General features: G+C 42.5%; 2 protein-coding genes and 1 pseudogene across 3 annotated transcripts; 2 read left to right on the top strand and 1 right to left on the bottom strand.

Moving 5' to 3' along the window:
- Positions 1 to 55,039: 55,039 nt before the first annotated feature.
- KCNK10 (potassium two pore domain channel subfamily K member 10) lies at positions 55,040 to 191,705 on the bottom strand. The gene is made up of 7 exons (XM_065871568.1): positions 191,654 to 191,705; positions 127,897 to 128,231; positions 103,771 to 103,888; positions 91,132 to 91,292; positions 61,840 to 62,026; positions 57,509 to 57,651; positions 55,040 to 55,660 (listed from the first exon to the last, which is right to left on the bottom strand). Exons 1-7 carry the CDS (start codon positions 191,703 to 191,705, stop codon positions 55,040 to 55,042), a joined length of 1,617 nt encoding a protein of 538 aa, XP_065727640.1.
- A 39,601-nt stretch (positions 191,706 to 231,306) lies between these two features.
- LOC136119330 (cytochrome c oxidase assembly protein COX20, mitochondrial pseudogene) lies at positions 231,307 to 231,670 on the top strand (annotated as a pseudogene).
- A 2,783-nt stretch (positions 231,671 to 234,453) lies between these two features.
- On the top strand, positions 234,454 to 270,049 carry SPATA7 (spermatogenesis associated 7). 2 transcript variants are annotated; one of them, XM_065872189.1, is made up of 12 exons: positions 234,454 to 234,472; positions 238,829 to 238,903; positions 240,820 to 240,915; positions 244,348 to 244,395; positions 250,652 to 250,785; positions 258,973 to 259,448; positions 260,581 to 260,647; positions 262,312 to 262,427; positions 263,955 to 264,008; positions 265,370 to 265,447; positions 269,164 to 269,221; positions 269,483 to 270,049. In XM_065872189.1, exons 1-12 carry the CDS (start codon positions 234,454 to 234,456, stop codon positions 270,047 to 270,049), a joined length of 1,788 nt encoding a protein of 595 aa, XP_065728261.1. The 2 variants fall into 2 exon arrangements, with proteins under 2 accessions (XP_065728261.1, XP_065728262.1); XM_065872190.1 differs by lacking the exon at positions 240,820 to 240,915.
- Positions 270,050 to 288,358: the final 18,309 nt, after the last annotated feature.

Below are 288,358 nucleotides of genomic sequence, written 5' to 3'. Positions count from 1 at the left end.
ATACATCTACATGTGGAACAACTCCTACAGAACACCTACTGAACGCTGGCAGAAGACCTCAGACCTCCCAAAAGGCAAGAAACCCCCCATGTACCTGGGTAGGGCAAAAGAAAAAAGACCTGCACCAGTGGGAAGGAGTTGTGAAGGAGGAAAGGTTTCCACACACTGGAAGCCCCTTCGCGGGCGGAGACTGCGGGTGGCGAAGGGGGAAAGCTTCGGAGCTTCGGAGGAGAGCACAGCAACAAGGGTGCGGAGGGCAAAGCGGGGAGATTCCCGCACAGGATCAGGGCCGACCAGCACTCACCAGCTCGAGAGGCTTGTCTGCTCACCCACCGGGGCAGGCGGGGCAGGGAGTTGAGGCTCGGGCTTCGGTCGGAGCGCCGGGAGAGAACTGGGATTGGTGGCATGAACACAGCCTGCAGGGGGATTAGTGCGCCATGGCTGGCCCGGAGGGAGTCCGTAGAAAAGTCTGGACCTAACGAAGAGGCAAGAGAATTTTTCTTCCCTCTTTGTTTCCTGGTGCACGAGGAGAGGGGATTAAGAATGCTGCTTGAAGGAGCTCCAGAGACGGGCGCAAGCCGCGTCTAAAAGCGCAGACCCCAGAGACAGGCATGAGATGCTAAGGCTGTTGCTGCCGCCACCAAGAAGCCTGTGTGTGAGCACAGGTCACTATTCCCACCTCCCCTCCCAGAGCCTGTGCAGCCCGCCACTGCCAGGGTCCCGGGATCCAGGGACAACTTCCCCGGGAGAACGCACGGCGCGCCTCAGGCTGGTGCAATGTCACGCGGGCCTCTGACGCCGCAGGCTCACCCCTTACTCCGTGCCCACCCCCCCGGCCTGAGTGCGCCAGAGCCCCCGAAGCAGTGGCTCCTTTAACCCCGTCCTGTCTGAGCGAAAACTAGACGCCCTCCGGGGACCTACACGCAGAGGCGGGGCCAAATCCAAAGCTGAACCCCAGGAGCTGTGAGGACGAAGAAGGAAAGGGAAATCTCTCCCAGCAGCCTCAGGGGCAGCAGATTAAAGCTCCACAATCAACTTGATGTACCTGCATCTGTGGAATACATGAATAGACAACGAATCATCCCAAATTGAGGAGGTGGACTTTGAGAGCAACATTTATGATTTCTTCCCCTTTTCCTCTTTTTGTGAGTATGTATGTGTATGTTTCTGTGTGAGATTTTCTCTGTATAGCTTTGCTTCCACCATTTGTCCTAGGGTTCTATCCGTCTGCTTTTTTGTTTTGTTTTTTTTCTTAATAATTTTTTTTATTTTAATAACTTTATTATATTTTATCTTTATTTTACTTTATCTTCTTTTTTTTTTTTTTTTTTTGCAGTACGCGGGCCTCTCACTGCTGTGGCCTCTCCCGTTGCGGAGCACAGGCTCCAGACGTGCAGGCTCAGTGGCCATGGCTCACGGGCCCAGCCGCTCCGTGACATGTGGGATCTTCCCAGACCGGGGCACGAACCCGTGTCCCCTGCATCGGCAGGCAGACTCTCAACCACTGTGCCACCAGGGAAGCCCTCTTCTTTCTTTCTTTCTTCCTTTCCTCCTTCCTTCCTTCCTCCCTCCCTCCCTCACTCCCTCCCTCCCTTCCTCCTTTCTTTCTTTCTACTTCTACTAATTCTTTCCTTTTACTTTTTCTCCCTTTTATTCTGAGCCGTGTGGATGAAAGGCTCTTGGTGCTGCAGCCAGGAGTCAGGGCTGTGCCCCTGAGGTGGGAGAGCCAACTTCAGGACACTGGTCCACAAGAGACCTCCCAGCTCCACATAAGATCAAATGGCGAAAATCTCCCAGAGATCTCCATCTCAACACCAGCACGCAGTTTCACTCAACGACCAGCAAGCTACAGTGGACATCCTATGCCAAACAACTAGTAAGACAGGAACACAACCCCACACATTAGCAGAGAGGCTGCCTAAAATCATAATAAGTCCACAGACACCCCAAAACACACCACCAGACGTGGACCTGCCCACCAGAAAGACAAGATCCAGCCTCATCCATCAGAACACAGGCACTAGTCCCCTCCACCAGGAAGCCTACACAACCCACTGAACCAACCTTAGCCACTGGGGACAGACACCAAAAACAACGGGAACTACAAACCTGCAGCCTGCAAAAAGGAGACCCCAAACACAGTAAGATAAGCAAAATGAGAAGACAGAAAAACACACCACAGATGAAGGAGCAAGATAAAAACCCACCAGACCTAACAAATGAAGAGGAAATAGGCAGTCTGCCTGAAAAAGAATTCAGAATAATGATAGTAAAGATGATCCAAAATCTTGGAAACAGAATAGACAAAATGCAAGAAACATTTAACAAGGTCCTAGAAGAACTAAAGATGAAACAAATAATGATGAACAACACAATAAATGAAATTAAAAATACTCTAGATGGGCTCCATAGCAGAATAACTGAGGCAGAAGAACAGATAAGTGACCTGGAAGATAAAATAGTGGAAATAACTACTGCAGAGCAGAATAAAGAAAAAAGAATGAAAAGAACTGAAGACAGTCTCAGAGACCTCTGGGACAACATTAAACACACCGACATTCGAATTATAGGGGTTCCAGAAGAAGAAGAGAAAAAGAAAGGGACTGAGAAAATATTTGAAGAGATTATAGTTGAAAATTTCCCTAATATGGGAAAGGAAATAGTCAACCAAGTCCAGAAGCACAGAGAGTCCCATACAGGATAAATCCAAGGAGAAATACACCAAGACACATATTAATCAAACTGTCAAAAATTAAATACAAAGAAAACATATTAAAAGCAGCAAGGGAAAAACAACAAATAACACACAGGGAATCCCCATAAGGTTAACAGCTGATCTTTCAGCAGAAACTCTGCAAGCCAGAAGGGACTGGCAGGACATATTTAAAGTGATGAAGGAGAAAAACCTGCAACCAAGATTACTCTACCCAGCAAGGACCTCATTCAGATTTGATGGAGAAATTAAAACCTTTACAGACAAGCAAAAGCTGAGAGAGTTCAGCACCACAAACCAGCTTTACAACAAATGCTAAAGGAACTTCTCTAGGCCAGAAACACAAGAGAAGGAAAAGACCAACAACAACGAACCCAAAACAATTAAGAAAATGGGAATAGGAACATACATATTGATAATTACCTTAAATGTAAATGGACTAAATGCTCCCTCCAAAAGACACAGATTGGCTGAATGGATACAAAAACAAGACCCATATATTTGCTGTCTACAAGAGACCCACTTCAGACCTAGAGACACATACAGACTGAAAGTAAGGGGATGGAAAAAGATATTTCATGCAAATGGAAACCAAAAGAAAGCTGGAGTAGCAATTCTCATATCAGACAAAATAGACTTTAAAATCAAGACTATTAGAAGGGACAAAGAAGGACACTACATAATGATCAAGGCATCGATCCAAGAAGAAGATATAACAATTGTAAATATTTATGCACCCAACATAGGAGTACCTCAGTACATAAGGCAAATACTAACAGCCATAAAAGGGGAAATCGACAGTAACATATTCATAGTAGGGGACTTTAACACCCCACTGTCACCAATGGACAGATCATCCAAAATGAAAATAAATAAGGAAACACAAGCTTTAAAAGATACATTAAACAAGATGGACTTAATTGATATTTATAGGACATTCCATCCCAAAACAACAGAATACACATTTTTCTCAAGTGCTCATGGAACATTCTCCAGGATAGATCATATCTTGGGTCACAAGTCAAGCCTTGGTAAATTTAAGAAAATTGAAATCATATCAAGTATCTTTTCCGACAACAAGTCTATGAGACTAGATATCAATTACAGAAAAGATCTGTAAAAAATACAAGCACATGGAGGCTAAACAATACACTACTTAATAACGAAGTAATCACTGAAGAATTCAAAGAGGAAATCAAAAAATACCTGGAAACAAATGACAATGGAGACATGACGACCCAAAATCTATGGGATGCAGCAAAAGCAGTTCTAAGAGGGAAGTTTACAGCAATACAATCCTACCTTAAGAGACAGGAAACATCTCGAATAAACAACCTAACCTTGCATCTAAAGCAATTAGAGAAAGAAGAACAAAAATCCCCAAAGTTAGCAGAAGGAAAGAAATCATAAAAATCAGATCAGAAATAAATGAAAAAGAAATGAAGGAAACGATAGCAAAAATCAATAAAACTAAAAGCTGGTTCTTTGAGAAGATAAACAAAATTGATAAACCATTAGCCAGACTCGTTAGGAATAAAAGGGAGAAGATTCAAATCAATAGAATTAGAAATGAAAAAGGAGAAGTAACAACTGACACTGCAGAAGGATCATGAGAGATTACTACAAGCAACTCTATGCCAATAAAATGGACAACCTGGAAGAAATGGACAAATTCTTAGAAATGCACAACCTGCCAAGACTGAATCAGGAAGAAATAGAAAATATGAACAGACCAATCACAAGCACTGAAATTGAAACTGTGATTAAAAATCTTCCAACACTCAAAAGCCCAGGACCAGATGGCTTCACAGGCGAATTCTATCAAACATTTAGGGAAGAGCTAATGCCTACCCTTCTCAAACTATTCCAAAATATAGGAGAGGGAGGAACACTCCCAAACTCATTCTACGAGGCCACCATCACCTTGATACCAAAACCAGACAAGGATGTCACAAAGAAAGAAAACTACAGGCCAATATCACTGATGAACATAAATGCAAAATTCCTCAACAAAATACCAGCAAACATTATCCAACAGCACATTAAAAGGATCATACACCATGACGAAGTGGGGTTTATTCCAGGAATGCAAGGATTCTTCAATATACGCAAAACAATCAAAGTGATAAACCATATTAACAAATTGAAGGAGAAAAACCATATGATCATCTCAATAGATGCAGAGAAAGCTTTCGACAAAATTCAACACCCATTTATGATCAAAACCCTGCAGAAAGTAGGCATTGAGGGAACTTTCCTCAACAAAATAAAGGCCATATATGACAAACCCACAGCCAACATCATCCTCAATGGTGAAAAACTGAAAGCATTTCCACTAAGATCAGGAACAAGACAAGGTTACCCACTCTCACCACTCTTATTCAACATAGTTTTGGAAGTTTTAGCCACAGCAATCAAAGAAGAAAAGGAAATAAAATGAATCCAAATCGGAAAAGAAGAAGTAAAGCTGTCACTGTTTGCAGATGACATGATACTATGCATAGAGAATCCTAAAGATGCTACCAGAAAACTACTAGAGCTCATCAATGAATTTGGTAAAGTAGCAGGATACAAAATTAATGCACAGAAATCTCTGGCATTCCTATACACTAATGATGAAAAAATCTGAAAGTGAAATCAAGAAAACACTCCCATTTACCATTGCAACAAAAAGAATAAAATATCTAGGAATAAACCTACCTAAGGAGAAAAAAGACCTGTATGCAGAAAATTATAAGACACTGATGAAAGAAATTAAAGATGATACAAATAGATGGAGAGATATACCATGTTCCTGGATTGGAAGAATCAACATTGTGAAAATGACTCTACTACCCAAAGCAATCTACAGATTCAATGCAATCCCTATCAAACTACCACTGGCATTTTTCACAGAACTAGAATAAAAAATTTCACAATTTGTATGGAAACACAAAAGACCCCAAATAGCCAAAGCAATCTTGAGAACGAAAAACGGAGCTGGAGGAATCAGGCTCCCTGACTTCAGACTATACTACAAAGCTACAGTAATCGAGACAGTATGGAACTGGCACAAAAACAGAAAGATAGATCAATGGAACAGGATAGAAAGCCCAGAGATAAACCCACGCACATATGGTCACCTTATCTTTGATAAAGGAGGCAGGAATGTACAGTGGAGAAAGGATAGCCTCTTCAATAAGTGGTGCTGGGAAAACAGGACAGGTACATGTAAAAGTATGAGATTAGATTACTCCCTAGCACCATACACAAAAATAAGCTCAAAATGAATTAAAGACCTAAATGTAAGGCCAGAAACTATCAAACCCTTAGAGGAAAACATAGGCAGAACACTCTATGACATAAATCACAGCAAGATCCTTTCTGACCCACCTCCCAGAGAGATGGAAATAAAAACAAAAATAAACAAATGGGACCTAATGAAACTTCAAAGCTTTTGCACAGCAAAGGAGACCATAAACAAGACCAAAAGACAACCCTCAGAATGGGAGAAAATATTTGCAATGAAGCAACTGACAAAGGATTAATCTCCAAAATTTATAAGCAGCTCATGCAGCTCAATAACAAAAAAACAAACAACCCAATCCAAAAATGGGCAGAAGACCTAAATAGACATTTCTCCAAAGAAGATATACAGACTGCCAACAAACACATGAAAAAATGCTCAACTTCATTAATCATTAGAGAAATGCAAATCAAAACTACAATGAGATATCACCTCACACCAGTCAGAATGGCCATCATCAAAAAATCTAGAAACAATAAGTGCTGGAGAGGGTGTGGAGAAAAGGGAATCCTCTTGCACCTTTGGTGGGAATGTAAATTGAGACAATCACTGTGGAGAACAGTATGGAGGTTCCTTAAAAAACTACAAATAGAACTACCATATGACCCAGCAATCCCACTACTGGGCATATACCCTGAGAAAACCATAATTCAAAAAGAGTCATGTACCAAAATGTTCATTGCAGCTCTATTTGCAATAGCCTGGAAATGGAAACAGCCTAAGTGTCCATCAACAGATGAATGGATAAAGAAGATGTGGCACATATATACAATGGAATATTACTCAGCCATAAAAAGAAACGAAATTGAGCTGTTTGCAACGAGGTGGATAGACCTAGAGTCTGTCATACAGAGTGAAGTAAGTCAGAAAGAGAAAGACAAATACTGTCTGCTAATACATATATATGGAATTTAAGAAAAGAAAATGTCATGAAGAACCTAGGGGTAAGACAGGAATAAAGACACAGACCTACTAGAGAATGGACTTGAGGATATGGAGAGGGGGAAGGGTAAGCTGTGACAAAGTGAGAGAGAGGCATGGACATATATACACTACCAAACGTAAGGTGGATAGCTAGTGGGAAGCAGCTGCATAGCACAGGGAGATCAGCTCGGTGCTTTGTGACCGCCTGGAGGGGTGGGATAGGGAGGGTGGGAGGGAGGGAGACGCAAGAGGGAAGAGATATGGGAACATATGTATATGTATAACTGATTCACTTTGTTATAAAGCAGAAACTAACACACCATTGTAAAGCAATTATACTCCAATAAAGATGTTAAAAAAAAAAAACTCTCTGAATCCGGTCTCACTACCACTTTTTTTGCTTTATGTACATATGAATTGCAGACAGGTAAATATGAAACAATTCTTACCCCACAGACCACACAAAAAGAGGTCATGGGCCAGATTTGACCCATGGACCATAAATTGTTGACCCGTTACTTAAAAGTAGAAAAAGAAAGAAAACCAGGGAGCAAATTTTCCATAGCAACGATTAAGTTGCGTGTGCTGATACACAAGTACTAGTTTTGCATCGTCGTCCAAAGAGAAAGGAAAGAATAACAGTTGTGATTTGCAGTTTATCTGAGAAGAAATGGTTGATAGGAACGTCATGTTCTGAGGCCAACTGTGAAGGTCAGAGGTTGCAGAAGGAAAACAAGACAAGGTAGATAAATAGGGTAATGATTGTCAGGACTTTTTAGGTTTGATTGTCAGGACTTTTTAATACCTCTATCACAACTAGGCTCATTTCTCTTTTTAGCTTGACTGAAGAATGGCTACCATCAGGGTAACTATCACAGGAAAGTCACCACTGAAAATGGTTTGGTTTAAAATTCTTTCTCCTTCTCTGACATGACAATACATCAGAAAGTATTGTTATGAATTGAGTCTTTCAGTATGAAAATGTGCATATCTCTGAAGAACATGCTATTATTGCTCTTTTTATTTTTCTTTTGGTTTTAGGCAATGTATTGGCTTCCTGATACGATAATATCAGTCTCCTGATATTAGTCTCCTCCTCTCTTCCCCTTCCCCCATCAACACGTGCACATCCTCCATCCTCATGTCCTCTTGCTCAACATGTTACATAAGTGCTTCTAAAATTATGAATCTATATGCTATTTATGAATAAGACATGTGGCAAACTGTAACATGTTGTCTTTTTTTTTATTTTCTGAAACCCATCTGCTTTTTCCTGGAGGTAATTATTATCTTCCTTCCACCCCTTAGTTTCTGTGTTCTTATCTATAATTCAACTTCCCAATTATTTCCTAAGGCCATCTCTTTCTTGTAACAAGTTGCCAAATGAATCCCAGAATGGCCAACATACATCGACACTAATTCTTTGTAACCAGTTCTCCTTGGGCTGCTGGCTCCCACATCTCATAGTTTAAGTTTCTGTTACATCAGCACCCACTTTCTCTGAGTGTGAGGAAGCAACACTAGTTGCTACAATAGAAAAAACCCCAATCTCAATGGTTCAACATAATATTTTTTCTCACTCATGTCACAGTCCAGGGCAGATCAGGTGGCTCTCCATCTCATAGAAAGCCATCTGGAACTCAAGGCCTCAAAGTGACCATGGAAAGGAAGGAGACCAGAAGATCATTCTGGATATTTTTATATCCAGACCTGATAGAGGAGTTACATCACTTCTTCCCACATTCCGTTGTCCAGGATTCGTTCACATGGCTTCAATATAACTGCAAGGGATCCTGGGATATGTGGTCTTCCTGTGTGCTGGGAAGAAGAAATGGTCTGGGGAATACAGAGCACTGACTGACACACCATGTCTTCTGATTACTTGGTACTTTTTTTTTTTTTTTAAATGGAGCACATCCTCCAGTAACTTCCTGAGAAGCATTACAGAGAGGTAAAATTTTGGGCACTTCCCATGTCTGAAAATTTCTTTATTCTAGCCACACGTGCATTAATACCATGTTTGGGTATAAAATTCTTGATTGGAAATTTTGGTTTCCTCCAGAATTTTGTAGCCATTGCTCTAGTATCTTCCAGCTTCCTATGTTTGTGTGTCTTTGAGAATCAGATGTCACTGAATCCCTCCTCTTCACTGACAGAAAACAAATGACACTATAACTGGACTATTTAAGGCATGATTATGTTTGTGTGCTTCCTGCCAAAAGAGTGGTTAATTGTACTGACCGGTTGTTACAGAATTGTGTAAGCCAGTCTCAAAAGTACATAACCAAAAGAGCTGAAACTCTGCCTCTGCACAGACTTCTTATGATTCCTGGTGGTAAGGACCATCGGATAGAAAAATTTCTGAGCTCTCAAAAATTACTGATCACAAAATATTTCCATCTGGACATGTCCCTTATGTATCACTACTCTGATGGAAGCGACATTGAGGCATACTGTATACTTCAACCATGGGTCAGTGAGGGCAGAGAAGAAGCCATCACTGTGAGAATGGGAGGAACTGGTTTCATCAAGAGGCCCCTAACAAGAGAAGAGAAGCCACAGCCAGCAGCCAAGACACAACCCCTAGAGGGACATGATGAATCCAGCAGATTTCAACCAGCATTAAATACTGAAAGCTGTCAGACATGTTGGGAAGAAGTTCCCAGAGAGCATGACAATTGAAATTCAGAAAGCCAGCAGAGCAGTGAATCTAGGTAGTCTATTGTTTGAAGTAGACTACTCCAGTGAGCATTTGAGGGTAAACCAATCAGGGTCTATCCTTCTGGAAGAGTAAAAATATCTAATAAATTTGTCATCTGGTCAAGCAACTATGGGGTCGGGGCAAGATTCTGACCCCAGCAAGGAGCTCATCTTGAATCCAGGTCGACGTCAGTCTTCAATGACCTTTGCCCTGGTTTCTTGGCCATTTGAGAATCTCTGTTCAAAAGACCACATCAAGGCCATGTGTTTTGACTTCCCCCTCATTGTCAGTTGCTTAAAACAAAAATAACAGTCCAGACTCCCTGCCTTTAAAAGTAAAGGAGGAACTGCCCTGGTGGTGCAGTGGTTAAGAATCCGCCTGCTGATGCACGGGACACGGGCTAGAGCCCTGGTCCAGAAAGATCCCACATGCCGCGGAGCAACTAAGACCCTGTGCCACAACTGCTTAGCCTGCGCTCTAGGGCCCGCGTGCCGCAACTACTGAGCTCGCGTGCCTAGAGCTCGTGCTCCACAACAAGAGAAGCCACCGCAGTGAGAAGTGCACGCACCACAATGAAGAATAGCCCCACTATTCCTTCTCTACCGCAACTAGAGAAAGCCTGCGCGCAGCAGCGAAGACCCATCCCAGCCATAAATAAATAAATAAATAAAATTGTTATTAAAAAAAGTAAAGGAGATTTATTAATTTGGGACAAACAGGAGACAATTGCTATAGAAATTTTTGGTAACAACTGAAGTCAAAACTAGGTATAAGCTGGCCAACCTAGCCTCTTAGAACCGTGTCTGAGTTGTCTCCAGGATGAGAGAAAAGCAGAACTGAATCCTCAGTAAGAAATTCAAGCTACAAAAAATAAAAAGATTTTACAATTTTTATCCTATAGTTCCTACAAAACCAGGGACTTCCATCCAAGACACCCACTGAGCCTCATCCACTGTCTTTACTGGGTACACATTGCTGTGGTTCCTCCAACTGCTAACTTTTTCTACTCTTGGGAGCCTGGAGCACGTCTCCCATGCTTTTCTCATACCATCAGGAAAAAAGTTCAACTCAGTCTAAAAGCAATTTAAAATATTGTGTTCGTAATGAGAAATCTGTCTTCTCCTGCCTCTGCCTCTGCCTCTGCCTCTGCAAAGAGGAAGTATGACTCAGACAATACTTTGGCATCAACGGAAGAAAGGACTATAGAAGAACAGCTCCAATCAGTCCTTGAGGACCTTAGGAATGCCTTACTATTCTTCGGAAAGTATCCTCTTGAGCCTTTAACATGGTGCTGCCAGCACACAGCAAAGAAAATGGTCTTCAGGTTGAGATATGGTCAAGGAGAGCAATATATGGAAAAGAAAGCAACCCAGCCAGGACCATTAGCATAAATGATTATTAATCTGCCATTCACAAAGGAAGCTTCCGTATTGTTGAGCCTTCCGTATTTCTTGTTTGTGTGTGCTTAATTGTGAGGCTCCTAAAGTGAGCTCTGAGAAGAAAGAAAATGCCCTTGGAGAAGGTGAGACAACACCTTGCCTGCTTTTGATTCTTAGTATGAATATAGATAATAAAAGAGAGTTTCTGGATTCTTCTTGGGGGTTTTCAGTGGAAGGTGTCAGAAAAGTTCCCAAAGGCATCACTGGCATTTGGCTGTCCACAGGAGCTCAATTTGATCCTTTTGACCCTTCAAAGTGAGTCCTTCCTATGGAGAAAACAGCTTCGGCAAACATTGGACTTTTCATCCTAATTGGGGCAGGGGGAAGCCATGTGAGTCCACGGAGAAGGGCTGAAAACTACCTTGGAAAAAATCCAGGCAGAGCCCAAAGAGTCTTCTCCTGGCTCTAGAGAGGATAGGATGGTCTGGGGTGGGTCTTCCCTGTTACACTCTTGCCTTGGAAAGCACTGTGCTCTGTTCCCCTTGGGCGAAATCTTGCCAGCCCTTAAATACCCAGAGTGGAGATATACATTTTGTGCCTGAAACTACCACTATCTTGGTAGGTGTATGAAATAAAGCCAGTGTAGCTAACAGCAAGCTAATGTAGCAAGCTGCATTAGTACACCTGGAATGCAGATTTTTTATCAGGTTTATATAGGGTTTAACTGGGTATGATATAAGTGGGAGATTCTTTTTTCTCCCGCCAATGCCTGGGTCAGATTCTATCACTTTCAAGTCAATTTCAGCTGTTAAAAAACAGCCTCATATTCAGGAATTCAAAGATCCAGTCCAGAATCAAAAGTTTCTGAATCAAAACTGTAAACTTGTGTTCAATTAAAGCTTCTTTCTCCACCCAGCTCAGGCTCGATCTCACGTTCTGGGAGTGAGCATCTTTGCAGGGGTCGTTGGCCTTCTCTCTCAGCAATACCTCCTACCCCAGCTCAATCTACCCAGTGTCTGCTGTTTGGTTCTCCAGGTACCAAAGGGATAAGAAGGAAGAGATCAAAGGAATTTTTACTTAATTGGTGCTGTTTCAGTGCCTGATGTGCCTCTGTCATATAAGTACTGGCTTTATTTTGTGGGCAGCAGTTAAGGGTGTGTTGAAGACCATTTAGGGCTCCTCCTTGTGGCAAGCAATTCTTCCCCTGGCTGAGCCTCTATGACCCCAGCTCCATCAGTTCCTGCCCTGGCAGCGTATCTCTGGGGTCTGCTTACTCGAGAAAACAGGCTTCTTAGACAGGATCTTTTCAAGACAACTTGTGCCCAGATCTGTTTACGTATCTGCCTGATGCCTTGGGGATACATTCTTGCCCCTCAAAGCAGTGAAGTGCAGCTTGCTTAGCCACTGAACTTGCTCCTGTGAGCTGCCCCAGCCAACCTCCCACCTTTAGACTTCTCCAGGGGACACCTGTCAATCTTTCGAGAGAACTCTGTGCTCAAACAGGCAAGCTAATGAGTTTCTGAACCCCAACTGGTATTCAGCCAGGGAATGTGACATGGTCACCCCTTCTAACAGAAAACACCAAAGTCTGAGAAGTTCTGGTGATTTTGTTAGGTCTTCTTCATTTGGCTAATAAATGAGAGCAAAAAGTAGCAACACCCTCTCCTCTCCTCTTTTCCTTTCCCTGAGGAGAAGACCCATAGCTGGCTTTACTCCTCCAAATACCCTTCAAAATAATTCACCAAATAAATGGCAATCCTCCAATAAGATGGACCTGGTTGTTGGGTGCAGGTGTTCAAAGAACAACTCTGGTTCCTCTTTGGTAAATTCTGAATGAATGTGGAGCTATTTATTTATTTAGCCCATTGCCCTCAACGTTAAGGCTTTAGCTGAGACTCCAGTGCAGAGAGAAAAGTCTCTTTTCATAGGCCATTTCATGGATTCTGCCTCTTTGTGAATGAGGTCTACCTCTACCAGGATAAAAAAAATATCACAAGATGAGGTGACACAGTGAGGTGTCCACTTCAAACAGTCATCTCCCCATCTCTACTGGGCTTCTCTTTGGCTATGCCAAGGAGTCCTCAGCACTGACCCTCCACTCAAAGTCACAGGTCTAGCCCCAATACTATGAACTTTGATCCCTGTTCAGGAGGTTAGGTATCCTTCTCCGAAAGGCACACTAACCAATTTTCAAGGGGGCTTCGGACACCTGGGTGTGTCTTCAGCCTTTACTTCCATAAGGCACTGAAGCATCGTATTGTGAAACCTGGCTACTTACACGTGAAAAATTGAAATCATTTAACCAGCAGCATATGTTGGCTCACTGAACACAAAGTGTTTCTTCTAACCCCAAAGGACATCATCAGAAGTAGTCAACCTAAGTCACACCCAAGGATAAGTGATAATGTGGAACTTTATGACTAGTATCCACTTTCAGTTACCCCTTTTTTGATTTATTGAGAGGAAAATGTTCATCTTATCGAGGCTCAGTTTATGCCTGGCTCATCTACCACTTGTGTTACTATGACATCGCAGAATAAAATCTAACTTAATATCCCTCCCCAAAAGACAAGTAGACAGTTAATTTTGCTCAGGGAAAAAGCGATATAGTACATCCTAAAGTCAAATGCAAATTGTTTCCAGAAATTCTGTTAACATTAAACTGCCTGCAAGTAACATAGTGAACTGAAAGGAAAAACCAAAGCGTGCACAGGTTTGAATCTTTTTACACATCAAAGCTGTGGAAAGTTAGAGTGACAGGGATATACCATGACCACAGTATAAGGCAGGTTCCGCCTTTCCTCCTTCAGAGTTCCCAGCACTGAGAAAACAAGTGCACGAATGAATTGCCAACTGGGGTCCACTCTGAACACTCAGAAGAGTAATGGGGGCCATGAAAGGATGTGCTGAGCAGGAGGGAAGGGGCTGGGCCTCAGCCAGGGCACACCCCTAGGACATGTTCCATCCAATCTGGGCCAGCTCCCCAGTATTGGTGCTAGAAAGGAGGGGGGGAGAGCAGCTGAGAGGGCTGGGCACTCAGGCTATGTCTGCCCTCACCCAGTGCCTCAGGGGCAGCCAGCTTCACCGGCCATCAGACTAGGGACAAATAGAGGCAAGCCATTCACAGGCCAGTTCTGTCCCTCGTGCTCTCTCAGGTACCCTCCTGGCCTCACCTCTCTTTCCAGCCCACTCCTGTTCCCTGGGTTTCACAGGTAAATGTTGTCTTCCACCCTTGGACTTTTTAAGAAAGGCTTTGAAAGGCTCAGATTTACCGATGCCTGCTTTGGGTGGTCCAGTCAATTCCCCCCTCACCATCCTATCCTCCCCCCAGTGACTGCTGTCACAACTAGGACTATTCCCATCTGAGAGTGTCACCTCTGACCCATTCACATCCTTTAAACTGTGATTCCCTTCCCAGCTCCATTCTAAGCTAGGTGGACCTGATGTTCAAAATATTTAACAACCAGTATATGGTACAGGCACCAACAAATCAGAGCGGATTCCGACAGTAAACAATCAGCACAGAAGGGCTGGTAGGCACCTCCTGAATAAGGATCCCAAAGTGAGGATGAAGAAACTTAGGCCTGTGTTTAAGGCCCATGGCTTTTCTTCCATTGTTAGCCTTTGTGTTCTTCAAGAACCTCAAGACTGTCTACAATTAGAGCTAGCTTGACTGATTGCATCATTCACAGAGGGGAAAGCCTGGCTATGAGGGAACAAAAGGTGTCATGCCTATACTGGGAGGTTTTTTGGAGGGCTTGGGGGGTCGTTGAGATTTTTACTTAGGTAATATCCCCCTATAAATAAACATCTCACATGGAAATTTCAACAAGTGTATTTTTCTGAAATAACTTCCCTTCCAAAGGACAAGCACTTTCCCTGTTGTCATCAAACACTGAACTACAAGGAAATTCCCAGGAAACCCGTCACTCTGAAGTAGGGCTTCTTCTACCTTCAGGGGACAGGAAGAAATAAAACTAGCTCTCACAAACTCTCCTCCGTTACTGCCCCAACGAGATTGCGCCAGCTGTCTTTTTCCTCTCCAAATAAAGTAGGCTGATTGGCATCTGAGGGAGAAACACATCACATAAAGATGCGCAAATGTACATTCTATTTCAGTAGGCAAAGTAAGAATTCATGATTAAGACACCAGCCATTTCCTGGAAATAAAAGCGCACCCAGAGGCGTTTGGGAGCCTAAAGTATCATGAACACCAGCTAGCAATTCATTGCCAGGGAACGCTCTTCTTCTACTCAGTCTCTACAGTGTCTCTGTTACTGGCTAAATATACCCCAAATATAATTTAAATATAGATGTGCTATCTATTTCTCACATTCCCTGGGGCTGCCAGTGAAAGACAAGGATCATCCCAACAGCCCTTGGCATCACAAGGTATTCACTGAGGAGAAGCCCCGGCTATATTAGCTCATCAGCATCCCACAGCTGCTGAACTCGTCTGGATTTACCATAGTTAAAAATCACTAATTTCTCCTCCCTCCAAAAAAAAAAAAATTCATGAATTTCTTGAATTATTTTTTACCATTGAATTGGTATAGCAAAATGCATTTAAATCAGGACATTGAAATTAGTTGCAAAACTGCAGTTAGAAACCTCTGTTTTGGACTGAAATATATATGTATATGTATATATATATATATATATATATATATATATATATATATATTTATATTTAGTCAAAGTAGTCAAATAACCCAAAATGCCAATGACTGCCAAAGGAGAGAAATTTGTTACTAGGGCTATATATCAGAGACTGAGGGCCTTTCTCATTTAATTTAGCATTTTGTGGACTTCTCTGGGGTATAAGAAGAGGAAAGCTGTTGCATCAAAGAATAAGTGAATGAACAATCACATGACAAGAGTATTGGGCACAGTTTCAAATTTTTTTAGAAAACACCTAAGTACATAAGCTGAGGTTAGCAGGGAAATGGCCACTCAGGGCAATAAACAAGAAAGAAGCCAACTGCCGCTGGGGTCTCAGAATATGAAGAGAAATGCCAATTCATACTAGTTTTCTTTGACCCAATAATGGGCCAAATTTTATGCAGATTTCAAGAACCTGATACAGCTCTTAACTAGCTGTCTGTGCTTCTACACATAGGAAACATATCCACGGTTTTGTAAGAAAATGCTCTGGCCCTAAGTTTTAAATCTCACCCAAAAGGCAGTTACTGCTCTTAAAGCTTTCTGTTACTCCTAAGTTAGTCATGTAGGCCAGGTACACAGGACTGTGCTCTGAACATTCACATGTTCCTCTGGCAGAGATTTAACTTTGGCTTTGAAATATGCCATTGATGAAGCTATAACCAAGAGCACAATTTGGATCAGAGACAGATTTGACCAAGCTGGGGTCCAGGACCAAGTGCCTTGTAGGGGCAGGAATATACAGGTGGATCAAAGAGCAGTCAGGATCAAAAACTAGGATTCAAAGGCTTGGTCCTCTTAAGTCAAGACTCCAGATGAGGTCCCAGGCCAGATTGCAAGATGCACAAGGTACAGGTAGAAATGTATTCCCTGAATGGGGTGGGCTGGAGGGAATCAAGATAGAGGGGCAGACAGTTGTGGATCCAAAGACAGCCTATTAGCTTCCATAACCTCCTAGGAGGTTGAAATTAGCATAAATACCCTTGCTAGGAGGCGTCCTGCACAGAGGCGTGCAATGAGGGTCAGGGAAATCCTGGTGTCAGAAGGACCGAGGGTTTGCCACTGGTCCAAGTTTGATTGGCCAACCCCTGACAAGTCAACTCTGTCATCTATCTCCACAACAGTAAGCATCCATTTGCATGTGACAGTTTTCATGCAACCCAGCTCTCAGCCAGGAAGCCGCCCAGCTCTGCAGAGCATTAGTGTACCGAATCTCTCAGCGCATCCACATCGCTACCCCCAGCTCTCCATTTCCCTGCCACAGCCAGGCCTATCCAAGGCTGGCACCTCACCCCAGTCTAGACCCAAACCAAGCCAGGCACGAGGAAGGAAATGGTGGAGTCGCTTCAGTTCTCCCCACCACCCCCCGGCCCTTCCCTTCCTACCCCACTGCCCATCTGGCAGGGCTTAGCTTTAGGTCTCCTGCCTGTAGACTGAGAGGGGAGTGGTGCCCACCCATGAGGGCTGGGTAGCTAGGTTACAGCTCTGTACCTGGACCCTTCCTGGCTCTCATCCTGACCTCTGAGCCCTAGGACTGATGCCCGAGCTTGCATACATCCCTGAGAGCAGTTCACTATCTCCATTCTGGTCGTAGGGCAATCAGGGCTCCTGCATCCTGGTGTTCCCAAACCCAGATAATCTCCATGTGCCCAAGGTCAGAGGACTGGGTTTCTGCCTTGTACCCCGTGTTCCAAGTCCTGTTCTTGATTCTCCAACGTGGTGCTCGAGGTCTGCTGTTCTGATTTTCCAATTCCCCAACAGATTAAAGCCCCAGCCCTATTCACAACCAAGTCAGGACTCTCTACCCAGCCCTATTCACAACCAAGTCAGGACTCTCTACCCAGCCTCCACTCCATTCTCCAGCCCTCCTTGGGCAGGATCCAGATCTAGAGCAGAAACCCCCTTCTTTGGATGCCTTTCCTGACTCCCCCCAGCAAGGTGAAGGGCCTGAACCTTAGGTTTCAGAGCGCCCCTGTAGCTTATCTCTAGCATAGTGCTTTTGCATTCCGTTGTAATTCCACTTCAACTTGACTGCCTTGTCTGGTAGCTGTAACCTTGAAGGCAGAGATGAAGTTTTGACCATTTCTATATAACCTTAGGGCAAATACGGTGCCTAGCACAGAGAAAAAACAAACTACATGCCGACTGGAAGAATTTTGGATGGATGAATGAGAAAATGAGCTTTCTTATCAGTAATAGCCAGCCCACCTGGACTTCTCTGCATCCCCCGCATTTTCATGACCTGGTCCAGCTTCGTGATGAGAGCTCGCTGGACCTGCCAGAAAGCTGAGCAGCTCTGCCCACCTAGCTGAACCTCAACGGTGGGGATCTGTTGCTGGACTCAGTGGCCCAGAGTCTACCCCAACCTATGGTGATGTCGGTAGTAGGGTGTCTAGAGCCACCCAGCCCTCCTGACCACTCCTTACTTTGACCAGATCTCACAGAAAGCCAGCTGTCTGGCCACACTAAAATTCTGTTCTGCAACTCACCACGCTTTTAAGTGATGGTTTAAACTGTTACCATTTTTACAATGGCATTGACACCTGTCTCCTTTAATATTCCAACAACAACTGACTCGTTTCAGAGACCACAAAGTTCACAGCCTATGGAAGAAGAGAGGAAGAGCAAGGAGAGGCATTTTATAATTTATCCAAATAACAGGTGCCAAAACCTTTCAAAATTCACTGAACATCAACACATAGAGAACCTGCATTTAACCATGACAGTGGGCAGGCTTTGGAGTCTCGTGTGTAGTTTACCCCAGCACCTCATGAGTGTAAACAGATAAATAATCAGGGGACTTAGCTCAGGAGAGCCCATTCCATTGGGGGGAGATTTGGAAGGGCACCAGGACCAGGGTTTGGAACACACACATACACACCATTCTGGGCTTTTCAGAACAGTCCTGATTTCAAATATTCAGTCCAGTTGAACAAACAATATTTCAACACTTCCTCATCCAAACTGCATGTCCTGGATACTAAGTGTGTAGCCCTTTCACTAGATAGATCAGAAAGGAGCTTCTCAAGCTTTTCTGAGACTCCTCAGAGCATCTGTAGACAACACCCACACTCTGGCAGGAGTGGGGAGGGTATGAAAGCAGAAGATTCTAGAAAGCACCCACACCTGCAGAAGGCAGGCAGAGGGTTATATCATGGGACAAGTCTTATCCAATGAGGCAGGAAACTGGGGGAGACTCTGGGTGTTGAAAACCTGTAGTCATGGACAACTCCTATGGGGCTTGGGGCTGCCTTCTAGAGGCACTAAGAGCCTCGTTTTGATCAGTTGGGATCAAGTCATTGCAAGTGTGACATACTAGACTCTCCAATAGAATGTATCCACAGAGTTTCCGAACTGGGTCCCCCGGGCACCCCAGGAGTCTAAGAGCACTTTAGAAGGGTGAGACTCCCTTGGCTCTTCCTTTATGGAGTGCTTATCAAAGTCCTTGATCTTGGCATTAACTGTGTTATCACAGTCCATCTTTCTTAGTTATGAATTTGATACTTTTATCATCTGAGTGCAACCCTTTATTTTTGGAGGTGCTCCAGTCAGCTTTGCCATCTTCCTTAATTTGTGCAGCTGCTCGGGGGTAAGTAAGAGGTGATCCACCTTCTGTCCATTTTGTCAGGGGCTCACCCTGCTGGTAAGTTTGCACCTAGAAATTCTCCAATCTGCATTCACCACACAGCTTGCACATCTCCAACCCTAACATCCAATAGGTATCAGTTTCTGAGTAGCTATTAAAGGCATCTATCCATCCCTATCCATGCATTGTCTTCCAGCTACAGCACAGTGGACAGATGGACATATTCTGGGGAAAAAATAGAATCTTGCTACGTGTCCTACAGACAAAAAATGCAGTCTTCCCATGAATGGGAAGATCACACAGCTCACTGCATTCCTCCACCCAGAACATCTCTTTTGACGTAAGCTCAGTCACATCCCAATAATCCCATCTTCACTTTGGCGCCTGGCCAATACCTTACAGGATTCCTATACACCCTCTGGTGTGCAAAAAGGAAAATAGACAAAGGCAGTGGCTTTCAAATCAGGATCTGGAGGGCTGTCGTCAAGGGATCCATAAACACACTGAAATGGTGTGCAATGTTTTTCTTTTTTCCTTCTGCAAATATGACTTTCATCAACTCTCACAGGAATCCATGACCCAAGTGATGTTAAACTCCATTGCTGTAAGGTATATTCCAGTCAAGTAGGAGTCACCCTCTGGTTCAAAATGGAAAATATGCCATTTTCCTGTGCCAAGACTGGAAAACCACCGGCAAGAGCCTTTTGAGATAACCAAAGCCATAATCCCATAGCCTTCCAGTTCTGTCAACCTCTTTCCCCAGGCATGTACCCCATCTCTCCCTGAATACGGCCATGCCTGACTCACCTAGTCCCCATTCACTGCCCACAGGTTGTGGTGACCCAGCTTGAGGTCCCAGAGTTCATCACTGGGGAAGCATCTGTCTTCATGGACATCATGGCCAACTTTGGAACCTACTTCCACCAGGAAGAGCACAGATCAGAAGAGAAGTTTCTGGGTGTCTTCCTTCCCCGTCTCCAGCACACCTTTCCATCAGGGGATCCAGGAACTGTCTGTCATGATCTACCAGTAGAAGGGCAGCCAAAGGTTTCATATGGGGGTTCTGCCTTGTCCCTGAACATTTAAATGCAACTAAGCACACATACGCATCCCTCTGTAGACTCTGTAGAGTCAAGTAGAAGGTCATTACAAGCCAGAGTACCCCACTAGTGGTTCTCCCAGGACGTTTCTCCTGCTTCGTCCTGTCAGGAACTACCCGACTACATATTTCCCACTGCTTCCTGTGGCTCCTGATTTCAGCAGGGACCCAGTTCAATCACCTTCTTTGGCTCAACAACTTATTCGGTTCTTGCCTTACATGTTGCGTCCGTTCTGGCCCTTGCTGAGAAAGAATACGCTAGCCCTTTGGCCATACGGAGCATCCCCTTTACAGTCCGGCTACGCTCCCTCACTTCCCACTTTTCACCTCCTCAGATCTGCCTATGAAGGTTCCTGGAAGAGTTCTCATATTTATTAGTTTTTCAGATGTTTGTAGGAAAGAAGGGCATTTCAACCATGGCTCCAGACAGTAAATGTGCCCACATTTTGTTATTTGAAATTTCTAAAAGCAAAGAAACTGAGTACTGTGTTGAAGCATTATTTTTTCCTCTTCCCTGATAGAAGGTGGAGCCCTGGCCCTCAGGGGCAGATGTTCAGATGCTTCCTTGCCATCTCGAGTGAAGCCATAATGAGAGAAGGCCTTCCTCCTCCCTGCATTCTCCAGACTGCCCAGCCGGCCGGACCTCATCCGAAAAGTTACTTCTTTCCCAGATGGCCTTGGTGGCTCAGGATGGCTGGAAGGATGCTTACTGTGAGATCTTTTCTGGCCCTGCAGCTTTACCCCATGGGACTTCTGGAGAACAAAGAGGATGCTGCAGCCCCCGGGGCACTGTCCCTGGTCCTGAACTGCATATTCCCTGGAGGCACCTCACAGTCTTCCTTTCCTTCTTGGGAACCATTCAAAACCAGACCCATCTGGATGTGAGTTCCCCGCTAAACTAGAGAATATTGTTGGCATTTGGACAGAAAAGTGATCTTTTTGGCTGGGTGCCCTTTGGCCCTCTGTTGTAGGGTCCACCCACCCCATGGAGTGATGAGTTTGGGCCCCAGTTGCCCCGTTTCCCCAGGGAGGCAGATATCTGAGAAGAGGAGGGCAGCATGGTCTCGGGAGGTTCCTTCCAGCACCTCGAGCTCTGCTTCTCTCTGGACAGCACCCTGCCACTTTCCTCCCCGCTCCCCTTCAGTCAAAATCCAAGGGCAGCGGCAGATAAGTTTGGGAAGGAAAAGGGAGATATGCTGGGTAACGAGGGGAGAGAATAGGAACATACACATCCTGACTCTTTACTCCACCGCAGTAAACACTGGCACACTGGGGGTTTATAGAAGGAAGGTGGCAAAGATCTATGTAAATAGAGCCTGCAGAGCTGATTATGTCTTGGCCTGTAGACCATGAGGCTGACATTGCTCACCTTTCACTCAGCAGCAGAGTCGTACACAATCCCCTCTGTCGTTCTGTCAGGAAGGCAGAAAGGGAGCGAGGGGCAAGCATCTAGAATCCCAGGACATGAGGCTGGGATCTGGCTGTGCGAATCCGAGTCACTGAACCTCAGCGGCTCAGTTTCAACTTGTGCAAAATGAGGACAGCCACAACCCCAGCAGCCTCTGGACCTTTCACAGCCCCAGTGGGCACCCAAGTGTGTTGAAGCATGAATCCTGAAAACTTCATCTGAATCCCAACTTAGACACTTGAACCAATGCCTTAGTGTTCCAGCATTTTATGGGTGGGAAATCTGGGGCACCAAAAAACCAAGAGCCCTCTCAAAGATGACAGAGCCCTTCTTCACCCAGAGACCATTAGAAATCCCAGCAGCCTTTTGCCAGTCCCTGATATGCGATGATTTCCTTTACTCTTTCTAAACCTGAATATCTGTGTTTGTCCCCGTAAAAATCAGCAAACAACTACTAAACTCCTCCTGAGTAAGAACGTTGTGGGACCGTGTGTGCGGTGTGAATGAAATAGGGGTTCTGATAGGAATTGGAGGTTTTGAAAGGGTCCGAGAAGAATAAAGAGGCGGTATGCTGATACCCTTAAAACAAACAGTCTAATCTGTGAGGAGTCAGCAACTCAATTCGTGCATTTGTTTCTCAGGAAAGGAAAATGTATAGAGTTCAATGAACTGATATTAAACAAATAGCGTGCGTGATATTTGCTGAAAGAGTGGAGGGAAATCTCTAACTTAGCCCTAGATTTTATTTTTTTATCCATTTGTACTGCAGATGGAATTGGGTCAACCAAAATTCTGTCCCCTCTCAGAGGCTCTGTTAATTACGCATCATGAAAGGACAATCATGGCCACTCTTGATTTGGGCCCTTCCTGGTCATTTCCAGCAGCGGTTATCATTGGCTCTACGAACTGGACATCTTAGTAAACTGAACTCTGTTTGGGTGGCGGGTTAAGCAGCCTGTTCTCCCAGGGAGGGTGGACAGGAGTGGAGGACCTGGCTTTGAGTCATGAATAGTGAAAAAAACAAGGCTATTCCAGAGGGAGGCCAGCCAGAGATACAGAGGCGGACAAGGCCACAAAGAAGCAAAGCAAATCCAAAACTCAGAAGCAGCCCCTCATTCTTTCCTTTATTCTCTTAAGAGGAGATTGTCACTGAGGCCCTGTCCGCACAGGGCACACACTCTATGTGAGAAGACATTTGGGCCCCAAATGACGCCGTACAACGAGTGACAGAGGAAGCAGAGAGGCAGCAGGGTCAGGGTTGTGCAGGCCAAGAACGAGGGGAGCCTCCTGTAAACAGAGTAGTAATTATGAAGGGGAGGCCACTGTGTTTCCAAGTCCCTTTTCCTATTTGTCAAGGACTTGCCCAAGGTCATGTTGGACCGAAGTCCTGAATCACCACTTCCACAAAGTTACCCAAGTTTTCCCTGCAATAAGTAGCACACCACCACCAAGTCACTTGGCTCTCCCAGGACACAGGTAGGAAGCAAATCCAGTAGAAAACCCAACATAAGCAACTCACAGGCTCCTCCCTTATTGGCAGAGCTGGGAGCAGACTGCGCTCACTCCTCCAGCCCCCATGTCCTTTGAGTCTGTCACAACCACTCTCAACATTGGAGGAAGGAAAAGATTTCTATTTAAAACAATCAGGGGTTGCAACTCCTGCCTTCTAAGGAAGTGGCATGATCCACCTCCTCGTAGATAGTTTTTCTGTTGAGCTGTCAGGTTGATGGGCCTCTTGGGATATGAGGAGTGAGGCCACTGAGCTAGTCTACATGTGCAGAGTAAGCCAAGGAGAGCTAAATCGCTTTGCTTAATAAAGCAACCAGAGCTATGGAGCCAACTGCAGACGCCACCAGGGAGGGGGCTGGGATCTGGGGAGAAAAGGGGCCTGCGGAAAAGCCCCCAAAGCCTGGGATACCTAGTGAATTTTTTTCCTATTCTAGGCAGTGCTAAAATCTCTTCCACTAACCTCAAACCTTCGGATGTACAAAGAGAAGTAGCTATATTTCATTCATCCTATATTTCATTCATCCATTCATTTTTGCCCTACAAGGGCAAAAGAAAAGTTATAAGAGGCCAGGCAGAGTGAAAGAGGGAATTCAGTAGGATCGGGAAAATGGAGACAGGAAAGAACCAAAGAAATCCAAGGCTCATGGAAAATCCTTGGATGTATTTGGGAGAACACTAGATCTCTCAGAGTCTCTCAGGACTCCACCCTGGCAATTTGGTTACTAAAGGAGAGAGCCCTATTCTGGGGAGACAGGAAGACAGGGGGCCCGCATTGCAGACGGAGGGGAGTTGACTCATAGCTTTCTCGCTGCCCGTCTTACCCCAGATCTTCTCAGCCATCCTCCTGTGCCCTCGTCGGCCTCACTGGAGTCAGTTACCCTCAAGCTCCGTCAGAAGCCTGCTCTATTTATTCCATTTTTCTAACTCAGGTGGTCTCTCTCGCCATCACTAGCACTTGCCCTTGTATCTTATTTTGTCCAGACATTCTTACTTCTATGGAGCACCCACATCAAGATTCTGTGCTTGACTCTCGGGTTCATGTGGGGAATATTCCCTCTTCTTCCCTTCCTTCCCTCGTTCCACTCTCCTAATAACTCATCAGAACCAGAGCAGAGAAACAGCCCCCCCTCCTCATGCCCTTCTACAGCTGTCCTGTTCAATGCGATTCAGTTATAAAGACTTTCATCGTCACGGACATCTTATCTTCCCCCAGATTTATCAAGTGGTGAAAACACAGAAGATCAGTCACAAAATGTCTAATGCTGACTTTCTTTTAGAGTTTGTGAGGGGGCGTTCCCAAAACAGTCATCCATCTCTGTCATTCTAAAGCTCTGTCCCCTGAATATTGGACAGTCGGGCTGCCAATGGCTGCAGACTGGCGGATGTCAAGAGTCACCAATTCAAGGCAACTTTTATTACTTTGTAGCGGCAAGTATATACTACTTTTATTTCCAAAGTCTTGTTACATATTTTTTTACCAGCCTACCACAGCTATGTCCGGAATTAGTTCCCTAAGGCTGTCATTTCTAAATATTCTGATCCATCTAGGCAGGACAGACCCCACAGGAGTAGGGCAGAAAACATGACAACAAATGTCAGGAAAAACTGGAAAGCCCCATAAATCTCTACCGAAAATCTGGTTCTGCAAAATGCCCTTTCGTTTCCCTCAGCCCCACAACCTGGCATGCTATTTTCACCTCCTAGTCAGGACACAGAAGCCACATAAGAGTGTGCAAAACTACCCCTCCTTTCTGGTTCCAGGTAGACTGGGACTCTGCCACTCAGTAGCCGTGTTTACCTCAGGCAAGTCCGTCTATTATCTCAGAGGGTCAGTTTCTGCATCTGTAAAATGGAAATAGTTATTCTACCTGGCAAAGTTCTTAGAAGAATTACATTATATCATGTATGTCAAGTACCGAGCTGAGTGTCAAGTGAAGAGTGGATCCTTAGTGAAGGTGACTGTCCTTCCCTCCACCTCCCTCCCTCTTCTCAGCTGTCCAGGCTGCACCCACCCCTTTCTCCTTTGACATAAGGATCATTTCCTAATCTGGAGGAGACAGTGGTTGGGAATCAGCTTTGCCTTCTTCTCTTCCATCTCCAAAATGTCATATTCAACTCCGTCCATGGATATGAAGGTAAGGAGATGTCCTTAAACCTTCAAATGCCTGACAGTGGACAAATGAGCTTATCTTCAAATAAGACAGAAGCTTATCTTCTACTAGCCACACTTTCTGGAGTGCCTGGGTTTCCAGTGAGCTTCTAATGTCATCAGAGCTCCTGTGCTTCAAGCCACCATGATGCTTTGTCCATGTCAGCTGAGCTGGATCGTTACCTCCTCCTGGAAGGAGACCAGGTTAACCAAAACAAGTCCTTTCTTTAATTCTTTGACAGCATACCTTCAGGTTGGCAGAGTACAACAAGTCTAGACCTCTGTGAAGCCCTTGAGAAGTCATTAAGATTGGGAGAGTGAAGTTGTTCATGGAATCAAACAATCACATAATGAGGAATCCTGGACTAGGTTTTTCTTAGGCAAACATGTCACAAGTTAACATCAACCCAGCTGAAAGGAAATGCTCCATGCAGGGAACTTATATGGGTCAATTCGAAAAGTGTTTATTGAGCACCTCTTTTTCCTGGATCCTGGTGAGGAGAGGAGGGACATAAACATGAATCAAACAAGATCCCTATCCTCATGGAGTTCCTAGGCTCTTCGGGGAAACAAACACATAAGCAAATAATGATAGCAACAGAACTGAATATATCAAGTAGCAGAAAACAAAGTTCAGAAAGGTTTCCCAGAAGAAGAAACGTCCACCCATAAAAAAGGAAAGGAGTTTTCTAGTGGACAGAAACTTGGGCAGGTCATTTTAGGCAAAAGGAAAGCAAGTGCAAGTTCCCAGCAGGTGAAAGAGCAGGACCCATTTGAAAAATGGAAGGACACTGGTGGAGCTGAAGCCTGGGAGCTTCAAGAGAAGCAGCAGGAGCACAGGGGTCTGGGGCCACTGGGCAGGACCAGAGACTTGCTCCCGTAAGTGGCTGGAAACTGAAAACGAAAGAAGGGGTTAGCACCACTGCTTACCGCTTTAGCAGCAGTGTGAGAAGGGAGCTGAGGGACAACTGAGTACCACTGTCCCATCTGTAAGGTTCACACTTCAGAAAAGGAAAGCTGGTGAACAAATAAATGCCCAGAGATTCTCTGCTCTGTGACACGGATACTGTGATCTTCAGAAAGCACGGGTGGGGGCGGGGGAGGGGTCTATTTTGGTGACCATTCTTAACCTGGAAGACTTGCTAGAGAGGATGGGAGGGTGGGTGTATGATATACCCTCCGTCTAAAGCTTTGACTGGAGAGTGTTCCAAATAACGTGGTGAAACTAACATCTGAATAATTCAGGTGATGCCCGTACTGTCAAGGTAACATGTTACCCATCTACCTGTACTTCGGTTCAGTATGAGTCCAAAGAAATCCACTGAGAAGACTCTTGACTCAGCGTGTGCAGGCAGTGGGCAGAGAGGCCTGACCTGGCCTCTGGCGTGTGTGACCCCAAGGAGTCACTGAACATAGCTAAGATCAGGAAAGTGGACCAGAGAAATAGGAAGCTCTCTTTTATTTCCAAAGTCTATTATCTATCTGCATTTGTGTGGGGAAAAGTGGAGCTAGAGAGTGATTACAAATTCACAGAAATAGTTCTTATTGGAAAGTGCTTTCTGCTAAGAAATGGCATTGCCGGGGGATGCTAGAAAGAGAGAGAAATCCAAGTCTTCTGCTGGAGGGGCAGGCTGCCTGGGGGGCCTGGGTATAGGAGGTAGGAAGCACCCCAAATGCAGATGTCAATCTCTTTGCCCCCCCCCCGAGTTCACTTAAAAGTGGAATATTGATGCAGACAAGAGGCGGAGGATGTGAGGTTGTTAACACCTGGAAGACAGGAAAGAATTTCCCTCTCCCTAAACCAAAAGGGTCCCTGGGTTTCTAGGATGGGCCTCTGGTTTCTCTCTTCCTCTACTATCTATAGTGAATTTTCTGTCCTCTCACCATTAATTCCTCCCCACCCCCTTTTCAGAATTAAGGAGGCCCTAGCAATCCATCCACATTTGACTCATCCATCCATCTTGTCAGGGCTATTCCCCCACCCCACTACAGCCAGCACTACCCCAAGACTCAGCTCAGCAAGGTTGCCAAGGGGGCTTGGCCCTATGTTCCTGCTGCTATAATGGAGCCTTTGCTGGCAAGGGTCTCCCACTGAGTTTCTCCTATGCCCACCTTCCCCAAAGAAGGCAGAAACTCCTTATGGAAATGTGTGATCTTATGTAATTTTGTGTCTGGCAGGACTTATAGGTATATCTATACCACTGGCAGTGTACTGGAAACAGAGACCCTCATATCCTATTGTTCCAGATGCTTCAGTCCATGGCATTGGGCAGCTTCTATGCACAAGGACTTAGCCCCAGGTGCTATCAGGGACAACAGGAAATAAACATCAGGGCCCTCTTTATTAGGGTCTCACAGTTTAGCTCTACAGATGTTCCCCAGGTTATGAGATACTCATGGGCAAATTTCCCCTTACACAAATGGTTCCTAAAGGCACTGGTTACCATCTAAGAGATGGTAAAATTATGCCTTTCTCAAGTAGACGCAAAGTAGTCTTGAGCACAGATGCAAACCAAGGAGCTAGCGGAAGGAGGGAGGCGTGGGAAAGGGGGGACTTTTGCTTTCAGCCCTATATTTCTGAATCGTCTGGACTCTTCCTTCATCAGCTCACATTACGTCTAGCTTTGGCAAATAATTCACTTTCTGTCAACCTAACGTGCATCCTGTTATTGCATCTTCATTGTTATTGGAGATTATAGTTCAGGGGAAGGTAAAAGTCATTTTGAGGACATAGCAAAGAAAACACAGAGATCCTAATTCATTCTGTGGCTAGTCATGGCTGATTCAAAAGGTTGAAAACCTATTCCCATCTTGATGACGTCAAAGTGATTTGTGGGACATTAGGGTGGCTTCTATGAAATGAAGGCAAAAGAAATATATCTTCTTTGTCAACTTATGGGAAACCTGACTTGTACATGGAAAAGGGTTATTGCTTTAAGCAGGGATGTGTCCGTACACACTGGCATATAACCAAGTATGTGCACATAAACACATAATCAGGTGACTAAAGTATATGAGAAATCCCAACTGAGAGACGCCCATCTGTGTCAGAAAGCGCCAGGAGCTAGGAAGTCTGGCGGACTGCAAGGCCGAATGGAGGAACTGAGTAAGAGTGGGTGGGATTTACAAGGGAAGGAAAAAACCAGGAGGCTGCTATCGGAGGAGGAAGCCTGCTAAGCATTTCTGCAGAGCCAGAGGAGCTAGTCTCTGGATGTGAATGGACCCATTTGCATGCAAGATTAATGTAGGCAAGCACCATGAAATACGCACCATGGAATAAAAGTAGACAGGTTAGGGTGGGGACACGACGTGCAGGGCCAAGGACTTTGAAGTTTCTCCAATGAGAAGCTAGCAGTCACTCATCGGGGGCAGATTCATGAGAGCAACTGTGTTCCTGGAAGGTTCTCTGCCATATCCTAACATTCATACAGTCCCAAACTTTCAGCATCACCTGTAGACCCTTTTCCAAACTGAATGCAGAGGGAGGGAGACGCAAGAGGGAAGAGATATGGGGTTATATATATATGTATAGCTGATTCATTTTGCTTTAAAGCAGAAACACTCCATTGTAAAGCAATTATTATATATATAATATATATGTTATTATACTCCAGTAAAGATGTTAAAAAACCAAACAAACAAAGTGAGTGCAGACAACAAGAGAGGGCTGCTCATTTTTACAAACTGAGAGAAGGAAGAACTCATTTTTTCTCCTTGGCTAGGTTCTCTCGCTACTCCATAGTAACTTACATATTTAGGCTTTGTGTATATGCATTCATCAGGTACTTCTAGGGGCAGATGGAGAGCCGGGGGTTGAGACATCTCAGAATCTTGTAACAAGAAAACATCCGGAGCCTCAAATCATTTTCAAAACTGAGAGACTGAGTCAAGTGTGTGCAGTCATAACAAGACACAAAAACAAGAAACCAAATTGCCGTTCAGTCATATAATTTCCCACTGGAAATGGAATTTATTTAGTGAACTTCAATGCTCCTGGAACTAAGGGGTTTTTTTGTTCTTGTTCCCTATTTCATTAGACCCATAACTCTAGTTATGCCTATTTCTTAGAGGAGCTTAACTACATAGGGTGCAGCCATTAAAAAATCATATAGAATAGAGTATTAATGTGAGAAAATGTAATGCATTGCTAAATGTAAAAGGACAGTGTGATAACACTTTTGTAAAAGCAATATAAATATTGTATGCATTTATATATATTTATATATAAATCTAAGAGGGAGAAAAACTAAACCAAAATATTAAGTTATGTTTCCATGGAGGTGACTTGCAGATGATTTTTATTGCTTTTCTTCCCTCTGGTATCACTCAAGTTTTATATTTCGCATGTATTTTTAAACTAGGAAGGAACTGTGTTATTTTTTTTAATTGCATAGGAATTTGGGATGAGATGAGACCCAAGGATTATAGTTTTGATTAGAGGAGACTCCTGAGTCCTTTGCCTTTCTCTTTCTAAGCAATTTGACGACAGGAAGGGTCAAAAGAAGTCTGCGGTTGATTTAAATCTGTTACCATTCCTCCACTACTTGCCAATGTAGGCATTTTTTAGGGTGTCTCTCTGAGAGAGAAAGAATCCAGGCATTTTCACAAGTGATTAAACTCATCTGGCTAGAGTGGGAGGGAGAATGACAGATACCCATGTAAAAAGACAAATGATAAATACTTCAAAGCATTTAATCCAGAGTTTTTGTGTGTCCACACAGGCCCCCAAACACTTAGTCTCCTACAAGGACCATCTGAGTTTATGGCTGCCAACGTGATGCACATTTCATCTAGATGATGAATCACCTGTTTCCTCACCTTCCAAATCATGAACAGTTGCACTTAATGCATCTCACCACACTGTTCTGCAATGCAGAAGAGAACGGCTTCTTCGTGAAAGGCAGCTCTATTTCCATGCTAGACATCACTTATGCAAGCACTCAACAGGAGACCACAGACAATGTCCTGCCTGCAGCCCAAATGCCACAAAACACACTAATATTATTTCTCTTAAGGGTTTCCTTACACTATTGTCCAAAACGAATCTGCTACTATGTAACAGGATTTATCAAAACAGGTTTCTGCTTCTTCCTTACTACTCATCCTGAAAACCTATTGGTAATTACCATCGCTGGGCTTCATTTTGCCTCTTAAGTCTTAGAACGGAAACTAGAGCTATCATACGTGTTCTCTATCTACAGTGTGGTTTTGTTTTCTTGGAATGCAGTGCCGTCTAAGCTCACAAGAGATTGGCAGCAGCATGACAGACTGGGAGGCCAAACAGAGGGGACAAATTTCCATAATGGCAAGTACGTTCAATATCCCAGACTCCTAATGGTCTCCATTTCTCTCCCTCTCTGAATTAAAAAAATGAAAACAAGCAAAAACCAAGCAGCCTCTGAGATAGCCTAACCCTCAATCAGATAAGGTGAAGGTTAAAACAGTATTTGAGCCAATTGGCTTCTCTCTTTTTTTTTTTTTCCTTGCGCGGGCCTCTCACTGTTGGGGCCTCTCCCGTTGCGGAGCACAGGCTTCGGACGCGCAGGCCCAGAGGCCATGGCTCACGGGCCCAGCTGCTCTGCGGCATGTGGGATCTTCCCGGACCGGGGTACGAACCCGTGTCCTCTGCGTCGGCAGGCAGACTCTCAACCACTGCGCCACCAAAGAAGCCCCAACTGGCTTCTCTTAATATGCCATCTCAACCAGTGCTTTTCAAACTTTAATGTGTGTATGAAATCACCTGGAGATCTTGGTAAAATGCAGATCCTTAGGTCTGGGCTGGGGCCTAGGATCTGGGATTTCTAACAAGCTCTCAGATGATGCTCATGATATGACTGGTCCACAATCCATACTTTGGGCAGCAAGGACCTTGACCTTTCCAACCTTGGCACTTCTGGATCCCTTTGGTTGAGATAACTCATTAAAATCAACTTTGCGTGACAGTGACCCAATATAATCAAAATTTAATCTGGAGTAAAGGGCTCACCCCTGACCAGGGAATATTATGAAGGAAGTCTAGTATCTTTGTGCCCTGAACATTTGGCAAAATGCGGGAGGAAAAGGGAGGACGGCATGAGAGAGACAGGAAGTGACATAGAGTGGAGGACATATCCATGGTGCCTCCAGAAGCTAAAAGGGTTTTAAAAAGTGGCACAGTACATTCTTTATCAGACCAAAAAAAAAAAAGGCACCAAACCAACTCCAGAAACAGAAACAGAACCAGAACAAATCTGGTTCTGCTGATTTTCTTAACTATTTCCTCTTGGAATCCAAAATGGAAGGATTTTCAGGAAGAGAAGAAAAGGGGATCACATTGCCTGTGCCTCTGTCGGTGACTTATGCCTGCTGAAGGCATTAGGAAACCAATAATGAGGCTCTTTCTGCATTCAACACTAGAAATGCAACTGGACAACCAAATGAACTACAGGGCAGATTAACTGAATCGGTTATGGTAATGAGACTCCTTCATTCCTAATTTCCAATATTTTGTGACTTATGGGATGTACATGGATTAAGTATGCCTGGGAAGGATACATTTACTTCCTTCCTAGTGAAGAATTTGCACCTGATTTTTCTCTGAGTCTATCAAAGTTGCCCATTCTGCAGTGATTTCCATTTACATAAAATGGATAAGAGTGTACAGGTGTGCTCAGATACCCCCCCATACCATAGTGCATCAAAGGTAGAAGGGATTGTATACCCTGACTCTCAGATTCACAGACATTTCTGAGGCCCACAATGACTTGTCCAAGTCCAACTTCCAGTTGAAGGAATATTCTACCAGATCAGGAAAGGGGAGTCATTTATGGAAGAATCACAGAAGCCCCATACAGTCTGGATGTATGGATCCCACATGGCCCAAATTCAGAGCTCATAATTCCTTTGCATTTCCAACTCACAAGCTCTATGCAAAGAGCAAAAGGCCAAAGAGGGAAATTTTCACAAAAATATATACTGCCCCTCCTGTGACTGCTTATAGAAAATAGTAGATTCCTGAAAGAGGTGCAGAAACAGAATCCAGCTCTGAGTCACAGTCCTGGGGACCGGTTGGGAGACCAAAGCCAGGACCGAACAACAGGTCCCCATGGCAGGTAAGGGGTGGACCCCTGGCCCCTGCGTGAAAGACTGTGCTTCCACTTGAAGGAAATTATTTTCCTTGTCCCAGATTACCATCACCAAAAACAAAAACTTGGACTTGACAAGCTGGGCAAGAAGCTAAGATTTAAGGTAGAGGGGTGTATTGTCAGATATGTAAGGTCTATAACTGCCTGTAATTGTCAGGGTGACCTTTTTAAAAAGCTACTCAATGTCATAAAAGGAAGAGAAGAAAGACAAAGGGGCTCATACTCAGAATCCCTAAACGCTAGGGAAAGAAAAAGTGTTTGAGATACCCTTACCTCCACCATCAAAAGGTTTCTTGGGGAAGTGGCCTGATATCAGCTCTTCAGCCTCATTGATCCTGTGCTCCCCTCCTTCCCCCCCAGCCAATCCCCCCTTCATGGCTTCTCTTCCTGTTCTGGGAGAACTCACAGTGAGACTCATAGTGAATCCTTTCCCGACCCCTTCGGGCATCCTCAATGTCCTAGCCCCTTCTCTTCCAGCCCCATCTGCCCTATTGCCAGCCTTGGATCGGTCCAAACATTCTCCCCCGACTGTGCTTCTACCTCTGTGCTGCTGAGTACTGCTTGACAAAGTCACTTCACAGGGTCTGCAGCCTCTCCTGGGATCTCAGCGTCTCATAACAACCCTCTCCCATATCCCACCACAGCTATTCCAAAGCTTCACCACTCTTAGCAAGTCCCCACTGCATCCCCAACTTACTGCCCTCAGCAGATCCGCTTGCCTCCTACTTCCCGGAGGAAAATAAACCCTCAAAAGAGTCAGGCAAGCTCCTTTCTGCCTATGAATGTATCCAAATCTGCATCCATCCCTCCTCACTCCATCGCCTTCAGAGAACATTATCTATTCTTATGTCCAAGGCAGTTCCACCACCAATGCCCTGCATGCATCCCCTCTCTCCCCTCTTCCTGGCCCAAGGCCCTCCCTGGTGCTTCCCCAATCCCCCTTGTATTCTCAACCTCTGTCATCAGGTTCCTTATGTACAGCTTTAAAGGTGCCCCGGTGCATGCCATACTTGTGGAAGAAGCAAAGGTCTCCACTGATCTTTCCTCTTCTCTTGCAACTGTTCTATCTTCCTTGTCAAGCTCGTCAAATAAATCTGCTATGCTGGCCCCCTTCACTACCTCCTTTAGCTCACTGCAACTGCGCTTCCCACCGCTGCACCATTGAAAATGTTCTGGCAAAACTTGCAGGCACCTCCTAAATAACAAAACGAGGCTCGGTGGACTCCTTACAGACCTTATCGTATGTGAACGCCCTACTACACCTTTCTCCCTTGCCCCGCCCTAGCCCAGGCTCTGGCTCCCTGGGATCCTCCTTTTCTGTTTCTCTCCCCCCACTCCTGCTTTACTAACTTCTGTTGGTTTCGCTTCTACCTTTGGCATGTGCCATCATTCTAGGCTTTTCCCTCCACATGCTTAGTAGAGGGCTCTTCCCCACTCTCATGGCCTTGTCTCCTGGATGGACGAGTGGACCCAGAATAAACAAGTCCTTTTCTAACCATCTCCTGGTCTGAGTTTTCTAAAGAACCCACAGGTACCTCATTTCCTGACTGATTCTTCCTTTCCCACAATTTCCAAGTACAAAGAGAGACCCACTAAATCCGGGTGCCTTCATAGAGGAAAGGGTCTCACAAAGCGAGAAAGGTTAGAGATGCAAGAGAGAGGAGGAAGGTCTCCACAAAATCAGGAAAGAAGGGGATTATTGAGGGCACAAGTAGAGGGCTTAGCTTTGGAAATAACAGTTGTTCCTCTGAGGAAGAGAACTTAGTATTTATTGAGTGCCAACCATAGATGCCAGCAAGGACTAAGCATTTGGCTCCGTTTCCTACTCATAATAACCTTATGAGATAGGGAATATCATTCGTGTTTTATAGAAGAGGAAATACATGCCAAACGAGGTTCATTAATTTGCCCAAGGTCACAGAGCTAGTTAAGTGCCAAAGTTAAGACTCAAACTGAAACCAGGTCTCTGTAAAGTCATTGTTCCTAAGGCATGAGAGAGATAAAACAAGGATCTGGGAGAGAAAGAAACATGAGAAGTCTGACAACCTTCTGAATATGAATAGAAATAGAAAGAAAAAAAGGATGTCACAAAATTGAATAAACTCAAAAGCCTGGGAGAATACTTCCCTATGTCTTCCCATTGCCCAACCTCCTTTTCTCCTAAAAGTCCAATAGTCATCAAGCTCAATAGTATTTCCCTTCCAACTGATGTTTTTTTTAAATGTGTTAAATCTCATTTGTGGTCTTTTCTTCTTATATTGAATTTTGAGTGGAAAAGAGAGGGAACAGAGATGCTTTGTGGCTTCATCTGCTGACTTTTTTTAAAAATTTATTATTATTATTTTAACATCTTTATTGGAGTATAATTGCTTTACAATGGTGTGTTAGTTTCTGCTTTATAACAAAGTGAATCAGTTATACATATACATATGTCCCCATATCCCCTCCCTCTTACATCTCCCTCCCTACCACCCTCCCTATACCACCCCTCTAGGTGGTCACAAAGCACCAAGGTGATCTCCCTGTGCTATGCGACTGCTTCCCACTAGCTATCTATTTTACGTTTGGTAGTGTATATATGTCCATGCCACTCTCTCACTTTGTCCCAGCTTACCCTTCCCTCTCCCTGTATCCTCAAGTCCATTCTTTAGTAGGTCTGCATCTTTATTCCCGTCTTGCCCCTAGGTTCTTCTGACCATTTCTTTTTTCATTTTTTTAAAGATTCCATATATATGTGTTAGCATACGGTATTTGTTTTCCTCTTTCTGACTTACTTCACTCTGTATGACAGACTCTAGGTCCATGCACCTCACTACAAATAACTCAGTTTTGTTTCTTTTTATGGCTGAGTGATATTCCATTGTATATATGTGTCACATCTGCCTTATCCATTCATCTGTCGATGGACACTTAGGTTGCTTCCATGTCCTGGCTATTGTGAATAGTGCCGCAGTGAACATTGTGGTACGTGACTCTTTTTGAATTATGGTTTTCTCAGGGTATATGCCCAGTAGTGGGATTGCTGGGTCACATGGTAGTTCTATGTTTAGCTTTTTAAAGAACCTCCATACTGTTCTCCATAGTGGCTGTATCAATTTACATTCCCACCAACAGTGCAAGAGGGTTCCCTTTTCTCCACACCCTCTCCAGCATTTATTGTGTGTCGATTTTGTGATGATGGCCGTTCTGACCGGGGTGAGGTGACACCTCATTGTAGTTTTGATTTGCATTTCTCTAATGATTAGTGACGTGAGTAACCTTTCAGGTGTCTGTTGACAATCTGTATATGTTCTTTGGAGAAATGTCTATTTAGGTCCTCTGCCCATTTCTGGATTGGGCTGTTTGCTTTTTTTTTATATTGAGCTGCGTGAGTTTATCTGCTGACTTTTGCCTTTCCTCCTCCATCACCTACGGGGATGAAGAAATTTTGTACACTCCAATTTGCTTTAGGTCTTGGCACCCTGGGCATTCAACATTCACAATAGATAACTCCCGGGAGCCCGAATATATTTTCCTGAGGCTTAATCTTTGTCACTGCCTTTCACCCTCATCACTGACTTTTTTTAAATAAAAAATTTTAACCATTTGTATAATTTGATTGGGCTCTTGTGGGAGGGTGGAAGGGGAAGATGGAGTAAGAAATCTGCATTATTTCCTTGGCTTTTTCTCTAAACTTACTACGATTTCCTATCAGCCAAGAGAGTGATCCCTCCCTCTTTTGCTTAGCTTTGGAAATATTGTGAAGATCAGCAAGAACTACGTTGGATGGTTGGTGGGTGTATGTGATGTGCATGTGAGCACATTTATGTATTGAGGGTGGGCTGAGGGCATTGCCTCTGAGGTCATGACTATTGAAAACCACTTCTCTTGCAAGGTTACCTACCCACCACCCCCGGGGAGTTAAAAACCAAGAAGTCAGGCACTCTCTCTAAAGATTAGAGTGAGAAAGGGAAAATGATCTTGACCAATGGTATCAAAATCCCAACATTAGTCCAACTATTTGAGTTTGACTTCTAAATTTAGCTTCAGTTAGGTGTTCGATAAACACCTTTGCAGTGCAAGAGTCATCCAAAAATTATTTAACGAAAGGACACTATGTTGATGTCCAAATGTTTTTCTGTTTGTCTAATGAATGCATCCAATTAGACTCAAAACTTTGGTGATATACAGTGCAAGAACAATGGTCCTTGTACCCCTCCAGGCTTTGTTCAGCCACAAGTTGCCTAGAAAAATCCATCCACATTTGTGCCAACTCCTCAGAGGAGCTTTCCCCTTGAGCTTGTATTAGAGAGAAGTCTACCTGTTCTCGTGGAAAATTTTTGGCCGCAAGTCATCATGAAAATCATACTGAAGAATGGACCAAACCCCATAAAAACCACATGTAGAAGGAGAAAAAATGATGAGAGTTGAATAAATTGGATCTTAACCCTGAGATTCAAGGTGTTGTCAGACACACACAGAGAGAAGACTGTGCTGTGTCTCTGAAGGGCTGCAAGTGTGGAGAGGAGCAGACCACAGGGCAGTTTAACTGAATGGAACCTTGGCGAAGGCCAGATGCCACAGCAACCCTCCAGTATTGGGGGGGAGGGCCTTTGGTGGGATGGGGGTTGGGGGAGGTGGGAGGAGCTTCAGACTTTGACTGCTCTCATATTCCAAGTGAACATGTGACTCTTCTTCCATAGTCACTATTCATTTTCTTGTTCCTCTCCCACTTGATTATAAGCCACTTAACTTATCTCAGAGCCCCAGCCCAAGCCTGGCACATAGTAGGAAGCCAATGAATATGGAAGAATGGAAGGAAGGGAGGAAGGGGGGAGGAAGGAGAGAAGGCAAGACAACTGGAAAGCCTACCTACAGACACAAGTGAGACAAGAACTTAAAATAAGACCAGTCTCAAGTAGACAGCTGAAAGACCCAGACAATCCTCTGGAATTTCTGAAAACTTCAGCAGGCTCAGCTCAATGGAGAAGAGGTCCAAATTTTCTCTAGTGGCCAAGACAAGAAAGCCTGAGGATAGGGACAGAGACAGTGTCCCCTATTCTTTGTTCCCCTGAGGGCCAGGGCCAGAAGTGACCACAGAGCCTGGCAAACAGGCAGACAGGTGTTCCTAAAAACCATGTTGAATGAACATGAAGCTCAGTTCTAAAGCCCTTTCCGGCTCTGACATTGTGGGACTCTGCCTTTCAGGATCTCTTATTTCAGGCAAATCCCTCTGACACACCTGGCAAAACAGAGAAGGGTGAAACTGCATTTTGAAGGATAGAAAGAGGTAGAAGCAAAAGCTTGACCTTGGGAAGTCATCTCCCTGTTCCAGCCTGGGGGACTCCCTGGATTGCTGACCAAACTAATGTTTTCTCCAAGAAAGACCATTCTGCCCATTGATGGCAGCAGATACTGTGCTGGGAGAAGAGCCACAGTCCAGAAACCGTGGTCCTGATGACCCATTTGATTGATGGGTGCACTGCAGAACTCCGTTCCACATTTTCCCCACACTGGAGCCCTCCATATCCTAAGAGGAGAGGTAGCTCCTGACTTCAGGCAAATTCCCACTCTTCATTCCATTCCCTTCTGTTCTTACTAATGAAGGAGCTTAGCCTGGTTGGCCTTTCCTAAGGATGAATGATTTAGGGAAACTGCTCTGCGCCTTAACACACAGGCCACGGTGGGAAGAATTACTAATGTGAGTTTTGGCCTGCACTTATGAATGGCAGTCAATCCGTATAGAAGGAAAGAAGGAAGGAGGGGTTGGAGAGAGAGAGCAAGGGAGAAAGGAGGGAGGAAAGATGGGAAGAATGAAGGGAGGGAGGGAGGGAGGGAGGAAGGAAGGAAGGAGGGAAGGAAGGAAGGGCAAAGTACAGATACAGATGAAACAAACACTGAAATTTAGAGCAGCCCCCGTCTCAAGTCCAGAGCTAAAAAACCGAGAACTTTTCGTTGAATTCATTTCTGAGAATGAAGACACTGCATCAAATTTCTCAATAACTAGTTTCAGGTCTCAGTGCTGTCATTTTCTAGCTGGGTGAAGAAGTCCCTTTAACCAGATTGTCTGTTGTGTGAACTCTTGCTTTTCCTAACCTCAAAGGACCGGAAGTCCTTTATAAATCCTCAGTACCGTTCGCTCATGTGGTTCTGGGTTTGTGTTCCTAGACGTTTTAACTGGACCGTTTTCTTAGGCTGGGCTCTTCCTCACAAACCTTCAATGCTCCCCCCACACCCCCATTTGGTCCTTCCATTCTAACAGCAGTCATCCATCCTTGAACCCGCCCTAACCTGCCCATTTCTGTGCTTTTGCTCATGGCTCTGCTCTGCCTGGAACACTCACCTACCCCCACCCCCAGGCCAACCACCACTCACTCAGGCCTCTTCCTGGAACCTGCCACGACCCCGCTGCCAGGTGTCAGGTGGGACCCCTTCTTCTGGGAGTGACTCTTTCACCGCAGTGGCCACATTCTGTGACATTTATCGGCTTTGTGGGTTTCACCCGCACTAGACAGTGAGGTCCTTTGGGCAGAAACACCATCTCACTTCTATCACTGGATCTCTGCCTTAGAGCCCCAGGCCCAGCACACAGTAGGCATTTGATCAACGTTTGTTGGGTGAAGGGATGAATGAATGAACGATCGTCTTCTCCCTGCGCTTGAAACCCAGATGTCCTCGAGAAGACCGAAAAGTAAGTTTGAAACCAGTCTATTTGTCACTCCCTCCCTCCGTCTTCTCAGTAGGTGCACATTTTGTGCCTTTTTCTCCTCGTACCCTCTCTCATTTCTTCCTTATTCCCCTTTGTCACTTTAATGGCATGCCAGCTCCCAGATGCCAAGCAGTTTACAAGGCTGGAAGTCTGGCAGTAGTGACACAAGCAGGAAGCATCAATTCCCAGCGATGGCCTGGGTCAGCCGGGGGCATCAGGAGGAAGTCTGGCAGTAGTGACACAAGCAGAAAGCATCAATTCCCAGCGATGGCCTGGGTCAGCCGGGGGCATCAGGAGACGGAGACCTTCCTGAAATCTATTCCTAGGGACTCAAAGCGTGTGCTGGAAGACAGTGTTTTCTCTTTTGAGTGAACCAAGGAAAGCCTTGGCATGTTAAGTATGGGCGCCACATCAGGAATGCTGTATTCCAGTCTGGACCCCTCCCCACTCATGCTGGAAGTGGGCAAATAGCCGCTGAGGGGGGGGCGTCCTCTGTCAGGATTACTACAGAGGGGACACGGGCTCTGCGGGACAGTTGGAATACGTGAACTCAACATTCCCTGTATTGGCAGGTGTCAATATCTGAGGGCAGTTTGGGGAGACTACAGTGCGTTTTTGACTGGGGCTGTGATTCCGACCTACTGTCCCATCCCCCTTCCCCTTCCTACTCCAGGAGGGAGACTGCAGGGTGGGGAGGGGAGGGCTCCTTGGCCTGACCCCATCGGAGGGAAGGCGGGGTCTTCTCCTCCCCTGGGTTCTTTCAAGGTCCAGCCTATGAAAAGGAAAGTGAATATTAGGGTTACAGAGAAAGGCAGTTACCAAAATGCCACAGTAACTGCTCCCTGCTTACTCGGGACAGTGCCGGCAGCAGCAGGCTCGATGGCGACAACAGCGACGCTTTCGGTGCCTTTGGCACAAGTGCCCCGGGGCCTTCACGTGATGTACGAGCTTAAGTGTCAGCCCCAGGACCTTCTGCCGTCTTCCACAGCTTACCTGCCAGTTTGAATATTGGCACAAGCCCAGATCCCTAGGCCAAAGAGGAAAAGGATGAGTACTGCGTGAGAGAGTCACTCTCAGGGACTCTGGGGATGATTTAAGAGACACTTGAGGGGCTGGAGCCCCACAGGGCAGCTGTGGGGGAAGGAGGGGGCCCGAGGAATGCTGCTGTGTGGCTGTTCCTGCTAGTCTAGCCCCCAGCGAAATGGGTGGTTTCCCAGAGTTTGGTTGCATTTGGAACCACTGGACTGAGATGACTCCTGGGGGCAAGTTTGGGAGTAAAGAGAAGTGATGACTCCGACTCCAGACCCAGGAAGGCACCCTGGATGGTGGCGTGGAGCAGAAGCCTGCCTGGGGGACCGGGAGAGTGGAGGGGAACCTGCTGCCTGACAGCAGTGAAGGGAGGGAGGACGACCACGGGGGCAAGAGAAGGCAAAACCTCCTTTTCTTGTAACTATCCAGTGACCGGCAAGGGAAGCTTTTGCTGGCCCACGTGGGCCCAGAATACGGCACTCCTGAGTACTCTGCCAGGCCTGGGGGGTCCCAGGGGGTGGGAGGCAGGCTGTGTGCAAGCTGGGGCAATGGGATGCAACGCCGCTGCGTGTTACAGCCCTGCCTAAACAGGGCACGGGCCCTGCTGGAGCCGCATCCCACATGGCGCCCATTTCTGCACTAGCGCCACCACCCACCCTCCCAGACTAACCCCGCTCACGGGACGGACCTTTTCATAAAAAACAACACAAAACTGGAACCGTCCGCAGAGCGGAGACTGAACTCCAAAGCACGCAAACACGATGAACACCCCCAGCTACCTAACCTTCCCCACACCAGCTTTCCTGGCCTCCGAAGGCCAAAGGGAAGAGGGCTTTTCCACTGTGAAATGACCTCTAAATGCCAGGAGGTATTTTTGAATAGGATCATCTAGGACTTGAAATCCGAATCCAGAGGAAACGGAGGAAGTGGATAGATAGATACAACGGTATCGACCACAGCCAAACCCTCCCGAACTGCAAGAGGAACTTCTTGCTGAAGCTAGCCAGCCGGCTGGAGACTAATCACACAGCGCCAGCAGAACACCCAAGGGAGGAGAACCAGGCAGGAGGGGGCGGGGGAGGGGCAGCTGCTCACTTGCATTTTCTCTCTCTAGAGCCAATCGTCCAGGATGGGAGGGTAGCTGTGGCCTTTGGGTGATGTCCCAAATGTCCCTGTGATGATTTACCCACCAGATGGAACTGCGCTCAGCGGCTTCTGAAAGGATGGAACAAGAGACGGAGACAGAAAAAGAGGAAGGTGAAGACACTACCTGGTATCTTCCATTCTGTACTTGTACCTCTGCTGGATGGCCTAACACGTTTTCTGACAAGTAGGGAATTTTCTGACTTTCCCTGGTGGTGTCACAGCCAGCCCCCCACCTGAGTTCTCACTCTTCTCCCTCCCCAGAGATGGAGGGGGCCGGAAGGGGCGGGGAGGGCACTTCCGTGTATCACTCTTGGAGCCTTACTAATTCAGTGCTTTAGCTGAAACACAGGGAAATGGTGGGGGCGGGGTCTGAGGAGGAGGTCTCAGCGGCAGATGGCGCCCCTGTGATTTGCTGCTCATCTTCCAGACCAGGGGGAGGACCGGTCCCCTAACTCCCAGGGTTTGGTAGCGTCACCTTAGGAAACTCATCCAAGTGACCATGGGAAGAGATGAGGTGCCCTGGCCCATCCGGTGCCTTTGATGACAAAGAGGTAGCATCTCCCGGGGGCGGTTGCCTCTACTAGGCTGTGGCTTTCAAGTTTGGATTAGAAGCTTCCCTGCAGGGAGGAGCCCAGGAGAAAGTGGGACCTGGAGCTACGCACATCTTGACTTTACATCCCCGGCCTGTCACCCACCAGTGTGGCTGTGACATTGGGCAAGTCCCCCCGCCGCGGCAAACAGGAGCTACGTTTCTGTTATTATAGACAAGGGAGACTGTCAAGCTTGAACTTCTCGAAGGGTCTGACAAGCCAGCAACTATTGAAAGGCTCTTCAGTTTCTCTTAGAGCTAAAACATAAAGAAAAAGGAAAAGAGAATTTGAAAAGGGGAAACACACTCCAGAAGAAAAAGACTCGCCAAGACCCAAACACTGGGTCGGATATTTTTTCCACGGAATCAGTTCTATTCTGGATACAGTAGCCCTGGGGTATTCTAACCCAGAAAATTCTAATCTCTTGATTTTTTTTTTCTTTTAATCTTTTGTAAGAGGCCACCTCGTGCTTTGTTCTAATCGCCTTTGGGACATCTTCTGGGTCTCTTGTCCGAAAAGGCCCGGAAGCCTGGGCTTAAAGACACAGAAATGGGGGCGATCCCCACGGCCATGAGCACAGAAAACTGCTTTCATTTAATGAGGACTTACATTGTACACTTCCCTGCTCCGTCTGTCTGCGAGTTCTCTACACTAAACCAGCCCACAGGGAGATAAAAGGGCACGAGACCTGCTTAGTAAAGTCCCCTGATGCTTCCATACGTGTGTTTACATATACTGTAGCCATCAACAAAATCATTTGCCTCCCTTCAACAGATGGAGTTGTTTGTATAAAGGCACAAACCCAGACACACTGCTTGGGCTTGGTGTACAAGTCAGTGCCGAAAGACCCCTGAGGACTCATGCTGTCCTGAGATGCAACCAAGCACTCTCGGTGTCTGGCCTCCAATCTCCAAAGATCCCCTGGTCGCAGTCAAGTGCGCTTGGCACGTGTTTTCAGACACGGGTGTATGAGTTGTTCTGTCTTGAGCACATGGTTGAGGGCCCTCGGAGCAGCCAGTCCCATAAAATCTCTTCACCTGTCCTGGAGCACAGCACAGGGGCAGGTGCGGAAATCCTGGGAGAAAACCATCTCCCAGGGCCCAGCCCTCCGCCCACCCCATCTGAAAGGGCCCTCCCTCGTCCCTTCAGTTTGCTACCCTTTGGGTCCTTTTTATGGCCTCGGGCCACCTCTTCTTCCTCTAGACCTTTTCTGAGATCATTTTTCCAAAACGTCTCACCGGCTCAGTGTCTGGCCCCCCTCCAGCCTGAGGCTACCTTCAGATCCTCGAACTGCCTCTGTACCTCGGACAGGGTGGGGAACCCCTCTCCCCCAGGAAGGTTGGTTCTCACCCCTCACCCTGTACCTAGACACCCTGGAATGTCTCCCTTTGTCCCACCCCGTGCAGAACCCACACCCCCGCTGGGAAGCAGAGCTCTGGTCCCACAGCCCAGGTACACTTTGCAAGCACCCCCCTCCAGGTCTTGCCACTCTCCTTTTTCCTTTTTTCACTCTTCTCTCCCCAGGCCGCAGGAGTGTTTTTTCCAGAATGAAAAAAATTATTTTGTCTCTTTGCTTCTGGGACACATTTTTGCCTGGGTCTCCATACCTTTCCCTCTTTACCAGTTTTCATTATTCTGTTAGTTATCCCCTAAGGATTCAGACTTGTGAGAAAATAGAAAAGGCAGAGAAATGCTAGGCTCTTTCTGCTTTCCATCCAGTCACATCCTTCTCTTGCCTGAATTGGGGCAGGAGGTGCAGGGGGTGGCGTATGCAGAGGGCAGACCGAAGAAAGGAAAGAGGAAAATTTAAGGAGAGAGAAAAATGTTTATACGCCAGAATAATCATCCAGCCTCATTCATAACCTGCAATCAACTTTGGGGGATAAAGTTCTTCCCTCTAGGAGCTCCTTAAGGCCTGGGAAGGAGAGGGGGAGAGGGGAGGGGGAGGTGGCGAAGGTCCCACTCCTCCCCTCGACACACACACATGCCTATTTTCTGGAATAAGTCCTCCCTCAAGTTAGCTGGAAATTGGTCCTGGGTCCCAGATCCCACCGTGCTGAGCTGGTAAAGAGAGACAGCCCAGGGGCGGGTATAGAATATGCTGGGTGGATGGGTAGAATACGTGCACCTGAGTATGTCTGGAGTTCAGTTCTGTGACCTGGTTTGGCCATAGGGTTGTCTGGATCCCTCTCTCCCCACAGGGGCCCCCATTTCGGTCCCCGTCGCCCCTCCTTTTTCCCTGAGGGGGGAGACAAACTCTGCTCAGCACCACCCTCCTAGCCACCAAGGCCGGAAGGGGACAGAAAACAGGAGCTCAGCTGAGGGCGTTCTTTGCCTCTAGTTACAGGAAACAGCCTTCCCCATCCTATTCTCAAAAAAGGGATTATCCAGTCTGAGGCACTGCCCAGATACAAAGTGTTTCTAGCATCGGAATCTTCCACAACTCTTCCGTTCCTGCCTTAGAAACGAGATGATACAGGTTCAAAACAAGAAGATTCGTTTAGGACAGGAAAAAATGTTTAGGTGTGCAAGAAATAGTGAAGCCCTTTATTTTCTGTAAATCGTTATCATTTCAATTTCAAGATCCATCCTACCAGGCATATAGGAAATTTCTACTTGGGTTGATGGTTTGGGCTGGGATCCTGGGACCCTGCACCTGCCCAGAGCGCCCCCGGCCCTTCCCGCAGTGCTGCCCCCCGGGTCTCCTCTGCTGAAGCCCATCGTGCCATGTCCCATGCCCTCTGTGTGGGACCCCAGACTTCTCTCTGCTCTGTCCCCATCGTAAGGAAATGTCTTCCGACGTGGGGAAGCCTCTTTCCCAGCCCTGCGTTCCCAGTCACTGTGCTTCCTGTTAAATGAAATCCTGCTCTGTGCCCGGCTTTTGAAACAAAGAAGCAAGGAATCCTGTTGCCATTGTATTCCTCCCTTGAGGAAATGAAGCCAGAACCTGGGAGCTGCTTGATGTGAGACAAGAGGGAGGGAGAGGAGAGAGAGAAGCTGCTATACTGTGTCTTCCTCAGTCACACTTGCTTTCAGAAGGAGTTACAATTCCCGTTGCGATCAGTGAAGGGTAGAGCTTATCTTCTGTTCATCTTTTAAGTTTGGTTTAGAGTTTGTGATTTATTTCAGAAAATGTCTTACAGCCAAGTAATCCCAAGTGAAGATTCATTTGTGATATCCTCAGGACAAATGGATCAATCTCAAATATTATTATGCAGAATTCTGATTGGGAGTCATTCACATTCCCCTGTTCCCTAACCAGTCCTACTATGTATGCCTTCTTTAAGATGCCACCTCTTACAGGAAGCCTGCTTTGATTGTCACGGTGCATACCAATGCTCACGCTCTCTGAATTCCTAGCACTCTTGTGATAATTTCTTGTATTTTTGAATAGAATCACATACAGTCCTATTACGGTTCTTCCTCCAACCAGATTGCAGGATTTTACCGCTCCAGTGCACATTGCACAGCACTACCTAACTACAACATGAGATCCTTGAGGGCAGGGATCAAGGCTTTGCCATGCCCTGTCACTCTCCCAGGCCCTCACACAGAGTGGGGCTCCATAAGTATTTGTTAAATGAATGGATGAATGGATGGATGGACTGGATGGATTGGATGGATGAATGGATGGCTTGTACAGTCTTAACCAATTACCATCACCATTAGCTATTTCTTCTTTTTTTTTCCCCCTCTCAGCAATAATTCAGTGGAGAAATTGTTTCAAATTCACATTCACTCATGGAAAGAAAGGAATGTCCCGTTACATTTCTTCTTTCTATGGAATCAGACACCTACAGAATGTTGTTTAAGGCACAGATTACTGTTCTACATAAAAAGTTGAAACTTAGAACCATAGATGATGCCAGCATTATGTGTATTTCTATTTCATACATTTGCAGCTTATGCCGTTGATTCCAGAATGTTGGAGTTCTCCAAGGTTCTTCATTTCAAAACAAATTTCTGTCTTACTGAGGCCTTGCACTTGTTCTTTGCCTCAGGTGTCTGTAAATGATTCAATTTTGGGTCATTCATATAGGCAGTCTGTAGATAACAGATACTGGAAAACATTTTAAAGTTATCATATTCCAAGTGAGGAAAAAAAAATCTGTATTTATCCTGAATGATTCCAAGTGATGAATCCTTAAATGATGTTTAAAATTCATTTACTAAACGTTAACTCTTTCAAATGGGTTATGCAAGACATTTCAAAAAATTTTTTTTTAGTTTTAGATTCTTGTAATGTATTTTTAAATGTATTTCCTAGAACAAGTCATACATACAGGCAATACATAAAGGCAAATGAGTGCTGGCTTGTGTGCCATCTCAAATTCACACAGCCGTGTATGCACTGCCATTTTAAGACTGAATAGTTTTGTGTTCAGGGTGTGTGCGCACCACTCGTATTCCTGAGGTTGATGTAAATTCATAGAAGTGACGAGGTAAAAGTTGCCATTGGGGGTCAGTATTCTGTCTCTAGATGTCTTCCCAGATACTTTCCATTTACCTGGACCACTACCCTCTGACCTGGGCTCCCCTCACACACTGCATCCTCCCAACCTCCCCTCCAGTTCACCCCAGATTTGGGCTCCGCTCCTCTGCTCCTATCCTGCTCAGAGGCCCTTACGCAACACCATGGTTTTGGATTTGCTGTTTATCCAACAAATATCTTTTGATCTCCTACCGCGTTCCTGGCACTGGGACGGGCCCGTGAAAACAAAGAGGGAGCGAGGTCTCCCTCTAGGAGCCCTCGGTGTGGGGAAGATAGACAATGACACAAATGGGGTGACGGTTGATACCAGGGGATCACTGGAAGGCCATGTAGTCCAGTCCTGGAGGCGCAAGGAGTTTTCCAGAAAACTGATCCCCACAGCACAGTGGCCAAGAAATAGAGCAACCATGAGACCTCTCTGGGATTCTCAGGGCTAACTGCAGAGGAATTTGAGGGGCTGGAGCCCCACCAGGCAGCAGGGCAGGGCCAGAGGAATACTGTTTTATGGCTATTGCTATGATCCATTCCTATGAGGCCAAGCAGGAAGCCCTTTCCAATAAAAATATCATATCTAGGTACTTTGGGGTTTTCTAAGAAATGCAAGTCCATTTACTATCATTTTGGAAAATTCTTAATCTTCAGCAAAGGTATCTAGTTATCCTGCCCCTGTTCTCACAGTGACTAATGCTACTCAATTCTAAATGCTGTACCCTCATGAGACAGTGTGGGTGAATGATGCCTTAGTATTATTCTGAAAATAGTTCTGGCCTCACGGATACCATGAGAGAATCTCAGGGATGTAAGAAGGTCACTGGACAATACTTTGAGAACTGCTAACCTTGAGTAAGGTCTTAAAATGGATTCTGAGAATGCACGTGGATTAACAGGGAAGGTATTCTACAACTGATGAAAATACCTGCCTTGGGCATAGGTGTTGGGAGTGGTGGCACATTTGTCATATATTTGACATCCCCACAAAACATAATTTCATATTTCCTAAGGTCATAGACATTCAAACTGTATCTCTAGTAATAAGATTGGTTTTTAAATAAATGTTCCATCATCTGTACATCTATATGAGAGCTATCCATCAAAGCAGTCACCTTTAGAGTCTAGTTATTTTAATATCACTGTGATTAAAATTTTGGAGTTCTTTGTAAACTCCAAATACAAATCAAATTCATTACTTTGTAGGCAAACTTGATTTGTTGTTGTTGTTGTTGTTGTTTTTTGTTTTGTTTTGGGGGTTTTTTTTGCGGTACGCGGGCCTCTCACTGTCGTGGCCTCTCCCGTTGCGGAGCACAGGCTCCGGACGCGCAGGCTCAGCGGCCATGGCTCACAGGCCCAGCCGCTCCGCGGCACGCGGGATCCTCCCAGACCGGGGCACGAACCCGTGTCCCCTGCATCGGCAGGCGGACTCTCAACCACTGCGCCACCAGGGGAGCCCGGCAAACTTGATTTTGACGAAGATGATACTCAAGAATTGGATAAATCACTTATTCCACCAGTCTTGGCTCCCAATGATTTCCAATTCACGAAAAAATTAAATCTGCCTTGAAGGATGCAAATGCGCTATCATGAAGGGTACTAAAATTATTCCACCAATAATTCGAGTGTCTATATCGTATCAGGTAGTGCTCAGTGCTGGGAATGAAAATGAGAGGCTGAGTTCCTGTCCTGAGGAACTTATCATCTGCACCAGACAGACAAGGAAACCAGCTGTTAAATCCAGTATAGCAGATGCTCGAGTTGAGGGGAGCCCACTGTGTTGAAGGCAGCTAACTCACTCTGAGGGGAAGGGGACGAGTGAGGGAAGATTCCCCACAGGTACCGCTTCAGCTCAGTACTGAAAGACTTGAAGAAGTCAGGTGGTGGTGGGACGGGGAAGGTGGCACATAAATGAGGAGGACTTCCAAAAGGGACAGCATGTGCGAAGACCTGGCAACAGAAGAAGAAAGCACGGACCGTTGGGGAGCTTGCAAGTAATCCAAAATTGTGGTGGCAGAGACTGGTGTGCAAAGAGGCAGAAATACGCACAGGGCCTGGGATAGACCAGAGCTTTGGGGTTTTATCCTGAGGGCCAAGGAGAGCCACAGACCAATTTGTATTTTGGAAAGATCATTTTGAATTCCTACTACGCACCATGCACCAGGCCCCAGGCCCATGAAAATGAAGCCCATGAAAACAATAAAAATGTGAAACAGATCCGTCCCCGCCCACCCACGACCAGTTGTCGCACTGGGTTAGCCTGGGTGCAGTTCTTGGCTTTGGCTACTGTGGCAGCCACTTGGCCTTGCTTAGTCCTGCAGCTGGGAACTCACCTTTGACCTCGTGGCACGCCTCTCTCACAAACAGGATGAGAGACATTGCAGACAAGTCAGAAAGAGCCACATCACCTTTACTGGAAAAGTGCTCAAAGCATATGTCCCTCACAGCTGCGTGATCTGGTGAAAGAAACTCAGGTTTGGAGCTGACTCATTTGGGTTCGAAGTGTCTTATTCTCTCTGAGCCTCCAAGTCTGCATCTACAAAATGAAGAAACCCAACTTGTTTCGTTTGGAAGACCCAATGGCATGTTTGTAAACTGCCTAGCAGAGTACCTGGTAGGTAATAGGTGCTCAGAAATGGTGGGCATTTTATCTCTACCCATCATGAGAAGCCCATGCTTGGTGGACACATAGCAAGGGCAAAATCAGATACAGCTTGAAGTGTTGGCACCCAAGGAGTTGTCCATTTTATACTGGCAGACTTGTCACAATGTCCAAATTCAGTGTTTCACCTAGAAAATGTGACATGCTGTCCGACCCCCAGCAATATGCAATCAGGACCAGATAAAAAGAGGGAGGTGAAAGTAAATGCGCAGTAACCATACTGGGTTAAGATTCCTCTTCTTGGGTTGCTGTGGGCTCCCCTGCCCGCAAGACAGCGAGTTTCCATCAGCTCTGCACCGATGAATGCCAGCCAGGCATGCCCCAGACGACCTGCGGTCCTGAGTATAGCTCCCAACCCAGCCACTCTGAACCACGTTTGGCCCACAAAAGAAAGGAAAACAGGAGAGACATCGGACTGGATCTTCCAGAAGGTCTTTGTTGCAGTTTTCTCCATCAATGAAAAAAAAATTACATCATCAAATAAAGACAATAGCAGCACAGCTTATTGAAATGTTACAAGCAAAGTTGCTTTTGTACTTTTCCTAAGAACATTATGAAATTCCCTCCTCCCCCCACCCTGCATTATTTTCTGTAAAATGCCTTTTTTTTTTTTTTTTAAAGCACCATGAAATCCTACAGAGAGAAAATTAGGTAAAACACCTCCACACGTGGGTTCATCGTTGTCACGGGGTCCCCTGCCTATGACTCTGGGATGGGTAAGAGACCAGAGGCTGGCATGTGGGTGTGTTTGCATATCGCTTCTACGCACCCCTGCACGTTCTCACCTCAAGCCCTGATGGCAGAGTGGAGGCTTCCCGGTTGTCCTGGACAGCGCGAGACCGCTGTAGAGATGGAGTGGGAATGCTGTCAAGGAGTTTTTTGGTTTTTTCGTAATGCACAGGGAACTATTTGAGATTTTTCACTTAAGAACTGAGAACAGAAAGATTCCAGATCTCTTAGGCACCTGTGAAAACGATCACGTTCGGTAAAATCAGAGACACCTCTTATCTCTCCTCATTGCCACTGCACCGATGTCACATGACTTGAGGACCGCCCTGGGAGGACTGAGGTTTCCATGGCCTGTGGGTGGGGTGGTGAAGTAAGTACAAAGCAGCTGGTTCCTCATGCAAGGACAGAGGCTGGGACTTTATTTACAGCCCTGGAATCAGCATGCTATCCCAGTGTTTCCATACGCAGAATTCACAGCACCCACAAAGCCAAATTAAAGTCACCTGTGTTTCACAGAGTTGCCATCTGTATCTTCCAAGGCCATTACTAGCTCTTAGACTCTACCACCAAGAGTTCCCTCTGCTCACGAGGCCACTGTCTGCACACAGTTGCATCATAACTGTGAGAAAGTATATCACCCTCCCCCCTTAAGACATCAGCGGGATGCAGGAAGCAGAGACATGAAATGCAGTACTGGCTTTTCTTATCTTTTTTTTTTTTAGAGAGCCTCTGCATGTTCGTTTGTTTTCCTATGCCTTTCCTATGGTTCAGAAACCACAGTACACATTGGAATGGTCGACATTCTTACCCAATACAGTGAGTGAAAATCTGCCCTACCCAAATTCTGGTCATATTCTCACTAACCCCCAAACTAAGCATACAAATATATGAGCAGCATCGACAATCGCCTCAGCCAAGAAGCATCATCTCAGAGGGAGGCAAGGGTGGTTTGCTAACATCTAGTACAACTAGGACTTTCAACATGGAACAGTCCTCACAGAACGCAAAGCAGCAATTTCCTTGTGTGTGTGTGTGTGTGTGTGTGTGTGTGTGTGTGTAGGCGTCTGAGTAAGAAATGTCTGTCTATAGTATATGAATTCATAAAGTAATCAAAGGTAAACTTTACTACAATTGACTGCAAATAAAAACAGCTTAAAATTCTTCAGTCTTAACACCATGCAAAAAATGCCCACATGGCATGAGTCCCCTAGGTGACAGTGTGCTTGTAAGGTGACAGAGTGAGTCTACACAGGGCACGGACCTAATGTGGATACCAGGCTCCCAAATACATCTGGTCTCCATCAATCACCAAGAAAACAAATCCCAGAGGGCAAGAGACTAAGCTCTCATCTTCGCCTAAAATGAGTGGGGCCCGTTAGTCAGTGTTTACAAACCCAGGTAGTAATGTTCTTAATAAATGTAATTAACTCATGGACCAGGGAGTGTTTGGTCAGAGAACTGCAGAACTAAAAGGGACCTTAACGCTTAGCTGTGTTCCACTCCCTTGATGTGCTGACGAGGTAACAGAGATATAGGCAAGGGGCCTGAGGGGCCCAAGATCACAGTCTGGGACTGGGGAGCACAGACAAACAGTCCCAGTCACCTTAGCTGTAGGTCGGGGACACCCGTACCTACACACACGTAAGGCCCTTCCCCAAAAGTGATAAAGTCCTAGAGTCACTATTGGATTAGGACTGAGTGTTGAGCTGAAGTCTCTCCAAATTGTCCCTTGGTTCTCACCACATCCATGTGGAGGAGAAATTCAATACCCAATTACCAGGAGAAACAACGGACACTGCGCACTGAAGTTACTGCCCCTGTTCTCTATCCACGTGCAAAATCAAAACGTCTTCTCCAGGTTGACGGTGGGGTGGGGAATGCAGGTTGGAAGGACGGGGCTGTGCCGACGCGTATGTAGAATTTGTAGCAGCTTTGCCTTATCCACGCAAATTCTACGTGTTACTTGGTCCTATCTTAAAAAGGTAACTGTCAAGCAACTCCAAAACAACTGGCCTCCCCCCAAATCTTAGCTTGTACACATGAAGTGAAGTCTCAGCTTCTCCTCTGGAGAGTACGTTATAGCTTGTCAAACACTCTGTCCACAGAGCTAATGGGTCAATCTCCACAAAGGGTGGGCTCTTCTTCGACTTTATTCAGCAGGGCCTCGGCCCCATCTGTACTTGCGGAACTCCCAGGCAAGGGCTATTTTCGATCCCTCCATATTACTGTGATCTGACTCATCTGGGCGAGCATTCACACACACCAACGCCTGTTCTGTTTGGTGAAGTGTGCCGCTTAGAGCCTTGAATTGTTTTGTTCCAGCTGTAGGCCGAGTTCCTGCAGGATAAGCAAGTAAAGTGCAAAAGCGTGCTTTCAAAGGGCATTTTTAACAATACAGAAAGGATGCCACCTAGAGCATTCCCAAAGCTAAAAGCAAAATAATGTCCAATCAGCGTCTGCAAGGGCAACTCGTTAGGCCATGTTTACACAAAGACCTCATACCGTCTTGGCAGTAAAGATCTTCTCCCCACCCCTGTATGCTGTGTCCTTGAAACTAGAAAGACACACATTCACACACACACACACACACACAAACACACTCACACTCACAAGGGTGCATGACACGGACGCTGTAGCAAAGTCAAAAGCAGACTTTGGTCAGATAGACTTTGAATACCAGCTCCACCACCTTCTTGCTGTGTGATCTTAAGTAAGTTACTCACTTAGCTTCCCTGAGCCTCTGTGTCTTCAACTGTGTAATGGGTTTCCAAACACTTCCCGGAGAGTATTGCTGGGAGGTTTCAGTGAGCCCACGCCCATAAAGTACCTCATCTAGAGCCTGGCCCATGGAAGCCACTGGATACAAGACAGGGAAGCCGCTTGGCCAGATCTGCCTATAGAGTCTAGAATTTTAACCCACTATTATAAAGAAGGTACCAAGTAACAGAGGGTGGAAACCCAAATGAATGAGATCCTTGGACAGTTTAATCAGGAAGCTTTTAACTTGACAGAATAAGAAAAGCCCCAGTTATCTACCAATTTCTTAAAACACATTTTATGTCAGGCTGGAATGATTCCCATAAGAACCAACACCCACACCCGCATATACATTGTTTTCCAAGTGTCTATTTATTACTATGTGGACACAGGATGTCACCAGTGAGCCACAGCCCCGTGGAGGCATTAACCGAAACCGACCTCGGACAGGAGGGGTCTCATCAAACTTGATTCTTATTTGGCTCCTTTCCAAAAGCAATGCCAAAACTTTAAGTAGAGCCTAAAATTGGGGGGTGGGGGGCGGGGGCCAGAGGGCTACATGTGCTCTAGACATGGGAGAGCTGTGTATTTGGGGGAAATGGGCAGGAAGAGGTCTGCCATGGTTCCAGTAGTCAAGGATGTGGTGGGTATAATTTTCCCTGAAAGCCCAGAAAGCATTAGATGGTTTCTGGAAGTCTCTGCTAGTCCTGTGATCTTGTGATAAATCTCTCTGTATTAGTTATGTGACATCTGCAAACAGTGGCACCGAGCCTGGGAGGTCCATAACCAGCAACTTCCCAGTGTTGCCAGGTCCAAATGCTTAAGTGTGTGGCACAAATAACTAAGTTTGAACCCGCGTAACGGCCAGCCAACTCTGAAAAAGGCTGAGGCGCACACAGGATGGTTGGCCTAGTACGTGTTTTTCCCTTTCTGATAAAAATTCACTTAGAATCTTCCTCTCCAAACCTATGACTAGCCACTCCCCCCTTTCCTTCACTGGATGTTCTAACCTCATGGAACAATCATAATTATCACCACTTGCTGGTTACTCTTTGCCTAGAAACAATCAATCCCAGTGGTGCTCCAATTTTAGTGACTAGCTGGTGTGAGGAGAGAAAGGAGCAAAGGAAAATAAGTGATGCTTTCGGAATAAAGGAACACCCACACAGGAAAGTGAAATCTTTCAAATACTTCTTTTAAGTATTATTTTTTCAAAATGGCAATAATGGCACTTAAGCTGCAAGCAATGAAAACAATTCAATCTCCTTGTACAAGGGTTGGTTGAGGGATTAATTTTCCTTTTGTTTGCAGATAGCAAGATTGGGCCTCGGGTCACTATGTCTACCCTAAGACACCCAAAGGGACAAGAAGCCCTGAGATGGAATGATGCCATGGTCCTCCTTGGTGTGTCTCAGACATGCAGGATGTCTATAAAAATTTAGGATCAGCTAGACAGAACAGCAAGCCACCGGCATCGTGCAAGGCAATAGTTTTGGTATTTTTCCCCCTCTTATCAAAACAAATTGTAACAGAAGCTCCACTGGAAAAGTGAACATGAACATTTCAAAAGCCAGTTTATTTTCACCGTTGCACCCACTGAGGAAAATGCATGATTTTTGCCTGTAACCATGCAGCGGCTGAGGCTGAGTTTTCACCAACGCTTGCAAGTTCTTTGGGACTACCTGCCCCTGTGAGAAAGACAAAATTCAGTGGGCTTCTGCCATTGGTTAAGGTAATATCCACAGTGTGATATGTTTGTGATTTTTTTTTCTTTTGTAATGAGGAAAGCAATTGCACCTTTTAATATGTGCGCTCTGATCTGCTTCCAACAAATTGCAGGTGCTCTCGGGTCCCAAGGACATTCATTTGGAGCTTAAAAAGGCTAGGTATGCACTGAACCGTTTGTATCAAAACTGGAGCTCAGAGCAACATTCTAAAATGTCCACTCTAACCCAAGTTACAAGTACCACTTCACACCCCAATCCAGTCCCCTTCTGTGTGCGCACATATCGCTAACGGTAGGTTCAGGAAATGACTCCATTTAAAAGACACACCTGTTCCTTTCAGACGGCTGGTCTAAGGAATAGCTGCCCTTTTCTACCCGCCAGCGCGGGGCGGCGCTTCACTGGGGCACAGCATCGCCTGGACGTGCCCTTGACCTCTGCGGCCGTGACCTCCTATGCCTGCGAAGGCTCCCTGGGTGTCCTGCGGTCGAGATGGAAAGTGAAGTCCTTGTTCTTTGATTCCTTTGGGCAGAGCAAGCTTTCTCAGTCGTTTATGGCACAGTGAAATATATTCTTCGATGCTATGTAATTTCGGACTAACGAGAAGTCTTGTTTAAGGCACGTGTCTCAGGGTGAATTAAAAAACAAACAAACAAAACCCACAACGCTGGGTCAAGTCCAATGTCCTTACCGTTTAGTTTCTGCCTTCAAGTAACGCGTTGTTCTCGCGCTCCTGGTCTTTGGTGTCCGTGGGGGCCACGCCATTCTCCATCTCGGCCTGCGGCTGGATGCAGTCAGTCAACACGGCCGTGCTCGAGTGGTCCGGGTTACACACCTTTTCCGCCTCCTCCTCTCTCTTCTCCTCATCCAGGGAGTAATTCCGGAAGGTCCTGTAGATCTTCTGAACATCCTCGGGCAAGGTCTTTCTGATGTCCTTGTTCTTCCTCTTGGTGAGCCTGGAGGCGGACCCGAACTTGTTGATTATGTTGTCCTCAGAGGCTCCCTGCCCGTGTTTGTTGAGCTGCTCGGACCCCTGCAGGCGCAGGTTGTTGGGCCGGTTGTTGATGCTGTCCTGGGACGAGGCCTTGAAGCGGCCCGCGTCCAGGGCGGCGAAGACGGAGCGCTTCTCCGGGGAGAGCATGTCGAGCGAGTGTGCCCTCTGGTCCAGGCCCAGGCGCCGGCGCTCCATGCTGCGGAGGGTGGCCGCCCGCTGCAGCTTGTCGTGGATCTCCACGCTCAGCCGCCGCCGCGTCTCCCGGAACTCCGCCGTCACGTTGGCCTTCCACTCGGCCGCGTGCGCCTTGATTTCACCCACCTGGCGGAGAGACGGGAAAACAGCCACGCGCTGAGGCATCCTCCTCCGCCTCGGCGTTCAGCCCCAGGCGCGCAGCCCTCGGGTGTCCCCGCGGGAAGGAGGCTGCGGCGGGCCCCCCCCCCACCCCGCATCGCCCAGCGGGAGGGCCGGGATGCTACCTCTGCCCTCGCCCTTCCTGCCGCCTAGACACCCACCTCTGAATGGCTCGGGTCTAACGTGGCTCGGGAAGGCACACCTGCTGGGGAACCCGATGGAAGCTTGAGATCTGGAGACCGTGACTGAAGGAGGAGAGGCGTTTGGCATTCTGGGGCAGAGATCAATGTTTGGAGTCGGACAGGCCCGAGTTCCCGTTGCTTCCGCCCCCTTTTTAATCGTCTGGCCTCGTTCCTCCAGCATAACTCCGGGGCGGTCGTGCCTAGCTCACGGGGTTTTCCCTGTTACGTGAGGCAGGCATGCATCTAGCACGTTCAGCAGACACAAAGCAGGTGTTCAGCAGGTCCTTTGCCCTTCCCTGTCCCTCCAAGATCCATCTCTATCTGGGAAAGGTGACCCACCTGTCCAGTTAGCCTGGGAATGTCGCGCTTTTAAAAGGGAAAGTCCTCAGTCCTGGGCACGCTGGTCAAGGTGATCACCCTATATCTGGGCCGTGCTATGGCCTTGTGCTAACTCTGGTTTCAGAAGACCCTCCAGGGCACATGGTAACCAAACTTCCAGGGTCAAGGTGCAGGAAGGGGGCGTGTTCTGCCAAAGCCCACAGAACACACTTCCTTACAGTGAAGTTTTGCATGAGGATCAATCCCAAATCTCTGGGCTCCTTTTCAGCAGGGCTATTAGTTAAAGTCTCATGCTTTCCTGTACAGATGAGTAACTTGGACTTTTGGATTGAGGAACGTCAGTATTTATGTTGTGGCTTTCTCTTTCGTTATAGCTGATTTTCAGCAGGCCAGTTAGCTATCTGGGGAATCGGACCGGAGAGTGCATTGACATGGCTTATGCAAGCCAGGAAAATTAAAGCATTGCCCCCAGGAGTGATCTGGGAGACGTCTCCATTCAACAACGCTCTCCTGGGGCCTTCCACATCAAATGACCACATTCTGGGAAGGGAACAGTCACCCTTAAAGAGGCTGCCCCTCTTTGTGTTTCTTTGGGTTTTATCTCCTTTCCTTTCTTTAGCACATTCCTTCTCTTTACTTTGCCCTCCCTCTCTTATTTCTTTTCCTCTCTTTCCAGATGAACTACATGGACATTTTTTAAAAAAAAACAAAATCTACCTTTCCTCCTTATGCCTTCCTTTTCTTGCCTCTGTGTAGGTTTCCATGCACATTTATTTGAGGAAGGAAAGACTGTGTGCCCCTGGCTACAGAGATATACTTGTTTCTACAGATCTGATAACCAAGAGGGGGCATAAGTGAAAGGGACCCCTTGAGTTCACTTCCCCACGGCCAGCCACAGTTCAGTAACTTCAGTCTCATATGGAATTGAGAAAAATTCACATATTTGCTGATTGGGGACAACTGCACACCTCCCTCAAATGTAATCTACCTCTGCTATGTTTGTTTGTTTTTCTTTTCATTTCTTTTTTTAAAAATAAGTTGTTGTTTACTAGTCTTTCTAGGAGCTGTGGGCTGGTGGGTCATCAGATTTTCGCACCTGCCAAAAAAGGATCCAGAAATAACTGCTATTCCATTTAGCCTGGCGTTTAAAACAATTCAAGGATTCAAAACGAGGAAGCCTAGAAGCCCTCCATTTAGTAGGACACAGTCTAGCCCACAGAATAGAGATAGGTAATTCTTAACACGAGCCTATCTGATCTCAGGAACATTCATAGAATCTGGAAAGGGGTCCTACCTCTTCTTTTGTCTTTTTGGACAGAACCCGTAGCCAATCTCCGATCATACTGAGGACAGCTGCAAAGTAGGCAAGGCCAACAAGGATCCAAAACCACACTAGGGGCTTATACCACTCCCGGTAATGGATGCCAGCATTTCCCCCTGAAAACAACCAAATGTTACTTTAACCAGGATCTAGTATATAGTCTTCGCAGAGCAAACATATCCCAGTCTGTGTAGCAGAAATGTCATCCATCACCATCTAACAGCTACTAGGCTTGCTGTAATACACAATGTGACATCGGTGGGATGGCAAGGAAAAGACGTGTCTCTTCCCTAAAGTAGCCTGACCTGCGGCTTAACTTCCTCTGAATCTTGACCACTAACCATAATACCCGTAACAAAAAATATTCAGCGGCCAACTTGATCCACCTAGTCTAAACCTGAGCTTGACGATGAATCACTTGAATTAGAGGACAACAGAGCGGGCCCGGTTGTCAAGTTTTTCTTAAATTGCCTTAAATTTAATAAAAATAAAATATCATTAAATAATCCCGAATGGTTGGGAACTCCTGGAGCCACGTCCTTCTTAAGCACACATGCATGAACCAAGAGATGAGTAGATGTATGGAAGTAATATTAGACTGAACGGTATTCCTGAGACTCGGACCCAAGCAATAGTGCTAACCAAGGGATGGTGTTCACATAATGCTAATCCGTAGGGTCAGTTAGACTGAGCAATTAGAATCACTGTGCTAGAACGAAAAGGGACCTTCAAGGCCAGCTAGTTCAATCCCTTTACAAATAGGGATTACAGTAAAAATCCATCAGACCAAATTGACTAGTTGCCTGACTGCACTGACTGCTGTCCCATTGAAAGGAGCAGTCATTATTCCAAGTAATTAGCCTATTTATTCTAGGCCTCCTACAGGCACTGCCTAAGGTAGCCATGCAAAAGAGATTCCAAGCCCAGCAACCTCTCCTAAAGAAGTAAGGAAGCTCCATGAAATAACTAACAGCCTTGCTCTCACTCCGTGAGATGTCGTTGCCCACTGAAGCAGGCAGGTGGCCATTTCTAAGACAACCAACTTGAACCATGGATTGGTAATTATGGTACCACATGGTGAGTGATCACTGGACTTTCCCACTGGGGCATGTTTGTAACCTCATCTAGCATCCTTGAATCCATACTGAGCTCTTATGGTATCAAGAATACCTCCCAAAGGCAGCTGGGCAGGCACTGTGGCTTGTGGCTCTTTTCGGGGTGACCAAACCCACTTTGCAACGCCGCCCGCGAGGTTTCCATAGCTACAGCCACTTCTTAAAATTAGAATTCCAAATTTTGCTAAAGGGCTCTGTGGTTAAACCCCCCTCGGTTTGGTGTAGCTGCCTTGTTTTGCCCTTTCAGGCAACTCTCCCCACTCAGCTTTCTCTAGGATACAGTTGGAGTTTCTGCAACATTAAGTGGGTTTCGAGGTTCATTTCATCTCTGCGCTAGGCTAGAGAACTCTGCAGCTTTCTCCTTGGAGCTATCTAAAAATAAATATTTACCTTCACAAGTCACCATCACCCAAAAAAGACTGTCACTAGGGTGCGCTAGCGAACAAGGCTGCCTGTTCCTTTATCAGCTGCTAGCCTGGAATGCAGAACTCAGTATGTGCTCCCAGTCAGGGTCCAAAATGCTTGTACTGTTGTTAGACTGTCCTAAAGTGAGTCAGCTACAAAATAAACCAGCACTTGATCCTGCATGGTGACTGATGTTCTGACCGGTATTTCTGAATTGATGCCCTGTCAAATCACAGCAACCATCAACTCTTGTTAATGTATCTTTTAAAATGACGGGCATCCTTCCCTTTTGCTCTTAAAAGTATTGCCAAAAGGCTGTGACATACTTCCAGTGTTCTAAGGCATGCATTCTTCAGATTGGTCTATGTTAGCCCTAGAAACTGCAGTTTAGAAGGGCCTGGTCCAACTGCAGTCAGCACCGTGAATTATAGAAGACCCGAGTCTGCGGAGACTTCAGGACAAAGGAAATATGGCTCTGTAATCTGCGGTGAGTAAGGGAGTTAAAACAGTGCTATACAGGGGACCCTGCTCAATATTCTGTAATAACCTAAGTGGGAAAAGAATTTGAAAAAGAATAGATACATGTATACGTATAACTGAATCACTTTGCTGTACACCTGAAACTAACACAACATTGTTAATCAACTCTGCTCCAATATAAAATAAAAAGTAAAAGAAAAAAAAAAGAAAGGTACTCTGTGGGACACATATTTACATGTACAACCACCATTATCAAAAACCCATGGGGAAAACGTATCCATTTTCTCTCACTCAGTTACAACAAAAACAGACTTTAAAACATTCTAACAATTCTATGTGTTTTTCTGTAGATTTGCCCATTTGCTCCATTAAAGTCTTCCATTGTTAAAGATCACTAAAAAAAAAAACAAAAAAAAAAAAACAGTGCTAGTGGCAGTCACAACCTTACCAGGTAAGTAAACATCAGCTCAAGTGCTGGTGTGTGCTACTGTAGTCACAGCCCATGGTGGCTCATAAGGATAAATAATAAATGTAAATCACAAGTAATTTTTTAAATCTCATACTCCCAAGGCTGTGCTATTTGTGCCCCAGATTAACAGGTTGACAGATGGAACTGCGCGCTTGGTTAGAAAGCAGGGTTTACCATAAGTGCCCTCCAGAAGATGGTCCTCCAGACAGGCCAGTGTTAGCACAGGGGGCTCTGCAGCACAACAGAGTGCAAATGATGCTGGTGAAGGGCTTCCCTGGTGGCGCAGTGCTTGGGAGTCCGCCTGCCGATGCAGGGGACGCGGGTTCGTGCCCCGGTCCGGGAGGATCCCACATGTCGCGGAGCGGCTGGGCCCGTGAGCCATGGCCGCCGAGCCTGCGCATCCGGAGCCTGTGCTCCGCAACGGGAGAGGCCACAACAGTGAGAGGCCCGCGTACCGCAAAAAAAAAAAAAAAAGATGCTGGTGAAATAGCTCTAAGCTGCAGCTGCCGTTACATGTGTTCACCTGGGACTGGAACCTCAGCTGAGTTTTCCCACAGTGCAGCTATGGGTGATGCTAAGGAATTAACCAGACAGCTGTTCCTCTTACTTTCCTCATTTCTCTGTGTGGTGTCTTTCCAGAGCTTCAGGCCTCTCATCAAATGGCATCAAGTGACCTCTTGCCCGAGCTGAGGATCTGCACAATGGTTGAGCACTGTGCAGAAGGAAAGATTGGTGGGGTCCCAGGCCTCGGGCTCTTTGTAAACAATTTTTAATCCCTTTGACTTTGCAGTTCTTAGTCCTTAGCCAATAAAAAGGGAGAAAAAACTAAAACTGCTATTTCTACAAAGTGGACTGCAGTCTTCCTCTTCCCAGTTGGAATAGCTACAAAATCACTCCAGAATTAACCTGGAGACACCCATGCACCTGCTGACCAGCCTTCACAGCCTCTCCAGAATTTTCTGTTTTCCAGATTCCGGGAGAGGAGATCCCTGTCCTCTATAAATGTATAACTTATGATAGAGTTGCTTGGTCAGAGTGTTCACTTCTTGAAGTAGAAAATGACCGACTCTCTGACCACCTAGAACTATTCCATTAGGAAAGAGAAGGATGGCCTCCTTCTATTCCTGCCTTCCTACCACGCTCGGAAAGCGGTCCACGTAAGATGTCAGATCTCATCTCAATTTTCAAGCTCCCAGTCCCTAGATGCATTTGATGGTGGTTTTCTTTTGCTTCCTTAAGCACAGTTCATAGGCATTTATTTTTACAATGAAGGCTATTTCTCCTATATACATTCATGCAGAAGCCATTATAATATTATATTCCCTCGGGGCAGTTTTCAGCTCCTGGTAGGTCACCGGAGTCTTAAGTCTTGCATCCGGACATGCCCAGGACAACTTCTGCAGGGACAGCGGCTCTCACCTCAGCATCAAACAGCTTAATCTGCAGATCACTGCAGACTATACTCTACGCTAATTTCTCCAGAGTTTCATATTTGCCACTTGCTAATATAGCCTTTATCAATTGATTCAAGCAGCCTTAATACAATTCAGAAGTCCAAAATCCAATGAGAAATTCATTTCATTCATAATTCATATGGTGATAAGGACACTCTGCAACCTGGGGAGGGAGAGGCTGGCTTCCTTTCAAGGCAGCAGCCCGCTGCTGTTTACATCGCATAGGACCACGGGCTTGAAACAAGCCTGTGCACATCAGCAGTGATGCTGAGCCTTTTTCATTTTCTTCTCCCACATCTTTTCTCATGGTTTGGAAAAGCACTGCCGGCAGAATATTTTCCCCACCAGGGCCCTGGTAACTGGGATGCCCAGGGTGCTTACCTGCCACAAAATCACCAAAGCCAACCGTGGTGAGAGTGACCACCACAAAGTAAATGGACTCCAGGGCCGTCCACCCCTCAATGTATTTGAAAATGACAGCGGGGATTGTCACAAACACAACACAGCCGGCCAAGATGAACAGGATGGTCGAGATGACCCGGATCTTGGTCTGACTCACTTGCTTTTTCTAAAGAACAGCAAAAGAGAAAGGAGAGGCAAGTCAGCTCCATCACCCTGGATTCGGAAGACAGAGGTAGAGAAAAAAACATCAGTGGCTTTGAACCTCTCTTTGGTCATGGGCAGCTTTGTGAGAATCTGACGAAAGCTGTGGACCCTCTCCTAGAGAAATGCACATTCAGAAGTTTTCAGGGGGTCTAGGGGTCCTTGGGCAAGAAATCCCACTTAGCTTGGGGTTTAGCCAAAGAATCATGCCCATGGAGTCCAGAGATAGACAGGAGGCACACTGGTGTTCCACTGAATGGCACTCAAGACAACACTGGCATGGCAACTAAACTAAATAATTTACAGACTGTCATCAGGGGACCCTAGCACCATTACTCAACCAGAGTGCCTGGACCTTTGTACATTGCTTAGATTGAGTTTCTGCAAAAGTACACATTTACGTCATGGAAATCCTCACCATGTGATCTATTTTCTAGTTATTGCCTTCCGGTAACTTAGCAGAGAACCTCCAGAGTACAGAGAGAACTTTGCATTCATACACCTCATTTTACAGATGCAAAAAGAAGTCAACAAGGGTAAGGAACTTGCATAAAATGTTGCTAATTAGGGGCAGAGCCAAGATGCGAATTCTGGCATGATCTCAGTCCGGCGCGCAGCGATGGAAACCGACTTTCAAATTACTCAAGGATTCACCAGTTCAAAGTTGCCAGAGTGCTCCTCCAAGGACAGAACCAGACTAACCTCTGTGAAGAATAGGCCTTCCTGTTTCCCCTCTCGGAAGGAAGACTGAGAATAAAAACTTGTCACTGAGGGCTTCCCTGGTGGCGCAGTGGTTGAGAGTCCGCCTGCCGATGCAGGGGACACGGGTTCATGCCCCGGTCCGGGAAGATCCCACATGCCGCGGAGTGGCTGGGCCCGTGAGCCATGGCCACTGAGCCTGTGCGTCTGGAGCCTGGGCTCCGCAACGGGAGAGGCCACGACAGTGAGAGGCCCGCGTACCGCAAAAAAAAAAAAAAAAAAAAAAAAACTTGTCACTGAGCGACCTTGTCAGTGTCCAGGAATTCCTAAACTTTCATCACAGCAGGGTCACGTCAGCCAGGTTTCCCAGGACAGAAATGGTCAAGAGAGATTCTTCTACGATCAACCACTCAGCTTGACCAGGAAACGCTAGCCAAGGCAATGACTAGGTCTCCAAGATAGGAAGGTTGATGATGATTCTGTTTCCCTTCCTCTCATTCGCCTCTTCCTCCTTGACTTACGGAGACAAACATCAGTACCACCTCTTCCCTGGAAAACGCCAAGGGACAAAAGAGCTGGAAAAGGAGTGGAGAGGCTGCTCTTCTCTGTAATCATGCCTCAAAACTATCTGTCCCACCTGCCTGGGGTCTTGAGTCCCAGGTATGTTCAATACGGCAGAATGGAATGGGCAGGTAAATGATAGGAAGAGTGGAGAATATTTATTTGCACAAATCTCAATCAGCATTATTTACACTCCAGTTCCTGGATCAGTATATTCCCCTAAATATTCGTAGGAAAAGCTAAAGACATACAATCCTTTATAAAAAGGAGTCAAGTTCTCTAACTCCTAAAAGAGTACTCAGTATATAAAGTGGGAACAGGAAAAAATAAATTGATCCAAGCTTTTATATAGTTCCCTCCCCATCTCCTCAGAAAAGCCATCAGAAAAAAAAAAGATAATTTATTGATATTTTTGAAACTGCATATGAAAATACCATTTTTCCACAAATGAAAGTACTGTGACAAGATAAATTACCTGAGAACCACAAGGAATGTTTTACCCATTTCATGAATTTCCAAATAGGATATTATAGAACTTTGAGGGGGCAGTTAAGGCCCCTCTGAGAATCCAGAAAATTAGTTATTATTAGCCTAGTTTTGTTTGTAAACATGTACAAAACTCCAAAGCCCAAAAGGAGATTTTTACCACAGATCATTCAGTTAACCTAATTGCCGGCAATGGGAACATCATTTTCCCCCTCGGTAAATCGTCTCCTCAAATGCATAATGAAATTCAAGTGAATTAAATGTTTGTGAGACACTAGTTAAGTCAGAAATTAGGATGTGAATGCAACTGCAATCCAAATGAGGTTGAGATTGGCAAAAGAGAGCAGCACGTACGGAGGAAGCTGGAGACATTCCCAGGCTCCAGGAGGTGGGCAGAAGGGAAGATGGCACCGGACAGCATTTGTCTTGTAGAGGAGAGGAAGGTGTGTAACAAAGGCTAGATGGTGGAGTCTTAATTGCATTATCTGTTGGAGACTTTACCTGCAACGTAAACATTTCACCACTGCTCACTGCCCAAGCCAACCAACATGTCCCTGGGCTGCTTCCTCCAGACATCCTAGGGTGATGCTCAGAGAATCCTTGGAGAACTTAGTCATCGGAGTATTTTAGGGACTTACGAAATCAAGTGTCTTGCATGCACGTGTGTGTGTAGGTGTATGAAATTGCGTATACCCATACTTCACTATATAAGGAAGAGATACGGGTGTAAGATTTTGGCAATATCTGTTATTCTGAATACTCATGTTTTTGCTGCCCTCTAGACAAGTTAAAAAAAAGAACAGTTGCCTTAATTGAACATTTTAAACTGTAGCTTTCAAGCTGGAACCACAAACACGTCATCCAGTGATCTCTGGGCTTCTTATCCTCATTAGCTCTGCACCCGTTCACTACTACGGTAAAATGGTGTTTAAGAACTTGGCGTCTAGGGGCAGCCTGCTTGAGACACATCCCATCCCCACTGCTAAATGACTGAGTGACCTTGGGCAAGTTTCTCCATTTTTCTGGCATCAGTTTCTTCCTCTAAAAATGGAGGTAAGAAAATCCACCTCATAGGATTGTCTGGAACATTAAATGAGTGTGTAAAAGCTCAGCACAGCGCCTGCTAAATGCTTGGTGATTGTCAGCAATCATTTTTGATGTAAAAGTTCAAGGCTTTCCTTAAATGTGGACATTCCCAGATTTAATGTTGCCCTTTGCTGTTGAGGAAATGTTCCCTCACATCTGGCTTAAGATAATCTTTGTTTAACTTCAGGTGGTCACTGCTGGTTTTCCCTTCCTGGATACATTATCTCCTATAATTACCTCCTTTTCAATAAGAAAAAAGTCCTCATTCTCCCTTGGTTCTTTTGTGCTGACTCTGGACTGAGCTCTCAGACAGTCTCAGCTCACAATTTTGGAAGCTTTTTTATTTGCCTTTTAATTAATTTCCCCCAAGATTTTCATCATCCTTCTGAAACTGACAAGGATTGCTGTTAATGGTTGCCGGTGTCAGGAACCAGCTGCAGAGGGTCCCTGAAAGGCACAGCCTTTGGGCTCCTTGAACTGCCCCCCTAACTCCCCCACCACTTAGGGAGTCAAGCTGTGTTTCCCTGGTGGGGTTGCTAGGCAAAATCCCATTGCTTATTTACCAGTAGGCAGAGCAGCTAGCAAAAAGCTTTGTGAGAGCCCAGATCTCACTGAGCTAATGTGTTTTTAGGCTAACAAAATTGTTATCTGGGAAGAGATGGTTTGATACAATATTTGGGCAGAAGTGATAGAATAGTTGTATATATCTGTCCAAATCTTGTTTTCACACTTTTTGGATTAGAATAGATGATGTGGGTTTTCCTTCTCCTTATGCAGATGGTATCATGCAATACTATTTCCCACGTCCGACTGGCACTAACTGTAGGAATTTTTGAGGAACTCAAACCACACCTCCTGTACAGTTCTTTTAGTTGTCAAAATTATTTAGTTGTCAAAATTTCCAAAGAGCAAAATACATTTCATAAATAGGAGGCAGGGGAGCCGGCTCTAAGAGCTCTCCTTTGAGAGAGGATGCATGTGCTGATAATTCGGGTAGTGTTTACTTGTTTCAGACCTCAGAGGGCTAAGCCACACATCCAATTCTCATCAAGGATAGTGGTCTTCCCCTGTTTGTTTACTTCCACAATCTTATTTTAGAGAACAAGTATATTTCTATTCATTTGTGGGCTATTTCTTTTTTGATTTTTTACCCCTCTCTAATATCTATTCTTCTTTTCACTTTTATGAGATTTCTTAGAATTCTGAGGTTAGCAATCCAGATTGTTGTGTATGGCTGAGAAACTGTTTATTTGCTGTGATTTTTAGCCAGGACATTGGGGATTTTATTCAATAATAAAGACACCGTCATAAAAACCCTAGGACAGGAGCTAGGCATGCAGAGCTCTAGTTTATGGTTCAGTTTTGTTTTGTTGAAATGCAAACACATCACCATGGTAATACAATTGAACTGAGAATGATTTCTCAAAATGGAAAGATAATAGGAGCTGCCTCACAAAAGAGTTGACTTTATTTTCTGATACTATTATGTTTTTCACAAAGATTTCTTTTTTAAAAGTCCAATTCTAATGAGTGGTTTCAACATCACAACGAATAGCCATGTAGTACCAGCAATTCTATGAACTGTGAGGAGAGCCGTTAAACACCATTTGCCTATAATCTCCACGGCAGAGAAACTATAAACACACATTAGTAAGAATCATGCAGTAAAATCTCCGTGGGGCCTACTGAAAATGTCCCACTCAAAAGCAGGATAGTATCTATACCAAAAAAAAAAAAGATACAAATTACACGAAAGGATAGTATCTATACAAAAAAAAAAAGATACAAATTACACGAAAGGATAGTATCTATACCAAAAAAAAAAAGATACAAATTACACGAAAGGATAGTATCTATACCAAAAAAAAAAAGATACAAATTACACGAAAGGATAGTATCTATACAAAAAAAAAAAGATACAAATTACACGAAAGGATAGTATCTATACAAAAAAAAAAAAGATACAAATTACACGAAAGGATAGTATCTATACAAAAAAAAAAAAAAAGAAAGAAAAATTATATCTAACATCTGACTCTGAGCCACGTTTCAGCATCCAACAGATTTTTGGCGAGTTCAGTGCTTTGCTGGCATGGCCATGCAAAGTTTTTGAAAAAGCCTTTGGTGTATACAATTAAGTTGTTTTTATCACTGATGTGCCAACATAGGTGCATCTGGGATGAAGAAAAATTAAAATCCAGAAATAATCATAATTCTCAGCTGTTCCACTCCGGGAACAGTTTAATTAAAATCTTTGAAAGTTTTCTGTTCAAAAATTCTGTGGCTTTTAACATTTGAAGATAATTCTCTATTGGAACACAAGATTTTTTTGCACTTAAAATTCAACCAGGTAATTCATTCAGCACATAATTATTAAGAACCTTTTACATGTCAGGGGTTGTTCTAGTTGCAAGGGACACAGGAGTTAAAAAGAGAGAGAGAAAGTTCCTTCCTCATGCACACAAAGTCTAGTTGGCTGGGGCGGGGTGGGAACATCTGAATCTTTGGCCAAAAAACAGTCTTTGTGGCGCTGTCCATGGTGCCCAGCCCTGGTCTAACCATTGAAGGCAGTTATTACCTAATGACATCCCAGTGATCAAAAATATCACCTGGTAGAGAAGAAAGGAATATTCTTGTAGCTATTGTAAGTGGAATACAAAAGTGTGCCACCTGTAACAGAAGATGTTTGGATCTTTGTTAGCTAAGCACTCAGAAACTATGTCCCAGAAATCAGAACAACACATAAGTGATCACGCCAATGGAGGAAACACCCAGCTGTAACCATGACTGAGGAATGATCCTTCTCTTTAATTGAGGTATGAAAGGCAGGCCCGTGGTAAGGAGAGGAGGCTGGGGACACCTCCTGATGAGCCACATCAACAGAATAACTCCTGGCAATCCTGACAGATGCCACACCCAGCTGCTCACCTATCCAAATTCTAAATGTATTTTACCCAGATTTCAGCAGCAACATGAACAATGTTCCCACCGAAAAATGCCCTCTCCACCACCATACACACAAGCATATAATGATAATACTACAGTAACTAGGCTACAGACAGCTGAAAGGTAGACTCACTCTTCTCCCTCCCTTTGCTAACGAGGGTTCAAGGTCATAGTTCATTGGCCAAACAGTCCACAGTAGTCAAGACACAAGAGCCCCCGAATAGAAAAAGTGTTCCTTCCCATCCCTGCTGCTTTTTCCCTTGTTCATGGGCTCCACACGCTGTAACACACAGGCCTCTCTCCAGCCTCTGACTCTGATGCAAGAACTGTGAACTCAGCCTCTTCCTCTCTTCTTCCTTTTGGGAACAAGCTGCCCTCAAGAAGTACCCCCTTGTGATCTCCTGTCTAATTCTCAGGTTGTACTAGGAAACCCGTTTTTCCACAAATATAAGCCAAATTCTCCAGTGTTGAGGGGACATAGTAACATTAGGTTGGGATCTGTCATCTCCTTTGTCTTATTTCTCAATTGGTACATACCTTGGGTGGGAAAGAGGGGATGCTGTTTATTTGGTTCTTTCAAAGACCCCAATCATCTCAACTCTGTTACCATGTTTGTTTTAAAAATTTTGGTGATAGCTCAGTAATTACTCCACTATGAAGGGGGGAAGGAAGTCAGACCACATACTGTGGTGTAAGTTCTTTTCAAAGGCAGGTAAATTCTCTTCTTTAGATTGTGGCCCCTCACCAGGAAGGAACACATGTAACAAAAGGGGCAAAGAAAGAGTGAGATTACAGTGGGCCTCCTGATAAGAAGATAAGGAATTGGGAAAGACAAGTCCTGGCTGAGCTGTCTAGGAGAGACAAGAACCTTGCCCAGGGTCTGGCGGCGGGGGGCTTTGGTGGGGGCGGAGTTGGGGAGCAATGATCATAATGCATCCGCCTAACACACGAGGTAAGTAAAATGCTCACTTGCCCCACTGTGGCTTATCAAGGAGCTCTTCACTCTTTCTCGTCCTTCCTGGCATCTCTTAGCCATGTCACTGTTGACTGGAACCAGCATCTAAGAGCACCCGGGAAGTATGGGAGAGAAGAAAGCCTTCAAATGCCCTCACCTTGGGTATGAGTAGCCCAGAGAGAAGGCATCTGTGAGCTTCTGGTGGGCTTCCTGGAATGACTGTCTACATGTCCAAGAATCAAGATAAGTGACAAACAAGCATGTATTTTCTGTGGTCTTATTTATCTTGCCTGTTGGAAGATTTGAAGAAAGCCCCCAAGATCAGCCAGATTTAGGTCAGCAGCTAAAAAAGCACCTGGATATTATTGAGTCAATCTCTGTAAAAATTCCTGAGTTTTATCGGGGAAGTGGAGAGCAAACCCTTTCCCAATGGTTACACCCTTTCTTTCCTTCTTTCTTTCTTTTTAGACAGATATTTTTAATGAAAGCCCAGAGGGATGCTCATCCACATAAAACTATAAAGAATAATGAAATAAGCATTAAGAACTCATATAGGGAAAAGATGTGTGAACTACAAGAGAAAAAAAGGCAGTGAGAAGCAAGAAAAATTAAGAAAGCCTTTGAGGGGCTTCCCTGGTGGCGCAGTGGTTAAGACTCCACCTGCCAATGCAGGGGACACGGGTTCAAGCCCTGGTCCGGGAAGATCCCACATGCCGCGGAGCAACTAAGCCCATGCACCATAACTACTGAGCCTGTGCTCTAGAGCCTGCGTGCCAAAACTACTGAAGCCCGCGCGCCTAGAGCCCGTGCTCCGCAACAAGAGAAGCCACTGCGATGAGATGCCCGCGTACCACAACGAAGAGTAGCCCCCCCACACCCGATCACCGCAACTAGGGAAAGCCCGCGCACTGCAATGAAGACCCAACACAGCCAAAAATAAATAAATTTATTTAAAAAAAATTTTTTTTGGAGGTATTAGAAGGCTTTCAGCTGGGCTTGCACCTCTCTGTTTGAGAAACAAAGAAAACAGAAGAGAAAGAGATATGCTTGAACTTTTGAGTTAGACTGGAAACAGAGAAGTTTAAATAAGAATGGAACACAGCTTCACAGAAAGTCACCCATGGTAGTAAAGGGGGTTACTGCAAATGATTCAAGGCAGGAGACTGGTGCTGGAGAGAAACAACCCTGCAAGGAGGCCAAGGAGGTGAAGGAACTCAGACTTAATGTACTTTTCTGGTTGGTTCCTGCTCCTGGCAGAATTTTCATTGATAGCCTCATGGCAGAGTCGTCCAAAGTGGGTATCTCAACATCCTGATAGACTTGTCCTCTTTGTATCTTACTCAAGTTTTATACAAATCCCTCAAGGACATTCCAAGTTCCAAGTGTGTATGCATTGTGAGCAAATAAATCCATAATTCATCTATGTTTATTCATCTATCATCCTTCCACGATTATTAAAGAGAAGCATTGTTCTTTAATTTGATTAGAACGGATTTCATTAGAATGTGGATTTGATTAGACATGACCAGACAGAAGCCTATTGGTATTACTAAATGAACACACACAATAAATGTCCCAGTTGTTAGTTAATTGGCATATTTTTTTTCCTTTTAAGAGAATTAAGTTATATACAAACCCTTTAATGGAGCTTAATGTAATGACTAAAGTATACCTTCATCTTTCATGAAATGACTGGGCTGTTTAGCTATGCAAATGATAGCAGGCGTGGACATCACATGCTCTATAAGATAAAATAGTAAACAGTGGTCCACTCTTAGGTAAGAGTTGAGTCTCTGCAGGTAATAATTTCTTTAGAAAAGTATTCTCTTTAAACTAGAAGTATTCTCATCTCGTTTTAGATGACTTCAATCCTGGAAAGTGTTTAGCAGAGATGCATGCTTTATTTGAACCGTTCTCCACAGAAGACCAAAAGCGGAGACCCCAAAGACAATTTTGTAAAAAGACATCCAGGCTTCCTGAGGTTCTCCTCATGTTGAAAAAAGACTAGAAAATGGACTTGGACCCACCCTGGTAACACACAGCCTGCAGTGTGCTGTTCACGACCTGTTGAAGGCCAACTAACCACCCTATTATCATGTTGTGATAGAATTAGATCACAGGTCATGACCGCTTTAGAGGACACCAGTCATTCCTTTTTGTCCACCCATCATCTGAACCCCCTTCTTTTGTTTGGTGAAAGACAGAGACCTCCTCCCAGCACAGAAGCTGAAGAATGCCAGCTACTCACTTTCCCAGCCTCCCTACTACAAGGACACAAGCATGCAACCCAGGCTCCCCCCAACCAGAGAGACGTAAGTCAGACTTTGAACAAGGCACTACTGGGCAGATGTGGCAGAGTGGATCATGAAGTGTTCGTCTGAAGGTTTTCTGTGTTTTCCTCTCTCTCTTTTCTCTCTCTGGCATCCCAAAGGCCATTCCTAAATGAGGGGTGATGATTCTCAGAGGCATCTTACAGAACCACTTCTTCATCTCCCAGAGACTAGATAAGACTTGGCTAGGGATGGAGACAGAGAGGGGGCAGAATGGCCACTCAGCCTGGAAAGGGAGGAGGGAGGAAGGGACTGAGTCTTCCTAGGGTCTTCCAAGCACAACCCCCAGTGTGCAGGACCAGAGGCAGAGAGGAAGGGATTCGTTGTAGAGCTCTCTCCTAGGGTGGGTGCCCCCAGCTTCACCACCTGTGCACAGCCCACCTCTCATGAGTCCTGGATCCTCCTAAGTCTCTTCAACAAAGACTGAGGGACTTGGACACTGAGTGGGGTAGAGATGCGGAGGGGAGAAACTTGCCCCTGATCAAGGTGGAATTGAGTAGGACCAGACGGGGGCTTCCAAGGTGCTGGGGTGGGGGAGTGGGAGGGGGCAGGCAGCAGTGAGCACACCAGTGGTGTTACAGAAAGAAGCATGGACCATGCGGACTCCGTTCCGGGACTGGTAGCCCCAATGGTGGTCAGTAGCAGCATCCAGGGCCCAGAATCAGTGGGGTCAGCAGGGCTGGCTGCTGTCTGTGCCAGGCAGACATAGCAGTGACTTCTTTCAGGTCTAGCTCTATGGGTCGTTGTTCTTGGCTGGGTACCTTCCAAGTATAGGTCTCCATCCACCTCAGGGATGTGATAGTTATACAACAGCATTTAAATTTTTTTTCTTTTTTGCTTAACTTAGCCATAGTTGGTTTCTCTTGATTCAGCTAAACTGCCACTCCTGGAGGTGAGGGTAAAACTGGCTTCAGCCACTTGGAGGTGGGTCAGGGACATAGCCCCACAGAGTCCCCTGCCACCGCCAGACATCTGGACTCCAAGATAACCAGATGTGATTTAACTGCTTTGGGTAATATCTCTCTGACATCCCTAAATCTTCAGAAAAGTCTTCTTAAAAATTGCAGCTAGTTTCGGCTGTGGTATAGAAGAGGCTATATCCATTCCTGGGATGAAGGGTTATAGGGAGAGTGGTGCCAGCCTCCTTCCAGGCCAGCAGGGCAGGAGCAAGTACCAACCAAGGCAGAGGGGTCTGCCACCTGCAGGAGGGGGCCAGGAGCATTGCCAAGAGGGGTCCGTGGTTAGAGGCAAGACTGGTAATCTGGAGGAGTTGATGGGGGAGGACACAGGCTGTGGTCAGGACAGATGTGGGCACACACGAGTGATACCCCCCGCAAGTACTAGAAGAAAAGACAGCTGGGAGGGGCCTGCTGGGGTGCCAGTGGAGTAACAGGCATTAAGGCTACATATAGATGCAAAGAGAAAAGACTCAGAAGTACAATTATCAGCGTCTTAACGGTGGATCTCTTTGGGCAACGGATTTTCATGTGATTTTTTTCCTCCTTTGTACCCTTCTGTGTTTCCAAAGTCTCTACAACGACCATCTAGTCCTTTTGTAACCTTTACAGTGAAAGAAAAGGAGGAGAGGTGGAGAGAACGAGAGGGAGAGCGAGAGGAGGAGAAAAGGGAAAGACAGAAAGTGTCGACCGTGCTCTCCAACACTGCAGTATTTCCCCAGAGAAATAACACGAAGCCCTGGAAAACTGTGCAGTTTGTCTTTCTTTCTTTTGGGAAGGGGTTGACAACCATGCCTTTGAGGGAAAACTAGAGAGAGAAGGAAAAGTAGCTACTCCCTGTGGTAAAGTAAGAGAGATGGGCCTTGTCTGAGGCTTCAGAATCCCAGGGACGGTTGCCAGAGGTGACAGTGGAAGCTGTGAGGACGTGGCCTTGTTCCAATTCAGTAATTGCATCCTGCCTGCTGCCCACGCCACCTCCCCTCCCTCCAGAATGCGGCAACCCCCTTCCTGAGCAAAGCTGTGGAGGAATCCCACTGTTAGCAAGCATGTGCCATCCCATCTCATCTATAACTCCAGTTATTTTTGCAGCTTGCTCTCTAAAGGGACTGGATCCTTTACTGGTGCCCAAACACTGCACCAATCCATGCTTCTCTGTCTTTTTCAAGGTGGTTCCATCTGCTAGGATGTTCTTCCCTTTCTTACGCTTGGAAAACTCCTGTTCATTCCTCAAAACACAATTCTGACATTACCTCCTGCAGGAAGCCTCTGCCTTGTCAGTTACTGTGTCCTCTTCCCTGCCGTCTTTATTCCTTGCAATTCACCCCGAACTGCCGTCTTCCTGCATGTGTGTCTCCCTACCTTTGCATCCCAGGTGCCCTGCACTGTGTGTTTTTCTACACTTGCTCCCTCTTTCTTGGCACCTGGGGAAAATATGAGAGCAACTGTTTAAGGTAAACTGTTCTATGAAGGAACTAAAACTATTCATCCAGCAAGAGATAAAGTGTCAGGAGTTCCTAATGTAAGTTGCTCATAAGAGTATATATGATAGGCACAGGCAATGGACATACACAGGCATGCACACAGGATGTTTCTGTTGAATTGAATTGAATATTGACAGCACAGGAACTGCCTCAAAGCGAGAGTCTTGACATTTGAACATGGCCATTTACACGAGAATAGAAATTATACAGGTATAGTCCTGAAAGTTACACAGGAGCTTCCTGGAAGTTTTTTTTATAACCCCGTTTGGTTTATAACACCTGAGGAGGTGACTGGTAAATCTGTGAGGGTGTTTGTGCTCTCCTGGCACACAGTAGGTGAGGACAAGAATGTTTAGACATCCTATAATACAAGAGTTAGTGTCACAAAGCAGAGGATTAGCCCAAATTTACTGTGAGTTTTGAACAACCCACTGAGACAAATTTATGTGTATGTATAATTACCTGAGCTGAGAATGTGACTCCCTTTTAGGTACACACACACACACACACACACACACACACACAATTTTTTGCACAGTTTCAATATAGGCTGAATTTTATAAGACTGTAACTCCAACATAAATTGCAAGAAGGCTGAATTTTGATGAGATGGAACCTTGCCAAGAGCTGTTCTCCATCTTGGAAAACCCCATCACTGGCAGGAAAGTCCCTTGTGGCAGCTTAGTCATTGACACAACACACCTGGACCAGCCTCTGCATCCTACATGTAGATGCGAGGGTCTCACTACTTCAGTACTTCTCCTGGGGATTCATGACCAAGCACCTATTACAAAAACATGATTATTTTATTATAAGTTACCTTCCTTTTATTCCTCCTTCATCTTGTAGCTAGAAAATGGTGTGTAGGTAAGTTGTACTACCTATGAAATTCGTTTCCATGTAGTAAAGGGGCAGTAATAGTCGCTCTAAAAGGGGCTGTTGGGTATTACAGGGATGAGAACCACTGAGGAAGTTAACTGTACATTGTATCTGAGGTTGATTTGAGAAGTCTGTAAGATCACACTTACAGGTGTCTCTCGATGAGATAAAAGTCCATGTGCAAAAAGCATTATCAGGGGACAGCTCCCCTACTGGACTGCCCTTTCATCAAAATAATTGCATCTCAAAGGTTAAAGCCATTTGGTTTTTTTCCCATTGACGTTTATTTGCATGAGATACTACTTTGGATTTCAAGGGCATTTTCTATATCAAAATGTATGATTGTAGTCATGCTCACTCACTCCTTCCCCGGGTGTGGGTGCTGGGCCCTGTGCTGGAAACTGTGCTGAACGGGCAGACAAACCTGTCCTCATAGGGCTGATGGGGGTGACAAGAATCAAACATGAAACTCAGATTCAAGGAGATGAACATTACCTAGGCATGTGAGGTGCTATGGGAGTGCAAGGTGCTGACCTTATTTAGGACTCAGAAAACCCTCCCTGAAGAGCTGACGCTTATGCTGAGAGCAAGAGGAAGATGGGACAGTGTTTGAAGCACCATAAATATCACATGCAAAAATCTGGAGATGAAAGAGGGTGGCACTTCGGTGCAAACACACAGACCCTTGGAATTTCCCCTGTGAAAGCAGAGATTTCTCCCCAAACACGATCATCAAGGATCTTACTCTAAGAAAGAATGTTAACTGTGAAAAGCTTTAAAATATTTTTTTAATAATTTTGTTGAAGCATAGTTGACCTACAACACTTATATCAGTTTCAGGTGCACAGCATAGAGATTCGATATTTCTATATGTTACGAAATGATCACCACAGTAAGTCTAGTTACCACCTGTCACCGTACAAAGTTATTCCAATATTATTGACTCTGTTCCCCATGCCGTACATTTCATCTCCATGACTCATTTATTTTGTAACCAAAATTTTGTACCTCTGAATCTCCCACACCTATTTCACTCATTTTTTAAAAATTCGACCAATATGAATTTTTCACAAAGTCTGGTTGGTGAATTCATTCTGTTGTTGTTGTTGTTTCCCTAATAATGGGAGAGAATCTGAACTCAAGACATTTCTAAAAATATTATTAAAACTAAAGGCATGTGATCATTTTTTTTAAAAATTAGAAAAGAGACAGAAAGCAACATGCCCATTTTTCAGGCAGGAAGGAGTCTCATCCACCCTCCAACTACCCTTAGTAGAGGCTCCCGAAAGCAGATGTCACATGTTTATCTGGCCATCTGGGCAGGTCTTCTTCCCCCTCTTCCCTGGAGAAAAAGTTGACAAGCCTCCAAAGGGGAGGTAGAAGAGAAAGACACCTACCAGAAATACAGAATCAAAGGGCTAAGGACAACTGAGACTTTTTTCAAGAGCAGCAGAGACAAGCAAACGGCGACGTCAGGAAAAGGATGAAAGCCAAAAAGAAAGTGGTAATAACACTGCCAGAGCACCATATGGCACTTAGATGGTACGCATTTCATTTGAAATGTTGATATTTGCTTTCTTGTTAGTTTTGGTGCCAACTCTGTTACTGTCCTTGATAAAGTTCATTTTGAAAAAAATCACACGGAAGCTTCTGTGTCCTATCCTCAAAATCATACATAAATTCCTTTGCTTTTTTTTTTTTTTAACTGCATGCTCTAGAACCCTGTTTCTAAGTGTTCAAACTAAAGTGCAAAGCATTGATCAGATCAGAAGGGAATGTCCTGGCGACTGATGCGAGATGCCCATCACATTCATTTGTGCCTATTCAGCAGTGAGACGGAAGCTGGGGGAGGGGGGGAGTGTGGATGGGGAGACAGCCAAATATTAATAATAATAATCTGACATGAGCCCTTCAACCATTTCCCAGGCTCAGGGAGAAATATTGTTGATGTTTTCTACAGTAAAATTCATTTCTGCCAAGGAATGGAAAAAAACTAACCCAAGGGACATTGTTCAGTCTAAGTGGAGCCATGGTGGCAAGAACGCAGTATCTAAACACCAGCACGGCAAAACCCGTCTTCCAGGTGGGGCTCCCTCGTTGATATTTCAGGAGCCACTTATCTTTGGGGAAGAAAGCCTTGGAAGTCTTTGATGCTTTATGAAAAATATGCACAGGTCTGTGTGTTTAAGACCTAGCAAGAGCACATGCAAGCTGAGAGGCAAGCAGCATGTAGCGAAAGTAAATTCTTTTTCGTTCTTCGATTTTCCTTTCACCAGCATCTACCTATGTGGTGGAATATCACGGACATGTCTGCATAAGCAGTTGCAGTCAGTGAAATGCAGTCAAGGATGAAATGCACAACCTCCCCGCTTGCTCAGATGGAACAGCAGAGCTTCTGCATTCTTCCTTTGCTGAATCATGGTCAGTGCATCTTTTCCTCCCAAGGCAATGACTGACGATTGGAGCTCTAGCCCAGGCCCACGCCCTCCTGCCCATTGGATTCCCTCTGTCTGTTACTGCCCTATTGCCTCCATTTCTCCAGCCCCATCCACCTCCACATCCATTCCAGCAAGGGTAGTACTGAAACCTGCATCAGTAAGCATCTCTTCTTCAGTCGGGTTTGTTGGAGGGGGATGCATAGCCTACACTCCCCGGGTGTGTGAAAAGGAATCTGGTTCATTTCTCTTTCCTCTCCAACAAATTCATCATCAATACTTATTTACTGAATGCCTCTAAAGCACTTAGCACTGAGCAGGTACCAGAGGGGTACAGAAAAAGAAAGGCAGAGTATCCCTTAGCTTCAGAGCCCTTATGTGTTACTTAAAGAGAACAATCCATTAGCTACACAAAACAGGTCCATCATTGAAAAAGCGTGTGACGTCAAATACACAAGCTAGAATTCACAAGGCCCTCCCCTGGGCTCCCTAAGCTAACAATGTGCTTATCATAACAATGAATAACATTTATTGAGTGCTAACTGGATGCCAGGCATTGCTCTCATGCATCAACTAAGTGCCCAAAGAGGTAGCTGCTATTTTTATCCCCATTTTTCTAGTAAGGAAACTGAGGCACAGCCCGGGGTCACGTGGCTGGTGATCAGGGCTTACGCACCGAGGCCATGTGACTTCTGAGGCCGCCTGCCCCAGCCCTGGTCTCACTATGGACACTGGTCTTCATACATGTCTGTTTTCTCCTTGAAAGAAGGGACTGTCTTTGTTTATGGCCACGCCCCCACCCTGTTGAGAACACAAAAGGCGTTATTTGATAACTACTCATGAAGTCAACCTGGGGAGAGGTATAAAGGAGCAACCCGAATGGGGAGCTGGGGAGTGAATCATTATGAGGTGAAGAAAGGATTTTAGAGCAGCAGCAAGGCCAGGTGGAAACCAGGCATCAACGGCATGTGAGGCCCAGGTTGGCCTGGTGGTGAGCCACCCTCCCTCCTAGCAGCACTGGTGCATGGCCAGAGCTAAGGAAGCAGAGTAGGAATAAGCACAGGGACAGAGCTGGAGGTGAGAGCGGAGGAGGGGAGAGGGCTTAAGAGGGAGGCAGGGCCCAAAGCACAGCCTCTCTACTTTGCCCCCCGTGGAACAGAATGACAGCCTTGGAGCAGCCCAGATTTCAGAGGACAATCAGGTAGCAGGTTACCAAATGTTGTCTTTGTGGCCTATAAAAGTTGAAGAAAAAAAAGAAAAGAAAAGAACAAGTGCCGGTGAAGATGTGGAGAAATTGGAACCCTTGGGCATTGCTGGTGAGAATGTAAAATAGTGCAGTTTCTCAAAAAATAAAACACAGAATTCCCGTATGATCCAGCAATCCCATTTCTGGGTATATACCCAAAGGAATTAATGCAGGGACTTGAACAGATACTTGTACATCCACGTTCATGCAGCATTACGCACAATTGCCAAAAGGTGAAGCAACCCAAGTGTCCATCGAGAGACAGAGGAATAGATAAACAAAATGTGGTCTATATATATACGGTGGAACACATCAGCCTTGAAAAGGAAGGAGACGCTGACACATGCCACAACATGCATGAATCCTTAAAGCCATTACGTTAAGTGAAAGAGACCACTCAGGAAAGGAGAAGTACTGCATGAGTCCATTTATATGAGCATATTGAGCAGCCGAATTCATAGGGACAGAAAGTAGGATAGAGGTTGCCATGGGCTGGGAGGTTGGAGGGAATGAGGGGTTACTGTTTAATGGGCAGAGGGCTTCGGTTCGGGGAGGTGAAAACGGTCTGGAGGTGGATGGTGGTGATGGCGGTACAGCAGCGTGAACGTGCTTAATGCCACTGAGCTGTGCGCTTAAACATGGTTAACGTGGTAAATGTTATGTCGTGTGTATCAAACCACAATAGAACAAAATAGACCTAAAGAAAAAGCTGAAGCAGGCTCTAAAGTATCCAGCAAATTCCAGGGGACACCTTAAATGAAGAGACCCTCACTGAAACAGTGAGTATGGCCAGGACCAAAATGTTCATTCCCTGGAAACAGGGCTGATTAGAAAAGCCAGGGTTGCTCTGTACTTTTGTACTCAACTTATTCTGAGTATGGGAATCCCTTTTGAACGTTAAAAAAAATCCTCAATCCCCACACAATAATAGGACGTTTGGTACCCATTGATTGTGCAAACCCATAAAGAAAAAATAAGCTACTATGAATCCAGGAATCATATTATTAAATGAACTTAAGTGAATTATTGATGACTACCCCTCTACATACATTTGGGAAAAGGTAGTAAGTATATAAAGGAGACGTTATTTATTCTATCTACCAGTAATGCTTGATGCACAAAATGATGCTCTAATCCTTTAAAATCGCAGCTCAGGTCCCTGGGGACCCACCACCCACAGGGTGAGAACCACAGCTCTATCCTAACAAGAGACTGAAACTCAGCCGTGAACTTCCAAGATACAGTGCAAAACCATTAAGTCAAAAATGCTATGAGGCACTAATGCAGCTCTCCTCAAAAAATAAAAAACAAAGCATTTTCGCTCCCAAAATACAAAGTGTAATTCCTCTAACAGGAATGCACGTTTCCTAGGCTCGATCAGTTTGGGCAGCCCTTCCTTACTCAAAGCCATCGGTCTGCAGTGTGACCATACCATGCCTACCATGCTGTCACCCCCAAGGGAGCGGCCTCTTTGGGGTGAGAGTTCAGAACACCAGCACACCTCTCAGTAATGATGTATTCTAAACACTTCCCCTTTCCTGAAACAAAAAGTTCTAAAGCAACTTGGAATTTATCAATGACCACTGACATACCAGTCATACACCACATACCCTGCTCCAGGATGGGCAGACTCAACGGTTCAACAATGGCATCTCTCAATTTTTAGGAACCTAATTTGTCGGAAGATACACTAGAGTGTTTTTTACTCGCTCGGCTCACAGAAGTAGCAGGAGGCTAAGTGTAAAAGAAAAAAGTTTTTTTAATATTGATAAATGTAATATAAAAAAGGTAGAGAGTTCTGTAAAAGGGTAAAGGATTATTATTCTACTGTATGAGTGTCCTCCAAAGGACCCAAACTATCCTGTAAAAACTGGTGATGAAAGGTGAACATGGGAAATCATCCACCTATTAAGCTGGTTTTATGATACTAATAAAAATGTGAGTACTAATAAAATCCTTGGATTAAATTCATAACTCAGAAGTACCTGGAAGTTTTAGAAACAGCTTACCATACATACTAAGGCGTCACTGGACTTTCAGTAGTTCCAAAAGGCAAAGATATAAAATGTTTTCATCAAAAAATCCCCTGGGATTCTAGGAAGTGACCAACTCTTCCATGGGCAAGACCTGGCAGGTAAGGAATACCCATATAAACGTTCCAGAGACCTTCCTCGTTTGGACGGTAGTTTAGGAAGAGCTTCTTCCACCACTTTCCCTGAGGTTAGGACTGAGTGAAATCCCCAGTGGGAATTAAAATCTTGATGTTGATGCACTCAAACTCCAGGTTCTCAAAACTGTTGAGGCAATCTGATGAATGCAGAAAAAGAAGAATGCTTTTGGAAGACAAGACCAGCCGCCTCGGCTCACCAAGAAGCTTGGCTTAGAGCTGTGTGTTCCTCTTACTGTCAACACCGAGTGGGCTGTACACAGTGGAGAAATGAACAGAAGAGTGGAGAACACAGTCTTCCTGGCAACCCGCCTCGCAGAGGTGGGCCCAAACCAGTCAGCCATCGAGACAGTACAAGCCCACTTTCACATTATAAGCCCACCCTCACGTTAATCACACAGCAGACACGAGCAAGCGGGCATTTATTGAAGTCCTAGGTTAATCTCCAGGAGAAGAGAACACCAAGAAAAGATGTTTGCCAATGAGGAGCCTGATGAAGGAGCTAGAGCAGGTGCAGAGAGAAGAATCCGAGGCAATGGTCCAATTCAAAGTATCCATAGATGAGATAAAGCTGGAAAACTAAAACGCTTTGAGAGCAGATAAAGACAGGGCCAATATTAGCTTTTTTCTCAACTGGCCATCTTTGTCTGTCCGCAGGTCTTACTAAACCTTTCATGAAAGACTCTACTGAACCATCAGATGCTATCCCTACCTTACAAGAGAAAGAAGGAAGGAAGGAGAGTGGAAAAACTAAGTCTGTGCATGCACATTGGGATGGGCAATCTCGTTTGGAATCTCTGCTGTCACTTATGGGCTGGGTAACCTTGGATATTTCATAGAACCAGTCCAAGCTTTCCAATCTCATAAAACTAAGAAGGCAAGAATGGTCCTTTGAGAGGGTTATCGTACAGCTCACTCTAGGGAAGGCCCACAACCCAGTGTCTGGCATATAGTAAATCCTCAAACAGATGAGCAACTTATCTCCAGACTTCCATACTGAGTCCCAGAATACTCAGTCTGCCTCAACCAAATCCCACTAGACAAATCCAAGTCTCCCTACAAAGATCCCTATATACAGAAGTTTATAAGTGAATGCCATCCTAAAGTAACAATCAGATTCCCAGAAGTTACCCGTGATCAAAGTTGGCCAGAAAGAAAAAAAAGAGTCTCTGTTCAAGCTACCTTAAAACTATTTAAATACTATCCAAGCAGTATTTTTTTGTTTTTTTTTTTTTTTTTTTTGCAATACGCGGTCTTCTCACTGCTGTGGCCTCTCCCGTTGCGGAGCACAGGCTCCGGACGCGCAGGCTCAGCGGCCACGGCTCACGGGCCCAGCCGCTCCACGGCACGTGGGATCTTCCCGGACTGGGGCACGAACCCGTGTCCCCTGCATCGGCAGGCGGACTCTCAACAACTGCGCCACCAGGGAAGCCCCAGGCAGTATTTTAAGTAGTTATATTTTAGGCAGATTTGATAGCCTTGCTGTTTATAGGAAAAGTGAAGATGCATTTTAAAGGCCATTAAAACCTCCCATGGTGGACTTCCCTGGTGGCGCAGTGGTTAAGAATCTGCCTGCCAATGCAGGGGACACGGGTTCAAGCCCTGGTCCGGGAAGATCTCACATGCCGCGGAGCAACTAAGCCTGTGCGCCACAACTACTGAGCCATGCTCCAGAGCCCACGAGCCACAACTACTGAAACCCGCGCACCACAACTACTGGAGCCCGCACGCCTACAGCCCGTGCTCTGCAACAAGAGAAGCCACCGCATTGAGAAGCCCAGGCACCATGACAAAGAGTAGCCCCCGCTCACTGCCAACTAGAGAAAGCCCGCAAGCAGCAACGAAGACCCAAGGCAGCCAAAAATAAATAAATAAAATAAATTTATAAAAAAACAAACAAACAAAAACCTCCCATGGTGATCCCAGATGGCAACAGGAAACACGAAAGGGACACTGGCCAGTTATCAAAGATACACAAGAACGAGGAAGAATCATATATTAGATTAGTCCCCAGTGGGCCAGCTAGAGAGAGTGCTGAGATGGTATGCCTGCTGAAGAGTAGCAGAACCAACTATCTTTGTGTATATCATCAGAATCAAGTCCCCAGGCATGTTCCCTTATTGGTGAGAAATGATCTTATTCTTATACTTATGGAGTATAAAATTTCTAAAGCCCTCTTCAAGGACCCATCTGTGAGAAGAGAATTCCAAGTGGGAATGGCACTGGCACTGAAGAACTGGACAGGACCATGGATGGAGACCCCAGACCTTGTGTGGAAGATTCAGCCAGGGGACCAGGGCCCGCCCCTTGGGACCTGTTGGGTAATTGATCCCTTAAATCCCAGCAGAGTCATGGTTCTTACCTGGATGATTTTGCCCTCAAGGGGATATTTAGTCATGCCTGGAGATGTTTTTGGCTGATATACCAGAAGCACTGATGACACTGGCATCTAGTGAATAGAGGCCAGGGAAGCTGCTAAACTTCCTACAATGCACAGGACAGGTCCCATGACAATTATCCAGCCCAAAATGTCCATAGAGCTAAGGCTGAGCAAGCCTGCATCAGAGGAAGGGAGAAATGAAGGACCATCATGGACAAACTGTGTCACGGCTGTGATTAAGAGATGCTGTGTAGTCTGTTTTGTGGATGTCACTTATATAGTTTGTCCCAAGTGCACATCTGGGACAATATTATTATTATTTTTTTTTTTTTTTTTTTTTTTTTTTGCAGTACGCGGGCCTCTCACTGTTGTGGCCTCTCCTGTTGCGGAGCACAGGCTCCGGACGCGCAGGCTCAGCGGCCATGGCTCACGGGCCCAGCCGCTCCGCGGCATGTGGGATCTTCCCGGACCGGGGCACGAACCCGTGTCCCCTGCATCGGCAGGCGGACTCTCAACCACTGCGCCACCAGGGAAGCCCCTGGGACAATATTCTTAAATTAATTCAGCTATTCTGAACCTGGTTGAGAAAGTTTTAAAAATATTTACCTTCTGTGCATTTAAAAACAACTACCTCGCACCCCCTTCTAGCCCCTTAGGGGAAGTAAGAAAGCAGTTGTTCACATTAAAAACCAGGGTCTTCTCTCTGATCAAAATAGACTCAAAATATTCATGTAACATTAGTCCCACTGGGTTATTTCTCAGGCATGTTTAACATGGTATGCACTAGTGGGGGCATGTCATAGAGGCAGAAAGACACACGTACACACACATAAACACATGCAGACCCTTGGGCGCTCTCAGCCCACCATCTGGCCCTCCCAGGCCCCCCGGTATTTAGGCAAGATGTTGGTGTGCATAACTAGTACCCCAACGAACTTTTCCACTAATACTAGGAATTGGAAATTGTAGTTGAACCCACAGAGCCGAGAATAATACCCAGTTTCCAAAACAAGGGCTTTTATCGTCTTGACATAATAATTTTGTTATCCCCATTGAGGACTAGTTCAAAGACACGCTGTGAGAAACAAGTCTCCTGTCAAGGGTGTTCTTCAAAATCTTTCTTTGACTCAGGCCAGGCACATGGCAGAGGACTCCAGGAGCCCTAGGCTTTCTCCACCAGCTCCTTCCTGCAATCCAAAGTGATCAATTAGCCCACTAATGGAACATCATTACCAGACTGAGATTGTCATCACCCCGTTGTAAGTATTTGGTGGGTTCTAAAGTCCCCAGGTTATCACAGCACCGATAAGCCTACGGTAACATGTTATTATTTGTCAGCTACACCCAGGCTCCTTTCGTTCCAAAGGCAAATACACATTTCTGCTGTATCCTTGGGAGGGAAGCCAAAGAAGAAAAAAAGTGTCCCTTGGTTTTAGAGATAATATCAGAAAGCCTGCTGATCAGCCAGATAAAAAAAGGCAGCTACTTCCTACCAGAGGCCAAAGTCCAGCTCAGAGCAAGAAAATGGGATCCAGTCCAAAATCTGACCAGGTTTCCTACAGTATCCTATCAAGTGACAGTCGGCCCAGCCCAGCAAAAGAGCCAGCCCACAGCAGGGGAAGAAGAGACTGCCCTCTTCCAAAATCTGCTTTGGGGGCTTCCCTGGTGGCACAGTGGTTAAGAATCCACCTGCCAACGCAGGGATATGGGTTCAAGCCCTGGTCCGGGAAGATCCCACATGCCATGGAGCAACTAAGCGTGTGCGTCCCAACTACAGAGCCTGCATTCTAGAGCCTGCGAGCCACAACTACTGAACCCGTGTTTCACAACTACTGAAGCCCGTGTGCCTAGAGCCCATGCTCTGCAACAAGAGAAGCCACTGCAGTGAGAAGCCTGCGCACCACAACGAAGAGTAGCCCCCGCTCGCCGCAGCTAGAGAAAGCCCGCGCATAGCAACAAGGGCCCAACAGAGCCAAAAATAAATAAATAAAATAAATTAATTTTTTTAAAAAATCTGCTTTGGAACCCAAGTAATCCCTGCTCAATCCCAAGTAATTATCCTTCCTTGCTAACTGCCCAGATTTCCTGCTGGAAACCTACGAAGAATTATTTTTACTTTATGTTATATAAATAATTATAAATTATCCCAAGTCCAGGCTCACTCACTCAACTCACTGTGTGGTTTTAGGCAAGTCACAACAGGCTCCATTTCTGTTGGATGCTATATGAGTTTCACTAGAGATGTGTTCCCCGAAGAGTGATCCATGGGCCACCTGTATCTAAATTCTAGGGATGCTTGTCACCCTAGAGCGGAGCCAACAGGTAGTCCCAGGGAATCTGCACATGACATTACTAGTACTCACCTATTTTCCCATCCCCGCCCCCCTTCCTGGAAATCAAACAATGCATTCCAGGCCCTCTTTGCAGTTGGATAGAGCAGTGTGACTTGTTCAGGCCAGTGGGTTGTGACTGGAGGCCAAAGCTCTGAAGAGCCATGCCATGCCTGACTCTCTTCCCCTAAAAAACCCTAAAGTCTGGAGAATTGCCCAGGCAGCAGCAGACCTGGGGGAGGGGGGTGAATAAGCTGGTGGTTTGTTAGGTATCGTATAAGTTAGCCTCTCGTCAGTCAAGGATCCCAAAGGCCACCGAATTTATCGATACGTAAGGGGGAGACAAGGCGGCATCGCTGTGAGTGGTCCGTGTGGCTAGCAGTTGACTGACACCTGTGGCAGATGCTGTCATTTGCTTACCCCAACTTCTCCTCTGCTCCCAGAATTCTAACTTTGTTCATCACAGCGGGAGATGAAAAATGACTCCTCTGTGCCTTGGGGTTCTGAAACTTTAGCAGGCATCAGAATCACCTGGAAAACTTGGCAGACACAGATTGCTGGGCCCCAACTTCTCTAAGAATTTCCATGTCTAACAAGTTCCCAGAGGATGCTACTACTGCTGCTGGTCCAGGGACCACACGCTGAGAACCAATGGTCTAAGTCAATCCACCCCATTCTCCTTTGTCAGTGACTCACCTTCCTAAGCTCCCTTGCAGGTAGGAATGGTCATGCGACCCACTTCCGGCCAATGAGACAGAAGAGGAAGTCTGCAGGGAAAATTTGGGGCAAGACTTTTCTCCCATAAAAGGAGCCCTTTTTGTCTTACCTTAAATGTGGTTGAGTAATCAGAGAAAGTCAAATACTATATGATATCACTTATATGTGGAATCTAAAAACTATAACAAACTAGTGAATAAAACAAAAAAGAAGCAGACTCACAGATATAGAGAACAAATTAGTGGTTACCAGTGGGAAGAGGGAGGGGGGAGGGGTGGGGGATTAAGAGGTACAAACTATCATGTATAAAATGTATAAGCTACAAGGATACAATTGTACAATACAGGGAATATAGCCAATATTTTATTTTAACTATAAATGGAGTATAACCTTTAAAAGTTGTGGATCACTGTGTTGATCACTATATTGTAACCTACAGTATTGTATATCAACTATACCTCAATACAAATAAATCATTCTTTTAAATGTGGTTGAGTGAAAACATGCTCTTTGGTCCTGAGGCAGCCATCTTGCAAACAAGGTGGTCACAAGCCTGAGGACGCAAAGCTAACGTGCCAAGAACAGCAGAGCAGAAAGAGAACAAACCTGGGTGTACGCGTGTGATGTTGTGATTGAGAACAAGAAATATGTATTTGGTCTTGGTCTTCTTTCCTGGCACAAGGCTCCTAAAACCCTTGGATTTTCCTGTGATGAGAGCCATAAAGGTTCTTTTGTTATGTTAATGAGGTAGCTTTGGGATCACCTAAAGATGGGGGTTGGTTACCAGGGAAACCAACGAGGAATAGAGGGCTGGAACTTTCAGTCCCACCCCACCCCACCTCCAACCCCCAATTTCCCAGGAGAGGAGAGGGGCTGGAAGTTGACTTGATCACCAATGGCCAACGATTGAATCAATCACGCCTATGTGATGAAACCTCCATAAAAACTCAAAAAGGAGGAGATTCAGAGAGCTTCCCGGTTGGTGAACCATGACACTCCACGTGTCACCATGCCAGGCCCCAAATGCCCTGGGGACAGAAGCTCCATGGTTTTTGGACCTCTCCCTGTGTATCTCTTCATCTCACTTTTGATTCATATCTTTAAATATCCTTTGTGATAAACCAGTAATCTAGTGAATAAGCTGGTTTCCTGAGTTCTGTAAACCACGCTAACAAATTAATTGAACCCAAGGAAGGAAGATGCTGTGGGAACCACTGATTTTTAGCCATTCATCAGAAGCATGGGTAACAAGCTGAACTTGCAATTGGCACCTAAAGCGGAGCACAGGCTTGTAGGACTGAGCCCTTAACCTGCGGGATCTGATGCTAATTCCAGACAGATAGTGTCAGAATTGAGTTGAACTGTAGAACACCCAGCTGGTGCCAGAGAATTACTTGGTGGTGTGCGGAAAAATCCACACATTGGAATCGGCACCAGAATCCTTAACTTGTCACTGGGAAACTGATGCACCAAACCTGAAACAATCTTCCTTTAGCCTTCTTGCTATGCGAGATAAGTCAGTGTCACATTCTTCATCCACTGTCAATCGACGTTGGGGGCAATGTTCATTTTCATGTTCCACGTAGAAGGACTCCAGCTAGAGTAACACTCCATATCTCTACCCCCACCCCGCTGCTCAGCCAGACAGTGGCTCACCCAGTGGACTCGGCAGAAGGGACTGAGCTCCCTCGGCTCGGCCTCTTTCATCTCCTGTTTGAAACCATCTGTTACAGAGAGCTGCACTGTTTTGCTCTCTATGATGTAGTAAGGTCAGTGGAGCAGACCCTGCCCTCACTGAGGAGGCCTGTGCTACCAACAACCAAGATGGAGTGGGAGGCAGATTTTCTAAAATGACCAGAGAAGATGCCCCACCCTAATCCCCAGAACCTGTGAGATGATGAGCGATTACTCCCGTGACTCTGTTATGCTACAGGGCACAGTTCACGTAAAGATAGGGAGATTGTCCACGTGGGTCTGATCTAATCACACGAGCCCTTAAAACATAGTGCTTTCTCCAGCTGACGGGAGAGCGCAGACGGGAAGTCATAGAGATAGAAGAAGGGTTCCATGCCGGTTTTGAAGATGGAGGCCAAGGAATGCAGGCAACCTCAAAGGTAAGAATGGCCCCCACCTGACACCCAGCAAGGAAACAGGACTCTCAGTCCTACAACCACAGGGAACTATTCTTTGCCAAGACCTGAATGAGTGTGGAAGCAGATTCTTCCCCAGATCCAGAGCCCAGCCAAGCCTGCCCAGACGTCTCACCTACACAACTATGACATAATAAACGAGTGTTGCTTTAAGCATCTACATTTGTACTAATTTGTTACACAGAAATAGAAAACATACTGCAGGGAAATTCTTCTAATTCAGGGTGAAAATGGTTAGTAAGTCCTTTTGGCATCAAAGCTAAAGCTACATTCTCTGATGAGCTTATCAGCAATAAAGCTGACCTTTTAATCTCCATCTGACTCCTGTGTCTATTTCTCAATTAGTTCTGGACTCCAGAGGGGAAAAAAGAGTTTTCATTTATTCACCCCATAAAAACCCCAACAGTCGGGTATTCAGGAATGCTTTTGGCATTTCTATATAATACAATAAGTCTCCACATGAGGCTTTAAAATGAGGCTCAGACCTGGAATGGTATAGAAGAAACCAAATCATATCACCTCAGAATATAGGCACCTAGATTTTATATTCTATCTTTACTCCACTAAAAATCCTCTCCTTCCTAGAGCTGAGAGAAAACACACCCGATGAATGGAAAGGCTTAATCAGTGAGCAGGTAAATAAATAAATAAACCTTCCTCGTGGGAACTAAAACTTCACAACCCCAAGCTTTATTGGTTTGTACAATTTTCAGTTCTCAAATAATCACCTAAGGGTAACGGGCCTTTTAGATGTAGTTTAAATGAAAAGCAAAAAGCTTTGAGATTTTCCACCAAAACTGCATGCAGCAAGCAAACTGCTGCAGAATCTGTTGTTTGTAGTTTCCGGAAGTGCACCCATGTTCCTCCTGGAACTCAGACACCCCTTCCACAGCCCCCTCCAAAAGTTGTGCAAACGCGTACATCGTGTGCGGCCAACTCGGTAATATACTGCCGCTCCTTCCTAAAAGACTCCCAGTCTTTGATGGCACTGCAAGGACCTGAGTGGGCCACCAGCATAAAAATGAAACATGAGGGGCTTCCCTGGTGGTCCAGTGGTAAAGAATCCGCCTTGCAATTCAGGGGACACCCGTTCGATCCCTGGTCGGGGAACTAGGATCCCACATGCCACGGGGCAACTAAGCCCATGCGCCACAACTAGAGAGCCCTCGTGCCGCAAACTACAGAGCGCACGTGCTCTTGGAACCCACAGCACAACTAGAGAGAAGCCCGCACGCCACAAGGAAGAGCCCACACACTGCAACAGAAGATCCCACGTCCCTCAACGAAGATCCCACGTGCCTCAACTAAGACCTGATGCAGCCAAAAATAAATTAAATAAATAAATAATAAATCTTAAAAAAAAAAAAATGAAACGAGATTTTGAAGGCTCTGTCCCAGAGTCCTGTGAATGATCCATTTGAGAGGCATCTTTAAGGGGAAGAACAGTTCTCTGTACTTGCAGTCCAAAATTCATATGGGAACTAAGTCCCCAGTTTCGGTAGCAGATGTCATTAAATGATTGCAACCTCTTCTCTCATTTAGAATACAGTAACCAAATTTTATTTTTGCTAAAGGGGGATTTCAAAAGCCTGTAGTCCGATCCTTTCTTTCTACAAATAAACTCAGATCTAGAGAAGCTATATAAAAATAGAAATTCCAGATCAGTCATTTCTCCATTTGACTCCTGTTCTTCTGAGTGTTTAATCCGCCAGATTCATTTTTCTCTGAATCAGAAGCCAAGAGGCCACAGCTAAAAGGGTACCTCTGAGAAGTTCAAAACTGCTCTTGGAGACAAGGTTGCCACATCTGGTTTAGGGAGATGAGCATCTGAGAAGCACAGAAGCTGAGCACTGATGGTTTCCATGGTGACCACAGGGCCCAGGTGTATGTTCTAATGAGGCCAGCCAGCATTTTGGGGCAAAGACTGTAGAACATTCCAGGAAAACCCCCATGTCACCAAGCGACTCATGAAATTTGAATGGGTGGCTAGCCTGCCAACAAGTGCTTCTTTCAGGAGACAGACACACAGCAGCACTGAACTCTGTGTCTGGCCCTGTAAGCTCTTTTCCATACATTATCTCATTTCATCATCACCCAGACCTTAAATTCAAATTCCATCCCATTTTGCTGATGAGTAAACTGAGGCAGCTCACCCAAGATCACTGAGCTTACAGAAGGTGGCTCTAAGCCAGCTCTAGTGCCTTATTCCTCCACTCAACTCTACCAGAATTTCTGAAACTGGTAGCTCTCGAGGGAAGAGCTACCTTGCATTCTTCTAAAGAGAAGCTTATGTCATGATTTCTTGTCTCAGAGGGGAAAACAAGCGCAGCCTTAGAACTTACCACTGATCTATCTTTGCCCATCATTGCCAGATTCTGAAAAAGATCTCAAATTATCATTTTCAAATATGAAGTCATCATAAGAAATAATTCCCTGAAGAAGGTTCGAAAGACTTGAGAATTACGTCAAAACTGAGAAAGAGAGCAGAAATGACCTAACACCTAAGTAAAACTAATGTTCTGTTAAACTATGTGAACAGGTGTGAGCTAAAGGGCTTTGGAAACCCCAGTCCAATCGCCTCTATTCCACATGCCTGTCACTGATGCCAGGAATGCCATCTGTAGAAAATAAATTCCTTGAGTTGAGATTTTTGTCCCTTGTTTAAAGGTGAGTATTCTCAAGAGGAAAAACCTAATTAAGGCAATAGCAATCATCAACACCTTAGTATGAATTAGTATGTTAGTGTACTACTGCTGATGGAGCGCTCAGCAGTGGGAGGAGGGGGTGGGGCCATGAAGAGACAGATACATAGCACAAAGCAATGTCTAGGAAATGCAGGCTTCTGGAAGAGGTCTTAGAAGCCAGGATCAGCCTGAAGATGCTGTGCCTGGAAATAAAGTGAAGGAGCTCCAATAACAAAATGGATGGATTTATAATTCTCTACTTTATTGCCAACACACTAAGGAACCCATCTTCCACCTTTCATAAGAAATTGCGTATGCCTCACCTCTTCAGAAAATCTGTATTGGCAAATCTATACTTAACCCTCTTGTGTTGTGATTCCAGGAAGACCAACAAGAGACAAGAGTTTAGGCACAGTACCTGTGACTACCATGGGCCAAAAATAAAAAGATGACCATAACATTGAACTATTCCATTAAAAGTGATAATGAAACAAGAACACCCTGGTAATTCCTTCTGGATCCTGTCAGGCTAAAGCCAACTGGATCACAGAGGTTAGGGTTTAAATAGATGGCAGTACTCACTCGAAAGACCTTCTCCACTCTTGCAATGCTCTTCCCAAAAATGGTTCCAAGTTGGTCTCCAATTCCAGCCAATAAGAAACCAAAAAGTGGAATTCCAAAGATGGCATATAAAATGCAAAAGATTTTGCCTCCTTCAGTGCTTGGAGCAATATTCCCATACCCTGGTGAGAAATATTAAAAAGAGAGAGGGAGAATGGTGAGGCGCCAGAGAAATTACAGCACTGAATGAAAGAATCCGGACTTCTTAAAGGGTTTCTCCATTCCCCCCCACCCCTCCACTTCATGCGTTTTAGGAGCAGAACTTCATTTCCAAGGCCCTATAAAATTCAGAACATCGTTCCATTGCTTCTCTTCCTTCTCTCCCTGTAAATACTTTCAAAAGGATCCAGGTTTCCAGGATCTTATTGTGTTTCATTAGATGACATTTTAGGAAATCTATGATCACCCAGAATTGCATTTCTGATGGGAAATGGTACAACCCATTTCAGAAACATCAAATATCTAGGATGTGTCTGGTTTAGGGATGCTGAACACCTGAGAAGGGTTCAGCATTGCCTTTCTTAGATTTAAAAACAGCTTCTCCCTTACAGCCTCATCCCAAGGCCACATCCCCTCCACCTGACAGACTGTGGTTGTCTCCAGCATTTGCCTTCTTAGGGTGATGGGTGCTCCACATTAAGGAGGATGTGTGGTCTAGTACAAATTCAGAAAGGACCCATGGATCGTACAGCCCTACCCTGGGAAACAGTAAAGAGTGGAGAAGGGAAGACTTTGTGCTCTTACACTGACAGTGATGGTTAGCTCTGCCCGGATCTCTTTTTCTCTTTCCTGGGAACTCCGTATCAACTGAGCCCTGCCTCTCCTCCCACCGACTTCCTTTTTTTTTTTTTTTTTTAACAACTTTATTGGAGTATAATTGCTTTACAATGGTGTGTTAGTTTCTGCTTTATAACAAAGTGAATCAGTTATACATATACATATATCCACATATCTCCTCCCTCTTGCGTCTCCCTCCCTCCCACCCTCCCTATCCCACCCCTCTAGGCGGTCACAAACCACCGAGCTGATCTCCCTGTGCTATGCGGCTGCTTCCCACTAGCTATCTATTTTACGTTTGGTACTGTATATATGTCCATGCCACTCTCTCACTTTGTCCCAGCTTACCCTTCCCCCTCCTTATATCCTCAAGTCCATTCTCTAGTAGGTCTGCGTCTTTACTCCCGTCTTGCCCCTAGGTTCTTCATGACCATTTTTTTTTTTTTTTTTAGATTCCATATATGTGCGTTAGCATATGGTATTTGTTTTTCTCTTTCGGACTTACTTCACTCTGTATGACAGACTCTAGGTCCATCAACCTCACTACAAATAACTCAATTTCATTTCTTTTTATGGCTGAGTAATATTCCATTGTATATATGTTCCACACCTTCTTTATCCATTCATCTGTCTATGGACACTTAGGTCGCTTCCATGTCCTGGCTATTGTAAATAGAGCTGCAATGAACATTGTGGTACATGACTCTTTTTGAATTATGGTTCTCTCAGGGTATATGCCCAGGAGTGGGATTGCTGGGTCGTATGGTAGTTCCATTTTTAGTTTTTTAAGGAACCTCCATACTGTTCTCCATAGTGGCTGTATCAATTTACATTCCCACCAACAGTGCAAGAGGGTTCCCTTTTCTCCACACCCTCTCCAGCATTTATTGTTTGTAGATTTTTTGATGATGGCCATCCTGACCAGTGTGAGATGATATCCCACCCACTTCTTGCACCAAGGATTATCAGGTGCTAAATAAATGTTTGTTGGTGGAATGGATGTTTAAATACAAAAGAATCCTTTTATAGCCAGGTCTATTCATATGTTATGTCAAATAGTGCTTTGAAAACACCAACACCTGCATTCTCAAGAGTTCTGCAATTACGTAAGTAACTCACATCTAGTGAGTATTCGGCTTACTCTGTATGACGGGACTGAAGAAAGTGGTGCTGGAAGAAAAAGGCTTATAGCATTAGCACAAATTATACAGAGATGAGACTCTAAATTACTTGTTACTCACTTTCATGCCAATGAATCCTGCAACATTCTGCTAACTAATGTCTAGATAGTCACCTAACTATTCTCCCATATAGGGCAACTCCTGTGGAGCCTATTTCTAAATCCATGCAAGAAGTGAGTTATTGGGCTCATGGCTTACTGGCATTTGGGGGATGCAACAGAGTAAAGATAATGTTTATGGCTGGTCCATCATTCATCCTTTTCTAGGCCTGGAGAACTCACTGTTGCTTTCTGCCTTTAGGTGATGAGTCACCTGGTTATTTTCCCTTTCAATTTTCCAGTCACAATCATTCAAACCTCTTATCACAAATCATCTAAATTATAGCTTCTATTTCTTAAATGACTGTTCAGGCAAGCCTTCCTAATCTTGCATTTCTTTTACTCACCAAGATTTTTGATTTAATTGTGCAAAAAAAAAAACAAAAAAAAACCAAAGGCTCTCAGAATTTTTCCCAGGTGTTTTCAGGAACTTGGACAAAATCATTTTGTAAGCATTTCCCTCTAGAATAATCCAATTTACATTAAGATAGCCCTATTAAAAAAGGAATAAATGTGCCTATACAGCTCCACTTTATGCAGAGTTATGGTGACTCTTGGAAATATTCTGGTAATTTGTGGAAACATTTATCACTCTTGCTTGCCTGTTTCATAATTGCCTGATTACTGTCAAGGAATATAGGTTTTCCTTTAGTCTGAATATCTCAGAAAGAAGTACATTGCAGACACAGGCAGACAAACTGAGGCTCTGCACCTGCTTAATAGGCCTCTTATTAGCCCTAACGGGCTGCACCCCTTCCTCCAGCTTTTAGAGAGGATCTGTCCCACCACTTGGGTAAGGACTGTGCTCAGGGGACATTCCAGTGTCATCTTAGGAGCATGAGAGAAAAGTGGGAAGATGGGGCTCAAATTTGATACCACCTCCTTCTACCTGGTTGGCCTTAAGCTCGCTTCACCTCCCCCATCCTAGTATTAGAGGGGTTCAAGGACAATGTGGGGAAAATCAGTGAACTGTAAAGTGCTATACCAATGCAAAGTGTTAGTAGTAGTATTACAATCAGCTCCTTATTTGTTCAGTGTTTCGCAGACTAGACACTAAAATAAAATTAGAGCAAAGTTCTTGGGCACTAGTGAAGTAATATCCAAATTGTAACAGGGAAGAGCCAATCTGACTACATGTTGGATCTGTTTCTTTTACTTTAACCTTTGCTTCCTGTTGCTTTTGTTCACTAAAAGGATAGTGTCTGTACACAATGGCCTGCCTCAGGGAACCCTGCCCCTCTGCCTGAATGTTAAACCCAAGTGCCTTTGTTCAGGGAAACATCCAGACCCTGTCCACCTGTGGATGGCTGCCAGAAAGAAGAAATTAAAACATCCCCACCCTGAGGCTGGCCATTTCAGGGAACATTTGCAAGTCTTATAGCCTTTTTACTTTACTTCCTCATCCCCTCCCCCTCTCTGTTCTATAAAAGAAACTGGCATCCAAACCCCGAAAAGATGGTTTATCGGAGACACTAGTCTGCCACCTTCTTGGTCTGCCTTTCTGAACAAAGTCAAAGTCGCTATTCCTTGCCTCAACACCTCATCTCTGATTTATTGGCCTGTCCTGTGGCAAGCAGAGGGAGCTTGGACTTGGTAACAAAATCAGTCTTTAAGTATATTTCAGGCCATCACCTCACATCGGACATAAAATAATTGCTGTTCTTGAGTAATGCTGTATTGTGTGTGTGTGTGTGTGCGTGTGTGTGTGTGTGTGTGTGTATCTGTGTCCCCTGCCTCTGATGAACTCTATGGAAAGATGGTTCTCCAGGTTGACCGTCAACCCTGTTACTCTGAGAAATTTCCAGAAGCTACATTTTAGAGCTTTGCTCTAAACAGGAGGCAACAAGAGGGCCACATTCCTGGATTTTTGCCTCTATTTGTACTGGGCCTGCTAGACTTCCCTGCCCATCCTTCCAGAAGGCTTGATAGAACTTTGAAGTAAGGTATAACAGTGGCTCTAGAACTCGAGACTGCGGGGATTCCTGTTCTGATTCTTCCACTTACTAACTCTCAGATCTTGGGCAATTTACCTTTCTGCCTCGCTTTCCGTGACTGAATGATGGAGCTATTAATAGCACCTACCTTATAGCTTAAAGAGTTACATGTGAAGCCTGAGTAACCTGTGGAGATTAAATACATGTGAAGCGTGATGCAAAAAATAAGCCCTCAGTAAGGATCCACAATTATCATCCTGACCCAGGTTTTCTGTGGGAAGGAATCGTTTCTAAGCTATGTGTCTCCAGGAAAACTAAGCCCCAGGAGAAAACAGGGTTGGTTCCTCTTTTCCCTCCGGAAACTCCACTGTTCTCCTATAGCACCAGGACAAAGGACAAAATGCCCGTGCCCCAGGCTGGGCTGACTCAATGGCTTGGGTGGGCCCACAGCTGGATTTGGGGTGTGGGTATCGATGGGGCAGCAAAGGCTGGGAAGTGAGAGGCAGATGGTCAGGAAGAACTAGCCCAGGACATTAGAACTGGATTTCATAAAGCAGAAGTAGTTCCAGGAGCTCCTCCACCAACTGGCTTCTGGTGACTTTTGGCAGGAGATGACCAGCCCAGAGAGAACATTCTGTTGTGAACGAGAAGGACCAAGGTAGTGCTTAGCTCTGGTCACCCCTAGCTAGAAAACAGCCCAAGCCCTTTCCAAAGACAAAGCTGGTGTTTCAAGAGGACTCAGGCCTGAGTGGTGCACATGAAACTCTTCCATTTGCTGTTTACATGCCGAAGTCAAATCTTGGGCAAACCATGTGCTATCCAGCTCTGGTATTTGGTTTAGAGTACATGTTCTCAAAGCCTACTGCCTGTGCATTTATGGGCGTGTGGCCTGTGCAGTCACACGGAGCCCCACACTCAGAAGGGCCCCATGCTTGGTTTAATGCTCTGCCCTTGCCGTTTTGTCCTTCTTAATCTTTTTCTTTTAGCAAAAGACTGAATTTTCATTTTGCACTGGGCCTTGTGCCTTATGTAGCTGGTCCTGGTGAATAAAGCTAGGCTCCATGGCTTACCGACCTTGAGATACTGAACAAGCTACTTGACATCCCTGGGTCTCAGTCTTCTTATTAGTAAAATAAGGCAAATAAGAGTACCTACCTCATGCAGTTAACGTGAAACTAAGTGAGATAACGTATGTGGAGCACAGTTCCTGGCACCTAGTAAGCACCCAGTAAGTATTAGCCGCAGTGACAGCTATTCCCAAAGCCATGGGCTAAACGTCCAGCCCAAGTGCTAGTCAAGTAGAAATAGCTGCCTCGGTACCTTGGCCAGTACAGCTCTTAACTGAGGCCACAGGCAAGGAACACAGTTACTGACTGCCATCTGGGACCTGAGGAGGGGCTCTCTAGGATCTGGGTAGAGCCAAGTGACTTAATCCAAAAATGCCTCAAATGGAGAATTCCCTGGCAGTCTAGCAGTTAAGACTCTGCACTTCCACTGCACGGGGCATGGGTTCCATCCCTGATCGGGGAATAAGTCTGATCACATGCCACGCAGTGCGGCCAAGACAAAAAAAAAATGCCTCCAAGATGAAATCTAATTGCATTCCATAGCTGTTGGTGAGAACTCAATCATTTTCTGCCCTTCCACAAGTGATGGTTTGTGGGAAAGAATCTGCACACAGGAGTATCATTCCTCCAGCTTAGAAAAACTAGTTGCTGGAGACCCACCAGCAGAGTCAATGATTGAGGCAGGTGGGACTTTCTCACATCAGAATTAGTTACTGAGAAAGGGAACAGGGTGCACAGTGACCTCAACAAAGACAGCAGTCTAGTCTTCTGGCATGGCTCCTGGTTTGGAGAAGAGCCTGAGTGTTCTCCCTTTTGCCATACACTTGGAGATCTTCCTGTATAGCTGAGCACAAGAAAACCTTATTTAAAAAAGAAAAGAAGCTTTGATATTTTCATATAAAAGGGACCTCTGATACTGAGTAATATCACTGCTTTTCAGGAAAAGACCTAAGACCTCTCTAACACATTCTAAATAATGAGCACATTTTTCTGTGTCTGAATAGTACATAGTACATAGTACTCAAGAGAGTCTTTCTGGAGAGCAATTTGGCAAGGCTTTAAAAGGTCCAGGCCCTTTGACACAGCAAGCCCTGGGGGATCTTTCCAAGGAAACAGCCAGAGATGAAGATCACCATTCATGAAGAAAGATTTTCATCGTGATGTTACACTATCACATAAGTAAAAACTGCTTACGACTCCAACAACATGTGATGACAGCATTGATAGTAGAGCCAATGGAACCCATCAAAGCTTATGTTTCTCAAAGAACCTTAGTAATATGGGAAAATGTTTACCGAATTATGTCACACATTATGTGAAACCAAGCAAGCATGCTAATGTATGCATATTTCACGAATAATGAAAACGTTCCTCAGCTCCAGCTGCTCTACTGCCTGTGTCCTAAATGATGGAAAATTTCTCAGCAAGAAACAGAAGAATTAGCAGGCTCTTAGTTTTCTTATCAGCCTTGCTACCACTTGTGATGAATGAATTTTCCACTAAATAACTGGGGAAAAAACCTTATTTCCTCACTGCATTATTCTTACTAACATTGTACTTATGTTTTCTTTAGAATTCTCTAATGGTATGACTCTCTAAAGACCCTCCGCCCTGGAGTCAAAACTTAGCCAGCTAAATGATGTTCAACTCACAACACATTATTTTTCAATTAAGACTAAGTGAGAGAGAAAACAGCATTTTCTCCATTGAATAGTAAAGGACCCAATCTCTAACACTAACACTGAGCCATGATACTGAAGTGGACTTGTGGTTTGGGTTGGGTTTTATTTCTGTTTGTTTTTGATTTACGCTTGTTTTGTAGTAGTTTCCTGTTCAGCCTCCACCTTCTTTCGTATTTTGGGAAAGGTCTCTGTCCTTTGCCCAGATATGACACAGCGTCCTGCCTCTCACTATAGAGGCAACAGCATCCCAGGTTGCCAGGACACCAGCATATGAACTTAGGGACTTACCCAATAGGAAGCTCTAGGACTTTAAATCAAGAGCAAGTAGCCCAAAGAAGGTGGGAGATGGCAGCTGCAGTGGCCAGCAGGGTCAGGCACTGGCTATGAGGTCAGAGGATACTTACTCGCCCTCTGTGATCTCTGAGCCATAAGTGCGCATTGGTTAGAATTTTTCAGTCTTAGGCAAGATAAAACCCAGCGCACACTCGCTTAAGAAAGAAGAGAAATGTACAGACCCCAGTAAATAGCAGGATATTTAACATTTATTTCTTAATTCTTCGTGGGTAGCTTCATTCCAGGCTCGAAGGATGCCAGCTGCACCCTGCTTATCGCTCCTCTTTTGTTAACCCGCTTCTTTACTGTTAGCTGAATTCTAGGCAGAAAAACCCTCAAGGGAAAAAATGAATGGTAGGGCCCCAGGCTTATCCTTTTCCCAATTTACATCCAGTAAGAAAGAGAAGTCACTTCCTCCAAAGCTCAAGCAAAAGCCCAGGAATTGACTTGCTTATTGGCCTAATCCAGATCTCATGTCTGTCTCTGAACTCAGGGCTGTGGCCACGCACATGCAAGGCACTGGATTTCTTATTTTTATGGTTCTAATCTAATTTTAATTCACATTTTTTAATTTAAGTAAGTATAGTTGATTTACAATGTTGTGCTAATTTCTGCTATACAGCAAAGTGATTCAGTTATATATATATATATATAAATATATATATACACACACATTCTTTTTGTTATATTCTTTTCCATTATTGTTTATCATAGGATATTGAATACAGTTCCCTATGCTATACAGAAGGACCTTGTTGCTTATCCATTCTATATGTAATAGCTTGTATCTACTAACCCCAAATATCCAGTCCATCCCTGCCCCACCCCCTTCCCCCTTGGCAACCACAAGTCTGTTCTCTATGTCTGTGAGTCTGTTTCTGTTTTGTAGAAAGGTTCATATGTGTCATGTATTAGATTCCACATGTAAGTGACATCATATGGCATTTGTCCTTCTCTTTCAGACTTACTTCACTTAGTATGACAATCTCTAGATCCATCCACGTTGCTGCATTATTTCATACTTTTTTATTACTGAGTTGTATTCTGTTGTATATACGTACCACGTCTTCCTCATCCATTCATCTGGCAATGGACAGTTAGGTTGCTTCCATGTCTTGGTTATTGTAAACAAAAGGCACTGGATTTCTGAGTCTAGACAAGATGATTCTTCCCCTGTGGCCTGGGGGCCAAGTGTGGGGAAGGGGACCATTAGGGAAATGGTTATCAGGACAAGAGTGAGTAAGTGAATGGGTGCCAAGCAGCAGAAACTGAGTCATTTGCACAAACTCGAAGATTCCAGTGTAAGCACATTAAAAGGGGCAGAAGATGTTACACGTCAAATGTTCCTCTTTAGGCGGTTGGAACCACCATTCCTCAGTTACATAATGTCATGTGGGTCAATGAACACAGCTGTTCAATAAACCAAGCCCCTGGGATCTTAGTGAGTTAACACAATAAATGGGTGCACATCCCAATGTAGCTATAGTGTTTTTCAGTGCATCATATAGGCCACTGATTTAGCCATTTTATAAAAATAAGAATATTAGAATTTTCTTTTTTGTTTAATATACACTAAGGTCTCATGTGTCCAATCCTGGGCACTGGAGGTGCACTTTCCAAAATGTACTTCTTGAAGTGGCCTAGACTTTCTCAATTTCAATGATTTTACTATAAATCCCCCTGAAACACATGACACATTTCCCCATCTTAATAACCAGACCACTGAACACAATCTAACCTGACACTGGTCTTCTCTGATCTACTACAGTGATGCCCTCGGGGGATGTTGAGGTGTATAGCACTGTTTGCCATTACACCAAATGGTGCCATATCATCCTGCCCCCTTTGTTGGATGCTGTGGGATTGAGGACGAATATGACCTAATCTGGTCTGGAGTGTCTGAAAGGTTTCTAGGCCCTAGACTCACTAGCGTAACGCACACCTCTACTACTTGTAATAGTTGATCTTAATGTGTTTGCAGATTTGCAAGCGTGAACCTAGTACATCACATGATTAAGAGGCTTTCTAAAAAGGAATGACAATTCTCTCTGACTCTAGTTTTCTTAATGCACATAACTTTCTTGATTGCACCAATGTAAAAATAACACAGGCCCTAAAGAGGAGGTCTACAACCATAAACAAAATCCTGTGCCTCTAAACAACGCTTAGCTTCTGAAACTTGTGCCAATGGGAAGTCAATCGTCAAAGATGCATCCCCCCAAAAAGGCATACTCTCCAACACCAAAAAGTAAGGGAGAGGGAAAAACCTCCCAGAAGGCAAAGCTGGGCCTCAGAGAGCTATGAGATTTGAGAGATTTGAGCTATGAGAGAGATTTCCTCCCAAAGAGTATAAACAAATGTTAATGAAGGAATCCTCCCACTTCGAGGGTAGAAGAGCATCCCACTGTGTGTCCAACATTGCTATGAACCGGTGACTGTTGTGTGTCTCCCATTCTTCTGAATGAGAGTTTTTATTGTAGTGTGACTTCACTACTTCACTAGTAAATGAGGGCAGATAACTCTCAAACTCTTTTTCAGCAGAGCTGGGAGAGGGATGCAATCTACAGATTCCACAATATACGTAAGGATTACCAAAAGAAGATGAGATTGCAAAGAAGCAACATGGGAAAATAATACAGAGAAGAAGTACAAATCTCAGAAAGTCCCTGCAAAAATCCAGTTATGAAAGTGAGTGTCTCACCTTGAACTTCAAAAGAGATATCCCTATATGTACCAAGTATGGAATGTAGGGTGAAGAGGGAGAGCAGCAGAAGCCCCCCTAAACTTGATCTGATCCAGGAAAACAGAAGAGGCAGAGCTATACAGAGAATAACACAGATGGGTCATATTTGCAGGAAGCACTCTGTCTCTTTGACAACAGGAAAGAGGAGAGTCTTGGCATGTGCTACCAGAAAGGTTACCTGCTTCTTCCTGCTCTGCTCTCCCCAGCCCATGGAAATGTTCAGCAGAGAGCTGGTCCAGGAATATCCAGTTCATTTGGCATCAAGTATGTGAAAAAGACACTGGCCCAGGGACTTCCCTGGTGGCGCAGTGGTTAAGAATCTGCCTGTCAATGCAGGGGACATGGGTTTGAGCTCTGGTCCGGGAAGATCCCACATGCCACGGAGCAACTAAGCCTGTGCGCCACAACTACTGAGCCTGTGCTCTAGAGCCCACGAACCACAACTATTGAGCCTGCACGCCACAACTACTGAAGCCTGTGCACCTACAGCCTGTGCTCTGCAACAAGAGAAGCCACCGCAATGAGAAGCCCATGCACTGCAACAAAGAGCAGCCCCTGTTCGCCATAACTAGAGAAAGATCACACACAGCAACGAAGACCCAACGCAGCCAAAAAAATAATAAAAAATTAAAAAGAAAGAAACTGGCCCAGCATAAATATAAAGCTTCCGTTTTTTAAAAATGTGAAAGAGCAGCAAAACTTACCAGTGAATGTGAGACACTCAGCAGAAAAATGTTGCCCCAACCAGATGAAAAGTGTAAACAACTATGAAGTAATCACCTCTAAGAATCATCACAGAGAAACCACAAAGGTGCAAGAAATCAGGGAGGAAATGGTGAGATAACAAGTGCAGATGAAATGTGAGCCGAGCTAATAGAATGCAGGGAAAAAGTAGGAAAGAAAAAAGTCCCCTAATGATCATAAAAATGAAAACAAAATTGGAAGGAGCACATGGCAGAGTAGGCACTGTGAAAAAATAACAAAAAAAAGAAGATAATACTAACAAGTTGAAAACCAAATTTTAAAGATAAAAAGGAGTAGAGGGAAAACACTAGACATAGAAGACAAGCAAAGAAGTGATGATAGATGTATAACTGGAATCCCCAAAGAACAGAACCAAAATCATACAGCAGAGAAAATGTTTAAAAATAGCAATCAAGAAAACTTTCCTGAAATAAAAGGGACAAAACCTGGTAGCGTTATCAGATGAAAGATAAAGAAATAATCTTTTGAGTAGCTGAGCAGAAAGAGCAAGTCACTTATAAAAGGGAAAAATCGTCTGGCATCAGGTTTCTCCACAGCAACATAAGCATTGGGAGAAAGTGGAGATCCAACAAGATCCTTAAAAAAGAACATGTGAGTCAAGGGTTTCATTTCCAGCCAAACTGCCCTTCAAGTATAAGACCATTTTGAACAACACAAGAACCCAGGGAATATTGCTCCCTGGAGCCATTCTGAAGGCAACTACCTGAAGAAGAGTTTCAGCCAAGCAAGTGATGGTGACAAAAACTATAGCAAAACCATGATGAAAACCAGGGCTAGAGATGAACACCGACAATACTTAACTGTAGAACTATGACTGAAACAAACGGGAGTGCCCAGGTAGCAGAACAGAATAGCAGAATGTGAAATATACACCCTGATGTTACAGAATGATACAATAAGTAATAATTGATAGTGGAAGAAGAAAAGAAGTTGAGATGCTGAGTAAGTTCCCTGACTGCATTATATATAATAATTGAGAGCCAAGAGTTATTAAAGTGGGCAAATCTTCTAATAGAAGCCTAAGCATATTTAATAATGTAAAAGTAAACATTAAAAGGATGGTGTCAACTAAAATTGTGTGGTGGAGAAAGAGAAGAGATGTCATCACCCATAATAAGGAACTAACAGATACTACTTAAAGAATAGAACACTAAGGTTTTTATATGCAATTATAATTATAAAGCTAACCCCTATGACAAATCGTTTAATCCCTATGGCAAAAATACAAAACTCCTCAAGTATAAGAAAAAAGACACAAAAATTGACAAAAGACAAAAATTGGTGCAGGAAGGAAGTAATCATAGCTCGCCTTATGACCAGTTGGAAGAGGAGCATTTACCTAGCAAAATAATGCAACTATTCACATTCACTTTTGATCTAATTAAACTATACTGGGAAGGAAAGAGGACGGGAAGAGAGCCCTTCTACAGTGGGGTGGGGAGGAAGAAGAGAACTGATTCCTCATCTTCCACAATGGGAAGTCAAGAAATCACCTCTAAAATAAAATTCGGGAAGTGTAATACCAATGTGACATTTAAAGACATGGAGATGAATATCAAAATAATCATGCAAAAGAAATGAAAGGGGTTGCCCCAGGGGAGGTGAAAAAGGAGGAGAGGGGCAGAGACTGCTGTTTTACATAACAAACTTTGTGGAACACAGTTTGGCTGTTTAATGTATAACTTCAATAAAAAGTACACTTTTTAAAAAAGAATTTGAGCTCAACTGAGCAATCAGAGTTCAACTGATGGTTCAGAGGTTCATTTTTTACCCTAACCTTTCCACGAGGTCCTTTCAAACGAAAGTTTCCCTAGTCTTTCATTTTGAAAAATGAAATTCTTCATTCTGCTCTGCCTTTTATTGAAAGTCACCACACAAGTACTGCCTTAATCTGACAGTGTTTCCTCAGCCTCCTTTGAACCTCCAGCTGCCATGTATTCTATGAGGACAAAATGTTGATTTTAGTGCCATTACTCAGGAGGGCCTGCAGAGGAAAAGATACTTGCAAATACATTGATACCTATGGTGGTGATGACAGTTCCAGCAAAGAAAAAGGCACTTCCGAGGTCCCAGTGACTGCTGTTGTTAGAAGAGTTTCCTATGGGGCTTACTCCTGCGTTGTCAGCGTCGAGCGCATGCTGCAAGGAAAGTGAGAAAGCGTGAGGTTCGGTGAAAAAGCTTACCAAGGGGCTTCCCTTGTGGCGCAGTGGTTAAGGATCGTCTGCCAATAAATCCAGGAATATCTCACGTGCCGCGGAGCAACTAAGCCCATGCACCACAACTACTGAGCCCGCGTGCTGCAACTACTGAAGCCCACGTGCCTAGAGCCCATGCTCCGCAACAAGAGGAGCCACCGCAATGAGAAGCCCGCACACCGCAACGCAGAGTAGCCCCCGCTCGCCACAACTAGGGAAAGCCCACGTGCAGCAAAAGACCCAAGGCAGCCAAAAAGAATAAACACATAAATACGTTTTTAAAAAAAGATTGCTTTAAAAAATAATAAGAAATGAGTGAACAAACTAAAGTAATAAATGTAGGCACATGATCTTCCCAAAGGTGTGAGAAGAAAGCAATTTAAAATAAGTTTATAAAAAAAAAAAAAAGCTTACTAAGATTTCCTTGCTCCAGAACCTGCAATGATCTATAAAGAACTGGTTATGTGGATGAGGGTACCGTCATACAATGAAATACTATTGTTACAGAGAAAAGCACAGGCCCAAATGGCACCACTTGTGCTAAAGTCCATGGTATCAAACCTGCACTTGATACCTGACTTTATTGCAGTTACGACCTTCCCCAGAAATGTAATCTTTTTTTACTATTTATTCTTTTCTTTTAGTGAAGTATAGTTGATTTACAATATTGTGTCAATTTCAGGTATACAGCAAAGTGATTTAGTTATTGTTTTTCAGATTATATTCCATTATAGGTTATAACAAGATACTGAATATAGTTCCCTGTGCTGAATCCTTGTGCTTCTCTATTTTATGTATAGTAGTTTGTATCTGTTAATCCCATACTCCTAATTTGTACCTCCCTCCCTCTCTCTCCCCTTTGGTAACCGTAAGTTTGTGTTCTGTGTCTGTGAGTCTATTTCTGTCTTGTATATAGACTCATTCGTACTATCTTTAGATTCCACATATAAATGATATCATGTAGTATTTGTCTTTCTCTGTCTGAGTTACCTCGCTAAATATAATATTTTCTAGGTCTATCCAGAAATGTAATCTTAATCAACCAGTCTGGAATTGTCTGGTCAGCACCAATGAGGCAGCCTGTCTCATGGACCTGCTCCGTCCCCCAGAGGAAAAGAGGTAATGTGCATGCTAAAACCCCTGCTAGTCTTTCCCCCCTCTCCCCCCAAAGAAGATGTCCTGACCTAAAAAATAATCCTTTCTTTTCTTTTGATAATAGCTCCTTTGCCCCACTCTCTTCCTATAAAAACCTTCCATTTTGTACAACCCCTGGGAGGACCCCTCTAGCTGCTAGACGGGATGGTGCCTGATTCATAAATCATTGAATAAAGCCCATTAGATCTTCAAATCTACTCGGTTGAATTTTGGTTTTTGTTTTAATTTTTTTGGCCTCGCCGTGTGGCATGCAGGATCTTAGTTCCCTGACCAGGGATGGAACCCATGCCCCCTGCAGTGGAAACGCCAAGTCTTAACCACTGGATCACCAGGGAAGTCCCTGAATTTTGTTTTTTAACACTATACATCCACTTGTTAAAATCAGAAAATTAGTTTTAAATTGGGGGGAAAAATCCATATATAGTATGTTGCCATTTATGTAAAATTTGCAGACATAGGATTTACCCAGTCCTGGCAGAAGTTATGCAAAACGCATACATCTTGTTGTGCATATACATAGAAAGATGTCTAAAAGGACTGGCACCCAAAGTGGTCACTCCCGGGAGGCAGGGTTTCAGTTCCTTTTCACTCTCTTTTTTTCTGTTTTGTTGGAATGTTTTACACTGAGCTTGTTTCAGGAGTTAAGAGCTTGGGCTCCTGGGTCAGACTGTCATGGTTCTGCTCGCTAATCACCTCAGACACTTGGGCGAGTTATTATTTTTTTTTTTAATGTATCTTTTTTTTTTACATCTTTATTGGAGTATAATTGCTTTACAATGGTGTGTTAGTTTCTGCTTTATAACAAAGTGAATCAGTTATACATATGTTCCTATATCTCTTCCCTCCTGCGTCTCCCTCCCTCCCACCCTCCCTATCCCACCCCTCTAGGTGGTCACTAAGCACCGAGCTGATCTCCCTGTGCTGTGCAGCTGCTTCCCACTAGCTATCTATTTTATGTTTGGTAGTGTATATATGGACTTCAGGATATGAGGAGGGGGAAGGGTAAACTGTGACAAAGCGAGAGAGTGGGCAAGTTATTTTAACTTCTCTAAGCCCAAATTTCCTCATTTGCAAACTGGGGATAACAATGCCTTCCCCCACAGAGTCGTTGTGAGGATGAAATGAGATGATTCATGTAATACACTGAGCCCAATGCCCAGCACTGTGTCAGGGTTTCAAAAATAGTTGACAATTTTGTGACTGTCATTTCACTGTCTCCCAACACACACACACACACACACACACACACGGCTCCTTTTAAAAATAAATAACAATGACTCCTCACTGGCTACCGGATTTGGAATTCCATACACCTTAAAATTCCCAGTGACTTGGCCACATTGATGCTCCAACCTCATCTCACACTGTACTATAAAAGCCTCCAGCCCTGGGCAGGAAACTCTATGAGACATCCCCTCATACTTCTGGAACTTTGCTTTGCCCTCCCACAAAAGTACCCACCCTTCAGGGTCTAATCTGGGCCCCATTTCTTCCAGGAGGTTCAGTTTGTACCTTGTAGCCTCCACAAAATGCCTCCGTCCCAGGACTTACGCTTCTGCACCCATACATTTAACGGGCTTTTGATCACACACTCCCTTGCTGGAAATCCTTCCCTACTCTCAGCATGCACAGAATAAGGTGGAAAATTCCTCAGCAGCCCTTCCTGAGCTCACCCTGCCAAACTCCTTCAGGCCAGGGGAGAGGGGAGCAAGAGATTTCAATCAGGTGAGCTGTGGTGAGGAAGGTAGGGGCTTCAGACGGAGGTGACAGAAATATGAGCTACTTCTAGAGTCTCCATTCCCTGGACAAAACTGTAATAACCCCATGTGAATATTGCCAGACACAATTAAATATTGCAATGGGATTATATTCATCCTAAATAATGCCCATAAAGCTCTGTTGAAACAAGCAGACAGGGGCTTCCCTGGTGGCGCAGTGATTGAGGGTCCGCCTGCCGCTGCAGGGGACACGGGTTCGTGCCCCGGTCCTGAAGGATCCCACATGCCGCGGAGCGGCTAGGCCCGTGAGCCATGGCCGCTAAGCCTGCGCGTCTGGAGCCTGTGCTCCGCAATGGGAGAGGCCACAACAGTGAAAGGCCCGCGTACCGCAAAAACAACAACAAAAAAAAAAAAAAACAACAAGCAGACAGTGGTTGCCATAAATTAGATTACAAATGAAAAAGTCAATCATTGTTAGTAACATTTTGCCTTCATTGATCTGAGATATTTCAAACTCTTTAGACCAGGTATCAACCCTTTTCCAGAAAAGGTCGGACAGTAATTGTGGGCCACATATGGTTTCTGTTGCAAACCCCCTAGACAACTTACTGGACAAAGGAAAAAAATCTCTTTTGTTTAAGTCTTTAGTTTATTCTTTCCTGCCTCTAAGAACATGAAATATTATACTGGCCACTGTTTCTAACATAAACGCTGGCACCCCAGAATTTCAAATCCAGCTGCATGGGATGTGTCTTTGCCTGTGGTTTAAATCGGCCTAATCTACAAGGATCGCTTATTCATCGGGGGCTATGCAATTCTCTGCTTTAGAGAAAATACAGATGCCAAGTCCTTTCTGCTGGTAAAATACCCATTGTCACTATACTTTGAGCGCCTTCAGACCAAGCCACAGGCCTTAACTAGTGTTTATAGCCTCATAGTCTATTCAGCTCTGATGGGACCACCTGGAAATAATACCTCAGGGACAGCTCCAGGCCCCAGTCGCTTAGGTAGCCACAGATCACACCATCAATACCTAATATTTACAACTTCTATGAAGCTGCAGAAAGAGTTTGGGTTCAATCAGGTCTCACTGCGCAGAGAATTACACATAAATACCCTACGCAGACCAAGTGCTGCGTATAAACACACAGATCTGCAGCAAAGACGGGCAGGGATAATTATGTGCTTCATCAAAAAATCCAAAGTAAGATTCCTTTTCAAGTCTCTTTTCTTTGAATTATGCAATTTATAAATACTTAATGTTTACATATGTAACCCTGAAGGAAAGTGTCTATCGGCTGAAAGGAAAGGAAATTAACATTTGTTGAGTGTCTACGTTGAGGCAGGTGTTTTAGGAGTGTTCTTCCATTTTATCCCTTCCACAACTTGTGTGTTATTCAATTTTTTCCTTTCTACAACTTGCAAGAACTTTACGAAATATTATCGCTCTTTCGAGATAAGGAAACAGGCTCAGGAAAGTTAAGGAACTTGCCCAAGGTCACACAGCCAGGAAGTGGAGAAGCCAGAATTCAAGTCTTGACTGGCCCAAAGCCACGGTTTTGCCCTTTCCTCTGCATATGGTACCCAGAACACACTCATCCTCCCCCACCCTGTGCTCACCTCCAGACAGAGATGAGGGAGAAGCCTTGTCATTGTCCAAGAATTTAGACAGAAGGGACCTCACAAGCGATCATTTCTAACTAGACTACTTCCCTGAACATGTTCATGGGGGCACCAAACTTTATTTGGCTGCTGGAGCTGGTGAGAGCTTAATGTCTCAGCATTAAATTTTAAATTAAAAATAAATAAATAAAAATGGAGAAAGGTTGATTTTATAGCCTGAAAGGGAGGGAACAGAGAAAAGAGAGAGAAAGCCCCGAAAAAGGAAGAGAGGAAAGCAAAAGAGACAAGGTGTCAGCTGAGCTCAGTTAGCAATGCCCAAGACTTCTGAAAAGCAGGTCCATCTAGTACCCAGTTTTAACTTGCTTCATATGTGTGGTATAAATTCCTCTCTCGCTCCCCCAAATCTTCAGTAAAGTGGGCTATACAAGCAAATGCCCTGGGGAAGTGGTTTTAAATATAAGGATTGTTACGGGCACTGTGGGCCAGAATGTGATTTAAAACCAGAAGTAAGAAGGAGAAAAATAAGGTCTCTCACAAGTCACCAACCTCTTGGTAAGATTTTAGAGGATCCCCAACCCCAGGAATGAGGTTTGATTCTATCTAGATCATATACATCAGAAAGACTCCAGCAAACAAGCAGAATTAAAATGAATTAACAAACTCAGGTTACATACCTACAGGGGAAACCCAGTATAAATGGACTGTTATCACTTGAACCAACAGCATCATTTTTAACTCAATAGTTCTGATTGAATTCATACTTCTAACATTATTAATTTTCTAAAGTATTTTCTAATAATCTTAACTGTTTGAACTCAAGTAAAGCCTTTTAAAATTAAATGCATTTGTTTTTTTTGTTTTTCTTTTTTAAATGCATTTGTTTTTAAGTTTGTTTGTTTTTCTTTCTCTCCTTTCAGGCTGCAAAAGTGAAGATAAGCCAGCCCATTAGAAGTGTCCAAACACGTAGATAATGAAATGACGAAACTGAGCCATGTACAGTCTGGCTTAAAGGATCAGTTACAGGGTAGAGGTTCAACGAACATCAGCATCATTTTAAGCCACAATCTCAGACTTAATGAGCATCACGTGTTCAGTTACAAGATCAACCACTACCAAGTTCAGAGAGGTCTTCTGAGGATCAAAAAGAAAAAAATTAAACTACATGTGATGTGAGAGTTTCAAGCTTCAGGAAAAACATACTATAGATAAGAGGGTCCCATTTGAAAATTTAATTCCACACCTTTTTGAATTTCCTTTTTAGCCTGTCAGTTAGAACTTCCAGTTGCTACCCAGTAAACGATTCATAAATGAATGTTTCAATCAATAAGAAACGAGTGGGGCTTCCCTGGTGGTGCAGTGGTTAAGAATCCACCTGCCAATGCAGGGGACATGGGTTCGAGCCCTGGTCCGGAAAGATCCCACATGCCACGGAGCAACTTAGCCCGTGAGCCACAACTACTGAGCCTGCGCTCTAGAGCCCGTGAGCCACAACTACTGAGCCTGAGTTCTGCAACTTCTGAAGCCCGTGCACCTAGAGCCCATGCTCCGCAACAAGCGAAGCCACCGCAGGGAGAAGCCCGCACACCGCAACGAAGAGTAGCCCCCGCTCACTGCAGCTAGAGAAAAGCCCACACGCAGCAATGAAGACCCAACACAGCCAAAATAAATAAATAAATACATTAAAAAAAAAAAGATTGCTTAAAAAAAAAAATAAGAAATGAGTGAACAAACGAAAGTAATAAATGTAGGCACATGGTCTTCCCAGAGGTGTGAGAGGAAAGCAATTTATTTCTTTGTAATACAGACAAACATAAGAAAGTAGTCCAACACAAAGAAATATAACGATTGTCCTATTTTTTAAAAAATAAAGAAGGAGGAGGAAGAGTTGGTGACAGTGGTAAGGTCTAAAAGAATCTGTTTCTAACTTACTTACAAAACAGAAACAGAATCACAGATCTCGAAATCAAACTTATGGTTACCAAAGGGGAAACGTAGGGGAAAGAGATAAATGAGGAGATGGGGATTAACGTATACACACTGCTATATATAAAATATAAAATAGAAAACTAACAAGGACCTACTGTATAGCACAGAGAACTATATTTGACATTCTGTAATAACCGATATGGGAAAAGAATCTGAAAAAAATGGATATATATATATATATATATATGTATACATATATGATTCACTTCGCTGTACCCCTGAAACTAACATAACATTGTAAATCAACTATACTCCAATAAAAATAAATTTAAACATCTGTTTCTTACAGAGAGTAGAATGGAGATTGCCAGGGGCTAGAGGGTGGGGAGGGCAGATATTGGTCAAAGGGTACAAACTTCCAGTTATAAGATGAATACGTTCTGGGGATCTAACATATAGCATGGTGATTTCAGTTACTAATACTGTATCATATACCTGAAGTTACTGAGAGAATAAATCTTAGATGTTCTCACCACAGAAAAAGAAATGGTAATTATACGACATGATGGAGATGTTAGCTAATGCTATGCTGGTCATCATTTTGTAATAAATAAGTATATCAAATCAATACGTTGTACACCTTAAACTTCCCCAATGTTATATGTCAATGATATCTCAATAAAACTGGAAAATAAATAAATAAAAGAATCTCTTTTCTTCCTGCTTCCTCTATCCTCCTTCCTTCCCTGCATTAGGACCACCAGAAGGGTTCAACAGGGAAACTGCAGCCTCTCCCAAAATGAGAAGGGGATAGAGAGCCCTCGGAGATCCCCCCACCGAATTCCCCTGGTGCCGTCATCCCACGCGGCAATGCTGGGTCGCATAAATCACTGTTCCGGGCAACACAAGACACCATCATGAGTGTTAGCGCTACTCTGGGATGAATGACGGCCCACAGGGGACCACTAACTGTCTGTGGCTTTTCTCCTATGATCTGTGTACTTGGTGAGACAATCTGTTTCTCTGTTTCCTCATAGGGCACCAAAAAGGAAGACAAACAAAGGTGGAGAGGTGGTCACTCAGCTTGTCTGAGACTGAAGAATGCAGCCAATTGGCATCATATACATGGACGCTAATAACCATGGCGATGGTTTGATTTACTGTCCAAACCAGGACACTTGCAGAGGGAAAAGGGCCTTGTTCACGATTATGCTTGAACTGCAGGACAGGCATAAGACAGGACGTATGATCCTTTTGCTAACAGCTCACACTACGGGAACAAAGGGAAATGACCTCATCTGAGGGCACAAAGGTAGCTCTAGGTCTACAACGTTCTTAAATCTCGAGAGGGCACAGTCAGCAAAAGGATTTATGAAGGAGATATTTAGCCAGGGGTCGAGGCAAGAGGAGGGGGTCGTGGTGGAAAGTGGCTTCATAAATGCACTCAAAGCGGGCATACTTTCAGCCATTAATGGACAGAAGGAAAGCCACAACCGCTAGGAGACAGAGAAGGGCAACTGGCAGACCACATTCATTACAACTCACAAATGCCCCTAATGACTCAAAACCCTGACAACAGGGTAGCAGCATCCTTCCACCGCCTCACACATTTGTTGCGGAAGGGCCTCAGGTGAGAAGTGGAAGTATGATATTAATTTGTTCACCGCAGTGGCTTTTTATTTCTCCTGCTTCAGAAGCATTTCACATATAAATATTTCACAGCAGCAGAAGTGACCGTGCTGGGGCTGGGGGCAGGGGGCGGGGCTCCTTCACGTCCAAGTGCAAAGCCACATCATATACATACTTCAGACAACAGTGGGAGGGCATCAGAGAGGAAACCTGGAGCCACCCCCAGCAAGGCACTTCTTGATTCCAAGAAGTCTTCACTTCAGTACAGAAAGAGAGAGAGTATAAGCACCTCATACTTTCCTCTTGCAACAGAGAAAGTTCATGGATAAAGTGCAGATGTCTAGCCTGTGCAAGGTGCTCAGCTTCTCTGAACCTCAGTTTTCTCATCTATAAAGTGAGGTACCCTTCCTTGCAGGGTTGCTGTCAGATTTTTTTTTAATGTATACATGACTTCAGGCAGCATGCCTTGTCATTTCACATGTGATGACGTTAAAAATAACAGGAATCCTGAGTACTTACCAGTGCATAGATTAACTCAGTTAACCCTCGTGGTGACCTGTGAGATGGGCATCCCCATGGGACACATGAGACGGATTAGTGCTTACCTTGCCACATCTAGTGCCCGGCAAAGCTAGCAAGTAGATACTCTTTGCATTGTTAACAGGAAGATCATCGTCCTAAATGCTAGAAAGGCAGCTTCTCTCTGTGTTCTTCTTTCTCCCCATCTCAGACCCTCTTAGCCCAGCTCCTTGACTCTGGAGAGCAGCCTGGCTCCCCGCTAGGCTGGGACACCCCTAGTGTCTATAAGAGGTCAAGGGAGAGGGGGGTTGATGGGCACAGGTCCTCACCTCCCACCCAGGCAGATGGCCAGTGTGGCAGTCAGGCCTGTGCTGGCCCGAGCGGACCGGCCAGTCTAACAGACTCACTACCACAGAGTCTCCCACAAATAAACGCTCACAAAATCCAGGCCAGGCCATAAAAGGGCAAAGAGAGAGGCACCTTCAGTGCCATGGGGGATATGGTGATGGTTTATTTTCCTGCTGCCCTAAGTATCTAATTGTGTGCAAACATTAGCCTTTCCTCTGTCCCGGGGATTCAGGCAGCAGGCTTTCATCGGTGCTTTACGACCTGGTTATAAACGTAAAGTGAAGGTCACCTGCAGATTGGACAGCGTGAGTGGAGAATTTGTTTGAAGAATAAGATAGAGAAACCCAAGATGAGCTAGATGGCACATCCAGAGCCTATGGTCTGAGGAAGCTAGCTTTCCTTGCTACCACTAGTTAATTCTTTGGGGAGAAAATGTTCTAAAACTCAGTTCCTTAGCACCTGGGTATACACTAATGACTAATGTAGCCAAACATTGTCATATGGGACCAAGCCATATCGGCAGGAGACCTTCTACCTTCCAAACTGTGCCTTACAATGTAGAATTCGTTTTTTCTGTCTCTTTGACTACATGGAAGGATGAAATAAGAGACATTTTAACGCATCAAGTCCACTAAGCAAGCAGAGATATATGTACGTGCTCTGATAAAATCAATAAACTTTCAGACTAACTAACTGTCGTCCTTTCACCTCAGGTTGGACTCAGCCTCTACAGGTTGAAAATCAAATCTGCCAAGTGATGATGAAAAATCACCTTGGTCCTGAGGAGAATGCTTGATGTATGCACTGCTCTCTCTGCACTTGAGATTATTCCTATCAAAGATGAGTTTACCCAATTTCTGGGGAAAAAAATTTATTTTTACTGGGCTACAAAAGCAGCTCCAGGAATTCTGATTCACTGCCGTGTGAGCTAAACCCAAGATGACTATTCCTTCCATCGTCACTGCATTGGAGAGAGCTTGAAATTCAACAGGTGATGCTTCTGCTATCTTGTTTTCATTGTAGCTTTTCACTCGGACTCTTTCTTACTTTTGAGTGCTGGATATTAATCCCAAATTAATATTTCATTTCCTGTGCCCCTTAGAAAATGTATCAGCACCTTCTACCAGCACCTCAGCTCTCTCTCCAGTTGGCAAACCTTTTTTCTAACGCTCATCTGTTATGTCACTTTCTTCCACCTGAAAAAGGGCAACATAGGGAAATAGGAATTTGTACGTCTGATCCTCATTTTTCAAAGAACAAAAGGTTAAACCCTCCCTTCCTCAGTAAGGCTAACCCTCATCCACAAGCTTTCCGTCTCTTCTGCCCATTTCTACCAAGAATGAAGGGAAAATACATGTTCTCAATAGATACGGATAAGCGACTCTCAACTGCAGACCTGAATGATACATCGTGTACTGTGGTTTTAAATAGAATCTGTTGGCCCAGTTCAACACCTTATGTGAAGATGCAAAGCCATGTCCCTCCAGAGCACAACCAACAGATAATTATTATTCTCTGTAGTCTTCTCACAGGAGAATGAAGGTCCTTCTGGGGGTCCCACAGTTTGAGTCAGAGACTCCTGCTCCGTGAATAAGGGCCTGAGTGTTTCCTTGTCTTCTGGCACCAGTCGCACTGGACTTTAAGTACCCAAGCCACGTCGGTCTCCCCCAGCAGGAGTAGAGCATCTTGGTGAAAAAGCATGGGTTCTGGAGCCAGGCTGCCTGTGCCCAGATCCCAGTTCTACCTGTCACCTAAGCTTATCTAACTTCTGTTCCCCAGCTGCTTACCCTTACCTCGAAGGATCATTGTAAAGACTAAATAACAATAAACATGAAGCATTTAGAGCAGTGCCTAGCCACAGTAAATACCGTGTAAGTGAGCTAGTGAGACAATGGATTCTGGAGGACAGGAAGTAGACATCTTGCATCATTTTTTATTTTATTTTTCTAATCATCAGTCTAACACAGCACCTGCTTCATGACAGGCATTCAGCAAATATTAGTTATTAAAATGAATACAACTGATTATGAGTAATGAAAATAATTGTACGAGCCGCACACCACCAAAACCTTATTAAATGAACGAGTCACAGATATAGAAAACAAACGTATGGTTACCAAGGGGGAAAAAGTGGGGGAAGGGATAAATTGGGAGATTGGGATTGACATATACACACTACTATATATAAAATAAGTAACTAATAAGGACCTACTGTACAGCACAGGGAACTACTCAATACTCTGTAATGGGCTGTCTGGGAAAAGAATCTAAAAAAGAGTGGCTATATGTACATGTACAACTGATTCGCTTTGCTGTACACCTGAAACTAACACAACACTGTGAATCAACTCTACTCCAATAAAAATTTTAAAAACAAAAAAATAAATCTTGTTAAATGAGATTTTTGCTTCACCTTCAATGAGGAGCAAACACATGCACATTTGTAGATAAATGCGGACACCGACACCGTGGCATTCATTTCCGGATTTTCTTTCATTTTTATGAGAGTTTTTTTAAGAACACTGACTTCTCATTTGCAGATTCATTTTTCTAGTGTCATGCCAATTGCCATTAGCTCTTTAATTTCTGGCTTAAAAGCTTTAGATCTTCTTCCCTAAACAGTGATGGACTCAACAACCCCAGGGATAAAAGCAATAGTAATGATGAAGTGTAAGCCTGTAGAGACAGGCCAGGGGCTGCAAGCCCGATCTTGCACACATTGAACAATCTTCTTCATGACTGCTTCGCTGAAGAAAGGGCAGTGCCTCTGTTTCAGGGCAACAGCCAGGGGAGTTGCTTCAACTTGCCCGAGCTGCATCTTTGGGCACAAAGATGCCGATCTTGCGCTCACCAGAGGTCACCTGCTGCCTCGGCCGCGGTCCAAACTTCCTGCACAAAAGGCTGCTTGGAGGAAGGGAGGGTTCAGGGCAGGGAAGGAGAAGGCTCATCTGGCTTTGCACGCACTCACAGCAAGGATTTCCACTGGCTGCTGAACGGATGTCTCAGGCGCCATCCTTTCCTTAAAATCATTACGTTCCTAAATATGTAAAACTTTGGGGCTATGGACACCAAGGGAATCGCTCATGCATAAAGAACACAGAAGAAGTACTCTTGACAACCAGACCGAGAGGAAAGGTCTTCTAGAGCACAGAAACAAAATCACTTTCTGCTTTGCTTCTGTGAAGGTTCTAAATGAAAGGGGAGTTCCCTGGCGGTCCAGTGTTTACGACTCGGTGCTTTCACTGCCGTGGCCCAGGCAGCGGTCAGGGAACTAAAATCCTGCAAGCCTCAGGCACAGCCAAAATAAAATAAAATAAATAAACGAAGGGCTCTTGGTCTCCAAAACAGATATACAAGCACCATTCATTCATTTCTCAAACTGTAAGCAACTTCTACGGGCCAGCCACTGTGCCAGGCATCAGGGATATAAGGATAAAAGACACAGACTCAACCTCAAAAAGCTCACCATCCTGGGAAAGAGACAGGTGAGAAAATGATGACTAGCTAATAGAGTCTAATGAGCGTAGAGGCAAATGTGAGTGTTTGATGCTACCAGGAGGGCCCACGAAGGCTTCTTCCAGGCCTTGAGTTTTGGCACCTCTGAGGATAAATCAGTTCAGAAATCCAGAGCATAACACTTAGCAAAGTGCCATAGTTGGCACTCCATGAATGTTTAGCTGATGAATGGATGAACGTATGACTAAAACCCAGCTCATAACTACCACTGCTATACTCTGGGTTTCTATGAGGGACCAAAATGGCAATGGACTGACTGATTGGATCACGTCACCCTGCTGCTTGAAACAGCCAGAGCTTCCCAGAGTTCTTAGGATAAAATCCAGCATCAGGCCCTGCAGGGTGTTGCCCCTGCCTGTCTCCAACCTAAATGCCTACCAATCTCCCCTTGTTAATGGACCTCCAGCCACCTACACTCCCCTTCTCTCAAGTTCCCAGACATCCCGGCTTCCTTCCACCCACAGGGGCCTGACAGCGCCCTCCGCCCAGAACCCCTGTCCTACTAATCAGGTCTGTTCACGTGCCTCACAGCTCTAGTTCCCCCATCCCTTTGCAGCATTCATCTGGTTTTATTTACACTTATTTCTGTGATTACATGCATAAGGTTTGCCTCTCCCACTACCAATCAGCAGGGTGACTATATAATTTATCTTTCAAACCACGTTTGAGAGGAAAAGGGCCACTGTTCACAAATATTTCAGATCCACAAAAGCTGGGATGTTTGCCCATCCTAGCTATAACGCTCCAAGAGGTCGGGGACCATGTCTGCCTTTTATTCACCATCATGGCCCCAGTACTTAGCGTTGAGTAAATCAATAAATTTGTCAAATTAATAAACGAATGAGGGAGTGAGTAAGCAGGTGAGTGAGTGAGTGATTTGGGGTTTGGCAGAAGAGAATGGTAAATGTCACAGCCTTGGGAAATGTTCATGGGTTATGCAAATTAACCAACATCTCTTGCTTTTGGGGAGAAAGCTGGACAGCTCAAGATCTCTGGCCTTCCCTTTATCTGCAGAATAGCAGCTTCGGTCACCATGACAACATCAAAGGTCCATGCCCAGGACCACAGCATTGTACCCAGTCCTCTCCTGCAGCCGCCCATATCTCAAATTAACTCCTCCGCCAGCAGTGAAGTGAGTCACTATACCAGAGGCCCACAGTTCAGCACCTGGCCCTGGCACAGATGCTCTCCATATGCTGGGAGTTAAAAATCCAGGGGAGAAGGAGAACGGGAATCTGTGTCAGAAAGCAAGCACTGACTCTCAGGAAGGAACTTTCCCATCCTATGGTTTAAGTGGATTTTCCCTTAGGAGGAATTTGTCCTGATACAATTACACACTCTTCAGCCCCATTGTGTCGAGCCAGGGATAGAGCCTGATGAAGAGACCATGGGCTCTGGAGTTGGAAAATCCAGATTCCAGGCCCACTTTTGCCACTAGCTAGTTGCGAGGACTTAACCAGGACACCTAGCCTTGGTAAACGGGGACAGTAACAGTGGCTACCACTTGGAATAATGGGGAGTGAAAATGAGGTTCAGGAACACATGTAAACTGCCTGGCCCCAAGCCTGCACACAGTCAGGACTTAATCAGTGGTGTCAAACAGTATCCATCAAATACATCTTGAGCCCCAGTACTGAGCAAAGGATCCAAGACTCTAACCATTTATTAGCAAAGGATAAAAATCCCCAAGCGATCATGCAGTGAAAATCAGTGGCAAAGATCCTACCCATCAACATAAAAAGTCACAGCCTGACAAATGACCACTACAGACCCTCATCCACGCAGGCTGAAGCATTCTTCCCTCCCCTGTCAGTCAGTGAAGCCTCAGGATTTTGTCCCTTGACGGTTACAGAGGTTGAATGTTTTATTGCTTTCTCCAAGATGAGTCATGTGGGAAGTTTCTAAAACAACTGCACTGGGGGCAGGGAAGGAAGCAATTGTGGCCTGTGAGAGCATGGAGGGTAAAGGAGTTCTTGGGATGGAGTGACTGCCTAACTGAGTTGATGGAAACTGCGACTTCATAAACCTATTCAGGGGCTTCCCTGGTGGCGCAGTGGTTGAGAGTTCACCTGCCGATGCAGGGGACACGGGTTCGTGCCCCGGTCCGGGAGGATCCCACATGCCGTGGAGCGGCTGGGTCCGTGAGCCATGGCCACTGAGCCTGCGCGTCCGGAGCCTGTGCTCCGCAACGGGAGAGGCCACGACAGTGAGAGGCCCGTATACCGCAAAAAATAAAACAAACAAAAAAAAACAAAACAAAAAACCTATTCAATGTATTGGTTTGGCCAAAAAAGTTTGTTGGGATTTTTCCATAAGATGTTTGGAGACGAAAGCTGGACAGGGGGAAATAGTGTTTCCTAAATGCCAACTCTATGGCAGACACTGCTGAGCACTTGACGTGGGTTAACTCACTCCCTCCTCCCATTATTCCGAATGAAGAGGGACTGCACCATCCCCATCATAGGAAAAGCAGCCTTAGGTTTAATAGTGCTAAAGACCAAGTCTATCTGACACCAATGTCCATGCTCTTTCCCCTCCTTGACACTCCCTTCTTTGAAAACACAACAGTCCATAGTTAGAGTGCTATGGTACCGTGTCAGCCCACATTTCCCTAAAAATTTCTCTTTCTCCCTCCAATCTTTTCCTTGGGGTAAAACCTTGAAGAAAAGGCTCAGACGCAGTGTAGGGGGTACTGACCGTTGACACAAGTGAGCAGTCTAGCACAGTGCTTAGACGTATAGGCTCTGGAGTCTGGCATCCCAAGGCTCAAATCCCAGTTTAACCACCTATCAGCTGTGTGGCCTTGGGCAAATTACTTAATTTGTTAGAATTTATTTGTTCATAAAAAGAAACTGAATGATGACAATAGCTCCTACCTGTAGGTTTGTTGCAGGGGTTAGATGAATTAAAGGATTGAAGCACTTAGAACATGCCTAGAGGAACGTAAACAACCAATAAGTGGTAGCCATTTTTTATTATTACAACAGCTCTGCAGGAAATTTCCCTATTACTGTCATCTGCAGACTCTCTCACAGAGTCTCAAGGGTAAGATTCCAGAGATGAATGGGTCTTCTGTGTCCTCTGTGGACTGAACTGCTGAAGCCCAGTTCAGGTTAATCAGCCTGCCCCAGGGTACCACACTAGAAGATGGACGTGCCTCACTGAGGGATAAATAGCAAACAGGCCCGGAGGATGCAGGCCCTTTCACTCAGTCACACTCTGGAGTCACTGGTCATCCCATTGTCTGGGTGACCCACTCCTTGGGGCTGCCTGAGCCTTCTGGGTCCCTGAGGTTCTCCAATATGTGTTTCAAACCACACAGAGGAACAGTCAGGGTGAACAGAGATCATGGAGCCAGCCCCGGTGTCTACGTAATAGATCTGAGGCCAAGTGTCCCCATCAAAGCTGGGATGATTATCTAGGTTGGCAGGGTAAGCCCTCTAAATGACACAGAAAACTGCTAGGTTACTTCCCTGGGCTCAAGCCACAACAACACAGCAAATGGTGTTAGCAGCCCAACTCAGCACTCAGGGGAGTCATTTCTGCGAAGGGGACTTTACACTTTAACAGTCGAAGCAAATCAAATTTAGGATTTGAAGCCCCAAAGTGCATTTCAGGAGTTTTCTTCTCTTTTCCCTTAGCAGAACCCCAGGATGCGCATAATTTAGAGGCTTTCTACTCCCCACAGCATATCCTGCTGAAATAACAACGGAAGTCATGCTGGGGCCCTTAATGAGACAGGGCCAGAGCTCCGTGACCCCAGCTAGGTAGGGTCTATGAGCCCCGTGCCAGCCTGAAGAAGCTACAGAAGACAGACATTTGCCCTTCTTCTTCCCAATAAAGAGTTCTCGGGGTCTATGTCTCTCAGGGAGGATTTGAGGCAGGAGATAGATGGGCCCCAGGCTGAGCAGCTGGAGTTTGTCCCCTGTGGACAGATACTCCAAGATAAAGATAATATTTATCAGGAGAACAATAGGAGAGGCTGAGCCCTGCCCAGAAAAAAGATAGAGACCACGTATTTCTCATTGTCGAGGTCGAGGAGACCTTCCCTACTGCACATGCGCAGAAAGGCTCCTTGGAGGTCAAAACGGGAGTGATGTCAACCTACCCATAGGCCTCTTCGCTAGAATCCATCTTGGCTAAGAGATGCATGCACACACTTGGGAGGACCCTGAGATATACCAAATACGGACTCAGAACCAGGCAAAGCAAGATGACTGGCCAAAGGAAACCTGGAAGAAATGCCCCATATAGGTGATTCAAACTACCATGAGGGCACGACTCTCTCTGAGTCCGCCCATGTGTCTATCCACACGTACTCTTTTTCCTCCTAATAAACACTTTACTTGTTTCACTAAAAAAAATAATAATAATAATTTAGGGGTTCTCTATATTTCTTTTTCCTGCCTTCCCTAACAAATAAATAGTAGCGATCACAATAGCTCAAAGTAGCTGAGCTTTTTTGTTTAATCTTCAGACCTCCCTAACAAGTGGACACTATTATCATAATCGTCATTTTACAGAAGGGAAGCTGAGGCCTGGGGTGACTCCCTTTCTCACCCAGGTCACACAGCCCACGGGCAGAAAAAAGATTTAACACAAGAAGATTAACTCTAGAGTGTGGGTGCCACTCGCCGGGCTCCCCCGACCCACATGGCCTCTGCTTGAACAGGAAGGAAGGCGGAGCACAGGGCAGGCACTCCAGACATCTTTGCTGAACGGGACAGAGTCATCTTCAAGTTTGCTTTGTCAGACTCTCTTAAATGTGGCCCCTTCACTGTGTCTCAGCATGACCCACCGATGAGGTCCCAATATGCTTCCGAACTGGTCTTGCTTCTTCCAATTTCTCCTTCCTCCAACCCTACATCCTCAGCGCTCAAAGAGTTCCCTTTCCAAAGAAAGTTTCCATGGTGTCACTACCTTCTTAAATCTTTCAGTGACTCCCCCACTTCCCGCAGCACAAAGCCCAAACCGCTCGGCAAGGCTCTCTGGGCACCTCAAATCCAGCCCCTGCCCCCGTCCCAAGCTCATCTCCCACCACCTGCCCACACCTCTCAGCTCAAGGCACACGGACCACCTGCACCTCCCTCAACGGGCACCACATGCCGGTGGGATACCCTTCACAGTGGGTCCTGAATGATGAACTCCTTCTGTATTGCACGTTTCTGTTCCCATGCGTGGTGTTTAAGAGAACAGGACAGTGGTCAGACTGCCCAGGAGTGAATCTGAGATCCTCCACTCACTAATCAGGTATCCTTGAGCGTGTAACTTCACCTCCTGCTGCCTCAGTTTCCTCCTCTGCGAGTGGCACAAAAGACTATCCTCATAGAATCGTTGCAGGGACTAAAGGAGACAAATGGCCACGAAATCTTCCCTGACCTCTGTTTGCCTCACTGGGGTGCCACTCCAGTGATCATCGAAAAGACAAGAGATCACAGACGCTGGGGAAAGCGTGGAGAAAAGGGAGCCCTCGCGCACTATTGATGGGGTTGGAAACTGGTGCAGGCACTACGGAAAACAGTATGACGTTTCCTCAAAAAATTAAAAGCAGAACTACCAAATGATCCAGCAATTCCACTTCTGGGAACACATCCAAAGGAAATAAAAACAGTAACTCGAAAAGGTATCTGCACCCCCATGTTCATAGCAGCATTTACAGTAGACGAGACATGGAAACAACCTGAGTGGCCACAGATTAATGGATAAAGAAGTTGTGAGTTTTACATATATATGATGTAATATTACTCAGCCATTAAAAAATGAAGGAATCCTGCCATTTGCAAAAACATGGATGGACCCTGAGGATATGCTCAGTGAAATAAGTCAGATGGAGAAAGACAAATGCTGTATGATTTCACTTACATGTGAAATGTTTTTTAAAAAATTCATAGGAAAAAAGATCAGAGATGGGGGGTGGGGAAAGGCCAGTTGGAGGAAGATGGTGGAAAGGTACAAACTTCCAATTATAAGTAAGTCCTCGGGAGGTAATGTACAACTTTATGAGTATAATTAACACTGCTGTATACTATGTGAAAGTTGTTAAGAGAATAATCTAAGAGTTCTCACCACAAGGAAAAACAAATTTTTCCCTTTATTGGATCTACATGAGGTGATGGATGCTAACTCAACTTTCTGCAGTAATCATTTCACAATAAATGTTCAAACCATTATGTTGTACACCTTAAATCTATACAGTGATATATGTCAATTATATCTCAATAAAACGGGGGAAAAAATAGCTCCATTCCAATGAATTCTAGTTATTGGTTTATATGCCTCTTCCTCTAGGGTTTCTCAGTCTACTGCCATGTGAAACTGGATAATTCTTTGTTATGAGTGGATATGCTGGGCATTGTTGAATGTTGAGCAGCGTCCCTGGACTCTACCCACTAGACATCTGTAGCATCTGTCACCAACTGTGACAATTGAAAATGTCTCCAGACATTGTCAGGTGCCCCCTGGAAGCAACCCCCGCTCCCCACTAAGAACCACTGCTTGAAATTCTGAGCTCCTTGAATAATACTATAAACAGCAGCGGCAATATCTACCTTTTTTTTGAGTGCGCACCACGTGCCAAGAGCAGTTCAAAGCCCTTCTCATGAATTATAGAACTTAATCCTCTCAATATCCTAAGGGTGAGGGATTTTAGGCACATTTTATTGATAATGAAATGGAATCACAGAGAAGTTCACAACTTGCTCAAGGTGTATTTTATCTTCATCTTTTCTATCCCCAACACTTAGCATATTACCTGATGTAACAGAAGCTCCGTAGCAACTTAAAGAATGCATAGATGAATTAATTAATGAAACGGTCTCCTCCATAGCAGCATCTGGGTCAGGGATGGTGACCCATCTGTCACATCCGGAGTCCTATGATACCTCATAAAAGTGGTTTAAGTCTTTGGAAAATCCCTCCCCAGCTATGGCCCTTTTAAGCTATCCAGGCATTTCACAGGGGTTAATCTGTTCCAGGTATTCTGTTTTTATTATTAATAACATGAATTACACCTTCCAGATTAGCTTTATGAGGGGTTCACTCAATCCAGCCAAGAGTCCTGACACTACCAGATAAATACCATTGACCAGCCACATACAACAATAAAAATGTCGGTGAGATACAATAATATTATTTTTCCATCTTAGAACACACCACACTGAAAACCCTCCCAAACACTGTGTTTCTTATGAGCACTACATACGGTGCTGCTGAGAGCTGTAGAGTGGAGAGGATACGCCCTGGTCCAAAAGTGTGGACACTTTCATCCTATGAAGGAATCAGTGAAGGGTAAACCATAATAAAATTTTTTAACATCTTTATTGGAGTATAATTGCTTTACAATGGTGTGTTAGTTGCTGCTGTATAACAAAGTGAATCAGCTATACATATACATATATCCCCATATCCCCTCCCTCCTGCGTCTCCCTCCCACCCTCCCTATCCCACCCCTCTAGGTGGTCACAAAGCACCGAGCTGATCTCCCTGTGCTATGCGGCTGCTTCCCACTAGCTATCTATTTTACATTTGGTAGTGTGTATATGTCCATGCCACTCTCTCACTTTGTCCCAGCTTACCCTTCCCCCTCCCCGTGTCCTCAAGTCCATTCTCTACGTCTGTGTCTTTATTCCTGTCCTGCCCCTAGGTTCTTCAGAACCTTTTTTTTTTTTTAGATTCCATATATATGTGTTAGCATACGGTATTTGTTTTTCTCTTTCTGACTTACTTCACTCTGTATGACAGACTCTAGGTCCATCAACCTCACTACAAATAACTCAATTTTGTTTCTTTTTATGGCTGAGTAATATTCCATTGTATATATGTGCCACATCTTCTTTATCCATTCATCTGTCTATGGACACTTAGGTCGCTTCCATGTCCTGGCTATTGTAAATAGAGCCGCAATGAACATTGTGGTACATGACTCTTTTTGAATTATGGTTTTCTCAGGATATATGTTCAGTAGTGGGATTGCTGGGTCGTATGGTAATTCTCTTTTTAGTTTTTTAAGGAACCTCCATACCGTTCTCCATAGTGGCTGTATCAATTTACATTCCCATCAACAGTGCAAGGGGGTTCCCTTTTCTCCACACCGTCTCCAGTATTTATTGTTTGTAGATTTTTTGAGGATGGCCTTTCTGACAGGTGTGAGGTGATAACTCACTGTAGTTTTGATTTGCATTTCTCTAATGATCAGTCATGTGGAGCATCCTTTCATGTGTTTGTTGGCAATCTGTGTATCTTCTTTGGAGAAATGTCTATTTAGGTCTTCTGCCCATTTTTGGATTGGTTTGGGTTTTTTTTGATATTGAGCTGCATGAACGGCTTGTATATTTTGGAGATTAATCCTTTATCAGTTGCTTCATTTGCAAATATTTTCTCTCATTCTGAGGGTTGTCTTTTCACCTTGTTTATAAACCATAATAATTTGATTCTTGACTGACACAGGTTCAGCATGTTTAACTGCTTAGCCTACAAAAAACTGTAAGTAAACGCCAGTATAAATCCTTATACCAGAGTAGATGGAGATCTTAAAGTATCCCATGTCCAGGATTGATAGTCAATGGGTATAAAGGGAAAAAAGAGGACATGCTTTCTGTTGAAGAGCAAAGAACTCCAATGCCTTTTGACTCTGCTAAAATTCTGGACAGTGTTGAACATAAAGCAAATGTTTAAGAGAGAGTTAAGCTTATGCTAAAGTAAACACTACTTCAAGGGCTGTAGACTCATTGGGCGAGGCAGGGTAGAGCCAGGCAGACCTCACTTTGAATCCCAGCTCTGTCATGCTGGTGGTTGGAAAGTTATTCAACCTCTTTGAGCAACAGTTCTTTACCTGTAAAATGGGTATAATTATACCAACTTAGAAGGTTGTTGGAGAGATTAAATGAGATGATGGGTAGAAGAGGCCTAGCTCATAACGGGTGCCTACTAAAGGGTATATGTTTTAATTGTTATAAAAATGATCTCAAGGGCATGCACGCACACACACACACACCCTCATTTCACAGCGAAATCTTCGAGGTCAAAGGATGGGTCTTAACAGCAACACCAGAACTAGAATCTCTACCCTCCTCCATTCTGTCCTTCATTCTGGCCACTGAATTCTTTCATAAAGGAGAAGGCCAAAGAATGAACAATAGAGAAATATGGAATTAATAAATAAATGCATGAATAAGCTCAGATGTCTCATGGCATCACCAGTGTTATAGATTTAGCTTGATAGCTCATCCCAAAAGCATTTCTCTATTGGGTAGTAATTAGAGGTAAAGCCATGCAGAGGCTACACATGGATGCAAAGATAATAAGATATGATCCCTTTCCTCAAGATCTCATTGTCTAAGGAAAGAAAATTCAGGCACAAGTCCAGTTCAATTCAGACCACCTTTTAGGTTATTACATGTATTGCAACTAAATAAAAAGGATCTCACCACATATCACCACAACATGTATAATAAGTTCCTTACTGAAAATTACTCCCGAATTATTTCCTCCATTCTCTATGCCTTTATGAGCCTTCAACCTGGCACAGATTAGTGACAGATTGGTAGCATTTTACCATGAAAGGAGAAAAAAAAAAACAGACAAGGCCATCTAAGAAAGAGTGATATGAAACACTGCCCCTTGACCTTTAGAATTGTAAGGTTTTATTTTATTTATTTATTTATTTTTTGGCACTACGCGGGCCTCTCACTCTTGTGGCCTCTTCCGTTGCGGAGCACAGGCTCAGTGGCCATGGCTCATGGGCCCAGCCGCTCCGCGGCATGTGGGATTTTCCCGGACTGGGGCACGAACCCGTGTCCCCTGCATTGGCAGGCGGACCCTCAACCACTGTGCCACCAGGGAAGCCCAGATTTTATTTTTTAATAAAAACTGTAGGATATAGGTATGAAACCATATGTATTCCAGGAAAAAAAATGTATATTTCTATTAATCTAAGAGTCAAGTCAGATTATAGAAACTAATTTAAAAGACTACAACTACTATGAAGGGGCCAGATCATAAGCAGCCTCAGAATTCCCCTACCCTATCAGTGTAGCTGGAAATAGATAAATAAATAAGCCAGCCCAGACTTGTGAATCCTACAGAACCCTAATTTGTAGTAGCCATTAGAATTTTTTTTTTAGCCATTAGAATCTAATGCTGGTGGGACTTCCCTGGTAGTGCAGTGGTTAAGAATCTGCCTGCCAATGCAGGGAACACAGGTTCAATCCTTGGTCCAGGAAGATCCCACATGCCACAGGGCAACTAAGCCCGGGTGCCACAACTACTGGAGCACACATGCCACAACTACTGAAGCCCGTGCGCCTAGAGCCCGTGCTCCGCCACGAGATAAGCCACTGCAATGAGAAGCCTGCACACCACAACAAAGAGTAGCCCCCCCTCGCTGCAACTAGAGAAAGCCCGTGCATAGCAATAGAGACCCAACGCAGCCAAAAATATAATTAATTAATTTTTAAAAGAAAAGAATTTAATGCTGGTAATCCCAGAGCCAGAAGGAATTGTGAAAGCTGTCTTTTCCATCCCTCTGTCTTCCAAACTTTAGAACCCACAGAAAGATGGGACTCTCCCTTGCCTCCATAAATATCACCGTCCCCCACCACTACTCCTCATGGCTCAGGAAGGCATGTAGATTAGAGGCCGCCATCCTGCCTCACCTCCAAGGTGAAGCCCATCTGCTGGGCTCTAAACCACTTCCCTTCCCTCTTCCCAGGACTCGGTCCTCTCCACCTTTCGCTCACTTCTCAAGCCTCCTGTTTCGCTTCCTCCTGTCATGCCACCTTAGATGACTCCCTGTCTCCCACATCCCTTCCCAGCCTCACATCACCCCTGCCAAGATCGCCCCACCCCTTCCTCTGCCTTGTTTCTGTAGGCGGGGGCCCGAAGTTCTCTGCCTCCATTTTTTATGCACATTTTTTCCTTAATATCCAAGGCATGGAAGGGCTTTAGTACAGTGCCTGACACACAGTAAGTGTTCAAAAATAGCAACCTTGATTATCCCTGTTACTGTTATCCTTATTATTTCATCCTCACAAATCCACCAAAGCCTCTTTCAAGTCACTAACACCCTATCCATCCCACAGCTGGTGCCCTTTTCTCTGCTCCATTCTCATCCACCTTCGACAGGTTCATACATCCCTGCTCCTTTAAAATTCTCTCTTTCTTTGGTTTCTGGGCCACCCTCTTACCCCAGCATCTCACACAGATTTAAAAGTTAATCAGCATATATAAGTGGCCTTGAACCTGAAAATCCAAAGCCCTTTGCCGGCTGCTGCCTCTGGCCACCACATGCAAAAAAGCAGGTGATACAAAACACAGCCTGCTCCTACGTTGTACATGTGACCCCTCTTCCCCCACATTGTCACGGGTCTCCACTCAAGTGTCACCTCCCAGAGAGGACCTCCCTGACCATCAGTAGCATCTCAACCAACGGCAAAGCTCAGTGAGCCAGAAAGACAAAACCAATGTCACACTCTCCCCCCGACCCAAGGTGATTCTACTGTTGACTCACTCCTTGCTCACCTGAATCAATGTCTCCAGCTCCTGTGGGCTCACACAGACATGATCCCGCAGGAATTCTGCCTTCTCCATGGCAATAGTGTTCTTTTGGCTGCTCTCAAAGGGCTGTTCCAATGCCCGGAAGACGAGACCGCCCGTGACGAGGTAGACCACCACGACCACGAAGATGGCAACCACTGTTTTACACTTCATGATGGTCTGCAGGGCCCCCTGGGAGGCACCTTCCATTCTGGCTACCACCGTGGCTCGGGAGGAGATGGAGAGGCGTGGGGCCGCGTAATGCCCGTTAGTGGTGCCCTTGGGCTGGCACACCGGGGGCGCTGCTGCAGGAACGGCCACTGAGAAACGGGGTGGGTGAGAGGGGAAAAGAGAATTTGTTTATAAACACAAAGCCCAAAACTTGTCGGAAACAAAGCACAGATGTCTTTCTCAAGCCAGCTTTCAAATGTGAGGATTAAAAATTGGTTCACCAAGCCTGCAGTGAGGGAATTCAATCAGTTGCTAGGTGTCTGTTGAATTCTAAAACAGTAAGCACCAGGTGTTCTAGTTTTCACACAAAAAAAATAATATTAATTGAGTGTGAAATGTTTATATTTCTCTACAAGGGTCCAAATTTGAAAGCCATGTCTCTGTTATTTCTCATTCATTTTCTCCCTTAGTTTCCTTGTTAAGTGATGTGTAAGACGCACAACAAACCATGATATTTTAAAAAGAGACATATTATGCAATTTGGAGAAGAAAAGGTAGGAGAAGGATACCCAGCAGAATTGTCCAAGTGCTGAGGGCTAGGTAATACCAAGAGTATAGAAGAGATGAGCATCTAGCAAGTTTAAAAGTTCTTTTATCCAGGTCTATGGTCACAAAACAAAAGAAGGGTGAGTTTGCTATAATGAAGAGTCAAAAACCAAACACAGTGACACTCAGATCAAGATAGACAGGCAGGAGGACATGGAATTCACCTCCCCCCACGAACACATCAAAAATACATCTACAGGTTGAGACCTGTGTCCTTGGGAGGGGACTCAGAGGAGAAGGGAGATTTCATGGGTGGAGACACTCCCTGGGACGTGAGTGGTTCAAGCCACATATTGGGTGCCCCAACCCTGGGGTCCTACAAAAAGAAGACGACCCCCCGGAGGGCTGGTGGGACTAACAGGAGGGTTGTGGGAAGCCTGGACTCCACTCAGGAGGGGCGTGCTTGTGCTGGCTTGCTCCTGAAGCAGGGGCGAGAGGGCAAATTGAAATCAAGCAGGTGGCTGGCTGGTTTCCCATGACTTCCCCAGTGTATACACCAGCCTGATCCAAGTGAACATTCCAGCCTTGCTTCCTTCCCATCACAGCTCCACACTGGAATAAGCTGCCATGACCAAGGAGAGACCTTAGTCGTGAGACACTGAGGTAGCTCAAACCTGAAGCAACATCTGAGAAGGGCAGAGGCAGCCGTTGCTTCACTTATACAAGTGGCACATCAGAGGCAGTCCAGATCTCTGATGGTGGCTGGACCACCACGGACTGTACCCCAGCCCTCACTGAGTGCCTGCGCTAGCTCCTCTTGCTCCAGTACTGTTCTACTCTGGAGTGAGGGTGCCAGTGCTGGGAGGGGGAGAGCACATACTTGAAGGGAACTGAGCCGGTCTGGAAGCCCAACTCTCACGGCTTCTGCTCTAGCAACTTGGAACCTGACCCTGCTCCCCCACTGGGTGATGATGGACACTTAGCACAGAAGCCTCAGCTCACACCTGCTCCAGCCCTAGTCTCTCCATCTCCATCCCCACCTCCTACCAAGATAATAGCTGTCAGCACAACCTGAGGAAAGATGTGGCTTGTGTTCACATCAAATCCAGCTCTCCCACCAAAGCCACTGGCAGACTCAGACTGTAAAGGAATGTTCCAACATAAGGAGCAATGGGTAACTTTTACCTGATTTCATAGAGACAGAGGAAGATAAGAAAAATGAGAAGACAGAGGAATTTTCTCAATTAAAAGAGCAAGAGAAAACCCCTGAAAAAATAATTAATGAAATCAAAATAAACAAGTTACCAAATGAAGAATTCAAAGCATTAGTAATAAGAATACTAACTGAATTAGGTAAAAGAATAGATGAGAATTTTAACAAGGAACTAAAAAATGTAAAATAAAGAACCAGTCAGAACCAAAGAATACAATAACTGAAATGAAAAACACACTAGAAGGAATTAACAGCAGATGAGGTGACACAGAAGAACATAGAAGGGATCTGGAAGATAGAATAACAGAAATCACCCAATCAGAACAGCAAAAAGAAAAATAAATTTCAAAATTAGAACAGTTTAAGAGATCTCTAGGATAACATCAAGTGTACCAACACTCACATCATAGGGGGCCCAGAAGGAGAGAGAAGGGGGTTGAAGATATATTTTATGAAATTATGACTGAAATCTTCCCAAATCTGAAGAAGGAAACAGATATCCAACTCCAGGAAGAACAGAGAGTCTCAAACAAGATGAACCCAAACAGACCCACACCAAAAGGTAGAGAGAATTCTAAAGGCAGCAAGAGAAAAACAAAGAGTCATATACAAGGTATCCCCCAGAAGGCTATCAGCTGATTTTTCTGCAGAAACTTTGCAAAAGCCAGAAGGGGTATCATGATATATTTAAAGTGCTGAAAGGGAAAAACTGCAACCTAGAACACTCTATCCAGCAAGATTATCAATTAGAATTGAAGGAGAGATAAAGAACTTCCCAGATAAGCAAAAACTAAAAGAGTTCATCAATACTAAACCAGCCCTAAAAGAAATGTTAAAGGGTCTTCTCTAAGTGGAAAAGAAAAGGCTACAAGAAGAAGTATCTATAGGAAAGGAAAAATCCCACTAGTAAAGGAAAATATACAGTAAAGGCTGAGGATAAACTGCTTAAATAAGCTAGTACAAAGATTAAAAGACAAAAAAATTGTAAAATCAAGTATAACTACAATAATCAGTAAAGGGATGAAGATGAAAAATATTACATCAAAAATAAAATATGTGGGAGAAATAAAAAATATAGATCTTTTAGATTGTGTTTGAACTTGAAGAACTACCTGTTTAAAACAAATAGATGGGCTTCCCTGGTGGCGCAGTGGTTGAGAGCCCGCCTGCCGATGCAGGGGACACGGGTTCATGCCCCGGTCCGGGAAGATCCCACATGCAGCGGAGCGGCTGGGCCTGTGAGCCATGGCTGCTGAGCCTGCATGTCTGGAGCCTGTGCTCCGCAACGGGAGAGGCCACAACAGTGAGAGACCCACATACCACAAACAAACAAACAAAAACAAATAGATACAGGTCAACACATATGAACCCCATGGTAACCACAAGTCAAAACCTACAACAGATACACAAAAACAAGAGAGAAAGGAACAAGCATACCACTAAAGAAAATCATCAAATAAGTGAAGGAACTAGAAGAAGAAAAGAACAAGGAAGAACTATAAATACAATCAGAAAACAAATAACAAAATGACAGTAAGTACACACCTATCAATAATTACTTTAAATGTCAATGGACTAACTGTTCCAATCAAGACATAGGGTGGCTGATTGGATAAGAAAACAAGACTTACCTATATGCTGCTTACAAAGAGACTCACTTCGAACTAAATACACACACAGACTGAAAGTGAGGGCATGGAAAAAGATATTTCATGCTAATGGCAACGACAAGAAAGCAGAGGTAGCAATACTCACATCAGACAAAATAGACTTTAAAAGTCTGTAACAAAAGACAGAGAAGGGCATTATATATTGATAAAGGGATCAATACAAGAAGAGGATATTACATTCATTAACATATATGCACCCAATACAAGAGTACCTAAATATATAAAGCAAATATTAACAGACATAAAGAGAGAAATTGACAACAATACAATAACATAGAGGACTTTAACACCTCACTTACATCTATATACAGATCATCTAGATAGGAAATCAACAAGGCAACAGTGGTCTTAAATGACACACTACCAGTTGGGCTTAATAGATATATATATATATACAGGACATTCCATCCAAAACCAGCAGAATACATGTTCTTTTAAAGTGCACACAGAATGTTCTCCAGGATAGGTCACATGCCAGGCCACAAAACAAGTCTCAACAAATTTAAGAGGATAGAAATTATATGAAGCATTTTTTCCAACCACAGAAGTATGAAACTAGAAATCAGCTACAGAAAGAAAAATGGGGAAAGCACAAATCCACAGAGACTAAACAACATGCTACTAAAAAACTAATGAGTCAACAAAGAAAGGAAATCAGAAAAAAACCCTGAACAAATGAAAATGAAAACACAACTTTCCAAAATCTATGGGATGCAGCAAAAGCAGTTCTAAGAGGGAAGTTTATAGCAATATAGGCCTCAAGAAACAAGAAAAATCTCAAATAAACAACCTAACCTCCATCTAAAGAAATTAGAGGGCTTCCCTGGTGGCGCAGTGGTTGAGAGTCCGCCTGCCAATGCAGGGGACGCGGGTTTGTGCCCCGGTCCGGGAAGATCCCACATGCCGCGGAGCGGCTGGGCCCATGGGCCATGGCCGCTGAGCCTGCGTGTCCGGAGCCTGTGCTCCGCAACGGGAGAGGCCACAGCAGTGAGAGGCCCGTGTACCGCAAAAAAAAAAAAAAAAAAAAAAGAAATTAGAAAAAGCAGAACAAACAAAGCCCAAAGTCAGCAGAAGGAAGAAAATAATAAAGATCAGAGAGGAAATAAATAAAATAGATACCAAAAAGTAATAGAAAAATCAATGAAACCAAGAGTTGGTTTTTTGAAAAAGTAAACAAAATTGATAAACCTTTAGCTAGGCTCATTAAGAAGAAAAGAGAGAAGACCCAAATAAACAAAGTAAGAAATGAAAGAGGAGAAATAACAACTGATACCACAGCGATACAATAAATCATAAAAGAATACTATAAACAGTCATATGCCAACAAATTGGACAACCTAGAGGAAATGGACACATTTCTAGAAATGTACAGCCTGCCAAGACTGAGTCAGGAAAAAAAGACAACATGAACAGATGTAAGATTGAAATTGTAATAAAAAAAATCTCTCAGCAAACCAAAGTCCAGGATGGGATGGCTTCACAGAGGAGTTCTACCGAACATATAAATAAGAGCTAACACCTTTCCTTCTCAAAATATTCCCCTCTAAAATTGTAGAGGATGGAACACTCCCAAATTCATTTTATGAGATCACCATTACCCTGATACCAGATAAAGATACAAAAAAAAAGATTACAGGCCAATATCTCTGATGAATATAGACACAAAAATCCTCAACAAAATATTAGCAAATCAAATCCAACAATACATAAAAAGGATCATACACCATGATCAAGTTGGTTTTATTCCAGGGTCACAGGATGGTTCAACATTTGAAAATCAATCAATGTGATACACCACATTAACAAAAGGAAAGATAAAAATCACATGATAATCTCAATAGAAGCAGAAAAAGCATTTGACAAAATTCAACATCCATTCATGATAAAAACTCTTATTAAAGTGTGTAGAGAGGGAACATATCTCAACATAATAAAGGCCATTTATGACAAACTCACAACCAACATAATACTCAACAGTGAAAAGCTGAAAGCTTTCCCACTAAATTCAGGAAGAAGACAAAGATGCCCACTCTCTCCACTTATATTTAACATAGTATTGGAAGTCCTAGTCACAGAATTCAGACAAGAAAAAGAAACAAAATGTATCCAGATTGGAAGGGAAGAGGTAAAACTATCACTATTTGCAGATGACATGATACTCTATGTAGAGGAACCTAAAGTCTCCACACAAAAACTATTAAAACTGATAAATGAATTCAGCAAGGTTGCAAGATACAAGATTAATAAACAGAAATACGTTGTGTTTCTATACACTAATAATGAAATACCAGAAAGAGAAAGGTTTTTTTAAATCCCATTTAAAAATCACATAAAAATACCTAAGAATAAACTTAACCGAGGAGGTGAAAGATCTATACTATGAAAACTATAAAACGCTGATGAAGGAAATTGAACATGATTCAAAAAAATGGAAAGATATCCCATGCTCTTGGATTGGAAGAATTAATATTGTTAAAATGTCCATACTACCCAAAGCAATCTACAGATTTAATGCAATCCCTATCAAAATACCAGGGACATTTTTCACAGAACTAGAATAATCCTAAATTTTATATGGAACCACAAAAGACCCCAAATTGCCAAAGCAATCTTGAAAAAAAAGAACAAAGCTAGCAGTATCATGCTCCCTGACTTTAGATTATACTACAAAGCTACAATAATCAAAACAGCATGGTACTGGCACAAAAACAGACACATGGATCATTGGAACAGAATAGAGAGCCCAGAAGTAAACCCATACACTTATGGTCAATTAATCTATGACAAGGGAGGCAAGAATATACACTTGAGAAAAGACAGTCTCTTCAATAAATGGTGCTGGGAAAACTGGACATCTTCATGTAAAAGAATGAGATTAGAACATTTCCTCACACTGTATACAAAAATAAACTCAAAATGGATTAAAGACCTAAATGTAAGACCTGAAACCGTAAAACTCTTAGAAGAGAACATAGGCAGAACCCTCTTTGACTTAAACTATAGCAATATTTTTTTGGATCTGCCTCCTAAGGTAAAATAAATAAAAGCAAAAATAAACAAATGGGACCTAATTAAACATAAAAGGTTTTGCACAGCAAAGGAAACCACTGACAAAACAAAAAGACAACCTACTGAATGGGAGAAAAGATTTGCAAATGATATGATCGATAAGGGGTTAATATCCAAAATAGATAAACAGCTCACACAACTCAATATCAAAAAACCAAAAAATTCAATTAAAGATGGGCAGAAGACCTGAACAGACATTTTTCCAATGAAGATATACAGATGGCCAACAGGCACATTAAAAAGTCCTCAACATCACTAATTATCAGAGAAATATACATCAAAACCACCATGAGATATCATCTCACACCTGTCAAAATGGCAAAATGTCAAAATCAACAAAAAGTCTACAAATAACAAATGTTGGCAAGGATGTGGAGAAAAGGGAACACTAATACACTGTTGGGATTGTAAATTGGTATAGCCACGATGAAAGACAGTATAGAAGTTCCTCAAAAAACCAAAAATAGAACTACCATATGATCCAGCAATTCCATTGTTGGGTATATATCTGAAGAAAATGAAAACACTATTTCGAAAAGATACATGCACCCCAATGTTCACAGCAGCATTATTTACAACAGCCAGGATATGGAAGTGTCCATCAACAGATGAATGGATAAAGAAGATGTGGTGTATACACACAATGGAATATTACTCAGCCATAAAGAAGAATGAAATTTTGCCATTTGCAACAACACAGATGGATTTGGAGGATATTTTGCTCAGTGAAATAAGTCAGACAGAGAAGGACAAATACTCTATATCACTTATATGTGGAATGTAAAAAATAAAACAAACTAGTAAATACAACAAAAGAGAAACAGACTCACAGATATAAAAAACAAACTAGTGGGCACTTCCCTGGTGGCGCGGTGGTTAGGAATCTGCTTGCCAGTGCAGTGGACACGGGTTCCAGCCTTGGTCCGGGAAGATCCCACGTGCCACGGAGCAACTAAGCCCATGCACCACAACTACTGAGCCTGCACTCTGGAGCCCGCGAACCACAACTACCAAGCCCACGTGCTGCAACTACTGAAGCCCGTGCACCTAGAGCCCATGCTCCGCAACAAGAGATGCCACTACGATGAGCCCGCACACCGCAACGAAGAGTAGCCCCAGCTCACCACAACTAGAGAAAGCCCGCACGCAGCAACAAAGATCCAACACAACCAAAAATAAATAAATTTTAAAGAAAACAAACTAGTGGTAACCAGTGGGGCAAGGGAAGAGAGAAGGGACAAGATAGGGGTACAGGATTAGAGGCACAAACTACTATGTGTAAAATAAATAAGCTACAAGGGTATATTGTATAGCACAGGTGATATAGCTAGTATTTTATAATAACTATACATGGAGTATAACCTTTAAAAACTGCAAATCACTATGTTGTACACCTAAAACTTATACAATACTGTAAATCAACTAAACATCAAGAAAAAAATTTTCATTGGTTTAACATAATAAATAAATAAATAAGCAACAAGGATGTATTGAACAGCCCAGGGAAATACAGCCATTTTTTGTAATAACTTTAAATGTAGTATAACCTATAAAAATATTGAATCACTGTTTTACACCTGAAGCTAATATAATATTGTAAATGTACTATACTTCAATTGAAAAAAATCAATCAGTGTAAAGAAAGTTTGGGTTTCTGACAACTACTAAAGGTAAGCAAAAAGAAAGGTGGTGATAATGAGGGAAGGAATCAAAGACTGATGTTATATTCCAGTTAACTTGGTTTCCTGAAAAAAATAGAATACTAAAATAGACCCTAAATGTATTTCTCAATAGAAAATGCAATGAGTTACATGTAATCACTCCTGATCTATTAATGATAGAATTTTTCTTCTATTTTCCTCGAATAATAAGTTATTGGAAAAGAAACTTCCCCTGGTTTGAACACATCGAATTCTCAAAGGTCCCTGCTCTCTGTAAGGGCAATTTCATTACCTTGGATATAAATATGTTAATTAGGGGACTCTTCGGGAATGGCAGGAAGTTCAGCGCAGTGTCACACACAGAATGGTATCACACATTTCAGAAATCGGACTGGTGCACAACGAATGGCCATTTTCCTTCGCTTTTGTTCTCCTTTTATAATACTAATGCTTATTATGGCCTCTGTCAAGGTGCAGCTTGGCTGTTGTGTAAATAATGTATATTAGGAGGTGACAAACCTAATTATCTAAGTGAGGCAAACAGTCCCACTCAGTGAGAGTTAAACTGCTCTATCTCTGCCTTGGGGAACTCAGGGTAAATAAAAGTGTAGGAATGTCACTCGTCCTCACTCAAACACCAATGACCCTGACAACACCTGGGAAAATCTAGTTTGTAAAGTCTGCCTTTCCTCGTAGAACCTCAAAATCAGATTTTCTCTTTGGAAACCAAAGTTGAATATCAGCTTTTTGTTGTATATTATTCCATCAAATAAGTCAGTAAATGTTACATTTCCTTCTGACCTACATGAACACAGAACTCTCTGGAATCTCTGACTAAAGAATTAGAATTAGCACCCTGGGCATTATGTTCTTGCTAATATTCCCTAAAGGCATTACATTCAGGTTGCAACTTGCCCTTGTTGATACAGAGAAGTCTAGCCTTGCCCAGGCCTGCTTTCTTTCAACTTTGTCCTCATTTCCCATTCTTTCGCCCTCCTCGCTGTATCTTAATCCCTTGCGCGTCTCACCATCACCATGGCCACCATCATATCCTGCCTGGTGTAATCCAACAGCCTCATAAGTGACCTCCTTGCTTCCACTTTCACCCACCTTCTGACCCGTAAGTCTGGGGGTTAAATACCACTTCTAGAAGCACCTCCTCCCCTTCCACCTGCTCCCTCTGTGGTCGGCAGAATAACAGCCCCCAAAGACGCCCATATCCTCATCCCTGGGACCTATGAATATGTTACCTTACATGGCAAAAGGAACTTTGCAGATCTGATTAAGTTAAGGACCTTGAGTTGGGAAGATGATCCTGGATTATCTGGGTGGACTCAGTGTCATCACAAATGTCCTTATAAAAGGAATACAGGAGGGTCAGAGAAAGAAACAGATTTAAGGACAGAAGTAGAGGTCCAAGTGATGTGGCCATAAGACAAGGAATGTAGTCAGTCCCTAGAAGCTGGAAAAGACAAGGAACAGATTCTCCCCTAGAGCCTCCAGAAGGATCCAGCCCTGCCTAGACCTTAATTTCAGCCCAGTAAGACAGATTTTTAACTTCTGACTTCCAGAATCATAAGATAATAAATTTGTGTTGTTTTAAGCCACTAAGTTTGTGGCAATTTGTTACAACAGACACAGGAAACTAATACACCGCCCCCCACTAAATGAGGTCTCCCTTGGCCCCCACTCTCTACACTATGATGTTGACAGAACCTGTTTGCTCATCATTCGACTTAGAGCTCCAGGAGAGCAGGCACCGTGTCGACCCCCCTCATCTCTTGTACCCCAGTAACCTGCCCAGTGCCTGACACATAGTGGGAAGCCAATCATTGATGGCTGATGAAAAGAACCTTCTAATGAAAAAGGAAAGGCAGGAAGAAATGTTGGCACCTCCAAACCACGCCTACAGTGGTGGATGGCGGGGTCATATGGAAAACAGCTTGACATTCCAGCAACACTGGACAGGTCCTCTAACACAGCAGTGCTCTGTTCACACCTCCACTCCTTCACGTGTGTTCCCTCTGCCAGGAGTCCCCTCCCCACCCCCCATCTGCCTGGGGAACTCCCGGCCTCCTGAGTCTCAGCTCCAAGCTGCCTCCTCTGTGAAGCCATCCTGGCCTCTCCAGGCAGTCTCGATGTGACCGTCTCCCCACAAGACTATGAGCTCCTTGGAGTCAGAAGGCTTGACTTTTCATCATTGGATCTCCATTTCTTGGCACAGTGCCTGGCCAAGAGCAAATATTTGTTTTCTGTTGTTGGTGATGATGATGACTCCTTCGGACTATAAACAGAAGCCCCATCAGAATCACCACCACCCTCAAGAGGGTGGATTTATTTAGCACCAAATGGGGCTGTGCTGTGGTGAGGATATGGCACGGTCCCTCCCAGCTTCACGGGGTTGACAGTCTACTTAGTGAACATGCTCCACAGCATCAGGTAAAAAACATTAGGATGAAGCCTCTCTGGGTGACAAATGATGGCCGTGAGCATGGAGATCAGTTTCCTTCACTGACTTTATTTGCATCATGGATGATTCCAGGGCTTCTAGCACCCCTGAGGCTGGGCAGAATTGGGCTTGAGAAAGGTCTTTGCAGGCCAGTTCCTGGTGCCAGTTTGCTAAGAGACTGAGCCTAGGAGCAGAGTTTGAACAGAATCCACCAATCCCTGAGTTCCAAAACACCAGAAACAAAGCCCAGAGAGTTCCGATCCCAAACCCACCAGTGTCTGGGTGACCTTGAAACCGCCACTTAGTTTCTGTTTCCTTATATGACAAATGTGAATAACAATGACCGCTTTTTTCTTTTTTTTTTTTTTACCCCCTCATGGTTCTTGGGAAATGCAAGCCGCCCTGACTTACTGATTGAAGTATATTTGTACATATCACGAGTATTGGCAGGGACCTCAGAATGTTACAAAACGTTTTGTGCATTTGATGAAAAATGGAGTAGGTTGCTTTAGCAAAGATGACTGCACATTTCGATGGCGAGAAAAGGATTTGGATTGTGTCTTTTCCTTAACTTGGATAAGTTTACAAAGGATGCTTTTTTTTTTAAATTTTTAAACATCTTTATTGGAGAATAACTGCTTTACAACGGTGTGTTAGTTTCTGCTTCATAACAAAGTGAATCAGCTATACATATACATATATCCCCATATCTCCTCCCTCTTGCATCTCCCTCCCACCCTCCCTATCACACCCCTCTAGGTGGTCACAAAGCACTGACTGATCTCCCTGTGCTATGCGACTGCTTCCCACTGGCTATCTATTTTACATTTGGTAGTGTATATATGTCCATGCCACTCTCTCACTTCGTCCCAGCTTACCCTTCCTCCTCCCTGTGTCCTCAAGTCCATTCTCTACATCTGCGTCTTTATTCCTGTCCTATTCCTAGGTTCTTCAGAACCTCTTTTTTTTTGTAGATTCCATATATATGTGTTAGCATACAGTATTTGTTTTTCTCTTTCTGACTTACTTCACTCTGTATGACAGTCTCTGGTCCATCCACCTCACTACAAGTAACTCAATTTAGTTTCTTTTTATGGCTGAGTAATATTCCATTGTATATACGTGCCACATCTTTATCCATTCATCTGTCGATGGACACTTAAATTGCTTCAATGTCCTGGCTATTGTAAATAGAGCTGCAATGAACATTTTGGTACATGACTCTTTTTGAGTTATGGTTTTCTCAGGGTATATGCCCACTAGTGGGACTGCTGGGTCGTATGGTAGTTCTATTTTTAGTTTTCTAAGGAACCTCCATACTGTCCTCCATAGTGGCTGTAGCAATTTACATTCCCACCCACAGTGCAATAGGGCTCCCTTTTCTCCACACCCTCTCCAGCATCTATTGTTTGTAGATTTTTTGATGATGGCCATTGTGACTGGTGTGAGGTGATACCTCATTGCAGTTTTGATTTGCATTTCTCTAATGATTAGTGACGTTGAGCATCCTTTCATGTGTTTGCTGGCCATCTGTATATCTTCTTTGGAGAAATGTTTATTTAGGTCTTTGGCCCATTTTTGGATTGGGTTGTTTGTTTTTTTGATATTGAGCTGCATGAGCTGCTTACAAATTTTGGAGATTAATCCTTTGTCAGTTCCTTCATTTGCAAATATTTTCTCCCATTCTGAGGGCTGCCTTTTCATCTTGTTTCTGGTTTCCTTTGCTGTGCAAAAGCTTTTAAGTTTCATTAGGTCCCATTTGTTTATTTTTGTTTTTATTTCCATTTCTCTAGGAGGTGGGTCAAAAAGGATCTTGCTGTGATTTATGTCGTAGAGTGTTCTGCCTGTGTTTTCCTCTAAGAGTTTTATAGTGTCTGGCCTTACATTTAGGTCTTTAATCCATTTTGAGTTTATTTTTGTGGGTGGTGTTAGGGAGTGTTCTAATTTCATTCTTTTACATGTGGCTCCCCAGTTTTCCCGGCACCACTTATTGAAGAGGCTGTCTTTTCTCCATTGTATATTCTTGCCTCCTTTATCAAAGATAAGGTGACCATATGTGCGTGGGTTTATCTCTGGGCTTTCCATTCTGTTCCACTGATCTATATTTCTGTTTTACAAAGGATATTTTATTTAATCTATTTCTTCTGCTCAGAAACCACAGTTGCTCTCACTCTAATACTAAGTTGCCTTGTGACCTGGGATCTGCCACTGGAGCTCTCTGTGCCTGGAGCCACCAAAGAAGCAAAATCGGCCAGATGATAGTGACAGTGGTGGTGCAGATAATAGGAGTTCCTGCCACTTATTGCACGCTCACTTTGTGCCTGTGACTCTGAAAAGCACTTGTTTACATTGTTGCATTTGGTCCTTACCATGAGGTATTACCTCCCTTGTGTGAGTCCAGGTCCTCCCAGAAGCAGATGCTAAGAGGGGATTAAATGCACAGGGCAGAAATGGAGACACAGATGTACAGAACAAACGTATGGACACCAAGGGGGGAAAGTGGCAGGGGGTGGTGGTGGTGTGATGAATTGGGAGATTGGGATTGACATGTATACACTAATATGTATAAAATGGATAACTAATAAGCTGCTGTATAAAAAAATGAAATAAAATTCAAAAATTCAAAAAACTAAAAATAAATGTGTATGGATTTTATTAAGGGAAATGCAGTCAGGTGGCGAGGACAGCCAGCAGACACACTGTGAGTCTGACTCCACTGATGGAGAACGGGAAGGAAGGGAGGGTGTGGGAGTCCTAGACCACCTGCAGCCCAAGAAGGCTCAGCACAGCCATCAAGGAGTTCTTGAGCCAGAGTCAGCCATCTGAGGAGTCCTGTGTCTCCCAGGAGAGGCCTGCTTTAGGGTCCCTGCTGCCCTCGGCCACGGGCTGGAAGCAGCCCACAGGAAATGTGACCACAGAGGATGCCAGAGCAGCAGCCGGGCTCTTGCTCAGTTATACTCCCTCCAGTTGGAGGCCTGCGTGGCGCATGCCTGCTCACGGCCGCCACACGTGCCCACTTCACAGACAAAGAAACTGAGACCCAGAGAGCTTAAAGGACTAAGCCCAGGTCAGGTGGCCAGAAGGTGGTGGAGCCAGGATTAAAACTAGAATAACCTGACCTCAAAGTCAGTTCTCTGGACCGTAGGAACAGAAAACTAGGAAAAAAAGAAACTCCAGGTGGAAAGAGCCCTTTCATCTAAAATGTGTCAATAATGGATGAGGCATATAAAGTATGCCTCACAATGCAACAGAAAAGGATTTGGCAGCAAAAGTGCTGCCAAGACTTGATGAGAAAGAAAATGTTGGAAGACAATAATTTTCATTTTACAATGTTTCTTCCCAAACAGTAACCCATTCCATTTTTTCTGTACATGTGGGTGGATATGGGGGCACATGTGGAAATCTTTTTCTTCTTGCTTGAATTTGTTCAATTTTATACTATTCAGGCTTTCCCAAGCCCCGTACACTTTACTGCATCATCCATTCATACATTCAATCAACAAACACATGAGCTCACCAGGCACCATGCTTGGCCCTGGGGATGTATATATGAATAAGACACATCCCTGCCTTCAGAGGTAGTGCGAGAGTTGACAAAGATCTGATGCAAGATCTAGTTTATCTTCACAAAGCCTTCTGTGGCGGGCCGTGGTCATTATCTATCCCCCTTGGACAGGTGAGGAACTGAGGCCAGGGGAGGTGACACTGACTAGCCTATCACACAAGCTAGTAAGCAGTGGCATCCTTGGATCCAGCTTCAGACCCCTGAACCCGAGTACCCACACTCTTCCACAGCACCTGGAACAAATGGCATTCGGGATGCTGGGTATCAAACAGGATTCGGGATATCCTGAGAACGTGAAATGCAGCCACCTTGGAGGTACCACTGTCACATAGCGACATGACTCTGCCTGTCAACCCACGCAAAGTACAGCTGTGACTGCAACACGCTGGTGAGAGGCAGTGAACACTCGCGTCCCCTCACCAACCACCACCAACCCCCCCGGGTCTGGAATTGCTCCAGGGCCACCTGCATAGGCAGCTCAGAGCTTCCATAGAGGCTCAGGTTAAAGCTGAGCCTGGAATCCCCAAAAGTCTTCCCTGGCTGGACCAGAGGGTGGGTGTTGGGAAGAGGGAAGGAGAGACGAGGAAGAGACCATTCCAGCCCCATCATCCCGCGGTTGTCACAGCAGCTGGTTTCAGCCATGATCTGCCTCTAAGAACAGCCAAGAGAATGTGTGTGCTCCGTCTGATTCCACATACCTTGCAGCCAAACTTTGTTTTTCCTGTTTCCATGTGACAGGTTCACCTTAGACATGATCAAGCTGGTCCTGGTAAGAATGCAATGACCATCACTTTACAGCCTTTATTTTAAAATCCAATTATTAGAGAAATGCAAACCAAAACTACAATGAGGTATCACCTCACACTGGTCACAATGGCCATCATCAAATAATCTACAAACAATAAATGTTGGAGAGGGTGTGGAGAAAAGGGAACCCTCTTGCACTGTTGGTGGGAATGTAAATTGGTACAGCCACTGTGGAGAAAATTATGGAGGTTACTTAAAAAACTAAAATTAGAGTTACCATATGATCCAGCAATCCCACTCCTGGGCATATATCCAGAGGAAACCATAATTTGAAAAGATACATGCACTCCAGTGTTCACAGCAGCACTGTTTATGATAGCCAGGACATGGAAGCAACCTAAGTGTCCATCAACAGAGGAATGGATAAAGAAGATGTGGTACATATATACAATGGAATATTACTCGGCCATAAAAAAGAATGAAATAATGCCATTTGCAGCAACATGGATGGACCTAGAGATTGTCATACTGAGTGAAGTCAGACACAGGAAGACAAATATCATATGATATAGCTTATCTGTGGAATCTAAAAAAAGGGTACAGATGAACTAATCTACAAAACAGAAAGAGAGGTACAGATGTAGAAAACAAACTTACGGTTACCAGGGGGTAAAGAGGGGGGATAAATTGGGAGATTGGGATTAACATATACACACTGCTATATATAAACTAGATTACTAATAAGTTTCTACTGTATAGTACAGGGAACTCTACTCAATACTCTATAATGACCTGTATGGGGAAAGAAGCTAAAAAAGGAGTTGATATATGTATATGTATACCTGATTCCCTTTGATGTACAGCAGAAACTAACACAACATTGTAAATCAACTATACTCCAATAAAGATTTTTTTAAAAGAAAAAAAGAATGCAATGACACTCAGTCTAGACATACTAAATAACCAAGCCATGTCCCCAAAATGCCACCATAGATGAGGCTCTCCCTTTAGGTTTTATCACTGCCCTCTCCTTCTAGCCCTCCTTAAAAACTTCAGGCTTTGTTTCCAGATGGAAGAGACCAAGGTATCATGAAATATCTGGGACAGAGAGCCATGACAATGGGAAGCAAGACTGAAAGGGGAGGAAGAAGGAGGTAAGAATGTGCTGCCACCTTGACTCGGCTCTGTCCTCGCCTGCTCTCACCTGAATTGCTGGGACAGCCTCCAGACCTGCCCCTCTTAAATGCACCCTCCACATCCTCCAGGGGGCCTCTCCAAGGCGTGGAGCTGATCACACCCACCTCATCCTCAAGCTCCACTCCAGGCACCACAGAGCTTCAGAAGAACATGCAGGCTCCATGGCTTGCAGCAAGACTCCCTTCCAGGACCTCATGCCTGGCTGTCTCCCCACAAGCAACGTTTGCCCCAGGCAAGCAACACCCAGGCCCCTGCATGCCAAGCCCAGAGGAACAGGTCTTGCTTCCCAATTCCTTTCTCCTTCTCACTCTTTATCTGGCCAACTGCTCCTCATACTTCAAAACTCTCTTCATGTGTTACCACCTCCAAGAAGTCCTCCCGGACTGCCCACCCCTCAGTACAACCAGATGCCCTTCCCCTCGAGATTTGCTCTACGTCTCAATGTGGAGCTTAGCACAGCGCCTACAGCTGGAAGGCTCCTAGGTACAATTTGCTCGTTCCTGAATTCACTCATCCATCCATCCACAAATCCGCCTTATGCCAGCATTTATGATATCAAGTTTGCACACGTGCCCAAAGGAAAGTCTGACTGCTGAGTTCACTGAATCTGGTGCTAGTGGTTGCTGTTTTCTCACAGACAGACATTCTGAGTCAAGGTGTCAAAATTCTCAGAAAGCAAATAGTCCAAGGAGAGCTCGTAATCCACTTCACTGTGCTCCAGACGCTCAGTTCTGAGCTTTCTTGTTCTCTTCACAAAGGGCTAGAAGGTTCTCTTTTACTCATGGGCGCAAAATATTTGGGGGGAGGGTAAAAAAATCCGTTGAATGGAATGAATCACCCTTGGTGAATCACCTCTCTGGTAGCAAGCAGGCAGAATTTCCCTCCAGCCTGCCTTCCTGGGGTTCCTCTGACTAGGACCGAACAGCATCAGTTTGGGTTTGAGGACCCAAAGGCTGAAGCCCTGGCCCATTAGTGCACCCCCAGCCTGAGAAGAAAACAAAGGTTGCTGGATTCATTTGGGGCTTAAAGGATCACTGACTTCTTTCTTCTTTCAGGACTAGTAAGTAGATGGTTTCTCCTATCTTCCCCAACTCTCTTGCTGTATTTATAAGCCAATGGCATGGCACAAAGTCAGGGGTCTTCACCAGCAGACAGGGCCTGGAGAATGAGGCTCTTGGCATGGAGGCCTCAACTCAGGCAGTAGCACAAGGGATGGAGAGGAGGGGGTCAGAGACAAGGGGTGTTAAGGAAGTAAAATCCACGGGTCCTAGTGATTGACAGAAAGTGAGAAGTGTGCAGAGGGCAGGATCCAGGATGACACCCAAGCACCTGGTTGGAAGAGCGTGGTGTTCTCCAGGACAGAAAAGGCAGGAGGCCTGGGTTTACAGCTTCTGTGGCACATCCAGGTGGCCATATCCAGCAGACATTAGACTTAAGGGACTGGAACTCAGGGATAAAATCTAGCTGGAAGCCTAGGTTTGAGAGTGATGAGAATATAGGTGATATTGAAGCCACAGGACTGGATGAAATGGTCCAGAAGGAGATGCAGAATGAGAAGAGAGTAAAAGATGGTGCTCAAGGGAGGAACATGTAAGAGACAACAGAGAAAGAACTAGAAAGAATGAGAGAGCAAAGGGGGAGCACCAGGGTGTGGCTTCCTAGACATCAAAGGTGGTCAATCTTTTTTTTTTCCTTTTTGTTTTTAATTAATTAATTATATTTTTGGCTGTGTTGTGTCTTCGTTGCTGCATGCAGGCTTTCTCTAGTTGCAGCGAGCAGGGGTTGCTCTTCGTTGCGGTGCGTGGGCTTCTCATTGCGGTGGCTTTTCTTTGTTGCGGAGCATGAGCTCTAGGCCTGCGGGCTTCAGCAGTTGTGGCTCGCGGGCTCTAGAGCGCAGGCTCAGTAGTTGTGGCACATGGGCTTAGTTGCTCCGCAGCATGTGGAATCTTCCCAGACCAGGGCTCGAACCCTTGTCCTCTGCGTTGGCAGGTGGATTCTTAACCACTGCGCCACCACGGAAGTCCCCAAGGTGGTCAATCTTATTCCACTCCACCCCCAGCATCATTCCCAAGGCCTGGTCTGCTAGAGGTCTCAGGGTGTGTTTGATGAACTGATTACTGTCTCGTAGTATTATCCTACTCCTCATTAATGGCCTTCTCATAGACCATTTTCTCTCCCTGGCTTCCAGGAAACTCTCTTCAACAGACCTCTGTTCCAGAATTCCTGAGCATTATAGGTTACTCCTGCTAGCAAGCGAGATACCTTTATTGCTGCAGTGAAATGAACTCTCACTTACGCACACGAGCACAAAGAGCCTGGAGCCGGAGGTATTTCTTGTATGTGCTGAGCTTGTCAGAACAGCCCAGGCACTTCCCACAGGTCTGCTCATCTTTCGGGATCCAGGGCTGCCTACCTTCTGGTTCTGCCAACAGACCCCAGACTCTGCCATGTTGGCGAGATGGACTCATTTGTCGTTTTTGACTCCACGGTCAAGGCTGAAAGGTGCACAGCCACAAGGCTGAAAGGTGCACAGCCACAGCTGGGGTTCCTTTGTTCCAAAATGCTTCATGAATAATATATTTTGTCTCCTGCTCTAAGTTTTTCCTCCACAATTTAAATTAGCTAGAGCACTTTTAAAAGGAAAGGTTTTTTTCCCTTCCCTTTGGGATTAAAAATAATATAAACAGCTGCGGTTCTCCAAACACCTCCTTTACCCTGGGGCCAAGCGTTTGAAATCCTATTGTCAGGACCCATTCCTTCCAGCTAGGTTTGCCTTTCCCAAGTGTCACATCAAAAGCAGTTAGTTACCTTTCCTGCAGCTCTCTGCAGGAGACCCCTCCCAACCAGGCTGGAGCCAAGAGATCCTTCTAAAATTCCAATCTAGCTGCTTCTTAAACCCCCGCAGTTACAATGCCACAACTCTTTACATGGCCTCAGGGTCCGTGTTACTTCCCCAGCCCTACCTCGCCCTCCACAGGCATTCCTCCAGCCCCTCAATAAAGTCCCTTCGGTATCAGTGGTCACAAGCACATAGATCCTGAGTAGTTATATTCATTTAACCAATTATTTTTACAGATCCACAGCAGAAAGGAAAACCAAAAAAACAGTGTTAGTCCATTAGGGAGAAAGATTCTGTGACTTAAGTCCATAACCCATGCTACTGCCTAATTCTCTAACCTCAGGAAATCTGTTCATTGCATCCCACCCTACGATGGTGACAGAGGTGGGTACAGGTACCTGGATAAATTCCGTATCTATCAGAGCGTAAAATACATTGAAGTGATGAGTGTGCTAATGTTTTACAATAACGAAAAAGGAAGGGGTATTTAGAAACTTGATGTGTCATTCGTTCACTTATTCAGCCAATACATGCCAACTTTGTGCCAGGAATAGTACCAAACTTTACACTCAGAGTTCGGGCTGCCAAGCCACCATCCACCAGGAAGCTGAAAAGGATCAATTCTTTTAAGAAGTGCAAGGCCAGTGAGGCCTCCATGTAGCTTTGATCTGTCTTCTACTCTCTGCTTCCTCTGCTCTGATCCAACCTGCCCTTCCTCTCCCATTCCAAACCTTTCCAAAGATACCGCAGGACCCCCTGCTGCAGAACTGAAGACCTCCCCTACTTCCTCCGCATTCTTCCCTGACACTTGGGCTTCCCCTGAGGATACTGCCCTCTAAGGGTGGCATTCAGGTAGAGGTTGCTCAATCTCCCTCACCCACAGCATCAGGACCAGGCTGTCCCAGAAAACCAATACTCCACACTCTGTCAAAGCCCCTGTTCCTTTGAGACCCAAGCCCTCTGGCTCCTCTACTTCCTACTCTGCTTTATGGCTGTCAGTGGTAGACCTGACTTCTCCCCAACGCCTTCCACCATCCAGGTCCTGCTTTCCTCCTGAATGACTTTAATGTCCCACAGAGAACCCACCCAGTACCCGCGCCTCCCACTTCCCTGATTTCAGCACCATTACCATCTCCATTCCACTTCAACCACTGACTCAGGTCAGGTTCCCCAGAAGCAGATCCCAAGATGAAGATTGGTTTGTAAGCAAGTTATTTAAGCAGTGCTTCCAGAAGAGCCCACAAGGAAGCGAGGAAGCAGGAAAACGAAGGGCAAGAAACCAAGCAAAGGTGCAATTCCAGGTGAGGCCCCTGGTCTCTGCCTGAGCCCGTGGGGGCTCTGCAGCATAAATTACATCCCTGCGTTTGTCTCACCCTAAAGCAAGGGAGCTAGGCTTTCACTCCTGTGACCTGTCACTGGCTACGGAAAAGCCCTAGGGGAGACAAACACCCTGAAACACTGCTGAAAAGAGGCACCAGTAAACCCAGGGAAGTCCTCTGAAAAAGGCCGTGGGCACGCGCTACAAGGGGAAAGGACACAGACTCTGAAGGATGGGTGCACAGGGCCAGGAAAGCGCGCCGGGAGAGCTCGTGGGGCACCAACAGCACCCACGACCACTGCCTCCTCTTGGACCACATCCTGAACCTCGTCAGCGTCGTCGCGAGAAACATCCCCACCTCAGAAGTACTCAGTTACAGAAAACTGCTGCTGACTTGCGCATCCGATTCTTCCGGCTGTCTCGCTTAATTACTCCCCCATCACATCCTGCCTCTACTCTCCTGCCCCCTCTCATGCCCTCCCCACGTCCTCTTTCTTCCTACCCCACTCAGCTTAGACTCCACGTTCAACACTACACCCTTCAGCTCACAGACTCAACTCCCTTCCCTCCTGTCCTTTCCTGGAACTACCTGGAAATAGCCCCTTCTACATTATTCCTCTTCTCTGCATAGGGTCCTCATCCAGGCTGCTGAACGCTGCCAGGGAAACAGAACAGGCTCAGGGATTGCTGCCATTCTAAATCCAGAGTGTCCTTCCTCAGCGGGCCCTCAGTGCCGCGCGGCAAGCTGCCCTGCTTCCCTGCTCAGAGATGGCAGTCAGGTTACATGCCTTGAAGATATGCAAGTGTATCTCACTACAAACAAACCTGGAATTGTATACGAAAATCCCTCTGCAAGATGGATATTTACTCTCCAAAAGGATTTCTTGCAAAAAGCATTTAAAAAGCAAGTTCTGTGTGCCTCTAAAATGGGCTTTGGTTTATGCTTATCTATTTTTAAGAACAGTTTATGTAGAATGAGGTGTGCCCTCACTTTGCCCTTCTCCCAGGGTCTTTGAGATGGAGTCTCAACGCCCCAGTACATTCTGCTTTGCAAGCAGCCTCAGCCGTCTTCACTCGCCAATGTAGCTAGCTGCTCAGTGTACCCTGCTCATTCATTGTCACTAAAACTCCGACAAAAAACTTAGATGGAGAAAAAAATTGTTTTAGGTGGTTCTTCCTCCACTGTGCCTACTAAGTTGCAAAAATGAATGAGATCTGTCAAGGGGAGAAAACGGTTTCTACAAAACACGCTACAGAATGGCTCTGCATTTCAGCATCACCCACTGGATAATTTCCTCTACAGCAGCTCCTCTAATGCAGTATCAGTACTGCTGACATCAGCAACATTTCTGTGATTTACTGCAAATGCAGCTCTCAAAGGCTGGAAGTAAGCGAGGGCGAGAGGAAGAGAGAAACCTGAAAGGGAAAAGAATTAGTCCTCAAGAGGCTGGGGAGACAGCGATGCAGAAAAAGTACCAATCCAGTTCTCTGAAGAAGTGTTTTGAAATTTTCTTAATAGCTCTAACTAGTGAAGTCTTCAAGGAATCAGCAGACTTACTGAAAAATCGGGGGAGGAGATCTTTAAAAAGTAGGGAAGGGAATCTTCAATAAACCTAGCAACACCTAGGTTTGGGGCGGGGGGACCAAATGGGGTCTGATGAAGGCAAGAGCCAGTGCTGCCAGGGAAATCCTAGGGCTAAACCAGCTTCCACGGGAATTTTCCACACCAGAGAGCTGCTAAATGTAGGTTGGAGCTTCCTGCTAGACCATCATCTCACTCCACCCCCAAAATATCTAGAGGGTAAATGCCTCCAGAGACCCCTTGAACCCTTCCATCTCTGAATGGCCCACAGTCCCAATCCCAACGCACAGTATACAATAAGAGCTCAATTCATGTTCACAGAATGGATATAACAGCAGTTTGTCAAAACCTTTTGTGCTCAGGCACCAGTGGGCACAGATGTTGGAGCAGAACCCTGCTGCCTAGGAGCTAACCAAGGCAAAAGGATGGATGAATGGGGGTGGGGGTGTTCTCTTCCACTCCCATGTCATTCAGAAAAGGCCCAGCACTCAAGGATCTAGAGAAGGCGTCCAAAGTCTCAGAGAGCAAGCAGATCTTTGTATGGATCACATGGTAATCTACCAAGCTGCCATGCTGGTCCATAAGCTGCTCCCCAAGAAGCAGGTCATAAAGCAAGGGTGTACAGAGTTTGCTCTGACATCCTTTTCAAGGGTTAAACCCCTCTTCCACACTACCACCTTCTTACAGACCCTCAGACCCAAATCTGTTACCCAGGCAAACTCTCCGTGTGATGAATCAGTCACAATTAAGGAGCCACTATAAAAACTATAAAAACATTTCCTTTCAAGGAACTGCCCAGTTATAAGAACCATGGGACATTACTCAAAATCCTATAGCCAAACACAAATTAGATACTGAGTACTGGCACGCCCAATAACATTAGTTTAGTACTGCATTCAGCTTGCCACGTAAAGGAATGTTTACTGTGGATGCAAGATCCTCATAAATGGCAAAGCTTGGGGAAAACCACAAGAGAAAAAAAACATTTTCATAGAGAATTAAATCTAACCTCTGGGTTCTCCAGTCTTAACCAAGGAATAGAATCTTCATAGAAAATCCTAGCTGATATTTAATTCGACATACACTTTGGGTTCAGCCTGTACTTAATTGCTTTGAAATTGCCTCTGAAGAGGTCATTTGAAATACAGTCTTGTGGGTATGTCTCCTCCACCTCCTAGAAGGAGAAAGGAAGGCATAGAAATTGGTCTGACCAATTAAAATAGTGAATGGCTCAGCCCGGCTGTCTTGGAATTTGTGGGTATTTCCAAGAGTTCCCTGCTATTTAAAGATTTTTAATGGCCCCTCACAAGCCAGATGCATTTAAGCTGCTCTAATTGCGAGGTGCCGACCTCAGCAAAGCCATATGCTCCACAGCCACAGTGCTAAAGTAGGTTATGTCATGAGGTACTTGGTTCCTCAAGCACAGCCAAGAGTGCCACAACCACTTAATTCATTGAGAACCTCCATGTGAGGCCCATTCATGACGTTCTCTAAGTAGCATCACAAGTACAGGGGTAGCTCCTTTCCATTCAAATGTCATTGTCAGCTACATTTCCCCACAGCACATAATGCAGTTTCTCTCAAACCAGCATTTGATGTGTGCCCACTAAGTGCAGTACACAACCTGCACAGCTGTGCATGGCAACCCTGCCTCTCAAGGCAACTTCAGCTCTGTCAAGTTTGTGATCTCCCTACAATCTGGACATGAGCTAGAAATGTTCTTGTGCCTAAAATTTCACATTTCCTTTTATCACAAGTGAACGATTGCTGGATGCATCTATCAAACTCTGCAGTCTGTTAAGGAAGAGGGTGATCATCACATTTTAAGGCTATTTTTAAAATCACTTTCCATCAAGAAAACCCAATGTGAAAAAGTAAACTGAAAACAAAGATCACAGTAGGATCACTCTTTCTGGGACATATTTACATACTACATCAGTCAGGATAATCTAACAGACAGATGATCTAAATCTAACTGAACTTTTAAAAAATAGAATAAACTCTTTCTCCCTTTTCTACGACTTTTGGTTTTATGGATTAGTGCTTGCGTGGGCACTTTAAAGCAGATGATAACGCAGATTTTACCGGCAGAAGAGGTTTTAACTAGTGACTGAGCTCTTAAGCCCGGAGTTAAAGACAGTGACACCGCTTACAGACCAAATCTTTAAACTGAAAATATCCAAGAACGATGTGGAATAGATCAGAGGTGTTCAAACTTTTAGAACAAAACTCTTCCATCAAAGGGTTTTGTTCTAAAAGTTTGAATTGTGAGTGGAAATTCAATTGAATTGAATGAAATTTAAACTTTAAGTGGAAATTATAGATACAAAATTCCATTTGAAGGAAGGCGTCAGAGAAACCTAACAGACATAAGATACAGATCAAACTGAACTCTCCTTCAAGTGGAAGAGTTTTGTTCTAAAAGTTTGAATTTTGAGTGGAAATTCAGTGGAGTTGAATAAAATTCAAATTTTAGGTGGAAATTACATAGATATGGATGTAGAATTCCATTCGGAGGGAGAATTTTGTTCTAAAAATCTCAACGCCTCTGATCTGTTCCACACTGGTCTTGGATATTACATATTGTATTATATGTTACTAATACAATATATTAAATACTAGATATATTAAATTATATCATTATATATCACATTGTGCATAATATAATATAACATAATATAGTGTCTCAAAGAAGACCAAATAGTTGGAATTTAGGGCACGAGAGTCATACCAGCTTTACCTCCCTCTCAATCCCTGCACTGGGTCGCCAGACCTCCTTGTGACCCAGAAGATTCATGGAACACAATTGGAAACCACAAATCTGGAGGAAAGAATCTGGAGAAAGAGCACCAAAGAGAATATCCAGAACTTGGGTTCTAGTCCCAGCTTTGCACCAACCAGCCCTGCCACCTTCAGCATCTACTGTGGGAGCAGAAGACCTGGGTACAAAGGCCAGCCTGTGTCACTTAACCTCTCTACTACTCTCTCCCTTACCTATAAAAGGGGTACAGTAAAGTAACCTGCCTCATTGGATTACACTGCAAATAAATGATATCATACTCATAGGGTGCTTAGTATATCGAATGGCTGCAGTAAGTATTTAATAATTGCTGGTTATAATAATAATTAATTAATAGATAAGGTCTACAGAATGAGAGACATGTTCCTGAACATTGAATGTAATGCTAACTGAATATGTTTGCATTAAACTCATTTCGTGTGTCGTTTTGACTCGCTTTTTTTTTTTTTTTTTTTTTTTTTTTTTGGCTGCATTGGGTCTTCGTTGCTGTGCACGGGCTTTCTCTAATTGCTGAGAACGGGGGCTACTCTTCATTGCGGCGCGTGGGCTTCTCATTGCAGTGGCTTCTCTTTGTTCGGAGCATGGGCTCTAGGCACGTGGGTTTCAGTAGCTGTGGCAGGAGGGCTTCAGTAGTTGTGGCTCACGGGCTCCAGAGCGCAGGCTCAGTAGTTGTGGCGCATGGGCTTCGTTGTTCTGCGGCATGTGAGATCTTCCTGGACCAGGGCTCGAACCCTTGTCCCCTGCGTTGGCAGGCGGATTCTTAACCACCACGCCACCAGGGAAGCCCTTGACTAGTTTTACTGTAACTATCATTAGGGATTGTCATTTCTCCCTCTCCAGAGACTACTTAATTGAAAGCCAACAGTATCCGTCTTCACCTTTTAGCTTGTTGGCTTCCTGCGGTATCTTGAGTTGCTCTCCATGGCAATTAACACAGGGCCCTGCACAAAGTCAACATTCCATCAGGGTTTCTTAAATGAGAGAGAGCTTACCAGTCCTAACAAGTCAACCTTTGAATTCCAACACAACTTAGGTCAAGAGAGGTCAAGTCCGTTAATAGATAAAGGAGACCCTGACTTCAGAGCATGTCCCAAATGTAGAAATGTATTGGATCCTTTAAGCCAATCAGCCCCTCATAACTGGCCTCCCAGTTAAGCCTCAAGGTGGACTGTAATTTTCCAGAACCAGCCACAATATCTCCCATCCCACAAACTCTTGTCACTATGTGACTTTGATATTCCTCCCTTGTGAAGGTGGAACCTATGCCCCCTTTCCTGGAATCTGAACAGGCTTGTGACTAAGGCAGAAGGGACACTATGGGACCTCCAAAGCTGTCATAAAAGATCACAGCACTTCTTCCCAGTTCTCATGGGACGCTCACTGTTGGAACCCAGCTGCCCTGCTGTGAGGAAGCCCAAACCAGGCCATGTGGAGAGACCACTTGGAGTGGTCCTGTGTAGGTGTTCCAGCCCACAGCCAAGCTAAGATCCCAGCTGAGGGGCAGTATCAACTACCAGTCACGTGAGCAAAGATGCTTCCAGTTGATTCCAGCCCCCCCACCACCACCATTAACACCCATAGCCTTCGAGTCTCTCCAGGTGAGGCCCCAGACATCATGTAGTAGAGACAAGCCATCCCTATGAAGTCCTGCCTGATTTTCCAAACCACAGAGTCTATGAGCAAAATTAAATGTTAGTTTCATGCCAGTAAGTTGGGGTGGTTTGTTCTACAGCCATAGCAACAGAAAGTGGTTTTAATTCATATTATAGAAGAGGAATTGCATATAAAATTGAACCATGGCAAAAACCAGGAACAGAACCCAAGCATCTTACACATTGGCCAATAAACAAGTTGAAACAAGATTCTAAAATAATGCTCTTATTATATATAACACAATTTACTCTTCCATCTGTTGAACGTATCATATAAGGAGCAAACAGCAACATTCAAATCATTACCATTTATTGAGTTCTTATTATGTACCAAGGACCATTCCAGATACTTTACATGTATTAACTCATTTAAAATTACTCTATGAAGTAAGTACTAGTATTACCCCATTTTACAGATGAGCAAACAAAGCACAGAAGGACTAGTAAGAAGCAGGGCTGGGATTTGTTTTGTTTAGTTTTGTTTTGGCCACGCAGCTTGCAGGATCTTAGTTCCCCGACCAGGGATAGAACCCAGGCCTACTACAGTAAAAGCTCACAGTTCTAACCACTGGACCGCCAGGGAATTCCCAGGGCTGGGATTTGAATCTAGCAATCTGATTCCAGAGTGGGTACCAGACTGCAGTGCACTTAGGGATGTTTCTCAAGCCTTATGCCATGAAAAATACTATATGTGAAGCAACTAGCACAGTGCTTGGTACGTAGTCAACACAATGAATACTATTTCCTTCCCCACCACTGACATAATTTAGGTGCCACATTTTCTAAAGCAAAAATGATGCTCTTCTTAAGTCAAATGGATACCTCTCACATTTTGTCTCACTCCGTGTTCATCTGACTGATGATTTCTACATCTTCATCCCCAGCCCTGACCTTTATCCAGAACTTGTGGATTGAACTGTCTATTTAATCCAGCCAACTCTTCCTTCCAAGAAGATCCTGATTTCCCCCTTCTCCCCAGCCCAACCCCACCGCCCAGTCCAAGCTGTACAACAGCACCCTAACCAGCCAGCCCCTTCCTCTGCTGACCCTGCTTCTGCCCACTCACCACGCCGCAGCCCACAGCCCAGGAGACTTCTTTCTAAGATGCAAACTCATGGTGGTGTGCTGAATTGGGCGATTGGGATTGACATGTATACGCTGATGTGTATAAAATTGACGACTAATAAGAACCTGCAGGATAAACAAACAAACAACAAAAAAAAACTAATACGAAACTTTCTTTGGGTTATTTGTATGGAAATATGTTAATATAAATGTTTCAGACATTACATGAAATTTCTAAAAATCTTATATGTTCTGGTATAATGTTATAAGTCATAACTCTAGTTATTACTTTAAAATGTATATCTCAGAAATAACTAAATTTCCTTGTCAATTGCATGATTATGAACTTTCATCAAATCTTTAACCGTGGTCATTTTTAAGTCTTTTGTCATTTACAGACAGTTCTGGGTGTACTCTGATGCTTTTGCAAAAATGTTCCTATAAAAGGGTTTCATCTTCAAGGAATTCATGGAAAAGACTCTGACAAGTACAGGTTTCTGGTAACTGACTATACTGCTGAACTGAATGAATAAGCGTTTTCAGAACTCTAATGGAAAACTGATGAACTCATAAAAGTGCTAACAAAAGGTCAAGATAAAAAAAAATTAATTACATGGGACTGAGTGAACTGATGAGGACGATTGTAATTTTTGTGACTTTCTGTTTGAATTTAAAAAAAAAATCCCACAAGGACTCAGAGGTAAAAAATATACAAATCAATTTTCACTGCAAAGTAAAGGAGCTGTTACCATGGAGGATTCCTTTTGTTTTTTTGTTTGTTTTGTTTTTTGCATTACGCGGGCCTCTCACTGTTGTGGCCTTTCCCGTTGCAGAGCACAGGCTCCGGACGCGCAGGCTCAGCGGCCATGACTCACGGGCCCAGCCGCTCCGCGGCATGTGGGATCTTCCCGGACCGGGGCACGAACCCATGTCCCCTGCATCGGCAGGAGGACTCTCAACCACTGCGCCACCAGGGAAGCCCCTATTTCTCTCTTGTAAAAATAAAATACAGTGTTCGTGTGTGAAAAAAAAAAAAAACAAGCAACACTGTAGAAAAGTACTTGGTATGTTTGGTCTTCACTAGGAAGAAAAATGATGAGGGAGGAGTTGAGAAAACTAGAACATTGATGAAAAATCTGTGAAAATGTGAATTATTATATATATTTTTAATGTTGGCAGCTAATTCTGTATTTTGTAAAACAGTGTACAGGCCAAACAATACATCCATGGGCAGCTGGCCTGTGCATCTACATATTTATTGATATTACTGAATGTGTTTTAAAAAGTACATATTTCTAAAATAAATAAATAAAAATGCAAATTCAACCCCAACACTCCCTTCCTTAGAACCCTCCTGAGGATTCCTGTTACCCTTCAATGAGCATCCACCTCCCTCCCTGCCTCTCTCTCTAACCTCACCTTTTTCCTCAACACCCTCCAGCCTCACTCATCCTCCAGTTTTTTCCAAGTTAGCTCCCACCTCTGGGATTTCCCCGTTGCTGAGCCCTCTGGATGGTACATGCTTGCCCCGATCCTTGCAGGGCTGCTCCTTCTCAACGCTCCGGCCCTGCTCAATGCTACCACCCCAATGCAGAAAGGCTACTCTCCACCCTCAGGGCCACTCACTCTCTAGCCAACTGCCTGACCTTATTTTCTTCACAGGTGAAATTGTATTCTGTACTTATTTGCTTGGTTATCGTGTATCTCCCCCACTGAAGTATAAACTCCCCATCTAGGGTATTAGATCTGATCTGTTTTGTTCATCATTGCATCCCAGCACCTAGATTAGTGCCTGCTACATCACAGATGTTCAATAAATGTCTGTTGGATAGAATGAATGAATCCCTTTACTGGACTATAAATCCTTGGTAGTCAGGGAATAATAATTATTCATCCTTGTATCCCAAATTTTGAACCCAATGTCTTTCCCACAGTAAGTAGTGAAAGAAAGAAAGAGAGAAGGGGATAGGGAGGAAGAGTAAGTGAGAGAGAGTAGAAGAGAGGGAGGGAGGGAAGGAGGAAAGACAGCCACGATATGCCACTGAATTTTCCTGATCTGTGATTTTATACATGTAAAGCCTTACAAATATCCAAAATTTAAGTCCCACACAGTATGCATTTAATCAGTCATCATTACTGAAAAAATAATTACTCAAAATGGAGACAGTCTTAAAAAGTCAGAATGCATGGACACCCTAACTCTATCTGCCATAACTTGTTAATACATTTATTGGAGTATAATTGCTTTACAATATTGTGTTAGCTTCTGTTGTACAACGAAGTGAATCAGCTATAAGCATACATGTATCCACATATCCCCTCCCTCTTGAGCCTCCCTCCCATCCTCCCTATCCCACCCTTCCAGGTCATCACAAGCATTGAGCTGATCTCCCTGTGCTATGAAGCAGCTTCCCACTAGCCATCCGCTTTACATTTGGTAGTGTATATATGTCAATCCTACTCTCTCACTTCGTCCCAGCTTCCCCTTCCCCACCGTGTCCTCAAGTCCGCTCTCTACGTCCACGTTGTTATTCCTGCCCTGCACTAGGTTCATCAGTACGTTTTTTTAGATTCCATATGTGTGCGTTATCATATGGTATTTGTTTTTCTCTTTCTGAATTACTTCGCTCTGTATGACAGACTCTAGGTCCATCCACCTCATTACAAATAACTCAATTTCATTCTTTTTTTATGGCTAATACTCCATTGTATATATGTTCCACATCTTCTTTATCCATTTGTCTGTTGATGGACATTTAGGTTGCTTCCAGGTCTTGGCTATTGTAAATAGTGTTGCAGTGAACATTGTGGTACATGTCTCTTTTTGAATTATGGTTTTCTCAGGGTATATGCCCAGTAGTGGGATTACTGGGTCATATGGTAGTTCTCCTTTTAGTTTTTTAAGGAACCTCCATACTGTTCTCCACAGTGGCTCTATCAATTTACATTCCCACCAACAGTGCAAAGGGGTTCCCTTTTCTCCACAGCCTCTCCAGCATTTATTGTTTCTAGATTTTTTGATGATGGCCATTCTGACTGGTGTGAGGTGATACCTCATTGTGGTTTTGATTTGCATTTCTCTAATGATTAGTCATGTTGGGCATCCTTTCATGTGTTTGTTGGCAGTCTGTATGTCTTCTTTGGAGAAATGTCTTTTTAGGTCTTCTGCCCATTTTTGGATTGGGTTGTTTGATTTTTTTTGATACTGAGCTGCATGAGCTGCTTGTATATTTTGGAAATTAATCCTTTGTCAGTTGCTTCATTTGCAAATATTTTCTCCCATTCTGAGGGTTGTCTTTTCATCTTGCTAATGGTTTCCTTTGCTGTGCAAAAGCTTTGAAGTTTCATTAGGTCCCATTTGTTTATTTTTTAATTTTATGTCCATTACTCTAGGAGGTGGGTCAAAAAAGATTTTGCTGTGATGTATCTCAAAGAGTGTTCTGCCTATGTTTTCCTCTAAGAGTTTTATAGTGTCTGGCCTTACATTTAGGTCTTTAATCCATCTTGAGTTTATTTTTGTGTGTGGTCTTAGGGAGTGTTCTAATTATATTCTTTTACATGTAGCTGTCCAGTTTTCCCAGCACCACTTATTGAAGAGGCTGTCTTCTCTCCATTGTATATTCTTGCCTCCTTTGTCAAAGATAAGGTGACCATAGGTGCGTGGGTTTATCTCTGGGCATTCTATACTGTTCCACTGATCTATATTTCTGTTTTTGTGCCAGTACCATACTGACTTGATTACTGTAGCTTTGTAGTATAGTCTGATTTCAGGGAGCCTGATTCCTCCAGCTCCGTTTTTCTTTCTCAAGATTACTTTGGCTATTCAGGATCTTCTGTGTTTCCATATAAATTGTGAAATTTTTTGTTCTAGTTCTGTGAAAAATTATCTGCCATTATTTAACAAGCTTTTTTTTTTTTCTATTAGCCAATCTGTGAACATGTCTAAAATGATGTTATGTCTCCTAAGCTCAAGGGTGCAGTCCAACAGGTGGAGAAAGAGTTGTCCTGGGAGGAAAACAAGATGGGTAAAACTCCACACCCCACACCACACAGCCTGCCCACCAGCAGGAAAAAATCCAGGGACCTGCACAAGTGGTGGCACCACAGCTCAGAGTGGGGGGCAGGGGGAGAGCACTTTCTTGTTTCATGTCATCATCCCAGCACAGACTCTGGGTAGACCCTGATAACCTCCTTCCTCTCCTTGTCTGAACAGTGTCTAACCTGTTCCGGAGGAGCTCACGCTGGTCAACCCAGCAGTTGGTTTGGGCATTATAACCCCACTCAATCTGGAAGGCAAAGAGGGTAGGTATCCCATGGCTACAGATCAGCCAGGTATCAACAAAACATTTTGCTTTCTCATCATCCCTCTCCTTGCCACCTGACTCTGGATGAGCCAGAGCAGCAAAGCAGGCGGGGAAGGAGTTTGGACAAGGAAAAAAAGAAAGCAAACAAGGCCATTCTTGTCCACTGCTGGTTTGTGTTATCTCAGGCAGGCCTGACCTGCAGGAAAAGGAGAGCTTTGAATTGATGGAGAGACTGATGTTTGAGTTTATATTAAACTGGACTTTTGAAGGCCTGAAAATAATTTACTGTATTTTATTTTATTTTGCTTTACTTATTTTATTTTAAGTGCCTGGAAAAGCTGTGGGATATTTCTGAGATATCATCCAGGGTTGGCCTAACAGAACAGAGTGAAGGTAGCAGTTGAAGAAGAATAAAGGCATTTTCTCTTTGTACTCCCGACAAGTCCAACCCATTTCATAAACTGATTACACAGCTTTAAAAAAAATTAAAAGTGCTGTAGCCACCCCCTTCGTTTTACAGATTCATATGTCCATTAATTTATATTTCCAGCCCTATCCTCTAAATTCCAGTCTCTTATCTCCAACTGTCTAGTTAAAATTTCCACTCAGATATCTGACAGGCTTTTCAAATCCCACAGAGTCAAAATAACACAGTTGATTAAAATTAATAATAACAAAATCAAACAAAAACCCTCAAGTCTTCCTATCTCAAAAAATGGTACCACTGTTCTCCCAAGCCGCTCTGTCCACAAACCTGGGAGTCACGTTTAATTCGTTTTCTTACAACCCTCGACACAGCTTCCATCAGCAAATCTTGTGCATTCCATCTCCAGAATATAAATCAAACCTGTCCACCCTTCTCCATGTCAACTGCCACTCTCTTTATTCAATCCACCATGATTCCTTGCCTGGACTTCAATAACCTCCCCACCAGTATCCCAGCTTTCATTCTCATCTGCCCTCTCTCCTCACCTCATCCCTTCTCTCAGCATCCATTAGCAGCCATGTAGTAGCAAAATCACCCTGATTTTTTTTTTTTTTTTTTTTTGGCCACACAGAGCATTTTGCGCGATCTTAGTTCCCCAACGAGGGATCAAAACCGGGCCCTTGGCAGTGAAAGCACAGAGTCCTAACTGCTGGACCACCAAGCAATTCCCCACCCTGATATTTTTTAAGGCAACCACTCCAACCCAACTCTCAGTCCTTGTGCTGGGCTTTTCTGGGCTCCACTCCGAGCCTCTAGGCCTGAAGCACATGACCCAGGCCAAGCCAATCAGCACATATGATCCCCGCCCTCTCCACCATTGGTGAAAAGATGAGTCTCTGACCCTACACAGGCCAGTCAGGACCAAGAAAATTCAGATGCAAGCTTTTCATTTGAGCCTTAGAGAATTTAGCTTTCTTTTTCTTGAAGGATATGAATCTGGAAGGATGAAGCCCAGGAGCCAGTGGCAACCATCTTAGAACCACCAGGAAGGAACCTGCCCAAGAACACAGCAATGCAAAAAAGACAAAACAAGAAATGAAGAAATACTCAGTGCTGGATGCATTTAGTCCTGAGCCCTAGATTGAACTCTACCTGGACTGTTCAGTTATGAGACTCAATAATCCCCTTTTGAGCTGGATCCCATTGGGGCCAGGTTCTCTGTCATCTGCAATAGAAATTATCCTAACAGATACATCGGCTTATCCAGCAGCTGTGTTTATGCCCATGAAGCTCAGGTCTCAGTCAATCTTGACATCTAAATGGCCTCATACCCACTACATGGGCAAATCCCACAAGAGGTTCTGATTGGTCCCCAGAGCACAAATTCCAGCATCACCATTGCCAGGTTAGCATCAAATCCTGACCTGAAAAATTACTGGCCTTTTTTTTCTCCACCTAAACTTAATAAGCAACTTAAAGAATACTGTCCCAACTTTCCCCTCTTCGTGTATTAATAATGTTGCTCTCTACCCTTAGAAAACATTTAAATACAGTCACCTATGACCCTGTAGAGGTTATAAATTTCTCACTATGCATTCCTTAATATTCTCATTCAGAATACTCTAAATCTTTTCAACGTATTTTTATGTGTGTTTCCTCATTGTTCTGTTCTTATATTGGAAAGTCTAAAAGACAGGGAACAAGCCTCTTTGTGGGACACCTCGCACAAGGCAAGGAGTAGTTATGTACTTAAATGTTTATGATGACAAAGACAGTGGTGACAAGAGTGAAATCGTTTGTGTTGCATGCAACATTAGAAAGACAGCTGCTCTGACCATTCAGTGGAGCTATTTCCTCTATATTAATAAACAGCTACTTTATTCTGTCACACCTATGAAAATAAATTAGAAATACACTTAGGTGAACAACTTCAAATTCTTCCTAGTTCCCAGATTTGAACAGCTACCCTTGGCGTTTGGAAGACTGGACTCTTTCTGATCATATGTAAAATTCTTTTGGCTATTCAATAGCTCTCAGCAAAATAACAGTGATTTTAAATAATGAACGAAAACATTTAAAATTTCCTCGAGATCTACATGGAATCAAAATCTAAAAGGAATCCAATGATGGCAGAATATCTCCACAAATACTAGAAACATAATTAAAATTATTAATCAGCCCTCAGCTATGCACTGTAAGCTCATCCCTACAGCAAACTTCTCTTGGGATCATGGGCTTTATTAAAATACCCATCACAGAGTTCTGGAACCGTAGCTACAATAGCACTTTTGCTCTCTGGAGGTTTGATTAAAGTAACAAAATTCTCAAACCTCAGCACTTAACTCATCAAGCTACCAGGTACTTCCCTGGACCTGCGGGGCATCTGTCCCCTCCCAATCTGGGCCAGTCCATGCACCTGGGCTACAGCACACAGGGAAGTTACTCAAGACATCACTAGAATTCTGCTCAGTGGCCCTAATTTTGGATTTTGATGCTACTATATGTCATTGTCCGTGCACTGCTCTGACCCTGGTTGGCTTCTGGGACTTCTCTTGACTGGACATAAATTCACTTCATGTTCTGAGACTTTGGATGCCGTGCAGCATGTTGAAGTGGAGTAGACTTTAATGCTCCAGCAGCTTTGTTCACCGTAGCCAAGGTATGGAAACAGCTTAAGTGTCCATCAATGGATTAATGGATAAAGAAAATGTGATATACAGATATACCACTTAGCCTTTAAAAAGAAGGATAGCCTGCCATTTGCAACAAGATGTATGAACATAGAAGACATTATGCTAAATGAAATAAGCCAGACATAGAAAGGTACTACATGGTATCACTTATAGATGAAATAAAATTTTTTAAAAATAAAACTCAGAACAGAGAAGAATGGTGGTTGCCAGGGGGTGGGGGAAATACTGAGAGGCTATCAAAAGGGTACAAGCATACAAGATAAATAAGGTTTGATTTAATGTATAGCATGGTGACTATATTTGAGGATATTTTATTGTATAATTGAAATTTGCTAAGAAAGTAGTACTTAAGTGTTCCCACACAAAAAAAGGTAAATATGTGAGAGGATGGATGTCTTAATTAACTCAATAGTGGGAATCCTTCCACAATATATACATATAACAAATAATCACATTGTACACTTTAAATATATTATGATTTGATTTGTCAACTATATCTCAGTAAAACCGAAAAAATAGCGTATTTTAAATGGGCAATAATAAGGCATTTGATAAATGGAGTGTTTCAATAAATGTTGCTGCCGTCCTTGTAACTTCCTTGTTCACTTAACCCTCATCAGGTACACACACCGACCCTAGCCTCTCTGGGTGCCAGTTCCCACCTCCCACGCTACAGCCTTAAGTGCCATTTCTCATTCCTCCTGCTCTGTCTGTCTGGCAGAGTCATGCTGCACTGGATTTACGTAGCAGACCAGAAAAGGGGAGAAGATGCAGAGACGCGAGGCATTGGAGAATTTCTCTCCATCCTGCTGTTACTGCCTCTGCAGCTTGAACCCCTGGCTCTCCACAAACCTTCTGACTCTACTCTCTTAGATGTGGACATCTGGGCATCTGAGATCTAGCATCCCTGAACCAACTTCAATGCCTAAAACTAGAGGCTTAACATTAGTACGGAACTCCAAATGGCCCCATAATAGTGGTCAAAGCATGGTATCAGTAATAGTATTGTGTAAATATCTCCTATCAAATCTAATACACCATCAATTACAAATGCATCATTATTTTATGTACCTCTAAAAAATTAACATCGTCAATAAAGGATTACATACCTTTGGTAGTAAGACACATTCTGATTTCAGACATATAATGAAAATAATGCATCCTGGGATTAATGTTGTACAACAGAGCACTTCTCTTGGAGAAATGTTAAAAAGTACAAAACATGGCTCTTGTCCATATTTTTAAGAGTTCTGCACAGAGCCTGGCAGACAGTAAATATATGTTTGTTGAATGAATAAACATATGCATGAATGAATGCATTTCCTAACAGCCACATTATAACAAATGAATGCATTTCCTAATAGCTGTATTATAATGAGGTTCCATCATTTAAAAAGAAAATTTGATGGAAATTCATGCTAAAAATTAAATACATCATTTCAGCAAACCTTCCACTTAAATTCATTGGAAAAATAAACAAGCTTCAGTCTAAACAGTTTGTTGCCTCTTCAGGGAAATGGAGACCTAGATACAGTAATAGATTCTAAAAGTTTAGTGTCTGGCTAATAGCTAATTTTAAGGTAGACACTATTTTTAAGTATGCAGTATCTGGGACCATAAAACATAAGGCCTATTCAGAAACATCTGGCACCATCCTCAGGGCACACTTTGGGTTCCTATTAGCCAGGAGATAGCACTGGCATCTTTGATAACTGGGAATACAGATCCACTTAACAGTGACTCTTCCTTTCCTTTGTATGGCTAAATTGGCTATAGAGTCCCTGGAGCTCGACCAATCCCTGCGCCGTGGTGGGATGAGGGCAAGTGAGCAAGGTTCCCTATGGAGTTCCCATTAGAATGATTCAGCCTTCACTGCCTGTCCAGAGCAGCCCGCAAGAGTCACTACGCCCTATTCATTACAATTAAAATTGGTGCGTTTTATTCTGGGTACTACAGAGATAGATAGGCATTACACGAAAGAGATAAAAGGACAGGAAATAAAGAGGCAAAGACTAAATGAAAATACATGGATTTTGGAGATTCATAAATTTAAAAGGTTCTCTGGGAAATTTTCCAGTGACAGTTGCCACCAGCATCAGTGAGTCACTCTTCTCTTGCTCTGCATCAGAATGTCAAATTCCAAACCGTGTTCTCGTTAAGCCTTCATCTGCCATTTGCTTAACCGTATTCATATTAGACTCCTCTTCCTGTAGAGGCAGAATTGCATCCACAGCCACTGGACATCAGATCCTTTTCAGGTGGAAAACAGGAAGTTGGAAGAGAAGAGTCCTGTCACCTAAGTTTCCCCAAATATAGACACATTGCAGGGGAAAATGACTACTATACGGATAAAAACAAGCCACTCAAATGACCTATCACAGAATATGATCCGCCAGTTCCCCAGGATATGCTACCCACATAAAGGCCAAGAGCAATAATGTCCTTTTCCAGGGCTTCCCTGGTGGCGCAGTGGTTGAGAGTCTGCCTGCCGATGCAGGGGATGCTGGTTCGTGCCCCGGTCCAGGAAGATCCCACATGCCGCGGAGCGGCTGGGCCCGTGAGCCATGGCCGCTGAGCCTGCGCGTCCGGAGCCTGTGCTCCGCAACGGGAGAGGCCACAGCGGTGAGAGACCCGCATACCGCAAAAAATAAAAAATAAATAATAATAATGTCCTTTTCCAGTGTTGACCTAAATGCTTCTAGAATCCAGTTACACAGCTATTTCTCCTGTGTATACTTAAAGACAAAATAAAAGGAATTAACAGAGCCTGGACTGCTTCTGTCTTTTCACAGCAAAGTATTTCCTGTAGGACACATCCTCCCCCTCCTCCACATGTACTAGAATTGCAACCATTGTCTTCTTTCCCCATACATTTCTCTGATGACTAGTGATGTTGAGCATCTTTTCCTATACCTGTTGGTCTTTTGTATGTTTTCTCTGTAGAAATGTTTATTCAAGTCCTTTGCCCATGGGCAGCCTGTGTTGGAAGGAAGAGAGGTCATCTTACCTGTCACCAGGGAAGCAGAGACCAGGTGGGCCACAGAGTACCTTTTTTTAGTCTAGTCCTCAGTTTGTTTGTTTTTTTTTTTTCTTTTTGCGGTACGCGGGCCCCTCACTGTTGTGGCCTCTCCCGTTGCGGAGCACAGGCTCCGGACACGCAGGCTCAGCGGCCATGGCTCACGGGCCCAGCCGCTCTGCGGCATGTGGGACCTTCCCGGACCGGGGCACGAACCCGCGTCCGCTGCATCGGCAGGTGGACTCGCAACCACTGCGCCACCAGGGAAGCCCGTCCTCTCAGTTTTGTATTTAGTAAATGTTACTCTCATCATCTGAAAATTAAAAAAATATATATCTCATACCTAGTGGATGAACTGCTCTCCTTGTAATTTAAGAGAAATGATGGACTCCACTACGCCAATGGCCAGTTGATCCCCAGACCTCTGGACTGACCCTCTATTTAGACCTTTCTTCTTCACTTCCCCGTTGGTCCCTCTACCCCAGACCTCTGCCATGATGACCATTCAGGACCTCATCGTTTCTCACCCAGATTACTGCAGTTTCTTCCTAGTAGTCTCCAGCTTGCTGTTATTCCACCCTCCGATTGAGATCCATTTAGATTTTTCATAAGGTGCAACTTAGCACACGTCATAGCCTTCAATGGCTCCTGACCACCTACAGAAATACATCCATGCTCGGCCCAGCATCTAAGGGGCCCACAAGACCCCAGCCTGCTTCTCCACCTTCATCTCCCCAAGTTCCCACAAAACAACTGGAGACTTGCCCTTCTCCCAAACAAATGCCTCCGTTTTCCTCTTTGGTGCCTTGTTGATGCCTTTCTTTCTGCGAGAACCCCTCCATCACTGCCTTCTACATCATCTCATCCTTTAAAGCATGGATACCCAACCCCCAGGCCACGGACCGGTACCTGTCTGTGGCCTGTTAGGAACGGGGCCGCACAGCAGGAGGTGAGCTTCGGGCAAGTGAGGGAAGCTTCATCTGTATTTACAGCCACTCCCCACTGCTCGCATTACCACCTGAGCTCCGCCTCCTGTCAGCATTATGGTGGGTTGTATAATTATTTCATTATGTATTACAATGTAATAATAATAGAAATAAAATGCACAATAAATGCAATGCGCTTGAATCATCCCAAAACCATCCCCCCACCCCAGTGGAAAAACTGTCTTCCACGAAACTGGTCCCTGGTGCCAAAAAGGTTGGGGACCGCTGCTTTAAAGTCCATCTGAAATGGCACATCTTCTAGAAAGTCTTTCCTAGTCCCCAGAGCTGGCTCTGAACCCTTCCTCTCGTAAGCCCTGAGCATACACTCAGTGCATCTCTCTTATGGTCCTTAGCCCACTCTGCCTCCCACTTCATCCTTTGGTTGCTGGTTTATCCCTCCCTAAAACACTGTACTCTCCTTCATAGTCGCAAAAGCATCAGGAAGTGTCTGGAAAATACTTGCTGGAGTGAAATGGATTTGAGGAGTGCTCAACCAGTCTAGTTCCATAGTGTTGCCCGGTTGACAGAGTTGATATCAGATGGCATAATTAAAAGCTGCTCCACATGGCTGGGATTGGGTTCATCAAGCCTACATCTCACCTTCTTATTGGTATGCCATTCGCTCCCTGCTTCCCTCCAAATCCATTAAGAGCAAAGACTGTATGTAATTCGTATTTTCATCTCCCTCAGCCAGTAGTTTGTACAAGGTAAGTATTTAATAAATGTAAGCTAAACTCCATTTATTCAATTCCATCATGTCACAGTAGAGAGCTGTAATGCCCTGAGTGTTCCCAAAAGCGCAGCACATGAACCGTTGGTGGTAAACAAGATGACTTCAAGTGACATACAGAAGAAAACTTTATAATGGCCATGGGTTTACTATAGTGTGCACTAGGAAAACTATAACTAGTACAGAATACTATGATTTTAAAGGTACTATTGCTTGGGGTAGGGCTAAACTTATTTAGTTTTTAAATGAGGGTCTCAAAGAAAAATATTAACTAAACAGTGGTAGATATTACTGCTTAAGGCAAAGCTGAATTTATTTAAACTTTTAAAAGTGAAATCTACTTACAGAAAAATATTAAGTAAATAGTGGTACAGATGATATTTAAATATGGCAGAAAAATTAAAAATCAGAAGTGGCACAGGAAAGACTGAAATTAAGAAATCTTGCCCCCTAACTAGTATTTCCAGTTTCAATCTTGTTTGCTCCCAAATGTCCCACACCTGCTGCGAGATTAATCCCTTACAAATATTCCTTCATGTCACATCAGGTCTCAGGAACCCCAAGTAGCTCCCCACGACCAGCCACATCCCACCTCCTCTACTGACAGCTCTCATTTCTCTAATCCTTTCTTCCAAACCCACCTCTGATCCCTCTGCAGGGAGATTCCGCCCATTCTGCCCCTTGGGCAAATCTTGCAAATGTACACCATCTTGCCTGTGCTTAGAACGTTCTCCCCCACCTTTCTTCTCTACCAGTCCACATGCATCCCTTCCTCCTGTGTAATGGAAGTTCAGAACCATCTGCTTCTTCCATCTCTTATTCCAATCCATCTTGTACCTCACATTCTTCATCCATTAGAGTAAGGTTTTCACTTGTGACTTTGCATTCATCCACAAGTATGTTTCATCACCCTGATCAGACTGTGAACTCAGCCAGGGCCAAGACTATGTCCTTAATGTTGTGTGAAGTCTCGGTCAACCTACAAGAGTGCTGAACAAACCACAGGCACTAAGTGTATGTCTTGTAATAAACCAAAAGCCGACACATCCAGAAAACATATAGCACTGAGTGCTCTACTAGCTTGTCAGACATGAACTTAGTGTAGAATGTGCTCAGCGTCTACAATTGGGATTCTTACTGCACTCATCCCAAAGACCGAGTTTTAACAATTCCCTGCACAATGAACCTGGGTGTAACGTTAGAATGCATCCTTGGGGTATTTCAGTAAGGAAATCAGGATTTCCCAGGTTGTGCAGTGGTTAAGAATCTGCCTGCCAATGCAGGCGACACAGGTTCGAGCCCTGGTCCAGGAAGATCCCACATGCCATGGAGCAACTAAGCCCGTGCACCACAACTGCTAAGCCTGCACTCTAGAGCCACAACTACTGAAGCCCATGCGCCTAGAGCCCGCACGCCGCAACAAAGAGAAGCCACTGCAATGAGAAGCCCACACGTGCAAGGAAGGGTAGCTCCCGCTCACCGCAACTAGAAAAAGCCTGCATGCAGCAATGAAGACCCAACACAGCCAAAAATAAATAAATATAAATAAGTGCTAAAAAAATAAGGAAATCACTCTGTGGGGAAAAGTGAACTTTTGTACATCGTTAGTGGGAATGTAAATTGATGCAGGCACCATGGAAAACAGTATGGAGGTTTCTCAAAAGACTAAAAATAGAACTACCACATGACCCAGCAATTCCACTCCTGGTTATATATCCAAAAAATACCCCAAAAAACATTCATTCTAAAAGATACATGCACCCCAATGTTCATATCAGCATTATTTACAACCGCCAAATATGGAAGCAACCAAAGTGTCCATCAACACTTTGAATGAATAAAGAAGCTGTGGTATATACATACAATGGAATAATAGCTGTAAAAAAGAATGAAATTTTGACATTTGCAATAAAATGGATGGACTTGGAAGGTATTATGCTAAGTGAAATGTCAGAGAGAGAAAGACAAATACTGTATGATATCACTTATATGTGGAATCTAAAATACAGCAAACTAGTGAATATAACAAAAAAGAAGCAGACTCACAGATATAGACAACAAACCAGTGGTTACCAGTGGGAAGAGGGAGGGGGAGGGGCAAGATAGGGGTAGGGGATTAAGAGGTACAAGCTATTATGTATAAAATAAGCTACAAGGATATATTGTACAACCCAGGGAATATAGCCAATATTTTATAACTATAAATGGAGTATAACCTTTAAAAATTGTGAATCACTATATTGTACACCTGTGACATATATAACATTGTACATCAACTATACTTCAATTAAAAAAAAATAAGGAAATCACTCAATCTGGGTTCATCCCTAACATTTTTTCAAAACTTTATTATCCCTTCAAAAGAATTTTATGGAGTCCAAAATTCAGAAGGTTTTTGGTCCAAAAATTAATTTCATTTATAATGTTTTTTAAATAAATAAGTAATCATCTATCCTGTACTATACTTTTCTTTCTCAATCTGTTAAGGGGTATTTCAGTATTTCAATCGCCATCTGAGGAAATATAGTCCAGTGGTTACGGACTCTGGTTTCACTCAGACCTAGGTTAGACTCTCATCTTCACCATTTGGAACTCCAAGACCTCGGGAAAATTCATTCACTAACATAGCAAATATTAATTGAAAGCTACCATGTGCCAGGCACTGTGCCTGACCTCCATAAGCCTTGATGTTCTCCTCTGTAAAATGGGAATGATGACATTCCCTGAAATAGAGACATTGTCAGGATTAAATAAGATAACGTATGCAAAATGCCCAGCACTCTGCCAGGTTCATAGTAACAATAAACGGTAGCTGTTACTCTCATTATCATCATCATTATCTTCAGTCTTTGTAGAGCATTTAACACTGCTCATTATGTTTCCCTTCTTAAAACTCTCTCCTGTCTTCATGGAGATACCATTTCAGTCATCTTAGTTTATTAATTTTTTAGTCTTTACTTATTAAATTAATAAATAGAAAGAAAAACATTTAGTGAGTGATTGGCATACGGCAGAGAATTATAACAGTGTGCTGTGACAGAGAATGAGCTGCCCAAGTGACTGTTTAGAAAAGCATCTCTGAGGAGGTGGCATTTGGGCTGAGATTTCGGAAGTGAAGAGGAGCCCATCACATGAAGATCCAGTGGAAGAGAACTCCAGGAGGGTCCTACAAAAGCCCTCGGATAAGGAGGCGCACGGTGTATTCAAGGAATGGAAATAAGTCTAAAGAGAGCTAGGCTGTAGCTGAGGTTTGGAGAGGAAGTAAGCAACAATCATTACACGGGGTTTTGCAGGCCAGCATCAGAAGCTCATAATTAACGTGGAAAGAGACACTATTCAAGAATTTTAAGCTCTGGGTATGATAGGATCTGATTTACATTTTTAAGGATCATTTTGGCTGCTCTGTGGCGAATGGAGTATAGCGAACAGGAGTAGAAGTAGGGAAGCCAATAAGAAGACTATCGTCAGCCATCCAGCTGAGGATGCTAGAACTAGAGAGGTGAGAGCTAGACAGAAACAAACAGATTCTGGATATATTGTAGCGGTCACAGTTGACATGACTTGCTGATAAATGGGGTGTGAAATGCCAGAGGGCAGGAAAGAAAGGACTCACTCATCATGCCTAGATTTTTGTTCCAGCAACTGTATAGATGGTGGTGCCATTTATTGGGATGAGGACATATCACAGAGGCACAGGTTTGGGATAGGAAGTCCACAGTCCTGTTTCAGTCTTTGAAGACATGTGAATGGAAACACCAAGGATGCAGGTGGCTGTGCAAATCTGGAGAGGCACACTTGGGAGGCATTAAGGACTGCTGACATCACCTGGGGAGAACCAGACAGAGACGAGAAGGCCCTCAAGTACAAGTGCCTGAGCATTCAGTCATTGAGAGGGAGAGTACTGGAGAAGGGGACAACAGGAAGCTGAGGAGTGGCACAAGGGTAAAAGTAAACTCAGAGGAGACAATGTCCCAAAGCAAGTGACAGAAGTAAAATGCTTCCAGAAGGAGGGAGTGGTCGATTGTCAAAATGGCCTTGAGGTGTCAAGGAAGATGTGGCAGGTGCTACATGTGCTTTTACATGAGCCCCTCCCCCTTCCTCACTAACAGACCCAATTTTACTTAAATGTTGGTTAAATGGCAACACATTCAAAAAAGGTGGGCCCCAGTCACAGACTCAGGGGATAAATCTTAACTGGTCCAAGCCAATAATGATGATACCATTCCCCTTTGACAGTGATTGGTTTAGGGGTTGATGTAAGGAGAAGTAGGCTGTGGAGTTCCTAGGAGGAGAAATCCTCCATGATCAAAAGAGAAATATAAGGAAAAAGACCACTCCACTTCCCATGCTGTGTTTAGACAACATAATGCCTGCTGGAGCATCCGCAGCCCTCTTACCACCATTAGGGAGCTTTTGCCCAGTGATAAAGGGAGGCAGGGCAAGAAGCTGGACAAGCCTGCGTTCTTAGTAGCATTACAGAGCAGCTGAGACAGCCTGGGGGCCCCCTTGTTCAGTGAGATGATAACTCTCTTAACAGTAAATGTCCATATTGTTTGAGCCTCTTTAAATGGGACATTCTGCCATGTTCAGCTGAAAGTATCCTCACTGACACTTCAGATAAAAGAACAGAACGAGGATTCAGCAGCCACTGGTGACCTCGGTAAGAGCAGCCCCCGTGAAGTGGTGATGGATAGAAAGAAGAGAGGGTGGAGACCGTGACTCCAGACAACTCTTTCCAGCAATTTTGCTGTGAAGTGTGAACAGGAATTAGGTGGCGGCTGGAGGGGATGGGGGCGGTCAAGGGGATGGGGGGAGATACTGAAGCACGTGTACATGTGAGTGGGGATGTTTCAGTGGAGAGGGAGAGAGGGCGGCTCAGGGCACAGAGGAGAAGCAAGAGAACATAGGTGGGGGCCCCCGGCACAAGTGGAGAGGCTGGCCTTGGACAGCAGACACACTGCATCCATAGAGGGATAAAGGTAAGGTGGCAGGTACAGATGCAGGGAGTCTGGCCGACTTGGGGGGCGTGGGGGAAATGATGTTTTCTGACCAGTTGCTCCCTTTTTTTTCAGTGACGTAGGAAATGCTCAAAATGCGAAATGTCTCTTCAGACCTATCTAAGACTCTCCCGCTACTGTGAAGTCCATCCTGACTTGTACTCTCAAATCCACCCCCACTTCACACTCCCATGAAACTGTTTGCCTCTCTTCTGGAGTATGTGCCCTGTCTTGTGTCGTAGTTTTAATCCCCTGTGCCAGCAGGATGGGGACTCCTGGAGGGCGGGGAGCATCTCCTAACACCTCAGAATCTATCACAGAGTCTGGCACACATGTGTAATAAATATACTGAATTGAAGTAGAGCCTTAAGGCACTGGGATGAAAAAGAAAGTTGACAGATTCCACATATGCAAATTCTCCTACTTGCTAAAATTTATTTATAACCCCCAAATCAATACTCATGGCACTTTCACAGTCCTTCGTGGACAGGTGCAGAGCAGCAAAAAAACTGAGTCTTGCAACACACACGTTCCCAACTGAGGTCAAATAAGGAAATTCTCTGCCTTCTTTGTGTCAGTTCTCATACTGTAAGCAAGTGTCCTTTCTGTGGTCTATTTAGTGCCATGCTTTTCACATTTTTGTGCTTTCTGTTGGTCATTTCACTGCTTAAGATTGCACTCAAGCATAGTGCTAAGTGCTGTCTCATGTTCCTAAGTGCAAGGCTAGGATTGCCCTTACGGAGAAAACATGTGTGCTAGGTAAGCTTCCATCAGGCATGAGTAACAGTGCCATTGGCCGAGAGTTCAATGTTAATGAGTCAACGATACATGTTAAGTAAGGTATCTTTAAACAGAAACACACATGAACAAGGTTATGTATAGATCAGTTGATGGAAATGTGGTGACCAGAGGCTTGCAGGAACCTAACTCTAGATTTCCCCTAGAAGCAATGGTCCAGTGTTCACTAATTCAGTACTCGCAGAGACTTTATGGAAGGTAACTACAGCAAACAACAAGAATCAACTATTTCATTTTGCCATCTCCTGAGAAATGGAATTATGGAAACGAAATGGTTTGATGAGGCTGAGATGAGACTCATCAAGTCTTAGCTCTCTTTTCATGCTTTTTGGATTACTCACCAGCACCAGGATTTGTGTTAAAGAGAAAGCTGCTGATTAGCTATAGATAATATCCCTCGAGAGCCATTAGCCTGCCTGAGAAGCATTTTGGGGCCCTTACCCTATTCTCTCACTCAAAGCCAGCTGGCTGGGGAATAAGGTAGAGAAGCAAGGGAAGGGTAAAACATTACCATATGCCTTAATTTGGGTTCCCCCAGAAGCTGATCCTGAGATAAAGGACTGGAGCACAGTAGTTGTTTGGGAGGTGAAGAAAGCACCAATAGGGAAATGGAAAAGAGAGACACGGGTCAGAAGGCCGCCAAGAAAGCCAACAGAAAGTGCGGCATCGGGCTTCCCTGGTGGCGCGGTGGTTGAGAGTCCGCCTGCCGATGCAGGGGACACGGGTTCGTGCCCCGGTCCGGGAAGATCCCACATGCCGCGGAGCGGCTGGGCCCGTGAGCCATGGCCGCTGAGCCTGCGCGTCCGGAGCCTGTGCTCCGCAACGGGAGAGGCCACGGCAGTGAGAGGCCCGCGTACCGCAAAAAAAAAAAAAAAAAAAAAAAAGAAAGTGCGGCACCAAGCTAGCTGTCACTATGGAAGAATGGAATTTTTCCCACTGCAGAACATATTCCTGATTTATCGTACCCAGGCCTGAGGGAACAGGGTATTTATACCATCTCCCATCAGTCATCGGTTGAGGGATGCTCCTGGGGTGTTCTAATTCCCCTGCACATTCTGCCTTCCATGGGACCAGCAAAGTAGGCTCAGTTAAGGAGAAAGGCCCAAAACGCAAGAACTGGCCATCAAAGTTAGCCAGTTTGCACTGAAGGGGTAAGGATGGGCACTGGCGCGTCTGCCACATCACACAAGGCTCAACGTCTCACGTGAACTGAGACCAGGTGTGGGGCCACTTCCACAAGAAATCTACCAAACAAGCGCATAACCAAGTCCTGGGGTCTTAATGTACTTTCAGCAACTTGCTAATTCAAAGATCAAGTGCCACTAGTTTTAAGTCAACATAAGGTTTCATGGTGTTTCTAAAGGAACCTAGAGGTAATACATAAGGTTACATTCCTTCTTCTTTGGTAGAAGCAAGATGGGAAACTCACTTGCCTTTTTAATGATCAAATGGAGCCTTTTTCCCTAGAATAGGATATGAGAGAACAGTAAGACAGAAGCAGTTTTGGAAAAACATGGGAATCTAGTACTTCATAGGACGTGCTGTCTCGTCATCATAGACTACGTAGGTCCCCATGGAACATACAACAAAGACACATATCCCTGCCCAAGAGCCAGCTGGTAGTAGGCCTTTTCCTTCCACAAACACCTATGCCCACCGCCCCGATGCTGCCACAGCAGCTGAGAAATGTATACTACATCTCACGTCTCAGGAAAAGTCCTGGGGCCGGGAGAGGAGGGCCATCATACACTTCGTAGTGTTTAATTACAATCTGCTGTTAAAGACAAGGCAAGAAAGATGGCATTTCCTCCATTACAGCAGGTGACTGGATCGCTGGGCTCTGAATCCAGAAAATATATCTGTCCCTTCATTTTCACGTCTATAACTTTTCCAGTTCACGTCATTACCCTTGAAAAATGGACAAAAGAACTAGACTGGCCAACACAAGTCCTGGAAGTCACCCTGTGGGTATCCAGCCACGAAACCATATCCTCCTCCGTCAATCAGGTGGATGGAGAATATCAGAGTCCTGGGAGGAGGGACTCCCACAACCACAGCAATGAGGAGGGGCCAGGCCTGGGGCATCCACACTCTTCTCCCTGGAGATGGTGCACAGCGTGATGCAGAGGCCCAATCAGAGGCCAGAAAGTGAATGACAAGAGAATGGCCTTGGATCCAACACAGACCTGGGTGCAAACCCCAGCTCAAGCGCTTTCAACTTGGGTGGCCATTAGCAACTTTGGTTTCTTCATCTTCAAAATGGACCTAATACTACATGTCTCAGATGACTGACATTCATTCAAAAATAGATATGGATGCTACGACATGAAGGAAAAAAATGACACTAAGTGAAAGAAGGCAGTCACAAAAAGCCACATGTTATACAATTCCATTCATATGAAATGTCCAGGACAGACATGTACGTGGAGACAGAGAGGAGATTAGCGGTTGCCTGGGACTGGGAGAGAATGAGGGAAATTAGGGGTTGACAGCTAATGGGGATGAGGTTTCTTTTTGGAGTGATTTAGAAAATCTTCTAACATCATACAGTGGTAATAGTTGCACAGCTCCATGAATAGAGTAAAAATCACTGAATTGTACATTTTAGATGGGTAATTCTTAAGGTATGCAAATTATATCTTAATAAAGCTGTTTAAAAAAAAAACAGATCTGGAGCCCTCTGTGCAGGTTCTTTGGAAGACCTGAGCATCTAGGTCATGTGGCTGAACATTAGGATTTTGACTAGACGAACAAGCAAAGTGACTCAGGTTGCTGTGAAGAATGTTATGTCTCGTGTGTTACACCCTGAGCACTGAGCCTGATGCAGACCCTCAGTAAATGGGTGCTACCAGTCACATCATCACCATCATTTATTAGGTGCCTCCTTGTGCCTGGCACTATGCTCTGTCCTTTGTGCCCATTGTCTCATTTAAGTTTCACAACATCGAGGGGATGGGTGCTGTGATCACTTCTGGTTCTACGGTGGAAAAACAGGCAGAGAGAGGTAAGACCGGCAGCGTGGGAGTGCCGGAGCTGGGGGTCAGATCTGAGCTCTTGCACACTTTCTCATCACACACCCCTCCCCTCCAGCAGCACGTAGCCATCACTACCATCACCAGGCATCACAGGCAGGGCTCTCTCCATCACTAGAATTGGTTTAAAATAGAGCAGAAACCCCTGTTAGCTGCCAGCAGGATGGCTCCTACAGGTCTCTCCCAGCCACTCGGCTGAGAATCCTGGCAGTGGTGGTGCCGCTTCACCCCAACCCTGCCTGAAACTCCACGTAAGGCTCCCACAGCCCGCTGGATTTATAGTGGACACCCCAGGCAGTCCAACCAGATGCTGTCTCCTTAAGGCCTCGTGACCCAGGCTGGCATCCTTGACTCTGTTGGTCTCAGTCTGCCCCAGCATCCCAGATGTAGCAAAGAGACTTCCAGACTCATAACAAACCAACTGGAGCCCCAATTTCCCCCTATTCAGAAGACGTGTAAATTTAGATACTTTGGAAATCACGTGTAGCAAAAAGTTCCCATCTGCCAGACAGAGTGAGAGTATTTAAGTACCGAACATCTCAGCCTCTTGCAATTCCTCTGAGATTAATTTACATGTCATCATCATGAGGGAGACTCAACCTCCCGTCCCAGTGGTAGACACACAAGCCACAGAGTCCTAATTAACAAAGGTTCTTAATAAAATTTCAATATAAACTAGGCCTTCTTTGAAATCACTGCATTTTCTAACAGAATGTTGCTGCCTTCTGCAAGATCAACACTCATTCTCTACAAAATTAACAAACTAGACATTTTTTCAAAGAGCAATGGAACATCAGAATGGCCTCGTTTTCATCCTTATTATAAATTTTTTTAAGCCCCTTTATTTGTCAAATGTGTGCCTAAGAGAGATTTCTGAAATGAGCAGGAAATCGATCTGAGTGTCTGTAAGAAAGGCTGAGAGCGCTGGCCAGGTGGTAAGTTTCAGGAGGGCAGGGACTCTGTGTTGTTCATCTCTTACCTCCAGGCCTGGAATAGTGGTGGGCACAAGGAAGGCGCTCGGTAAATATTCACTGAATAAATGAATGAACATCTTCTCCAAGAGGCTGAATATACACCCATGTCCATACTTGTCACAGACTTATGGAAGATTTAGTTTGGAATCTCAGAACCAATATGTTCCAGGATCAGTAGAGCCATAGATCTTCATCAATTCTTCTTTCCAAAGGGAGAAGAGAGACAAAGGCCCCTCCCCTGTTGGCATTACTGCGAGAGGCAGTATTGCTCATGGAGGTTAGATAAGGATGCAAACACGTGCTTTGTTGCCTCTTCGCTGTCTGGGCAAGTCACTTGACTTCTCTAGACTTCAGCATTTTCCTTTGAGAAGCCGCAGAGAGTTTCAATGTCTCAAAAGCCCTTCCCGATTTCTGAAGTGAGTTTAATGTGAACTGGGCTTTTACACAGTCACGGTTGGCCTTCAGTGACTTCCCCTCTCGTCACCGCACATTCTGTCCCCTGCTTGGACCTGCGGCACCTCCATCCCACCTGCCCCCATCACACAACTCTATCCATGTCCAGTCTGCTCCCTACACGACTCCTCCCAAAGTCTGTGTTCAACGCTCCTGACTTTTCCCTTCCCCACTTTACGCCAACCCATCAATACGTTTTGTTCTGTGTTCCATTCCCTCTCAGCTCACGTCTCTCATAGAAACTTGATTAACTTGGCTGTACCAGTGGGTAATTGAGAGTCTGTAAATTATCTGGAGAAGATATATTTGCATTTTAAAAAGATGTGTTCTGGGGAGTCTGAGGGTAGATGGTTACATGTACATGTATGGCTGAGTCACTTTGCTGTGCACCTGAAAATATCACGATGTTGTTAATCGATTATACTCCCACATAAAATAAAAAGTTAAAAAAAAAAAGATGTGTTCTGGAGATGATGTTTTAATCCATACTGACTTGCACCTGTCTCAGTGGCTAGACTGTAACTTTCCTGGGTATAAAGCCTCAGATCTTTTTCATCATTCTGTGTCTAGCCCCATTTCTGCTGTCACTGACTCACAAAATGTTTAGGGAATAACCCCAAGGATGAATGAAAGGTTGCCGATGAACAAAGTAACTGACAGGTTTTAGGCAATCCGATGGTCACGGGAAGGAGTGCTGTGGGTCAGCTTGTAGACAGGGACTTAGAAGGCTCCTCTAATCCCACCCCCTGTGCCGCTGGCTCCACTTCTCTTTAGAACTGAGTCTGAATACGAAGATTATTGCCTAATAAGCAGGTATTCATGCTCCTATAGAAGCTGTGTTCTCACCCTGCCAGAGAAAGGGACCAGCACTTCATAGCTTCTCATTAAGTCAGGCTTCGGGGAAGCCTTCAGAGCTGAGGCCACAAGGACTTGACAGGCAGGGGGTCCCATTATAGTCAAAGGAGAAATACCCCAACGCCACAATGCCTCCTGACACTCCAGGAACAAAGTGACAGTGGGTATGGAGGAGATGCTGGCAATTTTAATTAGGTCCATTATGCTAAACTGATAGCTGAATGCTTCCGAAAGGTGTTTGAAGTACAAAATATTGAATGCGCCATAGTTTTTGGTTTACTGATTCACTGACTCCAAATATAGAAATTATCACAGAATCAAAGGCCATGTAACAAAGCCAAGGAAAAGATTATATTAATTAACAGAGATTGAAAATGTGGAAGCCATTGCTTTAAGATACACCTCCCCCTGCAAAAATAAAAGAAAAAGATACACTTCCCATTTGCAACCAGAAGTTTAGAATTGGTTGTCATAAGCCAAACAGGCCAAGGAAAGCTTCTTTTCCTCCCCAAATGTTTCTCAAAAATTCCTATGATTCCTACAAGACAAGGAATCCCCCAGGTGAGTCCCACATCCAGCACCATGCCTGGCACATAGTAAGTATGCTCCATAAACATTTGCTGAATCAATCATTCGATTACAATTTATAATCATTTATAAGTGGTTTAAATAATCTTTAAAAGTACAAATCTGGGGCTTCCCTGGTGGCGCAGTGGTTGAGAGTCCGCCTGCCGATGCAGGGGACGCGGGTTCGTGCCCCGGTCCGGGAAGATCCCACATGCCTCGGAGTGGCTGGGCCCGTGAGCCATGGCCGCTGAGCCTGCGCGTCCGGAGCCTGTGCTCCACAACGGGAGAGGCCACAACAGTGAGAGGCCCGCGTACCGCAAAAAAAAAACAAATCTGATTGTGTCATCCCTACTACTTTAAACTATTCAGTACCTTCCCATTATTCTCAGAAAAAAAAAATTAAAAAGCTCCTTCATATGACCTACTATCCCCTGCATAATCTGGCAGCCACCCACCTCCCCATCCTCATGCCACCAGGACACACTTCACACTCTAACCAGGACCACAATCCAGGTTTTCTGGCCAGAGACCACTGGTCTATTTACTGTGCCTCACTGGCTTTCTCTGTTCTTTTATAACATATCCCCCAAGATCTAAGATCTAAACCATGCAGTAAGTGCAGGAGTGTTATTCAAAACAATGTGTCATGAGCCACCATCATTATGCATGACCACAATTAAATCTAGAGTACGTTCACTACATAACTATGCCTAATTTTTCATAGTAAAAATGGAAACGCTGAGGAAATGATGTGCCTGTGGCTTAGTCTGGGTCACAATGAATCAGCTGTAGGTCCAGGAACTGAAAATGGGGGCTCAGGAAATGAAGAATCAGTCAGAAGTTAAAACCACCAGTGTAGAATCACCCTGAACATCAGTCACTGTTCAGGGGTGAGGGTGAGGGTAGTTCCTGGATGAAGGAATAGAGGGGAAAGCAAGGGAACCAGAAGGTGGATACAATGGCATATCTGCATCCTGAGAATTTTTTCAGCCCGTGGTTGCTATGGTTACAGATGCCATGAGAGTTGGCTCCGGAATGTGACAGGGCTCTCAGGCAGCCCCATTCAACCCACCCTCACCCTGTCCTAGGGCCTCTCTTTGCCATTCTGTGGGAGAAGTAACATATTCAACAAAGCCCATGGTGGCACTCAAAAGACACTGTGTTCACTCTCCTCCACCCAGGACACAGAAGCTTCAGAACTTTCCTTAGACTATAAAGTCGCCTCCGGAATAATCCAGGTGTGCAATGTTTGGCAACGTGGGAACCTCAAAGACATCAAATGCATTCGGCTTCCTGGAAATCATTTTCTCTTCAAGAATGTGCAGAAAAAGCAACAAGGTGGTTAAAAAAAAAAAAAAAAAGTATGTTTACTCCAAATATAACAGAGAGTGGCTTCTCCCCACGTGCTGGGCCCATCACCCCAGGCACACCACCCCTGCCGTCTTGGCTACGTTCTGGTTTCACAGTGAAAAGAAACTGGGTATATCATGTGGCCATTTTTTGGTGAATATTTTATTGTGCTCCCTCACACATACAGACATAAGGTCTGCTACAGAAACACACCAGACGCCCATTCCCTGACATTTCTACTGCCCGGCCTGAGGGATGTCCTGTTCTTCTGGCTTTATCCAAGGAGGTTGGGTTTTCAGTCCCTGAACGTGTAAAGGAAGAGGGCTGTCAAAGAAGAGCAATCTGCAAACGAGGTGGGTCCCTGAGTTGTCTCACTCAACCTCTGGTATCACAGTGAAAAGAAATTGGGTATATCATGCAGTCATTTTTTGGTGAATATTTTACAGATCCACATGTAGAATGGTGCCCACCCAAAAGAGGCTGAATAGATGCTTTTTGTATTTGAAAAATCTGCTTGGACTGGTTGGTATGTTGTGATCGACTCTAAGACCATATATTCATATTTTATATAAATCAACATCATACTCTCTGTCTTTCTAAATACCGTTCGGAGCAATGCATGATAAGAGCAGTAAATGGAATTCAGTAACTTATGGCTCTGTGGGTAAGTGGGAAATGCAGGGTTAAACAAAATCAGCCTGGTTTCTGCACTGCAGGATTCTCAGGGGAGGTGTAGAAGGTACAGGTGAGAGCTCCAGCGTTAACACACCTCTGGCATCAAGTCATAGAGCTACAAGGTAACTTTGGGCAAGTTGCTTAAGCTCTGCAGGCCTCAGCCTCATCATTCAGAAAGCAGGGATAATCATTCCACCTGTTTCTTCGGACTATAAAGAGGACTACATGAGATTATGACTCTAAAGTACTTTGTACAGTGCCTGGCGCTTAGTACGTATTCAATAAGAAATAAGGGGAAATGCTTATGGTGATTTTTAAATATTTCCTCAAATTCTTTGACACTCCCTCCTTCCAAAGTGAGCTTAATCACCCCTCCTCCCCAAATGCGGACTAAATTTAGTGACTCACATCTAATGAAAAGAATGAGATAGCAAATCCATTTGTGACAACACAGATGGACCTTGAGGACATTATGCTAAGAGAAATAAGTCAAACAGAGAAAGACAAATACGGGGTGATCTCACTTATATATGGAAACTAAAAAAACTCAACTCATAAAAAAAGAGAAGAGACTGGTGATTACCAAAGGCAAGGCGTGGGGCGTGGGCAAAATGAGTGAAGGGGATCAAAAGGTACAAACTTCCAGCTATAAGATAAATAAGTCCCAGGGATGTCATGTACAGCATGGTGACTATAGTTAACAATCCTCTATTATATATTTGAAAGTTGCTAAAAGAGTAGATCTTAAAGGTTCTCATCATAAAAGAATTGTAACTATGTGAAGTGATGGATGTTGACTAAACTTACCGTGGTAATCATTTCATAATGGATAAAGATATCAAATCATTATGTTGTACACTGAAAACTAATACCATGTTTTATGTCAATTATACCTCAGTAAACCTGGATGAAAATACAAAGCATGTGGTGGTAGTAACAATGTATGATTTCTGAGGTTAGGTTATAAAAGGTGTTCAATTCCACCTCGTTCTCTCTTGAAGCGCTTACTCTGGAGGAAGCCAGCCATGTTGTGAGGACACTCAAGCAGCCCGTGGAGAGATTCACATTGGCAGGAAATGAGGTCTCTCCCCAACAACCAGCTGCAATTTGCAAGTCACATGAGGAAGCCATCTCAGGAGCAGATCCCGCAGCCCCAGTTAAGCTCTCAGATGACAGCAGCCCCAGCCAACATCTGACCATAACCACTGGGTGACTCCCAGACAGATGACACAGCTAAGCCATTCCTGATTTCCTGATCCACAGAAACTGTGAGATAATCAACACTGATCATTGGTTTAAGCCACTAAATGTTGGGGTCATTTGTTACACAGCAATATCAACTCTCCAGGATGGAATGAACATGCATCATTCTGCAATCTGACATGGCCATGAAAACATTTTCTTTCACACAGCATCTGGTAAGGCTAGTTTGCATCTCATGGAACACACCTTGGGAAATGCTGGTCGATAACAGTTTATAAAGCTTGTTCACATTTATTCTCATTTGATCATCTTAGCAAATGTGAAGCAGGTGTTACTGTGCTCTTTATTTTACCCAGGAGAAAACTAAGGCTCCAAAAGCCTAAGTGACTTGCCCGGGTTCACACAGCTAATAGAATTGGTAGAAGAGTAACTCAGGTTGAGTATCATGATTCTAAACCATGTTTTTTTCTCTGTTTTTTTCCTCTGGTTTGATTAAAACACTCTAGGTTTCTTAAACCTGGAATAAGAATATGGGGAGTCTAAAAGAGTGCCAGGAAGGGGGGTGCTCTGTGGAATAGGCCACCTCCCAAATGATCTGGAGAGTAAACCAGATGCTTCTGAAGCCTCTGGGAGCCAGAGCCTTCCCTGACTTCTACAGAACAGGGGCCCCTTCAACCGTGATAATAACATAATGCAGGTACCACTCAGGGGGCTCTTATGACAATCTAGCACTCTTCTGAGAGCTTTGTATATATCACTTCATTTAATCTACATAACAAATCAAGGAAGTACAGGCTGTCATCATCTCCACCTTACAGAGAAGGGGGCCAAGTCACAGAGAAATGAAGCAACTTGCCCAAATCAGCCACTAATCAGTGATGGAGCTCAAACTGGGACGCAGGCGATCTAAGACTATCAGGGCATGAAGGAGCCTTATCAAGCAATGTCCCAACTCTCTCCTTTTCCATAAGAATGGAAGAGCTGGAACTAGCACCTAGATCCTCCCACCCTAAGCTCCTGTAATGTACAGAGGTTGGCATCTAGCCCAGAGGCTAGGTTCAATGAATATAACATGCATTTATGCCTGTCAAGTTCTTTTAAGGAGGTATACGCTGAGCGCACTCTACTAAACTGCTTCCCATATAGCCTCAAATTCCACCATGAGAAATGAATGCCTTTGGCCTGAAGCGATATTCTCAACTGGTGGACCGAATGTTCAATTGCCCAGTATCACATGATACTGAGCATCTCTAGTTAACCTGTCAGGCTCATATCACATTAAATTTGGTAAGTTACACTATTTATCTTTATCCTAAAATATTTAATGTGTTATTTGGGGGACCCACAGGGCTGTTTACACATTAGAAACTCATTTCTTGGTAGTAAAATTGTTGCTAGTTTGTATGTCAGAATTACAAATATCAGCATTTTAGCCCATTCTGCAAAGGTCACCATGACTTTCAGGCTCTCTATCTCTTGAGCAAACCTGCAGTGACTCTTCAAGCATCTCTTTTTAAACTGTAAACACTACCTTTGCCCCTACATTGGGTAGTTGAATTTAAAAAATCAGAATCCTTTGCATAAGAGACAGCATTTGAAATCAGAACTCTGTAGAAATCATCGGGGGCAGAGGGAGGGTGGAAGGGGGAGAATAAAGGAAGGAAGGAAAAACAGAAGGGAGGGAGGAATAAGGGAGTTCCCTGTGATCACATGATTTATGTATGGCAGTGGTTGACTCTACAAATCCTATACTTTGCCACCGTTCCGCTTTGTTTCAAAGTTCCCTCTAGGGAAAAAGAAAGTGAAGTAATTGGTAGTACAGAAACTGGAATCCCCTGAAATCCTGCTACCTAACCCTCCACACAACCTGTTCTGCCCACCCCTATCTGCCTCCCTGGCTCTGGGAATAGAGGAAAAAGAGAACACAGCTCCCCTGTGACCACCCCCTCCCATGCCAATGGTTCTGGCCCTCAACCCCCAGTCCAACCCTACAAGGAAGATAAGAACGTCAGCTTTCATTTTCAATTCATAGTACTCAGTCCCAGACACAAGGGAGAAAAAAAATCTCACACTGTGTCTGCAAACCACAAATCAATGTTCTAGGAAGTCAATGTGAGGTTTTTGTTTCTCCATTTTCTCTCATTACCCGGGATAACAGCAATTAATGAGCCCTGATACAGTAAAGTCTCTGCTGAGAGGACCACTAACACCAGAGCCCACAAGTGGTCAAAAGTCCTTTGACTCCTGTGAGAAACCTGCCAGGTGGGTGTAACCAACATGGTGCTGGTGCCACGTTGAGGTAGATTACACAACCAAGTCATGCAGAGCTGAGCCCCTAACCACCTCTAACCCTTGCTGGCTCGTCCAGTAAGTGCCTTTCATAACAGAACCTGAGTACAGCAGAAGATGGTCACTTTTATTCACTTTGCTGCTTCAGCCAAGGGAGCTGTCCAAACTGAAACTTCCTAATTGGCTTTCAGTAAAATGGCTTCCTTCTATTTCTTCACTGAACTCTCTAATCCCCCACGGACTAAAAGTAAAATGAATCCACTACCTCAAAAAAGGTACATTTTACTTTTTCTTACCAACAGTGGGCCCCTAGCACTGTGCCTACATTAAACACCGTATTTCAGTTGTGGTGAAATGTCCCAATTTGGGGCAAGATGTGGATTGTGTTTTTGTTTTTTTGTTTGTTTGTTTTTCTTTGCAGTACGCGGGCCTCTCACCGTTGTGGCCTCTCCCGTTGCGGAGCACAGGCTCCGGGCGCGCAGGCTCAGCGGCCATGGCTCACGGGACAGGCCACTCCGCAGCATGTGGGATCCTCCCGGACCGGGGCATGAACCCATGTCCCCTGCATCGGCAGGTGGACTCTCAACCACTGCGCCACCAGGGAAGCCCTGGATTGTGTTTTTTTAATGCCTCTGATTTAAGATGATGCTCATACAGAGCCTGCTATGGACGAATTGTGTCCCACAACCCACCCCAAAAAATTCATATATTGAAACCTAAACCCCAAACATAAGTGAAGTAGAGATAGGGCCTTTAGGAGGTAATTAACATTAAGTGAGGTCATAATGGTGGGGCTCCTATTCAATACGGCTGGTGCCCTTTAAGAAGAGGAAGAAACATCAGAGTACACTCTCTCCATCACGTGAGGCAAGAAGGTGGCCATTTGCAACCCAAGAAGAGCGCTCTCACCAGACACCAACCTTGCTAATACCATGGCCTTAGACTTCTTCAAAACTGTGCAAAAATAAATTTCCGTTGTTTCAGCCACTCTGTCTGTGATACTTTGTTATGACAGCCTGGGCAGACTCACAGAGAGCCAAAGTACAGATGTTTCAGAAATGGGTTGGAATAGTAAAGTCGACCTACCCAGTTTCAATTCCACCCAGTGATTGCTGGGATTGGCAAAAGGGTGATGAAACTCCCTTGGACACTGAAAAAGAACTGGAGCCAAATCTTGGCCCAGACAGTCTTTGGAACATCTTTCCTCTTTACTTTCTCGGATAATTGTGGTGATTTTGGCACATTATTAATCCCATTTGGAAAGCTGATCTCCTGAAAGTTGGATATTAAATCAAAAGATTATTTTCTTTCCAGAAAATCTAAGCTATACAAATGTGTGTTTGGAAACACATTAATAAAGATAGCACTCAACTGAGCTTACAGGTTGAGCATGAGTCATATATACAAGAGAGCAAAATCTCTTTTTAACCAAGAGAGCAGAAGCGGGATCCAAGGGTCTTCAATGAACTCATGGGATAAAGCGCCGGCCAGTGCAAGTACAACCTGAAGAAAACCACATCAGCTAAGGGCTCACTGATCAACCGAAAGCCTTCTTCCTCTAAATCTCTCAGAGAGATCTCTGAAATACATTTTTGGATAGGAAAGAATGGGAGAGTGTGGAATGGACAAAAATCCTGGGAGGGAGGAAAGCTTGAGGAAAATTTCCTGGACGTGAGCATCAGAAGGCCTGGGTTGGCCCCAGCACTGACTGTTGGCAGCCTTGGGCCCTCATATAAATCATTTACTTGTTCTATTCCCATCAGTAAATCTAAGAGTTCAATACTGACAAAAATAGGGTTATTTAAAAAACAAATGAGGGATTCCCTGGTGGCGCAGTGGTTGAGAGTCCACCTGCCGATGCAGGGGACGCGGGGTTTGTGTCCCGGTCCGGGAAGATCCCACATGCCGTGGAGCGGCTGGGCCCGTGAGCCATGGCTGCTGAGCCTGTGCGTCTGGAGCCTGTGCTCCGCAACAGGAGAGGCCACAACAGTGAGAGGTCCATGTACCGCAAAAAAAAAAAAAAAAAAAAAAAAAAAAAGAACAAATGAGATAATTTGTAAAAAGCGTTCTATAAACTGAAAGGTGATACACACATAAGATATAGGCCTCTCTGGAACTTTGCACTCAACTATGCACTAAAAATGCAGCTTTAAAAACAAATCCAGCTCCAGCTCTAAGGCTTTGCTTCTTTCTTAAGTGGATTTAACTACCTAAAATGAGCGGCACACCAGTGACCAACATGCACCAAATTATTAATTGGACACCAACCGTATCTTTGTCAGGCTACATCTGCCCACCCACCTGCCCCCACCTCAAGGCAAACAGAAGGAAAACAGTCTGCTGGAGGCTCTGGAGAGCTGGGAGCTTGCAAGGAAGTGGGAATATCAGTGTCCTGTCCCACACCCCATTAATTAGGGATATATTATCCTATTCTTATTTGTCCTTTGCCATTTGTAGCTTAAAAGAGTGCTGGAATTTCCATCATGCTCGAAGCCTTAGAGATCCTCTCTGATCCATCCTACATACATTCAGCAAAAGGTTATTGAGCATCCACTACGTGCCAGGCACTTGCCAGGGCCTGGGATTAAGACAGTGAACGGGACAGGGAACATTCTTGCTTGTTGGACTCATGCGCTAGCAAGTGAGGCTGGCATCAAAGGTGACACATGAGCAACTAAGATGGTTTCAGATCATGACAAGTACCAGGAAGACAACTGAACAGGAGACGTAAGAGAAAGCGATAGGGCTGGGGAACGAGAGGCGAGGCCTTCAGATGGGACAGGGAAGCCCTTGCTAACAAGGTGATATTTGAACTGAGATTTAAAGGATGGAAAAGAGCCAGCCACGCTAACATACATTTATAAGCAATGGAAAGTGCAAGTGCAAAGGCTCTGAGACAGGAACACGTCTGATCCATCTGAGGAACAAAAGGAAGCCAAATGGTCCAGAGGTCAGCTCAAGGGGGATGTTGAAGAGATAGGATCAAAGAGGCCATGTCAATGGCCTCCTTGCACATGGGAGGAAGGTTAAGCCCAGAGAGGCTAAGTGAGCAGCCCAAAGTCACACAGCTAATTATTGCTACAGCTTGTTTTAGTCACTAATTCTTTTGCCCCCAAATTGAGTTTTTCACACTATAATGATCTGCTTGCCTCAAGCTGTAGGGATATTGTTTGCTGATCTTACTGGTTTTTAAAAGCTTTTAACATACATCAAAGCAGATAGCCAATCCCAATTTTCAGCAGAAGATCATCAACAAGTGATCCCAGTGATTTAAAACCCATATAAATTCTGCTATGAAAGCCAATACTTAGTGCCAACCTACTTTTGTGTAGGTCCTCCACAAACAGTCACTGTGTGTTAAAGGCTTAGCTTTACAAATATGGAGGAAGGCCATAGCTCACCAGAGAATAATCATTTAACACTTAGGTCTTATTTTTGCACCTAAACCTCTTAACAGTGCTTTGCTTAATTCACCGAAGTGCAATCAAAACCACTCTGTTCTCAAATCACCTTCAATTTGTGCTATTAAATTGTCGGGTAATAGGGCTATAAGCAAAACATCATAATTACAACTTCCTTCCAAAATCGGTGAGCACAGCCACCTGAAGGTGCAAGTCTGTCTGTTCATTCCAGAATTCTAAGGAACTGTCCCTCCTCTTTTCTATTGTAATGCTAGGGTCTCCTTCATCTTTCCCTTGCTAAACACATTTGGTCTATGTAAACCCAAACTTCCAAAGAACAGACCCAATGTCTGTCCAGTAGCCAGTGACTACCCGCCCCCCAGAGGTAGATGCAGAGATAATATTTGGTTAGACAGGTTAATGGAGAAAGGAATGAGTGAGAAAGACTGATTCACTGCCTCACCCTTCTCTTCCTCTTCCCCCACCTCCTCCTCCTACTCTCTCTTATGCTCTTCCTCCTTGAAAGAAGCTTCTCCAGTCCCTGAGCTCTGGGAACCTCACCAGGCAGGAGCCAGAGGTGCAATAACATAAGGAACAGACGGGAAGAGTGTTTAAGGGCCCATATTTTAGTCTGACCCCACCACCCACTAGCTGTGTGGCCTCGGATAAGTTACTCAACCTCTCTGTTCCTCGATTCCCTCACCTCTAAAATTAGGATCATCTCTTCTGTCTATGATTAAATAAAGAACATTAAATTAATCTTCTGGTTAAAGAATAATTAATAATACATAAGTTAATAAATAATTTAATTAATTCATTAATATATGTGCACCTAGTTCTATGCTGGTGTGAGATATGGTACCCTCACTCCCCACTCTCTTCCTGCCTCCACCCCCTGGCTAGGAAAGACTACTGTCACCCACACCTCCAGGAACAACTGGGCCTCAAGTCAGGGCACACTAGTAAAAGGCAGCTCAGTGGTGTCCTGATGGCAATCAAGGGTCAAACGGGGACAATAACACTGTGCCATCAGATAAGTATTGTGACAATAACTGTATGAAATCACGTACATCAAACACCTGGCATGCAATGATTGCTCACTGAATGCTGTGACTCTTATCGGGGTCTTTCCATTCTTAGCATCATCGGTTGTGACTATAGACACTACTTGCATGCTTCTTCACTGTTTTGGGCTGTAAAATGTGGGATTCGTCTGTGTTTGTCACTGTGACATAAATAGATAGAATGATGATTATATAGAAATGTATTTTAAAAGCCAAGGCAAGCTTCACAAAATCGGCCCCACAGCCCTCCCTATCAGAGCTCCTTGAAAATAACCCATCTAATATTTTAGACAACAGCCCACTTGACCCATCTCTTGGATGACTCAGAGACGTCTCCCACTCAGCAAGTCCTGGGCTGAACTCCTGAGTTTTCCCTCAAGACTAGTCCTGCCGTGGCTGCCTTCCCAATCATTCCAACTACTCCACATCCACACTTGATTCACACAAAGCCTGTAGATTTTTGTACCCTCCCTCGCTCCCTACTCCATCCATTTTTCCATCTCCACAGCCACCACCATGGTCCACACTACTATTGTATCTGGTCCCTCACATCCACAAGAGCCACATGGCACTTGTTTTGAAACTCAGTTGAGATCATGTCGCTCCTCAGCTTGAAACACTCCAACCTCCCAATCCACAATCCCCCCGGCTACCTGCAACAACACGAGGCTTTGGGATCAGACCCTATGGATTCACCAGCCACACCTCAAAACACATGCTCTCTTGCTCTCTGCTCCAGCCATGGAAGCTTCCTTTCAGGTCCTCAAATATACATGCTCCCTCTGCCTCAGGGCCTTTGCACTTGCTGTTCCTTCTTCTGCAAGTTCCCATCTTCATTAGCCAATTAATCCCTACATACCCTCCAGGTCTCAGTACAAATATCTGACTATCTTCCCTGACTATCCGCCTCCCCTGGTTCTTGTCAGTCTCTTCCATCAGACACTTTCTTAAAGCCTTGATGCTCTTCTTCATGGAACATGTATAAACTTGTAATTATGCACTTCTGTGCAATGATTGATTTAGGTCTGTATCCCTCACTATAAACTCCAAGAAGGCAGAGCTTTTGTCTGTAGTATTCTGACTATATTTCCTGTGCCTGGGACAGCATTTGGTTTGTAGTAGATACTCAATAAATATGTTTTGCAAGGATTCCTCCCCCCCCCAAAAAAAGAAAACAAACAGACAAAAAACAGGCACACTTCCTTATTTCCAGAGATCTAGAGACAAAATAGAAGGTCTGGGTTGCACTTAACAGCCCTGGTTGTATTAACAGCACTGGTGTTAGAATAGGAAATGTCTCTTCACTCTGTCTTCAGTACCCAGTCAATTCCTAAGACATTTATTCAACAATGACTGGGTTTCCTCTTTTCCAGTCTGGAGAAAAGAAGAAATGCACTCATAAAAAAAACACTAAACACACACACACACACACATACACATCAAAACAAATTTCAACCCCAATTCACACAGAGGCGTTGCCTCGCCCAACTCAGCCTTCAGATGAGCTAAGAGAAATGCTTGTCAAAGCACGACAAAAGCAAGAGCATTCTTGTCAAAACTGGACACGAGGTTTCAACTTGTTCTGTTCCCATAGTGATCACTCACAAGAAGCCTTAACATGTATATGCTAATTACAGACACCCTGGACAACCCTAGGCACACACAAATCTGTCTAAATCACTCCCTTTTGTGCCCAAGGACCACTGTGCAACATTCGTAAAAGCTTGTAAATGACACTACTACTCGGGCGCGCTCCCCTCCCCGAGCCTTACCTGCCCCACCCTTTTTGAAAACCACTCCCTCCTCCCCCTTCTACTCCCATCTGAGCCAACCTAGCTGCGTGGTTTGGTAATAAGATTGAGCGAAGATTTGGAAGGCCCCGTGGGCTTCATTATTCTGCATGCCCTAGAGAAGGGCCACCTCCAGGGGCTGTTGCTGTGGCTCCAAGCCCCACTTGCTGCCAGGAAACCTTTCCCACTGAGGACACCCTGCCAGGCGGTGCAGCTCCAGGTCCAGGGGGAGGCACCCCACCCATCTGCCAGAGACAAAGATCACCAGAAACAAAGGACACACACACACACACAAAGTCAGAAGGAAATATCGACACTTGGTGCGATTTCAAGCCAAACACCCAGCTTGGTGTATCTTTAAACAGATTTTAAAACAATCCAGGAGGGACACTGATTATGTGATAATGACAGGCGCTATCTGGGCTTGGCACCCACGCTGCCTCCGCCCTCCTCCCACCCGCGCTGCAGTTCCCAGGCGAATTTTCCAGCCTCAGGACACAGGCCGCCAGGAGCAAGTGTGCTTCCAGTCAAGGAAGCGCGCACACGCCGGAGACAGAGGCAGGGCCCGGGCGGTCAAAAGTAAGAAATACCAACCTTTAGGATCCCAGTTCACCTGTTTTCTTGGAGTCTCGATTGGAAATTTCATTGCTCCGTTGCCCAGAAGGGGAGGAAATGAAAAGGATCGAAATAATAATAAAGTCCTCAAGCTTTATACGCCTCGGTACAGCAGTCCAACAAAACAATTTCCAAGGATGGGGGAGCCTTGGACTGGGTCGTGGAGGAACCCCAGAGAAAGACAAGTGGAAAAGATTTGGCTTAGGAGAGAACTGGAGACTGCTTGGGTGTTTGCACCGGTTGAGGGGTGGCCGGCAGCAGCCCCTCGGGTAAAAGGAAAAGTAAGACCAGCGAGGGGTGGATGGAGAGGGAGGCTCGGGAAGATGAAAGAGCCAAGCTGCTTCCCAAACGCGGCGCCGATAGGTTGGGGGCCGAGCAGCCGGAGGGCCGGCGCGAGGGAGAAGCCCACCGCAGTGTCACTCCAGCCCCTGAAGGCGTGTGCTCACACACTCCCGCACACACACACACACACACACACACTCTCACACACTCGGCAGGGCGCGCGCTCGGGCGGGCACGTCAGCCTCGCTCGGCCGCGCAGAGCGCACAAGCCCCTCCCCGGCCGCGGCTCCTCGCCCCCGAGCGACGCCCCCAACTCCCCACCCAGCGAAAGCCATTGGACGTAGGGGTGGCGCGGCACCCGGGGAGCTCGCGGCGAAGACTACCCTCCCCGCGGCGAGCCTCAAAAGCCGCGCCACGCGGGAGGGCGCGGAGCGGGTAGAGGGGCCACGCCAAGGAGGCGCACTCGGCCACCAGCGCCCGGCTGTGGACTTGCCGGCGCGTCTGCTGGAAGTGGCGGGAGGCGGCGGGCGCGGCGGCCCGGAAGCCGCGGTGGGGCGGGGAGCCGGCAGCAAGCGCGCCGCTACTTACTGGCTAGAACAGCCGGCGGGCGGGCGGGCTTGGAGACGGCCGCTGCGCGCTCCGCGGAGTTGCAGCCGGAGACACGCTTGGCTGCTTAGAAGGCGCTGCAGGAGGCGGAGGAAGGGCCGCGGCGGCCCCTCCGCATACCCCTGCCTCGAGGGAGACCTCCTGTCACCGCTTCCACCCTGGGCGCACCCCCACCTGCTTTTCTCACCTCATGTTTACACTCCAGTCCCCTCCCGCGCCTGGTCCTCCCGCCAGCACCCGAACCCACGTCCCCAGCGCGCTCCGAGGAGGCCGGTGCCAGCCATGAGCCTTTTGTTCTGGGACCGCTCCGCGTCGGCCGCGCTCTCCCCGCCCTGGGAAGCTCGCTCCCCAGGCGCAGCCCGGTCCCTTCCCCAACCACCTGCCGACCGGCCGGGGCCTCTGCTCGGAGGCCGGGGTGGAGGTTGGAGAGAGGCGCCGCCACCCCTGAGGACAGCGGAGTTGCCAAGACTTGGCGGCCCCGGGAGCCCGAAGGCCCGGCAGGGGCAGGTGCAAAGGAACCCCAGACATGTTCCCGGAAAGAAGCTAAACCTGGCGCATTCCCCCTTCCCCCACTCACACTGCCCGCTCCTGAAGCCGCACAGGGGCTTGCGGTGGGACCTCAGTGTCCAGAAGAACCTGGTTGTGGTGAGATGCCCTTGAATGGGCTACTCGAAGTACCAATAAAAATAATGTTTACAAATTACTTCGGATACCTAACGACAGAGACCTGCACAGAGTAGATGCTCAAGAAATGCTTGCTAAATGAACGCATGAACTGCATGAAGCAGTGCTGGACAGGAAGTAGTTTAAGTTACTGTCCAGTCACTGTCCATTTTACATATATCTTGAACCCCTTCTATGTGCCATCACTGTGCTAGGTGCTGGCGATATGGCAAAGAGCCAGACTGACATGGACCTTGCCTCCATAGGGCTTACTGTCTAGTGCCATGAAGTCGGGTTAGATCATCGTTGCCTTTAGTTAAGAAAGGGAAAGTGACTGTTCAGCCTATTCCCAAGCCTGCCTTCTATGGCCCTAACTGCCTACACGAGCGTTTGCTCTCAGAATGCATGCCACTCTATGGCACCTTGAGGCTTCGGGGGAGCCCTGTGTCAGCAGCATCTTTCTCATCATCCATCTCCCACTGTCACATCCAGGCTTCAGAGTTACACGGCAAGATCCACTGAGGTCCACTGTCATCTGTGAGAAGGGTTGGTAAGTGCTTTGTAACTGACCCTACAGGCTGCTGGGGAGTTCTCTGCAAATCCCGTCAGGCAAAACTGGTACTAATCTGATGGCACTATTCTGACTCAGACCTTTAGGCAGGTGTGGGTTTCCTAGGTGCTTCAAAGCTACCTTCTCTGGAACTCTGTTTCCACACTTTGCTTCTCTCTACTAGAAGGCTGAGAGTATGGATGAGACCTGGAAATAAAACAAAGAATGACCGCTTCTCCAGCCATGCCCCCAGAGACACCAGTATATATGTAAATTCTGCTCCAAAACCCAAAGGAAGCTGCTTCCAAGCTCCTACGAAAGCCTTCGGAGCCTCACTCCTCCTCCACTGCTCACAGGCAGAAAGGTGCCAGCCCAGTCACTGCAACGCAACGTTATTACCTGCATCAGAGTCAGAGAGAGGTCTCCACAGAGAAAGGTATCCTCTCTCCTGAATCCTCTGAGGATGCGGAGGCAAGACTGACATCTATCAACTAACTGCCCTTTCACCTTCTCATACTTCTCTCCATTCATCTTCCCTATATGACATAGAGGAAGCTCCAACTGGCCTCATCTTGCAGATGAGAAGAGCGGGGCTCAGAGAGGTAAAGGAACACGCCCAGGGTCACAACACAGAGATTCAAACCCAAGTGAGCTTATCTGGTCCCTGGACCCATGAATCTGACCTTGAAGCAGTCACAGGGGTACTTTTGGGTAATGAAGATCTGAGTACAATATTTTCTAATACTTCAGATCCTCCTCCTTTGCAAAATGAATTGGACTAACTTAGTGCCCTGGGGTCTACATCGGGGAATTAGTTCACTGTCCAAGGCAAATTCCCATGGCATGAAATGCAGCTCAGGGTACATCATTCAGCCAATCAAGAAACATTTATTGAGCATCCCTTGTGTGCAAGACAGTTTGCAGGTTTTTGTCAGAAGTTATTTGGCCCCTGGAGAACCTTGCCCAGAAATGCATCAGCAGGATGATTACTGGGGGACCAGGCGATTTGGAGCAGAATCAGGGGTCTGGAGTTCCTGATGACTTGCACTAGTCATCAGCTCTTAGGATCATCTCTCTGCTAAATCACTCCCCCCTTTCCCATCCCCAACCTCTGGGGCTTCCCTCACCTCCACTTTTTCTCCCTTCTCAGAATGTGGACAAAAACGAGTTTGTGGGGGGAAAAAAAATCTACCAAAATTAATTAATTACTTAATCCCAGCACCCCCTCCCCTAACGTGCCTGAAATCAAGCCCAACTCCTAAATTACGTATTTGGAATGGACTTCGGGCCGGAGGATGGGTGAAAGGGAGGGTGGCTCAGGGGAGGATGTGCGGAAAGGGAGGGGGCAGGGAGGGGAGCCCCCTCCCAAGACAACATCTTAGCACATTAACCCTTTGTGCTCCGCAATTCCCTTCCATCGCCTTCAGTTCTACCTCTTGGTTCTTACAGACTTGATTACACTTACCCCAAGAAGGAGGAAAGAAGTGGTCTGTGTAGAGAAAAAACATCCAAAACAGATGCCGCGCGGAGCGGTTCCCTCTCCTTCTGTGCCTCCGCAACTTTCATGGCTGTTGCTGCGGGAGGGTTAAGTCTGGTGGAAAGAGACCGCCTCGGGCTCCTGCGGCAGGAAAACAAAGCATCCTGGCGCTAAGTCTCCCTGCACCCGCCGAGCCCCGCCAGTGGCCCCGGGCTGTCGGCCACCGCGTCCTGGGCGCATTCGGTGGTAAAGGGCGCCGCGTTCCTTGCCGGGGATGCGTTTCTGCGGGCCGCCCGGGTCTCTGAAGCTCAGAACCTGCAATAGTTGTGGCACCACTTTATTGAGTGCCGTCGAGCCCGGCGTGGAAGGGCTGAGGAAACCGGAAACTCCCAGTCATTTCCCGCGAGAGAAAGTTTCCCGCGAGTTGGTGGCTCCTTTACCCCCTCCCCACGCCGCAGCCCGGGATGGGTGTGAGGGCGGACGGATGCTGCCTGGCACGTGGGGAGTCAGCATCTCCGAATGACTGGCAAAGAACAGCTCTGCCAGAGGAGAGGTGAACACGGGATCGGGGTGAGGCAGGAGAAAGTCCGGGACAGCGAATCGCAGGGAGCGATGGAGCAGCTTGGGAAATCCTGCTTAGTGTTGGTTCGGCAAACAGAAGCGGGAGGAGGACAGATCTGATTAGAATCTGCTTCGAATTCGTTAATCTGCCTTGGATTGTTTCCCTTTGGTTTCACCATTCCGCCTTGAGGTCCGGAAGAAAACCCAATCTTGTATGGTCTTTCTCATTCCCAAGACACCTGCGAGTCCTCTTCTCAAAAGAACTGCAGAGAAATGTCCAGGTCATTTTTGTGAAGATATCCCCGCACACACACACGCACCCTGTATAGACGCACTCAGTGGTAAAACTGATAGGATTATGCATTAAAGTTAAACTTCTCCTACCAGAAATGTTGTCTTTCCTCAGCGAAGTTTCCACTTTGTTCTCAGCATTTAATCATTCTTACATTTGTCTTCACGTCCCAACCAACATCTGCAAAAACACACCCTTAAGTATATGTTGCTCTAATCATAGGCTCTGCTTTTGCCTTGGAAAAGCTGGGGACACATCAGCGACTAAAGGGCAAGGAATGGGGTGTCATGTATCATATCGCTCAATAATAAACTCTGTATGGGTAAACCCTGCGGATTTATTTGACTCAAACCTCTGATTGCGGATTAATGAAGACAACATAGTATGAACTCCAGAGAAGTTGTAATTAAAGCACCAGGCTGATGAACACATTTCATAACCAGGAACTACCTCTGCTTCCCTTGTAAGTTTCTCTACTTGGAAATCTTTTTTATTGAGATATAATTGATATATAACATTATATTAGGTGCACAACATAATGATTCTATATTGATTGGTATGTATTGTGAAAAGACTAGCACAAGAAGTCTAGTTAACACCCACCACCACATATAGTTACAATTTTTTTTTCTTGTGTTGAGAATTTTTAAGATCATCTCTCTTAGCAACTTTTAAATATACAATACAGTATTGTCAACTATAGTCACCATGATGTATATTACATACCCAGGACTATTTTAAATTTTAAGAAAATATTATTTAAGCTCCTATAAGGCATTGTGCCAAACATTTTACCAAAAATGTGCAGAGCTAGAATCCTGCTTATTATAAAACAAGTTTTAAGGTGATTCCCTCTCTCTGAATTAACACCAAAGCATAATCCCAGGTAATTTCTTTAAAGAGATGGAGCTGGACTTTTTTTTGGTTTTCCCCTCAAATTTTTATTTTGAAAATGTTCAAACGCACATAAAAGTTATAGTTGTCTGATAAAAACCATAGTCTCGGTGTCCAGTGGGAATCCAATCAAAGATTTCATTTGGATGTTATTTCTACTTAGTGCATTTTATTGTAGAAAAGTCCGTTCATCTTTTTTTTTTTTTTTAATGACATTGATTTTTTTTTTTAAGAGTCCAAATTCATTTGCTTTCTGGTAATGTTTAATGTCATGATGTAGTTAAAGATAAGTTGAGTCAAAGGGAAAAGAAAACAATTTCCTGACCACAGCAGGTCGTTAAAATAACTCAACAACTTCTAGTTGAACTCAGTGTCTCTGCCAATATCCATGGAATAGAAGGCATCTATATCCCGGCTCACTCAAGTTTCTCCCCTAGACTCAGCCCTAGCCTTAGTCAAAGAAATTATATTTGTTTCTCCTCCCCAGTAGGCCATGTTTCAGGGATGAATGAGTGTTTTCACACATCCACACAAAGTTGACAGGCACATATGGTGTTTTACTGAATTCAAAACAAGAATACAGCAAGGTTACACACCATAGTGAATAATTTTCATGTCATTCTAGGAAGGTTTTAATGTGAATCAAAATTCAAGGCATGTGGAAGGCATGCATACTTTCAAATAACCTGTTTATTTATGGGAAAGTCTTATTCCCAGAATCTTTAAGCTTGGCAAAGCATTGAAAATCCTTTAGAAGGACCTACTGTCTCCAAATATTGACAGACGCTTCTCCCAAGAAGCCAATGAAAGGCCTGGGATAGTCTGACTGATGGAAAATGTTTTGCTCAGTAGGGAATGGGACATAGTCTCAGGGTCCAGTGGGAATGTTTGAAATATATTCATTTCATTTTTGCTGCTTTTTTTTTTTTTTTTTTTTTTTGCAGTACGCGGGCCTCTCACTGTTGCGGCCTCTCCCGTTGCAGAGCACAGGCTCCGGACGCGCAGGCCCAGCAGCCATGGCTCACGGGCCCAGCCGCTCCACGGCATGTGGGATCTTCCCGGACCGGGGCACGAACCCGTGTCCCCTGCATCGGCAGGCAGACTCTCAGCCACTGCGCCACCAGGGAAGCCCTTTTGCTGCTTTTAAAGCAAGTATTTGTTTGGTTGAAAACGATTGGAACAAATGTAATGTTAGAACTTTCCTCTCCTACCACTATGTCATCTAAATGTTTGCTGAATCATAGAATCAGATTTGGAAGAGGTCATTTCAAGATACTTCCTAGTTCACCTTTACACCTCTGAATAGGATTCCAATTTATATGACCATCCAAGATTTCTACATACAGCTAGTGAAAGCGATTCCAAATTCTGTATTGATAGGCTTCCCCCAAATTTAAGAAACTTTGGTGAGGTCCAATCTTTTCTTACTTTCAATCGAAATCTCTCCCTTCCTTAAGTTTTTCAATACGTGAGGATGAAGAGCAGAAAGACCCTTGCAATAACTTTTATCTATTAGAGATTAAGTTGTGCAACAGCCTCTTCTTCATGTCAAGTAAGTTTTTTCACCCCTTTACCAAGACATGCAAGCCTTTGGCCAACTCATACTTTTCTTAAAAGTATCTTTTTCACTACAAGTGTCAGAAAAGAAAATCAAAATCTCTCTAAGCCTTCCTGAGTTTCTCCAGCTATAAAATAGGCATAAGTAATGAATACAAAGTATTTGGCCAACTGATGCCAATCCTTTTCAGTAGGAAGTACAGCTAAGCAAGTGAATTGTGCCAAGTTTCATTCAGTTTCTTCATCTATAAAATGGGACACTAAGTATCTGGCTAGTTCCACCTACGAGGTCACTTAAGGGGATAATAAATGTGAAAGTGCTTTGTAAAATGTGCAGGGATTCACAGATATAAGGGGTCATTGTTATGATTACTGGTTCCATAAGGTTTTTCTTACTCTATGCCAGGCCCATAGCAAGCACTTTTTAAGATCACCCCGTTTATTTCTCATAACAATCTTAGAAGATGGGTACTCTTATCATCATGATTTCATTTAAAACAATGCCTGACATGTATTAGGTACTTAAATATTTGTTGAGGAGGAAATTGGAACGTGGAGGGGCTAGTGGCTTATCCAAGTAACGTGGCTAGTTGAAGATGGAAGTAGAAATCAAAGCAGGCCCCCACCCATCTCTAAGTCAAAGTACCATTCCTTATGCACAGCTAGTTACATAAAGTTATTTTGATCTCTGGAGTAGAGTCAGTTCCACTTGAAATTGCAGCTGAAACTGTCTCTACCTTCCCACCCCCACCCCCACTCCTTAGCATCTCCCCACCTTCTTGGTCCCTTACATTCTTCACCCTATCAAAGTGTGCTCTCTTTGCTCTCTGAAAGAGCTAATGAATTTTCTTCCCATCCCAGAACTGTTTGCATTTTAACAGCAGGTGAACCTTTACGCCAAAGTAGTGAATATGAATCTTAGATCATTAGCATCATCAAACAAAGAAATGAAGTGTTGGAGCAGAGGTGAGCAGGGAGGGAGGTGGGAAAGCCTTTGTTATGTCCCTGAAGTTACACCAAATGCATGGCCACCTTAAAGTTTTTGGTCGGATAAGCAGTCTTCTTGGTATTACTTGGACTTTGCTAGGTCTTACCCAGTTCTCCACAACCACACGATGTTGGCTGGGCTGCCCTACTCTTTCAGTGGTCGATTAATAATGCTGATTATAGAAAAGAGGATCTCTGTCCAGTTTATGCAGTACTACTATATTTAGACTCTGATAATATGTCATTTAAAATAGCTCTCTAATGTTACTGACACACACTGGAATATTGACCCACTTGGACCTGCGAAATAATTAATGATATGCACCACTCTTTTCGTCAGGAATCAAAGTTAAGCTGACAACTAATTTCTAGGAGTCTTATTGTATCTCTTATGGAAGATCATTCTGTCTCATTTATTTGCAAAGATGGGGCATTATTTTTCAAGAAGAGGTTCCAAAGAGCTGTATCATCAGGTTACAAAAAGTTGTAAGTGGCCATAACATTTAGTTGGAAAGAACGGAACATTTTTAGAAAACCACCATCAATTATTACCCCACTATCCATCACACCATTGTAAAATCTCGGCTCGTCTGAACTTACTAAGTTAAATCTACCCCCAGCAGCATCCTGGAAGAGTCAAATATTACATTTGCTGGTATATAAACAAGGTCACTTCAAGTCTAGATGGACACCGCTATCCTACCTGGTAATTAGCCTATATAAACAAGGTCCCTACTAGCTTATATGGCAGCTAGAGAAAGGTACTTCCTCCAATGGAAAAAGCACCATGGCATTGGCTTGATTTTCAGACAGTACCTTTGTTCAAGCCAGAAGACACTCCTTGGGAGTACAGGATGAGGGTTGGGGAAGACATACTGATACCAGGAAGCCCGGTAGTGTACCCAGAACTTGGAATGGATTTCAGCCCCCACTCACCCATCAGCCTCGTGCCCATATGCAGTGCACAAACCACACAACTGTATGCTCTTGTCCTCTATGTAAGATACATAGACGGATGCAGTGAGCAGGGTTCCCATTACTCAAGATCAATTTTTGGGAAAAACAATTTAAGTACTTTGTCACACATGAATTAAAATTAATTTTAGATTAGTTTGCTAGGAGAAAATGTATTATTATGTTTACCATTAGACATTTTCAGCTTCTCTTGTTTGCCTTATTTGTCTCAGTTTGTAGAAGACCAAAATATCATAGCTCTGCAACATCGTAACCATGTTCTTTCTCGAAATACATAAAATTAAGTTTGAACTTAATATTGGAGTGATGCCTCCGTTGCTTTTGAGCCATGAATGATGGAAATAATAAATTTAATTCTAAAATATCAGGGAGGAGGATCCACACTCTACCTCTGACCAGCTGGGTAACTTGTTATCTTATTGGGACAGGTACTGAGATGACGTGAAGTTCTTACAGTGATGTTTTGCTTTCCTCTACTCTCTCCCTAGAAGATAGCATCATCTCTTACTTTCTTCTTTGGTGCCAAGACTTTTATTTGTAATACAGACACATTGGTTATAGAGATTTTTTCTGGCAAATAGGATTTTAGAAGCTGACATCAGAGAGCTCATCTATTATTTTTTTTTTTTTTTTTTTTGGCTGTGTTCGGTCTTTGTTGCTGCGCAGGCTTTCTCTAGTTGTGGCGAGCGGGGGCTACTCTTCCTTCTCACTGCGGTGGCTTCTCTTGTTGTGGAGCTCGGACTCTAGGCGCGCAGGCTTCAGCAGTTGTAGCACGCAGGCCCAGTAGTGTTTTTGCTCACGGGCTCTAGAGCACAGGCTCAGTAGTTGTATTGCATGGGCTTAGTCGCTCCACGGCATGTGGGATCTTCCTGGACGAGGGCTTGAACCCGTGTCCCCTGCATTGGCAGGCAGATTCTTAATCACTGCGCCACCAGGGAAGTCCCTCATCTATTGAATTTTATATTCAAAAGAGGGTAACCCGGAGTTAGTGCATTTATCCATTCTTCTGCTCTTTCCCCATGGAAAGCTACAGATCCTTATAATGGATCTGATATTCTCAGTGATTCCAGTCCATCAAACAGAGATGCAGTTGCTTCAGAAATTTGGAGCTTATTCTAGTGAGAAAGCTGAATCACAGAATGTAATCAATACTCCAAAGAAGATATACAGATTGCCAACAAACACATGAAAGGATGCTCAACATCACTAATCATTAGAGAAATGCAAATCAAAACTGCAATGAGGTATCATCTCACACCGGTCACAATGGCCATCATCAAAAAATCTACAAACAATAAATGCTGGAGAGGGTGTGGAGAAAAGGGAACACTCTTGCACTGTGGGTGGGAATGTAAATTGATATAACCACTATGGAGAACAGTATGGAGGTTCCCTAAAAAACTAAAAATAGAACTACCGTATGACCCAGCAATCCCACTACTGGGCATATACCCTGAGAAAACCATAATTCAAAAAGAGTCACGTACCACAATGTTCATTGTGGCTCTATTTACAATAACCAGGAGATGGAAGTGACCAAAGTGTCCATCGACAGATGAATGGATAAAGAAGATGTGGCACAGATATACAATGGAATATTACTCAGCCATAAAAAGAAATGAAATTGAGTTATTTGTAGTGAGGTGGATGGACCTAGAGACTGTCATACAGAGTGAAGTAAGTCAGAAAGAGAAAACAAATACTGTATGCTAACACATATATATGGAATCTACAAAAAAAAAAAAAAAGTTCTGAAGAACCTAGGGGCAGGACAGGAATAAAGACACAGACGTAGAGAATGGACTTGAGGACACGGGGAGGGGGAAGGGTAAGCTGGGATGAAGTGAGAGAGTGGCATGGACATATATACACTACCAAACGTAAAGTAGATAGCCAGTGGGAAGCAGTCGCATAGCACAGGGAGATCAGTCAGTGCTTTGTGACCACCTAGAGGGGTGTGATAGGGAGGGTGGGAGGGAGATGCAAGAGGGAGGAGGTATGGGGATATATGTATATGTATAGCTGATTCACTTCATTATAAAACAGAAACTAACACACCATTGTAAAACAATTATACTCCAATAAGATGTTAAAAAATAATAATAATAGAAGGGATTTTAGAGATCATGTGATGAGAGCTTTCCAACTCACCAGGTGACATGAAGCAGATTTCATGGTCCCACTGCTGCTTCTTGAGATCCTGTTTCAGTGGGTCTAAGGACTGGGGATTTATCTCTTTAATAAGAGCCCCTGGTGACTCTTTCATGCAAAATCTGGGAATCTTTGACATCCTGGAACGCTTTGTTTTACAGATATGGTGATGAGGTCCTGAGAGGTAAGGTGACTTTCCGAGGCCAAACAGCTAGTCCATGATAGAGTCAAGACAGGAACAGAAATCTCCTGAGTGGCCTCAAGTGGCCTCATAAAATGGCCTAATGTATTTGACTTAACACTTCAACCATGGAGGGGGTTGGGGATTGTGAAAAAAAGTTTCATATCTGAAATTTCAGTTATCCAAAACTCCTCATTTCAGAAGCATTCTGGTTAATCAAGCACGTATGACACCATTTCTCCAACCTTTTCTTTGACTGGTCCCATATGCTTGCATATGGTTTACGGGCCTCCCTTCATATAGGTAACCTTGGACCTATCAACACCTCTGTCTTCTTCTTGCCTCTTGGTCAGTAGTCTTCTTCTCCTTAAAACTTTTATCAAACCAGACATGTGTTCCTTGACTCACAGCTCCTCCCCATACCATTCACTTTATCATCCTTTCATTTTTACTGCCCAATTTCTCTAGTTTTCTGTGTCTAACTCTAGTGCATGCTTGTTTATATAAGTACTAAGTTTCATATATGAGACAACTGTCATAGAGTGGAAAGTCCACCGTGATGGAGAGCAGAGCCACTCATTTCTAGTCCCCTCTGTCACTAGTAAGCTGTATGACCTTGAGCAATTCACTTAGCCTTTCTGAGCCTCTGTTGGTTCAATGAAAGGTTAAACTCTGAGCGTCTGAGTCCTTTCTTTCTACGTCTGCTCCATCTCTTTTAAGAAAGGAAGGAACCATCTTTTGTCAATTTATTTTTCTCTCCCCACTGAGCCTATTTCATAAGACTACCTAACGTGCTCAGTCACTCAATAAATACTGACACTTCCTCCCTTGGTCCAGTTTGAATTTTCTTCTCCTGTCACAGAGTGGTGCATGAGCCACATATCTGACCACAGCTGACCTTTGTTTTTGTCAAAGACTAGATTTTTTTTTGTAAATAGTACAAACTGTGTGTCTTTCCATTGTCACCCTTCCTTCCCGTGAAATGGCACATCCCGTTCCTTGGCCCTCCATGTTTGCCGTGAAAACAAAACGTTATTTCCACATGTCCCTTGTATCTTACAGGTTTTTTAGATGTTATGTTTAGCACTTCTGATTCTTTAAATACATTTTGCCATACTATTTATTCATATTCCTGGTGGTCTGATCTGATCACCTCTTTCTTTAGAATTTCCATTTGCAGTTAAGTCTCAACTCTACCTGTGGGTTGGGTCATATTGGTTTACGTTTTTGGCTTTGTTTAGAAGTTACTTGGTCTCACAATCACAACCATAAGCACATTTGTTTGATTTGATGATTTATTTATTTATTTTTAGAAGAGTAGCTCTTAAAACATATGGCACTCTATCACATACAAAATTGCTCTATTCAGTCTATTGAAGTAGTAACTTTAAACATACATGAAAGAGGACATAAGTATGGAATGATGGACAGTCACTTGGAGTTCAAAATAATACACAGGATTGTAGGATAAAAATATGTGAGATTTCAGGACCTTGGACAGTTAAAAGTACTCTTGCTGTAATGCTTGATATCACCACATGAGCAAGCTTGTGGTACATTTGAAAATTTACAAGGTCATATCAGACATGGTACCGTGAAATTTTTGCTCGTATTTTTTTCAGAGATGCAACATAAAAGAGCTTGTCCAAAAGAAATGTAGAGAATGGGTGCCAATGTCAGGTACTGTTTCCCTATGCTTTCCTCTGACCTTCTCTTTAAAATTAATATAACAGGGGGACTTCCCTGGTGGCACAGTGGATAAGACTCCGAGCTCCCAATGCAGGGAGCCTGGGTTCAGTCCCTGGTCGGGGAACTAGATCCCACATGCATGCCACAGCTAAGGAGCCCACCTGCCACAACTAAGACCTGGCATGACCAAATAAATAAATAAATATTAAAATTAAATTAAATTAATATAACAGGAAAAATGATTACTGAATATTCTGATGCATAAAGTTATTTGAACTCCAAGCTGAAACCTAAAGATGATCAAAACCTAGACAGTGACAAGTCCCAATTGTTGGGCCACATTCTGAAACTTAGATACTAAATCTATAATTTCCTCTTTATTTCCCCATATGTATTTTGAGAAAATACAAGGAACAGGCTTTTAAAACTGAGCATGGGTGATTTTCTATGTCTCACGTCTTACAAGAAGAAAACAAAGATTTCCCTGATGAAAGCTATAAAGCCCAGGCTCTATCCTCTGGTCCTTGAGAGTGAACAGCTTCAAGGCACTGATAGAACTGTACACCAGGGCATGTTTGGTAGAGTCACTGCAATGCAATGTTGAGTGGCTTACACAACTCCTCCTTAGATAATTTGCCATTTCTTTTCAAAATGTAAGCAAACACTTTCAATTACACAATTATGAAGAACTACAGGTAAGCAGTATCAGAAGCAAAAACGTTCAACTTCACTACCATCCAAGAAATGCAAATTGAAACAACAATGGGATGCTGGCTTTCATCCCTCAGGTTGGCAGAGATTAAAAAGATTTCCAGGGATGTGGGGAAAATGAGCACATTCATGCACTGCTGGTGGGAATGCAAATTGGTACAAGTCTTGGTAGGGTGATTTGAAAATACAGATGAAAAGCCTAAAAAATAATGATGAAGCTATATAGTTAATAACATGAAAACAGATTCTCAATTCATTGTTAATTAGGAAAAGCAGGTTACCAAGGTATATAAGCATGTATTTATGTTATTTAAACACGCATTCTAAAAGGACGCAAACCAACATGTCATTATCCTATAGGATAGGATACCTGGGAAGGTAGGGAGAGAGTATTTACATTTTGTTTCCATGTTTTCCAATGTATCTGTATTCAAAGTAAATTACTGAATCTGTTTTTAAAATAACAATGTATTCAATTTTCCATAGAATTCTAGTGGTAAAGACTGCCTACTTTCTCCTTCTTAGGGATCTACATTTGGTGTAATTGGCTGTGGCATGTTTAAGATACTAAAGGTAGGCCAGTGGGGCTGGACAGTTGTGGTCAAGAAAGTGAATGGCCCCAGAGAAGTGTAGACAAAGAGTTAGGGTCTGAATTACTCCCAGCTTTGAAGCCTTGGTAAAGACTTTGGATTTTACTCTGGAAGCAATGGACCACCATTTCAGAGACATAGCAAAGAAGGGGCAATGATTAGATTTGTGAAGTTTTTGTTTTCTTTTGCTTTTAGTTACTCTGGCTTCTCTGTAGAGAACGAAATGAAGTGAGGCAAGATTAGAAGCCAGGAAGATCAGAAAGGAGACCGTTGTAGAATATGATAGATGAGATTAAGGCATTAAGAGTGTAGGATGGAAAGAAATAGAAAGATTTGATTTAAATTTTGGAAGTAGAAATGACAAGACTTACCTATGTGGTAAGGTAGAAAGGAAGAAGTCAATTAGGGAAGGATATTAGGGATGACTCTGACAGTGATTCCTTAATATCAAATTTAGAAAGACTAAATCTCTCTTCTTGGTTATTAGTTTTCAAGTCTTTTTTATTGAAGTATGTCATTATAGTGGGTTGAATGGTGACTCCTAAAAGGATAAGATATATACACATCCCAATCCTAGGAATTTGTGAATGTTACCTTATTTGGAAAAAGTGTGTTTGCTGGTGTAATTAAATTAAGGATCTTGAGATGTGATCTTCCAAGGTTATCTGAGTGGGCCCTAAATCCAATGACAAATGTCCTTATAAGGATGAAGCAGAGGGAGATTACAGACAGAAGAGATGACAGTATGACCATGGAGGCAGAGACCAGAGTGATGCAGCTATAAGTTAAGCAATGTTAGCAGCCACCGAAAGCTGGACGAGGTAAAGGATGGATTCTTCACTAGAGGCCCTGGAGGGAGCACAGCGCTGCTGGATTTCAGACTTCTAGACTCCAGAACTGTGAGCGAATACATTTCTGTTGCTGCAACCCAGTTTGTGGTAATTTGTTAGGACAACAACAACAAACTAATAAAAACACAGATATAAACCATAAGCATACAGTTTAATGAATTAACACAAAGTGTTCATTACTCTTTCCCACTTAGAAAAATGTGTAATTATGGAAACTTTCAAACATACCCAAAAACAGAGTGAGTAATAAAATGCACCTTCATGTTTCCCAAACCCAGTTTCAATAATCATCAACACACAGCCAATCCAGTTTCATCTGCACTTCCACACACCAGTCTGTGTCTGGATTGTTTTGTAGTACATATGGTTTTTTTTTTGTCGTTGTTGTTGTTTTGCGGTACGCGGGCCTCTCACTGTTGTGGCCTTTCCCGTTGCGGAGCACAGGCTCTGGACGCGCAGGCTCAGCAGCCATGGCTCACGGGCCCAGCCGCTCCGCGACATGTGAGATCTTCCCGGACCGGGGCACGAACCCGTGTCCCCTGCATTGGCAGGCAGACTCTCAACCACTGCGCCACCAGGCAGACTCTCAACCACTGCGCTACCAGGGAAGCCCCAGATGGATGGTTTTGCATCAAATCCTAGTCATCGTATTATTCCATCTAAAAATACTTCCTAATATATCTCTAAAAGATAATAACGCCTTTTCATCATAAGCAAAATGCCATATATCACCTAAAAATTAACAAAATATTCCTAATAATATCAGATATCTAGTCAGTATTTAAATTTGCCCCAACTGTCTCATATATGGTTTCTTTTTTCAGTTGGCTTGTTTGAAATAGGATCCAAGCAAGATCTGCATTCTGTATGTGGTTCATATATCTCTTGTCTCTTAATCTATGAGTTCTCTTTCCCCCTTTTCTTTTTCTTTCTAATTTATTTGTTGAAGAAACCAGGTCAGGTTATTTGTACAGTAGAATTCCTTGGATTTTAATCCATTCCTGAGTGTCTTCAATAGTTGCCTATCTCCCATGCTTCCTATAAACTAGAAATTAGATCTTGAGCAGAGTCAGCTTCAATAATTTTGGCAAGAATACTTCATAAGTGAGGTTTTGGATTTGCATTGCATCACATTAATGCCCCCGTGTCTTTTTGTGTGACGCTGAAATTGATCCATGGTTTCAGGTGTCGTCAACCTGATCTAACCATTATGAAGTTTCCCAATAGTTTTTCCCCTAATTGTTTTACAGTCATTCGTGATCATTGCCTAGAATCATCATTTGGGGTTGCAAAATTATGATATTCTAATTCTATTGCTCTTTTTGCATATATTAGCTGGAACTACTGTATAAAGAAGAACTTTTCCTCATAAACTATTTGATTACCTTGAGGTATAGTCCATACAAGACCCAAAAGATGCTCAATTCTTTATGTACCAGTTTTCAGAATAAGGAATTGGCTCCTGAGCATCCATCCTCCTAAGGATGGGGAACCCAATGGGCTTTGTTCATTTTGTTTTGTCTTGTGTCGTTAAAAGTCATGAATTTTATTTTAGTTATTAGCTTATTTCTTTGGGGGGATGGGGTTCTAGCCAGAAGACATAAGTGTACTATTTTCTGTGTCTCCTGGGAGCCAGTGTCTATAAGTGAATCCTAGACCCATTCACTCCTATATCTACAGATGCATCACTGGTTTCAGCCCCCTTTATAATAGAGGAGGAAACAGAGGGCCAGAGTGGCCTGGCATTTGCCAAAGTAGTTCACTTGGTTAGTAGCAGGGTCCAGGTGAGATTCCAAGTTCATGCTGTTTTCTGCTGTAACTTAACTAAGAGGGTTAAGCTGTTGAGATTGCTAAATATTGTGCTACCAGATGTAGAGTAACCACAATAGTAAATACATTCATCTGGCAGATGAGGAAGTAAAATTTATATATCTTGTGGTTACATGTAAGACTTCTTATTGTGGTTTGGTCAAGAAAGTCAGTAAAGGCCAACTTGTGTACCAAAAAAGAGATTCGAGGCAATTGCTAAATTAAAGGACTTGAGTTTGGTTGGGAGAAAAATACTTTTCTATTTGGACACTGGCAATAATCTGTTTTGCTTACATCTTAAAGCAGAACACAAAGTAGCATAACTAGAAACACAGCTCCCACAGTTTGTTCAATCCAGCTTTATTTTAATTTTATCTTAATTTTTTTAAATAATTCTGTAATTATTCTGTAATTTAATATAATATGCAAATCTGAAGTCCCAAATTCACAGCTCATTATTACATGGATTCAGATAGAATGTAGTTCAAATTATGTTTCCTTCATTAAAGTATAACTAAAATATAAATATAACTGATGACAGTCAAGTGTAATGTAATACTCCTGGGGTTGTACGAGATGGGTCAGCTCTTCTTCCTAGTGCCAGACCTATAAACTAAGTGATTTCAGTAATCATTAATTGGGCATTTGTTCTATCATATAAGAATTGAGCCTGGAGTCTTTTCACATACAAACCTGTATTTGAAATCAACATGTGTCCTTGAATTAACCCTTTATATTTTAGTATATATGGTAAATATGATAATAGAGTTGAAGAATTTAGAAAATTTTAACCTGGAGAAGACTAACAATTGCTGTTTTTTATCTATTGTATCAACTTCAAAATAGAAAATGGAGTTGATGCCTTCTTTGTGACTCCATACAAAGACCAATGTATGTGAAACACATTGACATATTTTGACTCAACAATGTCACAGGAAAGAGAGCTGGAACCACCTTCTCTTCATTCTCTCCCTCGTAATTGAAGCATCCAGGGAGGGAAAAGAAATATACATGCACCTTCACATTCTCAAATCAATTTATTTTTATTTCTAGAAAACTCTGATTCTTTAAAAATAATACTAATATAAAGTTTCTCTTCTCTCCCATGACTCTGCCCCAGAAATCTTCAATCTTTTAGCAATTATGTTTCTCTAACAGCTGGTCTGCATCTCTTTGTCCTTTCTCTAAGTTTTCTCTTCCGCCTTGTTTCTTCCCTTGCTGCTTCAGAATTCCTGGAAGAATATACAGAGGAGGCATCAGTGCCCCAGGATTTGCAGGGAAGTACTGTAACAAAGCAATGGTTCCCCAGTCTTGGAGTTTGTTTAAAAATACAGATTCTAGACACCATCCCATATCTAGGATCCGGATCTCCAGGGGTGGAGTCCCAAAATGTGTGTTTGTAACAAACTCCCCAAGGAATTCTGATAGTACAGGTCTAAGGACAGTTGTCTGGGAAGCACTCTCCGGAAGCACAGTGATTCTTCATGACCATGGACAGGGGCACACATTTCTCTTTTCCCATCTCCCCCCACCAAATAAACCCTAACCAAATATTATCACTATAATCAACTTTTAACTCCATGCACAAGCCCTATAAGCAATTTTAAACCCTGGTACCTAAATTTTAAAATGATTATTTAAAACAGTACTTGTGGAGAGAAGGCTTTGCTTAAAACCATATTATTACCTTACTTTTTATATCACAGGTAATGTTGAAAACCCCAACAGGGCCACATATTCACATTAGCTAGGGCTCTTTAGGTCTCAAGTGTCAGAAAAACAATCCAACCCACCTTAAGCAGACAGGGAATTTACTGGCTCACACTACTGAAAAGTCCAGATGTTATTGGCTTGATATAATGGGCTCCCATGTCATTCCAATTCCATTTCTCTATATCTCTCAGCTTCACTTTTTCTGGGCTGGCTCTGTTTTCAACAGGATCTCCTTTCAAGGTTGCAAGGTGGTCATGGAGGTTCTACTTCACATCCTCGTAAAGTCACTTCCAGCGTGGAAGAGGATTCCCTTCCCTCTGCAGTCCCAGCACCAGTCTCGTTACATGTCATTGGTTCTGATGGGTCACATGGTTGTCCTTGAATCAATGACTGCCCTGAGAAATGTGGTGCTTATTTGGCCAAGTCTGAGTCAGTGGCATCTGCTCTCTGCTGGAGCTGATGGTAAAGTCAACACATATGGACCTACTGTGACCAGAGTGGCTCTGAAAAAATACTGGGTGCTGTTACCAAAAGGAGGGTACTGGATGGCCAAAACTGGCAAATGTCCTCCCCAATATTTAATGATCTCAAGGCTATTTTGACTAATGAAAGAAACACTAGTAAGTTGCAAGACTGAAACCCAAACCAGGATTTTTTAATCTTTTTATGAACTTCACCATAGATGTTTCCCAAAATGAGACCTCATGGTCTATTTTAACAAGTTCAAAGCAAGATTATTATTGCCTCATGTTTTGGGTGTTTTTTGGTCCTTCTTATCTTCATATTCAATTTTAAGCAATGATTCAAACAATATGAAAAACTAAACATAATATAGATTGTAAATGTAAAATGTCATTAAATAATGATGATGCATTTTTGGGTAGCTGATTGCATATAGAACTTTCAGTTCTGGAATAAGGTTACTTTTTCTACCCACATGTCATTAGAAACTTTCTAGACCTGAATATGCACTGATCTAAGATTCACAGTAAACAGAATACCTGAAAACATTTTTTTAAATCCTAGCATAAATATGAACACTAAAAATCACATTGTACCTAAGAAAATCAAGAAATTATCCAGTACCCATAAATAACTCCTACAAATCAACAAGAACAAGATAGACAACCAACTGAAAATTGGGCAAAAACCCTGAACAGACATTTCACAAAAGAAGCTATCCAAATGACCAATACATGTGTGAAAGGGTGCTCAACTTTTTAGTTATCAAGAAAATGCAAGTTAAAAGCATAATGTGATACCACTACCCACCTGCCAGAAAATAACAAATGTTGGCAAGTATATACAGGATTCTCATCCACTGCTGTTGAGAGTGTAAATTGGTACAACCATTTGGAAAGCCAGTTAGCAGTACCTATTATGTGCTTGTCCTATGACATAGCAATTTCACTCCTAAACATGTACTCAAAAGACATCATCAAGAATGTTCATTAGGGCTTCCCTGGTGGCGTAGTGGTTGAGGGGCTGCCTGCCGATGCAGGGGACACGGGTTCGTGCCCCGGTCCGGGAAGATCCCACATGCCGCGGAGCGGCTGGGCCCGTGAGCCGTGGCCGCTGAGCCTGCGCACCCGGAGCCTGTGCTCCGCAACGGGAGAGGCCACAACAGTGAGAGGCCTGCGTACCGCAAAAAAAAAAAAAAAAAAAGAATGTTCATTAGAAGCACAATTTGTACTAGTCAAAACCGAAAAACTACCAAAATGCCCGCCACCACCAACAGTGGAATGGATCAGTAGATTGTATAGCCGCGCAATTTAATACTCTGCGGCATAACGAATAACTAACGTGGATGAGTCCCACACACATAAAGTTAAACGAAAGAAACCAGCCGCAAAAGAGTACATATTGTATCATTTCATTTATAGACGAGTTAAGACCACACTCAACTAACCTATGCCATTAGAAGACAAGATACCAGTGACTGGAGGGAGGACAGTGCCTGGAAGACTTGGGGGTTTTCGGTAATACTCCGTTTCTTTATGAGTACTGGTTACACAAGTGTGTTACATTTGTGAGAATTCAGACAGCTGACATTTATGTGCATTTCTCTGAATACATATTATACTTCAAAGGTTAAAATAAAAAAGGGAAAAGTCAATTGTCTCCAGCCTGTCATTTCCAGCCTATCATTTCCTTCCATTACCGATCCCCTTCACGTTTTATAAGTTGACTTGCAGTCAACTTGAAAATACTTGCTCTGTTTTAACAAGTGGTGGGTGGTTGATGTGCTTTCTCTATAAATAGTTGATAGAGTGGTTTTGGAAGTACAGTATAAATGTTAGCTTTAAGTATTTGGGGGTGTGCACAATACTTTTTCCTCATAGAGATGACATTATTAAGTCACTTTTACTCGGCTTTATTTTATCTGTGTAGCACAGCACCTGCAAACACCCATGATTGCCAGCTGCAGGTCATACCACAATTGATTCCTATGCAGATCTCAGCTACTAGAGACATTAAGGCAAGAATCAGATAAAGTCTTCATTGCTGATCCTGAAATCTTGTTTGAAATAATGAAGAAATTCTGAGAAGATGTGCTGTCTTTTTTCATACTATTACTATTTCCCAGTAGTGGTTTATATCTAGTAGATAAAGAATAACCAATGGTCAGGTTTTTATAAAAATCATTTTGGGGCCCAAACTCCAGCTTCCTCCACAGGAACCCACAAGTCTTTGATCCAACCAGAGCTCTTCTCAGTGTTGCTACTTCCTCTGTAAGTAAAAGCAAGAGTTTTGCATAAATACAGAGAGAGGCTGGATTAACATTGAGAATAAAAAAGTTATCCCTATAAGCAGCATTCTATTGTTCAGAATAATGGAGTTCGTGGGCTATGCGAAGCCATAAAAAATCCAAAAGAATGTAAAAACTTTTAAATTATGAAATGATGAGTTAATGGGTAGATATTTACCCAGCAAAATAAACAGACAAAGCAGCAAAGGGAATGCGTCAAGCAGTTAATCGTTTTATTGTAAGTTATAACCAAATCAACACTGGGGAGAGGACTCACATCAGTGTCCCTGAAGGTCAGATATCAGGAGAATCAAGACAACAGTGCTCTAACCCATAATGTTAAAAATAATAATTCCTATCTTTTGGAAGTTGCTATGCTTTGTTTTTATTGGTGAAATATGGAGAGTCCAAACTTCTAAAAATGTTATGAGATTATTTTTTGAGATTTCTCAGAACTCTAGACTTTTAAAATTGAATAAGATATTAAAATGTATCTTTTATATATCTTTGATATGACCAGTTGTCCTCAAATGGTGCTCTAAGGAGCCCTAGGGGCTCCTACTTAATATGTCAAGGGTGGCCAGGGATTAGTTGGAGAAGAACCAAAAGAAAAACACTCAGGACACTCCCAACCTTGGGCCAACATTAACAAGTGGAACTCCACTTTTCTGGGTTTCACAATGGGCTTCCACCTGGGTTTTATTTAAAGAAAGCATTTAACGATTTTAAAATAAGAAATAATAAAAAAATTTTCAGTAGACAACTCATCTGGTCCAAGTATTCTCAAAGTAGATGAGTTTACAGTTAAGGAAACTGGGGCTCAAGCAGATTAAGTGATTTGTCCCAAATCTCAGAGCCAACCAGGGGCAGGACTGTAGCTGGAACTTTTGCTTTCTGATTCTGATTTGGATGGACTTTCCAAACTACCAGGGCCCATAAAGAGCCTCTGCAGTTTCCAAAAAGAGGGGTTGGAAATCTTGAGTTGAAATTAGTTCATGCTTATTTTTCCAGCCTTTATGGATTCCTTTAATGTCAGTGTTAAATCCCTTGGTACAGAGACCATCTGCATTTTTTAAAATTATGTGTAGCATGCTACGTGAAATAATATGGATAACAGAACCGGGGTAAACTATTAAAAGTCCATTGCCTGCTTGCTCCAAAGTGCTATTTGCAAATAGAAAAAGAAATCAGCTGCTAAAAATGTTTAATTGGTTACAATCTAGAATCCTTCCAGAGTAAAACTGCCATGGGAACTGACTAGCTGATTTTTAAGCTTAAAACAGACTTTTAAAGTATATATATATATATATATATATATATATATATATATATATATATATTTCAGCGTTTTTTAATATCAGGGTTTTTGTTCAAAAATGCTACATAATGGGCTTCCCTGGTGGCGCAGTGGTTGAGAGTCCGCCTGCCGATGCAGGGGACACGGGTTCATGCCCCAGTCCGGGAGGATCCCACATGCCGCAGAGCGGCTGGGCCCGTGAGCCATGGCCGCTGAGCCTGCGCGGGAACCTGTGCTCTGCAACGGGAGACACCACAGCAGCAAGAGGCCCTCGTACTGCAAAACAAACAAACAAAAAAATGCTACATAATTAGACACCAGCTTTCTCTCTGTAATGCGAGCTTTATTTTCTAAAGAGAATCTACTCAATTCATTTCTTTTTTCCAGTTTGTAGCCAAAGGGTTAATTAAAAATAGGAACCTCTTTTTTAGCTGTTACTATAGTCAGCTCCCATTCAATCTAAATATACCCATATCCTTGCACCATTTTTAACCCTACAAAGCTGAGATTCATGTCTATCCAAATTAAGGGTAAACTTAAATAGCCTGCCCTCAGTTGAAACTATGGCGACCAATACACAGTACACATCCTGCATCTTGCCCAGTAGTCCTTAAAATTCTTTTATCACAAGACAGGAAATCTGTTTTGTTTGGGTGTCATTTAAGAACAGATTTACACTACAGGATAGTCAACCATCTGCTCTTATTTAGGAAAAAAGGGATTTATGATAGGATAAGCTTTAAAATTATGGAGAGACAGAGTCATTTTTATTTATTTATTTATTTATTCACTGCCTTATTTCAAAAAAAGATCTATGGTAAGTCCCAGAACTTCCAAAATGGGAGATGAAGAAAATGAGAAGAATGATTGGAGTGTGGGCTTTCTACAGTTATGACCATGTAAACAACTGGTTTGTCAGTCAGCTAAATAATAAAATTGGATTCTGCAGTGACACTGCCAAGTAGCAAAATTAAATTGTGAAATATGAACGAATATTTACTATTCTGACTTTTGTTTCAAATTGAAAATAACTTTATGATTTTTTTCTGATTGTAAAGTCAATGCATGCTTAAGTAGACAATCCATTCATTTTAGAAAGGTATAAGGAAGAAAGTAAAAATCAGCCCAAATCATCTGGAGGTAACTGTTTAAAATTGTGGTGACCCTCCTCCAACATCCCTCTGTGCATAGACACATGCATGCCTTAATAAATCTATATAAATAAAGTGGTATTCTGCATGATGTTTTGTGACCTGCTTTCCCACTCAATTCATTGCAAAGATCTTTCCATAACAGTTAATATAGATTTGTTATATATTCTACCACATAGATACACCAACATTAATTTAAATAATATCCTTGTTAGGAATATTAAGAGTGTGTCCAGCATTTTTGTATTATGAACAACATTACAATGAAGATTTTTTACATACATCTTTGTGCAATTGATCAATTATCTCCATAGGATAAATTTCTAGATGTGAGATTGCTAAGTCAAAGGGTATATATATATTTAAATGTTTGGTCCATATCATCAGGACTGCACCCTGGAAAAGTTGAGCCATTGTATACATAAACAAGGCATGAGTGTAAAGTTTCTCTACACCCACACCAATATTGGATATCTCATTCTTTATCTTTTCCTATCTAATAGGCAAGAGATCATTATATTTTGATGGTAGCAGCTCTTCTCCCATCAATTCATAAATCTAAGAAAAGGAGAAATATAATTCAATTCAATGAGATAATTTAACTATAATAGATGATTTTGAAAGGGTCTTCCAAATTTAACACTGTATAATTCTACAAAATGTCCTCAGTTCATTCCTCTATCAAGCATCTACTATAAGCAAGATCCCAGGGGAAGAGAAGCTAACCTGGAACATCTAATGTGTATGAAAACAACCCTTTGAGATCATTGTTTTAATGCTCATTTTATAGAGCAAAAATATGTGAGTTCAGAATGGGTTAAATAAAAGTAGAATCAGATCAAGTTATCTGACAAGAAAGCTGAGGGTGTTTTCCCATATCATGCTGTATCTCACTGGGGTTCCTGTCCTTCAGGAATATACAGGCTACTCTGAGGCAGGGGTGGGAATTGTAGGACAGACCAGACTCACATAAAAATAATTTTAAGTCACATCTTGTGACAACTAAGGTCAAGCCCTTGTCTTCCTCCACCCACCCCTATCACCAGGTTGTGTCATTCCCTTAGCATTCAAAGTGGTGCCTTATGTATCATAGATGCTCAATAAATATTGTCCATGCTCCTCCCACTCTGTCTGACTAGTCCAAGAGGGTTAAAATTTTCTCATTGTGGATAGGGTGGTCCTATCATATGATAGTTGACCGACAGCTAGCAAGCTCTTAGTCTCGGATTGGTTGTAACACCTAACTGGTAGCCCCCTTCCCCTACCCAGCCTGACCAGGCTTGGAGCCATGAGCCCATAGAAACAGAGTGAGATCCAGCAATAGAACACTCAACTCCAGGGCACAAGGGAGGCACATTGTACTCAAAGTTCTGCCTTTACTTTCTATACAATCTGATTAAAATATTATTATGCCTTATACTTTTGACATTTTCTCCCTGGCCCTTTGACATTTTTAGAGTGTCTTTAGACTTTATCAAGATTATTATCATTATTGCTATCAATCACTAGCCATGGGTAACTCACATTTTCTATGGTTCGGTGTTGGTTTAAAATGGAACATCTCAATTACCACAATTCTAACTTAGTTACTAGTTCTGAGAGCTAACATACAATATGAGAGACAGGTCAGAACCAAAATCTTACTGAATTCTTATTGGTTATATTCACTTGGGGTCAACAGGTCCAAAAGTCAGTGGCTGATGTGCATTCACAATGGTCTAGGATCTAGACTCTTCATAACCATTCTTGCAAAGAAATCATATAATGCATGTTTCATATTTCACATAGTGCAAAATAGCTTTTTAATATGCTTTGTGTAAATATATGACAAGCTGCAGTTCAATGGTTTCTGCAGATTAAATATCCACAAAAAACAGCTGGAAAGACATATACATTTCCATTGTAAAGATCACATAAACCTCACTTAGTGTGTAAAGCTGGGCCATATTTCCAAACAATGACTAAGTGTTCCATGTGCCTTGGTTAAGCTGAGGAAATGTTGATTTTGATAAATGCCTATGGTTTTTGCAGGCTCTTCAATATGCCAAGCCTTCGATGGTGGTCTACCTCACTGTAAGATTAACCTCTGTATAAGAGAGCACCATGGGTAAGGACATGGGCTGCAATGACAGCCCATTCCCAGGGATAAAAGTGGGCCTATTATATCTGCTACAATAGACTCATGCTCTCCTTTCCAATTTGCCATCTTTTTACCCCAGACAAATGTGTTATTATTCAACAACAAAGGGTCTGACAAAATGCCGCAGAGCTCATACTACAGAGCTACATAAAAGCAGGAGATGATAAATGTTAAGTACATTCTGGCTTGATTTGTTTTAAAGAGATCACTTCTAAGAAACTCTTGGGATCAGTACTTGCAGTATTAAAGATGTGTCCCGACAGCTGGAGTTTGTCGGAACATGGGTGGCTTTGTTCTCTTTTATGTGTGTTTATGCCCATGCATTTGTTGTCAGTCACTGCTCATGGAGAGGGCAAAACAGAAGATGACACAACAGAGCAACAGCTAAGAGGTGAGAGATTTTCTCTGACTAATGCTGAGGAGGAGGGTTGGCTGCCACTAGTTCTATTTTTAGTAGTTGCTGCTGTGATAACTTCTGGAATTCCAACCTGTCCCTGCAAATGACTTCCTGTTTGGGCATCAATATACAAGTATACAAGCAAACCCATAACCTCTTCTTCCTGTGCACATAGCTAGACTCTGCTTCCCAGCCTCCCTTGAGAACAGAGCTAATGGAATGTGAACAGAAGTAATGAGGGCCACTTCCGGGCAGGGCCCATAAAAATTTCCATGGGTAATCCTCCTCTGTCTTCTCTCATCTGCCAGCTGGAAATCCATGCCCAAGTAACCATGAAGTCATCTTGGAAGAATGGTGAAGCCTCCGGAAGCCAGATCCTTGAATGATTGTTTGAAGGTCAGCTGGCTAACATCAATACCCATGTCAACTGGAATTTACAAAAAGAAAATATAAATGTCTATAATATCAGGCCCCTGAAATGTGGGTGGGAAGGTGAGGGAGGTTTTTTACAGTAGTTATCTTACTCTGACTAATGCAACATGCAAGAACCTAGGGAAAGTAAATGATGCTCAGTCTGAATGTGCCTGTTCTGACCTCCTTTCTGGTCACCTTTTCTTTGACCTCCCCTTCTGCTTGCTCTCTAATAACTGACCCTGAGCTAGGGAATGATGGGGAGAAACATGTTAGGTTGTCCCATACTAGCATGTTAATCTGACTTTGGAAAAGACACTATGAAGATAAGAGAAGAACACGTATTCTTGAGGAGAGAAACGCTATCCTAACCAACAAATGTGTGTTGGACACATTCTCTAAAGGATTCATTCTGCTAGGTACTAGGAATACAAAGGCATCAAACCTCATCTCTACCTTGGAATTAAAACAAAAACAAAAGATACGGTCATATCTTTCTACAAGTTTACAAATTTGGGGGGAAAACATGACTTCAAAGATAGTTGGCTAATGAAAGAAGATATGCTTTAGAGTTGAACAGAACTGACTTGACATACCAGATGTGCCACTTATTTGGTTTATGGAAAATGAATCAGTCTGTGCTTCAGTATCCTCATCTTTAAACTAGGATGATACCTGATAAACATGGTTTTTATTTCAAAATAATTTTGAACTTACAGAAGTGTTGCAAAAGAGTTCCCACCTACCCTTCACCCAGCTTCCCCTAATGTCAACAATTTACATAGCTATCACATAATTATCAAAACTAGGAAATTAACATTGGTACAGTACAAATAACTAAACAACACAACTTATTGGGATTTCTCCAGTTTTTCTGGAGAAATGTTCTTTTTCTGTTCCAGTGTCCAATCCCCGGACACCACCTTCCGTCTGGTCATCATGTCCCTCAGTCTCCTTTACTCTATGACAGTTTTTTGTTTTCCTTGTATCTTGTGACCTCACCACTTTCAAAGAGTACCAGTCATGTATTTTGTAAATGTCTCTCAATTTTAGTGTTTTCTCCTGATTAGATTAAGTTTATAGATTTGGGGAAAGAATACCATAGGGGTAAACTGTCTTTCACATCACATCGTGTGAGGAGGTACATAACGTCAACAAGACTTGTTACTGGTGATGTTAACCTTGATCATCTGGTTAAGGTGGTGTCAGCAATGATTCCCCACAGCAAAGTTACTGTTGTTCCCATTCAATAGAAGTGAGTCATCCTTATATATTCTTTGGTAAGGTGTATATTCAGATCTTTTGCCCATTTTTAATTACTACTTAGTTTTAAGAGTTTTTTATATATTCTATATTATAAGACCTGCATCATACATGTGATCTGAAATACGTTTCCAAGTCTGTGGCTTATCTTTTCATTCCCTTAAGAATGTCTTTTGCAGACCAAATGTTTTTAATTTTGATAAATTCCAATTTATCAATTATTTTTTCTTTCATTGGCTATAGTTTGGTGTCATGCTCTGTCAAACCCAAAAATGAGGCAAATTTTCTCCTATGTTTTCTTCTAGAAGTTTTATAATTTCAGGTTTTACATTTAGGTGCATAATTCATTTTTGAATTAATTTTTGTATAAGATATGAGATATGTGTCTAGGTTAATATTTTGAATATGGACACACAGTTATTTCAGCACCATTTGCTGAAAAGACAATCCATTCTACATTGAATTGCCTTTGCAATTTTATCAAAAATGCATTGACTGTATTTGTGTGAGTCTATTTCTAGACTCTATTCTGTTGCATTGATCTGTGTTCTATCCTTTCACCAATACAATCCTATCTTGATTACTGTAGCTTTATAGTAAGTGGTCAAATTAGGTAGTATGTGTCTTCCAACCTTGCTTTTATGTGACAGAATTATTTTGGCTATTTCAACTCCTTTACTTTTCCATATAAGTTTCATAATCAGCTTCTTGAGAGCAGCAAAGAAGAATAAGCTGGGTCTTATTTTTTATCTAATCTGACAATCTCTGTCCTTTAATTAATGTTTAGACCATTCACATGAAAAATACATTAAAATTCACCTTCTTACTAGCTGTTTTCTATTTGTCCATGATTTCTTAGGTTTTTTTCCCCTTTTTTTTCTGCGCACTATCAGGTTCATTGAGTATTTTTTAGGATTCCATTTGTTCACCTCTATAGACATTATTTATATCTGTTTCTTAAATGTACAAAAAAGTTCATAGAAAAAGAGATCAGATTTGTGGTTACCAGAAGCAGGGGGTCAGGTGAGAGAAAGTTGGATGAAGGTAAAAACTTCCAGTAATAAGATAAATAAGTACTAGGGATGTGACGTACAACATGATTAATATAATTAACACTGCTGTATGTTGCATATGAACGTTGTTAAACAAGTAAATTCTGAGTTCTCATCACAAGAAAAGTATTTTTTCTCTATTTCTTAAATTTTGTGTCTATATGAGATGATAGACATTCACTAACTTATTGTGATAATTATTTCATGATGTAAGTCAAATCATTATGCTGTACACAAACTTATACAGCGCTGTATGTCAATTATACCTCAATAAAACTGGCAGGGAAGAAAGCCATATGCAGCCCCCCAAAAGTGTTTAGTGGTTACCCTAGGTTTACAATATGCACCTTTAATTAATGAGAGTCTCCCTGAAAATGTATTATACCACTTTATTTGTAGTGTAAGCACTTTATAACAGTATATCCCCAGTGCTTTTCAAACCTAAGCACATGAGTATTGGCAGAGGAGATGCTGTATATATACATATATATACATATCAGTGCCCAAGCCCAACCCAAATTGAATTAAATCAGAATTGCTATGGGGGAGGCCCAGGCATCAGTATTTTTCAAAAGCTCTCCAGGAGATTGTTAATAAGCAGCCAGGTTTGGCCACCAATGCCTGAAGATCATGGGTCACCAGTTGGTGCTTATGTGTGATGTGCAGCCAGGGAGTGTGTTTGATTATGTCTGTTGTTGAAAATGCAAAGTACCCAGGCAGTGGTTACACCTGGCAGCAGTACCAGTGTCCAAGCACCTATTGTCCTCACACGTTTATGTCAACTGCCTACTCACTGCAGGCTTTTGTGATTTCTGATTTAGACTGTAACCACTAGAGGACCCTGAACTATGGTATAAGGAATATGTAAAAACATATCTAACAAAAGAGGGTAAAAGAAATCAGTTTCTTATAGGTTTAACACAAGATGCCTCACTCCAGTCAGTCAAGAAGATACCCAGCAGAATAATTTACTTCCTCACTCTGAAACTCTTCCATTTTTATAAAATGGTGGTGTCAACAATCTGGATGTTTAAACATGATTTAAGACCATGAATAATTTTCTAAGAACAAAATATCAGTGAAATCACTAACAATAAATCTCCCATCTTCCATAAGCAGCTTGATAGCATGGGTCCTAAAATAACTCCAAAGTTTTAGAGATTTGGTCTTTGTCAGAACACTAGGAAAATAATACTCTTAAAAAATACCCTTTTTTTTCATGGAGTAAGGACTGGAAGCAAAACTTATTGTATTTTAACTCTTTTATTTTAAAGGTCAGGAAACTGAGGCTCAGAGAGGTGTCTTGTTCAAATTTACACAACTAGTTAACACCATGTAACTCAAGGATTCCCGTCTCATGTCTTCATTCTATAATGTTTCCATGCTATCATAAGCCAAAGCTTTAGAGATGTTAAAATAATTATTCTGTTTGACACCAAGAACAGAGAATACAGTGTGGAAAAGGCAACCTTTATATAAAATTTGAATGTGGGTTTTGTTTATTTCAAGTCAGTTATCAAATTGCTCATATTAGAAATAATGAAAATACCCATATATATAACAGTAAAAATACTGTTATAATTTCGGTCTAATCCAGGTAGACATTTCAAATTGATTGACTATTCCAAGCGGTCAAAAAAGTTACTTTCTAGGAGAATCCATTTCCATAGTGTAGTTTGAAGTCTACAAAATTCTAATTATGTTTGGCTAGGATTACATATAACAGTGAGTAACAGAAAACGCCAAAGTTTAGTTTTTTCTGTTATGAAAGTCTGACTCCAGGATTGGTATGAAACGCCACTGTGTCAGGGACTCATGCTCCTAGCTTGTTTCTATGCTGAGCATTGCCTTCATTCCCAGGGCCACTTCATAGTCTGAAATGGCTGCTCCAGGTCCTGCCATCACATCCACATTCCAGCCACTGGGAAGAGCAAAGGGAAAAAGAAAGGCAAATTCTCTGCTTTAAGGACACAGCCCTAGTGTTGCATGCATCTCTTCTACTTTACACACTAACCAAATTTTTGTCATCCTCCTACTTACAAAGGAGGATGAGAATTGTAGTCTAATTCCACGTGGCCCAGCTAAAACTTGGCAGTCCTATTATTATATAAGGGAAAATCGCCTATTTGGGATCAAATAGTTGTTTCTGCTAAAATTTGTGAGAGAATCTTGTTTGTCATATATAAATGGAAACCAACATTCTCAACTGCCTGGAAAAGCAAAAAAAAAAAAAAAAAAAAAAAATTTAAATGACCATGCTGGGAGTTAACGGTGATGTTCCTTTTTGGAACAGGATGGTGTTAAGTGCTTAGTGGAATTTCTTTCCTGGGCTCCCTATACCCAGAACAAAAGACCCAAAATCAGAACAAAAAGTTACAGGTCCCCACATTGTTATTTCTGAGAAATGCCTTTCTTGATGACAGTAAGAGGAATCATTTCAGCAAAAAGTATCCTATCCCACTATATTAATTTCCTAGGGCTGCTATAACAAATTTCCACAATCTGGGTAGTTTAAAACAACGAAAGTTTATTCTCTCACAGCTCTGGAGGCTAGAAGTCTGAAATCAGTATTACTGGGCCAAAAGCAGAGTCTCATTACCTCTGGAGGTTCTAGGGGAGAATCCATTCCTTGCCTCTTCTGGCCTCTGGTGGCTGCTGGCATTCCTTGGCTTGTGACTGCATCCCTCCAATCTCTGCTTCTATCTTTACATCATCTTCTCTTTTACTGTCTGAGTGATCTCCCTCTGCCTTCCTCCTATAAGGATACTTGTGATTGTATTTAGGGACCACCTGGATCAGCAGTCCCCAACGTTTTTGGCACCAGAGACCGGTTTTGGGGAAGAGAATTTTTCCACGAACGGGGTTGGGGGGGGCGGGCGATGGTTTAGGTCATAATGTGAGCAATGCGGGGTGGCAGGTGAGGCTTAGCTCACTTGCCCCCTGCTCACCTCCTGCCGTGCGGTCCGTTAACATTAACTGTCCGAGGCCCAGGGGTTGGGGACCCCTGACCCAGATAATCCAAGTGAATCTCCTCATCTCGTTTCTGCAAAGACCCTTTTCCCTTATAAAATAACATTTATAGGATCCAGGGATTAGGACCTGATATCTTTGAGTGGCCATCATTCAGCATACTACATCCACCAACAAGAAAATGTGAGGCTGATTGGAGAAAAAAGAAGTCACCTTTTGGTGGAGGGCATTTCTTATAAGGAGAAGACATTCCCTGTCTCTCTTTGTCGTCAGGAAAGGAAAAGCTGCTCCCACCCCACCCCACCCCCCGCTCCCACTACTGGAAACCAAGGGAGGCAGATCCCAAGAGAATCATTCATTGGTGAATTCATAAGTGCCTACAGAAAGGGTATTCTGTAAAGATGCAGGCATACAGAATGGACTTGAGGACACGGGGAGGGGGTAGGGTGAGCTGGGACGAAGTGAGAGAGTATCATTGACATATATACACTACCAAATGTAAAATAGATAGCTAGTGGGAAGCAGCCACATAGCACAGGGAGATCAGCTCCGTGTTTTGTGACCAACTAGAGGGGAGGGATAGGGAGGGTGGGAGGGAGAAGCAAGAGGGAGGAAATACAGGGATATATGTACATGTATAGCTGATTCACTTTGTTATAAAGCAGAAACTAACACACCATTGTGAAGCAATTATATTCCAATAAAGATGTTTTAAAAAAAAAGAAAAGAAAGGAAAGGGGTATTCTGATTCCACTCTCTGGTTAAATGTCTGTTAGTCAGTGAATCTGCTCACCTGCCCCTGTGATCCAGGCAAAAGGGAATGAATTAAGGAGACAAAGCAGGATGGAGGGTAGTCAGACAGACAGGAGCATGCACTTCTCCCATAGTTCTACTTCCCCCCAAATACAGAAAAGGATCCCACACTCACCTGCAAGTCCATGCAACTGGAGTCTATAGTCTGGCTGGGGATTGCTACAGCAGGGGCCAAACAGGCGGGGGCACTGAGTCAGTGGGGAAGGATGCAGCCAGATGGGATTCGTTTGGAGTCAAGTATTGCAACATATTACCAGCATCTGAGGAAGTTGCTTGGGACTAAAATGCCCTCAGAAGGGCATATTGGAGGTAATTCCCTGGAGGTCCAGTGGTTAGGACGTGTGCTTTTACTACCAAGGGCCCGGGTTCAGTCCCTGGTTGGGGAACTAAAATCCCATAAGCTGCACGGTGTGGCCAAAAAAATTAAAAGGCATGTTGGAGCCACTACTCCTTCACATTGAGCTCTTAGATGAAGAGCTAGAAGAACAGAGACAGCCATGCAAGAAGAGAGAAATAAAGATATTCCTTTTGCCTCTCCACCTCAGTATCAAAGGAACCAGGACAAGGAGGTAGGGAGAAGGGGTGTATAAAAGCTGATAACACTTTGAGCACAAAATGCTACAAATATGTATTAAATGCTCTGTTAGGACTCACTCATTGCAAGTGCACCTCCAGTACCAGCCCCTGGAGCCCCCAGTCTAGCCAGTTCTGGGAAAGGGGAAGAGAAGAGCCTTAGATCTGACAAAAGGTTACAATTTATTTAAAAAGCAGAACTGAGTCTTAAAAACTGAACGTGCTTTTAATTACCAAAAATGACAAAAAGCTAAAGAATCAGGCCACAGTGTCTTTAAGAGCCTTTGTGACCCAGTGGGGAAGGAACTTCATTAGAGCACAGGTGAAAACAGTGATTGGAAAAAATAAAATTCTTCTATGTTTTTACCCCCAAATGAGTTGAAACTCCCCAATAAGCCAATTGTGTCCTTTAATCAAAATCACATCAGAGAATTAGCCTATGCAAATCTGAATGGATCCTTGTCTATCTAGGCTTTCTCTTTTCCCTATGGAAGCAGGGATACCTTATAATAAGCCAATGCTTCCCTCAAATTCCCAAACTTCAGTCTTTGAAATGCCACCCACTACTTTTTCCATATTGTTGCACCATCATACTATTATTTACTTTATAGTTTTCCTTTGAATTTACTCACTTTTTAAGTTAAACATTTTTAAAGAAAACTAATACCTCAATTATAATTGGAAGGATGGTAGTAATTGTCATAAGCACAACAAAGGCAAAAATTGATTCCCTCAAATGCTATGGCCTGAGCTAGAGCTTCAGTACTTGTTAGAAAGAGAGATTAGCAAAGGTGAGAGGAGCTAAAACCACACTAGTCTCAAACTGAGACTTTCTTCTTGATGTGCTCAGGAGTGAAATAACTTTCTCCTGAGGCAATTCAAAGTTGGTTAATGGGGCTTCCCTGGTGGTGCAGTGGTTAAGAATCTGCCTGCCAATGCAAGGGACACAGATTCGAGCCCTGGCCCGGGGAAGATCCCACATGCCACGGAGCAATTAAGCCCCTGTGCCACTACTACTGAGCCTGTGCTCTAGAGCCTGCGAGCCACAACTACTGAACCCACGTGCTACAACTACTGAAGCCTGCACACCTAGAGCCTGTGCTCTGCAACGAGAAACCACGACAATGAGAAGCCTGCGCACTGCAACGAAGAGTAGCCCCAGCTCACTGCAACTAGAGAAAGCCCACGCACAGTAACGAAGACCCAACACAGCCAAAAATTTAAAAAATAATAATAAATAAATAAATTTTTTTTTTTAAGTTAGTTAATGGGCTTCCCTGGTGGCGCAGTGGTTGAGAGTCTGCCTGCCGATGCAGGAGACACGGGTTCGTGCCCCGGTCCGGGAAGATCCCACATGCCGCGGAGCGGCTGCGCCCGTGAGCCATGGCCGCTGAGCCTGCGCGTCCGGAGCCTGTGCTCCGCAACGGGAGAGGCCGGAACAGTGAGAGGCCCGCGTACCGAAAAAAAAAAAAAAAAATTAGTTAATGATGTGACTGAGACATGAAATGCTAAAATCTCAAATGAGGGGAAGAATATTCTGGAATATAAAGATACTGTCAGTACACACCTGTCTCCAACATCTTGCTAAGCAGCTTTCACAATTACCTGGGAATTTACTCTTAATATGACGTATTAAAAGATAAGTCTTAGCATTTTAGAGCACAAAATGCTACGAATACGTATTAAATGCTCTGCTAGGACTCACTCATTGCAAGTGACAGCAAAGAATTTATTGGCTCATATAACTTGAAGACCAGTTCAAATATTCAGTACTTCAACCAGAGCTGTATTTGGGGGTTCAAATGATGTCTTCACAGTCTCTCTCTCTCTCTCTCTCCCCCCCCCCACCCCACATACCACACTTCTCTATCTCTTTATCTGTTACACATATGCTTTCCAAATGAAGCAACATAGCTCCAGAACTCTTCCCAGCTGAGCAGACCCAGCAGAAAGAATCAGTACCAACAGCTCTAGCAGCTAAATCCTAGCGAGGGCACTGATCAGATGGGATGCTGACTAGGGTTCCACACCCACCTTTGAATCAATCTCTGAAGCTAGCTGGCTGGATATATTCCAGCCAGGCCAGGGTCACATTCCCCCTTCCTGTGATAACAGAAGGGCAGGAGAAGAGAGGGGCCTGGAAAGGAGAGGGGATCAAGACAGTATTACCCAAAGGACAAGGGATGCATTTCCCATCGGAAGAAAAGGGAAAGGATGCTAGGCAGACACAAATAACAGGTGTTCATAACAAATACCTTCTTTGTGCCATGCATATTCAATTTGAAAAGAATGTAATAAGTCAATAATAACAACATTTAAAAACAAAAAGAGTAAATGTGTGTTGAATGGCTACTGTCAGTCCTCAGCTCTTGCCACTTCCTTGCACGTCAATCCTTACTTCAACAGTCAGCACCTGCACATTTTTGCCTAGAGCTTTCTCTGAATACTGAAACCTACCTTACCCGCCCATGGGGAATTAACCACCCATGGCCAGTAGCCCTTAGACAAAGACTGACAATAGGTGATAGATAAATACCCCAGCTCCCCGACCTTCAGGGAGGATAACTCTGAGGTGTTCTGTACTGTTTCACAGAGTTCCTCCATCCACTTGCTTGATAGCATCTCTTTATGGCTTCCTTCCCTTCTCGTGTCACTTATGTACCCCCCTACTGGTGTTTACTGGATGACCTCCTAAATAAACTACCCGTACTGGAATATATGCCTCAGGGTCTGCTTCTGGGGGAACCTAAATTATGGCATCCAGGCACTATGGAAGGCTATTATATTATCTTGTGTCATTCTCACAACTATCACATGAAATAGACAATATTATCGTCATTTTGCAGATGAAGACATGCAGCCCTTGGTCAAAGTTGCAGAGCCAAGAAACAGCAGACCCGGGACTCAAAAGTAAGTAGATTCCAACACACATTTAACGGCTATTCTATGTTACCTGACACTTTATAATAGCCCTGTAGATGTCCAGCTTTCAGTGATTCTGTTCAAAGCAGGTAAAACCCAGAGGATCACTGAAGGGGTTGCAAATGACCTGGAGAAGGTAAGGTTGTGTCCTGTAGGCTCTAAGAGGGGAAATGTGAGCTGAAGAGCACAGGTCTTGCACATAGTAGGTGCTCATTAATATTAGTTGAAATAATGTATGGCAGTTTTTAGTTTACAGGAAGTCACGAACGTTATTCTTTTCCGCCATCCTTGCAAAAGAAAAGCTACCCCTTCTGAGGGGTTAATTCTCCAATGAAAAATGATCCCAAACTCCATGTGAATGACAGATTATCTCTGGATCATGGTAAAGTAAACATCTCCAGGGTAGGAGAAAACTGGGCTCAACTGAGCTCACTTTCATTTTGGAAGACTCGTATATGCTGGTCTTTTAGAAAAATGTATGGCTTTAAAATATACCTATTTGCATTTCTCTCAGACAGCTTAAGCAGAGGTTTGCCTAAGACAAAGGACTTAAGCAAATTCTCATTTACCTTTTCCATTTATGCGTTCATGATTGCACAATAAAAGAAATTTTCCATTGTTTTAGGTAGTAGACGCATAAAAGAGCAAACATACATAATGAAATGTCACTGAGATAATTGTCTGGTTATCTGCCTGTTTCTTGATTTAGTGCAATGAGCACTAAATCTGGAGTCAGAAAGCTGAGTTGCATGGGCTAATTACATGCTCTGGGCTCTAGCAGTCTTTTCTGCAAGATGAAGCTTTTGGCTTGGTGATTACTGGCATCCTTCCAGCCCCCCCATTCTCTGACATACAAGGAAAAGTATTTGTTTACTGCCAGCCTTGTTTAGCAAGTAAATTAATAAGGCTTAGTGCATCACTTATTCTACCTTATATGTCCAGTTATCTTACGTAAGGATCCACTCTGCATGTTGTAAAAGAAATCTTTACAACAGAGGAAATCTTTCTGTGCCCAGCCCATGACCAAAGTTTCTAGACTGTGGCTTCACTGTGGGAAAGGTCTCCTGTATTCATTTCTTGACTCATAATGTTTTTCTTTAATGTAAAGTTGCCTATGGGTATAAACTTCAGTGGACACAATGTTATATAACAAGAAGCTGTTTTCATTACATATTTTCATAATGCTGGAGAATTTCTATTTTTGTTTTAAAAAACGAAACACAATGAACACTGAGCTGTTGTTTGCAGATCAGGAAATGGAAGGACTCAAAGAAGGTAAGAGAAACCTTACATTTCAGCCAAACAAGTCAGAGATTGAGCATGTCTGACGGGGTCAGTAACCCATCCCCATCTCCATTGTCTAAGCTTATTTGCTCAAAATTATAAAGAAATAATGAATGCAATCTAAACTTAAATATTCCTGAATGTTCTTCGTTTCTGTCCTTCATTTAGTCTGGAGTAGAGATTGAATCCCTTAGGAAAACTAGGTAGGGCATTATAAAAGGATGGTTTTCATTGGTGGCTTACAAACTCCTTTTTTTTTAACTGATTTTATGTGGCTATTTGCTATTCATAGATGCACCTATAGGAGCTTTATTGCAACTTGCCAGAAATCCACTAATCGTTAAAACTCCAAACTCTATTTTTTTAACTGAAAGAAATAATATCAGGATAAACTAACAGCTCGGTTATGTTTTTTGCTTTGCTTTCTTTTTAGTGGTGAAGCCACTTGTAAACAGAGAATGCATTAGGTGGAGATTATCAAAACTTCAGTCTGAGCCTCCACCCAGATATATTATGGGCAACTGATTGGCAGTGGAAAAATAGATACAATACTCTTCTTAAGCTATAGGGACAGGTTACTTAGTAACCATAGAATGTTTAAGTTCTGTTCACAGAGACTTCTCTTAATTGGACAGAAAGATTTAAGAAACACCGCTGGGGAGAAATTGGAGCTGTGGAGGCCTATTACAGTTACTAGCCGGCTTAATATCTGCAATTCTGGCAGCCTTTCCAAAGGGTCACGATATGAGTGATTCTTTTCAAGAAACAAGAAGCCAGCTAAGCTACCTCCAGAGTCATAATTTTGTGCTCTTTTAAAATATAGGAAAAATGAAAATAAAGTGTGGAATGGAGCGTAAAAGTGCAGCGAACTCTGTGGTGTTACAGCTCTGATAAATTTCTGTGGACAAGATGATATTTGTGTTCAGATATCAGAGTTCTTGTTCTTACGAGAACTCAAAATGGTCATTTGGGATCAGTTTATCCTATTATCACTCTTTTTTTGTCTATCTGTCCTTTTTTTCTAGCTGTTAAGCACATGTTGCTTTATAGAGATTATGGTCATTCCTGTTCTCTCCAGCTTTAACAATAAAATTAAGAAAACTCAAGTTATAGGTTGACAATGATGAAGATTTTTTTATTCATGAAGGGCCTTCAGATAATACAGTAATTTCTTCCTGTGCTCAAGAAAGAACTCGGTATATATGTCACTAACAATTATTGGAGAAGCTCTACCTTGAAGTCACGTTTCAAAATGCTTTTCACTCCTTACACTCCTTGAGTAAGATTTGTAAGTTAATGTTGCCTCCTATGGCTTGACTGTCTTCCTCATAGAGATGCAGCTTAAAACTTTCCTAAAGCCCCCTCTAGTGACAAACAGCAAATTAATCCATTACTTCATAACATGCTAATACTGCCAAGCTCTGAAGTTCCATTTTCTCATTTACTTATTAGATGAATGAATAGCTACAGTATTTTGATTGGAGAATGACTGAGAAATAGTCAATAGCTCAAATTTCCAAGGTTTCCACCAAAACCTAAGGGATTTTGTTTTGAGACTGGGGCCAACATATAGGGCACATTGATCATTTAATTTCATTTCTTTTCTCTGCCCTGATAGGTACACCTTAAAAAATATTCCCTAAAAAAAGTCCTTCATTTTTGTCCTTCAGGGACTTTAAAGATGAAAATATGTTCATAATTAGCCATTGAATGGGAAAAGATTATCTTGGCCTTTACCTCTTGGTGCTTTCACTGCATTTACTGGATAGTTTTCATTGATGATACTGAGCATGGCCAAGCAGACAAATATAAATTCCAGGAATCCTCTGAATTATGCAAGTAATGGTACTCTATAAAGATATAGATTAAATGTAAATGTAATAATACAATATGTCTTAAAATAATATATAATAAAATAGAATAAATGAAAAATATAGTATATGTATTAGGCTATATATTATGGTATGTAATAATACATAGTTTATTTTATTTATATCCCCATTTCCAAAGGGCTTCAAACTCATCTAATTAAAAATAGGCTTGATTAGGGGCAAAGGCGCCGACCGTCCCCATGGCGGCTGTGCTGGAGCCCGGGGAGCCCAGGAAGGGGAAGCCGTTTAAGCTCCTATGAATTTTAGATGTTGAAAACATTCCCTATGCACGGGATTCGATATTATACGGCTCATTAGGATCTGTTGAGGCTGGCTTTGGACATTTTTTGTTAACCAGTAGAATTAGAAGATCACGTGATGTTGGAAGTAGGAGGTTTTATCTTGGTAACTTTAGGATGCTGGTTCAATTGTAGGTATAATTATGCAAAGCTAAGAATCCAGGAAAGACTTGCCAGAGAAGGAATTAAAAACAAGATTTTATATGAAAGTATCCACCTTGATCCTGAAAGAAAACAAACCAACGGTGGCGGCAGCAGCAATTGAGCAGTCTTGAGCTTAGAAAACCTGGATACAACTCACTTCAGTGTGAACAAAGCTGAGATCAACTACAGAAAGCATTTTATGTACCATAAGAAGTCTTTCAATCAAGTAAAGAAAGTATGTGTAAGTTGCAGTCTTTTTTACACATGTATGAATATTTACAAACTTATTCTGGCCCTGTATCTACTGTCAGTATAACACACAGTGGACTCATACTTAAAATAAACCTCATGTTTAATGCTTTAAAAAATAAGTTTGATTAAACCATTAAATAAGAGTAGAAGAATAAAAGCCACCTGCCTAATAAAGGGAATTAAAGAGGTAAATAGAAAAATAGGCTATGAATAGTTATTGCAACTGAGCACAAGTCTTAGTTTTGAGCTGACAAGCTAAGACAAAAAGAAGAAACTCAATAATAAAAGTAAACATAGCAATGCATTAAGGGAGAAAATTGTTTTCCTTCTAAAATACAGATACAAGCCTCCAGATATCAATAACAAAAATGTACCATTGGAATGATTTCTTAACAATGAGAAATTCATGTTTAAATACTCAACAAAAGGTCTTCAGGAATGTCTAATCTCCAAGACTTTTGCAACTGGTGGTGATTCCCCAGTGGAAGCGTGTTCTTGGAAACTAAATCTACAATAAGCCCATATCAGCTGCATGCATCTGCCTATGATCATGGGTTATCTCCTGGGAACAGCAACCAGAAAGGATCTTCTCTCTCTTCTTTATACACATAGAGTGAAAGCCAAGGACAAATTAAAATGCACTTATGACAATATGTTCTCTGCTAAAATTGGAGAGAAAAAGACCCTATTGTCCACTTCTTGAAAGAATTGGAATAAAATACTTAAAAGAAAAATAATGAAATGAGGATGGCTTCAGCTGAAGTTGGATAGCAAGCAATATAGTCTTCAGAACCCTCTCCCACTTTGCTGTCTTCGCTTAATCGTGGAGGCCCTTTCCTATCTGAAACTCAAATTTACTTTTGATACCCAAAATCTACTTTCACAAGAGAAGCTGGCATCACCTTTGTGTGAGTCAAGTCACTGTGTTGCTTCTCCCAGAGGCACTTGCCCTTTATGTTTTGGTTCTAATTCAGTCTAACAAATGCTTACTGGAGGCCTATTATATGCAAGATATTTTCCAGATGCTAGTAGTGGAATAAAAGGTTTCAGGGATTTCAAGCATTAATGAGTAGGTAGGCAAGAGTGTTTTTGTTCTCTCGGTAACACCTGACTCTCTACCCCTGCACCCTTCTAAATGACTTCTGCTGTTGGGGGCCACAGAACCATCACACACACTTCCATATTTCTCAGATTTTGAATCTAATTTTCTCCTTTCCCTAGAGTCTTAGAGAATCAGGAGTTCAGACGAATTTCTGGCTTATTCCCCTTTCCTTTTCATAGTGTTCCTGACTTACTCCCTTATGCCTGAATTTCCTGATACCCAAGTTCTTCCGAGACAAAGTCTTAGAAGAGAGAAAACTTTTATTTTCTGAACATCTCATTTTGCCAGGCACTGTATGTGTTATTCCTTACAACTACAAAGTTAGTAGCATCTCTTACATCTTAGAAAAGAGGGGCTTGAGGCTTGGAGAGGTTTGGAAACTAATTCAAGAAATTTAGGAACTAACTGTGGCAAAAAACTCACAATTAAGTTCCACATATCTGACTCCAAAGCCAGTACTTTTTCCATTACAGCAGAGGTTGGGTGTGTGTGTGTGTGTGTGTGTGTGTGTGTGTGCGCGCGGTTTTGCCTCTCAGGGGAACTTTGGCAACAGCTGGAGACATTTTTTGTCACAACCAGGGGTGGAGTGGGTGGGTTGCTACTGGCATGCAGTGCATAGAGGCCAGGGATGCTGCTAAACATCCTACAGTGCACAGGACAGCCACCCCCCAACAAAGAATTATGAATCCAGCCCAAAATGTCAGTAGAGCTGCTGCTGAGAAGCGACACATTACTATGCTCCACACCCCATTCTGTTCTTATTTCCAAGGATTCAAAAGTAACTGCTTCAAAATTAAACAAATTGTTCAAAGTTACGGATAAATCAATGCCTTGTTCATGTTGCAACTCTCTTCCATCATAAAGGAAAACACATTGGCGCCTTAAGATAAAAAAGGCGGTGGGGGGGGGGTGTTGGTGGAAGAGGATGGAGGAAGCTCAGTAAACAGAAAGGAAATGCAAACTGATTACTGGGGTTAAGAATTAAGATATAAATATGTAGATGTTTTTCATCCCCAGGATTTTCACTAATCCAAATGTTCACGTACTGCTTGGAAATTTAATTATTTGGAGCTGGTTAAATGTTACCCTGACCTCAACCAACAACTGCGTTTGACTTCCTTCCGGGACCCAAGGGACACGGATGCCGGATGAGACTACCATCTCTCCCCTCTCTTCCCGAAGGGATGAGGCCTGCCAGGTGCTGGTGGCTCGACTCCTGACTGGCGGCCGCTCTGTGGACTACTGGCAGAGATCCAGAGCAACAGACTGGCCCTTGGGGCTCTTTCCCCGCCCAGTCCGTCCACCCTAGCGTCCTCTGCGGCGGGGGGCGGGGCTGCGGGGCCGCGGGAGCGCACGTGCCTGCGCCGTGACGTCACAACCCAGGCGCCTTGGAGCCTGCACTTAGCAACCTGCTTTGCGTCAGTCTTCAGCTCCTGCCGCCGCCCGCGGCTTCTTTCTCGCCAAACGTCTGCTGCGGGGGCTGGCCCGGCCCCGGGAAGGACCAAAGGGGACCCAGCGTGTCCCCACGGCGGCTGCAAGAGGATCTAAGTATGGATGGCAGCCGGAGAGGTAAAGGGCAGCTGTCGCGGGCGACCGCCATCTCGCGTCGACCCGCTCTCCGACCCTCGGGTAACGGGCCGCGCGGGTCGAGGCCGCGCGCTGGGCGCTCCCCGACCCCTGCTTAGTCGCCGGTGTTGACCCGAGTGTTGCCCCGAGCTGCCCAGGCCTCTCGCCCGGGATGAAGCCCTGCTTGCGGGATTCACAGATCCACTTCTTGCTCAGAACTTCTTGCCCTCACTCCAGGAGGCCCTGTCCCCTGAATTCGGGGTCGGAGGCAGAGGAACCAAATGTGGTCTTTGGAGTCAGACCTCCCTGGGCCCAAAATTAAGCCCCGCTGCACTCCCGAGGGGTGAGCCTCAGTTTCCTCATCTCGAGCCATGGGTGGTGGTAAAAACACCCATGGATTTTTTTTTTTACATTAAATGGGTAAAAACACCCATTTAATCTTGAGGATTAAATGCGGATAATACATACAAAGCTCCTGGCACATTGTAAGTACTCAGTAAATACAAAATCCTTCATACTGTAACCCCGTCCCCGCCCCCCCGAAAAAAAAACACCATTGAGTAACCCAGGGCTTCTCTAACTTTAGTGCGAATAGGAATCACCTAGGAATCTTGTTAAAATGCTGGTTATGATTCAGTAAGTCTGATGCGGGGGGGGGGGGGCGGCGGCTGAGATTTTACATTTCTAATAAGCTTCCAAATGATGCAGCATTGCTGGCTACAGTTTTAGGAGCAAAGGACTAATCCATGGTCACTATGTATACCTGCCCTTGACTGAATACTCTGGGTTAAAATGTACATCACTGTGGAACAATTTGAGCCATATAACTTTAAATTTCTAGGAGTCAGCCCAGTCTAAATAATCTGCATCTTGGCACTTTCTGAGCGAGGCAGATAAGGCAGTCTTCAGACCTCTTCTCCCAATTCAGTGCTCTTATCTATTTTAAACTGTACCTTTAAACCAAGCTGCTGGATGGTTCCTTGCAACAAGTCTTGCTTTGAATACAAGTGCACCTCTATTATGTAATCATTGATCAAAATAAGTGCTGTTCTAAATGTAGGAGATAACTATTCATTGATCACCAAATGGTATACTCTGACACCTTGCCACCTAAGTTCCAGAAAAAGCAAACAAAAGTGCTGTTAATGGTTTTCAGAAGTTTTACCACATAGGCTAACATTACTCTTGCTGTGTACCAGAAACTATTGCCAAGTTAACGTTTTTCAATCCACAGAACATCTTGTACATAGGTATTCGCATTTTACAGTGAAGAAACTAAAAGATCATAAGTAACTTGCTGAGGTCACAGTTAAGTGGCACAACAGGCTTTGAATCCAGGTGTGATGAATGTGAAACCCAAGAGCCATTGTTTTACTTAACTATCCCATGGTAGAAGTGGGAGCATGGGAAAGGATATATGTAAAATTTAGAATATAATAGACTTAGTGTCAGTATTTATTAATTAAATTATTTTTAAAGTCAGGCTCATGTCAAAATGTAAAAAGGTTTCTATTTTATAACTTACCCAATTTAATTAGCTTCATTTTTAGGACATTATATAATATATAGTATCAAACGTTTTTTATTTTGAGTTTTTAAACAAAATGTAATATTCAACAGAGATCTAGGGTAGTCAGTTCTCCTATACCATAATTATTAATAGGAAACCATAATTAATTTTAGCCAGAGCTAAAATTCTTAATTTTAACTGAAAGTATTGCACTTTCTAAATTTCTTTGATTTCATTAAGAGGTTACCTTTGATGCTTTCAAGAGCACAAAATATTAAGACATCTAACGTTATAATTTATCTTTTGTCATTTGTTCTCTCTGACATTGTGCTTTCTAACTTCTCTAGATATACCTGCTTTTTCTTTTTCTGTGAACTGAAGGGAAACACACATACATTAGAAAGGAATTTGGAGGGAATAAACTACATACTTCTTAGCCTGTTTCACTTGATATAGTAGCTTGGAGCATGGTTTGAGCCCTAAGCAATTTATATTGATCAAAATAGTGTAATGGTTGACTCAGAAGCCAGACTGCCTAGGTTCAGACCCGAAATCTGTCACATGGTAGTTGTGTAATCTTGAGGAAATTGCATGCTTACCTCTTTGTGCTTCATCTATAAAGTGGGGATAATGATAGTACCCCTCATAGGATTGTTGTAAGGATTACGTGAATTTGTTTCTACAAAGTGCTTAGAACAGTGTCAGGCACAATTAGCGGTATTCAGTAAGTTAGCATTTGACTACAGGTGAAGAAGCCCAACTCAAGATGGCTTAAGCTAAAATAGGACTTTTTGAGTTCATGTACGAATAGGCTAGGGAGGGTAGAGCTTCAAACATGGTTAGATCCCAATACTCAGACGATGTTTCCAGGGATCTCATTTGGTCTTGGTTACACTTCCCTCTGTGTAGGCTTCGTTCTCAGACAGGTTCCCATTGTGTTGTGCAAGATGGCCACCAGTAGTGCCACGCTTATTTATGTTCTAGGAATTTCCTAAGAGTTCCAGTAAAAATCCCATGATTGTGTCTCATTGGCTGGACTTGGGTCACAGTCATTCCTGATTCAGTCATCATTGCTGGCCAGTTTGGGGTGATATGCCCACCTCTGAGCAGTGGGCTCCACTTGAACCAGCTGGGCTAAGAGAAGGGAGGAGTGGTTCCCCAAGCAGGTTGAGGTCCTATTTCCAGATAAAGGGGCATTGGATTCTGGGCAGGCAAAAAGTCAACACTTTTTTCCCTCTGGAGAAATAAGGTTTGCTTGAGAGTTTGTTGGTTAGTTTGCTCTTTTTATGTTTAGTCTGTCTCTCCGGGCAAAAACTGTGCTAATTTCATGACTGTCTTCATTACCAGCTCAAGTGGTATCACCTTGACTTCTCTTGTCCTAAATAAGTTAATATTTTTCCTTCTGGCTCTCTGGCCTATGATGTAGAAGGAGCTTCTTGGGTATTCTGATCTCAGATTGTTTTTTGTTTTAGTCTGTTCTGGCAGGCTTTGTTCTCTGATCCTAGACTTTAGTTCTACTACCTCGATAGCTCTTTTTCTATTTTCAAACATCATATTTCTTCCAGACTTTGTGTCTTCCCCACACCGTTATAGCTTATAAAAGTCCACCTGATAGCAGACTGGCCATTATACCCACTTAAAACATGCCTTGGGATACACTATATTTTGCACGTTAAATTCCATTAAACTCTGTAACTCAGCCTTCCTATCTTGGAGGTTACCCCTCAAAACACAATCACTTTTTCGGGAGAGAAGTTATTTTGTGATAAAGTATATATCTAATTTTCTGACAGCTTATCTGGTCTGAAACATGAGACACTGACTTTAGGGGACATAGTGAGTTTTCCATCACTAGAGGTGCTTTTAAATATAAGATGTTTAGGGACTTCCCTGGTGGCTCAGTGGTTAAAAATCCACCTGCCATTGCAGGGGACACGGGTTCGAGCCCTGGTTGGGGAAGATCCCACATGCTGCAGAGCAGCTAACCCCGTGGGCTTCAACTACTTAGCCTGCGCTCTAGAGCCCACGAGCCACAACTGCTGAGCCCACATGCCACAACTACTGAAGCCCGGGTGCCTAGAGTCCGTGCTCCGCAACAAGAGAAGCCACCGCAGTGAGAAGCCCACGCACTGCAACAAAGAGTAGCCCCCACTCGCCGCAACTAGAGAAAGCCCATGGACAGCAATGAAGACTCAACACAGCCATGAATAAATAAATGAATGAATGAATGAATGAATAAATGAGTAAATAAATTTATGAATATAAGATGCTTAGATAGAATCCAACCAAGAGGGTAAGTGGGTTGGACTAGATGAACCTTAAGACATCTTTAATCATTAAATTCTGATTCTGACATTTTTATATACTTATATATAATAATATTATACTGTATAATTTATAATTTACCAAATTACTTTGTGAGAGGATTACTTAAAGTTATTTTTAAGGACAGACCAGCCTATGATTAACTGAAATAGTTAATCATATGTATCAACTGAAAATCTAGTTGTATTCTGTCTCAAAATCATTTAAAAACCAGTAGGTCAGTGATTTACTGAATAAAGTCAGTATATATCAAATAACATAATTAATGTGTTTATCATTTTATCCAGTGAAACTTAAGCCTCAAGGCACAACTGCTTTGAAAATTACTTATTTTCTTAGAAGAGAAAGCCTTTTATCTATGGCCGCCGAATTTTTGTGTGATATATCATTGCTGGTTAGTAATATGATTGAATAAAATTTTAAACAATTTTGGTAAAGATAAGTTTATTATTTTTTATGTGTTCAGTAGTGTCTTTGTGAAAGTTGTGTTTCATTTATCCTAATTCATGTTTTTTTGTTAAAAGTGAGAGCAACCTCTGTCCTTCCCAGATATGGTCCACCCTGCCTATTTAAAGGACACTTGAGCACCAAAAGTAATGGTAAGTGAGGTACTTAAAATGGTAAAAGATTGTTAAAAGATTGACCAAGTGTGTTTCCTTTACTTGTAAATTATATAACATGATGAAAAAATACTTCATTTAATCAATATTTGAACTTCATATTATCAATTATAATTACATATTATGGGAGTTCTTGAGGTTAGAGAATTTAGGAGCCCATCATGCCCTGGATGTGGACCTTGCTACCTTGTGCTCCCTGCTGCAGCTCCAGCCCAGCTCTTCTCTGCTGGCCAGCTACCCTGGCTGAAGGCATGCCTTCCTTGTTAAAATGGTGATTAGCAGATTGTTAAAGACACAGCACTGAAAAGGAAAAGCTGTGCAGAGGAAAAGAGCCCTTGGAAAATGCATTTTGTATCAGGAGCAAACACTTATCCAACTGGGCCTCTTTATCCAATTGGACTTCTAGATCCTATGAAAGCGGAATCTGTATTCTGTAGATGTTTTCACATTTTAAACCCTTTAAAGTAAATTTTAATGTACATTTAAAGTATTTTTATAATTATAGCTTAAAATGTTTAAGCCTGGGTTTTTAGGCAAAATACTAATTGAAAGTCTTTCCTTATTTACATGAAAAATCCTTTATACTGATCTTCCAAATGTGAAAGAAGAATCATTTTCCATTACCTCATTTATTTCTTTGTAATAAAGCATATATATACACATAGAGCCAGAATCATAAACTTTGAAAATCAATTTTTAAATAAAAATTTTGAACTAGTTTTAAAAGATACATATATAGAAAAGCAGGATGAAGAACAATACGTCTTATACTAACTTTTTTTTAAAGAATATATGTGCAGAGCTGGTATAGGAATAGTGATTGTAAGTATGAGGTTGCCTTGGTTCACATCTAAACTGCATCCTTTATCAGCTGTGTGACCTTGAAGACCTTACTCACATCTCTCTGCCTCAGTTTGCACGTCTATTAAATGGTGATAATAATGACTAAATGAGTTTTTACAGGTAAAGAGCTTAGAGCAATATATGCATGCATGGTACCTATTCAATAAATGTTTTTAGTAGTAGTTGTAGTATTAGTGTCAAGATTATCATTATTGTATATACTTTTATTATGCATAGAATTTTCTTGGAAGGATACATTAAAAAAGTAGCAGAGTATACTTCTGGGAGAGGAGACTAGGGGTCAGGGCAGGAAATTCACTTATTTTTCAATGTCTCTATGCCATTTTAGCTATAATTTTTAACCACATGCATGTATTACTTCTCAAAAACTTTTTAATATTTAAAGAAGTTATGTCTACATTTACATTTTATACATTTATACTCATATATACATGCTTAATTCTAAGATTTCTTTTAACAGTTTAGAGGAGGTCAAGAAGTTTAATGTCATCCAATTTCTTTGTAATTATACTTAAGATAGTCCTAATACTTCAAAAAGAATGCAGTAAACAGATTTGTCGGTCTTGTTTTCAGATATAAAATTAGAAGTTTGCATCTCAGAATAGAATCTTTGCCTAGAGTTTGGGATTTGTTTGATTTCCCAGACTCCATGTATTCAAGTGTTAACAATGGTAACATTATTTTATCATCAGGCAAGCAGCTAAACATTTTTAGTTATGAGATTGAGAGCTGTCGATAAGAAATAGTTTTGTAAATGTAATGGTAGATTATATTTCTCAGTCTTTTCCCAAAACTCTCAGGCTTGTAAAACTTTATTCCTAGAAAGGTTTGAACCCAAAGTAGTGAATAGCTCATTATCAGTGCAAGGTGACAGCTAGGACATATTCAGCATCACAGATATAATGTCAGTATCTCCATGGTTAAACTTCAGAACATTTTATAAAAAGGAGCTTAATAATCAGTAACTTGTTTATCTCATGATGACTTTTATATTTTAAATATATAATGATTAAATATGTTTTAATTTTTAGCTTTTTGCACTGACTCCTCCTCTCTCAGACTAAGTACCCTCCAACTGGTCAAGAATCACATGGCTGTTCACTATAATAAAATCCTTTCAGCCAAAGGTAAAAATGTGCAAATGTTAACTTTCTGTACCCAATTTAAACCCTTCTCAGCTTCACTTCTAGTTAATGTAAATCTGTAGCAAAAATGAATACATTATATACCCATGGGTTTGTGTTTGGTGTAGTAAGATACCAACCACAGACTCTATATACCTAGCAAATTCAAAATGCCATTTTTATTAACTGTATTTGAATGTAATATCTATGTTGTTTCATTTTACCTGTTATTCCTAATATATTTTTGCGATTAGATGCTGATCTTAATATAACAAAAGTTTATGATCTCTTCTGTTTTCAAATTTGAAGAAGCTACACAGAGAAGATGGTAACTACAATTTTTTTCTTTTTGTCAGCTTTTTGAGGTGTAACTTAAATATAATAAAATGAACTAATTTTAAGTGTACAGTTGAAATTTTTGAAAAATATATACATTTTTATGATTACCACTACAGTCATGCTATAAAAGAAGGATGGGCTAACTACAGCTTGCAGGCCAAGTCATCCTGCCACCTGTTTTTGTACAGCTCCTGAACTAAGAGTGCTATTTATATTTTTAAATGGTTGAAAAAAATCAGAAGAATGTGAGCGTTACATAAAATTGAAATTCTGTCGTCCATAAATAAACACAGTCACATTCATTCTTTTACACATCGTCTATGGTGGCTTTTACACTAAAAGGCAGAGTTGACTAGTTGTGACAGAGGCTATAGCACCCTGCAAAGCCTGTAGAATTAGCTCTCTGTTACTTTACAGAGAATGTTCACTGACTCCTGGTATAGAACATTTTCATCGTCCCAAAAGGTTCTCCCTGGTCCTTTGCAATCACTCTCTTCCCTCCAGTTCCTGGCAACCACTGATCTCTTTTCTCTCACTATAGTTTTGCCTCTTATAGAATTTCATATAAATGGAATTATACAATATGTATCATTTTGGGTCTGGCTTATTTCAATTAGTTAACACTTTTGAAACTAATCCATGTTCAGTATTTCTTCCTTGTTATTGCTAAGCAGTATTCCCTTTAATGAATATACCACAGTTAGTTTATCACTTCATCAGTTGGTGGACATCTGGATTGTATTGACTCACTTTTGGCAATTAGGAATAAAGCTGCTGTACACATTCACATAGAATCTTTGAATGTATGTTTCCATTTCACTTGGATAAATTTATTTACTAGGAGTGGAATGGTGGCATAATATGGTAAAGTGTATGTTTAACTTTATAAGAAACTGCCAGACCATTTTCCAGAGTGACATTTTTCATTTCCATCATTTCCACATCCTCACCAACATTTCCTATTGGCAGTCCTAGTGGATAGGTAATGGTATCTCATAGGGTTTTAGTTTCTATTTCCCTAATGTCTAATGATGTTGAGCAACTTTTTTTTCCCCTTTTTTAAATTGAAACATAGTTGACATACAATATTACGTTTCAGGTGTACTACATAGTGATTTGACATTTGCATACATTATGAAATGATCACCGTCTACTAACCACCTGTCCCCATAAAAAGTTAATTGCAATATTATTGACCCTATTCCTTATGCTATGTAGTACTTATCCGTGGCTTATTTATTGTATAAAGGGAGGCTTGTACCTCTTAATCCCCTTCACCTATTTTGCCCCCCATTCCCAGCTCCCTCCTTTCTGGCAACCACTCATTTACTCTTTGTATCTGAGTCTTTTCATTTTGTTTGTTCGTTTTGTTTTTCGGATTCCACATATAAGTGAGATCATACAGTATTTGTCTTTTTATTTCACTTCTCATAATACCCTCTAGATCCATTCATGTTATAGCAAAAGACAAGATTTCATTTTTTATGGCTGAGTAATATTCCATCATATATGTACACCACATCATCTTTATTCATTCATCTATCAATAGTCACTTAGCTTGCTCCCATATCTTGGCTATTGTGGATAATGCTGCAGTGAACATTGGAGTGCATATAGCTTTTTAATTACTGTTTTTATTTCCTTCAGGTAAATTCCCAGAAGTGGAATTACTGAATCATATAGTAGTTCTATTTTTAATTTTTTGAGGAACCTTCATACTGTTTTCCATAGTGATTGTACCAATTTACAATCCCACCAGCAGTGCACAGGGGTTCCCTTTTCATTGAGCAACTTTTCTTATGCTTATTTGCCATCTGTGTATCTTCTTTGGTGAAATATCTATTTAAATTTTTTGCCCATTTTTTAAAAATGGATTGTTAGTCTTCTTAGTATTAAGTTTTGAGAGTTCTCTTTATATGAATATGGGTCCTATGTCAGATACATATTTTGCAAATATTTTCTCCCAGTCTGTGACTTGTCTTTTCATTTTCTGAAGTTTTTATTATGAAATAACTTTAGGCTTATAGAAAAGTTGCAAAAATAGTACAGAATTTCAAAGAAACCCTTCACCCAGCTTTCCCTGATGTCAAAATCTTCCAAAGCTATAATACAATTATTAAAACCAGGAAATTAATATTGACACAATATTATTAAATACAGACCTTATTTGAATTCCACCAGTGTCTTTTAATTTTATTTTTTAATTTTATCATTAGAAGAGCTAAAGTTTTAAAATTTTGGTTCATGTTTTCTGAAGTTTATATTTTAAATGATTAAAAAATCTAAAGAAAAATATTTTGTTATATGTGAAATCAAGTCCAGCTTTTCAAATTTTTAATAGTTTATGCTTTTCATATCCTGTTTAAGAAATCTTTGCCTAATCTTAGGTCATTAAGATTTTCTTGCGTGTTTTCTTCTAGAAGTATAAGTTTTAGCTCCTACATTTAAGTTTATAATCCATTTTGGGTTAGTTTTTTTATAAGGTATGATATAAGGATCACTTTTTTGCCTATGGATATCTAAATACTGAAGTACTATCTGTTGAAGAGATTGTCCTTTCCTTATGGAACTGCCTTGTCACTTTTTAAAAGACAATTGACCATATGCAAGAGTCTGTGTCTGGACTTACTCTTCACTTCTGTTGATCTGTTTGTCTATTAGAATACCACACTGCCGTCATCACTATAGCATTACAGTAAGTCTTGAAATTAGATAATGTAGCTGCTCCAATTCTGCTCTTTTATTTTCTCAAGCTTGTTTTGAGACTCCAGTTACAAGTATGTTAAGTGAGTGGTACAGGTAGGTTAAGTCAGTGATGCTCTGCACATTTGTTTTCCAGTCTTTACTCTGTTTCATTTTGAATATTTATATTGCTGTGTTTTCAAGTTCACTAATATTTCTTTCTGCAGTATCTAATGAGCTGTTAATCCCAACCAGTATATTTTTTATCAAAGGTATTTTTCATCTCTATAAGTAGCATAAAAATCAAAACAAGGAAGTGCAAGTTCTGGAACTTTTTGTGATTTTTGCATTTGATATTTATTGTCATTTATAAAAATTAAGAATAATATTAAACAACTGATCTTTCTCTTTCAGCTGCAGTAGACTGCTCAGTTCCACTAAGCATGAGTGCCAGCATCAAATGTAAGTAATTTTTAACATATTGCCTTTTAAAAAATATTATGGTAAACTACACATAACCTAAAATTTACCATCTTAACCATTTTTTTAACTTTATTTTTTTAATAAATTTACTCATTTTTGGCTGCATTAGGTCTTTGTTGCTGTGCATGGGCTTTCTTTTTAGTTGCAGCGAGCGGGGGCTACTCTTCGTTGCGGTGCACAGGCCTCTCATTAAGGTGGCTTCTCTTGTTGTGGAGCACGGGCTCTAGGTGCGCAGGCTTCAGTAGTTGTGGCACATGGGCTCAGTAGTTGTGGCTCACAGGCTCTAGAGCGCAGGCTCAGTAGTTGTGGCGCACGGGCTTAGTAGCTCCACGGCATGTGGGATCTTGCCAGACCAGAGCTCGAACCCGTGTCCCCTGCATTGACAGGCAGATTCTCAACCACTGTGCCACCAGGGAAGAACCCATCTTAACCATTCTTAAGTCTACAATTCAGTGTCATTAAGTGCATTCATATTGTGGTACAGCTATAACCACTATCCATTTTCAGAATTCTTTTCATCTTGCAAAACTGAAACTTCACACCCATTAAAGAGTAACTCCCCATACACCCTGCAACCATCGTTCTATATTCTGTCTCAATGTATTTGACTTCCCTAGGTAACTCATTTAAGTGGAATTATCCAGTGTTTTTCTTTTTGTGATTGACTTATTTCACTTGCACGGTGTCCTTAAGGCTCATCCATGTTGTAATGTGTCAGAAATATTGCTTTTTAAGGCTGACTAATATTCCATTGTATGTACTACCATATTTTGTTTATATGTTCATAAGTCAATGAACAGTTGGGTTGTTTCCACCTTTTGGCAATTGTGAATAATCCTTCTCTAGACATGGATGTACGAATATTTGTTTGAGACCCTGCTTTCAGTTTTTCTGTGTATATACCCAGAAATGGAATTTCTGGACCATATGGTAAATCTGCTTTTAATCTTATATTCCCAATTTCCAATTTGAGGGTTCCAATTTCTCCATGTTCTCCCCAACACTTGTTCTCTGTTTTTTTGATAGTAACCCTCCTAATGGGTATTGACATGCTGCATTTTGAGGAAGCATTTTCTAACTTTTAAAAATCATCCATAAAAGAAGCTTGTATTGTATTTCTCACTATAAGAACTTACAGTTGAGCCCAGGCTCTGCCAGTAAATCACTGTGTAACTTTGGATAAGTTATTTAACTACTCTGGGTTTCATTTTTCCTGTATATAAAAATTTGAATAGTACTGAAAAGCTTGGCAAGGTTTAAGTTCTAGAATTCTGTGATTCTCACTGCCCTCAGCTTGTTAAGATTACTGAATTAGGGACTTACCTGGTGGCGCAGCAGTTGAGAATCCGCCTGCCAATGCAGGGGACACGGGTTCGATCCCTGGTCCGGGAGGATCCCACATGCCACCAAGCAACTAAGCCTGTGCACCACAACTACTGAGCCTGCGCTCTAGAGCCCACAGGCCACAACTGCTGAAGCCTGCGTGCCTAGATCCTGTGCTCCGCAACAAGAGAAGTCACTGCAGTGAGAAACCTGCACACCGCCATGAAGAGTAGCCCCCACTCACCGCAACTAGAGAAAGCATACATGCAGCAACGAAGACCCAACACAGCCAAAAGTAAATAAATAAAATTTTTTTAAATTACTGAATTATTTATTAAAAATACCATAACTGGCACTTTTCTTCAAATAAATATTATCTATTTGTATCCTAATAGCTAACTGATAAACATGGTAGTTATTTGTATCTGAAAAGCTATTGACATATATTATTATAGAATCATGATATATCTCCCCTTTGTATGTACATACATATGGTATGTACATAGAAAAATATTTCTATTTTTAGAAATCTTTACTAAGGAAATAATCAGACCACAAAATTTGAAATTCCTATTTTAAAATGTTCTGAAAGATACCATTTAAGACCTTTTGAGGCCTTTGAGTCCAATCAAGAAATGCATACTTTAAAATAGCCAAAGAGCATGGATATGACAGCCTGTGCTTGTCTTATTGTAATTATATAAATATCAAATATTATAAACTTTAAGTTTAGTATTTTCTTAAGCTGCTGTTTGAACTTGTTATTTACAGTTTGAGAGAGAACTTCTGCATTAAAAAATAAATAACAGCTTCAAGTAGTGCATGCTAAGTGATAAATGAATGAGAGCATAGATAGGAGAATGCCCCTTATGCGCAATCTGGGGAAGATCACAGACAACAGGATTGGTCGTACCTATCTCTGATTGTACATTTTCGTAGTGGAACAGATAGGAACAGATGGGACTTACGCTGAGCCAGTTGCCACCAGTGAGCATAGTGTCTTTATCAGGCCCTGTGCTTGGCACTTTGTATTCTCCCTCTTCTGTGACCTTTACGTTTGCAACAAGCCTTCGTGTAGGTTCTCATATCTTTGAATGAGTCTTAGGATTCGAATAATTTTATAAGAAGGGTAAAGGCATTTTAGGCAAGAGCACAGTGTTGAGTATATATTTTTAAAGACCAATTTCACCATAGCACACAAGCTATATGGGCTAGTCATTTTATGTATTTCCCTCCTCTTTTGTAAAATGAAAGATAGATAATCTCTAAGGATCCTTCCAGATTTTTAATTTCTATGCTGTATATTTCTTCTTCTGTATCATATTAGTAACTTTTTATAGCACAGAAAACTGGTTCAATATTTTTAGGCTTTCAAAATCTGAATCATTTGAATTAAGGTGGTTTTACCCAGTTGACATTAGATCAAATAATCCTCTTTAACTAGGCTCTAAATGGGAAAGTTTTGGTAAATTTTCATACTGAACAAGTTCCTGAACAATAGATGTATCAGATAAGATTATCTCTTTTTTATTCAGGTTGTGTAATTAACAAGCCTGAATGTATGTATTAATCCTCTTACTGAACCAAATTCACCAATTTAAAATCCAAATTCACCAATTTAAAATAATCAGGCATTTTGCATATTTTGTTTAGTACACTAGAGTTTATTCAGTGACTAGTTCAACAATTATTTATTGGACACCTACTGTTTGCTTTTATAGACCTTACATTCCAGTTGAAGGAGACAAACGATAAGCAAATGCAAAGAAATGAGTAAATATAGACTATATCAGATGGTAATAAGTGCAATGAAAAAGAATGAAGCAGGATAAGGGAGATTGGGACTTTGGAGAAGAAGGCCTCACTGATAAGGTGAGCAGAGACCTGAAAGAAATAAGGGAGAAGCAAGTGGGTAAAGGAGGGAAGAGCAATCAAGATGGAGAAAACAGCACGTACAAAAGCCTTGACATGGCATTGTGATCAGTGGATCCAGGGGAACAGCAAGAAGAGCTGTATAGCTGGTGTGAAATAAGCCAGCTAAAGAGTGACAAGCGATGAGGTCACTGAGATGGGACAAAGAGTTGCAGACCGCATAGGGCTATGACTATTTGCAAGCACTTTGGCTTTCACTCTAAATGAAATTGGAAGCCATTGGAGGGTCTTGAGTAGAGGAGAAGGAACAGAGCCAGTTTAACTTTAAAAGCATCTTTCTGGCTGGTGAGTTAAGAATAGTCTATAAGGGTCAGTGGTAGAAGCAGAATGACTAGTTAGGAGACAGTAATTCAGATGAGAAATAGTGGTGACTTGGACCAAAGTGCCTGTAAGTAGAGGGAATGTGAAATGGCTGGATTCTGGAAATACTTCAGATGTGTGTCAACAGTATTTACTGATGGACTGGATGTAGATAGAATATGAGAGAAAAAGAAGAGTGAGTCAAAGATGACTCCCAATACTTAGAGTCTGTCAACTAAAATGACAGTTACAACTTACTGAAATGAGGAATATGATAGGAAGATATTTAGGGGAGGAAGTGAATCAAGAGTTGTTAAGTCTTGGTCATTTTAAGTTCAAAATAAATACCTCTTAGAAATCCAGGTGGAGATGCTGAGGAGGCAATTGGAATACAAAGTCTGGAGTTCAGCAGAGAGTTCCAGGATGGAGATAAAAATTCAGAAATTGATGGCATATAAGTTGTATTTAAAGAATTACTCCTTTTTTTTGTTTTTAGAATTTAGACTTAGCTAGTGCTTATTTATCCCATGATATTTTCTGCTTTCAGTCAGTTGAGACAGGAGTTTTTCTTTCTGGCCATGTAAATGAAGAAAATTGTGATGGCTAGAAGAATTGCAAAGATTGTAATCACCAAACCAAAGTGTAATTAATAATCATTACTTTGTGTGTTACAAAGCTGATGCTCATTATAATCAGTATGAACTAACTTAGAAACAGGCTTTATAGACATATTTTAAAAGAGAAAGAAATCTGTGGTTTTGAGTCATCTCTGTTTTTATAAGATATACTCTTCTGTCATAGCAGACAACTGACTTGATAATTTGTCTTTATCAAAGCTAGAATATCTCTATATACTTTGTTGAATTGTCTAAATAATGCCATATTCTAATGCATTAGAAAGTTTTTTTGTTTTTTTTTTTGCGGTACGCGGGCCTCTCACTGTTGTGGCCTCTCCCGTCGCGGAGCACAGGCCCCAGACGCTCAGGCTCAGCGGCCATGGCTCACGGGCCCAGCCGCTCCGCAGCATGTGGGATCTTCCCGGACCGGGGCACGAACCTGTGTCCCCTGCATCGGCAGGCAGACTCTCAACCACTGCGCCACCAGGAAAGCCCGGCTTTATTTTTTATAGCAGTTTTATTGACAAAAATTTTCATACCATAAAATTCATGGATTTTTACTAAGCTTACAGAATTGTGCAATCATCACTACAAACCAGTTTCGGAATATTTTCCTCACCTTAAGAAGATCCCCAAAATGATAGCTTTGCAGCTGCTTCCTCATCCCACTCCTAGCCTTGGAAGCCTGCTTTCTTTCTCTATACATTTGCCTTTTCTGGACATTTTATATAAATGGAGTCATATATGTGTTTTTTTGCATTAGACTTTTACTTAGAATAATGTTTTTGAGATTAACCTATATGGTAACCTAAATCGGTACTTCGTTCCTTTTTAATTGTTAAATAGTATTCTGTTGTATGGATAATGCCACATCTTGTCTATTTATTAATTGACTGACGCGCTGTTTCTGTTTTTTGACCATTATGAATAGTGCGCTATGAACATTCATGTACAAGTCTTTCGTGTGAATATGAATTTTCATTTCTCTTGGGCATACACCTGAGAATGGAATTGCTAGGTCATATGATGCATTATACTTAACTTTTTAAGAAACTGCCAAACTGTTTTCTGAAGTGGACATACCATTTTATATTCTTGCCTCCAACATAATTAGGATTTCAGTTACTCCATATCCTTGCTAACATGTTATTGACTCCTTTTTTGATTATAGCCATTCTAGTGGGTGTGAAGTGGTGTCTCATTATGATTTTAATTTGCATTTTCCTCATGATTAAGGATGTAAAGCATTTTTTCATATGCTTATTGGCCATTTGTATATCTTTAGTAAGTGTCTTTTCAAACCTTTTGCCCCTTTTTTTCCCCCTAAATCAGGGTGATTTGAAACTTGAAACTATCTTGTCCATTAAGTTGATATAGATTCCAATTAAAAAGTATATGTTAAATTTTAAATTTTACATGAAAATACAAGTCATTTTACTTATGGTTAGCCTTCTTTTTAACTCTGAAACTTGACTAGCTTTCATTTTGCCATTTTCAGTCTTTGATAATGACTCAATACTTGACTTAACGCACACTAAAATGTGAAACCCCCTTTTTCGTTTGTATTTTCAAATGACTAGCTGTTAAGAAAAATGGAAATCAGTTATCCTAATTAAAAGTAATGTTTTAAAATTTAGTGTCATTTTTTTGACTCATATAAAGCTTAAATTTTTATAGCATATGATGGTATTGACAATAATATTTCATTTGCGGGGGAGTATATGGATTAATTCAAACTCTGCATTTGGTGATTACAGTTGCAGACAACACGGTCAAGCATTTCTAACCTTTATATCTCTATATCTGCTAGGAATTGCTCCCTTGAGCCCTTAGGCTTAATCAATTTGTCATATCTTGTTTCTGCTCTTTAAATAGTCAATCCATTTGAAGATTCTATGAATTAAATATTTGTTATCTTTATACAGAAAAGTATATGGATTTATTTACATATCAGTAGTATAAACATTTTTAGCAAGAAAAAAGTGCCCTTTACTAGTCGTCTAACACCAAAAAATTAATTTTTCTATTTTATTCTGTATTTCAAAAGATTGTTTTCCCCTCAGATGCAGACCAACAACGAAGAGAGAAACTCAAAAAGGAATTAGCACTGTGTGAAAGGGAATTGAAATTAACTAAAACTGCAATGCAATCCAATTCTAAAAGTAATTCCAAGTCATTACTTAACACTCTACAAAAGGTAAGATAGTATTTTTACCTTTTAAAAGTAAATGTTTCTAAGATACTTCATTGGTGGTGGAACCTGACTTTTTGATAATGTTTACTATAGGTCAGAATTGGTACACTTTCCTGTAAATAGCCAAATAGTAAATATTTTAGGCTTTCCAGGCCACAACTGTTGTGTCTCTGTCACAACTATTGTGCCATTGGAGAGCAGCCATAGACAGTACGTAAATGAATGGACGTAGCTTTGTTCTAGTAAAACTTTATTAACATATAAGGTGGTGGGCCAGATTTGACCTTTAGGCTATAGTTTGCTGACCCCTGCTTTAGGTTTTTTGTGATACCCTTTATCATCTGATTAAGGGAATTCTTTTCGATTCCTAGTTTGCTAAGAGGATTTTTTTCCTTTCTCATGAATGTGTGTTAATTTTATCAAATTCTTTTTCTGCATTTTTTGAAATGATGGTACAATTTTTCTTTTTAATCTATTCAAATGTAGTGAATTATAATCGAGTTTCTAATGTTAAATCAACTTTGCATCCCTAGTATAAACACAGGTTTGTCATGATGTAATTCCTTTTTTTATACATTACCAGATACAGTTGCTAATATTTTGTTTAGGGTTTTAGCATCTATGTCCATTATTGATATTGACCTGTCATTTTCTCTTTTTTCTGCTATGTCAGGTTTTGCTAGCCTCATAAAATAAACTGGGTGCTATTTCCTCTTTTTCCATGCCCTAGAGTAGTTTATGTAAGTTTGAAATTATTTGTTCCTTGAATTTGATGGAACTCAGCACTAAAATTATTTGGCCTAGAGTTTTATTTGTGAGAAGATTTTTGACTGCAATTTTTGAAATCATTATAGAACTATTTTCATAAGTTGTACATATGTAGAAAGTTGTCCATTTCATCTAAATTTTCAAATTCTTGGCATAGACTTGTTCATAATATCTCTTAAATCATTTCATAATCTCTCTTGAATATGTATTAGTTCCTCTTTTTATCCTAATGTTGTTTATTTGTGCCTTCAGTCTTTTCTTTATTATTCTCACCAGAGATTTGTCAGTTTTATTAATCTTTTTAAGGGCACATCTTTTACTGCATTGATCCTCTCTGTTGTACTTTGTTTTCTAGTTAGGTAATGTTCATGCTTTATTTTCCTCTTTTGGCTTTCTTTGAGTTTATGTTACAGTACTTTCTTCTACTTTTGTTTAGTTTATTTTCAGCCTCACTTCTTTCATAGTATGAGCATTTTTAAGGCTATATATTTTCCTTCAAGTGCTGCTTTAGCTGCATTCCACAAGTTTTGATATGTGGTATTTTTATTATGGTTCAGTTCAAAGTATTTTACAGTTTCCATTATAATTTATTCTTTAACTCAAGCGTCTTTTAGAAATGTTTATTAATCTCTATTTTTTTTCCTGGTTTTCTCTTTGTTACAGATTTCTAGCCTAATTGTATTTTGATCAGGGAACATCTGTGTGATATTCGTTTCTTGAAATTTGTTGAGACTTGTTTTATGGCCCAGTAGGTAGACAGTTCTTTTTTCTTTTATTTGTTTGGACAATATTTTTTAATACCCTATGTCATATGTGTTTGAAAAGAAAATATATTCTGTAGCTGTATGCAGTATTTAATATATAGTGTATGCATTAGATTAAGTTTTATCTTTTAGGTGTTCAAATCTTATTGATCTTTTTGTCTAATTAGTCTATCTTTTATTAAGAGAAATCTTTCACATGATTATATATTTAGCTATTTCTCCAAGAATTAGTACTAGCAATTTTTGTTTTATATGTTTTGAGTCTATATTATTATATACATACAGACTTAGAGATGATATATTTTCTTGGTGAATCTAACCTGTTGTCACTGTGGTTTGAACTTCTTTGCCTTGATGCTTTTTATATTAAAGTGTTTTCTGATAGTGATATAGTTAAACCAGCTTTCATTTTCATTTCATTAGTATTCCTTTGGTATATCTTTTTCCATTTTTTTTTTTTTTTTTTTTTTTTTTTAACAGTATGCAGGCTTCTCACTGTTGTGGAGCACAGGCTCCAGACGCGCAGGCTCAGAGGCTATGGCTCACGGGCCCAGCCGCTCCACGGCATGTGGGATCTTCCCGGCCCGGGACACGAACCCGTGTCCCCTGCATCAGCAGGCGGACTCTTAACCACTGCACCACCAGGGAAGCCCCCACTTTTTCCATTTTTTAATCCTAATATTTTAGATAGGTTTTAGGTGGGTCAGATTATTCACTCTGATAATCTTTGCCTTTTAAAGTGGAGCATTTAGTATGTTTTCATTTCTTCTTTCTTCTTGCGTACTTTCTATTTGACCCACAGTAGTAGGCAGGATTCTAAGCCCCACAGTGATCCCCACCCTTAAATAATCCCCTCGTCTTGAGTGTAGGCAGTACCTGTAACTTGCTTCTAACCTATGGGATGTAGCAAAGGTGATGGAATATCACTTCTGTAATTGTTATGTGGCAAAGTGAAGGGAATTTCCCCCTGTAGATTGAGAGAAAGGAAAAATTGGTCTGAGAGTAATTTCTGCAGTGGGTGCTGTTCCCCTCCCCTAGCCATGCCAAAGAAACAAGGGAAGGGGGAAATTTTCTCAGGATTCTTCCTGCTCTTCCCTGAGAGCTTTTGGTGGAAAAGCTCTTTCCTAGAGGAAAAGCCTGCAAGAGGGTACAAACTCCCCAAGTCTCAGAGGCTTCATACTCTTACAATAGTCCACACTCAGTCCTTAGCAATTAGCTAAAAACTTCTAGCATAATCTTCTTACCAGTTTATATGTCATTCAGCAGCATCTGTCCCAAATAAGCAAATGCTTAGGTTCTGTTTCTCCCTGCAGGTACTTATATCACTGTGGACTTTAGGTTAGTTGTGACGTTAGTTCTCTCAGCAGTTCAAGAAAAATCATTAATTTGCAGTTTGTCCAGCTTTTTTTCTTATTATAATGGTGAGAGCTATGCTCTTTCCATTTCTCTCCATCTGTCAGCTGAAACTGGAAGTCTTTTTGTGTGTGTGATGGTCTCTTTTTAAACTTTTTAATTTTGAAAATTTTAGCATCTCTAAAAATAGAGTGGTATAATGAACCCACGTGTTCTTGTCCCCTAAGTGCAACGATGATCAGTTCAGGGCCAGGCTTATTTCATGTATATCCTCACTCACTACCCCATCCCAGATTATTTTGATGCAAATACCAGATATATAATTTTATCTATAAATATTTCTGTATATATCTAAATATCTAAAAGATAGACCACCATACCATTATTATGCCTTAAAAATTAATAATTCCTTAATATCATCAAATATCCACTGTTCACATTTCCCCATTATCTCTCTCTTTTTTTTTTTAAGTTTGTTGGAATTGGACTCTAAATAATTTCAACTAATTGATACATTTCTTTTAATCAATAATTTCTCTTTCCCCCACCTTTTTATCCCCCTACAATTTGTGTGTTGGAAAAAACTTGAGTCATTTGTCTTGGCTTAAGGTTTTTGTGGACCATCTGGGTAATGCAAATTTAGGCCGCAAGCTTGTGTGGAAGCAGCATATGATTTCGCATTCTCAAAGGCCACTGTTCTCTCAGTGCCAGTGTTCAAGATGGGCAAGTTTCTTTGTAAGTCATCTAATTGGAGGGTCGCCATTGAGAGGATCCCAGATTCATGAGCATGGTCTCCTAGACTGTCTAGATTAGGCCCTGAGCTTTGTTTTCTGTCCCTTAGCAACTGTGATATGGAAAAACTATTGCCTGTTGGTAAAAGCTGTTTCATTTTTGACTCCAGCTCTTTCCATTGTACATGAAGATGTGACATATCAGTAGGCAGGGGTAAAGACTAAGGGCATTTGTGAATTAAGAGTGAACCTGGGTCCTTTTTCTCTGAGAAGTGTGGCAGAGCCATAGACCAGTTTTTAGTTGGGAAGTTGTGTCATCATATTGACACTTTACAAAGACTACACTGGCAGCAGGGAAGGACAGACTAATTGTGTGACAGTTGCAGTGTAGGGAAGAAATGATTAAGATATGATCTATAAGACAGCAGAAGGAGCATAAGGAATATATATTTAGGAGACATTTAGAAAGTACAATCCCCAGGACTTGGTGACTGATCAGATGATATGAAGAGCAAGAGGCAGGAATTAAAGAGGTTTCCAGGTTTCTGCCTTGGGCAACTGGGAGGTTTCCAGGTTTCTGGCTTGCCCGAGTTTACTTGTTCGGACCTGCTTAATTTGAGATGCCTTTGGAACATCTAATATATTCAGTAGAGAGCTGGATATAAGTATCTGTGTCAGGAGAGAGGTCTGGGCTGAAAATAGATTTGGGAGTCATCAGGAAAGCTGTAAATATGTTTAAGAGTCCCCAAGGCTGTTTTGTAGATAAAAGGACTAGGAATAGAGCTGCTTCCTTTAGAATAAACCTGCTATACACTGTACCATCTGGGAATCTGTTCATCAGTATTTGACTCATGTATGTATTTTCATTTTCAGTGATGGTACTTTTTAAACATATTTTTAAAAATATGTTTCTATTATCTAGCATTTTGAATATAAATTAATAATTCTATTTTGAGGTAAGGCTGGGATTTGTTGAAAATAAAATATATAATTAAGTCTGTAAATGGGCGATGTTTTCCATTCATTTTTCCTTCAGTCACTGTAACCCTGTAACTTTTTGCTTCTAAAAATATAGTTCATTTATGCTTTTATATAAGTATATTTTTTACTCCATTTAGACTTAATAGTAATTTGCAATTTGCTTACATTTTTTTATAATACTTGATGATAAATATTTAGATACATTCAAATTAAAATTATTATTTGGGGCATAATATTTTGATAATTGGGTGGGTTTATGATTAACAGATGCCTGTAGTTATAATCTGCATTTACTGAAAAGTTTGCTACAATTCAAAAGAAAATGGTAACTTTGGCCTCTGGACATATTAGCTGTTTATATACGTGAGACCGTGTAATCAAAAACTTTTTCTTTAATTGCCCACACTGTAATATGGGCTACTTATTTTCTCTTACATTTTGACTTACATGCTATCACCTGAGACACTTTTAAGTCTGCACCTTGTACCTCACACACAGCTATTCACCACTCACTCACATCACTGGTACAGCACATACCATGTGATATTAAGATTAATTGAATATATGAATGTGACTCATGTTCTTAAATAAATCTGTTTTAAAAGCACTATAAAACAGTGAAAATCAGAAGCTATCAGTTTCTTTTGTAAAATACAATTTGAAGCTTTTTGCAAAACAAGTGTTAATCAAATTTTAAAATAAATTGTATCTATCCTGTTCTGCACTTGAATTGATTCCTCAACTGTTTTAAAACCTGACAATTGGAAAATCTTTGTATACCATTTCTTCTGACATTATCCCTGAAAAAGATTGATTTAATACTCAGTTATTCTGTGATTGTAAAATTGGATAGGTATTTTTGACATTTTTAAAACATGTATGTGTTAACTGTCAATGATTATCACTTTACATAAATTCTTAAATCACAGAAACAGTTTACAACAAATTGCATTAAAGTGAAAGTGGTCAGATTACCACCAGAATTTTTGTTCCATTGACAATAATTGATGAACACTTTTCTGATTTTAGAACTTTACAGTGATCTGCTATTTTAATTTTGGTGAATTTACCAGTGTGTTACACATTTTCTATGAAAATCATATCCAAGCTTTCTGATATTCATAGTTAAAGATTATATAATCTCAAAAAAGCAGATAGGTACAGTTGGTTTTGCACTGTGTTCTACTGGTTTCCAAGGAAAGAAGAAGTAGAATACAGGGTAGGAATTATAAGATATAAAGATACAGAAAAGTTTCATGCCTTCAATTGATTCAAGAGCAATTTTCCCAGCCCATTTCAGACAGATGAGAGTATATTCCTGCCTTTAAAGACTTTCTTTCGTATTTCGTTTTGTTTATTAAATAACCATTACTGGTAAGAATTTTCTCACAGGCAATCTAATGCCTTATGCATTTCTGCCTGCTATGATCCCAATTTGTTCTGTTCCCCAAGTGTAAATAATTCCTGTGATTATTATTTAATAGCCCTAAAAGATTTTTCAGATCATACTTAGAAATTGCTTTCCGGAGAGCCAGACTCCTCTGGTACATAAGCTGCAGTGTGAACCTAGTTTGGGAACACTTTTTACAACTAACGTGTTAAAGTCATTAACTAAACACTACCCTAGTGACTCACAGTTTAATGCCAAAATACTTAGTTGCTTTGAGTAATTCTGCTTTATATTTGGGATAAAGTTGGAAAGCACTTGGAAAGGAAATAGGTGACTTGACCTGTTTTAGGCTGTAGTCACAATATCTAGTTATCTGCAGGTAACTTGCTGAGGTAAATCAATATGTAAGTTAGCTGACTTGTTCATTACCATGAAAGGAGTTAAAATCAGCTTAAGATTCCTGGTGGTGTAAAAAAAATCTAAAAATGTATAAATTTCAAATGAGTCTGTAAAATAGATAGTATGATATAATGGGAAGAGCATAGGTTCACCTGGGTTCAAATCTATGAGACCCTGCCCCTCAGGTTCTTCATCTGCATAGTAGAGGTACTAATTGTACCACCACCGAGAAGTTGATGTGATGATTAAATGAGTCGTACGTGTAAATTAATTAGAACAGTACCTTGCACATAGTATGCACTCCATATGTAATAGTAGCAGTGGTAATAGTAACAGTTCTTACTATTCCTCTTTTATTTCTACTCAAAGGCAATAACAGTACCTTGTGCACAGAAAGCACTCAGCTCCTTTCTTATTCAGCTTGCTTATCTTCCTCTTGTTTTCCTCCCCATGAGCTTGTAGGACAGATATAACTGGCTAAATCCCAGCCTTTTTCACTCCAGATTAACTTCCATGTAACTTCTTCTCTACCATTTAATAAAGTGCCTCAAAGTTCTGTAAAGGATACACAGGTGTCCCTAAAGTCTGGAATCATGGACAAGGCATCTAGTCTATGGGCACCTAGTCTGTAAAAGAATAAAATATTACCTATACTGTTAAACCTTATGAATACCCTGTAGAAATAGTTCTTCCAAAGTTAAGCCAAACATATATACAATGGAATACCACTCAGCCATAAAAAAGAATGAAATAAAGCCATTTGCAGCAACAGGGATGCATCAAGAGATTATCATACTAAGTGAAGTAAGTCAGAAAGAGAAAGGCAGATACCATATGATATCACTTATGTGTGGAATCTAAAATATGGCACAAATGAACCTATCTATGAAACAGACTCACAGACATAGAGAACAGACTTGTGGTTGCCAAGGGGGAGGGCAGGTGGGGGAGGGATGGATTGGGAGTTTGGGGTTAGTAGGTGCAAACTATTACGTATAGAATGGATAAACAAAAAGGTCCTACTGTATAGCACAGGGAACTATATTCAATATCCTGGGATAAACCATAATGGAAAAGAATATTAAAAAGAATGTATATATGTGTATAACTGACTCACTTTGCTGTACAACAGAAATTAACACAACATTGTAAATCAACTACAATTTAAAAAAAAATTTATTTTTAATGGTTAAACCAAAAAGAAATAGAGCAGGCCAAAATGCCTTGCTTTCAAAGCTTTCCCCACTCATGAGAGGTTGAGAAAGAAACATATGAACTTCCCTATGGCATCACCCTTTCTTAATTATGTTTAAAATATCAGTTACTTAAATCAGGGCTCCATACATCTATACATTGTGAGAAGTTCCTTTTCATTCCTTCAAAGCCTTTAAGTCACAGAGGAACTGCTGGCACTGAAGGTGGTCATGACAAGGCAGGAATGGGTGGATGCTGCCACCAGCAGTGGTTGAGAAGGGGATTAGTACTCACGATTGGTTTGGAAACTCAAATAAAACTGGGATCTACCTCAGTACACAGGTTCAAGACCACAAATATGGTTATATGTTATTAATCATTTTTTTAGTTTCAGAAAGAAAAATGATTGCTATTGCTTATATTTAGAATTATATTTTTATATATTAATAATTCAAAAACTTGAATATAACTTCATATACAAATTTTCAGGAACATACACACTATATTTGTAGAGCCCTGAGGCTCTACATTTTTTAATGTGTAATCTGGAGATCCCCAATTATCTGAATTTGTAAATGTAACTGATCACTGTTAAACCAAATGTTCTTAGCCTCCAGGAGAACCACAAGATGAAGATGCTATGTTAATCGAAGAAGTGAACGGATTTCCATCCTTTAAAAGGTCACCAGTAACTTCTTCAGAGCGACTACACTTAAATCCACCTAAATCCGATAAAGTCCTCACAAATGGTACTGAGAAGAACTCCAGTTCCTTCCTGTCCAGCATGGATCACGCTGCCTCTGGGCCCAGGAAATCATCCTCTGGAACCTCCTACGGCAGAAGGCCCCGGGGCACATCCCTAAATTCCCAGCGGTTTCCGTTAGTAATTTCAAAAGCACCCAGTGGGGATCTTTTGGATAAACATTCTGAACTCTTTTCTAACAGACATTTGCCATTCACCCCACGCACTTTAAAAACAGAAGCAAAATCTTTCCTGTCACAGTATCGATATTATACACCTGCCAAAAGAAAAAAGGATTTTACAGATCAGCAGATAGAAGCTGAAACTCAGACTCAATTAAGCAGGTATGGCACAACAGCCAATAGTAGATCCTTCAAGATGTGGTAGAAATTAAATAATATTCCTTACTTTATATCATGTACCCTGTGTGCCACACTTAAGGTCTGGTAGTGCCCTTTTGATTAGAATGAGGTTAATGCGGCTTTTCCTTCTGCATGAATCACTAGAACTATCAGAGTAATTGTTGAAAAAATAAATAGCTATTAAACTTGTCAAGCTCCTTATAAACATGAATGTTACATATTTTAATTTATTGTTTCAAACATGGTACTAGAACTTTTGTATGTTTTTAAATATACTTTCAGAGAATCCGTAAAATATGTCATCAGACAGCATTTGTGTAAATATGTTTATTGATTTATGTTAGAAATGGCAAAACAATGGGCTGTATTGGGGGAGAAAAAGCAACTGTTTGTCTAACTACTCCTATGCTTCCCTCCCTGCAAATACTCAGAAACAGCTCCTCAGGTATAATGTAGACAATTGGGATAATTTCTGGAAATTAAGTATAATTTGCCTCAATAATATTTTCATATACAGTAGTGCCTGGCACATAATGAATATTCATTAAGGGTTGCCAGATGATTGAAGAAAGAAACAAATCTTGTAAAAGATTGAGTGGTAGCGGATTTGTGATTGTTTTTCCTAGTGTTATATAAATGAGTACTTATCTGGTGCTAGGTTTTAATTATTTTTAAAAGTAAACAATTTATGACTAGTATTCTTTTGTCTGGGTAAAGATAAGAGGTATAGTAAGATCAGTCTGTATACATTTAAAGAATTAAGGAATTAAATCTAATGATAGAATTTTTAAGTGAAGAAGAAATGAGGGAAGCAAATACAACGAATACTTTTCTGATTATATTTTTGACAAATTTTGAAGATAATGCTTTCCATTTCCCTAGTCCCATTCTGTCCAACTGAAATCTAGCTGCTATTCAAAAAAAGGAAAAAGAGGCATATGTAATCCAAACCATATCTATTTCCCAATTATATAATTAGAAATTACACATTCTACAAGAATAGATGCATTTTATCTCTCATGTTTGAAGTTTATTTTTTTCTAGCCAGTAAAGCTTATTATCACAGTGTTTATATTTTGAAGATTTAACAATAATTTCTTTTAAAATATTACAGCTTTCAATCTGGTTTTGAGACAGTTGAGATTAAGAACTTCACAGATTCAGAAATGAACATAAAGCAGGTAATAAAAATGAGATTTCTTTGTGTCCCACATTAGAATTATAGCTGCTTTAACAGAACATGTGTAGCTATTTGGACTATGAAGAATAATCTCTTGATGACACTTCTTGCATGTGATACAACCAGTATACAGAAGTATTGCTTGTTTACAGATGGTTGTAGGTCTCTGTGAGTGGCCAGGTGGATCCTACCCAATCCGGGAAGTCATTTTTTGTTGGCAACGTTTCTAGGTGGTTGGTTGGCTGGCTGGATAGACCGGTGGATGAGTAAAATACCTTATGTTCTTTTCAAAGTTGCAGACTTGGATCACTAAAGGAGCCAGAAAAGTTGTGCAGAAGTTATTTTAGTTTCTATGCCTGTATTTTTTTTAAAGAATTGCCACTGATTATATTATTGGAAGTAATACATTTTATAAAAACAGATGGATATCATTCTCCTGTGCTTGCTTTTACTTTTTTCTAGACTGTAAAGATCTTTTTTAGTGTTCGTATTTTGAATGTTTAGCAATCATTTATTTTAAAATATTACAGCTTTAAGTCTGACTTTGAGATATAAACTGATTATTTTTATTTTAGGGGTATTAATCATACACTAATTTAAATTTATTGTTTGTGAAAAAGGTTTGTCTATTAAAATGTCAAGCAGATTCAGGGATAATATAAGCATACTCAGCTTCCCTCTTCCCTTCTGAAAATGGGTAGAGGGTCGTAGTTTTCCATCCCAGCCATTAATGGCTCTTTGACATAGGGTTCTGCCATTTAAGGCCCAAGGACAAATCTGTTCCTCTAGAGCTGAGTTTCCACCTCTAGAAAAACTGTACTTAATGTGCAGGATCATTGGAAGGATTAAATGTTGTAGGTAAAGTACCTAGTCTGACCCGGGCTCAGTAAATGATGGCTATGACTAGCTTGAGATTTAGGAAGAGGGTTTTTAGCTCCATAGATAACTAAATAAACTAAAGCAGAAGTCCATTTTTATGACATTGTGCTCCGAATGTTTATCTAATAACCCTGTAAGAAAACGGCATGTCCCCTTACTCCATAATCAACTTGAGGAAGCTAGTAAGAGTATTAGCTACAGTAGATAGACCATCCTAACAGCACTTTTAAAATGGTAAAGCACTACACATAAATTAGCATTCTAGAGATTAACTCGGATAATGCAAGGAAATGCTTGACACAGTATCGGGCCCCTCGTAAGCGTTCTATAAAAGTAGGCTGCCATTATTTTTGTTTTTTTCTTTATATTGTTGTTCATACTGCCGGAGCTACCACTGCTTCTACAATACATATTTGATAGGTTGGCATTTGAAACAGATGGGCTATTTGAGTTTCTGAATAATTGGCTATTTTCTCTCAAGTTTACTTATTTGCTTGGTTTCTCTTTATATGTTTATTTGTGGTATTCTTTAATGTCATTTAAAATATTCGTCATTAAAATATAAAAAATTGTTTTACCTTTAAATAAATTTAAGAAAAAAGTCTTGATTGTATGAAAAGTGAATTCTGAAACATCCTTTGTCCTGATATATCAGTCACATTTATCTACTGGGTATCTCTGTGCTCTTTCAACTATTTTTGGAAATTTCCTGTTTTGCTTTAGTTCTGCTTTCATAATGTATTTTTGAAGCAAAATAAAGATTTATTCTTCTCATTGCATCCCCAGGCATCTAGCTGTATGTCGTATGGTACCAAAGGAAAAATAACCCCTTTACCTTTACAAGGACATGAATTACCATGGGATGAGGTTAAAGACAGTGCTCTTCAGTGTTCCTCATCAAGGTATTTCACCTGTTTATATCTAACTGCTTTCCTGTGTAACAGACATACAGACTTTGCAACATGAGGGGACTTCCCTGGCGGTCCAGTGGTTAAGACTTCGTGCTTCCACTCCAGGGGGTGAAGGTTTGACCCTGGTCAGGGGAACTAAGATCCCACGTGCCGCGTGCTGTAGGGGGGCGGTGGCAGGGGACAGACACTTCAGACTTGGAAACATGAGTACTGTTTTAACTGAATGCTCTCCCATCTGTTTTGGTATTACACAATTCAGTGGCCCTGTTAGTTTTACTAAGGAAGTATTACGAAGTAGGTAGTCACTAAAAGTGTAAATGAATTCATTTTGCTAATTCATTAATAAAGGGAAAAGGGACACAGGCTTGTATTATTTACTATCCCTCTTCATTATGAGAAAGGATTTTCCGCAAGACAGATCCTCCAGCGGTGATGCTAACCAGTTTACGTGGCACAGATAGTACTGAAGAACCCTACCATTTGAGGATTCAGCATTTGCGCTTTTGAATATTCCTCATGTGCTAGTGCTTTATCTGTCCGTGCTTTGTAGAGGAGGCACTATTTTTTAAAACGACTCCTCATGTTTTGGAATTACAGAACACTGCGCCTAAATAAAAATGATAGCTTAGCAGGTAGTACAGAACCTAAAAAATGCCTTTGATAGCTTCAGCTGTCGAGTGCATTTCCAGTGTCAGAGTTTGGATATGAGATGAAGGAGGTGGAAGGAAAAAAAGACTAAAGAGCAAGAATGAGACATCCTGTAGCAGACTGAAAGCAAGCACACGCAGCCCTTCAGGGCCCAGGTCTTCCCTCAGGCCTTTCCTAAGGGAGATCTCACCTGGAAAGGCTTTGTGGGGGGAGGGAGTGGCAAGGAGGTTTATTGCTGACTTCTCTGTCTGGAAATTCATGATGCTTTAGTACTCATAACTTAAGATACTCTCTTGAGCCAGTTGAGCCAGTCTTCAGTGAATATAAAGAATAACCTAAAGAAAGGGATAGTTATCTTTCCCAGTAGCTTCTATCTAAAGGAAGTAAAGTAAAATATTATAATTGAATATACCTGAATAGGAAGCTTGGAATTAACTAATGATGACATAACTGAATAATGACAAAATTTATCATAGTTAACAGCTTAAAACTTTTTTCTATAGGGAGATATGTTTCCAACATCATTTATGTTTTCATCTTAGTCAAACTAATTGTTTATGCAAGGTAAGTTTCATAGTACAATTTTTAAAAGGATCATGAATTTGTAATTACAAGACTAGTTTAAAAATCTGTCTTTGCTACCTACTAACACATGACCTTGGCAAGTTACTTAGCCTTTCTGCCCCAGGTGAATTGTTTAGGAAGTGGAAAAAATAACACCTACCTAATATACCTGACAGGGTTTTTCTGAAGATTAGATTAGATAATGAATGTGAAAAGTGCTTTAAAATTCTGAAACATATTATTACTAACATATTACTATATGCCAAATCATTGTTTTGTTCAAATACTCTAATTTTCTCTTTCCAGGGCAGTATGTCAATGTTCCCTGCAGCTTCCTTCAGGGAGAAAAATCTATTCTGAGTAAGATATTTTTGACTTCTTCATTTTGCTTAGTGGAAATGAAGAATTAAGACTCACACAAATTATTATTAAATTAGTCAGGATTGAATACTAATCTTTCTTTACAACCAGCTTTGGGGTTCAGCCGTATAATGCACACCAAATCTGAGAAAATGACCAGAATTTTCTGAAATAATTATTAATCACTTCATCTTTATGTCCAGTAGAAATTTGTCCCTAAGTTAATAATACTTGCTATTTTTTATAATTAGTACCCATAATTTTTATTTTTATAAATAAAAATAATAAAGAATAATAAAGATGAGTTTTAGAGAAATGTAGGCTTGGTAGCTCAGGATACCATTCTTGGAGGTTTCTAACTTCACCAGTTTTTTGCAGATAAAAAACCCACTTCTGGGTTTGAATGTAGTTTTAGTTAAGCTGCATTTTTTCAGGGAAAACAATCTACTTTTATAGACTTTCATTTATTCTCAAACTTGCTGCATGTGAATTGGTTTGAAAGCGTATTTTTTATGCACTATTTTAATCTTCTATTTGATTTGCTAATTAACTCTTTCCCTTGTATTTACTTTTTCAGTAATTGAGTAGTTACTTGCTATTTACATTTTCTATCATCACTGATTTTTAGCTAATTAAAATCAAACCTATAATAGTACCCTAATTTTCTTGTAATAACTTGTAAAATATAGTTAACTCAGAAGATAATATAACAGAGAAATGTGTCCAAGTAATTAAAAATTATTACTGTATATACACAGATTTTTCTTTTAGAATATTTTTCCTCATCTCCAAACCTTTTGAGGAAAAAAAATAATTTTTTCTGCTCAGTAAATTTCTCAACCTTAAAACAGTATGCTCTCCTAGGAGCAGGAGAGGATTTCATCGTTGAAGTTCCTGTTTCTCTGGATGACTTTCTTCCTTCCCTTCTGCCATGCAGAGGGACTCACACCTCTGCTGCTGGACCTGGTCAGGAGCCAGAGGAAATTTAAAATGCTTGTCAAGAACACGGGCCCCCGGTGGGTCACACCTAGTTGCCCTCTTGGCACTGCCCCTGGTTGCTTTCTGTTCTGTTTTGTTTTGTTTAATCCTTGCTTATTTTTTACTTCCTGATGAATGTTTCAGACATCTATGAAGTTTCACTCTATTAGGGAATATTGTCTCATCTTTAATACCAATAAATACCCTTGCATAATTTGAGAAGGTAGATGTAATATTTGTTTTATAATATTCCTCATAATAATGTGAGATGGAAGTACATTTGTAATAGTACAGATATTTCTAATTAGGTACTCATGTTTCCTATCATTTTCAGAGTAAATAAGCAGTGATTTTTTATGCTGTATATCACTTTGCCTTCACAGTGAAGAAGAACTGTTGTATCTGAGTTTCATTGAAGATGTAACAGATGAAATTTTGAAACTTGGTTTATTTTCAAACAGGTTAGATTTTTTAAAATGTATTATAGTGGTTGAATGATTATTAAATACTCTTCATTTGGTGTTAATTTTTTAAAGTTATTTCCACATATTAGGAAATGAAAATGATATTGCTTTCTTAGGGGATCATGTTCTTATAATTGATGTAATTGTTCTTATAATTGATAGTAAATTATAAAGGATGTTTAATTCATACTCTATGGCGAGTTCACAGTTTGGGGAGGTAGAGAAAAGAATAGAGAGTTTGTTCATTAAATACTGTCATATCTCTTAAATACAGAGAACAAATTGCCAGAGGTGGGGCAGGAGGGGCAGAATGGTTGAAGGGGGTCCAAAGGTACAGACTTCCATTTATAAAATAAACAAGTCATGGGGATATAATGTACAACATCATGACTGTAGTTAATAATATCATATTGTATATTTGAAAGTTACCAGGAGAATAGATCTTAAAAGTTCTCATTACAAGAAAAAAATTTTCTGTAACTACATATGTTAACAGATGTTAACTAGATTTATTGTGGTGATTATTTTACGATATATACAAATATCAAATCATTACGTTGTACACCTTAATATAATATATGGCAATTATACCTCAATTTCAAAAAAAATTATCACAAAGAAAAAGAAATGGTATCCATAATTTTTGTTATAAATTTATTTATTTTTGGTTGCATTGGGTCTTCATTGCTGCACGTGGGCTTTCTCTAGTTGCGGCGAGTGGGAGCTACTCTTCATTTCAGTGCACAGGCTTCTCATTGTCATGACTTCTCTTATTGTGGAGCACGGACTCTAGGTGTGCGGGCTTCAGTAGTTGCAGCACACGGGCTCAGTGGTTGTGGCTCTCGGGCTTCAATAGTTGCGGTATATGGGGTCAGTAGTTGTGGCTCACGGGCTCTAGAGTGCAGGCTCAGTAGTTGTGGCGTACAGGCTTAGTTGCTCCATGGCATGTGGGATCCTCCAGACTGGGGCTCGAACCCATGTCCCCTGCATTGGCAGGCAGATTCTTTTTTTTTAATAATTTATTTATTTTTTTTTTTGGCTGTGTTGGGTCTTCGTTTCGTGCAGGCGTTCTTTAGTTGCATCAAGTGGGGGCTACTCTTTGTTGCAGTGTGCAGGCTTCTCATTGCGGTGGCTTCTCTTATTGCAGAGCACGGGCTCTAGGCATACGGGCTTCAGTAGTTGTGGCACGTGGGCTCAGTAGTTGTGGTTTGTGGACTCTAGAGCACAGCTCAGTAGTTGTGGCATGCAGGTTCAGTAGTTGTGGCTCACAGGCTCTAGAGCACAGCCTCAGTAGTTGTGGCGCATAGGCTTAGTTGCTCTGCAGCATGTGGGATCTTCTTGGACACGGGTTCGAGCCTCCTGCATTGGCAGGAGGATTCTTAACCACTGTGCCACCAGGGAAGCCCCTGGTATCCATATTTTAAAGAAAACCATAAAACTGTCTTTATTCACAGATGACATTATCACGCATGTAAAAATCCCATACAGTCTACAAAGAAACAAGCCAAAAAAATACTGTTATATCCGTTAGTTTATAATAGACTAGTAAACTAAATTTTGCTGTTTCTTTGCAAAAATCCATCATCTCTTTTTACTATTTGAAACTGTCATGAGAATCAAAAGCAAGCTTTTTTTTTGTTACAACTGTTACTAGTAACGTGAGGACAAATTAAAGGCTACATTTGCACACTGTGAGTGAAAGGGGAAGTTTGCAAAACCAGATTAGTATTGTATATCTTAAGGAAACTGTGTGGTCCTGAGCCAGCTTATACATTTATTTAGCTGAAATTCATTTAGATAAAACTTTATGATATGTATCATAGGACCCCATTATGTATATGCTACATGCTTTCCATCATAATAATATGTGAAGTGCAGACATTTTTAATGAGTTATTTCTATTTCTATATGAAGTTTCTTACAGTGAACATTTTCATTATTAGTATAAAAAGCTACACCAAAAAGACCTGAATTTTTTTACAGTAATTCTGTTTACCTCTTTATGTTAAAAAGGAATGTTTGCATAATGGGTGTAGAGTTTTAGATTTGCAGGATGAAAAAGTTCTATTGATCGGTTTCACAAGTGTGAATATACGTAATGCCACTGAACCGTAGATTTAAAATTGGTTAAGATGGGGCTTCCCTGGTGGCGCAGTGGTTGAGAGTCCGCCTGCCAATGCAGGGGACATGGGTTCGTGCCCTGGTCCGGGAAGATCCCACATGCCGTGGAGCGGCTGGGCCCGTGAGCCATGGCCGCTGAGCCTGCGCGTCTGGGGCCTGTGCTCCGCAACGGGAGAGGCCACAACAGTGGTAGGCCCGTGTACCGCAAAAAAAAAAAAAAAAAAAAAAATTGGTTAAGATGGTAAATTTTGTGTGTTCTTTTTACCACTACCACAGCAAAAACATTGATACCAACTGTAAATAAAAACAATAAAGCAAAGGTTAGAAGCCAAAACAAAAATGGTTCGCATGAAAAATGTGTATTTATGCTTAAAAAACTCACATTTTTCTTTTAGATTATAAGGCTGTTTATTATGGCAATTTTTATAGTAGCACCAAAAAATCGAATCAACCTACATGTTGAATAGTAAAGGTTCAGCTGAATAAATTGTAGAATATAATGGTAAGTTCTGTTCAGATTTTAAATGATGTTGTAGAAGTGAATTTATTGATGCATAAAGATGTTCAAAATACATAGTTGATTAGAAAAAACAATATAGATATCAAAACAGTATGTATTGTGTAATCCCAATTTTAGTAAAGAAATATATATGCATAGAACAGTGCCCAGAAGTGAATGGTCCAAACATTATTGATAGTTTTAAAATACAGAATACAGATTTCTTGGACTTTTTAAACATTTCAAATAATTCAGAAAAACTAAATCTAAGATTGGCTTATAACTTCACTGAGAGTAACAAATGGTAAAATGAAACCGGTTGATATACTCCTGTGATAGCTAGACAAGCATGGTGTAGTTGAAAGAATGTGTCTGGAGCCAGACATATCTGGGTTTCATTCTCTTAATTGCTTGTGACCTTAGGGAGAGTAAGCCATCATCTTAGACTATGTCGTTTTCTCATCTTTTAAAATGGGTTTTATAATACCTTTGTCTCCCAGTATTGGTCATGATTAGAGAGGTATAATGATTATTATTTGTCCAGCACAAATGTCTAACACTTAGTGGTGCTTAATAAGTGATAACTTTAGGTTTTTATGTGAATTTACTATGAGTGGAATTTTTTTCAAGTACAATTTGGAAGCATTGTAAGGTAACTCTTTACAAAATTCTTTGTAAAGAATTTTCTTTAGGCGTTTGCTTTTGGGGGGTTGTATATGTGAAAGAGAAAGAGGGGGGAAGGCTTTTGATGTTTGTGTATGTGTGTGAGAGAAAAAAGATAAAGAGCTTTTAGTGTGTGTGTGGGGTGGAACCTAACTGAAGTTATTTTATTAACAGAAATGTAAGTAGCATGCAGTCTTTTTAGAAGAAACATTGGCATCTGTTACATAACTAAAACATAGTGGAAGCCATACTAGCTTCCAAATTGGAGAACTTGACAGGACAGGGAAGGATTAGTGTTTATCTCTGGAAGGAAAAAGGGTAATCTAAAGCATATTTTCCAACCTTTAGTAGTTTATTTATTGTATGGCTATTTTATATTTAGTTGATTTTCTGATTTTGAGACATTAACATTTTTATTTATCATTTGTAGGTTTCTAGAACGACTGTTTGAGAGACATATAAAACAAAATAAACATCATTTGGAGGAGGTTTGTTGTCTTTAGAACTTCATTAGAAAATTTTCTAATATAGAAAGAATTTTAAAGTTTTACCATACTCTCAATCAATGCATTAAAAGCAAGCACTTTTTTTGCCTTGTGCTTTTTTGTGTACTCTGGGGGTGAGGGGTGCGGGCAGAATGTGGAAGAAGAAGTTTGAATCCTGCTGAGGTTAGCAGCACTGCAGACAAAAGTAATTCAATTTGACTAGCTTAATTAATATTATTATTCTTGTATTTTTTTTAACTCCAGGAAAAAATGCGCCACCTGCTACATATCCTAAAGGTGGACTTAGGCTGCATGTCCAAGGAAAACTCAGTAATGCTAGATGATGTTGGTATGTTGCATTTACTTGATTTTGAAAAGGCTGAGAATTCAGAACAAAATGAATATAAAAATGAACAAGATTTAGCCATTCAACAGGAACGTCAAGAATACCAAAAAGCTTTGACTATGTTATTGTCTGTTCCAAAGGATGAGAACAAGATAGTCTCTTCACCAAATGAATTTTTCCTGCCTGTCTATAAATCACAGGATTCAGAAGGGGTTATAATTCAACAGGTAAATGATGAAACGAATCTTGGAACTTCAGTTTGGGATGAAAAAAATGTAAGTATGTCAGACAGTTTACTAGACCAAGAAACTTCTGTGAATGTCATTGAAGGAGACAGTGACAATGAAAAAGTCGAGACTTCAAATGAATTGTGTTGTTTTAGCACAGCACTCTCCCCGTCTGTTCAGTTATGCAGTGTCAAAGATGGTAATCAGGACATGGAAGGACCAACTCTCAAAATCATGGAAATGAGCATTGAGGACTGATCTTTGGATGCTTGATCTTCATTAATAAGTATCCCAAATGGCCAATAATTCAATATTCCTTTCACTTTTTTTTTTACTTTATATTAAGATTTGTTTGTTTTCTATGTTGTATAATAAATTACTGTAAATTTAGCAGCTTGAAACAGCACACATGTATTATTTATCCCACAGTTTCTGTGGACCAAGAGTCTGAGCACAGCATAGATGGGTCCTGTGCCCTTGGTCTCACAAATCTATAATCCAGGTGTTGGCTTGGGCTGTGGTCTCATCTGGAGGCTGGACTGAGGGTAGATTCTGCTTCCAAACTCTTTTCAGGTTGTTGGCATAATTTCTTTCCTTGTAACTTTAGGTTTGAGGGCTTTAGGTTCTTGCCGGCTGCGGCCATTGGCCACCCTTAGCGATTAGAGGCTGCCCGCCATTCCCTGTTACTTGGCCCTCTCCATAGACAGCTCACAGCCTGGCTGCTTGCTTCTCTAAGGCTAGCAGGAGAAAGAGAGAGACTGCTAGCAAGATGGAGTCTCATAAAACGTAATCATAACATGATCACAGGAATGATTTCTATCACCTTTGCCGTATTCTTTTGGTTAAAAGCAAGTCACAGGTCCTACCCCCACTTAAGAGGTAGGATACAAGGGTGTGAATGCCAGAAAGTGAGAATCACTGGGGTCTCCTTAGGATCTGTTGGCCACAATTTCTAAAGTTCCTTTATAGGGGAACATATTTTGCACAGACATAAGTGGTTTTGTAGGCAGTGGGAAAGGGCCTGTGATCTGGAGTGGCTATTGAAACATTAAGCCTTGTCTACAGTATCTGTAATTTTCTTTCTTCTCACTCTCCTGCATTATCTAAAGTGTCAAGGCCTTTCTGGTTATCGGTGAGCTAGGATGGCCTGTCAGCTATCTGAAAAATCATCCCTTCTTGTGATGGAAAACATTCTACCAGAACTAGTCTGATACCCTCCCCTTGCCCTTGTAGTTCATGAATGGGCTCCTTACTATTCCAGTGTGCCTCAGAGGACTCATCTTTACTTATGTCTTTTCAACCACTCACAATATTGTAACTAAATATTTGAGTGCCTGTTATATACGAAGTTTCATGCCTAGGCACCATGGGGGGTAAAAAGATGAAACAGAATAATGATGATAACCCAAGTGTTCTTCTAGAAACTTGGCAATTTCCTCCAAGTATCGCGTTCCTCAGGCTTTTATCATGCTTTGCCCACACAAGTGTTTCCCAGAAGGTGGTGCCTACCACTGGAGATTTAGAGCTGATTTCTGGTGGTAGATGGGTGACAGGTTCGTCTCATGTGTGGGAAGGATCCAGGCTTAGGGACTACCTGCAAAATACGTACCTGTCAAGTACTGCCAACTTTTTCCATCGATTTCCTCTCAAACACTGAAAGTCATGATGCTCTGTTCTGTGAACAGCCGAAGCTAATACAACATGGCGGGGCTGGGTGCCCAAGCCAATTCTGCCCCGATATCTTGTGACCCGAGTCACACTGCTGCAGTCCTTCCTCGGCTCCACCTACCCTCTGCTCTCACCTCTGGAATTCTTACCTTACCCCCTAAACAACCCCTCCTTTCCCCACCCTGCAGTCCTCTTTCACCGGCTAAAATATCCCAGCACTATTCTTGGCTCCCAGCCTGGGTCTCCCCCATCAGTCATACTTCACCCCTCTGCTTGCTTCTTGGACTCCTCCTTTCAGGCCCCAGGGCTACTTTCTTTAGTCTCAGCCTCACTCTGCCACAAACCCCTCACGCCGCTATCCATGTAAGTACCTCAGACTCACTGCCCTGGTTCAGATTTTCCTCCCTGTGCTGAAGCTGCCATCCTGTTCAAGGCCTTCTCAGTAACTACCTTCTTGCTGCTCGTCCACCCTTTGGGCCCCGCTTCAGTCTACTGTTGCCTGCCCTGCTTTGACATGTCCCGTCTTCTCTAGCATCCAACTCTGGGTACTTTTGTTTCTGGGGCCATGAGCCATCCTAACTTTTATACCTGTTAGGGTATCCTGTTGTTATCCTCAGGTTTCCCTGTAAAATTTAAGTTTAAAGAGATGAGTTGGTTTAAAAACACATTAAAAGTGGTTCTCAGATGGCAAAAGTTGTGTAAAGGTAGGAAGTGAATGGTAAGTTTGGGAAACACTGGCTTAGACCCGAAGCAGCACATCAATTTATATCTTTCCCTCTACTTCTCCCACAGCCCATTCTCCGCTCTGACTAGTAGCGTCATGATGAGTGAGCCTCTTGAGCCAGACTGCTCAGGTTTGATCCTTATGAGCTGCGACTTTCAGCTGGTTACTGAGCTTCCTTCTGCTTTTCATTTGTTGGATGGGGGTACGTAGTTATAGAGCCTTCATCGCAGGGCTGTAAGGAGTTAAATAGGTTGTATAAGAATTAAAGACTCACAGGCTGTTATTATTTTAAAACAGACCATGTCACTCCCTTCTTTAAAAAACAAAACAAATCTTTGAGAGTTTCCTCTTGCTAACAAGAAGAGGTACAGGCCCCTTTGAATTTTTCATAAAGTCATGTTTTCCTCCCAATTCATCTCTTGCCATGTTCTCCCAAGCATCCTAAGTGTCTGTCACATCTAATTATTTGTTCCCTAAACATACAGAGGTTTGTCCTCTCTCTCTATGCCTTTGCACTTGCTATCTGCTCCAAATATCATCTCCCCTCTACTGCCCTTGGGAGCCTTTGACAGCCCAGATTGAATGTAACACTGAAACCTTGAGTGATAGTTGCAACAAATGTCCCCCCTGCTCTGGGTGAGATCTTTCGTACCTACCATACGAATTATAATATTGTTTACGAACGCACCTGGTCTCCTGTCTAGACTATGGGCTTCTCAAAAGAAAGGACCTGTTTCTCTTTGGATCCCCAAAGCATGAATGCATTTGTTCATGGAGGGAGATAGTTTGACCTTGAGGGGATGTTTAGCTCCAGACAAGGTTATAGGGAAAACAGGACAGATATTTTCTCCTCTTTATACTCAGTGCCAATTTCCCATAAAGAAGGGGCAATGTAGCAAATTGCTAAATTACATGAAAATTTCCTCATTTTCTCACTTTTAAAATGGTTTAAAATATAAATTAGCCTCTTCCTGAGAAGCCTTAAAAAGTTACATTTTTCCCCATGAAGCCAGTTAGAAAAGATCAGAATAGATTTTATGGGGCAAGATGACAATTTGCCAAGTGGATTAATTAGCTGTGTGGTTGCCAGTGAATTACTTTATCCTGGGCCTTTGTTTAAAAAAGTTTGGATTAGATGATCCAAAGATTTCTCTTAGTTTTAATATGCCAAAGTTAGTCTTAGCTTAATTCTTAGGGTCTTTAGAAATTATAAGTGAAATAAATTACACCTAGAAGTGGAAATTCCTCTTCCCCCTTCATGTGCTAGTATAGTTCTGGAAAGCAGTCTGCTAAATTGATTCACATTTTGGTGATAGAATATGCCACCTAGCATGATACTTTTCCCGGAACTTTTAAAAGCAGCAGATACAGCCAGTAATGGCATAGCCCCAAAAAACAAATCTGTATGTTGAATTCCAAGGCCAGGAAGAAGATGCTTTTGAATTGAGATAAGAAAAGTTTTGCTCCGAAGCCAACCTTGTTGCCTTGAGAAGTGTCTTGTACCAACGTTCAGGTTTTGAGGCAAAAATGCCTAGCAGTGTTGGATGTGAGTGTTCTATACCTTCCAAGATTTCAAAACCGGTGGGGTTGAGATGGGCCAAGATGGCAGAGTAGAAAGACCCTGAGCTCACCTTCTCTCATGGGCACACCAAAATTACAGCTATTTACAGAACAACCATGAAAAATACCAGAACCTACAAGAAAAGATCTACTACAACTAAAGAATAGAAAGAATCACGAGATGGGTAGGAGGGGTGGAGTCAAGTCCCATATCCCCAGGTGCGCAACCCACAAATGGGAGAATAATTGTAATTGCAGAGGTTCTCCCCAAGGAGCAAGGGGTCTGGACCCCACATTGGGCTCTGCAGCCCAGAGTCCTGCACCAGGAAGATGAACCCCCAGAACGTTTGGCTTTGAAGGCCAGCAGGGCTTACTTGCAGGAGTCCTAAAGTCTCTAATTTAGTCCTAGAGTCCTAAATAGAGACACACACAAAATCTCACATGCTCCAGGACCCAGGGAAGAAGCAGTCATTTGAACGGACCCTGGGTCAGACACACCTGCTGCTCAGGAGAGTCTCCTGGAGAGGCAGGAGGCAACTGCAGCTCACCCTGGGGACACAGACACTGAAAGCAGCCATTGTGGGGAGCTTTTTCTACCACCTGGACACTGGTGCCAACCAGCACCGTTTTGTCATCCTCCCTCTAGCTTATTAGCCTCAGGACCCAAACCTGCCCCTGCCCGCCAGCCTGTAGGCACTTCAGGCCAAACAACTAGCTGGGCAGGGACACAGCCCCACCTACCAGCAGATAGGCTGCCTTAAGATCCCCTGAGCCCACAGCTGCCCCTGGACCCAGTCCTGCCCACTGGTGGGCCCAGGACCTGGCCACACACACCAGTGTAAAGGCAGTAGACCTGGAACCCCCAGGGACCCACAGCTAGAGACCACAGAACCAAGCTCCATCCACCAGTGGGCAGGAAACAGCACCAGAATCCCTGACCCCACCCACCACTGATCCTGCTCTAGCCTCAGGACCAGCCTCACTGACCAAAGGGCAACAACCAGTCACGGGACAGTTATAGCCCCACAGCCTCTGGACCCAGCCCACCTACCAGGAGGCCAGCACCTGCCCTGGGACCAGCTGAGACCTGGCCCTGCCCACTAGTAGCCCAAAACAAGCTTTGGGACACTCGAGACACCGTAGCCAGCTGTGTCAAGAAACGGCCCCACCCACCAGTGGTCAGCCACCAGCCCTGGGACCCCTGGGCCTGCAGCCAAACCTCAGAACATGACCCTGCTTGCCAGTAGACTGGTACTAGCCCCAGGACCAGGCTTCACCTACCAGTGGGTGGGCAACTGCCCTGGAGTTTCCTGGACCCGTCTTCTGCCCACCAGTGAGCCAACACTAGCCCTGGGGTCCCCTGACGTTCTGCAGCCAGCTACCTCGTGACTCAGCCTGCCAACCAGTAGCTGGAAGCCTCTACTCAAAGCAGGGCCTGGCAACCAACCAGACAAGGGTCCAACAAAGCCTATCAGAATGCCCACAGTAGTCAGTCTGCCACAACAGAGTGACCCTCATGGGGGCACCTGTAGAGTATATAGATCTGGTGATGAGAGGGGCGTGCACTACTAGGAGGCATAGGACATCTACAACAAAAGGCCACCTGTCCGAAGTCGGGAAACATAACCAACCTACCAGATACACAAATATAAAAAGAGCAAGGTAGGCAAAATGACGCAACAGAGGAACACGTAACAAATGAAGGAAAAGATAAAACCCCAGAAGAATTAAGTGAAGTAGAGATAGGCAATCTACCTGAGAAAGCACTCGGGGTAATGATCATAAAGATGATCAAAGAACTTGGAAGAAGAATGGATGCACAGAGAAGTGAGAAGTGTTTTAAAAAGAATTAGAAAATATAAAGAGCAACCAAACAAATGAAAAATACAGTAACTGAAATGAAAAAATACACTTGAAGGAATCAACAGTAGACCAAATATGGTATGGAGGACCGGATCAGTGAATTGGAACACAGAATAGTGGAAATAACTGATGCTGACAGAAGAAAGAATGAAATGAGAACAGTTTAATAAGAGACCTCTGGGACAACATCACATGCACTAAAATTCTCATTATAGGGGTCCCAGAAGGAGAAGAGAGAGAGAGAGGGGCATAGAACACATCTGAAGACATAATAGCTGAAAACTTCCCTAACCTGGGAAAGGAAACATACATTCAACTCCAGGAACCACAGAGTCCCAAACAGTATTAACCAAAAAGGAACACACCAAGGCAAATTGTAATTACAGCAGCAAAAATTAAAGGTGAAGAGAGAATATTAAAAGCATCAGGGGAAAAGCAGCAAGTTATTCAGTACACACAAGGGAACTCCCATAAGGCTATCAGTTGACTTTTCAGAAGAAACTATGCAGGCCAGAAGGGAGTGGCAGTGTATATTTAAAGTGATGAAAGGGAAAAACTTAAAACCAAGAATATTCTACCTGGCAAGGCTCTTGTTCAGATTTGATGGAGAGATCAAAAGTTTTACAGACAAGCAAAAGCTAAATGAAATCAGCATGATCAAACCAGCTTTACAAGAAATATTAAAGGGATTTCTCTAAGCAAAAACGAAAAGGCCACAACGAGAAACATGAAAATTATGGAAGCAAAAAACTCATTGGTAAAGGCAAACATACAGTAAAGGTAGTAAATCATCTACACACAAAGCTAGTAGGAAGGTTAAACAACAAAAGTAGTAAAATCATCTATAGTCACAAGCCACTGGGGATACACAAAACAATTAAATGTAAAGTATTATATCAAAAACGGTAATCATGTGGGAAGGAGCATACAAATGCATTGTTGTTAAAAGGCACTTGAAATTGAGCACGGGGAGGGGGAAGGGTAAGCTGGGACAAAGTGAGAGACTGGCATGGACATATATACACTACCAAATGTAAAACCAATAGCTAGTGGGAAGCAGCCACATAGCACAGGGAGATCAGCTCGGTGCTTTGTGACCACCTAGAAGGGTGGGATAGGGAGGGTGGCAAGGAGGGAGACGCAAGAGGGAAGAGATATGGGGATATATGTATATGTATAGCTGATTCACTTTGTTATAAAGCAGAAACTAACACACCATTGTAAAGCAATTATACTCCAATAAAGATGTTAAAAAAAAAGAAATTGGGATCAGCAACTTAAAACAATCATATGTATACATAGATTGATACATATAAACCTCATGGTAACCACAAACCAAAAATTTATAATAGATATACACCCAAAAAAGAGAAAATAATCCAAACACAACACTAGAAATATTCAAATCACAAGAGAACAAAAGAAGAAATGAACAAAAAAGAAACACAAAAACAACCCCAAAACAATTAACAACATGGCAATAAAAACATATGTATCGATAATTCCTTTAACTGTCAACGGACTAAATGCTCCAATCAAAAGACATAGAGTGCCTGGATGGATACAAAAACAAGACCATACATATGCTTCCTGCAGAGACTTACTTCAAATCTAAAGACACACACAGACTGAAAGTAAGGGGGTGTAAAAAGGTATTCCATGCGAATGGAAATCAAAATAAAACCAGGGTAGCAACACTTATATCAGACAAAATAGACTTTAAAACAAAGACTGTTAGAAGAGACAAAGACATTACATAACAATCAAAGGATCAATACACGAAGAAAATGTAACAATTGTAAATATATATGCACCCAACATAGGAGCACCTACATACATAAAGCAAGTATTAACAAACATAAAGGAAGAAATGGACAGTAACACAATACTAGTAGGGAACTTAAACAATCCACTTACATCAATTTTCACTTACATTGAAAATCAATAGGAAAACACTGGCCTTAACACATTAAACCAGACGGACATAATATATATAGAACATCCCATCCAAAAGCAGCAGAATACAGGGGACTTCCCTGGTGGTCCAGTGGTTAAGAATCCACCTTCCAATGCAAGGGACATGAGTTCGATCCCTGGTTGAGGAACTAAGATCCCACATGCCACAGGACAACTAAGCCCACACGCTGCAGCTACTGAGCCTACGCACTCTACAGCCCGTGCACCAAAACTAGAGAGAAGCCCGCGCACTGCAATGAAGAGACCATGCGCCACAATGAAAGGTCCCATGTGCCACAACTAAGACCCAATACAGCCTAAATAAATAAATATATTTTTTAAAAGCAGAATACACATTCTTTTCAAATGCACATGAGACATTCTCCAGGCTAGATCATATGCTAGGCCACAAAGCAAGCCTCAGTAAATTTAAGAAAATAGAAATCATATCAAGCATCTTTTCCAACCATGATGAGACAGGAAATCAACTACAAAAAAAAATTGCAAAAATACAAACGCATGGTGGCTAAACAATACGCTACTAAACAACCAATAGATCACTGAGGAAATCAAAAAATACCTGAAGACAAATGAAAACACAATGATCCAAAATCTATGTGACACAGCAAAAGCAGTTCAAAGAGGAAAGTTTAGAGCAATACAAACTTACGTCAGGAAACAAAAATATCAAATAAACAACCTAACCTTACACTGAAGGAGTAAGTCCTTCAGTGTAAAAGAAAAAGAAAAGCAAACAAACTCCAAAGTTAGTAGAAGGAAAGAAATCATAAAGATCAGAGCAGAAATAAATGAAAGAGAAACTAAAAAAACAATAGAGAACATCAATGAAATGAAGAGCTGGTTCTTTCTTTGAAAGGAAAAACAAAATCAATAAACCTTTAACAAAGCTCAAGGGAAAAAAAAGGAGAGCCCAATCAATAAAATTAGAAATGAAAAAGAAGTTACAACTGACACCAGAGAATTACAAAGACCATAAGAGGTTACTACAAACAACTATATGCCAATAAAATGGATAACCTAGAAGAAATGAACAAATTCCTAGAAATATACAATCTCCCAAGGCTGAACCAGGAACAAATAGAAAATTTGAACAGACCAATTACCAGTAATGAAATTGAATCAGTAATGAAAGTAACTCTCAACAAACAAAAGTCCAGGACCAGATGGCTTCACAAGTGAATTCTACCAAACACTTAAAGAAAAGCTAACACCTATCTTTCTCAAACTGTTCCCAAAAAACTGCAGAAGGAATGCTTCTGAATTCATTCTATGAGGCCAGCATTACCCTGATACCAAAAAGGACAAAGATATCAGACACACACAAAAAAATTACAGGCCAATATCACTGATGAACATAGATGCAAAAATCCTCAACAAAATACTGGCAGACCGAACCCAACATCATGTTAAAATGATAATACACCATGATCAAGTGGGATTTATCTCATGGATGTATGCTGGTTCAATATCCACAAATCTATCAATGTGATACACCACATTAACATACTGAAGAATAAAAATCATATGATCATCGGGCTTCCCTGGTGACATAGTGGTTAAGAATCCGCCTGCCAATGCAGGAGACATGGGTTCAAGCCCTGGTCCGGGAAGATCCCAAATACCACAGAGCAACTAAGCCTGGGCGCCACAACTACTGAACCTGCACTCTAGAGCCTGCGAGCCCCAAATATGGGGCCTGTGTGCCACAACTACTGAAGGCTGTGCGCCTAGAGCCCATGCTCTGCAACAAGCACCGCAATGAGAAGCCCACGCACCACAGCGAAGAGTAGCCCCCGCTCACCACAACTAGAGAAAACCCGCACGCAGCAACGAAGACCCAACACAGCCAAAAATAAATTAATTAATTAATTTTTAAAAAATCATATGATCATCTTGATAGATGCAGAAAAAGTTTTTGTCAAATTCAACATCTATTTATGATTTAAAAAAAAAACAGAGTATAAAGGGAACAACATACCTCAACCTAATAAAGACCATATATGACAAGGCCACAGCTAACATCATATCCAATGGGTATAGTAGGAACATACTGCAACATAATAAAGGCCATATATGATAAGCACACACCTAGCATCATGCTGAATGGTGAAAAGCTGAAAGCATTTCCTCTAAGACCAGGAACAAGCCACTTTTATTCAACATAGTATTGGAAGTTCTAGCTACAGGAATGAGATGAAAAAAAAAAAGAAAGAAAAGAATCCAAATTGGAAAGGAAGAAGTAAAATTGTTACTGTTTGCAAAGGACATGATACTACGCATAGAAAACCCTAAAGACACCACCAAAAACCTACTAGAGCTCATCAATGAACTCATTAAAGTGGTAGGATACAAAACTAATATACAGAAATCTGCTGCATTTCTATACACTAACAATGAACTATGAGATATAGAAATTATGGAAACAATCACAATTGCAACCACATCAAAAAGAATAAAATGCCTAGCTAGGAATAAACCTACGTAAAGAAGCAAAAGACCCATACTCCAAAAGCTATAAGACACTGATGAAAGAAATTGAAGACAACACAAACAGATGGAAAGATATACTGTGTTCATGGATTGGAAGAATTAATATTGTTAAAACGACCATGCTACCCAAGGCAATCTACAGGTTCAATGCAATCCCTATCAAAATACCAATGGTATTTTCCACAGAACTAGAACAAATAATTTTAAAATTTGTATGGAAACACAAAAGACCATAAACAGCCCAAAAATATCCTTAGAAAGAAGAACAGAGCTGGAGGAATCATGCTCCCTGACTTCAGACTACATTACAAAGCTACAGTAATCAAAACAGTATGGTACTTAGGTATAAAATAAGCTACAAGGATATATTGTACAACACAGGAAATACAGCCAATATGTTATAATAACTATAAACAGAGCATAACCTTTAAAAATTGTTAATCACTATATAGTACAACTGTAACTCATGTAATATTGTAGAGCAACTATACTTCAAAAAAAATATTTTTAACATAAACTGTATGGTACTGGCACAAAACAGATACATAGATCAATGGAACAGAATGGAGTGACCAGAAATAAACCCACACACTTATAGTCAATTAATCTAAGACAAAGATGGCAACAATATATATTGGAAAAAAGACAGTCTCTTCAATAAATGGTGCTGGAAAAACTGGACAGCTACATGTGAAAGAATGAAATTAGAACATTTTCTAATACTATATACAAAAATAAACTCAAAATGGATTCAAGACATAAATTTAAGACCCTGAACGATAAAACCCCTGGAAGAGAACATAGGCACAATATTCTTTGGCATAAATCGTAGCAATATTTTTTTGGATCTAACTCCTAAGGCAAAGGAAAAAAGAGCAAAAATAAACAAATAGCACCTAATTAAACTTAAAAGCTTTTGCACAGCAAAGGAAACCACCAAGAAAACAGAAAGTCAACCTACTGAATAGGAGAAAATATTTGCCAAAGACATGACTGATAAGGGGTTAATATCCAAAATATATAAATAGCTCATATAACTCAACATCAAAAAACCAAACAACCTGACTAAAAAATGGGCAGAAGACCTGAATAGACATTTCTCCAAAGAAGACATTCAGATGGCCAACAGGCACATGAAAAGATGCTCAACATCGTTTATCATCTGAGAAATGGAAATCAAAACCACAGTGAGATACCACCTCACATCTGTCAGAATGGCTATCATCAAAAAGACCACAAAAAAGAAATACTGGTGAGAATGTGGAGAAAAGGGAACCCTCCTACACTGTTGGTGGGAATGTAAATTGGTGCAGCCACTGTGGAAAACAGTATGGAGGGTCCTCAAAAATTTAAAACAGAACTACCATACGACCCAGCAATTCCAATGCTGGCTATATGCCGGAAGAAAATGAAACACTAATTTGCAAAAATACAGGCACTCCAATGTTCGTAGCAGCATTACTTACAATAGCCAAGTTATGGAAGAAACCTAAGTGTCCATCGACAGATGAATGGATAAAGAAGATGTGGTATATATACACAATGGAATACTACTCAGCCATAAAAAGAATGAAATTTTCCCATCTGCAACAACATGGATGGACTTGGAGGGTTTTGTGCTTAGTGAAACAAATCAGAGAAAGACCAATACTGTATGATATCACTTATATGTGGAATCAAAAAATACAACTAGTGAATATAACAAAAAAGAAACAGAAACATAGAGAACAAACTGGTGGTTACCAGTGGGGAGAGGGAAAGGGGAGGGGCAAAAGAGGTACAGGGGATTAAGAGGTACAAACTACTAGGTATAAAATAGATAAGCGGGGACTTCCCTGGTGGTGCAGTGGTTAAGAATCTGCCTGCCAATGCAGGGGACACAGGTTCGAGCCCTGGTTTGGGAAGATCTCACATGTCATGGAGCAACTAAGCTTCTGTGCCACAACTACTGAGCCTGTGCTCTAGAGCCCACGAGCCACAACTACTGAAGCCTGCGCACCTAGAGCCCACGCTCCACAACAGGAGAAGCCACCACAGTGAGAAGCCCGTGCACCACAATGAAGAATAGCTCCTGCTCACCACAACTAGAGAAAGCCCACATGCAGCAATGAAGACCCAACGCAGCCAAATAAATAAATAAATAATTTAAAAAATAAGTAAAAGGGGCTTCTCTGGTGGCGCAGTGGTTGGGAGTCCGCCTGCCGATGCAAGGGACACGGGTTCGTGCCCCGGTCCAGGAGGATCCCACGTGCCACGGAGCGGCTGGTTCCATGGGCCATGGCCGCTAAGCCTGCGCGTCCAGAGCCTGTGCTCCGCAGTGGGAGGGGCCACAACAGTGAGAGGCCCACGTACTGCAAAAAAAAAATAAAGATAAAAATAAGTTAAAAAATTAAATAGATAAGCAATAAGGATATATTGTACAGCACAGAGAATATAGCCAGTATTTTCTAATAACTACAAATGCATAACCTTTAAGAATTGTGAATCACTGTGTTGTACACCTGAAACATACAATATTGTAAGTAAAGTATACCTCAATTTAAAAAATTAAAATTAAAAAAATATTTTAAAAAGGTGAGTTGACCTTCATTTTACCTGCAAGGAAGTTTAAACTCTTTTATTAGTTTTCTATTGCTGCTCTAACAAGTTTCACAAACGTAGTGGCTTGAAATAAAAGCCCCATATTTACCAACTTACAGTTCTGGAAGCCAGAAGTCACGAAATCAAGATGTTGCCAGGGCTGCATTCTTCTTGGAGGCTCTAGGGGAGCATGTTCCTTTTCCAGTTTTTAGAGGCTGCCTGCATTTCTTCACTTGTGGCCCCTTCCTCCATCATCAAGCCCAGCCGTTTAGCATCCTTAAATCTCTCTCACCTCTGCTTCCGTCATCACATCTCTGCTCAATGTGACCCTCCTGCCTCCCTTGTAGAAAGACCCTGTGGTTACTTTGGGCCCACATGGATAATCCAGGACAATCTCCTCATCTCAAGAACCCTGATTTAATCACATCTGCAGAGTCCCTTTTGCCATGTAAGATAACATTCACAACTTCAGGGGAATAGAACATGGACACCTTTGGGGGCCCATCAGTCTACCACAATTGTAAATATCATTAACCTAACAAAACTTGCCTAAGTAAACCTTAGTGCCTATTAATTGTAGCCTGGCTATGTAATGAATCCCAAGTTGTGGTCTATATTGAACATATACGGCTTTTTAATAACTAAAGCAGTTCTCCCACTTTAATATATATCAGAATCATCTGGAGACCTTGTTAAGGCAGATTTCTGGGTCCCATGCCCATAGCTTCTGATTCAGAATTTTCAGACCTGGGATGTACTTCAAGAATCTGCATTCTAACAAGTTTCCAATGTTGCTGGTCCAGAAACAACCCCACTAATAAATGAAGTGGACATTCAACCAATAACAGTAAGTTCCACTACAGGGATGATAGTGTGAGGAGCTCTGCCAACCTGCTGGGAAGTACATACATATTTTTTCTTCAAATATATTGATTGTTCCACAAATGTCCTGATTAATGAAGTTGGCTGTTTTGATAAGATGCATTCTAACCCGTAAGTGATGGATGATGGTGGAGATGTGTGACGACAAACTGACAACTACTAAAAGAAACATCTATTGTCTGGAACATAATTTAAAATAACCCACTGGGGAAATGGGACTAATTATATGCCTCTTTGCGATCAGATCTAAAATTATAAAACAAAACAAACAAACAAAAAAAGCTTTAATTGAACTATTCACACACAAATCATATCTTGCTTCAATATTTATTTTTATGGCAAAAATAGACTATAATATATTCATTTCACATATATTACATTCATTCAAACTTTTTTGCCCATTAAATGTACACACTTTTATAAACCAATGACAGTTTAGAAGATTTAAGCTCTTCTGATTATACATTTTTACATTATTGATCATCAACGTAGCACATAAAATTGCTTTTTAAACTAGAAAATACTAGACAACTATGTATACAACCTGATTTCAAAAAGGTAGAATTCCCAGTGCATTGTTTGAATTATAGGGCAACTTTCTGAGGAAATATATTTCATAAACATTTTCTCCAAATTTTTAAGTTTCTTAGGACTATTAAGTCATATTTACTGTTGGAATTTTTATTTAAATAGGCTTGTTACCTAGATATTCATTTTTAAACTATGCTTTGCTAGCATAGGGTAGGGCTTGGATTGCTTCAGTTTTTAACAAAGAAATATACAACAAATTTATGTTCTGTTGCAGTGTAATTCTTCATCTGAACTAAATAGCATCATTAGAATTCAAAATATCTCCCTCTTTTAAGCACAAGAGTGAAACATTAAGGTGTTTTTATAGGAAAATATTTAACATTTGCATGATAAAAACTGTTTTATATTTTAATGTAAGAAATTACTTGAGAATACAGTAAAAAGCAAAAATATATTCTAATGGCCCAATGCCAATCTTTTGAGTAAGGTTTACTGTGCAACCAAGTTTTCTTAAGGCTTAATATTTCTAAAAATATTTTTATCTTTCTCATTTTCAATGTGTGGTTTAGAAACCGAATACACTGATAATCGTGTAATAGCTCAATTCTACAACAAGAAATTAAGCTGCTTACTTTTAATATAGAAGTGAAAAAAAATCTAATATGGAGAGTCTAAACTGATACTAACAGAAAATCTTCAAAAACATTAAGAATCATCCCTGTACAATAACTACTTCAACTCCTCTATTGGGTCACAAAACCAAACTATGCAAATAAAACCCACTAGAGCACTACTAATCTAAAAGGTGTCACAAATTATAGCATTTTTTCCTTCTGTTTTTTTATTTCACCTTTTTGTTTTGTGGGCTTAAGATTTTGTATTACTTTTAATCTTGTTTTTATTAAATCTGTCTGGAAATAAGTTTGTCACCTCTGGAGAATATTTACTTTTTATCAGGTTATTTGTTAGACTGGACCAGTGTGGTATTATTCCAGTAAAACTACAAAACCATTAGATCCTTTTAGGACACTTAACTCTAAGATTAAATTACATTTCAATAAATATTACTATAAAGTAAGTAACAAAAGATTTGTCTCATTCAATGGTCCATTACTTTCATGTGATTTCTAATAAATTTCTGGAAAAAAATGTTTGGACAGTCTCAGCATTTATGATAGCAGTCTGACGTGCGATACTTGCACTCTTATGAAAAATGAGTAACTGAACTTATATTTCCCATTTACTTGTTCAGTTTTCCTCAGCTGATAAATGAGCAGGTGGAAGTGAAAAGGCAGTTACCATTAAATCTGTACTAGTCTCGTCAACCTACCCCCAAAAATGAGGATCGACAGGTTCATGTTCCGGATAACCCAGATAATCCAACCTTCTGAATTTCTTTGGTAGCATAGACCTGTTCCTAAGAGTGAATACTGTACATCTTTTCTTCACCAAGCTTTTAGAGCGTGAATTTAAACTACACAGGCGCACTTAAAATGTCAGTAGTGACAACCAAAATTAAGTACTGGTCTTCATACACAGTTTAAAAACCTCCTACCAGTTCAGTTTAAAATTGCAGATTTATTACACCGGAATCATGTACTGCTATAGCCAGTATGGGTACACTATATTATAGATTCAAAGCCAAAGCATCTTCGAGATTTCAAATGGTCCTTTTATATGACACACCACAGTCATATTTAATGGAAGGAATAATGATCAAAATATCTAACTAATAAGTAATTTTCAAAAATTTGGAACAGTATGTTAGCCAAACTGTTAGTTCTACAGGTAGTTCAAACAATTACTCCTTTCTTATCACTCATTTATACTTATTTGTAATATTAAAGGATAATTTAAAATAAGTATATGGTTACTACCTCTTTCTTAACCCAGCAACATATTGGACAATGTTCAGATTTACTCTAGTTTTTTAAAACTAAGTATTTTAATTTAAACATTTTGGGAAATATGATGTGCAGCCAGGCCCTAATCATATACACGTGACCTAGAGATACTCTTTACGTGGGAATATTTGCCTTGGAACTGCTGCTTCCTCAGCTGGGTGCTGCAGACCTTATACTTCCTTCTTGATCCAGGCCCATCTTCTACTTCCCATTTCAGGCCAGTGACAATCCAAAGGTAGATACGTAAACGGAAACAGGAAAGGTACGGGGAGGCATTGCCAATTCATCCTCCTTCATCCCGCCCCGCCTCACAGGCAGTCTCAGAGGCAGCATTCCTGCTCATCTTCATCATATATCCCATGCTGTTCCTTACTCTTCATGTGCCACTCAAGTTTCTGAGGCAAATGATGGGACATTAATGTTATGTGGAATTCTCTCATGGAACACTGGATCAATCTGACTCCAGTTGCTTGCTGAGGCCCTGTCCCCACTGCCCGGCAGACCCAGAGAGAATGCTTAGTGCTCTCACCAGCAGGGTGCAGCAGGGAGGAAAGCTGCTGTGTATTTTTCTTAGTGTACGGATGACGGGGAGGTGACCACCACTGTCTACCTTTCAGAGCCCCTGTGGTTTAAATAAGCTTTGCGAGGGCAAACCAAGAAAGTTGATACCCACTTATAGCAACATTTCCCCTTGTAAACAATACTCTCAATAATTTAACATATATCTGACCTTTTAGAGCATTAACTCTTATTTGGGAACTACCTGAACTATATAGAAAACTATGCCACTTTAACAACCCAAGTACCCCTTCAAATGTGTTCTGAAATCCTCTATCCACCCACCCCTAACATATGCAAACCTTAAACAAGCAGACTTTCTGATTTTTCCTCATTTTGTATAAGTAATTATAGCTACTTAGGGTAAATGGAGACCTTATCTCAGGAATTTGAAAAATTCATGTTCTTTCGAGAATTGTTTTCCCAGGCAAATTCCTAAAGTATCTATTCCTCTATTTTTGAAATGTCTATCCCTCAGTTCAAAAGAAGAGCCCCCTCCAATTTAGATTATTTTAATAAACTTTAAACTGGAAAGAGATGGTTTAGCTTATTCCACATGAAATCTTGATGGAAAGCAAATTCCCTAAATTTACATCTAAAAGAATTCCTTTAAAATGTCTGATTTTTTAAATGATTTACAATAAACAGTAATTCTTTATATTTTAATACATGTAAAGTTTCATATTATGTATAATATGGACATTTATATTTTCTTAATATTGTGAACATTAACTTATCAACCCATTTGAAATGATGTCTCTTCTGATGATGAAAGCTTCACAAAAATGTTGGCCATGCCACGCTGTCATCACTCCATCCTACACTCCTCCTCTGGGTTTCTGCCTAGACCTTGGTCTTTCTGGGAATTTCTAAGAAAGCACAGCTTCTGTTTTAATCCTGCCAAAATGTTTTAAAGGCTAAATTCTAGGGTTTTCTGAATATTTCACAGTAGATGTTCCAGAAGAATATATGTAATAATGATTGCAATTAACATTTCAAATCATACTCTAAAATGAATACTTCCTGTGTTCAAAACTACCAACTAGAGTATTTTATCAAAAGAGTCCACTAATCAGGAAAACTGAGGCCAGAGATGCCAACAATGATCAATGGAAAACACTGGTTTATAACCTACTTTTTGTGAAAATGTATATTTGGGTAATTTTGATATGAAATTAAGAATATCAACGAACTAAAAGACACTAAAATACTGAAGCACTGTGTAAGTTTGGCAGACAGAACATCCTCAACTCAGACATGGCTGAGCCTATGGAAACCTCAATGTTCTACAGTTTGCTCTTGAAAATCACATTACTTCAAAGTCTAGTAATGTAGATTTATTTTTATTCAGAAATACTTTCGTATTCACTAACTGTTAATTAAAAGTTTAAAAATTCAAAAGGGACACAAAAAAATTACATGGGTCTTAAAGCTATGACAAACATGCGAGTTTTAAGAGTGACATTTACACAGTGTAATTTAGCCCTCATAAGTAATTTTCTTATAATCAAATTATTACAACAGGAACACAAACATACCATATATTTCTCTTTAGATTTTGTGTTACAGTATGTTCTTGTCAATGGGACACTTCAAAATGTTTAAACCTGACAGAAAAGCATTTTTTTAAAAAACGTACCATGGAAGAAAAAAAGCATCAGAAACACTCTACATGGTGCGGAGATGGGAAATATTACAATAAAAAACTCTTATTCCATTCTCCTGGGGAGCTCTTCCTGAATATTTGCACTTGGGTCTGTTGTTCTTTAAACAATCTTAGATTTAAAATCAATTCTTTCTTCCCAAGTGAGAAATATGCCCACTTTCAAT

Source organism: Phocoena phocoena, chromosome 2 (assembly GCF_963924675.1).
Source record: "Phocoena phocoena chromosome 2, mPhoPho1.1, whole genome shotgun sequence".
Lineage (NCBI taxonomy): Eukaryota > Metazoa > Chordata > Mammalia > Artiodactyla > Phocoenidae > Phocoena > Phocoena phocoena.
The sequence above is the reverse complement of the archived record's forward strand: the minus strand, read 5'-3'. Positions and strand labels throughout refer to the sequence as shown.

Bases quoted from the DNA above. Each gene is read 5' to 3' on its own strand.
- KCNK10 (XM_065871568.1), bottom strand. From the start codon at position 191,705: ATGAAATTTCCAATCGAGACTCCAAGAAAACAGGTGAACTGGGATCCT. The intron at 91,293-103,770 runs GTATCAATGTAT...ATTTCTCACCAG, and splicing joins AACTGTCATCACCACCATAG to GGTATGGGAATATTGCTCCA. The intron at 62,027-91,131 runs GTGAGTACTGCC...GCTGTTCTTTAG, and splicing joins GAGTGGAGAAGGTCTTTCGA to AAAAAGCAAGTGAGTCAGAC.
- SPATA7 (XM_065872189.1), top strand. The intron at 262,428-263,954 runs GTATTTCACCTG...TTCTCTTTCCAG, and splicing joins CTTCAGTGTTCCTCATCAAG to GGCAGTATGTCAATGTTCCC. The intron at 265,448-269,163 runs GTTAGATTTTTT...TATCATTTGTAG, and splicing joins CTTGGTTTATTTTCAAACAG to GTTTCTAGAACGACTGTTTG.